The 288,358-nt window shown below is 45.6% G+C and overlaps 5 protein-coding genes and 2 long non-coding RNA genes across 12 annotated transcripts in view; 3 read left to right on the top strand and 4 right to left on the bottom strand.

Moving 5' to 3' along the window:
* LOC142784485 (uncharacterized) overlaps positions 1 to 1,068 on the bottom strand; it is a 5,204-nt gene extending 4,136 nt beyond the window's left edge. The window contains exon 1 of the long non-coding RNA XR_012888648.1: positions 811 to 1,068. This is a non-coding gene — a long non-coding RNA (uncharacterized LOC142784485). The remainder of the gene's footprint in view (positions 1 to 810) is intronic.
* A 98,428-nt stretch (positions 1,069 to 99,496) lies between these two features.
* Positions 99,497 to 234,300, top strand: LOC142761673 (uncharacterized). Of its 5 annotated transcripts, none has more exons than XM_075882875.1 (7): positions 99,497 to 99,632; positions 99,694 to 99,716; positions 109,625 to 109,708; positions 116,744 to 116,839; positions 124,054 to 124,231; positions 178,148 to 178,282; positions 234,243 to 234,300. In XM_075882875.1, the coding sequence occupies exons 1-6, from the start codon at positions 99,578 to 99,580 to the stop codon at positions 178,276 to 178,278; spliced, it is 567 nt and encodes a 188-aa protein (XP_075738990.1). In that variant the 5' UTR covers positions 99,497 to 99,577; the 3' UTR covers positions 178,279 to 178,282; positions 234,243 to 234,300. The 5 variants fall into 5 exon arrangements, with proteins under 5 accessions (XP_075738990.1, XP_075738991.1, XP_075738992.1 ...); XM_075882876.1 differs by lacking the exon at positions 234,243 to 234,300 and adding an exon at positions 179,318 to 179,519; XM_075882877.1 differs by lacking the exon at positions 116,744 to 116,839.
* LOC142784483 (uncharacterized) lies at positions 101,941 to 103,713 on the bottom strand. The gene has a single exon (XM_075882872.1). The coding sequence runs from the start codon at positions 103,708 to 103,710 to the stop codon at positions 102,094 to 102,096; it is 1,617 nt and encodes a 538-aa protein (XP_075738987.1). The 5' UTR covers positions 103,711 to 103,713; the 3' UTR covers positions 101,941 to 102,093.
* Positions 234,263 to 255,705, top strand: LOC119181438 (DNA-directed primase/polymerase protein). The gene is made up of 2 exons (XM_075882873.1): positions 234,263 to 234,495; positions 253,397 to 255,705. Exon 2 carries the CDS (start codon positions 253,596 to 253,598, stop codon positions 254,922 to 254,924), a length of 1,329 nt encoding a protein of 442 aa, XP_075738988.1. The 5' UTR covers positions 234,263 to 234,495; positions 253,397 to 253,595; the 3' UTR covers positions 254,925 to 255,705.
* A 21,142-nt stretch (positions 255,706 to 276,847) lies between these two features.
* On the top strand, positions 276,848 to 280,723 carry LOC142784477 (uncharacterized). The gene is made up of 2 exons (XR_012888644.1): positions 276,848 to 277,295; positions 280,419 to 280,723. It is a non-coding gene; the product is annotated as an uncharacterized LOC142784477 (long non-coding RNA).
* Positions 278,404 to 278,969, bottom strand: LOC142784475 (uncharacterized). Its single transcript, XM_075882852.1, has 2 exons — positions 278,846 to 278,969; positions 278,404 to 278,748 (listed from the first exon to the last, which is right to left on the bottom strand). The coding sequence occupies exons 1-2, from the start codon at positions 278,946 to 278,948 to the stop codon at positions 278,486 to 278,488; spliced, it is 366 nt and encodes a 121-aa protein (XP_075738967.1). The 5' UTR covers positions 278,949 to 278,969; the 3' UTR covers positions 278,404 to 278,485.
* A 689-nt stretch (positions 280,724 to 281,412) lies between the features above and the next one.
* Positions 281,413 to 288,358, bottom strand: part of LOC142784476 (uncharacterized) — an 8,472-nt gene continuing 1,526 nt past the window's right edge. Inside the window, exons 2-3 of one of the 2 annotated variants that reach the window (XM_075882854.1) lie at positions 284,447 to 284,501; positions 281,413 to 282,291 (exon numbers count right to left, since the gene is read on the bottom strand). In XM_075882854.1, the coding sequence (XP_075738969.1) occupies positions 282,161 to 282,291; positions 284,447 to 284,501 (186 nt within the window). In that variant the 3' untranslated portion in view covers positions 281,413 to 282,160. Of the gene's footprint in view, positions 282,292 to 284,446; positions 284,510 to 288,358 lie in introns of both variants that reach the window. The other variant, XM_075882855.1, reaches the window with a different exon arrangement.

Below are 288,358 nucleotides of genomic sequence, written 5' to 3'. Positions count from 1 at the left end.
CTAGCTTATACGCACTTTTCTGCGTTTTCGCGAATTCAATCAGCTTCTTTCGGGACAGCCGAGTTTCCAGTGAAAAATGTTCTCGTATGGAAAATGCGGAACCTTTTAGTTTGTGTGCAGACGACAGTATTGTTATTTATCCCTAAAGAAGGCTAATTTCGCTATTATAGGTCTCCGCTTGTCTTCTGTATATTTGCCTATTCGGTGCACACGTTCAAATTGCCGTTCCGTCACAGTGATGCCTAATTTCTCTGAGCAGAAGTCGATTATTTTCTGCTCAGATTTTGCCCAGTATTCCTTAGGTTCATCGTCCAGTCCAAAGAAAAGAAGGTTATAGCGCCGTAATCTATTTTCAGAGTTATTACACCGCGACGAAATTTCTGTCACTTGGCTTGATACTGTACGCAGTGCATTGGCACTTGCCTCGGTTACACCTGTGTTATGTGGTGACGTGGTAGTGCTTTCCAGGGCCGCGACTCTAGCCACAAGCAACTGAATTTCCTTGGTGGCTTCAATATGCTTCTCTTTCAGAGCTTTCAATTCGGCTAGTAAGGTATCCTGGCTTTCTTCAAGCTTCCGTATGGCGTCTAGAGCTTGAGAAAATGTGTCGGCTTCAGTTTTCGTCATAGGGCCCGGGTTAGATTCCACGTCACCGGCGAGAAGTAACAATAAAGAGCAGAAAGCGCGGCACTTCACAAAAGAAGCATCTTTCATACGCTGTATCTTATCTATGAATTCGGGTGGGCATGACACCGCAACTAGGACATAATTACTAGTTCTGTAGCAAATGGCACCTTTCAGGTAACTAACCTGTAAGAGCAACCATCGTAAGCTTGGCATGCTTGGCGCGATGTCGTGCCCGAAGTGGACGGCTCCTGGCTGGCTTATGAATCCCGCGCCGTCTGTGCCACCACCTGGTGCCGCGATTCCAGGTTGCCAGATGGGGTAGTTTGTTCCCACCGGAACTGGCGTACGGTTTGCCGAAGCAGGCGGCAGCTGAAGAGGGGCAGCGGGCAAGTCACAATTCGGATGGAGATGTACGGAAGGCACCATCCATGAAATGGCAGCCTGTAAGAGCAACCATCGTAAGCTTGGCATGCTTGGCGCGATGTCGTGCCCGAAGTGGACGGCTCCTGGCTGGCTTATCAGTCGAAACGCGTCATCTCTGAGAATTTACGTGTTGAAAGCGCCCTGAGGCACCATGCATCTACAGTTAAGGTACACCTTTCAACATGGTCACTCTTGTGCAAAGCAGCCCAGCTTGTCTATTAGGTCACGCGTGATCCTGGGCATTGTGTCTACGCTAAGGTTGGTTTCCTGACTAAGAGCAGAGTACCTGTTCCGAAGCGAGCGTCAAATCATGAAAGCCTCAAGTACAACAGACAAAATAGAACTGGCAGAGCTTCCAAAGTTGAATAATAGGCGTGAGGTATGCAATGTAAAAAGGTATAACATGGAGGGAATTGAACACGCTCTGAAAAAATGAGGAAGCGTCAAAGCAGTGAAGAGGAAACTTGGGATAGGCAAAAATTGAATGTATGCACTAAGGGACAAAGAAAGCAAAGTAACTACCGATTTGGATAGCATAGGTAAAATAGCGGAGGATTTTTACAGAGATATGTACAGTAGCCGGGACAACCACGACTTTCATACTATAAGAACTAGCAGTAACCCAGATGACACCCCACCAGTAATGATAAAAGAAGTAAGAAAAGCTTTGGAGAACATGCAAAAGTGCAAAGCTGCTGCTGAGGATCAGGTAACATCAAATCTGCTGAAAGATGTAGGACAGCCTGTGTTAGAAAAACTAGCCACCCTGTTTACGAGATGTCTCTTGACGGGAAGAGTACCAGAGTCTTGGAAGAACGCTAACATCATCCTAATACATAAGAAAGGAGATGAGAAGGACTTGAAAAATTACAGGCTGATCAGCTTGCTCTCTGTAGTATACAAGCTATTTACAAAGGTAATTGCTAACAGAGTAAATAAAACAATAGAACTCAATCAACCAAAGGAACAAGGAGGATTTCGAACAGGCTACTCAACAATCGACCACATACATACTATCAATCAGGTAATAGAGAAATGCTCGGAATATAACCAACCACTATACATAGCCTTCATAGATTACGAGAAGGTGTTTGATTCAGTAGAAATATCATATGAGCCGTCATGCAGACACTGCGGAAACAGGGCGTCGATGAAGTATATATAAATATCCTGGAAGAAATCTGCAGGGGATCAACTGCTACCATAGTGCTTCTTAAAGAAAGCAACAGAATACAAATCAAGAAGGGTGTAAGTCAAGGGGACACAATCTCCCCAATGCTGTTTACCACGTGCTTACAGGAAGTTTTCAGAAGCCTAGAATTGGAACAGTTAGGAATAAGAGTTAATAGAGAGTACCTTAGTAACCTGCGCTTCGTCGATGACATTGCATTGCTGAGTAACTCAGGGGACGAATTGCAACTCATGATTACGGAGTTAGACAAAGAGAACAGAAAGGTGGGTATTAAAATTATTCTGCAGAAAACGAAAGTAATGTACAACAACCTCGGAAAAGAACAGCGCTTCGAGATAGGTAATAGCGCACTTCAAGTTCTAAAAGTCCATGTCTACTTAGGGCAGGTAATAACCGCGGAGCCAAACCACGAGATTGAAGTAACTAGTAGACTAAGAGTGGGGTGGAGCACATTTGGCAAGCACTCTCAAATTATGACAGGTAGATTGCCATTATCCATCAAGAGAAAGGTATATAACAACTGTATTTTGCCGGTACTCAGCTACGGAGCAGAAACCTGGAGACTTAATAATAGGGTTCAGCTTAAACTTACCTTAAGAGACACGAAGAGAGCAGAGTGGATTAGGGAACAAACGGGGGTTAAGGATATCATTGCTGAAATCAAGAAGAGGAAGTGGACATGGGCCGGGCATGTAGTGCGTAGACAAGATAACCGCTGGTCATTAAGGGTAACTGACTGGATTTTCAGAGAAGGCAAGCGGGTTAGGGGGAGACAGAAAATTAGGTGGGCAGATGAGATTAAGAAGTTTGCAGGAAGAAATTGGCAGCAGCAAGCACAGGACCGGGTTAACTGGCGGAACATGGGAGAGGCCTTTGTCCTGCAGTGGACGTAGTCAGGCTAATGATGATGATGATGATGATGATGATGATGATGATGATGATCCTGGGCACACCACGTCGGAACCCGCAAATTCCGCAAGGTACCACGGATTAAGCCTGGTTGCCGATGGCATACAGAGTCGGGGACATGGCTGTACATGGTTCTGCTAAATGTTCCAGAATTGTTTCAACGTTGCTAGAAACCCGTTGAAAAGCAGTTGGTAGTACAACTAAAATACGTAAGCAGTAGGACTGTGATGTGAGTTGAATGACCTGATGGTATTGAAACCAACCTCCGATGTGCAACAGCTCGATAACACATGCTCTTCTTGTATATCTACCTTTTTTAATGTCCTATGCTATACAAAGGCTTCCCCCAGTTACCTACAATTTCCCAACCCTGTGCAAGCTTATTCGATCTTATGCGAGCAAATCACATCTAGCCTTCTGCCTTTCTCAGCTATTTTTTCCAACTTTTCGTAGCCACACAATTGAACTGGTCACTTGTACCTCCCTAACATTGCTCGACCTGCCCAGGTCCAGCTTTTTTTTTTCTTAATGTCGGCTAGAATGTCATCTAGCCGTGTTTGTTCTCTATCGAGTTCTGCTTTTTCAATATCTCTATGTTATGCTAACCAATTTCTGTTTCTATTTTGCATAGTTCTTGGCCTGTTGTGGAATTTTTTATTTTCTTTTTCTTTTTTTACTATCATTCACGTTTCTGCACCATATGTTAGTACTCGCAGCATACAATAGTTGATCACTTTCTGCTTTGGGGACAGTTGTAAATTGCCTTTCATGATTTGGGAATGTCTGCCATTAAAGCTTTTGCCCATATATACTGTTTGGTGAATTTCCTTTTCTTGAATAGTGTGTCCTGTGAAAATCTGACTCAAATACGTATATATTGTAAGGATTCTAGTGTACCGTTGCGAGCTTTCGCTCTCTTGTTTAGCCTCCTAACATTAGATCCTTGTATTTTAGTTATTTATCTGTAACCCTACGTGAAAACTTTCTCGATTTAGACCCTCCGTTCACTGTAGTTCAACGGCACCACTGCTGAAAAGCAAAATGTCATTTGCAAAGCGTAAGTACCAAGATATTGTTCGTAAATGTTCATTCGTGTTTATTATCAACATGGTGGCTCAAATAGTTCTGCTCAGCATGCTGTAAATATTGCTCAGATTTTGTCTCCTTGCCAGATCCACTTCACGAATAAAATTTTTCTGGTCTGCGACAGCCCCTCCCCCGTAAAGGGATTCTTCTAGTCGCCCCTCAAGACCTAATGAAGCTCATTGTCTGTCTGTCTGTCTGTCTGCTCTGGATTCTCTGTAAGTGTTGGCTAGGGTATTCATGCTTGCATTATGCACTAGCTACTCTAAGACTGCTGGTATCTCTACTGAGTCGAATGCCTTTTATTAGTCTCTGCAAGCTAAGTAAATGGATGTGTTCTGTTTCGCAGATTTTTCAGTATGACAATGCATGACTATGATCCACAGCGGCACATCTGTTAATGTGTGTATATTTCTTCAAATATTTCATCTTTTTTTCTGTATTTGTTTGGCATTCACATTTTTACAGTTTGGTTGTACATTTGATTCGCCAGTGCATGAAGCATTGTGCAGAAAGTGTCACAAGCTGTTAAACACGAGATCTCCGTCTTTGATCAGGTCAACAGTTTCGCTGCATGATTTTTCATTGGTCATGTTTTGTGGGGCTCTATTCCATTCTCTCAGGGTATGTTATCCAAGGAGATTCGTACTTGGTTAGGCTTCTGATTTTATGTTTCTTTCTAACTTTGTTTATATTTAATCATAGAGTTTAAGTGTTTTGTTGAACTTTGGCTTGTTTCTCTGTTAGGTGGCTTATTTGTGAGCTGTAGTAAAAGTCTTCTGTCCCCTTACTGTATTGTTAAGACTGCTGATTATGTTGCTCTATCTGTTGGAGTGTGCATTCGTAAATATTTTCCTGTTGTCATGCTCTGTCCTTTCTTTGAATTCTTCATCGAATTGTTTTGTGCTATAAATACCCATGTCGGCAGTTTTCTTTTTGTTAATCAGCCCTTTTAGCTCAGTTAATCCAACTTTAAATCTTCAGTGGGTAGCTTTTGTAGATTGCTATTTCTTTTTTTTTCGTTTTTTTGTGATTTGGGAGAGTTTGCTTACTTGTTGCCCTAGTGCTTTAAACTAACTGCAATTGCGTTTTAAGAATCAATATAGTTATGGTTTTGTTCATTTCCTCTGTCATAATTTTTTTCTTGTTCTAAAGCCTCGCATACGAGTGTCCTAAGGCAGTACTGAGAATGCGCATGAATGTGGCTCTGCTCCATTTTCAGAGGAGCCTTGCAATTTCGCTGCAAGTACATTCATTCATTCACTGTTTATTCAGACAAAAACAATGATTGCCTAGGTTGAAGGGACTAAAGGCAGATTACTTCTGCCTGACTAAGGTCCCTCCACCCATACATTTGCTCAGGTGAAGTGGAACAAAGGATACAAATTTCATTCTGCTTTTGAATGAGGGGACACAAAATTCAAATTCAACAAGTATAACAGATATCGACACATACGTTTGAAAATAACACATTACAATCATCAACAATTTGCAGTACCAATATATATATATATATATATATATATATATATATATATATATATATATATATATATATATATATATATATATATATATATATATATATATAATAAGGGAGAGAAGTGTATACCTAAGGGCTCGTATTTCCGTGTTTCCGTGTTTTAACACAATAATAATGAGATATAACAGGCAGTAATGCCAAGGAATGTACAGGGGAAGTTATTAGAACCAATGGAATCTAAATAAGAAGAAAGAAGAAAGAAAAGTGGATGAAAAAATTACCAGCTGTGAGCAGGAATCGAGCCTACGACCTTCGAATAACGCGTTCGATGCTCTGATCGAACGCGTTATTCGAAGGTCGTAGGTTCAATTCCTGCTCACAGCTGGTAATTTTTTCATCCACTTTTCTTTCTTCTTTCTTCTTATTTACATTCCATTGGTTCTAATAACTTCCCCTGTACATTCCTTGGCATTACTGTCTGTTATATCTGTTATATATATATATATATATATATATATATATATATATATATATATATATATATATATATATATATATATATATATATATATATATATATGTATATATATATATATATATATATATATATATACAACAAGGAGAAAGTTCCGACAGAATTACTAAGTACCATAGAGAATTACACTTGGAAAAAAAGAAATTGAGCAATTTTCATCTGATATGCAAAAGCATGAACGACACAAACGAAATACTTATAATAAATAATACAATTAGGGCTCCTTACAAGAAAGGAAGTACATCTTAACTTTTTTCTTCACACTGTTTTTAGTGTTATGTTCTTTCAAAAGTTCACGGACATAGCTCTTTTCGTGGAGTAGATAAGGTATTTGATATTATAAAGTTTGCTTACCATATGTTGTTCTGAAAAAAGGCAATCGAAAACGATCAAAGCGTAGTTAATAGGGAGTAACGCTTGGGTAGCAATGCTCCATATAAGTGCCAACGGTGTTTCCTATTTCAATAATGACATATAAGCTCAGTTTAAGATTGTTTAATTGGTAGACAGTAAGTATCTGAAGCTTGCCGAAAAATGGAGGAGAATGTTCTCTAGGTTGCAGATTTTCTATGTAGCGTACAGACCTTTTTTGTAAAACTAACCGCCTGTCAAAATTGGTTTTTGAAGTTGTGCCCCAAATTGAAAGACAGTAATGTAGATGGGAATGAACCAAAGAATAATATAACTGGAGCTTTAACCAGTTTGGAACTAGGGACCTAAGTTTATTTAAAACCGAAATTGATCAAGACATATTGGCATGTACTTTAATTATTTGAGGTGTCCAACTCAGGTGCTCATTAAAAAGTACACCTAAAAATTTAAACAAAGAGACTCGTTGGACTTCATTATTTTTAAACCAGAGAGAAATCCTGTAATCTTCACACTTGTTTTTGCTCCTCAATAAAATAAAGTTAGTTTTCCTAACATTCAACTGTAGTGGGTTTGAATCCAGCCAGTAAGAGAGTGAGACCAGGTATTCATTCGCTTTCTTCTCGAGATCTTTTAGACAGCTGCCAGAGAAGAACACACTTGCATCATCTGCATAAATAACTGTAGAAGAAGCCATAGGTACATGAACGATATCATTTATATAAATAGTAAAAATAGAGGTCCCAGTATAGAACCCTCAGGCACACTTAGTGTTACTGGTTTTAACTGGCAAATATACCCGTGAACACATGTATATAGTAACCTGTCTGTTAAATAGCTACGTACTAACTCTGGAGCAATACCTCGAATGCCACAATACGGTATTTTTTTGAACAGAATATCATGCTTAACCGAATCGAATGCCTTTCGAAAGTCTAAAAATATTCCCAGGGTGAACTCTTTGCGGTCTATATTTTGAGCGATTTGTTCTTTAATGCCAAGTAATGCCGATTCTGTAGATTTCTTTGCTCTAAAGCCAAATTGCTCTCAGACAAGTAGTTCATGATCATTGAGAAACTTGGTTATCCTTGTTTTTATTACGTTTTCTAACACTTTCGAGAATAAGGGTAAAACCGATATCGGCCGGTAATTATTGAAATCATTGATATGGCCTCCTTTATGTAAGATTGTTACCCTCGCAGTTTTCATAGCAGCTGGAAATATGCCTGCGACTCGCACTCTGTTGTATATATGTTGTAAAGGTGCCGCAAGTAAATTTGCAACAAAAGTTATTGGAATGGCTTTGAATTCATCGTTACCGGCCGCGGTATTTTTATTTATCCCCATAAGAAAAGAATAGATCTCCAATTCACAACTAGGCGACAGAAATAGAGAATTCATACAAGAGGAAGCTATGTATTTTTCGACGTTTAATTGCTTGGCGGAAAACGAATATGTACCAAAGGTTAAGAAGTATGAATTGAATTTATTTGACAAAGCCTCTTTACTGTATGAGACACCATCGGTCACCAACGTGCTAGGAATGGCATTTTGTTCTTGACCGATTAGAGAACGTAATGTGTTCCAAACTTTTTTAGGGTCATCGAAAACAGCAAGGAATTTGTTTTTATAATATTCAGCCCTAGCTTTCTTGAGGTCGGAGTTTAACTTGTTTCTCACTTTCTTATACTCGTTAAGAAGTTCTAAGTCTTTTAGATTAATCGATTGATGGTACATGATATCTCGTGCTTTAATTTTCTGATGTAACTCTTTTGTTACGCATGGTTTTCTACTTTATTTGTGTATTTTTGCATAACGTTTAGGGAAAGCTTCCTCGTAGCAACACTTGACTTCTTTCAGAAATCTATCGTATAAGATGCTTGGGTTTTCTTCCTCGCGAACATTTAACCAGTCGACAAGCTCGATCATTGAGCGAAAAGCAGAGAGAGATATTTCATCAAACCTACGATAAGGAACAGAATTAAAAACGCTAACGGAGAAGTGCGACGACGCAGAAAATCGCTTGCGTAGGTCAAACTTAATCTTTTTCGGGATAAAAGATACAAACGGCGAAACCTGGGAGCAATCTGAGGCGCACGTTATCTCCTTCTGTTCACAGAATCTTGGATTGTCGATACATACTGACGATATAGAACGTGCACATCGCATGGGCCGCTTCCAGGATTCTAAAAACCGTCCCATAATTGTTAAACTGGCACATTTTAAAGTCAAGTCGAAGATCCCTGCAGCAGGCCCGAAGCTGAAGGAAACGACATTTTTGATTCGAGAGGATTATTCAGCTTATGTATGATTGGCCCGAAAAAAACTGTACACTTTTGCTAAAGAAAGGAACGCCTCATTCAAAATGCGTTACGACAAGCTACTGATCGACAAGAATCAATACACATATAACGCCGCTACAGATTCCGTAATCGAATTATCTTCATAGCGATCACCGCCCGCTTCCAAGCCTCACCATAAACCTGCTCAGCCTCTTGTAAGTTCACCTAGTAAACCATCTTATATTATGGCTCTCATGCTAACAAACATTCGCAGCTACTTACTAAAAAAGGACGCCATAGAAGCCATCCTTAAAGATAACTGCTCCGACATTTCGATCTTCACCGAATCATGGCTTACCGCAGATATTCACGACAACGAACTCATCGAGAACAGTAGACTGTTTAGTGTCTATAGATTTAACAGAGATGGCCGAAGAGGCGGCGGTGTCCTTGTTCTCGTTAAAGCTACAGTAGCCTCAACTTTAGTACCCATGAATTGTAGCCTCGAACTAGTGTGCATTATTCTGTCCCTTCCTTTCGGCAAAGCCATACTTGTCGCATGCTACCGCCCGCCAGATTCCGATAGTTCTTTTGTTGATGAGTTGTATTCCGTCCTTTTACATCTACAGTCCCAATATCGCCGTGCCAAGTTCGTGCTTTGTGTAGATTTTAATTATACTGACATCGATTGGGAGGAGCTGTCAGCAGGCTCTCGTCAGTCAAAACGATTTCTTGATCTAATCCTTACCTTCAATTTGATTCAGTGTGTTAAAACTCCAACGCGTGGTAGCAGCATTCTCGATCTCGTATTTGTCTCAGAACCAGAATTGTGTCAGTCTTTATCGTGTACCAGTGGCCTTAGCGATCATCACTTGCTTTTATTTAATCTGGTCATCCCAATTCCTACCCGTAGGCCATCATTACAATATATTCGCGACTACAACAAAGCCGACTATGAGAAAATCAACCAGGCTCTGGAAGAGTTTCTTCATCAATTCAGAATGAGTGCCCATACTCAAATAGTTAACACTTACTGGCTGCTTTACAAGAAAAAAATACTGTCGCTTATGAAATCATATGTGCCACTTATCTGTATTCGTGGTGATGCTGATAAGCACTGGTTTTAAAATGCCCTAAGACGGCTGTTAAATAGTAAAAAACGTCTTTTCGGGTCGCCAAAAAATCAGACTGTCAATCCAAATGGGACAGGTACTTTGAATGTCTGCGTGCTTACACAAATCTTTTAAAGCGCTCAAAAAAGAAATTCTTCCATACGGACTTGCAAAATATGATTCGAAATAACCCGAAAAAATTCTGGAAGGTTCTGTTACCCAACCATAACTCTTCACAAAATACAAGTTTGCATGACCAGGATGGCACAAACATTCCTCCTGATCGTTGTGCTGATGTTAATAATGACTACTTTACCTCTGTATTTACTCGCGACATCCCACTTTCCCACTTCCCCACTTTCCCAGACTTAATTTTAGCCAGATACTCCGATTTTCATATCAGCTGAAGGCATAGCTAAACTTATCAACAGCTTGAAGCCATCCTATGCTCCGGGGCCTGACGACATAACTACAAAGATCCTAAAAGGTACTAGGGACATTTCATGCCAGATAATAGAAACAATTTTCAGTCAGTCAGTATGCACTTCTTCAATTCCAGGTGATTGGAAATTAAGCAAAGTCACTCCAGTTTTCAAAGCAGGCGATCGCTCTGATCCATCGAACTATAGACCAATCTCATTAACGTGTATTGTTTGTAGAATGCTAAAACATATCATTTACTCACAGGTCGCTTCTCGCCTGGACAAAAATTCTTTTTTTCCAAGCAACATGGATTCCGCTCTGGATTTTCTTGCGATACCCAGCTTTATGAGTTCACGAATGACCTTAACTTAAATTTAGATTTTTTATTGCATACTGATATTGTTGAGACGCGTCGCTCGGCAGAGCTGCGCAAGTGAACAACTCGCGTCCCAAACAACAACTGACTTTTTATTATCACCCTTCCTCTCGAAGATAACTTTCTCGTGCGGGCGCAAGCGCTCTCTGCACCGCACACAGAAGCACCACTTTGCGTCGCCACAGTACTCCCCCCCCCCCCCTAGTGAGTGCGCGCACAACGGCCGCACTCGGACGACCCACTGCGGTTCATAAGTTCATGCGCACCGGGGGTCTCGTACACCGTCCACTCCGCGTAAACCGTTTGAGGACTTGTTGGGGCTGCGCTACGTGGTCTGCCGGGGGTGCCTGCGAAGATGGAGCTCGAGGTGGTGCAGGTGCTTCGCTGTCGGAGTCCACGTGTGCTGATTTTACGCGGTCTAGAGAAACCACGTCGTGACGACCACCTCTGTCGATTGTAATGTGCTTGTCTTCCCGTCGCAAGCACCTTGAAAGGCCCGTCGTACGGGGGCCGGAGTGGAGGCTGTACGGCGTCGTGCCTCACAAAAACGTGAGAGCAGGAGGAGAGTTCCCGGTCCACGTAGACTGGCCGGGCTGCGGGCGGACGCGGAGGAACAGTGCGTAGCATGCTCATGATGTCTCGCAGTCGCACGGCATAGTCCGCGTTCGCGTACACGTTTTCGTCCTTACTTGTAGTGAAAAACTCCCCTGGGAGGCGAAGCGTTGTTCCGTACACCAGTTCAGCGGAGCAGCATTCAATATCTGCTTTCAGAGCCGTCCTAACGCCCAACAGAACAAACGGCAGTGCCTCTACCCAACTGTGACTCGCAGTAGCCGTCAGGCTCGTCTTCAGATGGTGATGGAACCTTTCCACTATACCGTTGCTTATCGGATGGTAGGCAGTTGTTCTGATGCGGTGAGTACCCAAGAGCCGGGTGACGCTTGCGAACAGGGCGGACTCAAACTGTGTTCCGCGATCCGTAGTCACGGTTGCCGGCACTCCGAAGCGGGCCACCCAGTGGAAGATAAATGCGCGGGTGACGGTATCAGCAGTCATGTCTGAAATGGGCATGGCCTCCGGCCATCGCGTGAAGCGATCGATGCAGGTTAGCAAGTAGCTTTGCCCCTGGCACAACGGCAGTGGTCCCACAATGTCAACATGCACATGGGCAAATCGACAGTCCGGCAGAGGGAAGGATCCCAAGGGGGTCACAGTATGTCGCTGAACTTTAGAGCGCTGGCATGCGATGCACTCTCGTGTTCAGTATCGGACATCCCGGTTTATTCCTGGCCACACGAACCTCGCTGTGCATAGCCGTTGCGTGGCTCGAATCCCGGGATGCGCCAGGCTGTGCAGCAGGTCAAAAATGCTCCGACGGAGGTTCGAGGGGACGAACGGTCGGGCCTTGCCTGTATACATGTCGCAGCATACGGATCCGGTGGGTTCTGCCAACCGTTGCAGCTTCAAGGCGCTGGTTGAAGACGTCAGTAGACGCTTCAATTCTCCATCACTGCGTTGAGCCGTCGTAAGTGTGGTGAAGTCCACGCCGCTCGGCAGGCTGATGGCATTCACTGGACCGCGCGAAAGAGCGTCGGCAGCAGCATTATCCGTGCCACTAACATGGCGTATATCTGTCGTGAATTCTGCGATGTACGACATTTGGCGGAGCTCCCGTGCCATGTGCGCACCAGAATCGGAGTTCACGCGCAATGCGTAGGTGAGTGGCTTGTGATCCATGAGCACAAAAAATTCTTGTCCTTCCACATAATGTCGGAAATGACGGATAGCCGCGTATATGGCCAGGAGTTCCCTACCGAAGGTGCTGTACCTTCGTTCGGACGGGCTCAGTTTTCTGGAGAAGAAGGAAATTGGTCGCCACACTCCGCTCACCCTCTGCTGCAACACGGCTTTAATCGCTACATCGGAGGCGTCCACCATGACGCACTGAGGAACACCCAGCGTCGGGTACGTGAGCATGGTAGCATTTGTGAGAGTTTCCTTTATCATCCGGAATGCTTGTGTGGATTGGTCGTTCCACTGAATGGCAGTTGCCTTAGATCCAGATGCCGCAAGTAGGCTGTGGAGAGGGTGAAGGATATTGGCGCATTTCGGGATAAACCTACGGTAGAAATTCACGAGTCCCAGGAACTCTCGAAGCTGGCGGAGGTTTTTCGGCTGTGGAAACTGCCGTACTGCTTCCACCTTGTCCTTCTGGGGTTGTACTCCGGCACTTGAAATGCTGTGGCCCAAAAATGATAGTGTCGGTACCCCAAACACGCACTTTGTCGTATTGATAACGATGCCGTTCTCTGTCAGTCGCTGAAGTACGTAGCGCAGATGCCGCTCGTGCTCTTCAGGAGTGCTGCTAGCAATCAGAAGATCATTGAGGTATACCTTGCAAAAGTCGAGACCAGGTACTCGGCTGCTGACCCGCAGGTCACGGGTTCGTTTCCCGGCTGCGGCAGCTGCATTTCCGATGGAGGCGGAAATGTTGTAGGCCCGTGTACTCGGATTTGGGTGCACGTTAAAGAACCCCAGGTGTTCAAAAATTTCCGGAGTCCTCCACTACGGCGTCTCTCATAATCAAATGGTGGTTTTGGGACGTTAAACCCCACATATCAATCAAAAGTCGAGGCCATGGACAACGCCATCCATAAACCGTTGAAAAGTTTGGCCGGCGTTGCGTAAGCCGAAAGGCATGCGTAGGAACTCGAACATTCCGAACGGCATTGTTATTGCGGTCTTGGGGATATCCTTCGGTGCTACGGGTATCTGATGATGTGCTCGCACTAGATCTATTTTTGAGAAAATGGTAGCACCATGCAGGAAGGAGGTCATGTCATGAATGTGCGGGACTGGGTAACGGTCTGGCATGGTTACCTTGTTCAGCGCTCGATAGTCCCCGCAAGGGCGCCAATCACCGTCTGTTGATTTTGGGACCATGTGAAGAGGTGACGCATATGGGCTGGATGAAGGACGTACTATCCTGAGTTCCATCATGTGGGCAAACATCTGTCGAGCCAACCGCAGCTTCTCGGGTGACAGGCGCCGTGGTCGCGCATAGACCGGTGGGCCTGTGGTTTCGATGTGATGCAGGACGCCGTGCTTTACTTCTGAAATGCCTGTGGCTGTTGTGTCAGCTCTGGGAACTCTTGTAGTATTGCGGTTAAGTACGCTTCTCCAGCCGGACTAAGCAAGGCTGGGCTGATAGGGGGGTGCCAACACGGCGTGCCTTATACCGCTCCCCGAGAAACGGGATCTTGAAGCCGTTTGTTGCGGACGTCGACCAACAGACTGAAGAACTGGAGAAAGTCTGCACCTAGTATGGCGAATTCGACATCAGCAGCTATGAACACCCAGCTAAACGTTCTGCCGAAACCGAAGTTCAGCGACAGTGAACGATGGCCATATGTTGTTATTACCGTGTTATTGACAGCTTGCAAGGACGATGTACTAGTTTTCTTTCTTTCAGCTTGTGACGCCGGTATAACGCTCACCTCGGCGCCTGTGTCCACTAAGAAACGTACTCCGTTCTTGCGGTCGGTAATAAAAAATACTGAGGGACGACTTGGAGGCAACGTAGTAGCACTGGTCGCCCTCAGTGCCTGCCGCGGCTGTTTCCCGAGTGCGCGCACGGTGGGACACATTTACGCGCACTACTTCCGAACCTGCGATGATACCAGCAGATATGCTCGTGCTGCTCTTGCGATAGCGGCGTGTTAGGCTCGGTTATCATTTGTACCCTCCTGCTAGCGTGCAAAGCTGATACTGTTTCGGCAAGTCGAGCAATCTCCTCCCGCGTCTCTTGAAGTTCGTTTAGCTGTTGCGCTTGCACGGCAGCCATGGGTGTGGGCGGTGTCATTGCTACCAGTTTGTCAGCAAGTTCGGCGGCTGCGGTTAAATCCTTGTGCTCTGAAGCCGCGATGACCATGCGGACGCCTGAAGGCAACTTTTGCAAAAAAATTCTCGGAGCAATACTCCATCTACCGTGTTTGATGTTCCGCCAAGCAACTGTTGCATGTGCCGCAAAAGCTGACTAGGAGTACGGTCATACAGTTCCGTGCCGCGAAGCAATTGCTGCAGTCGTTGTGGTTCGGAGGGCGTAACTCGGCGAATAAGGGTTTCTTTTAGCGTTGCATATGCGTTTTCGACAGGTGGTGCGAGCAACAGATCCTTGATTTCACTGGCTATGGCGGGTGGCAGACTGCTGACTACGTAGTGGTATTTCGTAAGGTCTGCGGCCATTCGTCTGGCTACGAACTGAGATTCCACTTGTATGAACCAAAGTGCGGGGTCCGCAGTCCAAAAAGGGGGCAGCTTACCGTCGACTGAGGAGACTGTCGGAGGGGCGTCGGTCGTGGACGTTGAATCCATATTGCGGCTGGTTCGACACTCCGGTCGCTGTGTCTCTATTCGGAGTCCAGGTCACCAATGTTGAGACGCGTCGCTCGGCAGAGCTGCGCAAGTGAACAACTCGCATCCCAAACAACAACTGACTTTTTATTATCACCCTTCCTCTCGAAGATAACTTTCTCGTGCGGGCGCATGCGCTCTCTGCACTGCACTCAGAAGCACCGCTTTGCGTCGCCACGATATCATCTACTTAGACTTTTCTAAAGCCTTTGACCGAGTCTTACATCAACGCCTGTTGGCTAAACTTTCCTTCCTATCTATAGATTCCTTAGTACTGTCCTGAATTTCGTCGTTCCTTTCAGACCGCACTCAGTTTACTGTTATTGGTAACCACCACTCCAATATATCTCAAGTTATTTCAGGCGCGCCTCAAGGCTCTCTCCTCCGACCACTTTTATTTTTAGTCTTCATTAATGACCTTCCTAGTGGTATTTCGTCCACGATTCGCCTGTTTGCGGATGATTGCGTTCTTTATCGTCGCATAACTTCCACCACTGATCAGCAACTTCTGCAAAGAGACCTAGATGTAATAGAAAGCTGGTGCGCCCACTGGCTGATGAAGCTCAATGTATCAAAATGCAAGAGCATGCAAGTGTCACGGAAGCATTCCACCCTAGATTATTCATACACATTAAACTTCACGGCTCTTTCATGCGTAAATTCGTACCGTTATCTAGGTGTCCTTATCAATGACAAGCTCAATTGGTCCGAGCACATCACGAAATTAGTTGCAGATACATCGAAAACTCTTGGCTTCATTAAACGCTCCCTTTGTTTGTCTCCGAGTAACATCCGAAAACTTGCCTATGAGGTATACGTCAGACCTAAACTCGAGTATGCCTGCGCTATATAGAGTCCACATCAAAACTACTTAATTGAATTATTAGAAAGCGTCCAGAACAGGGCCGCTCGCTTCATCAGTTCTGAGTATAGTAGTTGGGTCAGCATTAGTGACATCAAATCATCCATCAGTCTCGACTCCTTAGCCCAACGAAGAAAGACACTGCGTCTGGCACTGTTTCACAACCTGTATCATAATCATCCTGACCTTCGAACCTCCACTTTAATAGCAGCTGTGCGAACATCATGTCGACTTTTCAATTCCTTGAGTGTGCAGCGTATAACTGGCTCTACAACCGCATTCAACAAGTCTTTCTTGCCTTTGGCCATAGAGGAATGGAACTCGCTTCCCGAATCAATACTACATCAACGTGACAATTCGAAATTCAGGCAGTTAGTATCAGCCCATTTAGCAAAATGAATTTGACCGACAACAGACACCTGTACTCCACCGACTCACACAAGAAAGTGGAAGCTTACTTTTAAGCTGCTGCTTCTTCCTAGTGTATATTAAATATTTTGTACTGTACCTTTTTTATTCTTTATTCTTTCATAAATATTGTACCGCTAAAGTTATATAATACCACTGTCCTCGACTCCGTAACAATGTATAACGAAACCACTCCTTATTGTAGATTCTGCTTACAAAATCAGTCCATCTATCATTTTGTAAACACGTACTATGATGTTTGTTTGTTTATTTGTTTCTTATTAGTTTTTTTCATTTGTTTTGTGCATGTCAAACCACAATGCAAATACTTTGCAAACGCATGCGGAAACGCGTAGCATGTGTCATTTTTGTTTTTATTTTCAGTTTTGTAGCAGTGCACAAAGCTAACATGCTTTTTTTCTTTGTAAATGTGACCTTGTATGCATATTTCGATGCTCCTCCCCCCCTTAAGGGACAATAAATAATGATGATGATGATGAGAAGCAGTACGAGTTCGGCATGTTCTGTTTTTTCTAGCAGGAAAGATGCAGAAAATGGGTAGGTGGTCACTCAAATCGCTCGCGAAAATTCCAAAATAACGTCACTTTTATCAAAGTTAGTAACACACAAATCAATCAGGGTTTCACTTAATCCTGTAATTCTAGTTGGCGAACTTATCACATTTGCACAGGAGTATGATTCGATCAAGTTTAATAAATGATCTGATGGTGGAGTGTTTCTCAATATGTCAATGTTAAAATCACCAACAAGAACAATAGGCAACAGTTCTGTAGACACATATTCAAACAGAGAAGTAATATATTAAAAAAAAGGTTTAGTACCATATAAAGGGGGCGGTAAACCGAAGCAATAACTGTTCCCACGCTCTTAACAACAACGAATTCATAATTTGCCGTAACACCCGAAAATTCACCCAACACATCATAAGTAATACCATCCTTAATATACAAAGAGGTTCCTCCACCTCTACGATCGGATCTATAAACACCTTCTGATCTATAACCAGAAAAGTGTACAACATCCTGATCATTCTGAAACCAAGTTTTCGTAAATTCCATGAAGTTAAAATTGTTTCAAGCGACTCAAAAAATGAATCTCTTTCTAGTTGTTTATTCTTCGAGCTTCTAATATTTATATGGAAAACAGACAAGATATCTCTACTGCTCACGCTTTCTACTAACGAATTGAACGAAGAAACATCGTGATACACAATCTTAGTGTGGTCAGCCGTCGAAACAGAAATGCAAAAAAGGAAAGCAAGAACGCGGCGAAGTTGTCTGCGCTCAAGCAATTTTATCAAGATCCGCTTCGCATTCGATGCGCAATGCACGATGGCCAGAAGCTTTACGTACAAAAAGTTTTCCATCCTTCTGCCACACAAAATCGTAGTGCATTTTCTGGGCCTTTGCCTTCATCATCCAGAGAAGTTGTTTGTTCTGAGGCATCAAATTGTCTCTGAATTGAACCGCAAGTTTAGCAGCTCTAAGTTCAGTTCCCTTGGACATCCACTCATCACGTAAAACACGTGAAGTGAAACGAACTAGTATTGCGGGATTGTTTCCAGGCTTAGCTGGCAGTCTGTGTAACGCTTCAAGGTCAGTGCGGGTCAACACAGGAAGGCGAAGTTTGTTAGCCAGTTCGTTAATCCTTCCAAGTAAGTGCTAATTATCGACAACTAGCATACCCTGTATTTCTAAATTATGCCGTCTACTGTATTGTTGTAGAGCATTTACTTGTTTTCTTAATTCGGAAACTTCCCGCGTACTGTTAGTCGATTCCACAATTTCAACTTTCTTTCTTAGGCTTGCGATTTCAGCGGATTGCTTTTTAAATTCTGCAAGCACCGTGTCGCACAGTTCCGACAGCTACTCAATCGAGTGCTCCAATTTGTCAACAGTTTCTCTGAAACAGAAAAAAGGGCATCCACCCTGCTCTGGATAATTGGTAACTGAGCCGACTTCTCGTTAATTTCAATGAGCACTTTTTCGAGTGCTTTTTCATCTCTCAGGCCATCCCCCGCAGACTGATTGCTACGAGCAGCTGAGACGACGCATGTCTGGCACTTTCATGTTTTTTCATCGCGTCATCCTTGGACTTGAAGGCGGTTTTGCTTAAACCCGAGCATGAACCTAAAGGGTAACCGTAGTTACATTCGGAGCATGTTGAATACGAGGCATTATCTGGTAGAGCCTCACTACAAACCAAACACAGCTCAGACATTTCTGTTCACACAGCACAGGGGTTAAAAGAAACTACAGCTCAGAAAGTACAATAGATGCAGCAGCGGTGGTGGCAATTCGTTAAAGGTAGTCAGTGAACAAAAAAACCAACCTTCAAAAGCAAATAATAATAATAATAATAATAATAATAATAATAATAATAATAATAATAATAATAATAATAATAATAATAATAATAATAATAATAATAATAATAATAATAATAATAATATTAATAATAATATAGTAATAATAATAATAATTTCTTGTACACATCCATAGAAATAAAAAGAAACGGGCCTGTCTAAGTCACCAGGACTTGTGCGACTAGGCCCGGCAAAGCCGGTTACAGTGACGTGAATACAAAGTAACAAAACTATTGTTGTTTCCTTACCGATGAAAAGACAAATGATTAACACCAGAACTTTTTTACAGGCAGTAAATAAAAAAGAGGAACAAAGGAGGGACACAGAGCATACGTGGCATACAAATAGACCATGTAATTTTACAGCTTAGCGAGTAATTTCTTCATTTGCCTTTTTGAACTCTCTGAAAAAAATTCTTCATAAAGTGCATTGAAAATTTCTGTAATATATACACTTCTACGTGATTCTCCATATCTGGTAGAGAACCGGGGTAGTATAAAACGCTTTTTTTCTCTCAGGGGACGACGCGTGACATATGGCACTTTAAAGTCATCACACCAATTGTATATTAGAACAACTGTCTTAAACAAATCCTGGAATACACAAAAGCCCAAATCCCCAAAATTAGTACTGGCATCTATCTTACTACCGTAAGCTACACTTTTTAAAATATTTCGAAGTAAACTATCAATGCGTGTTTTCCAGCGTTCTGAGCAAAATGCAAAAACTGTTATCCCACATCTCACTGCACTATATGCTAATGAATGATTTATCAATTTTTTTCACTGGTAGAGGCACCAAGCTTATTATTTTGATAAGCAGACATGCCACACTTCTCAGTTTGGAACAAATACATGCCATGTGATGTTGCCAAGACATACCACTATGGAAAATTCCGCCTAGGTATCTAAATGTTTCGACATTTTCCACTGCAGAACATCGGAATGGATTGCAATGTTTGGTGTGAAGAAAAGTTGGTATATTTATTTTTCATGTTTTTAGAGGGTTTTGAAAGCAGATAAGTTTTGTTTTCTTTTTGTTTACAATTACGGAGTTTTCTTCATATAATAATAATAATAATAATAATAATAATAATAATAATAATAATAATAATAATAATAATAATAATAATATGATTTTTTGGGGTGCCTTGAAGTTCCGTATTCAATTTTGGCAGGCTTACTGATGATGATGACTATGAAATTTGTGCATTTGAAGAGATCATTTTCGTCAAATACTTAAAATAAAAAATTAAAAACGAAAATTTATTAAGCACGAATCACTGGTCATCGCTGCTGTATTTGAGGTGGTAGCTGCGTTGAATTTTGCTAGCAACAACTTAGGGCTACCTTGGCTCGTGGGCACTGCGCCTGTTTCCTGTAAGAAAAGTGTCATGGCGGCTTCCGGTTTTGTCGTTGAACCAGCGCAAAGTTCAAGCTACGTGTTTATTTGCGGCAAGCACTCTTTCTCGCGATAAATCTACTCTTCAGTGACGACAGTGATGAACACAAATGTTCACAGCTTCATACTGCACCTCGTGTCAAGGACGGGTAAGCTGTAAACCTCTAACTAATCTCCGGGTGAACGCGCTTGTGCACCATGAGTTTCGTGGCAGTGGTGGTAACACCGGTCTTTGTTAATGTACCACTAGTCATACTAGTGGTATATTAACACAGAAGTACATACCAATAGTACATAGTAGTCTATAGATGCGAGATGGCAGGAAATAAACGATGAAGAGCAATCGTTGGTTCATTAACTCATTCAAATGATTGCTCAAAAGAAACCAAGACAATGGGCGCATTGAAAATCTAACAAAATACAGACAAAAGTGAGCTATTATTAACACGGATTATACAACGCAGCACCAATTTTATTTTATAATCATAAGTGTCATGTTATGAAACAAAAAAAAAAACACAAGTTAAGAGGAAGTCAAGCTTAAAGAGATGAAACATCTGTGAACAAGGGTTGTCGCTAAAGCCATTGTCTCAACATGCAGACTTCTTCAAGGCTGTAACTACTGACCTATCTGAATTTTGTAGGACAGATTTATCAAGATGAAGGGAACCCACATACACTGGTGCTAACAATAAGCAAATGACCACAAAACATTTCACATATTGTACCAACAAGGCTGAAATTCATCCCTTGCCTGCCTTAGTGAATTTTGTATATTCTTCCTACCCTCTCCTCCAACTTAAACAAAGCAGGGAAGGCCACATGCGAAAACGGGGAGATGAAAATGGGGAGTCGGCATGCTAAATTGGGTGATTTAAAAACCAAACCCCCGGTGATGGGTTGCGCCAGGATAAAAAGGGCAATCAATCAAAAGCCCATAAAACAGAAAGAAAAGAGGGGCAGGAGGGAGCAAGGGTTTGGCATGGATGGGTAGAAATGGAGAATACATTTTGCTTAATCATCTTTGTCATGAGGAAGCAGCACCTGACAATGGGGATAGTTAACCTTAGAAATTCCTTGAAGAATGGCTTATTTTGTATAGAATTTCGTTGTGTATGTGCCATGTCAAATTGGTTCAAGTGCCGCGTTTGAAACATTTATACTTGTTGACTGGATTGTGTTAAACTTGTGAATAACGTGTGGCAATTTTTTTGTTTCCAAAAGCTGGTTACTGTATTCAAGGTTTAAGATCATTGAATATATGTCCTGCCACTATAAAATGCTGTGTCATTGCTTCCAGTTATTTGCTATGCTTGCTTGATACCTATTTAATGAAACGTTAACATGTTGTCCTGTTTGTTCGGTAGGGTTGAGAGCTGGGCTAGTTGGTGAGAAATCATTTTAATATGTGGTGTAGTAGCACAACTTCGACGGGGACACAGAGGACAAGAAAAACGAGTGTCGTGTTTTCTTGTGAATTGTGCCCCTGTTGAAGTTGTGCTACTACAACATGTTAACACGTTGTTCTGTTTGTGACAGTATGTATATATAATAATAATGTATAAAATAGTGCAGGTAAAACTAGATTTTATACTATGCATAAATCACTTCTAGTGCTTTTAATTCTAACATAATCTTGAAGGTGTTTGCAGGTCTTAAATCTTGGATTACAACTAGGTATTTTGTGTACAAAAAAATGCAAGTTTACTTTTGCATGTACTAACATGTCGGGGAACATTTTACGAAGTGGTTCGTTGCTTGTTAATAATGGGTAATATTTGCGAAGGCTATTATTTAAGTTTGGAAGTGCATTTCAGTTTGATTGCAAAGAGTAGCGGCTGGTTAGGCGGTGCTAAGGGACATGTTCAGCTAGTGATCATTTCCTAATTTTCAAGCTTCATTTTGGATTTTGTTCAGAGTGTTGTGCAGATTATTTTGGTAAATGTCTCCTTTAGCTTGCTTAATTCGTGAGCATAGTGATCGTTGTCGCTAGAGATGCTTTTCAAACGCGTTGCCTGTCTGACGAACAATTCTTCTTTGCCATTGCATAGATGAAGGCTTGTGTAGTCTATGTATTATAGTTGGCTATTCATTGGCATTATGTAGAGTGTAACGTTTGATTTCTCTCTAAAAGCAAGAACTCCAAGACAGCCTCATTAGGATGTACATCACAAGAATTCACCACTGAAGTTTAAGTTTGGCCAAACATGTTAGCAGCAAGAACAACATTGTAAACCGAACAAAGATCTTTTTTTTGTCTGGTTCGACTGGGGGCGGGGTCCACGTTTGCTGCATACCCTTTCCCCTCAAAATTTCACGTGACTCTGCCCTGTTCATTTATCATGTCTGATTGGCATTGCCTGCTATATGTTTACGGTGCGGGCGGAACATTTGTCTTTTTTATACCTCACAATAAAAAATGTTTAAGTAGGTTTTGCCATATCCAGGAAGTTAATTTTGCTGAAACGTTGATGCATGCTAAATTTATTACTAGGGTAAAACTTCTTACAATCGCCAATGAATGTAATTGTCATGAATGCATGCCAGAAACGATACTAGCAGCAGAGCTATTGAATCTATTCTTCAAAATGATTCTATTTTCAATAATGTCAGTGTTACCTCAAGACAACTTAACCACTGAAAGACCAAAAAACAACATTTAAACAAAGAAAAATTTATGTGTTAGTCTGTTTATGATAGAGTTGTAAAGAACAAGTGGAATAAATGTCTTGTTTTGCCACTATTGAAATCATGTGGTTGAAACTGTGGAAGGAAACTCTGGAGTGACATATAGGTCTCTGCTGCTGTAGTCTCGAGCAGTTTGGTTCACTTCACCTTAGCAATGTGACATGGGTGAAATCACATTGTACAAACACCGTCATCCCAACACCAGTTTGCTGTGCAGCTTTGCAATTGATTGAAAAGCTTCTTGTGTGTATTTTCAATAGCATTACAAGGATACTGAAGAGAAACAGTGACCTTGTTTAGATTGACAAACTGCCCTCTTAAAATTCTAATGCAAATGCCATATGTTTCACTATCCCAAGTTCATGATTAGCGGAGAAAATTAATGTTGAAGTTTCACTAATTAAAGTTGTGCCGAAATGTCCATGCGTGACGTCCAATGTTCTTAAATGTATTTTTCATAATTTTGCGATTGGCTAATCTATTCATTTATTGGCACACAAAAGAATGAATTTTGGCCGTTGGATAGGCGCTGACAAAAACAGGAGTGGGCAAGCTTTCTTCAGCTGTAGGTTGATGGTACTGTAGCCAATCGCTGCTGGGCGCAGGCCACGTGCTCACGTTTTCCCTTTCGTAAAGGACGACACTGTATAGCCATGCTGACTGTGACTGGTAACGCGGGAAGTGTGTCCTCACAAGCTCAAAGGCTACACATGGCTGAAGATTGCCCTCATTTACACACTTTGTTTGATGGACATGCGAGTTTCACCATGGTAAACTAAAACTTGAAACAGTACAAACGTATTTGGTTTGCTGCGTTTCTTCTCTTTGCGTAAGGGTACAAGCTGTCCAGGTTCTTAACACTTCAAAGGGAGAGATGCACACTGGCCCAAGCACTACCTCCAACTTCATACTACTTTAAAATCCCGAGAAATCACCCCCTCGACGCTGAAAGATGATCTCGAAGGGGGCCCTTGCTTGGTCTCGGATACTAATTCAATATAGAAGTGCCTTTAAGAAAAATGCACACCAGCGTTTCCAATGAAATGCAGCATTGACAACATACGCATTTACTGTTTTACAGACCCGAGGAGAATCCTTGTGTGAAATTTCAGGTGTTATGACAAGGTGGGAAAGATGTTCTACAAATGTTCAGACAATTTGTGAAACTCAGAATGCAGCCTCGAGGCATCACACTGTAAATGTGTTAAAAAAATGTTGCGCATATATAAGGACTCCCAGACCTTTGGTTCCAAAGAACTGCTACTGCAGAATTGCGTAGTGGAGAACAGGTTGAAAAATAATTGTGGGAGGGAAGGGGGCGCTTGCTCTGTCATCGCCACATATTCGAGATCTCATGTAAAGTAAAAAGGGGCGCTTGCTCTGTATTTTACAGTGCCCACTCGTGATAGAAGTTGCAATGGAGGCAGTAGCATGTCCTTTTTTCATAGCATTGCCAGGGCTGCACAAGAGGCCCAATGAATGCGACTACCCGTACAATCAAGGAACGCTTGCCACCAATTCACCTGCTCTATCTGCGAGTGTTCTCTTCACACTATTTTAACTGTGCGATACTTTGCAGTAAAAATGCACACCTATTTTCATATTTTTGTGTTTCAACCAAATTTTGCTTAAATATATGCAGTCTGAACAAAGTGGACACTTATTACAGCTTCTTATGAGAGCTTATGCCTTGAATTGCAGCCCCAGTTATGCAGTGAAGTTCATGCATGCACAGTTTACTCACCGCCACATTTATTTGGGAGTGAAAAGATAGGCTGCTGCTTGAATTGTACAGGAAAATAAAGGACGAGGTGGGGTAATTTTCTATGTCTGTTACAGGTAGGTGTACTTGCTGCCAAGGACCTCAAAGGAGGATAAGTGACAGTGGTGGAAATGTATCTGCACTCCAGCCAAGTGCACAAGGAGTTAAGTCAGGAACATTATTGAATCGAACCACAAGTTAAGCATTTTAAAAACTGCTAATAAAGCATTGTCTTGGCTTCGTCATCCAACATGTGGTCGTTTTCATAATTCCTTTATTTTTCCTGCATCAAAAACCTCAAGCTGAGCATTCTGTCGTTATTTCTAGCGCATATGTTTGCAGGGCCTATTCTTCTGCAATCTGGATATTTAGTAAAAGTGCTCAGTGGTAATAGTGTTTATCTGCTCCCTCGTTTGTTTTCAAGATGCGCTTTTTTTCTAGATTTGCACTAGTCTCTAATTGCAGAGAATCCATATTGATCCTTGAGGCATGTAGTAATTAACAAGCAACTTTTCAGGCAAGGTTACGTCATTATTCTTGGTGATATATGGGGTTTAACGTCCCAAAACCACCATATGATTATGAGAGACGCCTAACTTTCCATTTTCTTGTCAGTAACTTTCATTAAACCTTTGTATTTGTCCTGAACATTATTTCTTCGACAGTATAGCTGCATGACTGCTGCACAATTATATAGAATTAGTTTGCATAGTAAAGATGAAAAAATTTTGTTGATATGCAGAAGCTGTGTGTATGGGCCAACTTGAACACATAACCAACTGTTTCAAACATCCTCCTATGCAGTAAATGTTCCCTGGTGAACTTGCCTTCTGGTTTGAACAAATGTGAAAAAAAGGTCATGGCATTAGGGAAGGCCTTGAAAAATCACACAGCGGAATAATGTCATAAATTTTGTGATGAACCACACATTCCCATGAAAAAAAAAACTGGGAGCAGAATTTTGCAAGCACTGCTGGTTTATAGAAGAAATAATAAAATTAAGTTCGACAGTTTCATGTCGCAAAACTAAAATCTGGTTATGAGATGCGCTGTTTCAAGTGAAAGCTTAATTATTTTAACCTGATATTCTCTCTAAGAGCACGGAACTAGGGCATTAGTACATATTACAACTATTATAACGCGACTCTTGAGGTTCGGAATCAATTCTTTGATCTCGTGCAGAACTGCACGCCGTGGCGGATTCATAAAGGGGGGACTAGAGGCGACCCCCCCCCCCCAAGCCTGTCGGTTACCCCTCCCCTCTCTTCAGTGCCTGCCGTACACAAAAGAGTAGGATTCTTTTAAGCACACATTATTAGTATTTATGCTATGATAGAGTTTTTAGGCTAGTAAAAAAAAAGTAATGACCACGCCCGTCTTTCCGGTGTTACTTTAAGCAACCCCCCTCCCCCTAAAATGATTGGCTGGATCCACTGCTGACTGTACGGCACCATTTCCCTTTACCTTAGGGTCAGAATGGAGATACAGACTTTCTTTTAATGCACTACTTCATATTTAAATACAGTCGCATTTACACTGATGATTTTTAAAGCTACATGTGTAGACCAAGAAAGCATCTATATGCGACCGATGGTGTAGCGTTTTGTACAAACAAACAGTATTGCTTATATGCTCCACAGCAGAAGGCTGAATAACGTCACTGCCTTAAGGAATAGCTTAAAAATAAACCTCTTCACGGTGAATGAGCGATGTGACATATTAATCTCTTTTGGCATCTAGCATCAAACACTATGCTAAGTCGGAGGGAAATATGAAAAAGACAGGCAATAATAATACGACTTCCAGGTTGTTCAAATGTCTATAATTAAATGCACAGGCATAAAGAGGAGAATAAATATGGTGCTACTATATGTAAATGCAAGAAAGTGGAACCTCAATACAAATTACTTAAATTCACTTAGTTGAATGGCTATGGAGATCACCAGCATTGCTTTTACTGAATGATTTTAGCCTCTTCATAAGATACAATCAAACTCCACACTTGAAATATACACGTTCTTTGTTTACTAAGTTGAGGCAGTAGTTATTAGATCATTGGTGATGTGTTTGAAAATCTGTGCAACTGCATGACAATTGAAACAGCACCTGTTCAATCAGAGCAAAAATGCTCTAATCATTACAGTGAAATTCAATATGTTGTGACACCATCTTGACACGCTAAAGAAAATTCAAATAATTTGTGACAATATTGACTTCAGAAGTATATGTATTTCTAGACAGTTAATGTTCAGGTATTAGCAGTTTGTTATAAATGAATAGGAAAGAAGCTATATAAAGAGTAAAAATACGGCTTAGTAAACATTGTTCGGACGCCAGCAAAAGAGCTTTGGACCTAGAAAAACGGTTGACTTTCCTTGGTGTTAGCAAAGGGCGTTAAAACTTTATTGCCAAAGACTAGCAAAGGCTTTTTTAAATCATAATCAAGAGAAGGCTTGGCTTCGTTTTTATGCTAAGAAAGAATTTTCTTTTTGACCACCAAGGCCTCCTCAGGGGGTGTTACAGCATCTAAAGATCATAAGTACTTTTACCTCCTCAACTAACTCTAACCGGACAAATTTCCTAATTGAAATGTATGGCTGCAAAAGGTAAATCAAAACTTTTATTGTGCTTTCAATGGAGATCTAGCAACTTAGGTTCCTCCTGCTCTTCTGTGCATAAACCTGCTAGCACAGAAACTTATGCAAGTACAAAGGTTCTGAACATGGTGACAGACTCGCACAATAGTGCTGTGATCAACTGCTCCCAGCTTTTATTGAACTGCTAATAACTTGCTTAAAGTGCCACAGCTGTTGATTCATGCCTATTGACCACATATGTGAGACAAATACTATTACGTTGTGCTATGATCAGTAGGCATGGAGTGCCATTTGGGCGCTTTTTAAAAAAACTAATGAACCAGCTGTTGTCGATCGTCTGAGCATGTTTTCACAACCAAAAGTTTACACAGACAAATGTTGCAACAATAGAATTTATTATGCAATAAATATGCCAAGCAGTGGTCTTTGAGTTGCAGTTGAAGATTGCAATATGGTAGTGCATGGTTAAAGTGTCAAGGCCCTCTCCTGCCCTGGTCCTTTTAAAATGTATGAGATGTGATCTTTTAATAAATAATTTGCAGTATGAAGTGGGAAAAAGCAACAAGACCATAACTGATATTTTTGCCCAAAATAAATTACTGCTAGATCATGCAAAGAAGATGCACCGACCGAAATACGCCGCACTTAACAGCACTGTAGTATGTACAATGATGTCAACGTTATCGCATGCCATAAACATATCAAACAACACCTTCACATGCAATCAGCACCTATGCATAGCCTTCATAGAGTACGAGAAAGTGTTTGACTCAGTTAAGACATCAGCGGTAATGCAGGCACTACTGAGTTAGGGCATCGAAGAACGCTACATAAACATACTGGAACAAATCTACAGTGGGTGCACAGCCATGATAAAGAAAGCGGCAGAAAGACATCAGCGGTAATGCAGGCACTACTGAGTTAGGGCATCGAAGAACGCTACATAAACATACTGGAACAAATCTACAGTGGGTGCACAGCCATGATAAAGAAAGCGGCAGAATCCCAATAAAGAAGGGTGTAAGGCAGGGAGATACACAATCTCCAGTGCTCTTCATCTCGTGTTTACAGGATGTTTTTCAGGACCCTAGCTTGGGAAGAGTTAGGAATAAGAGTTCATGAAAGGTATCTTATTAAAATGTGATTCGCTGATGACATTGCCTCGATGAGTAACTTAGGAGATGAATTACAGCTCACGAATACAGAACTGAACATGGAAAGCAGAAAAGTAGGTCTGAAAACGAATGTGCACATAACTAAAGTAATGTGCTACAGTCTCAGCAGAAAACAGCATTTAGCGATAGGTGGAGAAACGCTGTCGGTTGTAAATGAATATGTTTACTTAAAACAGGCAGTAACCGTGAAGCCAAACCACGAGAGTGAAGTAACTATAAGAATAAATGTGGGGTTGATCACGTTCAGCAAGCATTCTCTAATCATGAATGGTAATCTGCTACTAACCCTCTAGAGGAAGGTATATAACAAGTGAATCTTGCCAGTGTTTACCTAAGGAGCAGAAACCTGGAGGCTTACAAAGAGGGTTGAGCTTAAATTGAGGATGACCAGTGAGCAAAAGAAAGGAAAGTGATAGGTGTAACTTTAAAAGACAAGAAGAGAGCAGAGTGGGTCAGCGAACCAACCAGGGTTCAGGATATCATAGTTGTAATCAAGAAGAAATGGACATGGGCCGGGCACATTGCACGTAGGCAGGATTAACCGCTGGTCATCAAGGGTAGCTGACTGGATTCCCAGAGAAGGTAAACGCACGAAGGGGAGACAGAAAGTTAGGTGGCTCAATGAGATTAAAAAGTTTGCAGGTAGAACATGGCAACGAAAAGCACAAGACCGGGTTGATTGGCAGATCATGGGAGATGCCTTTGCCCTGCAGTGGGCGTAGTCAGGCTAATGATGATGACACCTTCAATGTACGACGAGGTTTAGGTTTAGGTGTTAAGCAAAAAGTTAGCATGCCAAAGTTTTGCTGAAGGCAAAGCACTCGCTTTTTATGCAGATCGCAATTTACAGGTGATCACTTGACGCACCAATCTTACATTATACGTATAATACGGTGGTCTACTGTGGCTCATGTCAGCAGAACCCTAACAACAAAATTTGCCAAAAGCGTGAGCAATAAGCTTGTTTGCAAGACCGAACATGTACATGGGCTTCTTTGCAGACGTTTTGTCTTTTCTAGAGACTTGCCTAATTATGATGCACCGTTTCTGCGTAATTTTGATGTAATAAGTAGGCTGTTTTTTTCCTGCATGGTCATGTAAGCAGCAGCCAAAGAAGTAGAGGCCGCAAAAGTGTACAGAACTGAACTGTTTAACTTGGTATAAGCATTCGCGTGTGATCAACGACAGGGGATATCGCAGTCACAGCTTTTTTTCTATATGCTACTTGGACTACCCGTGCGAGTACTGGAAATAATGCGATATTCATACCGCTGGTGTCACACAGACAATTGTGATCGTGGTCAGGGCATCTGCGCCACACTCGATGCTGTACAGTGCAGCAGCGACAAAGTTGTTGCGCGCGAGAGAAACTTTTCGAGGAAAACCGTTATTAGTCAACGCAACACGGTCCGGATCAAATACACTGCAGCGTGAGCACATGCAGCAAGTTCCCGTGTAACAGCGTTCACTAAAGCGCGTCAGAGCGCACCACGCATTCAGAACTAACGTCCAGACAGGACAGTCAGCACTCATGCATCACCATATTCGCAAGAAAAAATATCGCAATTATACAAACCACCGCACAACACCGAAAAAGAGGAAGCGCTGTCACACACATAGCAAAGCTAGTGACGTCTTTACATACCCGCACCGCTCCAGCCAGCGCAGGCGTACCACCAGGGACTAAAGTGCCTAAGGATGTTTGTGCAATTTAGTAGCTAGGCCACACGTGGTCGTGAGAAAAGAACCTAGCGGTATAATTAGTTCGCGCCTTGGCTCGCCGGGGTGCTGCCGTCACCTGGCTCTGCAGTCACCTGGCGCTGCAGTCACCTGGCACACTTTTGCAGTCGCCACTCAAGGTCGCCTCTCTGGTGGTTACAGCAATGCCCACTAGAGGGCGCGCAACCAACCAAGGCAAAACCAAGGCAAACCGCGCAACCAACCAAGGCCACCTGAGGCGCCTTCGTCGAGGTCGGACGTGTTTTTGGAGAGCTCCGGAATGACAGCTACAGATAAGTGTTTTTGCATGTTTCCAGCTTGCCTCTGTATGTAGCGTTATGAGAACGTAAGGCGATAGCGTAAAGCTTGATTAGGTCTAGTACGGTGTACGTTTTTTTTTTAGTATTCTGTACTGTGTCTTTTTTTTCTCCAGCCACCACGTGGCTGAGGCCTGCGCGTAGACCGACCACGTGCATGCGCAGGTGCTGTGAAGTGTAGCGTATTTATTTATTATTGTGGTTCTTTTTGGCTTAGACCAGTGTATTTTAGTACAGTTTTCTAACACGTGGGCATCGGTAAACTGAGCTAGCCATGGTCAAAAAGACCGTAAAGTGTTCAGAGTGCGGGATAGGGAGGAAGGTGGAAATTAGTGCGGAAGAGAAAGCAGAAGATGACGCCAAGTGTAGACAGTGCGAGTTCGAGGAGAAAATAAAAAATATGATGGCGGTCCAGAGTGGGCTCATGGAGAAAATCGCAGAGCTGGAGAATGCATTGGCGAAGGAGCGAGAGAAAACGTCAGCCATGGAGGAAAGGCTCCGGGCAGCCGAGAAAGGCCTATCGAAGGTCGTGAAGGGGAACGAAGACGCAGGTGACGGCGGAAGCATTATGGCGACGACCCCCCGTGCGGGAGAGATGAGGGAAACAGGCATGACAAAGGCAGACACATTGGCCACAGGGCCCAGCTACCGGGAAGTAGTTTTGAGGGAGGGAGGGAGCAAACCAGCAGCCGTGACTCACGCTAGTCACCTAGTCGGCAGCCAGGTGCAGGTTTCAGAAGGAATGTCTGAACAGGTCATCCTCGCCGGTGACTCAAATTTAGTCCGATGCGCAGCGGCAATCAAAGAAAGGGTGAAAGGCGACAAAAGAGTTGCGATAGGGACGTTCCCAGGACAAACGCTGGGGACAGTAATGAGTCAAGCGGGTGAACAACTCGCAGCTAAAGCTAACCATCGTAACCTCGTTGTAATTGCGGGAGGGTTAAATGACGTCCTGAAAAAAGAATCGTCAGGACTAGCGACGACCTTGGCGAAAGGGGTGGATGACATGCGCACCGTGTCCCCCCAGGTGCAAATTGTAGTATGCACAGTACCGGAAGTACCAGTACGCAACGTCAACCTGCGAAGAGCGGTAGTCGACGCAAACAAAGAGATATGGCGAATTAGTCGAGAGAAGGGTTTCGAGGTAGTGGATTTAAACAGGGAAGTGCACAGGTGGGGTGGATTCCAAAGAGACAAGATTCATTTCGATAAGAGGCTTGGACACGAGGTGGGCTGGCGACTGGCAGGACGCGCAGTAGCTTTTTTGGGGGGCTCACGGGCCCTTCGGAGTCCGGGGTAGCTCGTAACAGGGAAAACAACCAGGAGGACGCTTTGACAGGTAGAATTGCGAAAAACCAGAAAAAAGGTAAAAGAAAAAGGAAAAAGGCGCGTGTTGCAATTAGTTACATAAACATGCAGGGTGGCAGAAAGAAGGCAAAATGGTTAGAGATTGAGGAGCAGTTAAACAAAGAACAGATAGGCGTGTATGCGGTTACAGAAACACACCTTAGAGACTTGGAAGAGCCACCACATATTAAAAATTATGTTTGGGAAGGGTGTAACAGGACCATATCGGAAAGGAAAGGTGGGGGTGTAGGAATGCTAATTCACCGCGGAGCCAAATGGGTTAGAGTGAAACAGACGTGTTCAGAGCACCTCTGGGTTCTGGGCACAGTAGGTGGAAAGGGAACGTGGCTAGGGGTAGCCTACTTGTGGACGGGGAATAACTGCAGAGAAAAGAATCAGGAGATAGTGGATTGCATGAGTGCGGATATTAAGGAATTTGGTAATGGGGCCGAAATCATCCTTCTAGGGGACATGAATGCCCACATACATGACCTTGACGGATATTCAGACACCAATGGGAAGTTATTACTAGATCTTTGCGAGCAACATAGTCTGGAGATAGTTAACACGGGGCCTAAATGTGACGGCCAGATCACATGGGAAGTCGGAAACAAGCAATCAAGTATTGATTATTGTCTCATGACTGAAGGAATTTACCACAAACTGACAGAAATGAGGATAGACGAGGAAGGCATTAACAGCTTGGGTAGTGATCATAAACGAATAACATTACAAATGGGATACGAAACTAAAAATATGAGCATGGAATCAAAGTCTGGCAGCTCGTATTTAAATGACAAACAAATAATAAATATAGCCGCAAGAGTCGAGGAAGAAGTAGGCGAAATACCAGGCAAGGACTGGGAGTATAGGGAGCTGTTACATCTAATGACGAAGGAGATAGGGAAAGAGAAGAAAACCGTTTGCTGGAAAGGAAAAAGGAAGCCAAAAAGTTGGTGGAACAAGAAAATCCGGGAGGCGATCGAGAAGCGACGCGAAGCATCACGGGAGCATAGAAAGGCAAAAAAGGAGAAGCGGCCGCAGGACGAAGTCAAAAAAATATGGGAAATATATTTGGAGAAAAAATCCCTTGTACAGAAATTGGTAGAGGCAAAAATTAAAGGTGAAAGTGAACGCTGGATGACAGAGATACACGAAAAAAAGGAGGCCGCGCCTAGGATTTTTTGGAGCCACATAAAGGCGCTAGGTAGGAAGTCTGTCACAACGCAACAACATATTCTAGATGAAGGAGGAAATCAATTGGAAGGGTACGAAGCGCTAGGTTACATCCAAAAGGTAACAGCCGATTCGTTTCAAAAGAGCGTCCAGGGGATCTCCCCGGTGAGTAAAAGTGTGGCGGAGAAAGCAACAGAGGAAGAGCTAGTACTAGATAATTTCAACTGGAAAAAGGCCGAAGGAAAAATTCCAAAGCGCACTGCCGCGGGTTTAGATGGGATTCCCGTTAGCCTCATTAACGAACTAGGACATAACACTAAAGAAGCATTGTTAAAAGCAGTAGAAAAAAGCTTAAAGGACGGACAAATACCGGACAGTTGGCGACAAAGTAGAATGAACTTAATCTATAAAGGCAAGGGAGAAAAGGACAAGATTCGCTCGTATAGACCACTAACCATTACATCGGTACTATACAGGTTGGCGATGCAAGCAGTAAAAATGAAAATAGAAACATGGGCCGAACATAACGATATTTTGGGAGAACTTCAGAACGGATTTCGAGTCGACAGGCGGTTAGACGATAACCTGTTTGTTCTCACTCAGTGTATAGAAATATCTAAAATAGAGAATAGGCCCTTGTACGTGGCTTTTCTAGACATCACTGGGGCATACGACAACGTTAATCAGGAACTTTTGTGGGATATATTGAAAGGAATGGGCATGGGCGACGACTGTATACAGCTTTTGAGGGAGATATACCGAGAAAATACAGTTTGCATAGAGTGGGAAGGAATGCGTAGCAAAGAGAACGTTGAGGTTAGCAGGGGTCTGAGACAGGGATGTCCTTTGTCCCCACTGTTATTCATGCTGTACATGGTGAGTATGGAAAAAGCGCTAGAAGGTAGCAACATTGGTTTTAATCTGTCACACAAACAGGGCGGCATGATGATTGAGCAGAAGCTTCCAGGTTTATTTTATGCGGACGATATCGTCTTATTTGCGGACAGTCGAGATGATATACAGCAGCTGGCGAATATATGCGGAAGGGAAGGTGAAGCTCTTGGACTAGGATTCAGTGTAACGAAGTGTGGTTTGATGGTATTCAATGATCCCTGTGATCAGACGGTGTCCATACAAGGCCAAGAAATACCGAGGGTAAGTGAATACAAGTACCTTGGAGTATGGGTAAATGAGAGTGATAGATACATGGAGGTACAGGAAAAAGCCTCGGCAGCAAAAGGAAAGAGGAATGCGGCAATAATGAAGCACAGAGCGTTGTGGGGATACAATAGGTATGAGGTGCTTCGAGGTCTGTGGAAGGGTGTAATGGTTCCAGGGCTTACTTTTGGGAACTCAGTGGTGTGCATGAGGGCAGAGGTGCAATCGGGAATGGATGTAAATCAAAGGACTGTGGGACGCCTCGCGTTGGGTGCTCACGGGAAGACGACAAACGAGGCTGTAAAGGGCGATATGGGGTGGGCAGGTTTTGAGGCGAGGGAAGCGCAGAGCAAAATAAGGTTCGAAGAAAGGCTAAGAAATATGAAGGAGAGTAGATGGGCAGAGAAGGTGTTCCGTTATTTGTATAGGAAGAGCGTGGACACACAGTGGAGAAAAAGAACTAGAAGACTCACTAGTAAATATACGGCTGGTATTGTGAGCCATTTGTCAACAAAGAACGTTAAGGGAAAAGTCAGGGAGGCGGAGAGGATTTACTGGATGGCAGCTATGGAGAAAAAACCGGCTTTGAGTAACTACCGAAAGGGCAAAAATGAAATAAGGAGGGAGGCATTTTACGATAATTCAAGGGGAAGCGCTTTACTGTTTGAAGCGAGATCGGGTTGCCTTAGAACGCGTAGTTATAAAGCAAGATTCAGTAAAGAAGAAGAACAATGCACATGCTGCGGGAAAGATAAGGAAACGGCGGAGCATGTTCTGATTGAATGTGGAGATATCCACCCAGGTGTACGTTTGGGCACGAGCCTACAGGAAGCCTTGGGTTTTAGGGACAACAATGGAAAGCTGAACACACCCGCGATTGAAATAAGTAAGAGACGGTTAGAGTATTGGTGGCAGAAAATTAGAGAGAAAGGACAAAAATAAATATTGGAAAAATAAAATTGGAAAAATAAAATATGGACAGTGTGCCGTAAATGGCAGAGAACTTAAGCTGAAAATTTACCTTTTTTCCATTAAGATAGAATTTATCGAAGTAGAGGCATTAGGCCAACATAAAAAAAGAAAAAAGGTTTTTTTTTTTTGTCGAGCCTGGTGGCATACTTGTCACCACCCCGTTATAAAGGGGACGCTCATAGCATCCATCCATCCATCCAAAATGGAAGAAGCGACCCAGGAAGTTGACTGGTAAATACTTAGAAAACAGCAGGTGACCAAACCAAAAAGAACTATCGGTTAAGAAGAAAGTGAAGGAAACGGAGACTGACATGTGGACAATGGGCATGATTAAGAAGTCCGCACTAGAGATCTATCGAACTTTTAAGCAGGAAATTGCCAAGGAAAGGATCTATGATAATACTCGGGGTAGTTCTCTACTGTTTGAGGCAAGGACGGGAGTACTGCGAACCAGGACATATCGGGCCAAATACGAAGGTGTAGACACAGTATGCAGTGCTTGTGGAGAGGAAGAAGAAAGTGCCGAACACTTGATAATGCTCTGTAAAGGGCTTCACCCTATAGTTTAGGATGATGGCGCAGAGTTTTTCAAAGCACTGGGGTTTAGGGACCGGGAGGGCAAAATAGACTTTAAGCAAGTAGACTTAGCTAGAAGGAGGTTATCTGATTGGCGGCTAAAGTCAAGGCACGAGTGAAAATTGAAGTCTTCACTACAAAGTACGAATCCTCAAACTCACTTTTTAAGGAAAAAAAATAAATATAGTTTTGGGTTCATTAAGTTTCACGGCTTGGTGGCGCTAGCCACCGCCCGATCTAAAGGGTACAGCCACATCCATCCATCCATCCATCTATCCATCCAGATAGACGAAACCTCGTAATAATTTCAGGCGGTTTAAACGATGTCTTAAATGAAGATACAGCAGGACTAGCAGCCACACTGGTGAAAGGCGTCGATGACATGCGCGCCACTTCTCCTAAGGTACAGGTAGTGATATGCATGATACCGGAGGTACCGGTGCGTGATAGCCACCTGCAAAGAGCGGTTGTCAACGCGAACCAAGAGATATGGCGGATGAGTCGAGAGAAAGGCTTTGAGGTGGTGGAAATAAAGAGAGAGGTGCATAGGTGGGGTGGTTTTCAACGAGAAAGAATTCACTTCGATGGACGGCTAGGTCATGAGGTGGGCTGGCGGCTTGCAGGACGCGCAGTAGCTTTTTTGGGGGGCAAGCGAGCCCTTCGGGGTGCAGGATAGCTAGTAACGAGGAAAACAGCCAAGGAGACTCTTCGACAGGTGGTATGAACAGATACGATTCCAAAGTAGCACCAGTATCTAAGATAGGTAGAGTCCGGGGCACATATAGACGTAGCCACAAGCGCCGAGCCAATTCAGACATAGGGTATATTAACATGCAGGGTGGTAGGAACAGGCTCAAGTGGGAAGAGATAGAAGAACAGCTAAGGGAAGAGAGGCCGATGGTATACGGTTTTGTAGAAACACATCTCAGGGACATGGAACAACCTCCGAACAATCTGGACTACGCGTGAGAATATTGTAATAGAACAGAAGGCAGGAGAAAGGGGGGTGGTATTGCGGCATTAATTCATAAAAGTACAGACTGGCAAAGGGTCAAGCAGGAGTGCAAGGAACATTTATTGCTAAAAGGGAAAGTGGCAGGTCAAACGACACTCCTTGGATTCGTGTACAAGTGGACGGGAGCAAAGGCCAGAGAGGAAAAGCAGGCGATGGTAGAGTGTATATAAAGGACATTCAAGAGTTAGGAAGAGAGTGCGAGATAATTATACTAGGAGACATGAATGCGCACATAGACGATATAGATTAGTATACTGACCCGACAGGCAAAATGATCATGGATATGTGTGAAAGGCTTGATTTGTTCATTTGCAACAGTACTGAGAAGTGTGAAGGGCAAATAACATGGGAGGTAGGAAGGCTGCAGTCGATGATAGATTACGCACCGATGTCACATAGGATGTACGATAAGCTCAGGGGAATGCACATAGATGAAGGTGGCTTCAGAAGTCTGGGTAGTGATCACAAACGTATCGAGCTAAGTTTTGGAAGAGCAGTGAAAGTGGGAAGGAGACAAGATGAGCAACTACAGCAAAATTTTTATTCAGAAAGGCAAATTGAAATAGCCACTAAACAAATTGAGAAAGTAATCACGGAGGATAATAAGACAGTGTGGACATACACGAATCTAATTAGACTGTTTGAGCTAGAGCTTGGTAAGACGCGTGACAAGTCACCCTGGAAGAGAAGACACAAACCCAAAAGTTGGTGCGATGAGGAAGTTAAGAGAGCCATAGCAAAACGTCAGGAAGCCTCTAGGGAACACAGACATGCTAAGCAGCGGGGTGAACCGACAGATGATGTTGAAAGAAAATGGGAAACCTTTCTAAGCTGTAGAAGGGATGCATCCCTTCTGATCAATGAAAAGATTAGAAGAAAAGGAGCTCAGTGGCTGGCAGAAGTACAAAAAAAAGGAAGGCAGCTGCAAAATTTTTGGAACCATCTAAACTCCCTAAGAAATGAGATGAGCCGAGAGCAGAGGTTTATAACTACAGCCCAAGGTGCTAGGCTAGAAGGGGACGAAGCTATTGAATATATAAGAACAAGGATGACAGAAAAATTTCAACAAAGAAGTGCTTTATGCACCACTATAGACAAGGACGAACCAAGTGGAGCAGTGGCGCCATTTTCACAACGTGAGTGGGACAGGGCTGAGAAAAGGGTTCCGAGTAGTACACCAACAGGTCCAGATGGCATTCCAATTATGGTGATAAAGACCTTAGGTCCGAAGTCTAAGCGGGCTTTGAGAGAGGCAGTGAGTAAACTAATAATCGATGGGGAAGTTCCCGATGAATGGAAACTCATCAGGATGAGCATGATCTATAAAGGAAAGGGGGACAATGCTGACATCTGCGGTAATGAGGGAGGTAGGTTAGATTTTAGGTTCAGTAAGGAAAAATCAGCAGTTATGATTTTCAATGATAACGAAGGTAGTGAGCTTAGAATACAGGAGGTCACGCTAGAGATAATAGATAAATACAAATATCTGGGCGTATTTATAAGCATTGGGACCGAGTACCTGCGGGAACACGAAATATACGTGACGACTAAAGGTAACAGGAATGCAGCAGTGATGAAAAATAGGGCACTGTGGAATTACAATAGGTATGATGTTGTGAGAGGAATATGGAAAGGGGTCATGGTTCCTGGGCTGACGTTCGGCAATGCGGTCTTGTGCATGAGATCAGAAGTTCAAGGAAGATTAGAAATTAAGCAACGTGGAATAGGTAGGCTTGCTTTAGGAGCTCACGGGAATACACCAAATCAGGGAGTACAAGGTGATATGGGATGAATATCATTTGAGGGAAGGGAAGCTAGCAGCAAGATAAAATTTGAGAAGCGATTGAGAGAAATGGGGGAGGAGCGTTGGGCTAGGAAGGTTTTCAGCTAGTTGTACATGAAGAATGTCGATACAAAATGGAGGAAGCGAACCAGGAAATGGACTGGTAAATACTTAGAAACCAGCAGGTGGCCAAACCAAAAAGAACTATCGGTTAAGAAGAAAGTGAAGGAAACTGAGACTGACAAGTGGAGAATAGGCATGATTAAGAAGTCCGTACTAGAGACCTATCGAACCTTTAGGCAGGAAATTGCCAAAGAAAGGATCTATGATAATACTCGGGGTAGTTCTCTACTGTTTGAGGCCAGGACGGGAGTACTGCGAACCAAGACATATGGGGCCAAATACGAAGGGGTAGACACAGTATGCAGTGCGTGTGGAGAGGAAGAAGAAACTGCCGAACACTTGATAATGTTCTGTAAAGGGGTTCACCCTATAGTTCAGGATGATGGCGCTGAGTTTTTCAAAGCACTGGGGTTTAGGGACCGGGAGGGCAAAATAGACTTCGAGCGGGTAGACCTAACTAGAAGAAGGTTATCTGATTGGTGGCTAAAGTCAAGGCACGAGTGAAAATTAAACCCTTCACTGCAAAGTACGAATCCTCAAACTCACCTTTTAAAGAAAAAATAATAAATCTAGTTTTTGGTTCATTAAGTATTACGGCTTGGTGGCGCTAGCCACCGCCCGATCTAAAGGGTACAGCCATATCCATCGATCGATCCATCTATTCATCCACCCGTTCAGTTCGGACTGGCACGGTGGATGGACGTGTTTTTGAGTGCTCCCGATCGACTGCGCAGATAAGTGGTTTTGCATGTTTGAAGCTTGCCTTTATAATTAATTAGGCAGCAGTTAAAATCTTTGTAGCACTTATTACACTGTACGGCTTTTCCGGGGGTCAGTCACCAGGTATTTACCATTTTGTGCGTGTCTGTGTGTGTTTGTTTGTTTTTTTCCTGCCACCCCGTGGGGGAGGATCGCGTACATTGAACACGGAAATTTTTGTAGTAAACTTAGACTTTCTCACAAGGCAAGAATCGTGTTTTGTAATTATCGAGTGAGACAAGTCTTAAAAACAATTGGTACATGTTTAAAAAGGCTGTAAGGTGTTGAGTATGTGGGGTGAGTTTTAGAATGAACCCAAATGCAGAGGCAAATGGAGAGGAGGCTGACGCGAAGTGTAGGCAATGTTAGGTCAGGAAGAATTGGAGAAAACGATGGCTGCCCAGAGTGAACTGCTATTGAGAGTCACCGAGCTGGAGACTGCGTTGGCGGCAGAGCAAGAAAAAACGAGGGCAATGGGAGAAATGCTGAAGTCCACCGAGGAAGCACTAGCCAAGGTGAACAAAGAAGCGGCTGACGGAGATAACAGTAAGGCACTGGTAACCAGAACAGCGGAGAAGAAAGAGCTAGCAAGTTTGGAGAAAACAGGTTCAACTGGTTCAATTGTCGCAAGGCACAGCTTCAGCGAAGTAGTGGTGGGGTTGGGAGAAGACAAAGCAGCCGGCGTCACAGGTGCAAGTTACCTCCAGGTGCAGGACGCTCCAGCTGAAAAGACACAGCATGTGATAATCGCCTGGTGCTCGAATTTCAATCGATGCGCAGAAGCAGTCAAAGAGAGGGTAAGAGATGACAAGAGGGTTGCAGTAGGGACGTTCCCAGGATGCAAGCTGGAAGCAGTCATTAGGCAAGCGAACGCAAAACTCAAAACTACCGCCGATAGACGAAACCTCGTGATAATTTCAGGTGGTTTAAACGATGTCTTAAATGAAGATACGGCAGGACTAGCAACCACACTGGCGAAAGGGGTCGATGACATGCGCGCCACTATGCGCGCATGTCAAATGATCATCTACAAATGCAAAGGATATGCAAATGATCATCTCACACAAGAAAGGAAACGGCTGTTCGCACAGGGACTTGAACAGAAAAAGCTAAATGCTGAAAACATCTCTGGACTGATCACTGCATGATTAAGGCTAGAAGGACGGACGACAGCTGCGTCTACCGTATTTCTAGTGCGGTTGACCTTGCTGTGTTCGCCTAGCCTACCAGTATTGCTATTTACTGTATGGTATTTTACACCTACACAACAATGTTTTCTTGTCAAGCTTTGAAAAAAAAAAACATTTCAGTGATAAAAACCCAAGACTATCATTGATACATTTGGAGATTCGCAGCCTACGTAAAAACTATAATAGTCTCATTGCATTTCTTTCTTTAATTAATCACACTTTCTCATTTATTTGTTTGTCTGACAAGTGGTTGTCACCGGACGACAGAAACTTGTATGCGCTATCAGGGTACAATGCAGAGTAGTGCTTTCGTGCTACTCCACGGGGTGGTGGATCCGCCATTTTTATTAAATCGTCATTATCATACAAACGCCGCAATGACCTTGCGTTATCCAATATGCTCTGTAAATCTGTGTGGATAGAATTTGACAACAGTGTTTTCTCAGTCAATGGCCGGAACACAGTATTAGGGTGCATTTATCTTTCGCCAGCATCTTCACAGTCTGAGCTCTGTTTTCAGTTCGATAAGTTGTTGCATATGATTACAAATGAAAACGAAAATATCATCAGCTGTGGAGACATCAGCGTAAACATTATCAACCCTACTAATCAGTCATGTTCTGATTATCTCGGCTGTTTACATGGCCACGGTCTTGAATCTTTAATAACCACTCCCACCAGATGCGACATAGCAGGGTCTAATACGTTAATTGATCACATATTATCCATTTTTGTTCAGACAATACAGAAGGAGTCATTGAGCACAGCTTAACAGATCATTACCCTATATTCTTGACTTTAGGCACAGAAAATTACAAGTGTAAGGAAAAAAAAAGAGAGCATATCTTTTGATTCTCAAAAATTTGTATCTATGGTGCAATCGATTGACTGGACCGTCGTAATAAGTGAATCCTGTGCTGAAAAGGCTTATCAGCTATTTTTGACTACAGTTACACAATGCATTAACGAATGCACGACGGTACATATCATAGTTTGTCATTTTAGTAACCCCCGAAAACCTTGGGGTACTAGTGCTCTACTTCGATGTATCTTGAAGAAAAATCAACTTCAACAAAAAGTAACTTGTGAGCCATTTAACTCTGAACTCTGAAATTCGTTTCAACAAATATTGCAACACGCTTGCAGCCGCACTTAAATGTGCAAAACGAGAATATTATCAGAAAAAAATTTTGGATAATGTTAATGATACGAGGCGCAACTGGCAGGTGATAAACTAATTCCTAAATATTAAATGTCGTGAGCAGATAACGAAAATTAGAACTGAAGCAGAAATGTACAGCCATCCAACTGATACCGCCAATGCATTCAGTAAGTATTTTAGCAGTACCTGTGAATCTCTGAGAAATCCCCCATTAACAACATCACCTCGCCAGCCTTATTCTTTCGTCTTGCGACCTACGAGTGCAGAGGAAGTTCTTTGTGTTATAACTTCGCTCAAGTCCACGAGACCTGGTCTTGAATCTGTTCATTCATCTCACAAAAAGTTAGTCTCTAGTGAGCTATCTCCTGTCGTTGCAGATATTGTTAACAAGATGTTTAAAGCAGGCATATTTCCCGATTCCCTAAAGTTTGGTAGAATAACACCTGTTCACAAAAAAGGTGATTGCGAACTTCTGAGTAATTATAGGCCCATTTTTATTCTTCCATTTATCAGCAAAATAATCGAGCATCTCATGCATACAAGATTAATATCCTACCTGACAAAGTTTAATCTGTTGACATCTAAACAGTACGGCTTTCGGCCTGTCTCTTCCACTGAGCTTGCGCTTCTAACCCTCACCGATAAAATAAAAGGGGCAATCGACCAAGGCTTCGTAGTTGGTGGCGTCTTCATAGATTTAACGAAAGCTTTTCACACAATTAATCACAAAATCCTTATACATAAACTAGAATGGTATGGCATAACTGGTCCTGCACTTCAATTTATATCTAGTTATCTGTGCACTCGCACTCAAGTTGTTCAGATTGACGGTAAAGTTTCAGCAGCTAAGAAAGTAAATCAAGGTGTTCCTCAGGGCTCGATCCTTGGCCCGCTGCTCTTTTTGCTATTTCTTGATGATCTACTAAATGTTTTAACCGCTACAGACTCTACCTTATATGCAGATGACATGACCGTTTTTACTTATGCTAAAAATGTCGATGAGCTAAAACAAAACAATAACTTGGATCTACATATTATAAGTTCCTGGTGCCGAATGAACATGTTAACAATTAATCTATCAAAAACTGTTTTTACGGTTTTTCATTCCTTCCCAACTGTACTTTCAAAATCTATATCTGTGCGTCAGTACGATAATTCAATTCCCATGTCTGACAGCCCAACGTTTCTCGGTGTAGTTCTTGACCGGCATATGAAATGCAATCTTCAAGCGCAGTCACTCATTCGCAAGATAACCTTTGGAATACGCGCCATAATCAAAACTCGTTCATATTTTCAGCCATACATAATCCACTCCCTTTATCACGCACATATTCACAGCCATTTATCTTATTGCATATTAGCCTGGGGTAACACATATTTGACCCACCTCAACAAACTACAATGCCTACAGAATCAAGCACTTCGGCTCATGACTTTCAGCCATTTCTTAACCTATGCAACGCCACTTTTTCAGGATTTAAATATACATCCTCTTTATCACCTTTTTCAACTGAAGTTATAAGCTGTCATGTATAAGCTTTTTCGCGGTAATGTGCATATAGATGGCATTGTCATGGAGAGCCTTGTAAAGAATAATATTACTATGTTTTCTGAGCTTGATAACCGCCTTCGGCCTAAAGTTCGCACAAGCTATGGCGAGTTCATTACCACATTTACGGGAATCAAGCTGTGGAATTCCCTTCCTTACGTAATGAGTCATCAACCACTGAACATGCATTCAAAAACCAAGTAAAGAAATATTTTTTGCAAAGGTTGTCTTCATCCTAGCAACTGCTTTTTATTGTAGCGATAATAATTGCAACTTGTGATATTGTCCCCACGATTTGTATTTTAACTTGCGCTAGACTGTTCTTCAAAGTTTTCTGTTTTTTTGCCTTGCTAAACATATATGTATTGTCTACTTTAGTTTTTTCGCATTGAGCTTTTTTTTTCTTACTGAAGATACCGTAACAACTGAATGTTGTATATTTTGTTTCTTCTCCCGTTAACATTGTATGAGGGTCCCCTGAGAGTTTCTAACTTTGGGGCTCCTTGTGTGTATTACCAATTCTTTACGCAATATTCTGTAAACTGACATCGTTGTTGAATAAACTTGACCTTGAACTTCTCAGGTACAGATAGTGATATGCACGATACCGGAGGTGCCGGTGCGTGACGAAAACCTACAAAGAGCAGTTGTCAATGCAAACCAAGAGACATGGCGGATATGGGGTGGTGGGAATAAACAGAGAGGTGCAAAGGTGGGGTGGTTTTGAACGAGACAAAATTCACTTCGATGGGCGGCTAGGTCATGAGGTGGGTTGGCGACTTGCAGGACGCACAGCAGCTTTTTTCTTGGGGGGGGGGGGGGGCACACGGGCCCTTTGGGGTGCAGGATAGTTAGTAACAAGAAAAACAACCAGGGAGACTCTCTGACAGGTGGTATGGACAGATACGACTCTAAAGTGGCACCAGCATCTAAGATAGGTAGAGTCAGGGGCAGAAATGGACGTAGCCACGAGCGGCGAGTCAACTCAGACATAGGGTATATACATCCAGGGTGGCAGGAACAGGCTGAAGTGGGAAGACATAGAAGAAAAGCTAAGGGAGGAGAGGCCGATGGTATACGGTTTGGTAGGAACACATCTTAGGCACATGGAACAACTTCCTAACAATCCGGACTACGCGTGGGAATATTGTAATATAACAGAAGGCAGCAGAAAGGGGGCTGGTATTGGGGCATTCATTCATAAAAGTACAGACTGGCAAAGGGTCAAGCAGAAGTACAAGGAACATTTATGGCTAAAAAATAAAGTGGCAGGGCACAGGACACTCCTTGGTTTGGTGTACTTGTGGACGGGAGCAAAGACCAGAGAGCAAAACCAGGCAATGGTACAGTGTATAACAAAGGATATTCAGGAGTTAGGAGGAGAGTGCGAGATGATTATACTACGAGATATGAATGCGCACATAGAAGATATAGATGGGTATACCAACCCAACAGGCAAAATGATCATGGATATGTGTGAAAGACATTTTGATCCTTTGTAACATTACCGAGAAGTGTTAAGGGCAAATAACATGGGAGGTAGGAAGGTAGCAGTCGACGATAGATTACGCACCGATGTCACATAGGATGTACGATAAGCTCAGGAGAATGCATATAGATCAAAGTGGCTCCAGAAGTCTGGGTAGTGATCACAAACGTATCAAGCTAAGTTTTGGAAGAGATGGGAAAGTGAGAAGGAGACAAAATGAGCAACTACACGAAAATTTTTACTTCACTTCACTTCACTTTATTACCTTAAGGACCCCCTAGAGGGGGTATTACATAAGGGGTGGAAATAATACAACAAATGTAATACATATGCAGGATGGGTACAAGTTTGAACAGGGGTAACGAATACAGAAATAAAATAATACATGTGCAGGATCAGTATACATATTAACAGGCGTAACACCGTGCCAAAAAAAGAAGACAAAGTGAGAACCAGTGGCACAAAAAGGAACAATGTAATGTATTCAAATTGAAAAGAAACGAGTGACATTTTGTGTAAATGTTGAGTGGCACGTTATGGTGGTGATATCAGTAGAAAGGCCATTCCAGTCGGAAGTTGCACGAAAAAAGAAGGAGGCGGAAAATGTCGTGGTACGGGCATGTTGCCGGCCGACGTGAAACACATGAGTGGTGCGGTGAGATGTGTGGGTAGGAGGCAAGATATAGGGCGGGTGGCTGAGTTGACTGTGATAGAGCTTGTGGAATAAAATGAGGCTGGCAACTTGGCGACGAATGTTAAGCTTTAAAAGATTGGATTCTTGTTTAAGAGATGAAACACTCACGTTATACGAATACTAGGATTGAATGAATCTAGCTGCTCGATTCTGGAGTGATCTAGTGCGTCGGTTAAGTACGCTTGATGAGGGCTCCAGATAGGCGACGCGTTTTCAAGTCGGGTGCGAATTAAAGATTTAAAAGCTTGTAGTTACTCAAAAAGGCAAATAGAAATAGCTACTAAACAAATTGCGAAAGGAATCACTGATGATAATAAAATAGTGCATACATACACGAATCTAACTAGACTGTTTGAGCTAGAGCTTGCTAAGGCACGTGACAAGTCAGCTTTGAAAAGAAGACACAAACCCGAGAGTTGGCGCGATGAGGAAGTTAAGAGAGCCATAGCAAAACGTCAGGAAGCCTCTAGGGAACACAGACATGCTAAGCAGCGCAGTGAACCAACAGATGATGTTGAAAGAAGATGGGACATCTTTCTGAACATCAGAAGGGAAGCATCCCTTCTGATCAATGAAAAGACTAGAAGAAAGGGAGCCCAGTGGCTGGCAGAAGCACATGAAAAAAGAGAAAGGCAGCTACGAAATTTTGCAACCATATAAACTTCCTAAGAAATGAGACGAGCATAGAGAGCCTAGAGCAGAGGTTTATGACTACAGCTCAAGGTGCTAGCCTAGTAGGGGACGAAGCTTTTGAATATATAAAAACAAGGGTGACAGAAAAATTTCAACAAAGAAGTGCTTTATGCACCACAATAGACAAGGATGAATCAAGTGGCGCATTGGCTCCATTTTCACAGCGAGAGTGGGAAAGGGCTGAGAGAAAGGTTCCTAGTAGTAAATCAACAGGTCCAGATGGCATTGCAATTAGGCTGATAAAGACATAACGTCTGCAGTCTAAGCAGGCTTTGAGAGAGGCAGTGAGCGAAATAAAAAAATTGCCCGCAGCTTCCCTCGGGGGAACACTGAGGAGGATGCGGACCATATAATTGGTTAACGGGGTGTTAAAGTGCGACTTACTTGGGTCGATGGCTAAATTGGTTAACGTGGTTGTGAAATGGGGTGTTAAATTGCGACTTACTTGGGTCGATGGCTAAATTGGTAAACGTGGTTGTAGGAGGGGGTGTTAAATGAGTGAACACGTACACACGTATGCGAAAGGGCGGCGCTGGTCGAAGGGACGTCGATCATTGTGTTTGTGGATTCGTTGGAATTCATTTCACCGCGACCTTGGACGTCGACGCGCCGTACAAACCAACCGACGAGCGGCAACTGAGCGAGCGAGCGCCGACCTTGAGTATATATACAGCACGACGGCGCATGCACTGTCAGCTGTTGAATGTTCTCGAAGCGCGATGCCACATGCGCGTCCACTGGAGAATCAGGAGAATTGTAGATGTCGAACGCGGTGTGTAGAGGAGGAAGGGTGCACAGATGGTGGAGGAGTGAAGCGCGCGCGGTGTGTAGAGGAGGAAGGGATGCACAGATGGTGGAAGAGTGGGCGACGGCGCGACGGCGCATGCGCGCGCGTCAGCTGTCGAATGTTCGAGAAGCGGTGCGGACGGCGCGGACGGCGCGGACGGCGCACTACAAGGCGCGAGTATAAGATGCTCCGCATCTAATAATCGATGGTAAAGTTCCCGATGGATGGAAACTTAGCAGGATGAGCATGATCTATAAAGAAAAGGGGGACAAAGCTGACATAAATAACTACCGTCCTCTAACAGTGACATCAGTGGTCTACAGGCTGGCGATGCAGATTATAAAGGAAAGCCTGCAGGCATAGATAGAGGTGTGAGGCGTTGCTGGGGGACTGCAGAATGCATTTCGAAAACACGGGAGGTCGGAAGACAATATGTTATCACTGACGCAGTGCATCGAAATTGCAGAAAAGGAGCACAGGCCCCTGTGGCTAGCATTTTTGGACATCGAGGTAGCGTATGATAACGTGGTTCAAGAAGATTTTTGCGGAATACTGAACACACTAGGCGTGGAAGATGTAGTCACCAATTTTTTAAAGGATATCTATAAAGGTAACAAGGTAGTTATAAAGTGCCAAGCCTCCAGAGGTAAAACGGGGGCTTAGGCAGAGGTGTCCTTTGTCATCCTTGTTACTCATGATGTATCTACAAAGATTAAAGGCCAAATGAGAAGGAAGTGGACTGGGCTTTAACCTATCTTTCGTCAAACAAGGAAAACTCATTGAACAGGCACTAGAAGCATTGATGCACGCAGACGATATAGTGCTAATGGCCGACACCAAGGAAGATTTGCAGAGATCGACGGACATCTGCGGTAATGAGGGAGATGGGTTAGGTTTGAGATTAAGTGAGGAAAAATCAGCAGTCATGATTTTTATAGATAATAAAGGAAGTGAACCTAATATAGAAGAGGTCACGCTAGAGATAACACATAAATTCAAATATCTAGGTGCATGGATAAGCAATGGGACTAAGTACGTAAAGGTACACGAAATATACGTGACGACTAAAGATAACAGGAATGCAACGGTGAGGAAAAAGAGGGCATCGCGGCACTACATTAGGTATGATGTTGTTAGATTATGGAAAGGGGTCATGGTTTCTGGTCTGACGTGCGGCAAATCTGTCTTGTGCATGAGATCAGAAGTTCAAGCAAAATTAGAAATTAGGCAACGTGGAATAGGTAGCCTTGCTTTAGGAGCTCACGGGAATACACTAAATCAGGGAGTACAAGGTGATGTGGGATGGACATCATTTGAGGGCAGGGAAGCTAGCAGCAAGACAAAATTTGAGAAGCGATTGAGAGAAATGGGGGAGGAGCGTTGGGCTAGGAAGGTATTCAGCTGCATGTACATGAAGAATGTCAATACAAAATGGACGAAGCGAGCCAGAGAATTGACTGGTAAATGCTTAAAAACATCAGGGGGCCAAACCAAAAAACATTATCGGTTAAGAAGAAGGTGAAGGAAGCTGAGACAGATATGTGGAGAATTGGCATGATTAAAAAGTCCGCACTAGAGATCTATCGATCTTTTAAGCAGGAAATTGCCAAGGAAAGGATCTATTATAATACTCGGGGTAGCTCTCTACTGTTTGAGGCCAGGACAAGAGTATTGCGAACCAAGACCTATCAAGACATATATCAAGACATATACAGACATAGACATATCAAGATACATAGACATTTGTGTTGTGCTGGACGTGTGCTGATTGCAGTGTCCTTGTGGTGGACATGAGCGCTGCGATCGTGCTTATCGTTGCCCATGTGCTTGACGAACGCAGATGGTGTTTGCAGCGCTTGAACTTGCACTATAGCCCCTTGCACTAGAGACCTTGCCTGCGCTGTCACTGCGTGCTTCAGCCTTACTTTTGTGATTGCTAATACCTGATTTGTGTGTGTGTGTGTGTGTGTGTGTGAGGTGCAAGCGTTCGTTGTACAAACTTTACTGAGCGTGAAAGTATGTTTTTCACTGTGCTTGATCGGCAACTTGCTTTGACTGTTTTGCCGCTTGCTCATCGAATGTATCAATTAATGAGTGGCATTACTGCCGCTTTATCTGTCAACGTGGCCGATTTTCCTGGCGGTTAAGCCATGCAAGTGTTACTTTGTGTAATTTGCACGATGGTGCATAAACGCAGAAGCGAGTCGTTCATAATTGAGAAACGCTAATCGAATTGAAAGAGCCTGTATGGCACTACTCAAGCCTCTATCAGCTGCACGATCGATAGTTGTACATAAACAAGTGTTCGACGCCTGGGTATGTAGTACGTGTGGTTAGCACCCTGTAGATTTTCCTGCCCATGCGTGCCTCATTTTCCGGCGTGAAATGGCACCCTTGTAAGCAAATAACAATCTAGTATCAATCCATTTGAAGATTAAAAAAAATCAGAGAGCCACCTGTTTTCTTTTTTCTTTAATTGGAAGGAAAGCGAACTTCTAGGAGGGGGGGAACTTCATCCATGTAAGATAACAGCAAAAAGCACTGAGAAAAGCGGAGATTTGTTTTAATGCATGAATATGTTGTACAATGATATAATTTACCATTTGAGACTTAAATATATCATTGAAGGAAGATGACTGTGGTGTATTTAGCAAAAGGGACGAATGTTGTACGCACAGATGTATGTTAACATGTTTTATATAACCAGTTGTTTGCATTTGCATAATGATGCCAGCAGCAACATGAGTGCTAGCAACATCAGACGTGGTAAGCTGTTAAGTAGCCCTTGTGCTCTCAAGGATGGTAGCACCGAACACTGCTACATAAATCTACCTAAGTGTATGGCACTTAACTACAATTGGCGTAAACGGGTCATAACAGCTGCATCATAAGAGTGCACCTGTAATTTTTAAAAATTCTGTAGTTGGCGTTGCAACTGCAATTGACATTATGCCTGAGTGCTGTCAATTTCCACAGAGGTGTCAAGACCTAGTGTAGCTCTGTGGTAGAATACTTGATTGCCACGCAGAATGCTTGGTTTTTATTCCTGCTGGAGCCCTGATATATATTTATTGGATTTGTAAGGTGAAAAATGACTTTTTCCTGGATGTTGTGTTTAAATTACCTATATTATTTCTTGCCATTTTCATGTAGACAAACTGTCAATCACCTGGGGAACATAACCGCATACAGGCCAGATGTGTGCCACTCATATGAAAGAAAGGGTTTGACAACATATTGTTACTGCATATGTGATTTGGGTATGAGCCTCTGGGTAGCGGGGAACAGGCAGATTAGAGAAGAGGACGTTCGGCTAGCGAGATAGGCCTCCGGTGCACGACCTCTTCAAGCCTCCCAGTACGCCACAGCGTAGTAAACCCATTACAAACGTAACAGAGTGGTGGAGGTGCTGTGTAAAGCACGTCGATGGACCACGGAGTCAGCGCTGTCTGAACTTCGCCGAAGCCGTCGTCTTGCTGGTCTGCCGCCAACAACCGTCATGGCTGAGAGCGAAGGTCACGGCTTCTCAACCACGCAAAGGTCAGTGCCGGCTGCACTTCGGTATCGCTATATGGAACCCCGCCCGTTCGCGGGAAGAGCGGGGGACGATGTGGATGCGTGGCTGACACACTACAAAAGGGTGAGCCGGTACAATGGCTGGGATCCCACCGGACAACTGGGGAATGTCGCACTGTTTCTCACGGAAATCGCCTTGATGGGGTACGAAAACCACGACGATTTATTAACAACGTGGGATCGTTTCGCTGAAGAACTCCAAAAATGCTTCGGCGACTCTGATGCGAACAAGAAAAGCGCGGAGCGCACTTTAGCTCAAGAGCCCAGACACCTGGAGAAACGTGTACCACCTACATAGAGGAGGTTCTGATGCTCTGCAAGGTCATAGACCCGCATATGTCTAAAGAGGACATGGTCGGACACCTTCTGAAAGGTATAGCAGAGGACGTCTACAATTTCTTGATGGGCAGGGAAGACCTCACTTCCGTTTGTGCTGTCCAACGTCACTGCCGTACTTTCGAGAAGCTGAAAACCCGTCGTACTGCCCCAAAATTTCGTAGGCTGGCAAATGTAACAACGGTCGCCAGCGTCGACGTAAGCCCGCCTGCCGACCTTGCCACTACTATCAGGGCAATAGTGTGCGAAGAGCTACAGCGACAAGACATACTGGTCGACGACACCATTCATCATCTGCCTACCTGTTCATCTCATTACCCAGCGCCTCCACCACTCTGTTGCATTTGTAAATGGGTTTACTACGCTGTGACGTACTGGGAGGCTTGAAGGGATCGTGCACCAGAGGCCTGTCTCGTTTGTTTATTTTATTTTTATTTATTTATTTAGGAATACTGCAGGCCTTAATAGGCCCAGGCAGGAGGGGAAAAGTACGAACAAAAGTACAAAGTCTGCAAATATCAAGAATATATACAAGTAGGATCTATACAAAGCAACAACAAAGTGAATCTACTAACAAGTAAATGAGCACTAAAAGAAATGTGATACAAAGAAAAATAATATACAATATGAGAAGATAAACAATACAGAACTATCTAATCAATGTACAAAGGAGTTAGTAAAATACTGGATCACTGTATTGAAAGAGGAAGGGCTAGATCTAAGATGAAATGGATGCGATAGAGTCGGTGTTGCTGAGTGTACTAAGAGGTAGGCTGTTCCAGTCGGCTACTGTTCGAGGAAAAAAGGAATACTTAAAGATGTTGGTTCTGGTATTGTAAGGCGTTAATGTGGCAGAGTGGCGATGTCTTGTTCGGCGAGCAGTGAGAGGCTTTATGTAAGGTTCAGGAGAAAGAGACAATTTATTTTTATACAGTAAAAATAGAAATTTAAGCCTGTGAATTTTTCTTCTTAGTTGCAAGGACTGAATGTTGTGTTGGGCCATTAGGTCACTTGGAGAGTCACTGGTGCAATATTTGGAGAAGATGAATCTTACTGCTTTACGTTGGATCCTTTCTAGCGCATCGATGTTAGTTTTAGTGTAAGGATCCCATACGATAGCTGCATATTCAAGATTAGGACGGACAAGAGAGGTATAAGCGGTTAGACGGGTCTCGGGAGGAGCATGTTTTAATTTGTGTCTGAGGTAGCAGAGTTTTTTGAAGGCTGAGTCGCAAAGGTGAGAGATGTGGGAGTTCCAACTGAGATTATTAGTTATGATGACACCCAGGTACTTATATTCATCAACCTCTGTAAGAGGCATGGATGCAAGATTATACGTAAACGAAAGTTTATTAATTTTTTTGGTGATTTTCATAAATACTGTTTTATCAATATTAAGCTGCATGTCCCAGCGTTCGCACCATGTTAAAATTTTTTGAAGGTTAGAGTTTAGGGTGATTTGGTCTTGCTGGCAGGTAATTTCATTAAAGAGTAAGCAGTCATCAGCGAATAATTTTATCTGTACAGGTTCAGTAATAGAGTCAACTATGTCATTAATGTATATATTAAACAATAAAGGTCCAAGAACACTTCCTTGGGGAACTCCAGAAGTAACAGCAAGGTCACTCGAACAGCAATTATCAATTGCAACAAATTGCCTACGGTTAGTGAGGTACGCAGAAATCCAATTTACTAGGTATGAGGGAACGTCCAGATGAACAAGTTTTTCGATTAGTTTCGCGTGTGACACGAGATCAAACGCCTTCCTAAAATCCAGAAATATGATGTCAGTTTGTCCCGATTTGTCGACAACGCTAGCGAGACTGTGAATTACAGTAGTTAATTGGGTTACAGTGGAGAGGCCCTTCCTAAATCCATGCTGCATAGGAGTTAAAATAGCTCGATCATCAAGAAACCTAGTGATTTCGTTAGCAATAATGTGTTCTAAAAGTTTACAACAAGAGGAGGTTAGTGATATGGGGCGGTAGTTTTGAACTAATGATGGATCGCCTTTCTTTAGGATAGGAATGACACGAGCAGATAGCCAGTCGTTCGGAAGCACTGCTGAAGATAGTGATGCACGAAAGATGATAACAAGAAAACGCGATAGCATTTCGGCGTATCTATGAAGAAACACGTTTGGTAAGTTGTCAGGCCCGGGTGATGATTTTGTTTTTATATTCAACAGCATTAAAAAGACGCCAGGCAAAGAAACAAAACTAAAATCATCTTTCACCAATGTGTGATTCAGGCGACGGGGAACAGGCGAGTTTGAAAATATACTATTAAAATAAGCATTGAAGTGAACAGCGATCTCTTGTTTAGCGACGACAGGATTGCCCTCGTGCATAATATGGTCAACTGGTTTACTTTTTTTGCTAAGAAAGCTCCAAAACTTGCTGGGAGCAGTTCGGATGAAGTTAGGCAGGGTAAATTGAAAGTAACGAAGTTTAGCTGCCCTAACAGCCTCGTTTAATTTAGCTTGGCATGGTACGATTTCGTCACGAGAAATACCCCGTCGTCTCAGATGTTTGACTTTTCTCTTCGCATGCACTATCTCACGCGTCATCCAGGGAGTAGGTTTGGATGTTTTTTTAGTTCTGCTTGGAATAAAGTTGTCGATACAGTGCATACAAATATTCTTAAATTCGTCCCAAAGTTTAGCAGCGTCATGTCCCCCAAAAGCACTCAGACTATCATCAAGGTAATCTAGTACGCTCTCATCATTGGCACGTGAATAATCCTTTACAGAAACAGTTTTACAACTAGTATACTTGGGAAGATCGATGGTACAGGAAAAAGCCACAAGTTCGTGATCAGAAATGCCTTGTTCAACAGAAACAGAAAACTCTTGAAAAGTCTGGCTAATAAATATGAGGTCAAGTATTGAAGCAGAAGCAGCGCTAATTCGTGTAGGCTCAGTAACCTCTTGCTGTAAGTTATGCATCAAAATAATGTCACGCAAATGATCATTGTTTACGCTCACATCAGCACTATATGTACCGCGAATCCAGTCAATGCCCGGTAGATTGAAATCACCTATTAAAAAAATTTTATTGTGTACAAAAGATGCCATGTGTTCATGCAGATCTTGAAGAAATAGCGGAGGGGAATCAGGGGCTCGATAAACAGCAAATAATAGAAAAGACGTATTACGGCATAAAATTTTTAAAGAAAGCGTTTCAAGATTAGCTGTCTGACGTAGGAGAACTGCGGTGATATCTTGCCTCACCAAGACAGCAACACCACCACCCCTTGTATGCCTATCGCGACGGAAAGCACGGTAATCAGAGGGAAAAACGTCCGTATCATCTATTTCGTCATGCAGCCAAGTTTCCGTGATGACGACCACGTGTGGGTTATGCCCAAGAATAACCGCTTCAAGCTTATCAGTTTTATTAAGAACACTTCGTGCATTAATGTTCAAAATTTGGAAATCACGAGGTGGAGGAAGTCAGTCCTTTTTTGAAGTGCTACGATAGTTATGAATTTTAACCCTGCCGTTGGTGGGATCGCTCCATATAAAGTAATCGTTATCGACTCGCAGTTTCTAATCTATCAAAGCGACTTTCTTGCCATCTTTTTTTTTCTGCTTTCGCACTGTCCCATAGCAATTTACGTTTTCTGAGTGTTTCACGCGAGTAATCGTTTTGTACGGAAAAGCTTGTCCCTTTTAGCTTGTAGGCGTTTTTTAGAACATCACGTTTTTCATTAAAGTTTTGAAAAAAAATGATAACTGGTCTTTGTTTACCCGGCTTCCCTAGACGATGGATTCTTCCAATCGAGCTACAATTTACATTTAATTTCTCGGAAAATATATCGGTAACAACTTTTTGCTTAAGCTCAGTTTCCGTTTCACCGGCTTCCTCTTGAAGACCGAAAATCAACAGATTAGAACGCCTACTCCTGTCTTCTAAGTCCACAATTTTGGATTCTAGAGATTTTACGGTCCGTTCAAGATCATCTACACGAGCAGCACGTTTTTCTAATTCAGTGAACCGACGGCCCCAATCAGCAAAAATCTTTTCCATGTTATTTTGCTGTGTTCTAAGAGCCGCCACATCTTTAACCAATTTGGTTTGTCCTACCAGTGTTTGTATCCTCTAATCCATAGCTCGTACCCACTCTGGGGGATTGGCCAAGAGAACATATATATGGACGATAACTGCATTATTGCTTATAACGAAAAAAAAAGGGGGGGGGAGTTGTATAGTGAAGACAGTATGTTAAATAAAGAAACCAAAGATTTAGATAGTGAGAAAAAAGAATCAACAACAAAGTAGACACTAATAGTTATAACTTGATTTTGGGGGCCGACCAGACAGCTTGTTTTGCCAAACCCGATCTCGCTAGCCGAACGTCCTCTTCTCTAATCTGCCTGTTCCCCGCTACCCAGAGGCTCATAAAAATTCACATATGCAGTAACATATTGTTGGGGCCGTGCTGGTTTAACGCTTGGATACCAAAGAACATGTCGTTGCGTATTCAAGTCACTCGCTAAGCAAGTCCGAGCGTAACTACACCGTCACAGAGTAAGAATGACTCGCAGTAGACTTCGCAGTGCAGCACTTCATGTCCTACCTGTACGGATGCCCCATTACCATTATGACAGATCATCATTCGCTCTGCTGGTTGGTCAATCTGCGTGACCCATCTGGTCGACTGGGGCGTTGGGCACTCCGTCTGCAGGAGTACGACTTTACGGTTTCCTATAAAAGTGGTCGTCGTCACGCTGATGCAGATTGTCTTTCGTGACTACCACGCCCATTGACGGACGGCGACGTGGGCAACTTGGACACCTACATCGCGCCATTGGACCTGCCATTTCCTGATACCAGTGCCTTTAAGATTAAGCAGCAAAGGGACCGCACCATACAGGAGCTCCTTCCTACCGAGTCAAAATCATCGGCAACTCGCTTCTGCATGCGCGACGGGCTTGTGTACAAAAAGAGCTATGCTACGACCGGCTTACGATATCTTTTAGTGGTTCCGAAGAGCCTTCGCGTTTCCGTCTTGCAGGCCATGCATGATGACCCAACGTCCAGCCCTCTAGGCACAGCGAAAACTCTTTGCCGGCTTCAAGAAAGATTTTACTGGCCGAAAATGTGCCAGATGACGGAACAGTACGTCTCTAGTTGCAATGAGTGCCAACGCCGCAAGCGCCCTACCAGTGCTCCTCCAGGGTGACTACATCCTATCCTACCCCCTAGAACTCCATTCGAGCAAGTTGGAATTGACCTTCTAGGTCCCTTTCCGACGTCTTCTAGTGGTAATCGCTAGATAGTCGTATGTACCGACCACTTAACACGGACTGCGAGACAGCTGCTATACCATCGGCAACTGCAGCTGACGTGTGTTTTTTTATGCTGCGTTTCGTGGTTCTACGACATGGACCTCTAAAATTGTTATCAGTGATCGTGGGCGACAATTCACTGCAGACGTGGTGGAAGAGATGCTTCGTCTATGCGCTTCAAGCTTTCGGCACTCTACGCCATATCATCCCCAAACAAATGGCTTGACGGAACGAACTAACAGGACTCTCACGAACATGCTTTCTTTTTATGTCGCAGCAGATCACAAGAACTGGGATGGCGTACTACCTTTCATCACTTACGCATTTAACACCGCACAGCATGAGACTACCAGCTACAGTCCGTTCTTTCTTCTTAATGCTCGGCCACCTCGTCATACCCTAGATACCGTCTTCCCGTTTTTGGACAAACATGATTCAGGTATATCCGAAATCGTCTGCCGAGCAGAAGAAACACGACGTCTGCTTATCTGCGCACCCTCGCTTCGTAAGATCGCTCGAAGACACGTTTTGACCGTCACCGTCGACACGTGACGTATAATCGCGGAGACCTCGTGTTGCTGTGGACGCGAAATAGGAAACGCGGGTTGTGGGAAAAACTGCTAGCACACTATGCTGGACCTTATGTTGTTCTAGAACGTATAAGCGATTTAACTTACCACGTAGCACGTCTTCATTCAAATGGCCGACAGTCTGCAAAAACTGAACTTGTCCATAAAGCACGTTTCAAGCGCTATATTCCTAGAGAGACTCTTTAACTCGCCCGGTGGGCTTCGTCTGCGCGGAAGGAAATGTTACTGCATATGTGATTTGGGTATGAGGTTCTGGGTAGAGGGGAACAGGCAGATTAGAGAATGGGACGTTCGGATAGCGAGATAGGCCTCCTGTGCACGACCCCTTCAAGCCTCCCAGTACGCCACAGCGCAGTAAACCCATTTACAAACGTAACAATATTGTCACGGTAATAAAATCAGTGCATGTAACAGTGTAGCAAACAGCAGAACAGCTTCAATCGAGCAGCGCGAGTTTGTCAATGTCCTTTCTGCCCACCAAATTCTTTGACACGCACAAGTAATGATGAAACTAGCCACGCAACAGCCAGAAACCCACTACATGCTCGTTACTTCCCTGCATTACTCCCCTCTCGAAAAGCATCGACTCGATGCTTTCAAATGTACGAAGGCAAGGGCAAGTCTTCAGCGTGAGTAATACGGCTTCATCCTAGCCACGTCGACGTTGTCTGGCTGGGTACCACGACGGGAGAACTGCACGCTGGGCTCTGTGATAACTTCGTAGTTTACATCGCTGACGCGCTGAAGAACCCGGTAAGGGCCGAAATAACGACGCAAGAGCTTCTCAAAGTGGCCGCGTTAGCGTACGGGACTCCAGAGCCATACTTTTTCTCCGGGGTGGTAAGTGACTTCCCTGTGCCGAAGTTTGTACCTATGAGCATCGTGTTGTTGCTGAGACCGAATGCGCAAGCGAGCTAGTAGTCGAGCTTCTTCGGCACGCTGCGCATACTGGTCAGCATTTTCGGTGGTAATCGTAAATGCGTCAGGTAATAGCATGGCGTCTAACAGCGTAGTAACTTTGCGGCCGTGAAGCAGGCAGAAAGGTGTAAATCCTGTAGTTTTTTGCACGGCGGTGTTATATGCGAAAGTTACGAAAGGGAGGACACTGTCTCAGTTCCAATGGTCTACGTCGACATACATGGAAATATTGTCTGTGATGGTCTTATTGAGCCGTTCTGTTAATCCGTTAGATTGTCGATGGTAAGCTGTCGTTCGGCGATATGCAGTGCCGCTGAGTGTCATCACTTCTTCCACTAGTTGGGCAGTGAAGGCCATGCCTCTGTCTGTTAGAACCACGGCCGGTGCACCATGGCGGAGGACGACAGCATGAATGAAGAAATCCGCGACATCGCTTGCCTTACCGCGCTGGAGTGCTCGTGTTTCACAATAACGGGTTAAATAGTCAGTCACAATTATTATCCATCGACTCCCCAATGATGATTTCGGAAATGGACTTAGCAAGTCCATGCCAACTTGTTGAAATGGTTCTTGGGGTGGCTCCTTAAGGTGTAAAAGACCAGCAGGTTTCATGGTCGGAGTTTTGCGACGCTGACAGTCTCGGCAGGTTTTCACGTAGTGCTTGACCGTACGGGACACTTTGGGTCAGTAGTACGTGTGGTGGATACGTGCCAGAGTTCGCGTGAACCTAAATGCGCGGAAGATGATTCGTCATGGCACGCCTTAAGGATGTTGTCTCGTGGCACAGATGGTACGGCCAGTAGGGTGGTTCAAGCATTGGGATCAAAGCTCCGCTCGTACAGAACGTTGTCACGAAGGAAAAATGATGAAATCGTGCGCCTGAATGTTCGTGGCGGCTGTTCAAGTTTGTCCTCGAGATAGTCGATGGTCGGGCGAAGTTCTGTGTCATCACGTTGTTTTTGAGCCAAGTTGAAGGCTGTGACGGCCATGAAGAAACTTTCGTCGTCAGTTTGGTCAGGAGGAATCGACTCGACTGGCGCACGTGATAGGAAGTCAGCATCGATGTGCTTGCGACCTGACTTGTAAACCACCGCAACGTCAAATTCTTGTAAGCGGAGACTCCATCGAGCTAGGCGGCCTGAGGGGTCTTCAAGACCTGCAAGCACACACAAGGAATGGTGGTCGGTGATTACTTTGAATGGTCGCCCATACAAATACGGTCAAAACTTGGATATGGCCCACACGACAGCTAGACATTCCTTTTCTGTGGTGGAATAGTTCGTTTCAACCGATGATAACGTACGACTAGCACAGGCGATCTCTCGCTCTATACGTTCCTGCCATTGCACAAGGACGGTTCCGAGGCCGACATTACTTGCATCTGTATGCACTTCAGTGTCGGCATTTTCATCGAAATGATCGAAGATTGCAGGAGTCTCGAGGCGTCATCGTAGCCCTCAAAAAGCTTCATGTTTTTCCGGGGCCCACACAAAAGCAACGTTGTCTTTCGTGAGTTGGTTTGAGGGTTCCGCTATTTCGGAAAAGTTCGGAACGAAGGGACGATAGTACGCACAAAGGCCCAGAAAACGGCGTACGTCGTGTTTGTTCGTCGTAGTTGGGAAGGCAGCGAAAGCCAGAGTTTTCTCGGCGTCTGGGTGAATTCCGTCACTGTTGACGACATGGGTGAGAAACTTGAGCTCCTCGTAGCGGAAATGGCATTTTTCGAGCTTGAGCGACAGGCCAACTCTTCGTAGCACTTCAAGTACTGCATGAAGTCGCGGTAGGTGCTGCTCGAAAGTCGATGAAAAACGACGACGTCATCTAAATGGACAAGACACGATGGCCACTTGAGAGCGGACAAAACTGTGTCCATCATTCGTAGAAAAGACGCGGGAGCAGAGCACAGTCTTTTGGGCTGCTCTGCTCCTTGAATCAGCTCTGCTTATTGAAGAAGCACCTTGAATTCGAAGAGCCTGTCAGGAGTAATAAAGGCGGTCTTTTCCCGGTCATGCTCATAGACCTCAATTAGCCAGTAACCACTGCGTAGATCCATGAATGAAAAATATCGGGTGTTTCTCAGGCGGTCGAGTGAGTCGTCGATGCGAGGAAGCTGATAAACGTCTTTGTTTGTCACGGTGTTCAGTTTGCGACAATCAACACAGAAACGCAATGTGCCGTCTTTTTTTTCCCCAACACAACCACCGGTAATGCCCATGGGCTTGTAGATGACTGAATGATGTCGTCAGCAAGCATTTGTTGTACTTGGTCGTGGATGGTGTCTTGTTCTCTGCGGGAAACTTGATAAGCATGTTGTCGAATAAGCCTTTCGCTGGGCTCTTTTATGATTCTGTGCTTTGCGACGGGTGTCTGATTTTGGACGTCGTGGCAAAGCAATCACTGAAGGAAAACAGGAGGGAGCGAGGACTCTCTTGCTGTGAAGTCGACAGTGCGCAGTTCACATCAAGCTTAACCGGAGACTGTTTGTCGTCGCGAGCACTGGAAGAGAGTTGCGCGAGTGAGAAGCTAGCTTTCGAGTCTCCGATTTCTTCGAAGTAAGCGATGACACACTGCTTTAGGAAGTGCTGGTATTCATGACTGAAATTTGTTAGAATTTCCGCAGGCTCTTGGGTCAATTTTATGAGACCACGGGCGACGCATACTTGACGAGACAAGAGCACGAACACATTGCCTTCCACAACTCCGAGAGCCGTTCGGTTGATGTCCCTCAGCACGTTAACCAGAACACTGGAACGGGGCGGTACTGTCACTGAATCGTCGGATACACGCCACGCCATCATACGCGATTCCTAATCCTGAGAATATTCGTTACGTGAAAACGTCACCAGCAATTCTCGGAGATTTATAATAGCCCCATATTCTCGAAGGAAGTCTAATCCCAAGATGACCTGCCTGGAGCAATCCCAAAGTATGACGAAAGTCCCGATGAATGTCGAAGCGCCAATATGTACTCGGGCAGTGCACCTCCCAACCGACGTCACTAGATGATTACCCGCGGTACGGAGCTGCGGGCCGTTCCATGGCGTCACCACTTTTCGGAGAGTAGCCGCGAAGCCACCACTCGTAACGGAGTAATCGGCGCCAGTATCCACAAGTGCACTGGTCGAGTGATTGTCAACGGTTATAAAAATATCGGCAGAAATTGCTGCGTCACGTTCAAAAAATTTTGTGACAGAAATATCGACGTTGTCAACGTGTCGTGGCAGAGGATGTTTGTCAGTTCGGTCAACAGCGGCCCTACCACCAGAGGTCGCTGGCCTCAGTTTTTCTGTCATGGGCCAGGACTTGGGGACCTGTTTCGTACACCAGAGAACGTGGCGTAACGATTAGGTGAGCCGAGGCGCCGAGGAGAAGGTGAGCGTGGCCGGTGGCTTTGTGCAGGAGGAAACGGCTGCTGCGCTGCTAGGTATTGCTGAATCTCGCGAGGACGCTCCCCGTTGCTGGGTCGACGCGCGTTATGGCGAAACCCCTGAAGACCCAGCCTGTGATACGCACACTGGCGGTACAGACGGGCCGCTTCGCCGCAGTGGTAGCCAAGAGGTCTGTTGTCAGAGGTGCGCCATACGTCAAATTTACGGGTGACTTCACGCGGAACGTCATACTGGACAGTGCTCTCGTAGTTATGTGCAGGTGCGAATTGACGGGGCGATGGTGAGAAAGTAGAGGGTGGCTGGCGTCCGGTAGAAGGTTGAGAACTCCTCAATGTTTCGGCGTAAGACAGAGCAGGAGCTTCCGCACACATTGGGAGCAATGGTTGGGTCACATTCCTGAGTTCATCGCGAATAATGTCTCGCAGAATCGTCGTACCTGGGTGAGCAGAAGTGGGACGGACTTTTTCGAGCTCCTCCCGGACCACGCTCCGCACAAGCTCGCGGAGTGCTGTTAAGTCCTGTCGACAGGTGAAAGGTGAAAACGCGGAAACAGAAGCTTGGCGTTCATGCTGTAGAGAGCGTTGCTGAAGTGCCCGTTTCATGGTAGTAGCTTCCGCGATGAACTCAACGACAGTGGTGGGGGGGTTTGCGTATAAGTCCAGCAAAAAGTTGCTCCTTGATACCCCGCAGGAGGAGTCGAACTTTTTTGTTTCATCCATCCCTGGGTGAGCGCGCTTAAACAAGCGTGACATGTCCTCGACAAACATAGCCTCGTTTTCATTTGGCTTCTGAACCCGGCTCTGCAGAGCCTGCTCGGCCTTTTCTTTCCTTTCAGGATTTCTGAATGCCTGGCATAGTTGTCTCTGAAATTCTTTGCAGTTGGTGATAAACGGCTCATAGTTCTCATACCAGATGTGAGCGTAGTCTTCAAGTGCGAAGTAGACGTAGCGAAGCTTCTTGGTTTCGTTCCATACGTTGGTGGCTGCGAGCCGATCGAAGTGGTCTAGCCAGTCATCTACATCCTCGAATACATCACGATGAAACGGCTTCGGTGTGCGTGCTGTATAGACGACGCTTAGGGTGGATGCGAGTTTGTCTACGTTGCTCTCTTGCTTGTGACTTGCCGTTGTGGTGCTCATTCTTGCCGAGCTCAAGGGAACAAATTCAGGGGGTAGTCCTAGCAAGCGTCGACTTGCTCAACAATTCCGGAGGTTTTCCTCCGGAATCGGTGAAATGGTGGCAGAAGCTTGAAGTGGCTTGAGTTAAAACTAGCGAATGGGGATTGTACCCAGCACCTCCCCCAGTTTGGCCCGGTAATAAAATCAGTGCAGGTAACAGTGTAGCAAACAGCAGAACAGCTTCGATCGAGCAGCGTGAGTTCGTCGTCATCCTTTCTGCCCATCAAATCTTTCGACACGAACAAGTAACGATGACACTAGCCACGCAACAGCCAGAAACCCACTACATGCTCGTGTCAATATGCAATGGAATTGCGGCAATATTCATGACCTGACGGGCAATCCTGTTCATCAAACCATCTTACACTTCCATACTAATTTGGTTTACCCTAAGCTAAGGTAGTGATCATTAGAGTGACCAGACGTAGGTGGCTAGATAGATGGATAAACCATTGATGTCAATTTTTCCTTCTTAGTCAATTGAATGCTGCTCGGTGGCAAATTTTTGTTATGAGCGTGATGTAACTAAACACTCGATTTCTCATTTTCTTCAATGAAGTTATTTTTTCAGCATTGTATGAGCAGGCCGAGTTGTATGTGCAGACTCCTATCTTAGAACAACCCAAGCATCTTGTGAAAATAGTCCACTTGTCTGTATCCACTGTTGCTCACAACCCCATCTACCCCCTCCCCACCTACACATTTTAGATGACATAAAACTGGCAGATGACTGTTTTTTCAACAGCAGCTTGCTACAACAGCGCTAAGGAAAAATACATGCACTCCAGTGGTTTCAGTTTTACAACTTAATGTGGCTGCCAGCATACTACAGAAGAATGCCCACCAAGTCTTAGTGCTGCATGCTGAGTTCATTCCTACTTCTCACTATGCCTTTCTTGAGAATACTTAATATGTGCAATTATAGTCTTATAACGATTCACTTCTGAAAGCTCTGTTTTCACATGGATCAACCTACAAGTGAAGGATGTGCTTTAATTTCATTGTACTTTACATACCTGCAGATAGCAACAGAAGGTGCATTGTCAGTCACTGAAAGGCTGATGCATCTTTTCTCAAATAGATTTACGTTGTCCTCTTCTTGAAGAGTTCCCAGTGCACCTGAATAGCACTGAGCTTGTTGAACCACAATCATGTTTAGCTGTTTCAAATCCTGCCCTTTCTTTACAGCTTGAAAAACTAGAGCAAGACCACAAATTGTGCTCCACTCATTACCATATTGTCACGCACCCAAGAGCCGTGAAGACGAGACAGGAACAGCGGGGCAGAAAGACACGAGCGTGTATCTTTAAACGAAGCGCTAACACACACTTCCTCTTTGTTCTCTTTTCCCTTTTCGGCTCGCTAGGGCTTGCCGGCTCACAACTCTAGGTGGCATTATTCCCACTCCCATTAGAGCATCGACTCGATGCTCATACACAAGGTGACAGCAGGGCCCATAAGAAAATAAAAAGAAAGAGAGAAACAATACTGATAGTGCACAGGGCATATCCAGGTGCAAAAAATGTCTGTGGTTGGTCATAAGAAAAAAAAACATTATACAGTTCAAAGTTCGTTCGAGACCCTGTGGACAACGAAAAAAAAAGTTTGCTGCCCTGGCACAATAAGGCGAGTATTACTGCGTAAAATAAGGTTTTAAGTGGACGACATGCACAATCTCTGTTCGTGGTGAGTGGCGCTGGGTCGTTGTGAGCCTCCGTCTGGAATGACTTCGTAGTTGACCTCGTTCAACAGCCGTAATACTTTGTAGGGTCCGAAGTACTTGCTCAGGAGTTTCTCGCTGAGACCTCGCCCTCTAACAGGAGTCCAAACCCACACTTGGTCGCCAGGTTGATAGGTAACTGGTCGATGGTGGATGTTGTACCTTCGGGAGTCTTTACATTGCTGCGATCTTATGTGCACGCGAGCTAGTTGACGTACTTCATCTGCACGCTGAATTTAATCCTCGACATCAGGAGTTAGGAGCTCGTGCTGGTCGATGTCACAAGGAATCATGGTGTCTAGCATGGTTTGCACGTCTCGACCGTAAACGAGGCGAAAGGGTGCGAACCTTGCTGTTTCCTGGGTTGCGGTGTTATACGCAAACGTTAGGTACGGCCGGATCTCGTCCCACGTTTTATGCTGCACATCCACGTACATAGAAATCATGTCAGCCAGTGTTTTGTTTAGCCTTTCTGTCAAGTCGTTACTCTGGGGGTGGTATGCGGTTGTCTTACGGTGGTTCGTGTAACTGAGTTTGAAGATGTCGTCCAACAGTTTTGCCGTAAACGCTGTCCCTCAGTCAGTGATGATGACTGACGGGGCGCCGTGACGAAGCACTATGTGGTGCATGAAAAACTGGGCGACTTCAGATGCTGTACCGCGTGGCAGTGGCTTCGTTTCAGCGTAACGCGTCAAATAATCAGTTGTGACAATGATCCACTTGTTTCCAGAGTGAGACAAAGGAAACGGTCCAAGAAGGTCCATTCCAACTTGGTCAAACGGTGTACGCGGTGGGTCGATGGGTTGTAGGAGGCCTGCAGGCTTTACAGGTGGTGACTTGCGACGCTGACATTCGCGGCATCCTTTCACGTAGCGTTTCACACAAGCTGCAAGTTTTGGCCAGAAATGTAGCTGTCGTACCCGGTCCAGCGTCCGTTAGTATCCCAGATGGCCGGATGTCGGCTCATCGTGGCAGGCTGATAGGATATCATCACGAAGGACTTGAGGAACGACTAGAAGATAAGATCTGTTGCCGGTACCGGTGTTTTTCTTGTATAATATGCCGTGTCGTAAGTAAAATGACGGCCACGTACGGGAAAGTTGTCGAAAAACCGACACGGTGCTGCCTTCTAAATGGTCGATGATGGACCTTAACTCGGGGTCCACTCGTTGCTGCTTACTGAGGAGGTCCGCGCAACTGAGAGTCTCCACAAAGGCATTGTCGTCTTCTACAGCTGTAAGGTCGCATTCCAGAGGTGCTCGTCATAGCGTGTGGGCGTCTTCATGCTTTCTACCCGACGTCTATGCGATGGTGACATCAAACTCCTGAAGTCGCAGACTCCATCGTACTAATCGCCCAGAGGGGTCTCGGAGGTTAGCCAACCAACATAAAGCGTGGTGATCAATAGATAGATATGTGGGGTTTAACGTCCCAAAACCACCATATGATTATGAGAGACGCCGTAGTGGAGGGCTCCGGAAATTTAGACCACCTGGGGTTCTTTAACGTGCACCCAAATCTGAGCACACGGGCCTACAACATTTCCGCCTCCATCGGAAATGCAGCCGCCGCAGCCGGGATTTGAACCCGCGCCCTGCGGGTCAGCAGCCGAGTACCTTAGCCACTAGACCACCGCGGCGGGGCCGTGGTGATAAATCACAACTTTAAATGGGCGCCCATAGAGATAAAGCCTGAACTTTGTAATCGCCCATATTACCGCGAGACATTCCTTCTCTGAAGTTGAATAGTTGGTTTCGGCACGTGATAAAGTGCGGCTCACGTAGGCAAACACACGTTCGGTCCCATCTTGTGTTTGCACCAAGATAGCTCCGAGATCAATGTTGCTTGCGTCAGTGCGCACCTCTGTGTCAGCGTCCTCATCGAAATGACCAAGCACAAGAGGGGAAGACAATCGATGTTGCAGTTCCGCAAAGGCAGTCGCTTGTTGGTCAGTCCACAGAAATGGGGTGTCGTCACGCGTAAGTCTGATGAGTGGCTCCGCAATCTTAGAGAAGTTTTCGATAAAGCGGCGATAGTATGCGCAGAGCCCCAGAAATCGTCGAAGACTTTTCTTGTCTGTCGGAGCTGGAAACGCGGCCACAGCGGCAGTCTTCTCGGGATCGGGCTGAACGCCTGCAGCACTCACAACATGACCCAAGAACTTCAGTTCTTTGTAGCCGAAATGACACTTCTCAGGCTTGAGGGTAAGGTCAGCGGATCGTATAGCTTCAAGAACACTCCGCATGCGATGAAGGTGCTCGTCGAACGTTTTTGAAAAAACAACGACATCATCTAGATAGACGAGGCAACTTTTCAACTTGAGGTCAGCGAGAACGGTATCCATCATTCGTTGGAATGTGGCCGGAGCCGAACAGAGACTGAATGGCAGCATTCGAAATTAATACAGACCACCAGGAGTTAAAAAGCAGTTTTTTCGCGGTCACGTTCATCAACTTCAATTTGCCAGTAACCACTTTTAGGTCGATTGAGGAAAAGTACTTTGCTCACCGCAGCCTGTGAAGAGAATCATCCACTCGAGGCAACGGGTACACGTCTTTCTCTGTGACGTTATTCAGCTTCCTATAATCGGCACAAAAGCAAAGTGTACCATCCTTCTTCTTTACAAGGACCACTGGCGATGACCAAGGGCTGCTTGATGGCTGTATTACACCATCTTGAAGCATTTCCTTCACTTGCTTTTGAATCACGCGTTGTTAAGTTGGTGAAACTCGGTAAGACTGTTGCCGTATAGGGTGCGCGTCGCCGTAGGTGATAATACGGTGTTTGATAATCGATGTCTGATGGATTTTCGATGAAGGAGCAAAACAGGCGTGGAATTCTATCAACAGGTCGTTAAGCCTTCGTTTGTTTTCGTCAGAAAGCGTTGGATTTACGTCGACACACTGGAGAGGTGCTTCGGCATTATCGGTCGCTTTGGAAACAAAACACTTAGTCACATTGGTTACTGGGTAGGCATAGGCAATGACAGTACCAGTGAAAAGGTGTCGGTGCTAGTAGCTGAAGTTTGTAACAAAAACCTCGCAGTGGCCAGCCTGGAGGTCTACTAGGCTTCGTGCTACGCAGACACCCTGGGAAAAGAGTAGGGATCGATTGCTCTCCGCCACCATTTCAGCGTGTGCTGATTCGTTACACGCCACTTGAACAATAACACTTGAGCGCAGTGGTATCATCACGTCATCGTCAATCACACACAGACATACTCGATCGTGGCTGGGATTAGGCTCTGGTGTGGCGCTTTTTGTTGAAAATGTGACGAGGCGTTGTCGAATGTCGATAATAGCACCATGCTCCCTCACGAAGTCCATGCCAATGATTAGGTCTCGAGAACAGTGACGGAGAACGCTCAAGCTGACAACAAAGGTAGAACCATGAATCTGTATTCGTGCTGTGCAAACGCCGAGTGGCGTGACGATGTGCCCGCCAGCAGTACGAATAGGCCTTAGGTTTCAAGGCATCGTGACTTTCTTCAGGAGAGCAGCCTGTTTTTCAATTATTACAGAAAAATTCGCACCCGTGTCAACTAAAGCACTGACTTTGCGACCGTCGAGCAGCACTGGAATGTCTAATGAAATATTTGCGGAACCAGCTGGTGTCGTCGTCGTCGGGGTACCGTCAGTTTGCGGAAGCGTCAGTAGGAGGCCTTGAGCTTGTCCAGTATGAGCGGCCTCGCCCCCAAAGGTCGCTGTGGTTAGTTTTCCCGGCGTGGACTGGGTGACCGACCCTGCGCCACGCTCGAATAGGTACGGCGATTAGGAGAAAATCGCCGCGGTGACGGGGAGCGTAACTGGTGCAAGGACGACGAAGTTCCGCGCTGCTGAGCTACATACTCTTCAATTTCAGGGGGCCGCTGACCGAACCTGGGTGGCGGTGAGTTCGTCGAAAATCCGCGTAGTCCAAGTGGCCGGTAAGTACAGTGTCGGTAAAGATGCCCAGCTTCGCCACAGTGGAAGCAGAGAGGACGTCTATCTGGCGCACGCCAGACGTCTGATTTCCGCGAAATCAGGCGAGGTGCGCTGTAATATGGCGCCGCTTGGAGCGTCTGCAGCATGGCTGGGGCCACGGTGGGATGCGGGATTGCGGGTTTGACAGGTTGCCGCAAGCTTGAGCATACGACATGCGGGGGAAGTAACTGGGTGGTTGATAATCCCGCATGAAAGGAGGTTCTCTTAAGGCATGCTGGACTTCATCTCGGACTACGCTGGACAAGGATGAGATAGTGGGCTGCGAGGGCACTGACAGCTTCTAGAGTTCTTTGCGGATGACTGAACGTATGATCTCTCGGAAGAAATTCATTTGGCTACCGAAAGCTCCCAAGTAGTCCGTAGTTGAAGCGTTGACGTGCCGTTCAAATGACGGGGCCCGGTGCCTAAGAGTGCTTTCGATGGTGACGGCTTCTCTGGGAAATTCGGACACAGTCTTGAGAGGACTGCGCACAAGTCCACCGAAAAGCTGTTCTTTCACCCCGCGCATGAGGTACCGTACCTTCTTTTCTTCTGGCATGCCGGGGTCAGCTCGGTGGAAAAGACGCGTCGTGTCCTCGACATACATCGCAACGCCTTCATACGGCAGTTGTATGCGGGACTGCAGATCGCGCTCAGCTCTCTCCCGTCGGTCAGGGCTGGCAGATGTCCCAAGAAGTTGGCGTTTGAAGTCTTCCCACGATGTAAGAATACCTGCCCGGTTCTCATACCATACACGTGCGCCGTCCAAAAGACTGAAATAGACGTGCCGCAGTTTGTCTGCGTCGTCCCACTGGTTGTGCACGGCAACAAACACGTAATGCACGAGCCAATCTTCGACATCCTCAAGTGCAGAGCCATGAAAGGGATTTGGCGTTCGCGGTGTGAGTAAGGTGCAATGAAGCGGCATTGTGCCGTTCGTACCGTTTGGGTTGGTGTCAGTAGGGCTGGTCGGAGCTGCCATGTTGTTTACGAGCAGTCCAAACTCAGGGGGTGCCCTCGGAGTCTTCTGCTGGCGCGGTGCACAGGAGTAATCACCGGTATGGCGCTTGAGCTCTTGCTATGTGGAGGGGTACGGTGCATAGATTACCCAGCACGTCCACCAGTTTGTCACGCACCCAAGAGCCGCCAAGACAAGACAGGAACAGCGGGGCAGAAAGACACGAGCGTGTATCTTTAAACGAAGCGCTAACACACACTTCTTCTTTGTTCTCTTTTCCCTTTTCGGCTCGCTAGGGCTTGCCGGCTCACAACTCTAGGTGGCAATTTTGCATTGTCGCTTCACTTTTTAGTTTATTAAATACAAAGCATTTCTTAGCGAACTTCGGCGACTTTGACCATGTCTATCTATCTAGCCACCTACGACTCTTAGCTCTCCTGACCGTTTCGATAATGGTATCAATACCGACATTGGTATGGCATGACATGACTGTATGACGAGCATAAGTGACTAGTCATAACATGAAAATCATTACATGAATGTCATGATTTACATTTCACGGTCTTGCTGCTCTTGCTGTGGTTTCGTTCACATGACATATTGCAAAACTGGTATGGTATAACACGACTGCATGGCAAACATATGCAACAGACCCTAACGAGGAAATCATGACATGCATGTCATGTAAAACACGACTACATGCTACGCTCATAGTGCTCTTTGATCGTTTTGCTTGCTTAATATACAGCAAATGTTGTGTTACGAGACATCAATAGATGATGAAGGTATATGACTGGTGCAAACATGATAAACAGGACATCATACCACGCTCGTGATGCAATTGCGGCCGTTTCGCTAGCTTGAGATATGACAAATTTAGTAATTATGTGACGTGAATGCGTAATGAAGGTGAATGACACATTCGAACATGATAAGCGTGATATGCAATTCATGTAAAAGATCACATCATGCTACGCTGATAGCGCCCTCGCGGCCATTTTGCTAGCTTCACATATACCGAATTGGGTATCACATGACGTGAATAGACAATGAAGGTAAACGACCTGTCTAAACATAATAATCCTGACATGGAACTCATGTTCGATAAAATTTATATCCACTTCGCAACGTTTTTCTGAATTTAAGCAACATGTCAACCTTCCTCATTCACGCATTGCATATCATAGATTCCGCTGTACGTGATCTCTGCCAATTTTTTATATTAACAGGCTCATTAGCCTATTTCTCATTTTTGCATTCACACTTCAACGTCTTAGACTCTGGGTGCATCATCTGGAATTGCTCATGTGTGTCTGGAAGCCACCTACAAATTGGGTTCTAATCGGCCTGGCCTTCCTTTGATGCGTCTTAATCCACGATTTGTTGACTACGCTTCCAAAATACAGGTTCACCTTCCCTTTTTTGCCTCCTAGTTAAAAGAGCACGCAGAAAAAAATTTTTGTATTTCATTCACTGTATGTACTAAAAATTTTTGTATCCTCCATTTCATACTTGTCAGCTTCATAATAGGAAGTGACAGTATTGTGCGCTTTAAAATAAAGTGATATTCATACTTTGGTTTTCTCTATGGCTCTGTTGATGCCAAGGACGCATGCAAAGTCCCTGTGCAGCTTTAGCCATGTAGTACGAAGCGCGCACACACACACACACACACACACACACACACACACACACACACACACACACACACACACACACACACACACACACACACACACACACACACACACAAAACTCTCTTCTTCAAGGTAGAGGTACGTGTAGGAAGGAGTAGCGATTAAGTGACAAATCGCTAATGGGGTTCTTAGGGTGGAGCCACCTCGCTGAGCCTCTATTCTCGTCCAGCCTCTGCCACTTTTCAACTACAATTAAGTTCTTACTAACTCGAGAAAGCAGAGTTATGTGTCTGTGTCAGCATGAAAGCATATAAAAGCCGCAGAGACCAAGGTGAGAAGCAATATTGCATCTCCACCATCTTTAGTATATTAATTTCTTTTGTCACTAATTTCTACAGTGATTCTTCAGCATGTGGCTATGCCAGACATTCTTGTGATGCAAAATAGTGCCAAAATGTTTTGTGTCAAGTTGGGGCTGTGTTTTCCGGAGCACATTAATTCAGCTGATGTGTAGGTTGCATTCGGATTAAACTGGATTAAGTTGTGCATTACTATATGGGGAAGAAATTTATTAGCGCCATAAAATAAAGGTGCATGAAAGTGACAGACACAGCATATGTGTCTTTTGCCTTCTCTGAATTTCATCTACAGCGCTATTTGATACCCTGCTAAAAATTCATATTCAGTAGTACACCTGCAGTGTGGGCTGCCATGCACAGTTTGAACAAGTGCTCAACAAAATCTGAAAGAGTAGTACGGGAGTAGAGGCACCACATCTGACACGTATGGGTTACATCATTAAAAAAGAAAATAAGTATACTACTCTTGCGAGAAAGTAAATAAAAGATTGTCAGCAATTCTACAGTTGGAGAGAAAAAACAAAGGTTTCCAGTGCTATTTGTATTGGTGAGAATCTTCAAACACACCTTTCCGAGATAAATGGATTTTTGGGAACAGCAGGGCTGTAGGCACTCTTTAATTTGTACTGCGGATAATCTGAAAATATGGTACGTCACGTATCTCGGTTTACACGTTATGTATGAATATCTGCACTTCACAGCAAAAGTTGTTGCAATGAATTCAGCCTACAAAGTTTTCTCTAAATATTTGTTGCAGCTACAGAAACACGGCTCGCCACTGGTTTTCTCTTTAAACATAGAAATATGTTACGTAAGATGTAGATTCCCACTGCAAGAGAAACAAACTTGTGCAAGGTAATTAACGGCATTTAGGTTGACGCATAAACAAAGTCTGAACAACTATTTTCAAGGCATACAGGCGATCATTGACTGCACAATATATTACGAATTGCTGTAGAGCCTCCATGAGAACCACAACTGTAGTTTATAACAACAAAGTTCATTGTATATTTTTAATTGCAGAAGGTAGGCACGCTCATTTTTAGGTCTTCGACCACCATGGCCACACCAGAATCCTTGGAAAACTTCTAGTAAATTGTTTTAGACTATGCGCGCTCACGGCATGCGAGTAGTCTGAACGGGAGCCTCCGCGATAGCGACGCGTATTCTAAGGGGTCCCAATCAGTCAACTCGGTGGACTGGGGACTGTCACCACTTACTAAACATCGTACAGTGACTGGACGCACTTGCGGGCTAGTTTGTTTATCATATTTATAGGCGCAATATCTCAAGGTAACCACATCACATCACCACAAATTTGGTCTCTAAAGATAACGCTGTCTCTGATCTCCAGACTGGACTCAAAATTGCACTGATTTGATCCGAGGTGACAATGATTTAAACGAAAGTATGTGCGTTACTTAGCCCTACATGGTCCTGTTTCGATTCAGACGGAGTGCTGTACAATAATACCCGTAGAAAAGCGCACAAAAATATCACTTTATTGCGCACGAGGTGATTATTCTTACTGGCATGTTTGTCAAGAGCCACATCATAGAGGTCCGACCACTATTTTGTTATATATAGTTCACTTTTGAGAAGCACACATTCGATCAATGCTCATATGCATTGTGTTTGTTAAGAATTTTACATCAGCCCCAGTCGCAATGTAACCCACGATTCTTTAGGTTTTCTTCCACAACATGCTTAATTTCCAAGATCGAAAATAAAACATATTCGCCTTAGTAGTTTTAAACTGAGTGCTAGCATGCACTCATTCATATTTGGATTGACTTTCATCTTTATAAGTAACCTAGCTGATTAAGCAACGCGTCATTTGCACGCAGCATTCGCACGAATATCATTTCGTCTCGCATTTGTAAAGGAATTTACGTGTTGCATTGTTTCACAATGAATTTTAATGCACGTGTGCTGGCACATGATTCACAGGAATATTCATCATTGTTCATTTTTGTTTCCTAGTGCAAGTGCTGTTAGGTACTTATTATTTTATTTATTGGGTATATGTGAACTATATATCGTTTTAACATATATTTATGAGTTTGATTTATCAGAGTATTCTTTTATTTCAACATAGACATATCAAGTTTTAGTTTTTTTGCATATATGCGCACACTTTTTTACCTGCACATATGTTACCCGTTAGTTTTTTTTACCTGCACACATGTTACCCGTGCACATATGTTACCAGTAAGGCCTGCTCGCTTATAGGTGTACATATATATTAATAATACGGCAGTCATTATTTATGCACTGAATGCAGTGTAAAGGTGCACGAAATGCATGCAAAAGATCTCTGAATTTAAATTCAAAATAAACTTCCGTTATCGAGATAGAAAACGGGGCTGAAGCTACAGATATTGTCACAATCATAAAGTACGATCGTGGTCTTTAAACACATACATATCCACGCATGGGGAAGGGGCAATCGTATATGCGCCCAAAAATAATGTTGCACTTGTTTGGCTTCACTGCAGGATAAAAGTGCCTCACAGTAAAGCATATTTGCTTTGCGGCAAAGCATGTTTGCTGTGAGCATACCGAGAGCGGCCCTCCCTGATGTATACAACATGTAAGAGCTTCTTGGGCAAGCTCCCACTAAGTTTGAACAGCGTGATTGAATTCAGACAGAAGGGAAAATGCACATACACCCATACAGAGTAAACATCCTTGGTGCACGATCAATGATCGAAGGTGTGCCTGTCAAAAATCTAGCTATTTATGTAACGAAAGGTATTGGACCTCTCGGGCTGCTCATGGCTTGCACACTAATAAGAATTAACTACTATTGCGCATCAAATTACTATTTCCATGCGCTTTTACAGGCGTATAAGGCACAGCAAATGCACAAATTGTAACTTGACAATTCAGGGCTAAGTAACGCACATGTTTTCGTTCCCACCGTTTTCAACTCTGGTCACAACGGCGCAATTTTTCACTCGAACAAGTAGATCAGAGTCAACTTTATCTCTAGAAACCAGATTCGTGACGACATGACGTGGTTATCTCAAGCTATCACGCATACAAGCATGATAAACAAAGTATCCTGTCAATGATTTTCAGCTCATATGCTTTGCGTCCACTACGTAGTTCGATGTACTACATCATTCGTCAGGCATTCAGAACTGCTTCTCGTCTGACGATTTAAGTCATGCAGTACTATTGTCATGCGTGTTCATGTCGGCATGCCGTTTTATGAGAAAGGTGCATAGCCATATCAGCTGTTTAAAAAAGAAACGCTTAAAACGAGTACGCTTCTGCCCGGGAAAAGCGAGGAAAACCAAGTTCACTCGATCACACGTATACACTCGTAGTAGAGTATTGATTACAGCCAGCATGGCCACCATTCTAACCGTCGGTGGAACGAGCGTTATCGCGGAGGCTCTCGTTGGGAGCACAGTAATAAAAAAATAAAAACTTTGTTAGTAACCTCTAGTACGTGTCGTACAAGCAAATAGTCTAAAACAATCTAGAAGTTTCTCGAACATTCTGGAGTGGCCTGCGGCAATCAATTTTTCATGGGATCAACATGATCATATAAAAAAACAAATGAGGGAGCATGAAATATCCCTGATATATATATATATATATATATATATATATATATATATATATATATATATATATATATATATATATATATATATGGGAAAGAAGTGTATATCTAAGGGCTCATTTTTCCTTGTTTTGACACAATAATAATGAGATCTGTAAACAAGAAGAAAAAAAGTGGATGAAAAAATAACCAGCCGTGAGCAGGAATCGAACCTACGACCTTCGAATAACGCGTTCAATGCTCTCTCTCTCTCTCTCTCTCTCTCTCTATATATATATATATATATATATATATATATATATATATAAATATATATATATATATATATATATATATATATATATATATATATATATATATATATATATATATATATATATATATATATATATATACTGTATACAACGAAATCTCTTTCCATGACTTTTCTACACCCCCCGGAAAAATCAACCATAGAAATTAAGTCATACAATAAACTTGGCTGTTATAACTAATACAGTTGGGATAGTCCAGTTGGTTTCACGACATCATGCTGTAAATTATAGGCTGTACGTATTGCTTGCACTGATTGAAAAGTGAGGTTTAACGTCCCAAAAGAGACGCCGTAGTGGAGGACTCCGAAAATTTCGACCACCTGGGGTTCTTTAACGTGCACCGAAATCTAAATACACGGGCCTAGAACATTTCCGTCTCCATCAAAAATGCAGCCGCCGCAGCTGGGATTCGATCCTGCTACCTACGGGTCAGAAGCCGAGTACCTTAGCCACTAGATCACCACGGTGGGGCGTATAACGCGTTCGATGCTCTAACCACTGAGCTATCACAGCGGCCACGGTGGGGCGTATTGCTTGCACGACTTGTTTCATTTGAAACAAATAGATGTCCGGGTGCAAAGTGTACCTTGGAACCCAAGATGAACTAAGCAGTTAATGTAGCTGCAATTAATAAAAAAAACTTGGTTCCCTAATTCATAAACTGCAATGACTTTAGTTGTGCAGCGACGACGCACATGTGTTTGCATAGTACACGTACGTAATACGGGATATGTGACCATACTTGAAGTCATCTACAGTACTAACAAACAGTACTAACCCTGCAGTTCCTTGGAAATCTGATTCTTTCAGCAAGCTATAAAAGTTTTTTTGCCAATTAAATACCTAGCATTTGAAAGACATTTCCTTTCTGTCCAGCTTTATAATTGCTGCCATAAGCTTTTATAACTCTTTCGCAAAAGTGGCATGCTTATTACGTACCAGACGTAATTGGCTCTAAAAGGAATGACTCACACAGTTTTTGTGAAGCGCTTGTTTGGAATGCGCTTGGTGGCCCATGCACAGTGTATGCAGGCGTAGTATCGAATACAACATTTTTTAGGAAGGAATAATAGCACTGTCGATGGAATAAAGAGAAAGCAATGGACACATATGCTGTGTATGTATTTTCACCTCACATTTTTTCTATTTATAGTGTTGATTATTGTTGGCCTCGCAAATTCATGACTAAGTCAAGTCTATGCAAATGCAGCCTAATCATTGAGACACTTGATTAATGTCACCCAGCAAACATTGTCCTTAATTGACGCAGCATATTTTGACTTTATTATGAGTCATAAGATTGCTTGGCATAGGCACATACTAAAGAATGACTGGTATATAAATCATGACAAAAAGAAATAACTACATTGAGAACAGCATAGGTACAACATTGCTTGTAACCTTGGTCTCAGGCTTTTTCTTTTCCTGTTAAAACAACCACATATACTCTGTTAATTCTTTGTTTAAAATAGCCCTATTGTTAATTAGTCTAACTATCGTTCAAATGCTCGAATAAACAGAAAGGAAGACAGGACCAGCGCCTGTCTTCTCTTCCTTTCCATTGATTCGTGCGCTTGAATGGCAGTTATACCATGCATATTGAACTAGCCCAACTTTCAATTCTGTTGGTAATTAGTCACCAAATAATGCAAGTCCCGAGACGTACTTATGCTGTATTGAAAAAAGTGTTTTTCTTTGCTGTGTTTCATACATGGCTACAGCAGAACAGGGACAATGCATAAACTCCTGGCATCAACAAAGCCATTGATGAAATCAGGTATGAATATCGCTTTATTTCAAATTTATTTATTTAGTTATTTATTCAAAATACCTTACAGACCCAACAGGGCATTGTGTAAGGGAAGCATAAAAGAAAGAATACATGAATTCGTACCATTTCCATACAAACAATAACATGAACTAATTGTCAATTATTATACCAGTCCTAACAGGAATAAGAATCAGAAAATATTGTCACGGGTTCGTGACGTGGCCGAAGACAGGAGACTTTGCGTTGAAATTTAACTGTTTATTTGGGCGAACCTGTGCCCGGTAAACGGAAAGTCCGATTACAGTAGCAGTCTTGAACTGATAGCGGCGAACGGAGCGTTGGCTGTTGATGAACTACTGACAAGCGGCGAAGTGCGTCGGCATTTATACTCTTGCCATCGAATGTTCTAGCGTTATCGCTGGCGGTGGCGTAGGTTCCAGAATAATCTGTACAGTTCGTAGAGTGGGCGTGATCTTATCGAAATGATCTACTACAGTCCGAAAGCTTCTCGAAAACTGCAGGCGCGGTTTGCGCTGAGTATTGTGTAGTGTTTTAGAACGATAACAAAACTTGGGAAAAGGAACGTGGCAATATTGTTAATAATTTTAATAGGAATACAATGGCAATGAGCATCAGATGAGTATACGCGCTAGATAATGACGTAAAACTAGTTAAAAATATGCACAAATTGTGAAAAGACTTTACATCAATCAAAATAAAGCATCACTGAATAAAACAAAACAGAACTGAATGGCATTTTATTATATATTCAAACCATCAAACAAATAAGTTTAAAGAAAGAGAAAAAAAGCAAGATACTAGTAGTGAATAAACGCGTAGGTGCTGATTTTGATATGACTAAAACGAGCAGTTAATCCTGGAAATGGGTGAGTAGAAGGTGCTGGAATTTTTCCCGATTGCGTTCAGCTACGATTTAATCTGGAAGGCTGTTCCACATGCAGATGACATGGGGGAGTGCAGATGAGTTAAAAATGTATGTTTTACCGTATATGCGTGTGAATGAACGATGACTATTTAGTCTTTTTGATGTGAATGCAGATGTTTGCAATGTCATTGATAATGGCCTTGTTTTATGAACGTATTCATGAAATAATGAAAGGAGGTTTAGATTACGTCGGCGGATCAAAAGGGAAAGTGAAAAGTTTTTTTAAATTTTCGTTATGCTTGCGCTGTGATTGTAGTTTTGTGAGATGAATCTAGTGGTTCTATTCTGGATCGATTTCAACATGCTAGTTGAATAGCTGTAATGAGGGGACCAAACAGCAGAAGCGAATTCTAGCTGAGGGTGAACAAATGTTATGTAAGCTAGAGCACGTATATTTGTGGGTCTCTTACGTAGATTGCGGCGTATGTAGCCTGATGATCGTGAGGCGTCACTGCAGATGTTGGTGATGTGGGTAGTCCAAGAAAGGTTAGATGTGAAGGTTACACCTAAATATTTAAAAGAGTCAACACTAGATACGGGATTGCCATTAATAAAGTAAGAAAAACTCAGAGTTAGAATGTTTGCGAGAGAAAGACATTACTTTACATTTACTTGAATTAAGGGACATTAGCCAACTATTACACCAATTGCTGAAGAGGTCAAGGTCGTTTTGGATTACTTTGTGATCACAAGTACTAGGTATTGCTCGGTAAATTATACAGTCGTCAGCGAAAATGCGCACTTGTGAGGATAAATTACTTGGTAAGTCATTAATATATAAATAAAAAGAAGCAGTGGACTGAGAACACTTCCTTGCGGCACACGAGAACAAACGTATGAAAGTGAGGATGAAAAATCATTAACAATGGTGAATTGCTGCTGGTTAGTAAGAAAGTTCCGTATCCATGACAAAGTTGATGGATCTATACACAAAGAAGATAGTTTAGAGATTAAGCGGCAGCGAGCAACACGATCGAAAGCTTTGGCAAAATTCCGAAAAAGACAGTCAATTTGCAAGTTTAGATCTAAGTGATGATGTAGGTCAGTCGTGAATTCAGCAGCAGTGGGATAGGCGTGAAAACTTGTCCCGCTGCTGTCATCGACACGTGCCTGCGGCTGCATCTCGATGCGTCATGGGTGCCACATGTGACTGACGGAGGCGTCGACCACCACCAGGGGTGCTCGTCATACGACGAAAAGCTACTTAGGCTGCTGCTGCAGCTGGGCCCTTCGGGTTCCGGTGCCGACATGCGAACCGCACACTTACGGCTGCTCTTTTTGCAGGTTGGTGAATTTTATCGTTATAAGATTGGTGCTACTGTTCGAAAGTCGGTACCGGAGCCCCCCGGGACCTATGTGCGAATGTTGGTTTGTGCTGTGCTTAGCATTGATGAGTTTATTGCTCTGGCTGCGGTGAAGGCAAGGCTACTTTTGTCAGGTGATGTGGAGGAAAACCCAGGGCCAATAGGCAAGGAACTGGAGCAAGAGCTTGTAAGGGCTCTTCGTTGTTTACCGCAGATATACGAGGCACAGGACAAGCTTATGAAACAACTCGAGAAATTAGAGACCGGGCAGCAAGAACTGAAGGATAAACTTCAAACCCTCGAATGCGAAATCGATAGGTTGGCAGGAGACTTGCCTACTGCATCATCAAGCGAGGAAAAGGCAGAGCTATTCACTCAACACAGCCAGCATGTTGACAGCATGAGAAACGCTTTATTGAATCAGGACGAAATAGAAAACCGGTCGCGTAGAAACAATCTTTTTTTTTTTGGTCTGCCTGATGGGGGTAAGGAAACGTGGGATGAATCCGAAAAGAAAGTGATCGATTTGTGCGCAGAAAAGCTGCGTGTAACAGTGTCCCCCTCCGCAATCGAGCGTGCGCACCGAATTGGCAAGGTCGGGGGCGAGAAACCTCGGCCAGTTATTGTAAAATTTGCGTTTTTCAAAGACAAACAAAGAGTTATATCTGCTGCCTCAAAACTAAAGGCAACGAATTTTTCTATTGGTGAGGATCACTCCAAAATCGCTCGCCAGCAAAGGCAAAAGTTACTGGAATACGGGAAGCAAACTGACGCGAAGGTTATGGTCAAATACAACAGGGGCAGAATGGAGGCCAAAATCGGAAGTAAATCTTTCGTGTACGACTGTGCAAGTGACTCAGTGAAAGAATGCGCTCAATAGCGGTTGGGGGGCGCTATAGCGCCGTGAAAAAATGGACTTCCCGAGACCCTATCAGTGATTGTTGTCAATTGCCGAAGTTTAAAGAATAAGGTTTACGAGTTTGATGCCCTGATTCGAATTTCACAACCCGATGTTGTTTTTGGAACTGAATCTTGGCTAGATGGACATATTTCAGATAATGAAGTTTTTCCAACAGCTTACACAGCCTACCGTAAAGACCGTAATACGCACGGTGGGGGTGTGTTCATTCTGATTCGAGACGGCATACCAACCGTACCAATACAGGGCGCAGATAACAACTCCGAATCAGTTTGGTGTAGAATAACGTTTTCGCAAGGTAACGGTTTAGTTTTAGGGTCCTTTTATAGGCCTCCTGGTAACTCTAGTGTGTTACCTTTATTTAGTTTGTCTAAAACCATTTCGGCTCTTTCCTCCGAACCAATTATGCTGGCGAGTGATTTTAACATGCCTAAATGTCGAATGGTGCAATTTTCGTCCAGTTGAAAATAGTCGGTCAACACTTCATTCTGCCTTTTTCGAGCTTACCAGAGTTTATGACCTTTTCCAGTTTGTTCAGTTTCTAACACGACTGGGTTCGGCAAGTGATAGTGTCCTGGATCTTCTTTTTATGAATCGTAGCAATTTAATGAAGTCGATTGTTCTAATTCCAGGCATAAATGACCACGATGTCGTTGCGGCTACCATAGAGTGGAAAAAGATAGAAATCAGTAGACCTCGTTCACGAAAAGTTTTCGCATATGATAGAGGCAGGTTTGATGCCATCAATTTTGAACTGTATACATACCTTCCGATGTTTATCCAATGCTGCCAGTCCAATGACATTGAAATATTGTGGGGGTTGTTTAAAGAAAAACTGTTGTCCCTGGTAAATATTTATGTCCCATCGAAAATTGTAACTGCCAATCGTCGTGGTGATAAACCTTGGATTACTAAAGATATACGTGCGTCAATTAAGCGTAAGGCTCGGGTGTACAGAAATTATTGTCGCACGCGCAGTGATGATTTATTTGGTAAGGTTAAAGCATTAGGCTCTAGCCTGAAGACACAGATAAAGCTGGCGAAGCGCGAATATTTATCGTCCCTTAATAGCAAAATCAAAACAAATCCAAAGGAAGTCTGGCGTTACGTTAAAAGTAACAAAAAAGACATCAGTGGAATTCCCTTTATCATGCACAATGACGAACTACTTAGAAATGATATGAGTAGAGCAGAATGCTTCAATGCGTATTTTCAATCCGTTTTTTCTACGCCAAGCCCGATGTCTCCCGTTACGACACTCAGATCGTTACCAGCTATGAATGATATCATAATAACTAAATCAGGTATAATAAAACATTTGAATAGGCTGAATCCCCAGCCTGCGCATGGTCCCAACGGTATTTCAAACCACACACTAAAACGATGTGCTGATCATATTGCTCCATTTCTAGCTGCTTTGTATGAAGTATCGATAAGGTGTAGAAAATTGCCACGAGAGTGGAAGTTAGCCAATATCACGCCTTTGCACAAATCCGGCGTCCGTGATAATGCATCTAACTATAGACCGGTATCGCTAACCCCCGTTTGTTGCAAGACACTGGAACACATAATCTATTCTTGCCTTATAAAACACCTTAAGATAATAATTTTTTCACTCCGTCTCAACATGGCTTTCGCGCAGGCCTTTCGTGTGTTACACAGCTAACCGAATTCGTACATGACATCGCTTCATCATTCGACCAGGGCATCCAATCGGAGGCTGTATTTTTGGACTTCAAAAAAGCTTTTGATGTTGTCCCCCACAGTCTTTTGCTTCATAAGTTGTCGTTTATTGGTATTCCTAAAACCCTCATAGACTGGATTAAGGATTATCTCAGCGGCCGCAAGCAATGTGTTGTGATAAATGGTGTGTCTTCATCAACAGCTGATGTACTGTCCGGGGTGCCATAGGGTTATAGAATATACTTTTACAGCGCAAACATAAAAACGATCCACAAAGAAAGCGACGACACACACCAGCGCTGACTAACAACTGACTTTATTTCGGGATATGTCAATGCATAAATACCTCCTGGGCAACCTCACCGCACATGCGCCACACATCTCGACAGATAACAGACACTCAGAGGAACAATCAGAGTTGACAAAAGAAATGAAACCGTGTATTACATACGTGATGAAATGAACTGAAACTCAGATGGGAGCAGCGTCAGAGACGTGTCGCTTATACAAAGCTGAGCCCTTTTTCTGATATGATAGGCTTCCAAAGCCAGCAGCGCATGTTCATTGTTACTCCTGCCAAGGATCGACGTCCCTTCAAAACGTGGCTCACAATTGCAGCAAGAATTAATATGAGCCACAAGATGGGCTCCTTTATCTTCGTTCTTGTTAACTTTTTGAGCGTGTTCCCTGAGCCGCTCGTTGATACATCTTCCAGTTTTTCCGACGTAGAACTTGCCACACGAGAGCGGGATGGCATAAACCACGCCGACGGCACACGGGACATAAGTCACACCGTGTCGGATTTTGCAACCTCCTCTGTTCATACCGCAAGTGCGGGAGCACAGCTTGGAAAGCTTGTTCGGGGCAGACAGCGCCATAGCGACCCCATGTCTGCCTGCCACTTTCTTGAGCTGATGGGATATCCCATGCATATACGGGACCACCACAGGCCTCGCTTTGTCCTGTACGGCGTCCGCCCGCTTGGCAGTTTTCTTTTTCTGGAAGAGCGTTTCCGCCACTGCAATCAAAAGCGACCTTGGGAACCCCGCAGCCAAAAGTCGGCTGATCTGATTTGCGAAACTATCGTGCATCTTGTGAGTGCATGATTTTCTAAGCGCCGCTTCCATGGCCCCCATCGCAATACCTCTTTTCACAATTTTCGAATGCGCCGACTTAAAAGGTAACCTTGGGCTGTAGTTATAAAACTCTGCTCTAGGCTCGTCTCATTTGTTAGGGAGTTTAGATGGTTCCAAAATTTCGCAGCTGCCTTTCTATCTTTTTTATGTACTTCCGCCAGCCACTGAGCTCCCTTCCTTCTAATCTTTTCATTGATCAGAAGGGATGCATCCCTTCTACAGCTTAGAAAGGTTGCCCATTTTCTTTCAACATCATCTGTCGGTTCACCCCACTGCTTAGCATGTCTGTGTTCCCTAGAGGCTTCCTGACGTTTTGCTATGGCTCTCTTAACTTCTTCATCCGACCAACTTTCGGGTTTGTGTCTTCTTTTCCGGGGTGACTTCTCACGCGTCTTAGCAAGCTCTAGCTCAAAGAGTCTAATTAGATTCGTGTATGTCCACACTGTCTTATTATCCTCCGTGATTACTTTCTCAATTCGTTTAGTGGCTATTTCAATTTGCCTTTCTGGATAAACATTTTCCTGTAGTTGCTCATCTTGTCTCCTTCCCACTTTCACTGCTCTTCCAAAACTTAGCTTGATACGTTTGTGATCGCTACCCAAACTTCTGGAGCTACCTTCACCTATGTGCATTCCCCTGAGCTTATCATACATCCTATGTGACATCAGTGCATAATCTATCGTCGACTGAAGCCTTCCTACCTCCCATGTTATTTGCCCTTCACACTTCTCGGTACTGTTGCAAATGATCAAATCAAGCCTTTCACACATATCCATGATCATTTTGCCTGTCGGGTCGGTATACCCATCTATATCTTCTATGTGCGCATTCATGTCTCCTAGTATAATTATCTCGCACTCTCTTCCTAACTCCTGAATGTCCTTTGATATACACTCTACTATTGTCTGGTTTTCCTCTCTGGCCTTTGCTTCCGTCCACAAGTACACGAAACCAAGGAGTGTCATTTGACCTGCCACTTTCCCTTTTAGCCATAAATGTTCCTTGCACTCCTGCTTGACCCTTTGCCAGTCTGTACTTTTATGAATGAATGCCCCAATACCACCCCCCTTTATGCTGCCTTCTGTTCTATTACAATATTCCCGCGCGTAGTCCGGATTGTTCGGAGGTTGTTCCATGTCCCTCAGATGTGTTTCTACAAAACCGTATACCATCGGCCTCTCTTCCTTTAGCATTTCTTCTATCTCTTCCCACTTCAGCCTGTTCCTACCACCCTGCATGTTAATATACCCTATGTCTGAATTGGCTCGGTGCTCGTGGCTACGTCTATTTATGCCCCGGACTCTACCTATCTTAGATATTGGTGCCACTTTGGAATCGTACCTGTCCATACCACCTGTCGAAGAGTCTCCCTGGTTGTTTTCCTCGTTACTAGCTATCCTACACCCCGAAGAGCTCGCTTGCCACCTAAAAAAGCTATTGCGTGTCCTGCAAGTCGCCAACCCACCTCATGACCTAGTCGCCCATCGAAGTGAATTCTGTCTCGTTGAAAACCCCCCCACCTATGCACCTCCCTGTTTATTTCCACCACCTCAAAGCCTTTCTCTCGACTCATCCGCCATATCTCTTGGTTTGCGTTGACCACCGCTCTTTGCAGGTTGCTATCACGCACCGGTACCTCCGGTATCGTGCATATCACTACCTGTACCTTAGGAGAAGTGGCGCGCATGTCATCGACGCCTTTCGCCAGTTTGGCTGCTAGTCCTGCTGCATCTTCATTTAGGAAATCGTTTAAGGCGCCTGAAATTATCGCGAGGTTTCGTCTATCAGCTGTCGTTTTTAGCTTTGCGCTCGCTTGCCTCATGACTGCTTCCAGCTTGCGTCCTGGGAACGCCCCTACTGCAACCCTCTTGTCACCTCTTACCCTCTCTTTGATGGCTTCTGTGCATCGATTTAAATTCGAGTCCCCGGCGATTATCACATGCTCTGACTTTTTAGCTGGAGCGTTCTGACCCTGGGGGCTACTTGCACCTGTAACGCCGGCTGCTTTGTTCCCTCCCTTCCCCACCACTACCTCGCTGAAGCTGGGCCTTGCGACAGTTGAACCGGCTAAACCTGTTTTTTCCAAACTTGATTGCTTTTCCTTCTCCACCATTCTGCTTGCCGGTTCCCTACTGTTCTCTCGGTAGGTCGCTTCTTTGTTCAGCTTCGCTAGCGCTTCCTCAGCGGACTTCAGTCTTTCTTCCATCGCCCTCGTTTTCTCTTGCTCTGTCGCCAACTCAGTCTCGAGCTTGGCGATTCTCATCAGCAGTTCACTCTGGGCAACCATCATTTTCTCAATTTTTTCCTCGACCTCACATTGCCTACACTTCGCGTCAGCCTCTTCTCCATCCGCTTCTACGCTTGGGTCCACTTTCAAACCCACTCCACATCCTGAACACTTTACAGTCTTTTTAACCATGCCTTTCTGACACCAATTGTCCCTATACTCGATAATTACTAAACTCGAGGCCTGCACTACGAGAAAAAAAAAGTCTAAGCTCTACTACAAAAATTTGCGTGTTCAATGTACGCGCACCTCCCCCACGGGGTGGCAGAAAAAAAACAAAAATTCAAACACACACACCCGCACTAACTAATAAATACCTGGTGACTGGCCCCCAAAAAAGCCGTACCATAAAGTAGGTGCTACGAAGATTTCAACCGCTGCGTTACAATTATAAATACAAGCTCAAAACATGCAAAAACACTTATCTGCGCAGTCGATCCGGAGCGCTTAAAATACACGTCCATCCACCGTGACAGCCCGAACAGGGGGTCAAGGTGGATGGGCGGTTCTGGATGGATGGATGGATGGATGGATGGATGGATGGATGGATGGATGGATGGATGGATGGATGGATGGATGGATGGATATGGCTGTACCCTTTAGATCGGGTGGTGGCTAGCGCCACCAAGCCGTAATACTTAATGAACTCAAAGCTATATTTATTTTTTTCCTTAAAAAGTGAGTTTGAGGATTCGTACTTTGCAGTGAAGAGTTTAATTTTCACTCGTGCCTTGACTTTAGCCACCAATCAGATAACCTCCTTCTAGTTAAGTCTACTTGCTTAAAGTCTATTTTGCCCTCCCGGTCCCTAAACCCCAGTGCTTTGAAAAACTCTGCGCCATCATCCTGAACTATAGGGTGAAGCCCTTTACAGAACAATATTAAGTGTTCGGCAGTTTCTCCTTCCTCTCCACACGCACTGCATACTGTGTCTACCACTTCGTATTTGGCCCGATATGTCTTGTTTCGCAGTACTCCCGTCCTTGCCTCAAACAGTAGAGAACTACCCCGAGTATTATGATAGATCCTTTCCTTGGCAATTTCCTGCTTAAAAATTTGATAGATCTCTAGTGCGGACTTCTTAATCATGCCCATTTTCCACATGTCAGTCTCAGTTTCCTTCACTTTCTTCTTAACCGATAGTTCTTTTTGGTTTGGCCACCTGCTGTTTTCTAAGTATTTAACAGTCAACTTCCTGGTTCGCTGCCTCCATTTTGTATCGACGTTCTTCATGTACAAGTAGCTGAAAACCTTCCTAGCCCAACGCTCCTCCTTCATTTCTCTCAATCGCTTCTCAAATTTTATCTTGCTGCTAGCTTCCCTGCCCTCAAATGATGTCCATCCCATATCACCTTGTACTCCCTGATTTGGTGTATTCCCGTGAGCTCCTAAAGCAAGCCTACCTATTCCACGTTGCTTAATTTCTAATCTTGCTTGAACTTCTGATCTCATGCACAAGACCGCATTGCCGAACGTAAGCCCAGGAACCTTGACCCCTTTCCATATTCTTCTCACAACACCATACCTATTGTAATTCCACAGTGCCCTATTTTTCATCACTGCTGCATTCCTGTTACCTTTAGTCGTCAAGTATATTTCGTGTTCCCTCAGATACTCGGTCCCATTGCTTATCCGTACGCCCAGATATTTGTATTTATCTGTTATCTCTAGCATGACCTCCTGTATTCTAAGCTCACTACCTTCGTTGTCATTGAAAATCATGACTGCTGATTTTTCCTTACTGAATCTAAAATCTAACCTATCTCCCTCATTACCGCAGATGTCCATCAATCTCTGCAAATCTTCCTTGTTGTTGGCCATTAGCACTTTATCATCTGCGTACATTAATGCTGGTAGTGCCTGATCAATAAGTTTTCCTTGTTTGACTAAAGAGAGGTTGTAGCCCAGTCCACTTCCCTCTAATTTTGCCTATAATCCTTGTAGGTACATCATGAATAATAAGGGTGACAGGGGGCACCCCTGCCTAAGCCCCCGTTTTACCTCTGCTGGCTTAGATACCTGTTTTTCCCACTTTATAACTACCTTGTTACCTTTATAGATACCCTTTAAAAGATTAGTTACTACATGTTCCACGCCTAGTGTGTCCAGTATTCCCCACAATTCCTCTTGAACCACGCTATCGTACGCTACCTTGATATCCAAAAATGCTAGCCACAGGGGCCTGTGTTCCTTTTCTGCTATTTCGATGCACTGCGTCAGTGAGAACAGATTGTCTTCCAACCTCCTGTGTTTCCGAAACCCATTCTGCAGTTCCCCCAGCACCCCCTCATCCTCTATCCACGCCTGCAGTCTTTCCTTTATAATCTGCATCGCCAGCCTGTAGACCACTGATGTCACTGTTATGGGACGGTAGTTGTTTATGTCAGCTTTGTACCCCTTTCCTTTATAGATCATGCTCATCCTGCTAAGTTTCCATCCGTCGGGAACTTCACCATCGATTATTATTGTGCTCACTGGCTCTCTCAAAGCCTGCTTAGACTTCGGACCTAATGTCTTTATCAGCCTAATTGGAATGCCATCTGGGCCTGTTGATGTACTACTGGAACCCTTTTCTCAGCCCTTTCCCAATCTTGTTGTGAAAATGGAGCCATTGCACCACTTGATTCGTCCTTGTCTATTGTGGTGCATAAAGTACTTCTTTGTTGATATTTTTCTGTCACCCTTGTTCTTATATATTCAATAGCTTCGTCCCCTTCTAGCCTAGCACCTTGGGCTGTAGTTATAAAACTCTGCTCTAGGCTCGTCTCATTTCTTAGTGAGTTTAGATGGTTCCAAAATTTCGCAGCTGCCTTTCTATCTTTTTTATGTACTTCTGCCAGCCACTGAGCTCCCTTCCTTCTAATCTTTTCATTGATCAGAAGGGATGCATCCCTTCTACAGCTTAGAAAGGTTGCCCATTTTCTTTCAACATCATCTGTCGGTTCACCCCACTGCTTAGCATGTCTGTGTTCCCCAGAGGCTTCCTGACGTTTTGCTATGGCTCTTTTAACTTCCTTATCCCACCAACTTTTGGGTTTGTGTCTTCTTTTCCGGGGTGACTTGTCACGCGTCTTAGCAAGCTCTAGCTTAAAAAGTCTAATTAGATTCGTGTATGTCCACACTGTCTTATTATCCTCCGTGATTACTTTCTCAATTTGTTTAGTGGCTATTTCATTTTGCCTTGCTGGATAAAAATTTTCCTGTAGTTGCTCATCTTGTCTCCTTCCCACTTTCACTGCTCTTCCAAAACTTAGCTTGATACGTTTGTGATCGCTACCCAGACTTCTGGAGCCACCTTCATCTATGTGCATTCCCCTGAGCTTATCATACATCCTATGTGACATCAGTGCATAATCTATCGTCGACTGAAGCCTTCCTACCTCCCATGTTATTTGCCCTTCACACTTCTCGGTACTGTTGCAAATGATCAAATCAAGCCTTTCACACATATCCATGATCATTTTGCCTGTCGGGTCGGTATACCCATCTATATCTTCTATGTGCGCATTCATGTCTCCTAGTATAATTATCTCGCACTCTCTTCCTAGCTTCTGAATGTCCTTTGATATACACTCTACCATTGCCTGGTTTTCCTCTCTGGCCTTTGCTCCCGTCCACATGTACACGAAACCAAGCAGTGTCATTTGACCTGCCACTTTCCCTTTTAGCCATAAATGTTCCTTGCACTCCTGCTTGACCCTTTGCCAGTCTGTACTTTTATGAATGAATGCCCCAATACCACCCCCCTTTCTGCTGCCTTCTGTTCTATTGCAATACTCCCACGCGTAGTCCGGATTGTTCGGAGGTTGTTCCATGTCCCTGAGATGTGTTTCTACAAAACCGTATACCATCGGCCTCTCTTCCCTTAGCATTTCTTCTATCTCTTCCCACTTCAGCCTGTTCCTACCACCCTGCATGTTAATATACCCTATGTCTGAATTGGCTCGGCGCTCGTGGCTACGTCTATTTATGCCCCGGACTCTACGTATCTTAGATATTGGTGCCACTTTGGAATCGTATCTGTCCATACCACCTGTCGAAGAGTCTCCCTGGTTGTTTTCCTCGTTACTAGCTATCCTGCACCCCGAAGGGCTCGCTTGCCCCCCAAAAAAGCTACTGCGCGTCCTGCAAGTCGCCAACCCACCTCATGACCTGCAACTGTGTGCCAGCGCCATCTGGCGGTTTCCTCCCAAGGCGTTACGCGCTAGCCGGCGCGTTCATCACACTTCTCTATTCTAGCCACTGTAGCACTGCAGCCGGTGACGCTGCAACTGTGCTGAAATGTGATGTCGCCACGGAGGAAGGAAGGATGTGGCGGCAGGGGAGCGTGTTAACGATTTGCGTTGCTGGCACATTTCTTTAGGAGGCGTTGTCTCGGCGCACACACCTACACACGTGTGGGCGTCACGAGGGTAAGCACATTGAAAGGCAAGGTTCCTTTTGGCGTTGCATAAGTTTGTTGCCAGACTTTGGGGTTGTTGTTTCCAGACTGCCGCTCAATTTGGCGGAAAATTTTTTTTTGTAGTTGTGGTTTTTTTGCAAGAGTTTGGTGCTATTCGCGGTGCACTTCCTGGCGGAAAATTTTTCTCCTGTAGTTGTGGCTTCTCATGTAAGGCCTTTTATATGCGCAGCAGCTCCGCGCTTGACTTCTGCTAGGCGCGGTACATTCCGTAAATAAAACGGAATTAAAACGGCCTCTTAATTGCACGGCCGCACCGCGCTCGACTTCTGCTAGGCTCGGTCCATTCCGTTAATTAAAACGGCCAGCGTCGCTCATGCACTCGCGAAATTCACCGCGGATAGCACTAAATTCTTACGGAGAAGCCACAACTACAGGAGAAAAATGTTCAGCCAAGAAGTGCACCGCGGATAGCACCATATTCTTACGGAGAAGCCACAACTACAGGAGAAAAATTTTCAACCAAAAAATGCACTGCGGATAGCACCAAATTATTACGGAGAAGCCACAACTACAGGAGAAAAATTTTCAGTTAAGAAATGCACCGCGGATAGCATTAAACTACAGTGTACATTAAACTCTTACGGAGAAGCCACATCTACTGAAGAAAACTTTTCTGCCAAATTTAACAGCAATCTGGCAACAACTACTTTTTTAGTCTGGCAACCACTTATGCAATGCCAAAAGGAACCCTTAGAGGTGTGCGCCGACTGGTCGGCGCGCCGCCGCCGCCGACGCGAACTGATCGGCGCGCCGCCGCCGCCGCCGCCGACGTTTTTCATCGGCGCAATCGGCGCGCCATTTATGCGCCAGTACGGACTTTTCACAGATTTGCCTTCTTTTTCATCTTGATTTATAGCTTCGTTTCACATTTTATGTAGTCAGTAAAAACCAGGCTTCTTAGTTATCTTCATCCAGCTTCAGAGACCGACAGTACCACTATGAACAGCGGAACGATTTCAGCGGCCGATGCATGAAATGACATATTGGACAAATTGACGAAAAATAAATGTAACAGTTACAGTAAAGCATGAACACTGCCATCTCAGGCTCAAAAGCAATTTTTGCTGCTTTTTGTGTCGTAATTAGCTATGATTATGGTGATACGACGTTGAATGTAATGGCCCAGCGTTTTGATGCGTGCGAGTTCGCCATAGCACAATTGGAATATTCATACGGATGAAAAACGGCATCATTATCAGTCCAAGATGGCAGCCTATAATTGTGCCCGAAACAGGGCGTGTATAAAGAAGAATTGAAGTGGTAGCAGTGCAGCACGAATGCAGCGCGTTAGATGAAGGGAGGAGGAGGAATAAATGAGGAAAGACAGGGAGGTTAGGCGTTAGATGAAGAACTACACAAAACCCCGAAGGATGAAATCGAAAGGGAGAAGTTTAATGAAGATTAAAAGCGTCGAAGCATAATACGTGCTCGAACCTACTCAGGGTATATCAGCACCTGTCCGTGGTGTTAGAGTTGATAATTTTCGAGGATGACCACTTATATGCAGCGTCTGAACATGCTGCAGAAAATATTCACCGTCTGTTTTATTGTTTAACTTATCTGTTTGTACCGGCCTTTTAAAACATTGGATTCCCGGGATGAAGATGCCAAGGCAGTAAGATGGCAAGAGAGAGAAAGGAAGGCTGGGGGATTAACCATATTTTGGCATCCGGTTCGCTGCCTAGCACTGGGGGTTGAGAAATAGGGGCAAGAAAGGGCGTGTAGAGAGACAGAAAAGAAAACGCATGTGCACTCAGGAGTAGGATGGCAAACTTAACAGAGGATTTATTAAATTCTGTACAAACAGGGCGAGAGGTCTCTTGCGAATGAGCTGGTTGGCTCACTATAAAGTGTACGTTTTGACTTAATCAGGGAATCGGTCCAGAATGCACTGTTGAATCACGAGACACACACGCCATTTCTGACGGTGCCGCTCACACTCGCTCAAGTCAAGGTCTTTGATAGGGGCGTGGCCACCTCACCGCACCTGTGACACCAAGAAACCATTGTGGTCGTCTCGTCGAATGTCTTATGGTGTCGGAATGCCACCTTACTTCCCGGCTAAGATGGACAGTACACGGCGGACAGCAGGCTGGCAGCCCTCCGGTGACTTGTTTGATGAACGAAGAACGCGGCCCTCCCCCGTTGGCCCAGGCGCCGCGCGTAACAACGGCTATTCAGTGGTGAGAAGAGGCGTAATAAGCTTGTCTGAGACCACCAGTTTTAAAAATAACAAAACAAAATTTAAAAAACTTGCCAGTAGACAATTTACAAAAGACGGCTGGATTCATCAAAAATCCAGAGACCGACATTTGAGCGACATGTCATATATGACATAGTTCAGCAAACTGGTTTTTATGACGTAACTTGAACGGACCTACTGGCACTGGGGAGAGGTTAAGAATGATTGTCGCTGACAGATGTACTTCTGTTGCGAAGGTAATGCTCAGAGTCAACCAAATAAACTTAACTTTATATTCAAGTCTTGATAAAAAAATAAGTCAAGTTAGAAGGCTCCTGAGGTGACCAAATAATAAATTACTTCACCATACTTTATGAAGAAGTAATTTGCAAATAAATAATGCAACCACTGTTTATATGACATTCAATGACGTGACCGCAATCAACGGTGTGTCGTCGCTATAAAACTGAAAGTTAGATGTGGACCCTATCGGGCGAATGCGGCGGAGAACGAATATGTCACGTAATAAAAGCGATGTGATGTTGCACATTTTCTTCTTTACAACTCCGGGCCCTTCTGCTTGCTCGTGATGTGCTCGAAGGAGCTAGCCAAGTGTCAAGTAGAAGTCAAGCAGAGTAGCCGGGGCTGATAAGAGCAACGTTTATGTTCACTATTTACACACTAAAGGTAGCATCATGGAAGCTTGATGAGAGCTTCTGAGAGCTGGTTCAGAGCGTCTTGGTGCTCGCGTTTTAAGCCGTGGTCTTCCTAAAATTCTCTGCAGGAGAAAACAATAGACAGTTTGCAATAATCTGCAAGGCACCTTTTCTGTAAGGTTAGTTTTCCAACCATAAACTCTCGTTCACAGACTGCTTTTCTCACTCATTTTGTTTTTGCCATTCACCTTTTTGAGATCTTGTTGTGCTCGCGTGCCTTTGCTGGAATTTGGAGAGGTGACATTTTGTTGTACTCGCGTGCATTCGCTGGAATTCGAAGAGGTAAAGACACAATGAGGGAGAAAAGCAGTCTGTGAACGATAGTTTTTGGCTAGAAAATAAACCTTACAGGAAAGCGGCCTTGCAGATCACTGTAAATGGACAGACTGCATGTCCATTCAGTCCAGGGCAGTCCGAAAAAATTGTCGTCTTCATCTTCATCCCCCAAATGGTGGGGGTAGTGGTTAGAAGAAGGCGCCTAATTTCTGCAGCCCAGCAGGGAGCACGGCGCAGCGAATAAAGATAAAAAAACGAGAAGGAGAAAGAGAGAGAAAGTCAAACACTGCCTTCTTTTCCACCCAGGAAATAGAAAGGATGCATGTTCAGTTCGTCACACGGCGAGAGAGAAACACAACGTAGGTCATAGTGCAATAATACGCACAACACAGCACAGTGCAATAACGTTGCATCGCACGTGCAGAATAGGGTCTGCAGCGCTAGGGCCTGGGGGAGTGGAAGACTTGAAAGCACCACAGAGTGTGGGAAACATACCTGACGACGGATCCCAACCTATCGGCTAATTATTCAGCGCGTCTCGTGGCACGCCGAACGAATCAAGCTGCCTTGATTTCCGACAGCTCTTCCTAGGCCGTCAGTCAGTCAGGGGTGTCCAAAGAGTTTTTGACGAGGGGAGCCAACAGCCCTAAAGAATTTGAAGTATGACTTTCGTGTTGTCGCCTCTTTTGGCGCACCTCGAGAGCGTTGACCCGGAACAAGTCAGGGTAGGTGAGGTGACTTTCCGCGAACCTTACCTGCTTTCCAAACCAGTTACTGCAAGCAAGCTTCCCCTGAATGGATGAATGTGTGGTTGAAGAAAAAGAAAAAGACACCATCTTTCCTTGCGAGACCACGGCTTAGTCCCTTGAAGGGAAAGGGGAAAGTGGAGAAAATAGTTTAGAAGTAGGTAGGAGGAGAAGGTTTGGAAGAACGTGACGGTCATGGCTGCTAGAGCAGAAAGAGAATAGGGGCCGTCGGCAGGGCAGTCCAAGTCGTACAACTTGGAAATGTGGAGCTGCAACCTTGTACGCAGATACCTATGGTCATTCCCACGAGAAAAAAAAACAACTCTGCATCACCTTTCTTGGGCAATAATACAGAAAACTAGCTAAACGAAAAAACTAAAATAAGTAAAGAAATAACCGATAATCTAACCACCAATTGTCACCACAGCTGTGGAAGGAAAGAAGGAAAAACGTAATCCGCGACCTCGGCACCAGCGGCTACACAGAGGCATTTATTCGCAGAACACTGTGTATAAGAAAAGACATGGGAAACACGACACCAATGGCGCCGCAACGACGCCGCGTGTTGACCAAACTTGAGCTCACGGAACAGCGAACGAAGCACAATGGCAGAACACTGCGAGACCACTCGCAACACGTTTGCCCCATACCAGTCACGATGGCACGGTGTAGAGCTCGTTGCGTTGTTTTGTAGTCTTTCTGCATTCCTTGAAGTGCACAAAGAGCGCGAAAGCTTCGGTACGAGAAACCTGAGCGTGGAAACAACTTTGCCATCAAGCCGTTTGCAATGTGGACTGGACGAATGCAACGACGTGTGAGGGGCGACGGGAAGTTCTTACGCGCTTCAAAGATGTCTATGAATGGAAAAGTGTCTAAATGGGAACGAAAAAAAATCTACAAAAACACGGTCATTGCTATGTTGTGTCAGTACAACAGAATTGCAAGCCTGTTGGAAAAAGATGGCAGCAATATCTCATAAAGAGACTCGAGAATCAAAAGCCTCTCTGATTGCCGAGAGGTAACAGAATTCTTCGGCCAGGTAACAGAATTCTTCGACCAATAAATTTATTTCCGCGAGTGATAAAGGATCAGGTACGACATGAACGGTGCGTTTCTGCCTCCTTCCTTCTTGAAATATGACCGCGACAATTTTCATGGTACCTTAAAATACGCCGCCGCTGTTTAACTGGTAGCAAATGACATGACAAAAGCCCATAGTCTGTGCCATTGCTACATTTTAACAAAACTTGAAATTCAGCCAGATCGCGCATTGCTATCGGGAAATTTCGAGCGCAAACTAATGCTTCCACATGACGTTCACAAGCATCTGTCCTGTCTCTCTCGTTCTTGTTAACGTCTTGTTTGGCGCTCACAACTTTCCCAATCGCCACAATTATTCAAGAAAAAACTGAAGTGGCATCTGATGGCACAAGCAGTTCAACGCAATAGAAAAACAGAACGGGTGCTCTATTGCTCGCGAATCGTGCTACTTTCTCGTCCTTGAAGCCACATTAATAATAAAACCGGAGCTTAGCACTCATACTCCGTTGATTAGGTACATAATCATAGATCAAGCTCAGTGTGGATTCCGATGTCACGTAATAAATGGGACCTGCAGTGCCACATGTGTCACAACATGCTGCACAACCCAATTCCATGCCTTCGTACCGTCATGCTCGTTTAATACGAACGTTTGTAGATTGGACTACAGAAACAACATTCAAGACCGAGAATTATTTAATTCTTCCGTTCATTAGTAACGCACTTCTTTATGCATTCTTCTGTTCTCTGGGAGCAGGTCACGTGAGTTTTGTAGCATGAATTAACATAAATTGCTGTTTCTATTTTACCACAGTCACCGAACGGTGTACAATATGAAGACATCACCTGCATTAAACTTCCTGTCAGCACAATGTATACAATGCTCAATTACATCGCAAAAAAATACACGTGTTTCATGCGAAGAATTTCCTAATGCTTCGTTAGATATTCAACCATTAAAATTAAAAATAGCACCACCGTGAACGGAATTAACTCCATGACCAAATTTCAGTGCAAAAAGCGCTTGAATAACTGCACCTTGCAGGTATGCAATATACATTGCATGAGGTTTTAGATGTATGGTGACTTCATTAGTTCAGGTTACATTGTTTTTGTAGAATGAGCTTTTTAGTCACGTTTACTATGCTTTTTAATGTTAATATTTCACCTCATCAGTCATTTAGCGATGGTCATTTCATTTCCACATCCTTAAATGAGAGTTATGAATAGGTAATATTCAAGCATTTTTTGAAGATATATGACTGGTTTTTATCAAATGACCAACCCTAGAACGAGTTCCGGGGAGGGGGGAGATAGTAACAGTCTTATAATTCGAAAAATAAAATTCTCGGCTATACAAGCCGGAACGTCAAGAGGTTTTAAATATTCGGAACACTAGGTCGGCAAAATAAATGGAGCCCACATAGACCCACTCAGTAAATGTGCTTTTATCTTAGGACTCGATATAGGGCCCATCCTATAGCCGGAATTTCGGTCACATATAAAAATATTTTTCTCTGCAAAACATTTTCGCAATAGACTGTTTTCAATAGAGTAAATCAGCGCGACATTTTTCGAATACACCTGAGATAATGGAATAACCGATCAAACTTTACGTGAATACCCATCACTTTTCGTCTCCACTGTCTCTTTCCAAGTCGGTGTTCTTCCTTTCTTGACATTCAACTTCACAGTATTTTAACAAATCCGCATCATATTGGTTCTATAGAAGAAAATAGCTTGTGGTATACGCATCTCAAATCAAACTTGGGCATGCACTTACGCCCCATCTCACTGTTTTGTGTCGATCATTTCAGCGTTCTCATTTCACTTAAGGCATTGTCACGTGGTTGCGACGGCAAAAAATATGGTACGTGGGTTGCTCAAGAAGACACTTTTTATTGAGTGAACATGTGCATAGGAAAGTGCAAAGTACTAGAAATTCGTGCTTTACACAGATAGCGGTAATTAGAGCATTGGTCGTCGGTAAAATGATCTGCGCGAAGGTACGTCGCCATTTATACGGTTAGCATTCATATCGTAGGTGTCTCAAGCTTATCAGAAGATTCTAAAATAATGTAGAGTTTTTGCAGACAGCCAAGCGTCCTTTGCGAAAGGCAACTGATTAATATGTGGTGTTTAACGTTTCAAAACCACCACAAGATTATGAGAGAAGCCGTAGTGGAGGACTCCAGAAATTTTGACAACGTCGGGTTCTTCAACATGCACCCAAATCGCAGCACATGGACTTACAGCATTTTCGCCTCTATCGAAAATAAAGCAGCCGCAGGTGGGACTTGATCCCGCGACCTGCGGGTCAGCAGCCGAGTACCTTAGCTACTGAACCACTACGGCAGTGCCTTTGCGCAAGACAGTGACATAAAAATACAACTGAGCGTGGCAGTATAATAATGTTGCGATAAAGTTTCAGCAGATACAACATGTTTCACTGTGGATGCCATTTTCATACAGAACCGTCAGCGGGTGGCCCCGCGTTGCAAGGTGGATCGACGTCTTTGGGTATTTTGAGTAGGATAAATTTCTACCTAAAACATACGGCGTGACGACAGCACTCACGTTGACTGTAAATATTAATGAAACGAAGTGCACGCTTCGGCGGGATGATATGCATATCATTAAGAAGCTGTTGTGTATTTCTCAAAGGTCGAGATCCTTAATGGTCGAGTGACCCTTCCCTATCACGTGCTGGGTGAAAGGAATATATCCATGTAATGTTTACAATCAGCCTATAGACCGCAACAACTGATGGTGTCGGCCGACATCACTCCTGTAAGTCTATTTAGGGACGTATCCGTTACAGTAAAAAGTAACTAAATACCTCACTCGTTACTCAAATAAGAAAAAGGGGAACGTTTCACGGCTCCACGTTATATAGATACATAAAAAAGGTAACGCACTACCGTTACCGTAACCGAAAAAAAAACAGAACGAATGTTACCTCTGCAGTAGCTCCGGAGTCATCAGTTTTAATCAATGTGTCTTTGCTGCAGAAACCCACAATAATAATTTTAAATCTCAAATTTATGTTTCACACATACTAACCCAAGCAAGGATTATACTCAAAATGTTCAATTAACGAGAATTATTTGTACAAATGTACTGAACCTTAGCAATGTCATATAGAAGCTTAATGATGCCTGCACATGTGATGGCTTTTGACTCTGCAGTGACACAAGATGAAAGCTTTTTTTTTCAATGGAGCATTATACACAAATTGAGGTCCAATATTCCACGGTATTCATGAAGAAAATATCACTGAACTCTCAAGAAATTTACAAATATCGGCCTTTTCTTGATCCTTCAGCACCTCCAATAAAGCAAGTCGAAATCGCCACTGTTGGACCTAGCCACCGTAATGGCCCACCGCGCGCCAGTAGGCAATCACGGATGCCTACATTGGTGCCTTTTTATTATAGAGGGGGGGGGGGTCGGGAGATGTCGTGGGGAAAAGGGGGGACACTTACAAGTTTGTGACACCAGATGTGCCTTGCAGAGACGTAAGTCTAGAAAAATCACGTCTTGCAACACACATCTTGCAATAGCAGAATTTTTTTTAATATGTTGCAGGTTTTAATTTTGTTTATATAAGAATTCAAATCATGCCTAGAAATCAAATATACAAAAGAACAAAGGTTCCCAGCACTCGTAGTTGCATTGTTCTGTTGTGTCTTTTCCGGAACAAGTCGAGAGTGGCAGTTGCTATTTCGATTTCTCACACATCTGATGGGTATTGAGCACGTGAACACGCGACAAAAAAGCATTGAACAGTTGAATGTTTTATGCATACTTATCAAGCATTCTTATTTGTGACGTTTTTATGAGAAATTTTAATGGGGCCCACTTGCAAGGGGTGTTCCCTTCCCCTGACCAAACACCAAGGGGTCGGGGAGTCAACGTTTTCTGCAGGCGTGGTCAACGGACGCCCAGCTCGTGACCAGTATGGGCTGTGTATCTGAGCAAATATTGCATTTGCTCTCATCTGCACATATGACCATCGACAGGTTTTTGTCTTGGGGGGATGCAAACCCTTCTTTCAACTTGCATCACGACTGAGGAAGTAGGTCGTGTTGGAGTCGCTAGAGTGGGTAGCAAGTGCTGGTGGAGCTTGAAGGGTTCAAGTGTCCTTTTTGCACCACCCGCCTCGCCCACGCCTATGTCTACACTTCATTCATTGAACACTGCGCTGAGAACTAGTTGAATAAATGCGCAGATTTGTTTCCTTCCACATCCTATACCGCTGCATAAAAGATTCTCACATTGTGAAAAGTGGGTATTTTGATTCGTTTGAAGGAAAGTTACATTCAAAGCATGACAGATACTCAAAAAAGCGGTTTCATGCAATCGTAATAAGAAAACTCGAAGCAGAGGTGCTTCTTCTTTTGTGCAGCGTACAATGTAAGAGTAAGATCAGATCCGGAAAAAGCGAAATGAGTGACGTGCGTCACTGCTTGCTCATTGTCCAATGAAAGAAGGTTTCATGAAGTATGACGTTGCCAACAACAACAAACTGATGCATCTTAAATTAAAAAAAAGCAAAGTGCTGCACATTTACCATAGAACATGGACATAGATTGAAATACGCGTTATTTTTTCATGAAATCGAAATAAAAACTATTTTACAAAACGCTTTGAATTCATCGGGATGTCGACACATCTGTGTAGTGTCATTTATGCTATTTGGATTAAAATTCCTGAATTTCAACTAATTCAGTAACCTGTGGCAGAAGAGCCTTTTGAATTTTCAGTTTCGGTTTCCGCGCCGCCGGCGCCGCCGCCGCCGACAAAAATTGGCCGCGCGCCGCCGCCGATGAAAAAACCGGCGTGCGCCGACAACGCCGCCGCCGCCGACTCTGGACGACCGCCACGCCGCCGCCGGTCGAAATCGCCTCGGCGCACACCTCTAGGAACCCTGCCCATCACACCGTGCTGCCCATTGAAAATTGCGGCAAACTCGCATTTGTTGCTAGAGCACTTGGCTAGAGTTGAGCGCGAGCGCAATACGGTGAAAGGAATATTGCGTTTGTTTGCTGGTTGTATGGAACCAGTGAACACAGCGTAACTTGGATGAACAAAGAATTCTGCTAGCGCTGCGTCACAGAACACCTATGCTGCGTGATGTGGCGGTATAGCGGCGGCAGCCCGATCACCATCACCATCATCAACAGGTAGTTTGAATTGGTGAGCTTGGTCGCTCGTGCACGGGGCGCGCGCTAAGCGTGAGTATTTTCAGTATTTTAATGTTACCGTCGTCGAGCATGTGGCGTCATGGCTGGCCGCAGCTTTCACAGCCAATTTAGGCCCGTGCTAGGCCAAGGCTCCGGTAAGACACTACTGATGGCGCGTGTATTATTATTAATCCTGCATCTTTCCTCTCTCGTCAGGACAACGATGGCCACCGCCGCTTGTAAGTAGATGCATCTCGTACACTAAACGGGCGAGCTGCTGTGCGCCTCTAAAAATAAACACACAGAAGAACGGAGCTGCCTATTCAGTTCTGTTTATAGGTTTTTAGGGCTAATTCAACGCTGTGATACGCAGTCCTAGAATTGCGTACGGCAGATGTAGCGTTCAGTTGCGTGCGCGAATAGCGGCCTCAAAATGCTTCGCGGGTGTTAGCGTTAAGGCACGCGTGAGCGAAGAATTTTCTTATGGGGTTACGCATTTACCGATTGCGTTTTGCCTGGACGGCCTTTAGAGAAGAGGCGTTGTTCCTGCCTAGCCTATGCATGTATTTCCCTGTTGCCTCTACGAGCCAAGAAATCGGCCATCAAATTTGAGAACAGTGACAAGAAAAAGAAAAAATGCTGGCTGGTAAGCTCCAGCGGTCCTACCCGCATAATGCTTGCTGCAAATTTTTCGTAGGGCTGTTTTGTCAATGCTGCGCGTCAAAGGTAAACACGACAATTGAAAGATACGCCTGCATCAGTGAGGCAGATTATTGGGATTTGGAGCCGTTGCGACCGTCGTCTGTTGCATGAACATTGATATGACGCAGCGATTTAATTCCTGCCCAGTTCACTAGTGGTGTAAATACGGAAAAATTCCCAAAGGGGGGCAGACTTCTTATCGTGGCGACAATGTTTGTTTTACTTTCACTAACATAAAAGTTATAATACCGTGAAATCGAGTTATAAAAAAAAAGCATTGGCTCCCAACTAGTGTAGTTTTCTCTGAAACCTATCGACTGAAAGTTGGAATCCCAGTAGTCTCACAGAGCTGAGTGAGTTTATTTTAAGTTCTTTTTTAACAATGGGACATGCTAATAGAAAAACAGGCTTTAAACGTGTTCATTGTGCTATACTTAACTGTCAGTTTATCCCAAATATGATTAAGATAGATTTACTAGCACAAAACTGCAACATACGTAACATAGACACAGTGTTTTCTGTGCTGGTAAATACATCTTAATCATGAACAAACTCTCCAAGCAGCAACTCGCCAATAAGCCTGACTACGTCCACTGTAGGACAAAGGCCTCTCCCATGTTCTGCCAGTCAATACGGTCCCGTGCTTGCTGCTGCCACTTTATACCCGCTAAATTGTTAACCTCATCAGCCCACCTAACTTTCTGTCTCCTCCTAACCCGCTTGCCTTCTCTGGGAATCTAGTCAGTTACCCTTAATGATCAGCGGTTATCCTACCTACGCGCTACATGCCCAGCCAATGTCCGTTTCCTCTTCTTTATTTCAACTATGATATCCTTAACCCTGGCTTGTTCCTTAACTCACTCTGCTCCCTTCTTGTCTCCGAAGGTTACACCTATCATTTTTCTTTCCATTACTCGCTGTGTCGTTCACAATTTAAGCTGAACCCTCTTTGTAAGCCTCCTGGTTTCTGCTTCGTAGCCCCGCCGCGGTGGTCTAGTGGCTAAGGTACTCGGCTGCTGACCCGCAGGTCGCGGGTTCGAATCCCGGCTGCGGCGGCTGCATTTCCGATGGAGGCGGAAATGTTGTAGGCCCGTGTGCTCAGATTTGTGTGCACGTTAAAGAACCCCAGGTGGTCGAAACTTCCGGAGCCCTCCACTACGGCGTCTCTCATAATCATATGGTGGTTTTGGGACGTGAAACCCCACATATCAATTAATCAATCAATCAGGTTTCTGCTTCGTAGGTAAGTGCCGGCAAAATACAGCTACTATATACCTTCATCTTGAGGGATAGTTGCAATCTGCCTGTCATAGTTTGAGAGTGCTTGCCAAATGTGCTTCACACCATTCTTGTTCTAGTTACTTCAATCTCGTGGTTCGGCTCCACGGTTATTACGTGTCCTAAGTAGACAAAGTCGTTTACAAATTCAAGTGCACTATTACCTATCTCGAAGTGCTGTTCTCTTCCGAGGTTGTTGTACATTACTTTCGTTTTATGCAGATAAATTTTAAGACCTACTTTCCTGCCCTCCTTGTCTAACTCCGTAATCGTGAGTTGCAATTCGTCCAGTGAGTTACTCAGCAATGTAGTGTCATCGGCGAAGCTCAGGTTACTAAAGTACTCTCCATTAGCTCTTATCCCTAACTCTTCCCACTCTAGGCCTTTGAAAACCTCCTGTAAGCAAGTGGTAAATAGCATTGGCAAGATTGTATCCATATTTGCAGGATGTTTCAGCGCGCGAACAAAGGAAAAAGGACAGGGTAGACAGAAAGAGCGCTGACTTCCAACTAACTTTATTTCACAGAGTGGCAAGAATATATACTGCTAAAAAAGGATGATAACAGAGCATGAAGGTAAAATGCACCCTAATCTACACATCAGTAACAAAACACGTGTGACAGGTCCTCTATTGCCTCAAAGCCGAGCTAGGTAATCACGTTCAGCCTGTGATAAAGCAATCGATGATGTGCTTACACATTTATCTCCTAGCAAGTGTATTTTTTCGGCTTCAATAATTTCTCGGGTAAGCTGATCCCTGTGCCTTGCCAATATGGAGCACTGATCAAAGAGAGGTGTGCACCCACAATCTCGGCAATGAATGCCAAGATGCCCTTGTACCACATTGTGCACATTGTTTCGGTGTTCTCGGAGGCGGTCATTTATGCACCTGCCGGTTTGCCCGACATAGATGCACCCACACGTCAGTGGAATCAAGTAAACGACTCCCACTGCGCATGGGACGTAGCGTGTCCTGTGCGCGACAGAGCACGAGGCAGAATTTGCACGAGGTGCATTGACCCGTTTGCAAAGCCTCTGCAATTTTTCCGGGGCAGAAAAAACCACAAAAACGTTGGCGTCTCGAGCAATCTTTTTTAGCCTGTGTGATACGTCGTGCACGTAAGGCAGTACGACAGGCCGGCTCTTTTTGCCACTGTTTCGCTTATCCGGTTTGTCGCCTCGCTTCAAGACAGTGACCAGCTTTTCCGCCACCGAAACGAGAACATGCGCGGGGTAACCAGCTTTGGTAAGCCGCTCTACTTGTAGAGCAAAGCTGTGGTGTACCATGTGGGGGCATGACTTCTTTAAGGCATTGACAAGGCAGAGGTTAGCGATGCCCCGCTTGACCAATTTAGAGTGAGCTGAGCTGAAAGGCAGAAGAGGCTTGCCGCTCCTTGGCTCATACATCCAGCAAACATGTCGGGAGTCTAACAAAAGCTTCAAATCTAGAAACTTCAGGTTGTTATTAGTGGGTGATTCATGGGTTAGAACTAGTGGTTTCAGGCACTCCCGGAAAACAGTCAACACGTCAGAGGAAACGTTCTGAAAGTTTTGACTATCGCATTTCAACAACACTAAGTAATCATCAACAAAACGGCAAACTTTAAAAACTACAGAGTCGTCAAGCTTGTTTGACAAGACACGATCATGATGTGCTAGAAATATGTCACTAAGAATGGGTGCCAAACATGAACCAATACATATTCCACTTTCTTGCAAGTAGTTTTTGTCCTCCCATGATACAAAGGTGGCCTTCAAATAAAAACCGAGTAATTCTAATAAGCTGCTGTTGTGAATTCCAGTACGCGTTTGAAACGCTGATGATCCTAACCTGTCTATGGATTCCTCTACACATTTTAGTAGTTGGTCATGCGGCAAAGAGTAATACAAGTCCTTAATATCTACAGACATTGCCTGGAGTCCTGTGTTAGTTCGTCCAATAATGTCAATAACAGCGTCAGAGTTCTTGACCAAAAAAGGATCGTCTATTGTTATGTGTTTTAGCTTTTCCTGCAAGAAAAGTGCTACAGACTTTTGCCAGGTCCCCCTTTCTGTTACAATGACCCGCAATGGGCAGTCAATTTTGTGAGTTTTCGCAGAAAAGAACAGGTCAAGGCTAAGCTTTTTGCAACTATCTATCGCCTTCGAAAGCTTCTGAAACCCCAGGGCCCCGGTAAGAGTTTTTGCACGCTTCTTAAGCTTATCCAGACCAATCTCATCATTCTCGTTGAAAAGAGACTGCATTGCATGCATAGCTTTCACTTGAAACATTGAACGAGGAAGAACCGCAAAACCACCCTCCTTGTCAGCCGGCAGAAGTGACAAGGAATGTGCTTTTAGGTACGCGACAGTGCTTCCTGTATTGACAAATTTGTTCGAAGGCTTACTTCTCGAGAGCACCTGCACGCCTTGGGCAACACATCTATCACATTCAGAGTCAGGAGCACGACGGGCAACTTGCCTGACCAGAGTGAGGAGCTCGTGCGGTGTTCTTGAAGGTGCCACCGCGTACTTTGGTCCGAGGCATAGGGTGTGCTTAACGTTGTCGGGAAGAAAAGCATCCCCGAGGACATGCACACAGTCTTTAGCAGCTGGAGACTTCCTTGGTGTGATGGCCCGCAGGTATCTGAGCGACTGACGCCACATGAACTCGTCGTTTCGGTCTACGAGGCTTGAGAGGCTTTGTCCTCGGGGATGCTTTTCTTCCCGACAACGTTAAGCACACCCTATGCCTCGGACCAAAGTACGCGGTGGCACCTTCAAGAACACCGCACGAGCTCCTCACTCTGGTCAGGCAAGTTGCCCGTCGTGCTCCTGACTCTGAATGTGATAGATGTGTTGCCCAAGGCGTGCAGGTGCTCTCGAGAAGTAAGCCTTCGAACAAATTTGTCAATACAGGAAGCACTGTCGCGTACCTAAAAGCACATTCCTTGTCACTTCTGCCGGCTGACAAGGAGGGTGGTTTTGCGGTTCTTCCTCGTTCAATGTTTAAAGTGAAAGCTATGCATGCAATGCAGTCTCTTTTCAACGAGAATGATGAGATTGGTCTGGATAAGCTTAAGAAGCGTGCAAAAACTCTTACCGGGGCCCTGGGGTTTCAGAAGCTTTCGAAGGCGATAGATAGTTGCAAAAAGCTTAGCCTTGACCTGTTCTTTTCTGCGAAAACTCACAAAATTGACTGCCCATTGCGGGTCATTGTAACAGAAAGGGGGACCTGGCAAAAGTCTGTAGCACTTTTCTTGCAGGAAAAGCTAAAACACATAACAATAGACGATCCTTTTTTGGTCAAGAACTCTGACGCTGTTATTGACATTATTGGACGAACTAACACAGGACTCCAGGCAATGTCTGTAGATATTAAGGACTTGTATTACTCTTTGCCGCATGACCAACTACTAAAATGTGTAGAGGAATCCATAGACAGGTTAGGATCATCAGCGTTTCAAACGCGTACTGGAATTCACAACAGCAGCTTATTAGAATTACTCGGTTTTTATTTGAAGGCCACCTTTGTATCATGGGAGGACAAAAACTACTTGCAAAAAAGTGGAATATGTATTGGTTCATGTTTGGCACCCATTCTTAGTGACATATTTCTAGCACATCATGATCGTGTCTTGTCAAACAAGCTTGACGACTCTGTAGTTTTTAAAGTTTGCCGTTTTGTTGATGATTACTTAGTGTTGTTGAAATGCGATAGTCAAAACTTTCAGAACGTTTCCTCTGACGTGTTGACTGTTTTCCGGGAGTGCCTGAAACCACTAGTTCTAACCCATGAATCACCCACTAATAACAACCTGAAGTTTCTAGATTTGAAGCTTTTGTTAGACTCCCGACATGTTTGCTGGATGTATGAGCCAAGGAGCGGCAAGCCTCTTCTGCCTTTCAGCTCAGCTCACTCTAAATTGGTCAAGCGGGGCATCGCTAACCTCTGCCTTGTCAATGCCTTAAAGAAGTCATGCCCCCACATGGTACACCACAGCTTTGCTCTACAAGTAGAGCGGCTTACCAAAGCTGGTTACCCCGCGCATGTTCTCGTTTCGGTGGCGGAAAAGCTGGTCACTGTCTTGAAGCGAGGCGACAAACCGGATAAGCGAAACAGTGGCAAAAAGAGCCGGCCTGTCGTACTGCCTTACGTGCACGACGTATCACACAGGCTAAAAAAGATTGCTCGAGACGCCAACGTTTTTGTGGTTTTTTCTGCCCCGGAAAAATTGCAGAGGCTTTGCAAACGGGTCAATGCACCTCGTGCAAATTCTGCCTCGTGCTCTGTCGCGCACAGGACACGCTACGTCCCATGCGCAGTGGGAGTCGTTTACTTGATTCCACTGACGTGTGGGTGCATCTATGTCGGGCAAACCGGCAGGTGCATAAATGACCGCCTCCGAGAACACCGAAACAATGTGCACAATGTGGTACAAGGGCATCTTGGCATTCATTGCCGAGATTGTGGGTGCACACCTCTCTTTGATCAGTGCTCCATATTGGCAAGGCACAGGGATCAGCTTACCCGAGAAATTATTGAAGCCGAAAAAATACACTTGCTAGGAGATAAATGTGTAAGCACATCATCGATTGCTTTATCACAGGCTGAACGTGATTACCTAGCTCGGCTTTGAGGCAATAGAGGACCTGTCACACGTGTTTTGTTACTGATGTGTAGATTAGGGTGCATTTTACCTTCATGCTTTGTTATCATCCTTTTTTAGCAGTATATATTCTTGCCACTCTGTGAAATAAAGTTAGTTGGAAGTCAGCGCTCTTTCTGTCTACCCTGTCCTTTTTCCTTTGTTCGCGCGCTGAAACATCCTGCAAATATGACTACGCACCAACTAGCCCAAGTTTCCACTCTTGTAAGATTGTATCCCCCTGCCTTACGCCCTTCTTGATTGGTATTTTGTTGCTTTCTTTATGGAGAACTGTGGTCGCAGTTGATTCCCTGCACATTTCTTGCAGGATGTTTATATATGCTTCATCGACGCCCTGATTCAGTAGTGTCTGCATGACTGCTGATATTTCTACGCAATCAAATGCCTTTTAATCTATGAAGGCTATGTATAGTGGTTGGTTGTGTTCTGAGCATGCCCAGAATAGAAAGATATATAGCACTTCAAAGATGAATTTCAAGGGAGTTGTAAGTCATTCAAATTCCCCCCCCCCCCCCCCCATCCGGTTTACCCCACTGCAGCTGGCAATGCAAATACATTGAAGCTAGTATAAAAAAATTCTCACCTTAACAAACAAGCTGAATCCAACGTTAGCCTTTTTTGTCCGCGGTGGAGCAGTAGTTATGGTGCTCGGCTGCTGACCTGAAGGTCACGGGTTTAGTCGTCGCCATGACTGTTGAATTTTGCTGAAGGTGAAATAGTAAAAGCCTGTGTACAGTGCAATGTCAGGGCACGGTAAAGAATCCCGGGCAGTGGAAATTTCCAGAGTGCTTCACAACAGTGTGTCTCATCATGGCTTTGGGACGTGAGGCTCTACATATTAATAATATCAAGTTCTCTGCACGACCTTCAAACTTTCTTCTTAGTGAATAACTGTAAATGCTATGGCAGCTCACAGCACGGCATCTTGAGTTGTCAAAGTGCGAAACCATGACTTACCACAAGAAAATCTTCACTGTGCAAAATGCGATCAAGTATGCAAACTTAATGGTGCAAATACTGCTTCTGGTTGTTGTGTCCAAAGCTGCTGCGGCTATAGGTGCCCTTATTGGCTGAGTGCTTTAGGCGCAGTGCACCCAGTCCTATTATGTCGTACTACACTGAATCGGTTCGTTAAAGTCGCTCACTTCTGCTAGAACACATTTTAGCCATTCTGGACCATCAGCCGTAAAAGTTATCATCTGAAAATTTTTATGACATTTCGCGACTTTTGTGCTCGGCGCCGTACAACCAAGGCCAGTAGCCCACATGTCAGTGTTCATGCTCATGGTCTTGTGAGCACTTTCTACTGTGTACTGTGCGATGGTAGTGCACTTTAAAGAACACCAGATGATGGAACTTTCCAGAGCCCTTCACTGCGGCGTCTCTCACAATCATAAGTAGCCCACGTGTCAGTGTCCATGCTCATGGTCTTGTGAACACTTTCTACTGTGTACTGTGCGATGGTAGTGCACTTTAAAGAACACCAGATGATGGAACTTTCCAGAGCCCTTCACAGCGGCGTCTCTCACAATCATATTGTGGTTTTGGGACTCCAAATATTTCGATGAAAAGCTGTGCGACAAAGAAGGGGTTATTTTCTGCGACGGTGCACAAGCATCGCATGCGCCGCTTTCATCGACAACATTTTCTAAAGTCAGGACAAAGCGTGAAGTAGCAGTTCAAGGTAAAGGAATTGTCAAGCAAATACTGCCATCTGCAAAGCTACACATGAAGTAGCCTAAAAATGAGCAAGTCTCATTCAAAACACTCATGAATAAATAATTATCTGAATGGGACGAGCCACATTTACCGAAAATGGCTTAGTACTCTTTGACAAGGAACAGCTGTACTTATTCAAAAAAGTTAAGAGGTTAAGCTCTATTCTTTTGTCAGAAGAGAAAAATGGGCATGTTGGTTTGGGGGAAGTATAGTGCATAAAGCGCAGACTAGTTAGACACAAGTGACGGCACAAGCAGACATCCATTTTCTGTTCGTTTGCCTGCATCTCACTTGTTCACGTTCTTCATTCTTCAATTAAAATGCAGCAAAGTCTCATTATTGTGACACCTAATTTAGCTAATCTGGTAATTACAATTAGTCCTCTGGTCTTAGCCATCACATGCACTTGTGATAAAGTCCCCTGACGCAGCTAAGAAGACAACGAAGTGGTGGCAAAAACGCGCACGCACATGCATTCATCTACAGTATCTACTCGCTGCACATTTGCTCAAGTCGCGCGCAAAAGAAGAAAGAAGTGGCCACGTTGGCTGAGCAGACGGAGCCAGAAGCTTGAGAGAGGAAGGCGCATTGGCCTGGCCGGAGGTCCATGTTCGGGAGGACAACATTGCCGGAGGCACCTCATCGAATGTAAACGCCCGAAGGACTTCGTACGCGGCATGTCGTCTGCTCCGGTGCCCAGCGGGCGCGGACCCTGCAACAACCTTCCTGGCTCTTCTCGTCCAGCAGCATCGCCACGACTGCTTCGTGGAGCCCCAAACACGCAAGGGCACCGGCTTTGTGAACTCCTTCTAAAGACGCTTCTTGTGTTCCTTGTATTTCCATGCTTCGTGTTTTTGTTGTTTGTGCCTTCTTGCATTGGAATATATGTTTGTGTGCCGTGCAAGTTGCGTCCACTTTCTTGCTGCCCTAGTCATTGTCTCTAACACCACTCAGAAGCCGGCTCCCCGAAACTCATTTCATAACAATGGTGTCCGCTACAGCACACATTGGCCCGCTGTAATGGTTATGCACTGCACACAATATCACATGCGAGTGAACATGCAGTGGAAATGGCACTCTATGAAGCACTGACGCATACAGGTGACCAGCCGCTGATATACAGATCCACACTGGTCAGTATTATATCAAACTGTTCACACCAACCACCCTGTGCGTTCAAGCCATGCAAAAGTCAGTGGACCATACAACACAAATGAGTTAAAGGTTAATGCGGTATAATGTGTCAAATTCGTTGGTATCACCACAATTGATGTCAATTTTAACAATACTGTTTGTTGGCCTAGTTGGTGCTTGCTTAATGATATGCTTTGGCCGCAAATATCATAAACTCAAGTAAAGGAACACTTAACAACAAGCACAAGCTTGTCGTTGTGCTTGGGCTTGTCGACAAGCCGATTGTGCTTGTTGTCGAGTGTTCCTATGCTTGTGTTTGTGTTATTTGTGACCGAAGCATGTCATTATTGGTTCAATTTACTTTGCAGAAGATTGTCAACAACATCAGGTTACATTTCACTATAATTTGGATGCCGCACAGGTCTGAACAATAAAGATAAGCCAATTTCTTTCGTACCCTGAGCCTAAGCTAAAATCTGCCATAAAATGAATTCACTTTTATTGTGTCTCACAAACGTTCTGTGAGCATTATTGCTCCATGTAGCACGGCCCTAAAGCGCCAGGCTGCAGCGAACTCACTGGCTCTGGCTCGCTGAAGTCATCTGGCTCTGAGCTCGCTGAAGTCATTGGTGAGATGGTTCTTTCATGACTAACTTTCTTTGCAGGAGCAGTTTCAATCGTCGACAGAGATCCGCCTGTGGCTGCCGCAGATTCAGAAGGAAATTGAAGTCTGCCTTCAGCGATCTCAGGTGACAGTGTTTGGCCCACACAATCATCAACCGTGAAAACCATCCAATGCTCAGGTGGAAAGCTCTTGGCAACAATCATGGCGTTTGCAAGTAGTATTTATTAATTTATTTAGTTCATTATCCTTAGTGTTAATAGGTATTATAGTTGGGTAGAGTATTGTGTAGAGTTCAGTGTAATGGAAAAAAGGGGATGCACTATCAGCCACCCAACTTATCGAGTGCAGTCAATATTTATTCAATGAATCCCAAAAACGTAGTATATCATTGGAAAAACTTAAACCTGGTCATTCTAACGAGAACAGAAAACATATTTGAAATTATAAAGGCAGTATTTGAATAGGTTTAGTTTTGCCCTGACATTATTAAAAAAAAGACATTCCAAGACTTCAAGTTTACATCAGTCTTTTATGTGCTTTGCCATATCTTTAACCCGTGATGTGCCCCGCAGAGGCGTCTGTCAGCAGGTGTTTGGTAAGTGGCATCACCGCGGGCCCATGCCATTATGTGGGGGGAAGGGGTATATCCCTCTCGTGCCTCCCTGTGTCCTGGGAGAAGGGAATGGAATCATGAAAGTCAAGCAGACGCTGAGTGATTTTAAGCACCCCTTTCCCCCTCCGGCTTCACATAGAAAACATCCTGGGCTGACCCACCCACGCAAAATTAGTGGTTGCGCTTTTGTAGGCAGCTTGAATAAACCACATGCCAATAGCCAATATTGGCTTATGTGCATTGTGTTGTAGGGCGGTGTATGGCTGGCGTTTGCATGAATATTTGAGCATCCCCATGCTGGGCTCTTTGATGGCTAGCCATCATTGCTGCTGAATCTATTTTTTATTTCATGCATAGAGCATTCCTTTGCGTAATAAAAAAATCGTGCCACTGCAAAGTGTATGTGCACAGAATCGCTCACTTTTCTGAGCCAATCAAAAGAAGCATTCCCCTACTACCACGTTGAACACTGTGAGAAGGGTGGCCAACAAAGTAGGACCATGTCACGTTTCAGAGTTGCCAGAATTCGAACACTTTAGCTCATCGGAGTAATTAAAATAGCTAGTCGAGACCTTCTAGAACTCAGTGATAAGGTACAGTTTAAGAAACAAAATAATGTCGTACATTTTGGTGACATTGCCATCATCGTAACAGTGCATACATCCATGAACTCTGAATGTGGAGTTGTATGAGACACAAATTGTAGCGTTTGTAACACACTGAGCACTCCGAAAAGAACGACACACACAAAGTTCCACGCCCCACTTACCCATGGTTGTAGCAAAGGTGCTCACATTGTCACGGTGTCGTGACGTGGCTGAAGGCAGGAGACTAGATGATCAGATCAAACTGTTTCTTTGGGCGAACCTATGCCCGCTAAACGAACAGTAGGGTTATGGTAGCACACTTGCACTGATAGCGACGTATGCTGCGTCGGCCGTCGATCAACTGACAAACGGCAAAGCGTGTCGGTATTTATACACTTGCCATCGAATATTCTAGCGTTATTGCTAGCGGCGACGTAGGTTCCAGAATAGTATGTAATGTTCAGGAAGTGGGCATAATCTTAACAAAACGATCTACTACAGCTTTGAAGCTGTCCGAACATCGTAGGTGCAGTTTGCGCTGAGCCTAGTGTAAAGGGGTGATAATAAAACTTGAGGAAAGGAACATGGCGTTGCCCCCTTCTGAAAAAGGCATTGTCCCGATGCTTAAACAAAAGACGAAGGTACAATAATAAAGACAATAAATAATAAGTACAAGCGATAAAGCACAGCAACAACAACACAATTCAGTCCTCAGGTTCGCGCATGAAATGGCTTGAGGTGCACGACATGGACGACTTCTGGTCGAGCACGGCGCCATTGAAAGTTCGCGATGCCGTCGGGAACAACCTTGTAGTCAAGTGGGCTGAGACGTCGAACTACTCTGTGCGGTCCAAAGGACTGTCACAGAAATTTTTCACTAAGCCCAAGTCGGTGTATCGGCGTCCATACCCAGGCACGGTCCTCGGGCTGGTACTCCACGAAGCTTCGTCGAAGATTGTAACGGCGACTGTCGATTGCCGGCTGATTCTTGATGCGCAGGTGGGCAATTCAGCGCGCTGAAGGTAGCCGGTGACGTCGAGGTTCTTTTCATCAGCGACGTTTGGAAAGATAGCGTCGTTGCCAGGCTCCTTCCATAGACCAATTTGTATGGCGTGATCTGCGTCGTTTCTCGGACGGTCGTATTGTACGTAAAGGTCACGTACGGGAGGATTTCATTCCACGTCTTGCGTTCGACATCGACGTACATGGCCAGCATATCAGCGATGGTCTTATCTAGATGTTCTGTGAGGCCGTTGGTCTGTGGATGGTAGGCAGTGGTCCGACGGTCACTTGTCTGGCTATGCCTCAGGATCGCCTGAGTCGTGTCCACCGTAAAGGCTGTACCTCTATCAGTAATGAGGACTTGTGGAGCTCCGTAAAGCAGACCAATGTTCTCGATGAAGAACCTTGCTACCTAGGAGGCACTGCCTTTAGGCAGGGTCTTTGTCTTCTCGGCGTAGCGTGTGAGGTAGTTAGTAGCTTCCCGAAATTCGACGTCGGGAACGGCCCCAGTAAGTCGATGCCGATTTGCTAGAACGTTCGGCGAGGTGGCTCGATGGACTGGAGAAGTCCAGCTGACCTAGTCGGCGGTGTCTTTTGTCGCCGACAGTCGCGGCAAGTCCTGACGTAACGAGTGACGTCGGCAGCATATTGTGGCCTGTGGTACTTTTCTTGTATTCTTGCGAGCGTACGGGAAACACCAAGGAGTCCTGCCGTCAGGTCGTCGTATAGAGCTTCAAGTACTTCAGGTCTCATTGCTGAAGGAACCACGAGAAGGTAGTCGGCTTAAAGGGGCGAGACGTTCTTCTTTAAGAGAACTGTTTCGGAAGAACGACTCTTGTCCTCTCTTGAAAATATTTGGAACAGTCGTGCTGCTACCCTCAAGGTATTCCACAAGGCTTGTGAGTTCCGCGTCAGCTCACTGTTGCTCAGTGAAGTCGTCTGCGCTTATTGTTCCTAAGAAGCTGTCCTCATTCAGGCCGTCGGGCAGCGGTGGTTCGACGGGGGCACGAGATGGGCAGTCGACGTCAGAGTGTTTCTTTCCACACTTGTAAACAATGGTCACGTCGAATTCTTAGAAGTCTTAGGCTCTACCGTGCGAGGCAATCCGAAAGGTCTCTCAAGTTAGATAGCCAACACGTCAGGTTTAGTGACATTGCTTAGCCGTCGGTAGTCAACACAAAAAGAGATTGTGCCGTCTTTCTTTCTGACAAGGACTACGAGAGACGTTCACAGATTTGATGAGCGCGATATGATACCATGCTTAAGCATGTCATCAACTTGCTTAGTGATTCCTGCGCATTCAAAGGCAAAGACTCTACGCGGGCGATGCTGAACAGAAAATTCAGTTGATCTTGTGCTGCACCAAAGCAGTGTGGCTGAGCTCACTGGATGACATGGTCAGGCAGTCACGGTGTTTTCGGAGAAGTGCTTGAAATTCAGCCTTCCGTTTTAAGTTAAGTTCGGGCCGAAGTGCGATTCATTCCAGTCTAAGGGCGATGCAGTTGGTGGTGAAGATGCTGTTAGTCTCCATGTCCTCTATAAAGCATTGCATTTCACTGTTTCAATTAAGGCGAAAGTGAATGTGAAAAAAGCTTTTAAATAAATGCTGACGGGGGGTTTATACGGAGCGGTTGTATATTTTGTGGGACGAGAACTGCGGTGAAACACCATTTCAAAGTTGATTTCGGAAAAAAACAAGTTATTGGTTACCTGAAATTATTTACGGAAAAATATAAATAAATTGTCCTGAGTATTACTTTCAAAAAGGTAATCGATGATTTCTTAGTTACGTACAAGAAAATTTGATGGATTACGAGTAATCATTTTCGTGTAATTAGGCTTGTGCAAATATTTGAATGCTTCGAACATTCGAACGAATAGTAGAGTATTTGAATTTGCTTTGGTTTAAATTTAAATTATTGAAAATTCCTAAGCATTCGCATAGGTGTATATTAGTCCGCATGTAACGAGGACTGTGCGCCGCTGCCGAAGTCTCGAAAAGGACCACGCCGCCGCCGCCGTGCAATAATTGCCACGCGTCACCGTTAGCCTTATTTTAACCCGAGCAGGAAATGTGGGCATAAAATACATCACTTCAACTTATTTTCTGTAGCTTTGTAAGATATTGAAAGCAGCGTTAGTGGTTTCTTGCCTACTTATTTGTGTCTGTGTTTGTATACAGTGGCTGGCCCTAAAATAGCTTCTGACGGTACACGGTCGAGCGCGTTATTCTCCTATTTGTTTTTGCTATTTGTCATGCCAAGACGGTGATTCGCGATTCGGGCACATACTCTCGAATCAATGGCGTAGCTAAGGAGGGGGTTCAAACTCTTCCCGAAATTTTTGAACTCTTTCTCCCCCCCCCCACCACTTACGCACCTTTTTTTTTTTGTCTCTTCGCGCTGACATGATTTAAATATTAAGCGGTGCTGCTGTCACAATATTGTTACGCACGAGGAGGACCAGGACGTATACGGCTGAAGGGGCCGTTTATTTCGGTCGCGATGAGAAGCACCGGAGCGGCCAACAGGTTGACGATCGCAGTGTCGTGTCTTCTTTCTTTCTCCAGCTTGGGGCAGCCAGCATGTTCACCCATCTTCGTTTTCTTCCCAGGCATGCGCAACATTCCTCCCATCGCAGACGAAGCCCGCCGGGCGAGGTAATTGATTCACTTTAGTGTGTACAACTTCAGTCGAGCGACATGGACTGCTTGGGTTTTAGCGGCTCTTCTACCACTTCTCGTGAAGCGAGCTATTGTGTACCTGACTTCAGTGATTTTGTTGAGAACAACAAACGGTCCGTCATACGTGGCCAAAAACTTTTGGCATAACCCGCGTCTTCGTACCGGAGTCCAGAGCCACACTAAGTCGCCTGGATGGTAAGTTACAGGCCGGTGGCGGACGTCGTAGCGTGCCTTCGATTTTTCCTGTGATGCCAAAGTGCGTAGACGAGCAATACGACTTGCCTCTTCTTCAAGGCAAAGGATTTCAGCGACTGAGAGGTTCTCGTGCGCCGAGAATGGCAAAACTGTGTCGAGTGTGCGCTGTGGCGGTCGTGCGTACATCAAGAAAAAGGGGCTATAGCCTGTTGTCTCGTGCTTGGCGGTGTTGAACGCGTACGTTATAAATGGTAGCACGTAATCCCAGTTCTTGTGGTCGGATTCCGCATGCATAGAGAGCATGTTTACAATTGTTTGGTTGGTGCGCTCCGTGAGCCCATTTGTTTGCGGATGGTATGGCGGCGAGTGACGAAGGCGAGACTCGCTCAATCGAAGCAGCTCTTCTACTATATCTGCCGTAAATTGTCGTTCGCTGTCACTGATGATCACGTGAGGTGGACCATGTCGGAGGATAACGTGCTGCAGCAGGAACACAGAGACGTCACTGGCAGTTTATTTATTTATTTATTTATTAGAATACCCTCAGGGCCCGTAGGGCATTACAGTTGCGGTTGGTATGGCCGCCGTCTCGCAGTAACGCGTGAGGTAATCAACGCATGCAATTATCCAGCAATTGCCCTTAGCCGACTTTGGAAAAGGGCACACGAGGTCAATGCCCAGTTGTTGGAAAGGTGTGCTTGGAGGTGGTAAGGGCTGTAGAAAACCAGCCGGAGCAGTAGATGGGCGTTTGTGGCGTTGACACTGCGTGCAGCTGGCCACATACACCTCGACTGACTGTCGCATTCCCAGCCAATAAAAGCGTTCCTTAGCACGGTAAAGCGTCCGCGCAGAACCTAAATGTCCGGACGTAGGATCGTCGTGCATAGCACTTAAAATCGCTGTCCGAAGGCTTTCCGGCACTACCAGGAGGAAACGTGCGCCAGTGCTGGAAAAGTTCTTCTTATACAGGAGTCCGTCGCGTAAACAGAAATGGCATGCCGTAGGAGCTGTGCAGAGCGATGATAGTCTGGTGTCCTTTCGCTGTTCATCTTTGAAAGTACTGAGGTCGGGAAACTTTGGTGACACAGAAGCTACGAGGTGGTCGAGGTCATCAGCGTCACACTCTGTAGAGCTCGGGGGCATGCGCGAAAGGCAATCTGCGTCGGCGTGTCGTGGACCACTTTTGTACGAGACATAAAAGTTATACTCTTGGAGCCGAAGTGCCCAGCGCGCTAGGCGGCCGCAAGGGTCCCGAAGGTTGACGAGCCAACACAATGAGTGGTGATTGGTGACGACTGTAAAAGGGCGTCCATATATGTAAGACCGTAACCGCTGAATCGCAAATACTACTGCGAGGCATTCTTGTTCTGTGACAGTGTAATTCTGCTCGGGCCTGCTCAAGACTTGCGTATGCGATCACATGCTCGCAATTAGTATCATAACGTTGAACTAGGACGGAACCAATTCCTATGCCGCTGGCATCCGTGTGCAGTTCTATTGGAGCTGATGGATTGAAGTGTTGTAGAACAGGGCGCGACGTCAGGAGGAACTTCAGTTGACGAAAAGAGGAGTCGCATTCCGGAGTCCACTCGTAGGGAATATTCTTCCGTAGCAAACATGTTAGCGGATGCGCAACATCGGCAAATTTAGGTATAAAGCGACGAAAATAGAAGCAAAGCCCAAGAAAACTGCGTAGCTCCTTAACTGAGCGCGGCGCACTGAATGTTTCAACAGCTGCTGTCTTCTGGGGATCTGGACGGATGCCATCCTGATCGACTAGGTGTCCGAGAACAAGGGTTTGTCGGTCTCCGAAGTGGCATTTCCTTGAGTTAAGAACCAGGCCAGCGTTTCTTATGCAAGTCAGTACAGTATCCAGACGGGAATTGTGTTCACTGAAGGTGCGGCCAAAAATGACGACGTTGTCGAGAAAGCACATGCAAATGCGCCACTTCAAGCCACTAAGAACAGTGTCCATAAATCGCTCGAACGTCGCCGGTGCGTTGCACAATCCAAATGGCATCACGTTGAATTCGAAAGGGCCGTCAGGGGTTACAAAGGCTGTCTTTTCTTTATCTTCAGGATGCATGGGAATTTGCCAGTAGCCCGATCTTAAGTCTACAGAGGAAAAGTAAGAAGCCGAATGTAGACAGTCTATGGCATCATCAATGTGTGGAAGTGAGTACATGTCTTTTTTTGTTATAGCATTCAATCGGCTTTAATCGACGCAAAATCTCCAGGATCCGTCTTTTTAACGAGAATTACTGGGGTTGCCCATGGACTCGCTGACTCTTGAATGACTATGTTTTGAATCATTTTGTTCACCTGCTCATTAATTATTCGCCGCTCGGCAAAACACGGTATGGCTTTTGTCTAATCGGATTGGCCAAACCAGTGTTGATGGTGTGACATGTCCGAGAAGAAGGGATCAAGGGCGCTTGGTCTTTTTGCGCAAAGTCGAATGCAGAAACGTGCTTCGAAAGTACATTCACCAATGTTCGGCGTTCACTTGTGGTCAGTGACTTATTAACCATTGACAAAAGGGCCGTTTCCAAGCTGCGACTACGATGCTCTTCCGGCGCATCTCTAAGCTCGGTCACCAGTAAGGCCTCGTGTTGCCCACAGACAACGGCTAACTTCAGACCATCTGGTAATACCAGATGGCTTCCTGGGCGCTTTTACAGTGAATGTCTACACATGGGAAAATGTGTCGCGGTGTTTGTCAGAGTTTTGACACTGTGAGATTTTGGGCCGGAATCACGACTGCGAGCGTTGTAAGTTGGCTCGGCGACGAGAATATTGGTGCAGCGGTTAGAGTGTACTGAGCGATAGTCATACGAGTTCCCGCTGGGACAGATCTCACCGGAGTCACTCACTACGATAATTTTCACTAGACAGCTATTCGTTTTAATGGTAAAAGCCACGCACAGTTCCGAGGTCTGATTGACCACGTTCAAGCATATGACAGTGTGACTCTTCGTACGTGGGCCGAGATATACTCAAGCCACAGAATAACATTTCTATTGAACCTTTGCATGTTCGCTAACATGTTAACACACACATGCGCGCGGGGCAGAATATTGGTCTTGTTCACCTAACTTCACTTGTGTTCAAGTGTACAACACATTGATACATATATTTACTATTCCCTGACGGCTAAAGACTCCCGAATGTCTAATGATGAAGGTGCTAAACAAACATTCAGGGTAATCATAATCTAAAAAAAGCCTACTAACATACTCATCATGCAACTTAAGCGCATAAATAAAAATTGGTATCCATGAACCTGATTGATTGATTGACATGTGTGGTTTAATGTCGCAAAACCACCATATGATTACGAGAGACACCATAGTTACAGGTTCCGAGAATTTCGACCATCTGGTGTTCTTTACGTGCACATAAGTCTGAGCATACGGGCTTACAGCATTTTCGCCTCCTCCGAAAATGCAGCCCCCACAGCCGGGATTTATTCACGCGACCTCGAGATCAAAAGGAATGCTGTGTGGGCAGCTGTAGTGTAGTGAACACAAGTTTGAATGTTCAGCAGTGTAGTAAACAGCGCTAGAATAAAAAGGATAACGCTGAAAAACTATACGACAAATTGTATATGTATATACATATATATGTGTGTGTGTGACGAACCACACGAGAACGGTGTGGTGGAATGGTAGAGAAGGAGGAAGACGAAGACAAATAAATGGTTCATCGTACAGCCATCACGCCTCCTGCGTCACACTAGTCGACAGGATCATGGTGCCCTTTATCATGGCCACATCCAAGAAAGTCATCAACATCCCGAAGTACTCGGGAGCATCTACGGACGTCCCCTTTGACAAGTGGCTCCGGCTCTTTGAGGTGAAGACTGCGGCCGCAGCATGGACGGAGCGAGACAAGCTGTGCTACTTCTCCGATTACTTTGAAGGTGAGGCTTTCCGATGGTTTCTCACCGAGGTTTTCGACACAGACGCGTCTTGGGAGAGCTTATGTGAACTCTTGAAGGGACGCTTTACCAGCGGCGACGCGGATCCTTTTCGCCAATTCATTCATTGCCGGTTGCGAACAGGCCAGAGCTTGAAGGAATACTATAATGAAAAAATGTCTCTCGGATGCCTCGCCGACCTAAAGGACATGCACCTTATATCAGGGCTCATCGACGGCCTTCCTGCGCATATGGAGATGGCGCTTGCTGGGCTTACCTCGTCTACACCAGAGGCATGGCTTACAGCTCCACTTCGTGTAGAGTCAACCATGCAGAGAATGAAGTTACATCGCTTTCCACCAGCTCGGAATACACAAATTAACGTAACAAGTGACAGAACTAGTAATTCCCGAGTACGAACACCCGTGCGTGAGTGCAAACACTGCGCAATGGATGGCTTACCCCGACAGATGCACTGGCATAATGAATGCCCACGACGCGCAAGCATTTCCGCCCTCTCCACCAACCAGGGAAACGAGGAGGGCGACCCAGAGTTCATGTAATTCAGTTTGATGCCCTCATTAACGGGTACCCTGTCAGCGCTACACTTGATACCAGAGCTACGATTACCTGTATCAACGAAGCAGTGCTGAAGGCACTTCACCTGCAAATAATGAGGAATTCATGCATCTCAGTTCAACAAGTCACATCATCTACCAAAACTTTGGGTCGCGTTAATCTAAAGGTACAGATAGGAAAAGTGACAAGAGAAATTCAGGCTCATGTTCTACAAGGCATGAAGAACAACTTACTTCTTGGCTTGGATAGTGCTTGCCTCTTTAACTTGTCGCTGGACCTTGACACTATGACTCTACGCCAAGGGAAAGACATCCTCCATTCTCGTACACAGAACCAAACCACGGTTAACAAGGGCGCGTCTTTGCAAGGTGTTGAAGTTTGTGATGTACTACATCTAAATAAAACTCAACAGTTGGCATTGAAGCAGCTTATCCACAAGTACGATGACATTTTTTCCAAGTCACAGACAGACATTGGGTGCATCAACGGCGAAATGCATCGCATTCATCTCAACAACAATGTTCCCATTCGTAGAGCTCCCTATCAATGCTCAGAAACTGATAGCGTTGAAATGGACAGACAGATCAATGAGCTTCTCAAGCAAGGTGTCATACGACTATCTACCTCCCCATACGCTGCGCCAGCACTTCTGGCAGAGAAAAAAGGGGAAGGACGCACGCGCTTCTGCATCGACTACCGCAAGCTGAACGAGTTGACGGTGCCTGATTATCAGCCCATCCCTCGCATCGATGACGTTCTCGATTCTCTGGGGAAATCTACATACTTCTCGACATTAGACGTAACGTCAGGTTACTGGCACGTGAAGATTCACCCTGATGACATTCCGAAAACGGCGTTTGTCACACGTACCGGTCACTACGAGTGGCTCGTCATGCCTTTTGGCCTTCGGAATGCTCTGGCCACCTTCGAACGGGCTGTCAAATTCGTATTGGCCAAAACACCGTTTGCAGAACGTCACGAATTACTTCGATGACATTGTTGTCTACTCTGACACGTTTTCAGACCATCTGAGGCATCTGGAGGGCGTTTTGAAAGCTTTCAAAAGCGAAGGCGTCAAGCTGAAATTAAAGAAATGTCAATTCGCTCGGACCTCCATTGAGTACCTGGGACACAAAGTTTCACATGGCACCGTCACTCCAAAGCAAAGCAACGTGGACGCAATCTTACGGTTTCCGACACCATCACGCCCTAAAGAGTTGCAGCGTTTTCTCGGCACTGTCAATGTTTACCGGCGATACATCGACCACTTCAGTCAAATCGCTCACCCACTGACGCGCCTGCTCAGCAAAGACGCCACCTGGAACTGGGATGCGGAGTGTGAACTGGCTTTCACTCAGCTCAAGAAATGCGTGACAGAAGAGCCAATCCTTAACATCTACGATGCCACTAAGCCTTGTGTGCTATACTGCAATGCATCCAACAGAGGTATAGGCGCCGTCTTGAAGCAGGCTGATGATGAAGGTAGAGAGCACCCAATCGCATACTATTCACGGAAGTTACTAAAACACGAAATTAATTACCCCATCACAGAACTCGAATGTTTGGCAATTATTGATGCCATCGATAAATGGCACTGCTATCTACACGGGAAACCTTTCACTGTGATCACAGATCACGCAGCGTTGCAATGGCTTAAAAGCATCAAGAATCCCCGAGGCCGACTTTTCCGGTGGTCCTTGAAACTCTCCATGTACGACGTGAACATCAAACACCAAAAGGGCATTGACAACATTGAAGCTGATGCACTATCTCGAAGCCCGGTAGTTCAACTCCTATCTGCTGAGCAACTGCAGGAGCATGACAACGACAAGCCACCCGGAAAGCATACCATTGAGAATGGACGGAGTATAGTGACACGCAGGGGAATACGAAAAGTCTATGTGCCTTTTGCCCTCCGGTCTTCTCTTCTCCAAAAAGCTCATGACGCTTTCGGTCATGTCGGGGTAAAGAAGACGCTGCGGCTTCTCTCTCCACAGTACTATTGGCCCGACATCATCACCGACGTGAGCGAGTACATATGGCACTGTGATACCTGCCAGCGCTGCAAGAAACCGAAGAACAAACGATTTGGTTCCTTGGAGTCTTTGCCACAGGCGGAACAACCGTTTGATCTTCTGGCCATGGACACTATCGGAGGTTTTGGCAACTACGGCTCATCCAAAAGATTCATTCACTTAGCCGTTGATCATGCCACCCGTTATGTCTGGGCTTTCACACACAAGGATGAGACTTGCGACGCGTACATCTCTTGCCTGAAGAGTATCTTCGCTGCTGGAAAGCCACGAAAGTTCCTTTCCGACCGCGGCACAGGATCCACTGCCGGCAAATTTAAGCAGTTCCTCAAGCACAACAATATTCATCAGCGTTTAACAAGCTCACAACGCCCGCAGTGTAATGGCCTAAACGAGCGCACTAATCAGACGATCGTTATTTGCCTCCGATGCAAGATCAACGATGAAACCCGAAAACCGTGGCCGCGTCTCCTCTCGGACGTTGTCGACGAGTACAATAGAACGCCTCACGAAGTCGCAGGCTACCCACCCTGCTTTCTTATGTATGGCACATCATCGTATCCCTATCTTCTTCCAGGAGTTACCGAAAATCTGTAGGCAGCTCATACAAACGCAGTCCGCAATTCAATAGCATATCGCGAGAAAAACAAGATTATATATGACAAGAAGTTCCTTCCATTAGAGCTTCAAGTGGGAGACTTTGTTCTATATGAAACACCCTGGCACCCGAACCACTAATGAGACGATCGTTATTCGCCTCCGATGCAAGATCAACGATGAAACCCGAAAACCGTGGCCGCGTCTCCTCTCGGACGTTGTCGACGAGTACAATAGAACGCCTCACGAAGTCGCAGGCTACCCACCCTGCTTTCTTATGTATGGCACACCATCGTATCCCTATCTTCTTCCAGGAGTTACCGAAAATCTGTAGGCAGCTCATACAAACGCAGTCCGCAATTCAATAGCATATCACGAGAAAAACAAGATCATATATGACAAGAAGTTCCTTCCATTAGAGCTTCAAGTGGGAGACTTTGTTCTATATGAAACACCCTGGCACCCGAACCGCGGCAAACTCAGCGCAATCATGGAAGGACCCTATACGATCATACGCAAGATTTCGGCAGTTAGCTACGAGATCGACCGCAGCGTGGCTCCACTCGGTCGCCAGACTGACATCGTTTATGTCGGGAGACTTAAAACGATATCATCCGCCCCTGCATCTACGTCTCTCTCGGGGGAGGGGGGAAGCGTGTGACGAACCACACGAGAAAAGTGTGGTGAAATGGTAGAGAAGGAGGAAGACGAAGACAAATAAATAGTTCATCGTACAGCCATCACGCCTCCTGCGTCACATATATATATATATATATATATATATATATATATATATATATATATATATATATATATATATATATAATATTGATTCGCCTAATTTGTCTGTTTACAATGACCTGACTAGAAGGGCACACTGAACGATTTTCGCAACTAGGAACATAATGCACAATAAGAAATGCACAGAATAAAGAAATGTTGGTGGACATGTTATCATGGAAAATTAAGCACAATATACATAGTAACCATAATTCTTTGCAACAAAAGTCACAGCTGTGCCGCAAAGTCAAATGGAAGGTTATGCGCTGAATGGCAAGCATATCGAAATGTGCCCAGCGTTTCTCACGCACGAATGACACACGAAACGTACTCACAGGTACAGTTGAACGCGAATAATCATCTCAGTTGTTACATCGCTGTCTCTGAAAAGTGCGTCCTTTTCGCAAACGAAGACTGGGCAACAATTGCAGTAACCTTTGTGTGCCGGTAACTACAACAGAATCGTTCCGGTAAAAGCCCTAGGCCAGCCAAGACGTACGAGCCAGAGAGGTTAAAACTTCAGTTAGTGCTAACTGAGGAAAAGGGGTAGCGCATGGTTTCTATAACTTGAAATTGTTTCTTCGACTGCTGTAGCCTTCTCGCCAATTATCGAGTGTGCACTAAGGCAAGCATCACCTTTTGAGAAATCATCACCAAGCGTGCCCTTACGGTGTTTTGGCACGGCCATAAAGTATCATAAAAGGGCGCTGATTGACACAAAACATGAACTACCCACCAATACGTGTAGGCAGCTTATTTCAAGGGGGCGACTTCGCATTGCTAGGAAGCAACGGTGATCAGCAATGTACACGTTACAGCAGGATAAAGGAATGGAGTACACAGCTCCCATGGAACATTTAACGAAGGCGTTCTCATGCATTACTGAGAGATGCCTCAAAGACTGGCAATAGGAGCATGCTCTATAGGTCAAGAAAAATGAAGATAAGTACGCACATCTTCTGTCACACATTGTTGCATGTGGTTGTAAACCACGATTCTCTGATACGAAGGTTTTTGGAAAAAGCTCGAATTTATCTGCACGTCTGCTGTTGTTGGAAGCATATATTATTGAAAAAAATAAGGATATCTGTGTTAGCGGGCCTTCCTTGGTGTTGCATCAACAGAAGATATCTCTTATTGAGGCAAGAATTTAGTTATTCTAGCTGATTTATCTGCTTTTCGGGTTCATCTTTTACGTGTTCCTTATTGTATGGCGTCGCTATATACCTCACGTGCTGTTGGCTTTTCACAGGCGCAGCTCAGTTAATTATTGCCTTTACACATTAATTTGTACATATATAAGAAGGTCATATCGTAGCAATAAACAGTTGGCAGTGATAATAAACAGGTGGCGTGTGATGTGTGCTACTCGGGTGGATGTGTGTGTTTGGGAGAGTCAAGGTTGCACTAAATATTTACAATAGCCCAACAATTTTTGTGCTTCGGCTGAGCTTTCGCTTTTTCGTGTGTGCTATGCTCAGGACTCTGCTCAGCCGACTGACAAAGTGGCCGACTTTCAGTTGAGAGCGAGCCAACTGCAGGACTACTACCAGGCGTGCGAGGGCAGGCTGCGAGAGCTTGAAGGGGAGGAGACATCGTCCATGTCAGACTCTGTCTTGGTCACAGTCACGCACCACGTGTCTGTGACGGCTGCCAATGGTACCTCTTCACATTTCAGTAGCAGAAATGTTTAAGCCGGAGCTTGGTCATAGGGTGTTTGCAAAAACTTGGCGAGTGTGCACCACTGAAAGTGGGATGTATTCCTACTGTAGCCTAGCCATGCATAACTAGAGGATGGGAAAGAAAAGTGAGGGTAAGGAAGAAAAAGGAGGAGCAGCGAGTTTTATAGTGAGCCATCAGCGACTGGCAATGGTGGCAAAGTTGCCTCTCGGCAGCTCCACTTGTTCGAGCCAAACACGAAAAAAAGGAGATTCCAGCATGAGTGAGAGTGGCTCTGGTTGTTCATGTCTGTAAAATGACAAATAATAAATGTAGGATGGGATGCAGTATGATGTTCTGCTGCTAGCAATAACAACACACACAAGAAAGGCACAAACACGTCAACATAGCCGCCTATGTCATTGTACTCGTGTTTTCTTTTTTCAAATTTTATTTATTTGCAAATACTGCAGGCCCTACTCGGCCCCAAGCAGGAGTGGGAACATTATTAAAAAAAACAATACTAACAGTAAAAATTGTAACTATCGCTAACTAAAGTCGTAGAGTAAACGTAAACTGCAATGAAGTAGAAAAAGAATAAATATCCTTTGCAATAACAAACACACAACACTATAAGTGATAAAACATGCACATACAATAATTAAACACATGAAATAAATTCTATACTATGCATGAAAAAAGTGAATGCAGAAATCAACTGGCAACAACGCTGTTCAGCATAAACATAACTTTACATGTCATATCAAACCAAAGGTAATTTAAAAACTGAACGTGGGCTTGGCAGCACCGTGTTCGGGCGGTTGCTCATGAATTTCTACTTTTTCGTCCAGATCGCCCTGCTGCGGGTGGATTCCGTCGTTAGCCCGGCGGAACTCTTCCCACCGCAGGGAAACATCGTCGCGCCTGCGCCGGGCAGCCCCGTCGACGAAGAACCAGCATGGAAAGCAGCGCCTCAAGTGCCCCTCCCCTACCATGTGGTCAACCGAGTGACGTCAGCGGACACGCTTGAGCTTCAGCATAAAACCCGGAGCCATCTTCAGCAGTCTTTCAGTGGGCTTGGCAGTGCCGTGTTCGGGCGGTTGCCCATGAATTTCTACTTTTTCGTCCAGATCGCCCTGCTGCGGGTGGATTCCGTCGTTGGCCCGGCGGAACTCTTCCCACCGCAGGGAAACATCGTCGCGCCTGCGCCGGACAGCCCCGTCGACGAAGAACCATCATGGAAAGCAGCGCCTCAAGTGCCCCTCCCCTACCATGTGGTCAACCGAGTGACGTCAGCGGACACGCTTGAGCTTCAGCATAAAACCCGGAGCCATCTTCAGCAGTCTTTCAGTGGGCTTGGCAGCACCGTGTTCGGGCGGTTGCTCATGAATTTCTACTTTTTCGTCCAGGTGGGTGACAAACATTCTGTCTGCTCTATTAGAGACGATTCGCTCACTTTATTAGTGCTGCCGGGCCCACAGAGTCTGCTTTCTTCATTGTGTGATTGTTTGCTTGTTATTAGGCTACTGCTGTTAACATCAGGTGATGTGGAGTTAAACCCTGGACCCCGCTCAGACTCGGAGTCTGGTTCAGAAGCCACCTTAAATAGCCAGCTCCTCAAGAAAATTCTAAAGGAACAAACAAAGACCAATGAAGCGCTCACTGCTCTTTCCGAAAACTTAAAACACGTAGAAACTACAGTAGGCAACGTACAGGAAAGATTAACCGCCATAGAAAAAAAGTTAGCTCGCCTACAGCAATTCGAGGATAAACTCGCCGAGCATGAGGTGATGACTGTAGAAACAAATAAACTGGTGCGAGAGCTATCAGTTAAGGTAGAAGACTTGGAAAATAGGAGCCGCCGGAATAACATAATAATCTATGGCGTGGAAGAGGGTGATAACGAACAAAATACAGATTTACAACAACGGATTGATAAGGGCATTTTTAAAGACATCCTCAAGGTGAATGTTACATCTGTAGTACGCATGCACCGAATTGGCAGGAAAACACAAAATCGAGAGAGGCCAGTAATTCTTAAGCTGTACAATTTCTCTGAAAAAATGTTAGTCCTTCGTAATTGCGGCAAACTGAAGGGAACAGCGATATCGATATCCGAAGACTTTTCCGCACGAGTTCAGGACCTGCGCAAAAAACTATGGCAATCAGCAAAGGAAGATCGGGACAATGGTGCTAAGGTCACTCTTGTATTCGATAAACTAAAGATAGATGACGACTTGTACAAATGGAATGAAGCAAAAAATGCAAGAGTTTCCCTGAGAAGGGCTCGTCACGATGGTCGCGCGAAAAGCAACGCGTGACACCCGTAAGCCGCCACACCGTTTTCATTGGTATGTTTGAATGCCCGTAGCATTGTTAACAAAACTGAGAAGCTAGAAGAATTGTTATTTTCGTACACTCCTGATATTGTCGTGATAACTGAAACGTGGCTGCACCCAGACATTCTTGATTTTGAAATTGTTCCTTCTTCATACTGCCTACTTCGGTCATATCGTGACGGTCGCGGGGGCGGGGTCGCCATTGCAATAAAACGTGGTTTGCAATATCGTAGAGAAAAGGGTATCGCAAATCACGAAAGCGTTTGGTGCACAATATTTGCTCACGATGCTCCAGTACTGATCGGTGGCATCTACAGAAAGCCAAATGCGTCTGATGATTACCTTTTACAAATACATGACTATCTGGTTGATAAGGTTACCCCCTGTACCAAATTAATACTTACTGGAGATTTAAATCTCGCTATTGACTGGGAAAACTTAACAAGTACTAGAAATACCGCCAACAGCAAGCTATTATACAATTTAATGTTCAATTTTTCATTGTCCCAGTTGGTCCAGGAACCAACCCGAATTCAAGGAAACACTCGCTCCATGCTAGACCTAGCTTTTCTTTCAGATAACCTATCCGGTAAAGCCACTGTAGAAGATGGGATATCTGACCACAAAATGTTAATCATAACTTTTAACCTTGAGTGCTTAAATATCAAACCCGATGGCACAAATTCACGGATAGCCGTGAAAGACTACACCAGAGCTAATGATGTTTGTGTTATTGATTACCTTGACACAGCACTAGAGACTTTTTCTCTAGAGGAATGTGAGGGTGTTATTGGTATGTGGATTCAACTGAAAAAAATAATTACGTACTGTGAACAAAATTTTATCTCAACGAAACTAAAACGCACACAAAGAAAAACACCATGGATCAATCGCCGTATTATTCACCTTAAAAGAAGGGTACAGAGAATGCGCAAGAAAAAGAGGAATCCAATCATCTTAAAGGAACTTGCATCTCAGCTTAAGACGGAAATTAGAAATGCAAGATAAACTTTTTTTTCACATACGTTATCTCACTTCATGACGGATCAGCCGCAAAAATTTTGGCGTTTCTTGGCTCGGCCTGAAAACCCAACAACTGAAGTAGAAATTGAGGGTACTATCGTAAAGGGCGCGCAGGCCGTTTCCTATGCTTTCAATAGGTATTTTCAGTCGGTATTTACACGTGCATGCGCACCAAGCAGCCCTGTTGCTCCGGTGCATCCTTTTTTAATGCCCGATTTCGTTGTCACTACGGAAGGTATTCTGAACCTGCTGTTGCAGATCGATGTTAAGAAATCAGTGGGTCCTGACAATATTTCAAATGTATTCCTTCGACGCTACACAGAGCAACTATGTCCCTTCCTTGAAGCAATTTTTAAAGCGTCCCTGCTAACAGCTTCTTTACCTGCAGACTGGTTGTGTGCAAAGGTAATTCCAATTTATAAAGGCGGGAGCAAGCTGTCCATAGAAACATTCAGGCCTATCTCGCTAACTAGCTGCTGCTGTAAATTATTGGAACATGTAATCAACAAGGCAATAATTACTTATTTAGAAGATAACAACTTATTGCACCCAAACCAGCACGGATTCCGTAAAAACCTGTCTACCGTTACTCAACTCTTGGAAATAACGCATGACTTCGTAACTACTATTAACTCACAATTGCAAACCGACTCCATATTTATAGACTTTGCCAAAGCTTTTGATAAGGTGCCTCACATTAAATTGATTGACAAACTTGTGTCTATTGGTATTAACAGTAACATAATAGCATGGATAAAAATGTATCCATCAAATCGAAGCCAGTATGTAACTGTAAACAACACAACCTCTGATTCATTGGAAGTTTTTGCCGGAGTACCACAAGGTTTCGTTTTAGGACCCATCTTGTTCCTAATATATGTTAATGATATCTATATGTGCCTTGAGCCTAACGTTAAAATGAGATTATTCGCTGACGACTGCGTGATCTACACCACTGTCCGCACAACTGATGACCAGCTTAGACTTAATACCACACTAGCTAATATTGCATGTTGGTGCCTTGAGTGGGAAATGGAAATTAACGTGTCAAAAACAGCTTGCCTTAGCATAACTCGCAGAAAAACAATCCAGCATTTTAGTTACAATTTGGTCGGCACAAACATTGCAAGAAACGACGCTGTTAAATACTTGGGCGTTACCTTCACAAGTAAACTGAAGTGGGATGCACATATAAGCAGCACATACACAAAAGCCTATCGCCAGCTAGGGTTCCTGCGTCGAAAACTTGCATTGGCGCTTTCTAATGTAAAACTGACAGCATATAAATCTCTCATAAAGCCGATCCTCGAGTACGCCAGCATTGTTTGGAACCCCCACCAAAAATATCTTTCCGACAAATTAGAAATGGTCCAACGCAAGGCCCTTCGCTTTATCTATTCTAAGTATTCGAGGCATGACAGTGTCACTGAGCTGCGCAGGTGGGCATGCTTGCCGACCCTTGCAGCCCGTCGCCGTGTCTCTTCCTTAAAGTTTATTTTTCTTTTGTATCACAACGGTTTAAACATAGATAAAGACAACTATATAAAGCCGCCTAACTATCACTCCCTTCGTACCAACCACAATAAGTGCATCAGACCATTTATGTCACGCTGTGACGCTTTTATATATTCATTCTTCCCGTCAGCAGTGGCAGAGTGGAACAAATTGCCACGTGAATGCGTTAATCTTTCCTCTGCAGATCCATTTGTTCGGAATGTGGTAAGCCTGTTTTATGAAGACTAAAAGCAACTTTTGTTTTTTGATGTTTGTGAGCGCTTCCGAACACACTGATCACTGTACCCCCTGCTGATACCTCGATGTTTTGTGACCTGTCCATGATTTTGTACAATTGCTTTCATCGTTCAAGTTTTTTTTTTTTTTTTCACCATCATCTTGTGATTCTGTTTCTTCCACTATGTGCGATATTGCCTGGTTTGTACGCGACTGTGTATATTTGCTCGCCCACCCTGTATGAGCCTGAGAAAGGCTTACAGTATTAAATAAATAAATTAATTAATAAACATGTGGGAAAAGCTGATTGCATGTGGGAAAAGAGAATACTGAGGTATTTTAGGATTGCTAAGCCGCTCCTTGATTGTTTCATTGATATGTGGGATTTAACGTCCAAAAACCACCATATGATTATGAGAGACGCCATAGTAGAGGGCTTCGGAAATTTCGACCACCTGGGTTTTTTTTTTTTACGTGCACCCAAATCTGAGCACACGGGGCTACAACATTGCCGCCTCCAGCGGAAATGTAGCCGCCGCTGCCGGGATTCGATCCCGCGATTTGCAGGTCAGCAGCCGGGTACCTTAGCCACTAGACCACTGCGGCGGGGCGCTCCTTGGTTGTTTTGTTGTGGTTTATAGGGCAGACCGCGCTGGGGGCTCAGTTAAGTAGCTTTCATGCGTTATTTTGTGTTGACCGTAGTACTGCTGATATAGATATTTCATGCGAGATACAGTTCTGCGATGAGCTAGTTTTTAAAATTTTGCCCTGTCACCAGGAAAGGACATCCTGTAAAAACACGAGTATGTGGTGTATATAACCCTCAAGGTCGAATTTCGCACTCTTTGTGATTTCCTGATTGAGTACTTTTGGTGCGGGCTTGAGATCAGATCCACGTATACTAATTTCGGTCTGACTAGAGCTTTGTATACAGTTAATTTTATGGTCGATGACGTACGATGCTATTTTCGTTTAAAAAATGCGAGCTGTTTGAGTGCGTTGCTGCAAACATTTTTAATATGTGTTTCTCAGGTTAAACCATTTGGAATTGTAAGACCTAAATACTTGATTGTTGTTTTTTATTATAAGAATTAATAATAGTTTAAGAAAATGCCGAGGGTTCTTTTTCGTTGCTAAATGTTCTTTGAAGTATTAAGCTTCAATCTCCATGTTCCACACCATATGCCATTTGAGTACAACGTGTGGGGTCTCGGCGAGGCGAACGCGCGCACCGCCACGCCACGCTCTTGGAGTGACGGACACAGTTGACGCGGTCGGTACAAAGCACACAACATACATACATTTATTAACTAATTTAGACGACGATATCGTCCGCCGAATGATACACCAATTTCAACTAACACGCTACCATACAAACAACATAACGCAGGGACACACTAAACACACAATAACATGATAAACCCACACTAACACACCCAACACACTAGCACATACCCAAGGCGGCGTCGCCAACGCCTGACCTTACACGCGGGACCCCGGCGCGAAGCCCGCGGTGCCGAGCACCGGGGACCCGCGCTACAGACAACCGTTCGCGGCAGCCGCCACGCGCAGAAGAGACTCGCTCAACGCTCGCCCACCACCAAGGCCCGCCTTCCGCCAGGGGCCACCACCGGCGCTGCCACTCTACCAACAGTGGTACTCAGAGCGAACACAACGCCATCTATCGCCCGGTGGTGGTCACCACCGAAATAACGCCCTGGGGCGAGACACGTGTGCCACGCGGCGCAGACAACTTTACAGGGGGGGTGTCAGCACCCCCACATTCCCCCAACCTTAAATCAAACCATACCCCGAAATAAAAAAATAGCTACACAAGCTTTAACAAAAAAATGATATCGCACGACCATAATGTCCTTGCACCACGACACCGCCGCTGGTCGACACTGCTGCACTGTCCGGCTAGACTTCACCTCAGTACCGGCCCCGCAACAGCAACGATGCCGTCGGCACGACGATCCGTCGCTAGCGCCGACACGTCTTCCAGTTGCGACCAGCACTCCCGAGGGCACCGGACTGCAGGCAGTTGCTCAGGTCCCAAGCATCTCCATCGCCCGACCTCACGACCGCATTCCTGGCCAGTGACGCTGACGACGTGCAGGACAGCCGGCCGTGGATGACATCCCTCCCGCCGAATACATCAATAACAACAAAAAAACTTGAAAGAAAACAATCGAGCAGGTCCTCGGGAAGGAAGCTTCCGAGTTTTCCGTCCACGTGGTACTTGGTCAGTACTGCTAGCTAATACATCGGTGGCGGCCGAGACGCCCATCAAAATAAAAACAAAAATCACTTTTCCTAACTCGTGCTCACAAGAAAAAAAAAAAAGTGAGGGAAGCAGAGCGCAACACCTCAACGCTACGATCCACCTAGTTGTGCCACGTGCGACAGGCGGCTGCGCAGAGCCTTAGGCCTAATGAGTCGCTCGGCAACAACCGGCATCCACCCAGCACCCAGCCTAGGCGCAGAAGAGGCAGCCGCGAGGAGACGTCCACTCTGTGAGGTGGCCCTATCGCTCGCCGCACGCAGCAGCTTACCGAGCGATCGGCGTCCACCGCCCCGGGCGGTGTCACGACGCCCCGGCGTCGAGCCGCAATACAAGTCAGCAACGACGCCCGGCTCCCTGAGCCCAAAGATATAGAAGAAGCTATTTACAGAAAATCGGACCACCCACGAGGCTTCCGTACTCACTCGCTTCGGGCCTGGCCTACAAACCACGTGCTCTAGGCCTTGCTCACCCCAGGATGCGGACCGCATGGCTCTCGTCCTAATTCAACAACGTTTTTGAAAACTAACAAAAAGATAAGAACACTTGCGAGCAAAAAAAAAAATAGAAAGTCAACCTGCCGACAAATTGAAACACGTTACAAAACCAATCCCCTCGCTTCTCAACAAAGCACACCACCGACGCTAGCAAAGAAGTCCCCCCCTAGGCCTACTCTACTCCGGCTCTAACAAAATCCCTGTACCGAACCGCAAGAACTGTCGTCCGACACTCCAAGAGCTCCACGTTGGGCAGCCAGTGTGGGGTCTCGGCGAGGCGAACGCGCGCACCGCCACGCCACGCTCTTGGAGTGACGGACACAGTTGACGCGGTCGGTACAAAGCACACAACATACATACATTTATTAACTAATTTAGACGACGATATCGTCCGCCGAATGATACACCAATTTCAACTAACACGCTACCATACAAACAACATAACGCAGGGACACACTAAACACACAATAACATGATAAACCCACACTAACACACCCAACACACTAGCACATACCCAAGGCGGCGTCGCCAACGCCTGACCTTACACGCGGGACCCCGGCGCGAAGCCCGCGGTGCCGAGCACCGGGGACCCGCGCTACAGACAACCGTTCGCGGCAGCCGCCACGCGCAGAAGAGACTCGCTCAACGCTCGCCCACCACCAAGGCCCGCCTTCCGCCAGGGGCCACCACCGGCGCTGCCACTCTACCAACAGTGGTACTCAGAGCGAACACAACGCCATCTATCGCCCGGTGGTGGTCACCACCGAAATAACGCCCTGGGGCGAGACACGTGCGCCACGCGGCGCAGACAACTTTACAGGGGGGGTGTCAGCACCCCCACAAACGTATCATTGAATCGAACTTGGTTGGAATGGTCAGTCACATTAGCATATTCAACACAATTGTCGGCAAACAGTCGGATCTTCACAGGCGAATGAACAAACAAATAAATATCATTTCAACTAAGAACATTTTTAAAAGGCCGAGTGCCAAGCCTTGCGGCACTCCCGAGTGAACATCCGGTGTTTAGGAAATACAATTTACGGCAACATACTGTTTTATTGAGGACAAAGAACATTCTATTCAATGAATGATAGCGAGTTCAAGGCCCTAGAATGTAGTTTGGTAACTTAATCAGCATGCTGAACAACATCAAACACTTTGAAGAATTCCAGAAATACTGCATCAATTTGACCCCTCACATTTACTACACTTAAAAAAAATAATTCATTATCTCGCCTAACTGTGTTATTTGTGGATAAACCAGCCCTAAAGCCATGTTGATTTGCATGAAGTAAATCATTATCCTCCAAATACGTCATAATCGTTTCAAATAAAACATGTTCAAGCACTTAACAAGCAGTGGATTAAAAGAAACTGGTCTGTAATTATTTAATTCTAAAGGGTACCCAGACTTGTGAGTCGGAACTGGGTATTCTTGCAGAGTGCCAGTCATCAGGTATCATGCAGGATTCTAACAACTTTTTGTAAATTATATATAGCTACAGTCGAACCCCGCTACAAGGAAAAAATTTGGTTGAAGCAAAAATTTCATTGTAGTGAAATCGAAAAAAATATAGCCGATTTGAACTAGCAAAACAAAGGAACGTTTATTCTCAAAATTCAAAAAGTGTTCACTGCTTTTTATTCTATCGCAGCAGCGTCACGACACGATTCTCACCCATGCATAGCAAGGCTATGGTGAAAAGCACGCTGAAACAATGACTACAATCACTTTCGTGAATGAACCAAACAGTTGCATTAACACGTTAACACCAGCAGCCGTCAGAACCCCGAGATGGCAGCAGGGTATTGTGAAGCGGTGACTTTTGCCTTATTTTATCCCATTATTATCATCCATCACTCGCAGCTAGCTGATTTTGTTGATAATGCGGAAGAACAGCCGCTTTGATTAGTTACCACACTGGCCAAGCGCGAACGAAATGATAACCATTGGAATCTGAAAAGGCATCCTCCTACAGATGCACCCAGCAGCTGCGCGAAGGAAACCATGAGTTAAGCAACTGATTTTCAGCGTTGGAGCGTCTGCAGCTATACAGTAAACCCAATTTTAACATTTTGATGCATTTTCAGAAACTGAAAATACGTCGAAGTCTAAAACACGCGTTGACCCACCGCTGTTCAGCAAGCATGGGCGCCGCCACGAAGTCTAAAACACGCGTTGAGCCACCACTGTTCAGCAAGCATGGACGCCGCTACGAAGTCTAAAACATGCGTTGACACTACCAGAAACCACTGGCTAGAATAGGAAAGTGTGACGAGCAGCCAGCGGCCTACAAAGCGCACTGAAACTTCCGAGGAGGAGCCGCATGGGGGCACGCGCAGTCGTTTATACGTTTATTAGAGGCCAAATTAGAGGGAAGTGAACTTGGCTTCAACCTCTCTTTCGTCAAACAAGGAAAAGTCATTGACCAGGCACTACCAGCATTAATGCACGCAGATGATATAGTGCTAATGGCCGCCAACAAGGCAGATTTGCAGAGATTGATAGACATTTGGCGTAATGAGGGAGAAAGGTTAGATTTCAGATTCAGTAAGGAAAAATCAGCAGTCATGATTTTTAATGATAATGAAGGTTGTGAGCTTAGGATACAGGAAGTCACGCTAGAGATAACAGATAACTACAAATATCTGGGCGTATGGATAAGCAATGGGACCTAGTACCTAAGGGAACACGAAATGTACGTTACGACTCAAGGTAACAGGAATGCAGCGGTGGTGACAAATAGTGGCACTGTGGAATTACAATAGGCATGATGTTGTGAGAGGAATATGGAAAGGGGTCATGGCTCCTGGGCTGACGTTCGGCAATGCGGTCTTGTGCATGAGATCAGAAGTTCAAGCAAGATTAGAAATTAAGCAACGTGGAATAGGTAGGCTTGCTTTAGGAGCTCACGGGAATACACCAAATCAGGGAGTACAAGGTGATATAGGATGGACATCCTTTGAGGGCAGGGAAGCTAGCAGCAAGATAAAATTTAAGAAGCGATTGACAGAAATGGGGGAGGAGCGTTGGGCTAGAAAGGTTTTCAGCTACTTGTACATAAAGAATGTCGATACAACATGGAGGAAGCGAACCAGGAATTTGACTGGTAAATACTTAGAAAACAGCAGGTGGCCAAACCAAAAAGAACTATCGGTTAAGAAGAAAGTGAAGGAAACGGAGACTGACATGTGGAGAATGGGCATGATTAAGAAGTGTGCACTAGAGATCTATCGAACTTTTAAGCAGGAAATTGCCAAGGAAAGGATCTATGATAATACTCGGGGTAGTTCTTTACTGTTTGAGGCCAGGACGGGAGTATTGCGAACCAAGGCATATTGGGCCAAATACGAAGCGGTAGACATTGTATGCAGTGCATGTGGAGAGGAGGAGGAAACTGCCGAACACTTGATAATGTTCTGTTAAGGGCTTCACCCTATAGTTCAGTGTGATGGAGTTTTTCAAAGCACTGGGGTTTAGGGACAGAGATAGACTTTTAAGCGGGTAGAATTAATTAGAAGAAGGTTATCTGATTGGTGGCTAAAGTCAAGGCACAAGTAAAAATTAAACTCTTGACTGCGAAGTACCAGTCCTCAACTTCACTATATAAAGGAAAAAAAAAATCTAGTGGTTAGTTCACCAAGTATTACGGCTAGGTGGCGTTGGCCGCCGCCCGATCTAAAGGGTACAGCCACATCTATCCATCCACATTGTTTGCACGTTCCCGACAGTTTCGTCGGGCGCGTTCGTCCTCGTTTCTTTAATTGCGGTGGCACTCTGACACCAATGCTTCTGTATGCACTCTCATGGCGCGAAAACAGTCATTGCTCCGTCCCGGGGTGCACTACAGGCTACAAGTCGGCTAAAAAGTTTAGCGTTCCAAAAGACGAAACTCTGTTAGCGCATTTGCGGAGCGCGATCTCGTCCACTGACAAGCTGCTTGAAGAAAACTCGGCTGTGTGCGAGTTGCACGTCGGCGAGAGGTACATCTCCCGGCACTGCGAGCACACTGTGAATGGCGACATTGCCAACATTGAAAGGCGTAAACCCACAGGCGTGCTTGCCCTTCCGGGGTGGGGGGGGAGGGAAGGTTTGTTGGAGGGCGCCTCCTCCCTATTTAATCAGTGTATGAGGCAGAGTTTACGCCCCCCTTTTAGTTGACTAGAAGAGTGCCTTGCTGCCTAGTCAATGTATAGAACAGATGCAGCGCCCCCCTCTCAAGTGGCTAGCCCCCTTTGCCCCCCTCGCGCGGACACCTATGGGTAGGCCCTTCGGAGAAGCTCTTCGAATTTGTAGACACCCTTGAAATCACCTATTCAATGTGGTTTAGCTACAACGAGCTTCACAGTGACAGCTTGGAAGAGCTTGTTTCCTGCTTGAAAAGAAAAAAAAAATGCCACACTGGGCTGCGCACAACATGGTCCTAGCCTCACCAATCAAGTAACCAAGTTTTTCCTGCTCTCCCATTTTCCTTTTTACACAGAGGTACTCCACAAGGAGCGAGCATCTTCCCGTGAAAAGAGGAAGCACCTGAAGCTCACGCGCGTCACCTAGGCTTGCAGCCCAATGTTCTGTGGGGCACTTGTGAGCTATAAAACTTTTTTCTTGGGGATAAAAAGGACGCCTCACAAATTATTAAGAAAGCATTGTAGTAAACAGATAGTGAGTCACTACACGGAAACGCGTTGTATGGCCTGTGTGCAAAAAAAAAATTGCCCGCAGCTTCCCTCGGGGGAACACTGAGGAGGATGCGGACCATATAACTGGTTAACGGGGTGTTAAAGTGTGACTTACTTGGGTCGATGGCTAAGTTGGTTAACGTGGTTGTGAAATGGGGTGTTAAATTGCGACTTACTTGGGTCGATGGCTAAATTGGTTAACGTGGTTGTAGGAGGGGGTGTTAAATGAGTGAACACGTACACACGTATGCGAAAGGGCGGCGCTGGTCGAAGGGACGTCGATCATTGTGTTTGTGGATTCGTTGGAATTCATTTCACCGCGACCTTGGACGTCGACGCGCCGTACAAACCAACCGACGAGCGGCAACTGAGCGAGCGAGCGCCGACCTTGAGTATATATATAGCACGACACGACGGCTCATGCACTGTCAGCTGTTGAATGTTCTCGAAGCGCGACGCCACATGCGCGTCCACTGGAGAATCAGGAGAATTGTAGATGTCGAACGCGGTGTGTAGAGGAGGAAGGGTGCACAGATGGTGGAGGAGTGAAGCGCGCGCGGTGTGTAGAGGAGGAAGGGATGCACAGATGGTGGAAGAGTGGGCGACGGCGCGACGGCGCATGCGCGCGCGTCAGCTGTCGAATGTTTGAGAAGCGGTGCGGACGGCGCACTACAAGGCGCGAGTATAAGATGCTCCGCATCTAAAAAAGGTTTTCATCCAGATACCGCTCGTGATTCTCGTAACTGGGTATGACATTATGAGTGATGGGCTTTATTTACAGTTTAGTGCTTGAGGAAATAATGGTTCGCTGTGGAAGGTGTTGCAAGCTATGACTCACAACTTAGTTCATCGTTCCACTCTACTACCACTTCACGTTGATAAAATGTTTCAGTGCCGTCATGCATTTACTTTCGGCACCCTGTCGATATTTTAGTTCAGTCGCGCACCCGCGTAGGCAGCCTGTTTTGCAGAAGCTAATTAACATATTTTCTCGGTCGCCATTTTAGGCCATGCACGATCAAAAAAGTATATTTTAGATGTTTCACATTGCCCGGGCGTATGGTTAATTCCCGTCTCTGCGCAGCGCATCGCTGCCTTGGGTGACGTGCAAACATGTGCCAACGCCATCTGGCGGTTTCCTCCCAAGGTGTTACGCGCTGGCCGGCGCGTTCATCACACTTTCCTATTCTAGCCACTGTACCGCTGTTTAGCAAGTATGGGCGCCGCCATTGCTCGATAGTGTCAGGGGGTCGTGATGTGGCCGAAGACAGGAGACTTTGTGTTGGAACTGTTTAACAGGGCGAACCTGTGCCCGGTAAACGGAAAGTCCGATTACAGTAGCAGTCTTGGACTGATAGCGGCAAACGGAGCGTCGGCCGTCTATCAACTACTGACAATTGGCGAGGTGCGTTGGCATTTATACTCTTGCCATCGAATGTTCTAGCGTTATCGCTGGCAGTGGCGTAGGTTCCAGAATAATCTGTACAGTTCGCAGAGTGGGCGTGAGCTTATCGAAATGATCTACTAAAATCCGGAAGCTTCTCGAAAACTGCACGCGCGTTTTGCGCTGAGAATTGTATAGTGTTTTGGGGCGATAACAAAACTTGAGAAATGGAACGTGGCAATAGCGATGATAATGAGACTGCTCTGCTTTTGGAAATCACGTTGCCATCGCTATCGAGCAATGGCGGCGCCCATGCTTGCTGAACAGCGCTAATTTCTGCAACGCGTGTTTTAGACTTCGTCGACGTATTTTTAGGATCTGAAAATACATCAAAATGTTAAATATTTGGTTTGCTGTATAGCAATAAATATCTGAGCCTGGAATCGCATTGTGAAATTTTGTTGTAGCGGGGCGGCAGAAGGAAAAGTGTTTGTTATGGCGACAATATTTATTATGCATTGACTCCTATGGGCTGCTGACAGGGAACCGTGAATTTTTAGTTATAGCGGGAATTTCGTTGAAGCAGCATTCGTTGTAGCGGGGATCAACTGTACCCTGCTACCTGATTGCATACTTGTTGAGAAAAAACACTTGACCTGGTCCGGACCTGGTGATATTTTAATGTCTAAATTACGCTAAAGATTAGAAATGCCGCTCTTGCTTAAATTTTCTTCGAACATCGGATAACGAAATGTGTAGGGCTGTAAGTGTGCATGCGGCGCTTTCAAAGTAAAAATGAACTTGAAAAAATGCATTGAATTCATTGGCAACGGTAAAAGGATTGTCAATGCTTATGCTAGATGTTCTAATCTCTGTGATGCCACATTTATCTTTAGATAAATATCGCCAGAATTTTCTCGGTTTTTCCGACATGAAAGATGTCAAGGTGCAGAAAAAAAAAAAAAAAACTGGTCTCTTGCGGCACTCACTTTATTCAGAAAAGTGCTGCCTTGGAAATCCTGACTTGGAAATTACCTGACTTATGCTGACTTGGAAACTCTCTTCTATCACCATGTTTTCGAAATCGTGTTATCTTTAGTTTCAGATGTATAAGATCAGAATACAGCCACAGCTACTCTCTGTTGATATGCTTTTTTTAAAGGAACGTACGTGTTTTCACAATGAGTGACCGTGTCTTTGAGCTTTGACCACAGCTCATTAACATCATTTAACTCAATAAAGGAAGGGAATAAGGATTCCATGCAACGAATGACCCCATCATCACACGCACGCATATAGTTTATCACTAATGGGTCTGTAGGTTAAACGTAGGACCGCACACCAGTAATAGGACACTCTAAAACAAATAACCAATGATCAGATATTCGGTCCTTAATACTAAGAGAGAAATTTTGAAGCGAGTTACTTAGAAACACAAGATGAAGTAAGGAAGAACTGGAAATTCTTGTGGCATCGGAAACCAACTGGGTTAAAGAAAACGTAAATGTCGTTTGTAGTAAGATTCGGCACTTTTGAAATCTTTGCAGTCATTAGAAAGGCGGCACCAGTTAATGCAGGGAAGGTTGAAATTGCCTGTTACAAGAATGTTCGAGCAGGAATTCAAATTTTGCTGCAAATAATCATATAACGCATTTTTCCGTGTTCATATGGGGAATGTCTTGTCTCAAACTTTCGTCCAGGAGACGGGAGGGCTGCAGGGTGGTGTGCTGAGTTGTACACTTTTTATTACAAAATGAATACCGTGCATACCTTTATTTTGCGGAACATGTTCTATTGCACATACGTCGACGATGTGCCCATAGGTTACAAATCATGTAACCTTGCAATGTGCGAGTGGCAGGTTCAACTTAGCTTGACTAAGACAAGCAACTGGGCGGACGAGAATGGGTTCACCCTTAATCCATAAAAAAGCATATGCGTTTTATTCACAAGGAACAGAGGTCTCCATCCCGATCCAAACAATGACCGGCTCGATCAAAGGTTACCAGTGAAATATGAGCAAAAATTTTTAGGCACTATTTTAGACAAGAAACTAACATTAATTCCTCACATTAGACATTTAAAAAACAAGTGCCTGAAAGCAATGAATGTACTGAAGGTTTTATCACAGGCATCATGTGGCAGCGATAGAAAATGTTTGATAAATCTTCATAAAAGCCTTACATGCCCGTGTCTAGATTATGGGGCGATAATATATCAGTCTGCAACACCAAGTGCCGTGCAAATGCTTGACCCTGTTCACCATTTGGGCATTCACCTTTCCACGGGTACTTTTCGCCCCAGCCCTTTAGAAAACGTCTGCGTCAAGTCAAATGAGTGGCTGCTTCATCTGCAGAAAACTTACATGTCCTTTGTATATTTCCTTAAGGTGAATGCAGGCTAGAAACACTCTTCATACTCCACCGTTAATAATTTGTTGAGCTACACTTTGTTTCAAAACAGGCCTTCAGTGAGACAGCCCTGCTCAGTTTGCCTGAAGGGTCTCGCTCAGGAAAGTGGTGTGTCACTTCAACACAGTTTAATGGCTCCTGCAGCATATCTGCCACTGTGGCAGCGGCAGACTATAGATTGCGATGTGTCTTTTCTAGAAGTTACAAAACACATGCCCATTGCCCATAGCCACACATACAGACAAATCTCATTAATTCGAATGCGCTTAATTTGAACTTACAGTTAATTTGAACTCATGCTGAGGTCCCGTCAAAACCATGTGTATTTCAATGTGTGAAAACGCTCTGTAATTCGAACGTGCGAGTGATTGCGACGGATAATGCAAACATACCGCGCTCCGAAAATGCTCTTAGCACCATGCCGAATCCCGCGGCAACACCTCCGACACCTCAACGCTGCGCCCGAAGGAAAAAGAAAGAAAAGGCTGCGGTGGAATGTTTGCTCTCTCTCAAATGCTAATCTTCAACGCGGCTGTGCTTCGCTTCTCTTTTTCCGTCTCTTCCACGTAAAGATCCTTCTCCTTTCAACGCCGCACCTGAAGAGAGATGGGGAAAAAAAAAGAAAGCTGTCGCAGAGTGTTGGCTCTCTCTCACACGCCGGTGCCAGGTTTCCTCCTTTTCCATCCCTATCACATAGACCATTCTCCTTTCAAAAATGCGTGTGAAGAGAGCAAAAAAAAAAAAAAAAAAAGCTGCCATGGAGTGCTGGGTGCTGGTTCACTCTCAGATGCCAGTCTGCTTCTCTCCGCTTGAAGACGCTCCTCTTTTTTCGTCACATGCTGGCCACGCTGCGGCTGAGTAGCAGAGACGTAGTCGTCGTTTTTAGAGAGTGTCGGCGCTCTACATTGCCGTGCGCAACTTCTTTTGCCAGGAGAATGCTGAAGCCAAAGTAGAAATGCTTTGCAATCTGCGCAGGAAATTGACTCGCTGCAAGGCAAACGAGTGCAGATTCGCATCACCGAATACTTCAATCAATGACAGGTGTCCTGTGATTTGTGAATAAATGCAAGTCTTCTGGAACTTCTCTTTCGTGTATTAGCTCAATGCACGTGTGCCACTGCATGGTGAGCCCTTGGTTCATCTAGCTTTCAATAATTTGAACTTCCTTTCATTCGAATAAATTTTCGGGCCTCTTCGAGTTCAAATTATCGAGATTTGACTGTACTTCCTGGAACTTCAACACAAATACACACGTCCAAAGTTTTTTACTGATGCCTCTAAGTCTGACTCTTCTGTGTCCTACACTACTGTCGGCCTATCCTTTTGAAATGCTGGCCCTCTACATCCAGAAACAAGCATCTTCACAGTGGAAGCATATGCTATACTTGTGGCCGCTACACACATCAAACAATTAAAACTACAAAAAGCTATAATTTACATGGACTCCCTCAGAATGGTAAAAGCTCTACAAACTCGAAAAAAAAAAACCCCGTCCTCATCTTACTTTACTCCATTTTTGTACGCTTTACACACTCAAACAACATGTCATAGTGTTCTGGGTGCCAGGGCACCTCGAGATCCAAGGCAACGTGATGGCGGACCAACTCGCTGCGTCCGTCCACGAAAGCACTGCCACTACACACATATCTATCCCGTTCCTTGACCTTAAACTGTCTATCAAACAAAAGCTCAGAGATTACTGGCAGAGAAAGCAGGATAGACACATACAAAACGAAATACACATTATTAAGCCACACATTAGTGATTGCATGCCACTGTGGGAATCATGTCAAACAGAGGTAACACTAACAAGGCTCAGAATAGGACACACATACAGGACACACTCATACCTTTTGTCTGGCGGCGATCCACCATTGTGTGACAGATGTGGTGAAGTACTAACAGTGCTTCACATTTTAATCTAGTGTGAACAATTAGACACTCTTAAGAAGACAATGCTTTCCAATACCTTACCGACAACAGATTCTACTTCACCCTGCAATGTTTGTCGGTAGGGAACCACTTTTCACTCGTAAATCTGTGTTGGTTTTTTAAAGAAATATTTGCATTTTTTTATGTAATATACTCTGGCATCATGTAGAGCAACCTCTCAAGAGAGGTTGCTGCTGTGGTGGCTGACATTGAAAAGCACCTGCCTTGCGGCCCTTGGACACAAGGGCGCTGATGATGCACTTGTGCTAGTGTCAATGATTTTCACCTTGCTTTTTTATCAGAACCTTTCACCACCCATTCTCACTATACATTTCACACCACTATTACGGTTTCATTACTTCTATGTTTTACCAGCCTTAGCGCAAGGCATTTTCAGGCCCTTATACAGCCACCCATCATACTTATTGTTCATCTGTCTTTCCCTATGACCTGTTGCTCTTTAGCCCTCAAATTGCCCTTGCTCCACAAAGCACCACACATCATCATCATCTGTCTCTATGTATGAGCGTGCATAAAGGAGGCACTATTTTTCAATTTTGACAATCTTAATGCAGCCAGGTTTCAGTGATTACTAGGAAATGGGGTTTATAAGTCAAAATTGTATCTACAAGGCTCTGTATCATATTCAGTATTTATGCTTGAATACTTGGGCTCCAGTGTCCTGTGTAACTACCCTGCCTCCAACTTCCACTGCACACTCCGTAATGATACTCGTCAGATTATCATTCATTGTATCTATGCTAAGGTTGGTTTCCTCACTAAGAGCCGAGTACCTCTTCTGAAGCGAGATTCTGAATTCCTGTATTTTCCTTCTCAGTGCTAGCTCATTGATTGGCTTCTTGCAAACAGTTTCTGTCGTTCCTTCTTCAAGTCTAGGCGAATTCGAGACCGTACCATTCTATGGTCACTGCATCGTACCTTGCCAACCACTTCCACATCCTGCACGATACCTGGGTATGCACTCATTATAAAGTCTATTTTGTTCTTATTTTCGCCATTAGGGCTCCTCTATGTCCACTTACTGTTTTCTCGTTTTTGGTAGAAGGTATAGCGTAAATTATAGCGTTCTGCTAATTCTACTAGTAACTCTCCTCTGGCGTTTCTAGTACCGATGCCATATCTCCTACTGCCTGGTCTCCAGCGTGCTTCTTCCCTATCTTTGCATTAAAGTCTCCCATCAGTATAGTATACTGTGTTTTTACCTTACTCACTGTCGATTCCACGTCTTCATAGAAGCTTTCAACTGAGGCGTCATCATGGCTAGATGTAGGTGCGTAAGCCTGTACCACCTTCATCTTGTATCTTTTATTTAGTTTAATTACGATACCTACCACCATTTCGTTAATGCTATAGTATTCCTCTATGTTGCCAGCTATGTTTCTGTGCATTAGGAACCCCACTCCCAGTTCTCTTCTGTCAGCCAAGCACCTATAGCAAAGGACGTGCCCATTTTGTAGCACCGTGTAGGCCTCATCTGTCCTCCTAACCTCACTGAGCCCTATTATATCCCATTTAACACCCTCTAGCTCCTCGAATAGTACAGCTAGATTTCCCTCACAAGATGAGGTTCTAGCGTTAAACGTTGCCAAGTTCAGTCGGCAAGCTTTCCCAGGAAACGAAGAATCTCATTAAGAAGCGTTAAATTATGAAAGTTTCAAGTACAACAGACAAAATAGAACTGGCAGAGCTTTCAAGGTTGATTAATAGGCGTAAGGTATGCGATGTAAGAAGGTATAACATGGAAATAATTGGACATGCTCTGAAAAACGGAGGAAGTGTCAACAGTTAAGAGGAAACTTGGGATAGGCAAAAATCGGATGTATGCACTAAGGGACAAAGAAGGCAAAGTAACTACCAATATGGATACAATAGTTAAAATAGCGGAGGAGTTCTACAAAGATCTGTACAGTAGCCGAGACAACCATGACCTTAATACTATAAGAACTAGCAGTAACCCAGATGACACTCCACCAGTAATGATAGAAGTGAGAAATGCTTTGGAGAGCATGCAAAGAGGCAAAGCTGCTGGTGAGGATCAGGTAACATCAGATCTGCTGAAAGATGGAGAAGAGATTGTGTTAGAAAAATTAGCCACCCTGTTTACGCGGTGTCCCCTGACGGGAAGAGTACCACAGTCTTGGAAGAACGCTAACATCATCTTAATACATAAGAAAAGAGATGACAAGAACTTGAAGAACTACAGGCCGATCAGCTTGCTCTCTGTAGTATACAAGCCATTTACAAAGGTAATTGCTAACAGAGTAAAGAAAACATTCGAATTCAATCAACCAAAGGAACAAGCAGGATTTCGAACAGGCTACTCAACAATCGACCACGTTCATACTATCAATCAGGTAATAGAGAAATGCTCAGAATATAACCAACCACTATACATAGCCTTCATAGATTACGAGAAAGCGTTTGATTCAGTAGAAATATCAGCCGTCATGAAGACACTGCGGAATCAGGGCATCGATGAAGTATATATAAACATCTTGGAAGAAATCTACAGGGGATAAACTGCTGCTACCATAGTGCTTCATAAAGAAACAGGCTCGCTTGCTGGATTCCGTGCCGACCGGTTGTGCGCGCGCGCTTGCGATCTCCGGCGTCAGCGTAGCTCTGGCTGACTGGGCTCGCCCTACGTCACTTCCTGACGCCGACGACCTTCGACGACAGTGTAGCTCTGACCGACTGGACTTGCTCTACGCCATCTACCGACGCCGACAAGAGCTCTCGCAGGTGTGCCCCGTCCTCGGACTCCAGTGACCGTGCTCCCATCTTTCCTATCTCTTTTATCCCCTCAGTTTGTTGTCGCTCGCTCTGCCTCTTCCTCTTCTTCTTCTTCCTCTTTTCTACATCTTTACTCCTAGCCTTTTATCCCTCCTCACCCCCATCCCTTGTGAGCTACTGTTGAGGTGTCGCTCACTGAAGCAGACAGTTACGGGGCTCACTTTTCTCTTCCTTTCTCTCTTAAGAATCACTTCTCTTCATAAAGAAAGCAACAGAATACCATTCAAGAAGGGTGTAAGGCAGGGGGACGCAGTCTCCCCAATGCTATTTACCGCGTGCTTACAGGAGGTTTTCAGAAGCCTAGAATAGGAACAGTTAGGGATAAGAGTTAATGGAGAGTACATTGGTAACCTGCGCTTCGTCGATGACATTGCATTGCTGAGTAACTCAGGGGACGAATTGCAACTCATGATTACGGAGTTAGACAAAGAGAGCAGAAAGGTGGGTCTTAAAATTAATCTGCTGAAAACGAAAGTAATGTATAACAACCTCGGAAAAGAGCAGTGCTTCGAGGTAGGTAATAGTGCACTTGAAGTTGTAGAAGACTATGTCTACTAAGGGCAGGTAATAACCGTGGAGCTGAACCACGAGATTGAAGTAACTAGAAGAATAAGAATGGGGTGGAGCACATTTGGCAAGCACTCTCAAATTATGGCAGGTAAATTGCCACTATCCCTTAAGAGGGAGGTATATAACAGCTGTATCTTGGCGGTACTTAGCTAAGGAGCAGAAATCTGGAGACTTACAAAGAGGGTTCAGCTTAAATTGAAGACAACGCAGTGAGCAATGGAAAGAAAAATGGTAGGTGTAACCTTAAAGGGGCAGACTGCTCTTTGGGACCAAAAAGTGACAAAAAAAATCATTTAAAATTGACATATTTGGTATCTGCAAGTATTTTGCTATCTCTCTGCAAATTTGTACACACCAAGAAGTTGTAATTTTTTTGTAATGTCATTCTAACTGTGCAGATTCTTGGTGCTGTTAACATGCAAAACCTGCAAAAGATGGGGAACCAACTTCGAGGCCTCTTTATAACTTGCCGGCACCTGTGTTAGAAGCGCTGCTACTAATTTATGAGCACTTTTTTGAGGATTGTAAAACATGCACACCATGATTGTTGCTTTTTGATGGAACTGTGTGTTTTCAGTTTTTTCTATTTTTTCTTAGAAAACTAAATTTACAACTGTTCAATTTTGAGGCCTCAATATCTCTGCAGCTAGGGCAAGTACAACAATAATTCTTTTTGCAATGGAAACCTGTATGTGTGTAGGGTGAAAGTATGGGAGCAGAATTTAGAGAACAAGCCTTTTTAATTAATTACTCATCAAAATTCAACACAATTCCAAATGCTTTCGAAAAATGGATAGTTCATTTTGCTGTAAAATAATAAGGAAGGCTTAAAACAAAAAAACTCTTGCATTATTTCAATCTATAGTCATTAGTCTATGTTAGGATATTTTAAATATTACTTTTAATTAAGCAATTTTTAACTATGGCAGCCTTAAACAATAGGGGGAAACTTAAGTTATCTCAGGAATAAGATGAGTTACAGAAAAACTAATTAAACATTTGAAATCAGCAGAAAAAATTGCATAATTCTGTCCGGTTTGATCAAGATCACTGAAGAAACAAACAAAAAATGTCTAAGAGCAGTCTGTCCCCTTAAGAGACAAGGAGAGAGCAGAGTGGATTAGGGAACAAACGGGGCTTAAGGATATCATAGCTGATATCAAGAAGAAATGGACATGGGTCGGGCATGTAGCGCGTAGACAGGATAACCGATGGTCATTAAGGGTAACTAACCCGATTCCCAGAGAAGGCAAGCGGGTTAGGGAGAGACAGAAGGTTAGGTGGGCAGATGAGATTAAGAAGTTTGCGGGTATAAATTGGCAGCAGCAAGCACAGGACTGGGTTAACTGGCGGGACATGGGAGAGGCCTTTGTCCTGCAGTGAACGTAGTCAGGCTGATGATGATGATGATTTGGGCTCCCGTATTTATGCTTGAAATGGCCGCTATACGATGATGTCACAGTGCTGATACGCTGATGAAAATGGTGCATGGGGGAGGGGTACTTTCTTGAAAAATTCATGATAGTGGCGTGGTGCCCATATCAGCCGGCCTAGGTCGTCTGAGGTCAGCTTGAATGTGGGGTGAGATGATCTCACAGTGAAATGCGCCTTCCTGGCGATCTGGACAAAAAGAATCGGGATCAGCATCCGTCTGCGACCAGTGTGTGTGTTGTCTTCACTAACAGCAAAATGTCGCACAGTAAGTTGTATGAACTGGGCCAGGTAGTTCTCTTAAGGGATAGGAAATGCTTCACAACTTCTCACAAGTGTTGACCTTGACATTTACTGGCAATGCACCACCTGCTCATTCCTTTGCCAACGCACCAATTGTTCGTAGCCAGCCCCACTTCTTGGGTGCCCAGGCTGAAGACCTTCAGCCACGTTCATCCCGGCAGACCGTGGATATGACAGCTAACAGTGACGCAATGCCAAATGCCATGGTACCTGACCGTGTTGCCGCTACTCTTAGGCTACCCGAGTTCTGGCAGTCTGACTCGAAACACTGATTTCTGAGCACCGAGCCACTCTTTTGACTACACTGAGTTCTATTGTTTATAGGAAAGTATGACTATGTCATTGGTGCCTTACCACCTGCTACCATCACCATCGTAAGAGACCTTCTGTGCTCTCGGCCTCATGACAATCTCTATACCATTCTTAAAGTAGAGGTCATACACCAGACAACTGAGTCGGAACAGCACAGGCTGCAGCAGCTGTTCACAACGGAGGATCTTTGTGATCGAAAGCCTATGGAGCTTCTCTAGCACATGCATTTTATCATTTTATTAGGGAGCACATTGCTGTTCTGGATGCATCAGTTGTACCCCGCAGGGCCGTCTGTGCAAGCAGGCGTTTGGTGTGTAGCGACACCAAGGACCCGAGCTAACGTGGGGGGGGGGGGTCTACTCCCTTCCCGCGCCCAGCCTTGCGTGGTGTGATGTTTAGGACGGTTCGAGCACTTCCACTACTGTGCAGCGGTGCAGGAAACAGACAGGGAGACGTGTTCAAACGTTTACATACAAAAGAAAGGATATAAAAAGTTGGTGATGTGGGCGCCGTCGGGACGACCACCACGGCACATGAGGAAGAACAGTCCCGTGGACTCACGACTCTCGAGCAGCGGTGGCGGAGATGCCTGGACCAGCGCGACTTCGGACCTCGTTTCCGAGCTCTTGATCACCTCCCGGGCGTAGCGGTTCTACGTGCGGGTTCTGGCCAGCACAGCACCGTCTGTGCCGTGCTGAAATGCTGCTCGCCACAGCTGCGGTGCGGCAGCTCAGTCACCGGCGTTCCTCGCCTTGGTCAGGGCACAGCCAGGTACCCTCGGGTGCACAGCTCATGAGCTCGCGGCCCACGTCCGAGTCTGGCGCGTCGCTCGGTATGGCTTGGCACTGCTCGGCGATCCTCGATTCAGCCAGCAACTCCCTTGGCACCTGGATCCTCGGCCACCTTGGACCTTGAACGGCTCCGTGGTCCTCGTGTCTCGCCCGGCAGAACATCTCGCTCGTCCCCTGAGGGCCAGATTGGCGGTACGACAGACGCCGATGAGGCGCAGGGCAGGAGGCGGTGGAAAGGCGCTATGGAATGCGCTCACTTGCCTATGTGTGACGCTCTGGTGACACCGGCGCTCGATGGCATGGGTGCCACTACGGAGCAGTCAACCCGCATCGGAGACTCGATGCTCCATGCGTGTAAATGGCCAACGCGTCCAGCGAAGCGCTTGCGTCGAGGCGCGATGCTCGGCGCAACCATGACCATTAGGCAGGCCACGTTCGTCGCTGTGCCGAACGGCTGACCGTGGAGACGCCTCGCCGAGATCCGCGATGCCCTCGGCAAGGAAGAGAACAGCAGGCCAGGCCGTGCCCCAAAATGGAGTACTTGTGCCGGCAACGCCACCCCAGCTGGTAGTTGGACGGCAGTAGCATGGACAGCCGTGTTCCCTGGCCGGAACCTGGATCGCCTGCGTCCGACGCTTCGGCCCGCTGTCTTCCGTCTGCTGCTGCTTCGGCTCGTCCCCAGCCACAAAGCTTACCGCCATGTAATGATCACACGTGGCCTAATCGTGGTACGCCACCTCCATGGGCCACCACAGGTGGTCAGCTGATTGGCTGACCTCACGCGCACAGTTAGCTCGAAATCACACGCGCCTTGCCCGTTTTCTTCACTCATCACACGTGGCTTTACCGTGTCCGGGGAAAAGGGGATCCTGGGGGTTGAGCTGACGTTGGTAGCTCAGACCTTTAAGGCCCCCCGGCAGAGGTAACACACCCCTTTGGCCCCGGCTTCACGTAGACGGCGCCCCTGGGCTGAAACCACCCAGGGGAAATCGGCAGTCGCCTTTTCCTATCTCTCTCCCCTACAACTTCATCTTTATCTCTCACTTTTGGTCTGTTCTGTCTACTTCCCACTTCTGTTTACTTCTAGTTCTTCCTGGCGGCAAGAGTTAACCTTGTGTGTTCACCCCACCTTGGGATGCCTCACATCAGGTTATGGTGGTGGTGTACAGCTGGCATATGCAAGTAATTTCTTCATGTCTTGCAGCGTCTCCTCGTTGGGCTCGGTGGTGGGTGGCTGCCACCGCCACTGAACACACTCCATATTTTATGGCCCAAAACTTGTAAACCTTTATTGACCGCTCTCGGAAGAGGGCGCGCATTGAAGCAAGCTTTCAACGATTCCAACTAAACAAAAACAACTTTCCCCGCTACCACGTTATCCACAGTGACATGCCAGCAAAACTTGTCAGAAAACTTTCACCATTCCTGGTTTCAAGGTGTCTAATAGACAAACTTGAAACAGGTTACAAAGCAACAAAAATAGCCAGTGGTGACTTTCTCATTGAAGTCTGAGACAAGGAACAATATGATAAACTATCCATGACTGTTTCAGCACATCGTTCGATAAACACGGTCCGAGGAGGCGTGTCGGAGGATGACCTAGTTGACTTGACAGATGCCGAACTTCTCGACGGCTGGAAAAAAGAGAATATAAGTAATGTACCGAGAATCAAGGTTAAAAGAAATGGCAAAGAGGCTTCAACAAAACATATAATCATTACCTTTGCCTCCAGCATTCTTCTTGAAGCACTTACATCTGGGTACACAAAGCTTCGTGTTCGACCATACATACCTAACTCGCGACGATGTTTTAAATGTCAGCGATCGAGCCATGGCTTGCAAAGCTGTCGTGGCCAGTAAACTTGTGCACAATGTGGAGTTTAGGGTCACACCTACATTACCTGCACAGAACCGGCACACTGCGTCAACTGTGATAGAAATTATGCCTCATACTCACCGTCATGTCTATTCTGGAAGAAAGAAAAAGAGATCATCACGTTGAAGGTGAAGGAAAACATCTCATTTAAAAAAGCAAGAAGAAGGGTCTCGCCATTCTATGGCCCAAAATCATATGCTGATGCGGAGCATCAGAGGGTAGTGTCGCACCAGCCCTCACCACTGCTTCGGCCTTTGCAGAGCGAGCCGTCGGCTGTGGCGCCTGCATACGAACAGAGACCAGAGACCCCAGGGTCTTCCAAGTCTCAAGGCCTCACCTCATCAGGCGAGGCCTAAACTTCGAACAACTGGCTCGCACGTGCGGGCATCTAGTGCCTCCGAGGAGGCAATATATACGTTGGTACCCTTGGTTCCGAGGGAGCGGCAGGGCTTCTTGTAGTGCCCCAGAAAAAAAAAAAGGATAACGGGGCCTGGTGATGGCCCTGTTACTTAAAATGAAACTTCCCGCCTGAACAGCCACTCGCTCTTCGTACACACAGCACTACTTTGCTTTCATCATGAACACTCAAATCATTCAATGGGACGTCAGGGGCCTTCTAAGGAATCTTGACGATGTCCAAGAGCTCTTATACAAACACTCACCAAAAGTGCTTTGTGTACAAGAAAAACACCTAACTTTCTAATGCACCAACTTTCTACGCAACTACATTATTTTTTGAAAGGACCGTGATGATGTCATGACACCAATCGGAGGTTTAGCCATTTAGTCAATCAAGGGATCGCATGTACACACAACTCGAAATGTCCTTTGAGGCAGTGGCTGCTCGAGCTGTTCTTTTTGATAAACTGACCACAATTTGCACTGTTTACATTCCTCCAAGCTATCAGCTGCAAAAACATGATTTACAATCTTTAATTGATGAACTTCCAGAACCTTACCTCCTCCTTGGAGACTTGAATGCACATAGCAAGCTATGGGGTGACTCGTTGCGACGCACGAGGTTGACTGATTGAAGTGTTCCTCCTCTCGTCAAGCGCGTGTCATCTAAATTGAAAATAACCAACCTATTATAATCTCGCTAACAAAACCTATTCCTCCATAGACATAAGCATAGTATCTCCATCCCTTGTTCCTCTGGAAAGTCATCAGTAATCAGTGGAAAGTCATTAGTAATCCCTACGGAAGTGACCACTTTCCCGTTGTTTTGAGCACACCGACATCAACTGAATGCCTGCCACAGGTTCCCAAATGGCTATTAAGCAAAGCCGACTGGGAACAGTTTTATACCATCACTCATTTAAGTTGGCGCGACATATGCACTTTAAGCATTGATGCTGCTATAAACTACTTCACAGCGTTTTTGACTGATGCTGCGACAAAATGCATCCCATAAACGAATGGACACCCTGAAAAATTGACGTTTGCCGTGGTGGAACTCTGAGTGCCGAAATGCGCACAAACAACAAAACGAAGCATGGAGGTTGGTTCGGAACTCACCGACAGCCGAAAATCTTGACAGCTTTCGGAAAATAAAGTCTCAAAGCAGGAGAACGCCTCGGCAGGCCAGAAGAGAAAGCTGGCAGAAGTTTTTATCAGGAATCAATTCATGTACACAGGAGGCTAAACTCTGGAGCATGGTTGGTAGGGTAGGAGGAAGACAAGTGCACTCACTCACACTCTTAAACACACAGGGTGACACCTTGGAAGATCAGCGAACTTACTCAGTGCACACTTCGAACGAGCGTCCAGCTCTTCACACTATGCTTATGCTTTTCAAAAATACAGAATATAAGCAGAAACCTGAACATAAATGTACTAGATACAAGGCGTATAACTAAGCTTTCAGCTTAGCTGAGCTTCAAACATCGCTAAACTCCTGCAGTAATTCCGCCCCAGTTTCTGACCGAGTGGTATATGAAATGTTAAAAAAATCTACCAATTAAAACACAAAAACCTTACTTGGCTTGTACAATGCTATCTGCTTCTCCGGTGCTATCCCTACTTCCTGGAAAGAGGCTATTGTTATTCCCATTTTGAAACAGGGCTAGGACCCTTCTTCAGTTTTGAGTTGTAGGACTATTGCACTTACAAGCTGCTTGTACAAACTTTTCGAAAAAATGATAAACAGCCGACTTGTACATTTCCTTGAAACAAACAATTTGCTCGACCCATTTCGGTGTGGGTTTCGAGAGGGCAGATCCGCCTCCGACCACCTTGTTCGTATCGAGGCACAGATCGAAGATGCTTTCGTCCACAAACAATATTTTCTCATTGTGTTCCTCGACATTGAAAGGGCTTACGATACAACATGGCACTTCGGAATATTAAAAGACCTGTCCCATCTTGGCGTGCGTGGCAGAATGTTTACCACAATCGGAAGTTACTTGTCAAACCGGACATTCCGCGTTCAAGTGGACAGCGTTCTTTCTCAAACATTTGTCCGAGAAACAGGTGTACCACAAGATGGTGTACTTAGTTGCACACTTTTTTTATCAAAATGAATTCTTCGCGCTAGTCCATTCCCCACAATATGTTTTACTGTACATATGTCGACGACGTCCAGCTTGGTTTTAATCCTTGTAGTCTGGCCATGCGTGAGCGGCAGGTTCAGCTTGGTTTGAACAAAGTCTCCAATTGAGCAGAAGAAAACGGGTTCCGACTGAATGCACAGAAAAGCATGTGTGTCTTGTTCTCCAGGAAGAGAGGCATTCATTCCGAACGCGATATTCAACTGCATGGGCAACGTTTTTCCGTAAATACCAAACACAAATTCTTAGGCCTAATCTTGGGCACCAAGATAACCCTCATACCACAAATCGTATATTTAAAAAACTAGTGCGTAAACGCTATGAACGTTCTAAAAGTGTTGTCACGCACTGCGCGGGGAAGTGACAAGAAGTGTTTAATGAATTTGTATAAAAGCCTCATACATATCCATCTGGACTATGGGGCAATAGCATATCGGTCTGCAAGACCTACTGCCCTTGAAATGCTTGACCCTGTTCATCATCTAGGCATCCGTCTCTCTACAGGTGTTTTTCGCAGTAGCCCCGTGGAAAGCCTGTACGTGGAATCAAAGAAATAGTCACTCCACCTACAAATATGTTTCATGTCTTTGAAATATTATCTTAATGTAAATGCATACAAGGATCACCCATCATATTCCGCAATTAATGACATGTCAAGCCTTGCTTTGTTTGAGAAACGGCCTTCTGTGAGACGGCCCTACTCACTCTGTGAAGGAAACTGGTGTGCCACTTGAACACCGTTCATGGCTCCCGCAGTATGCCTGCCTTCGTGGCAGTGGCAGGCGATAGATTGTGACGTGTATTTCTTGGAGGTTACGAAGCACACGCCAATTGCACATATTCAGACATACTTCCTAGAACAACAGAAATACACATGTCCTGAGTTCTTTACGGATGCTTCAAAGTTCAACACTTCTGTCTCGTACGCAGCTGTCGGTCCATCCTTTTCGGAAGCCGGCATTCTGCACTCTGATACAAGCATTTTCACCGGCGAAGCTTATGCGACACTTGTGGCTGTTAAACACATTAAACAAATAAAACTACAGAAGGCAATAATAGTAAAAGTAATAGTAGTAATAGTAATAGTAGTAAAAGTAATAGTAGTAAAAGCTCTGAAAATTCTTAAATAACATAAAAACCCTGTTCTCTCACTTTATTTGCTCTTATGCACAGTCTACTCATCCAAGCAGCATGTTGTAGTCTGCTTGGTGCCAGGACACTGCGAAGTACAAGGCAACATTCTGGAGGACCAGCTAGCTGGATCTGCCAACAAAACCGCTACCAATACATCGATATCACTCCCTGCACTCCACTTGAAACCTTTTCTAAACCGAAGGTTCAGGAGTTATTGGCAGAGCACATAGGACACACATAGGTAATAAATTGCATGTCATCAAGCCACAACTTGGTCATTGGCCGCCAGTATCAAAATCACGCCACACAGAAGTAATCCTTACATGTTTAAGAACAGGACATAGACATGCAACACATTCATTTCTTTTGTCTGGGGGTGATCCACCTTTGTGGGATAGATGTGGAAAGCACTCACCATACTTCACATTCTAATCCAGTGTAAAGAATTAGACTCACTGAGAAGACAACGCTTTCCCTTACCCTACCGACAACAGATACCACTTCATCCTGCAATGTTCGTTCGTAGGGAACCACTTTTTACACATAAATGAAATCGTTGTTAGCTTTTTTGAGAGAAGTTCATACTTTTCATATCATATACCCGGGCATTCCGTAGCACGACCTCTCCAGAGAGGTCTCCGCTGCGGTGGCCATACTGAACAAAGCACTTGCCTCACGGCCCTTAGATGCAAAAGTGTGAACGATCGAGGCGCTTGTGCGAATGCCATACATGTCCACCATCGTTTTTATTATCACAAACTTTTGTCATTCATTAACACCACACACTTTTCATGGCATGGTCATGATTTTGTTACTTCTATCTTTTTACCCGCCTTTTACAGCCGACTATCACAGTCATTGTCCATATCTCTAGTAAGATGAACTGGTGCTCTTTGGCCATAAAATGGCCCTTGCGCCACAAACCATCAAACATCATCATCATCATGCATCACTTTTACCTGAACTTTCTCTGCGGGGACTGACTCAGCAGGCGCATATGATTTTGTGTCCTTGGTACAAACCTTCGACACACTACCACAGATAGCTGACAAAATGGTAAATGTGGGTGCCCTGTCACTATCTAAAATTGAGAGACAATGCGATTCTCCACTCTATGAGCCAGTTCTTCACTCTATGAGCCTGTCCACAAAAACTGCTTGGACTGTTCTTCAAGGTTAGGAGAAGCTCAACCACCAAGTGAACCAGCTGGTCGCAGATCTGAACTTTATCAAAGCAGACCGTTGGTGCATTGAGCGACAAGACACACGCAAGAGCTGCAATATATCGGCAAATATCCCTCACTTCATCTGCTGGCATCATTGTACCGATAAGGAGCATGCGCTCCTCAGTGCCACAAACCTTGCCAGTTTGCAAATAATGCACAAGGCATGCACTGAGGGCGGCCGTTGTTCTGAGCTTGCTATCCAGCCGCCTATTCCCCATTACAATCTGTGTCGACAAGGTTTAATATCTCATCGGCATTAGTGCTAAAGGGTGTTTTGTTTCTCCTACATTGGAGGACCCCAGACACACAAAACCTCCTGTCCCTGCAACTAATGGTTCTATCATACAGACCTAGAGAGAAAAGTCTGTTGTGCTTGACGTGTGCTTTAGACGCATGTTTCAATGGATTTTCTAATGGCCGACGTGCATGTACTAATTGTCAGTACAAATACCGTATTTACTTGCATAATCCTCGCACTTTTTTTGGCGGAAAATCGATGGAAAGTTGGGGGGGGGTGAGAATTACGCAGTGAAAACTTTCCACCAAAACGTTCAGAGTGAAAAAGAAAACCAAGTGGCCGCAAATCGGGATTCTCACACCAGCAACTAACAGCAAGCTTTGAGAAGTACTAATTAAAACTTACCTCAACAATGAGAGCACAGGTTCAACACAAGGCAAGATTTGAGACAGAAAGTGCAAGCAAATAGTCAAGAATTAGAATACTATACGCAAAGCTTGTGAGCATTGCGGGCGTAGCGGTAGCGTTTGTCGCTCAACAGCAGCCCTCAAAAGGTAAGCAAAGGACATCAGTATTGGGCTGATGGCTATTTAACAGAATCGTCTGCAGTTGCCTTCTGAAGAAATAAAGTTTACCATCAATCCCAGTTACACAGCAGGCCAACGAGTCTTGGCTTTCACCTGCAGTCACCAGTAACGAACACAAAACTCGTAGACTCTGAAGGGCCTACCGGTGGCCCTGTTGCCGTTGTTTAGTGCATGGTCTATCACTTTCAACTAAAAAGCAGCCTGGTAGCTTCAGTATTGCCCCATAACATGACAAGATTACTGACACAACATACAAAACATGTCGCAACGCGCACTTGCCACTTTGGCTTGGCTTGGGCTGGATTGAGTCTCCGTGCAATAATAGTATGCTTGATGCTTAAGAGATGGCGCCAGATGGCGCACGCTATCATCATTAGTATCGTAGGTACGACGTTATGGGAGGGATTTAAAAAGGTGTCGTGGTCCCGTGTTTGACATTCGGCAATGCGGTCTTGTACATGAAATCAGAAGTTCAAGCAAGATCGGAAATTAAACAACGTGGCGTAAGTAGACATGCTTTGGGAGCACACGGGAATACCCCAAATCAGGAGGTACAGGATGACATGGGATGGACATCGTTTGAGTGCAGGGAAGCTAGCAGCAAGGTAGAATTTGAGAAGCGATGACATGTGCACCATTTCTCCTCAGGTACAGGTAGTGATATGCACGATACCGAAGGTACCGGTACGTGACAACGACCTGCAAAGAGCGGTTCTCAACGCAAACCAAGAGATATTGTGGATGAGTCGAGAGAGGGGCTTTGAGGTTGGGGAAATAAACAAAGAGCTGCATAGGTGGCGTGGTTTTCAACGAGACAGATTCACTTCGATGGGAGGCTAGGTGATGAGGTGGGTTGGCGACTTGCAGGACGCCCAGTAGCTTCTTTGGGGGGCACGGGGGCCCTTCGGGGTGCAGGATAGGTAGTAATGAGGAAAACTACCAATGGGATTCTTCTACAGGTTGTATAGACAGATACGATTCCAAAGTGGCACCAATATCTAAGACACGTAAAGTCTGGGGCAGAAATCGACGTAGCCACGAGGGCCGAGTAAATTCAGACGTAGGGTTTATTAACATGCAGGAATAGGCTGAAGTGGGAAGAAATAGAACAGCTAAGGAAAGAGAGGCCGATGGTATATAGTTTTCTAGAAGCACATCTTGGGGGCATGGAACAGGCACCTAACAATCCGGACTACGCATGGGAATGTTGTAATAGAACAGAAGGCAGCAGAGAGGGGGGTGGTATTGGGGCATTGATTCATAAAAGTACAGACTGGCAAAGGGTCAGGCAGGAGTGCAAGGAACATTTATGGCTAAAAGGGTAAGTGGCAGGGCACAGGACGCTCCTGGGTTTTGTATACTTGTGGACAGGGGCAAAAACCAGAGAGGAAAACCAACAAATGGTGCAGTTCATAGAAAACGACATTGACAAACTAGGAGAAGAGTGTGAGGTAATTATATTAGGAGATATGAATGCGCACATAGAAGATATGGATGGATATGCTGACCCAACAGGCAGAATGCTAATGGACATGTGCCAAAGGCATGATATAATCATTTGCAACAGTATCCGGAAATACGAAGGGCAGATAACATGAGAGGTGGGAAGACTACAGCCGACAATAGATTATGCAATAATGTCACATAGTATGTATGGTCGGCTAAGGGTGATGAACTTAGATGATTATGGGTCCAGAAGCTTAGGTAGTGATCACAAACATATCAAGCTGAGTGTTGGAAGAAAAATGAAATTGTAAAGGCAGCATTACGAGCAATCACACGGTAATATTTATTCAGACAGGCAAATGAAAATAGCAACTAAAGAGATGGAGAAAATAATCACCGAGGATACTAGAACAGAGTGGACGTACACAAATCTAACTCGATTGTTTGAGTTAGTGCTTGCTAAGGTAGGAGTCAAATCAGCTGGGAAAACCAGACACAAACCCAAGAGCTGGTGGGATGATGAAGTTAAGAGAATTATAGTAAGGTGTCAGGAGGCCTCCAAGGAACACAGGTAGGCTAAACAGAGGGGTGAACAGAAAGATGATGTCAAAAGAAAATGGGATAACTTTTTGAGCTGCAGAAGAGAAGCGTCCGATTTGATCAGTGACAAGATTAGAAGAAAGGCGGCCCAATTGATGGTGGACGTAAACGAAAGGGATCGAATGGCAGCTGCAAAGTTTTGGAACCATCTCAATTCTCTGAGTAATAAGGCAAGCATGAAACAGATTTATAACTACAGTTCAAGGGGTAGGACTAGAAGGGGATGAGGCAATGGAATATATAAAAACATTGATGACAGAAAAATTTAAACACCAAGAAAACGCTGCATGCACCGTACCAGATGAAAATGAACCAATTAGCTCAGTGGCTTCACAGGGACAACGAGATTAAGAAAGGGGAGAGAAAAGGGGTCCTAATAGCACATCAACAGGCCCTGTGGGCATCTCAATCATGCTAATAAAGAAAGTAGGACCCAACTCTAAGCAAACATTAAGAAAGGCAGCGAGCAAAGCAATAATGAATGGTGAAGCTCCCATTGGGTGGAAACTGAGCAGGATGAGCATGATCTATAAAGGAAAGGGGGACAAAGCCGATATTAACAACTACCGTCCTATAACAGTGACATCAGTAGTTCACAGGCTGGTGATGCCGATAGCAAAAGAAAGACTACAGACATGGGTGGAGAATGAGGAGGTGCAGGGAGAACAACAAAATGGGTTCCGTAAACGAAGGAGGTTGGAGGACAATCTGTTTTCATTGATGCAGTGCATTGAAATAGCGGAAAAAGAACACAGGCCCCTGTGGCTGGCATTTCTAGACATCAAGGGACCTTACGATAGTGCCACATTCTTTTTCTCAAGTTTTGTTATCGCCCCAATACACTACGTTATTCTCAGCGCAAACCGCGCCTGCAGTCTTCGAGAAGCTTCAGGACTGTAGTAGGTCATTTTTATAAAACCACGCCCACTCCGCGAACTATACAGATTATTCTGGAGCCTACGCCACCGTTAGCTATAACGCTAGAACATTCGATGGCAAGGGTATAAATGCCGACGCGCTTCGCCGCTTTTCTGTTGATCGACGGCCGACGCTCGGTTTGCCGCTGTCAGTGCAAGCCTGCTACTGTGATCCGACTTTCAGTTTACCGGGCACAAGTTCACCCAAATAAACAGTTTAATCTTCATCCTATTGTCTGTTTCTTTGTCGACATCACGACCCTGTGACATCTGGTGGAGGTGCTGCTTCTTTGATGTTTTGAACGCCCCCTTCAAGCCGTGAGCCCAGCCCAAGCGGCAAAGAAGACACGGACGCCAACCCTAAACAGGGAACAAGCCGCAAGCAGAGGAGTCTACAGCCAGAGTACGGGCCCCTTCCTGAAGCAGCCAGGACGCCCCGGATCCCGACATCAACTGCAGCAACCATGACCGCCCCTGTGCAGCCTGCCCCAGTCATTCTCCGGCAGCCCAAGGAACCCCCAACGTTCCATGGATCGTCAGGCGAGGACCCGGAAAGCTGGATCGAAATATACGACCGAGTTGCCGCCTTGAACAGCTGGGACTCCGAGGAAAAATCACGCCGTGTCTATTTCTACTTAGAAGACGCCGCGAAGACATGGTATGAAAACCACAAATCCACACTACGAACCTGGGAACTCTTTCAGACGACGTTCCTGCGTACGTTCACGAGCGTCGTCCGCAAGGAAAGGGCTGCCACATTGCTGGAGACAAGGGTTAATGAAAGCGTAACCCTCTTTGTTGAAGAGATAACCCGGCTCTTTCGACACGCCGACTCCAACATGGCTGAAGAAGCTCCTGTTCCTCATGTGCGGAGTCAAGCAGGAGCTGTTTGTGGGACTTGTCCAAAACCCGCCCAAGACTGTCAGCGAATTTCTCGCCGAGCCCACAACTATAGAAAAGGCGCTTGAGATGCGCACAATACAATACAACCGCAGCGCCTCATTCAACTGCGCCGATGCTTTCAATACCTACGACCTGCGCAAGACGATTCGAGTGATCGTATGGGAGGAGCTGCAGAAGTTGTTGCCTTCAATGCAGCCTCAAACCAATTCAATCGCTGACATTGTCCGCGAAAAAGTTCAGCAGTCGCTTGGAATCCCAGAAGCACCGCAGCCTGAACCGGAAAGAGCGAGCTGCGCCACTGCAGTGCGCCGCAACGCTCCTCCACGCCCTCGTCTGGACACGGCCCTGCCGCAGTTCTTCCGCCAGGCATCGTCGCCACCACCGCTGACGCCATATCGCCCACCGGCCGGCCAGCGCTACGCTTCAAGGAAAATCGACGTCTGGCGCACCCCTGACCAACGGCCACTGTGCTACCACTGCGGTGAAGCCGGGCGCGCCTACCACCGCTGCCAATACCGGCGGATGGGACTGCGTGGCTTCGCTGTCAATGCACCACGTCCCCAGCCAGGGGAACGACCACAGGACATCGCTGATTACCTGGAAGAATGCAATGGACACCACGAAGTCCTTCCTGTTCACCGTCGCCCAGCCGCCGCTTGTCACCACACCACCGGCAGTACTCTGGCCCAACGCGGGGCTGGTTTCCTAGCCCGTATCCGGGAAACTAAGGGCAGCAACCGATGAAGGTGCGGTTGCTGTGCGATGAACTACCGAAGATCCTTTGTCGACGCCGCGACTGAGCTTCCCGAACATCACGCCAGCCAGGCAAAGTCTTGACGACGAAACCTCACTTACCGAAGGTGACCTGATGACGCAACATGAAAGCAGCAGAACAAGCCGACGCAGCTGTGACCCGACGCCACGGCCTAACTGCAACGCGAGACGGCGAACAAGGGACCTCAACGATCTTCTCGATGGTCACAGTGTGACCGCTCTCGACGATACTGCAGCCGACTATTCTGTCATCAGGGGGTCATTCACCGCGAAAATAAAGAAAGTTAACCCGGCTTGGGAAGGCCCTGAAATCCGCACAGCCGGAGGTCATCTAGTAACACTGGCAGGAATCTGCTCAGCAAGAGTCACCATTAACAGCCATTTTTATCCTGCAGACTTCGTAGTCCTACAGCGTTGCTTGAGAGATGTCATCCTCGGCATGGACTTCTTATGCCTACATGGTGCAGTCATCAACCTAAGAACAAGGTCGATAACATTATCGACAGAAGAAGCACTACCGCCGGGCACGCCATCAGGGAACCACGCCTTGAATGTGCTAGAAAAACTAGTCACCACTGCGCCCCGCTCTAGCGTCATTATTTCAGTCGGCGCTCCGAAATCAAGTGACTTGGAAGGCGTTGTTAAAGGCAGTTAGCAGCTGTTGGTCACCCGCAACATTTGCGTCGTCAGAGGAATTGCAGAGCTGCGGGGCGGCAAAGCGGCGGTTATGTTCACGAATTTCAGCAATGAGTACAAACATGTGAACAAAGGGAAGACGGTTGCATACATTGAAGAAATTGTGGAAGCCACGAGTGCTTTCGCCCTCACAGATTCTGCGGTACCTGCTCAAAGGAACCAAGCCCCTCCCTCAGCTTTTGATGTCGATCCCAGCCTTCCGAACCATAAGCAAGAACAGCTCAAGACCCTGCTTCTGCAATACGAAGATTGCTTTTCGTCGTCCTCAAAAATTGGGCAGACCACAATCGCGAAACATTGCATCATAACTGAGGAAAATGCCAGACCACTTCGTCAAAGTCCGTAGAGGGTTTCGACGCGAGAACGCGTGGCCATAAAAAGACAAGTTGATGAAATGCTACGGGATGACATCATCCAGCCGTTCAAAAGTCCATGGGCGTCCCCCGTGGTGTTAGTGAAGAAGGATGGAATCCTACGCTTCTGCGTCGATTATCGGCGCTTCAACAAAATCACAAAAAAGAATGTTTATCCTCTCCCACGAATAGACGACACACTGGATCGGCTCCTTAACGCAAAGTACTTTTCGTTGATGGACCTCAAGACTGGCTATTGGCAAATCGAAGTCGACGAAAGAGACCGAGAGAAGACGGCGTTTATAACACCGGACGACCTCTTCGAGTTTAAGGTGATGCCCTTCGGCCTTTGCTCAGCGCCTGCAACTTTTCAACGCGTTATGGATTCAGCACTGGCAGGATTGAAGTGGCAGACTTGCCTTGTGTACTTGGACAACGTCTCGTGGTTTCCTCGAGTTGCGACGAGCATCTTCAGCGCCTTGAAGCGGTACTTCAAGGCATCAAGACGTTCGGACTCACCCTGAAGCCAGAAAACTGCAGATTTGCATACAAGGAGCCCTTGTTCCTGGGGCACGTGATTAACAAATCTGGAGTCCATCCCGATCCATGAAAAACCATCGATCCATTTTGACGAATTAGCTGAGACAGAAATACACACTGACGCAAGCAGCGTAGGTCTCGGCGCCGTTCTTGTGCAGAGGGCTAATGGACTGGAAAGGGTAATTAGTTACGCCAGTCGATCGCTACCCAAAACGGGAGTCAATTATTCCACGACAAAGGAGTGTCTCGCCACCATCTGGGCTACGTCGAAATTTTGACCCTACCTCTACGGCAGGCCCTTCAAAGTTGTGAGCGAACACCACGCCTTGTGTTGGCTAGCTACCTTGAAGGACCCTTCAGGTCGCCTTGCACGATGGAGCCTGAGACTTCAAGATTACGACATTACCGTCGTTTACAAGTCTGGGAAGAAACACTCAGACGTCGACTGTCTCTCTCGTGCGCCTGTCGACCCACTATCGCCCGGCGACCCGGATGACTACTACTTCTTGGGAATGATAACTACTGACGACTTCACTGAACGACAGTGGGCCGACCCGGAACTTAGGGCCCTAATAGAGTACCTCGAAGGCAGAACTGTCAAAGTTCAGAAGGTATTCAAGCGCGCACTTGCCTCGTTCTTCCTGTGGAACGGTCTTTTCCTAAAGAAAAACTCACCGCTTCGAGCCAAGTACCTCCTTGTGGTGCCTTCTGCTCTGCGACCAGAACTCCTGCAGGCCCTGCACGACGATCCGACGACAGGGCACCTCGGTGTTTCTCGCACGCTCGCGAAGATACAAGAAATGTATACTGGTCACGTCTTACTGCCGAAGTCACTCGTTATGTGAGGACATGCCGGGATTGCCAGCGACGCAAGACACCGCCGACAAGGCCAGCGGGATTTCTGCAGCCCATTGAACCACTTTGCCGATCGTTCCAGCAGGTCGGCATGGACCTACTGGGGTCGTTCCCGACGTCCACTATCGAAAACAAGTGGATCGTGGTAGCTACCGACTACCTCACCCGCTACTCTGAGACAAAAGTCCTGCCCAAAGGCAGTGCATCTGAGGTAGCCAAGTTTTTCGTCGAAAACATCGTCTTACGTCACGGCGCCCCGGAGGTCCTCATCACCGATAGAGGAACGGCATTTACTGCCAACCTAACTCAAGCGATCTTGGCATACAGCCAGACAAGCCACCGCCGGACGACAGCATACCACCCACCCACAGACTAACGGCCTCACCGAGCGGCTAAACAAGACCATCGCCGACGTGCTGGCAATGTACGTGGATGTCGAACACAAGACGTGGGATGCGATTCTTCCGTACGTGACCTTCACATACAGCACAGCGGTGCAGGAGACGACGCAGATATCTCCTTACAAATTGGTTTACGGAAGAAGCCCGGCAACGACGCTCGACGCCATGTTGCCCAACGTCACCGACGAAGAAAACCTCCATGTTAATGAGTACCTTCAGCGCGCCGAAGAAGCTGACAACTCGCGCGCCTCCGTATCAAGAACCAACAGCTGGCCGACAGCCGCCGTTACAATCTTTGACGACGCTTCATGGCATACCAGCCCGGTGTACGTGTTTGGGTGTGGACGCCGATACGCCGACGGGGACTCAGTGAAAAGCTTCTGCGACGATACTTCGGACCGTACAGGGTGGTTAAACGTCTCGACCCACTCTATTGCGAGGTTGTCCCCGACGGCATCACGAACTCTCAACGACGCCGCTCGCGACCTGAAGTCGTCCATGTCGCGCGCCTCAAGCCGTTTTATGCGCATTAACGAGCTGGAACAGTGTAATTTGTTGTTGGATTAGTGCTGTAATATAATTTATTGCTTCACTTTCATCTTCCGTTAAAGCAGCGGGACGATGCCTTTTTCAGAGGGGGTCAACGCCACGTACTTTTTCTCAAGTTTTGTTATCGCCCCAATACACTACGTAATTCTCAGCGCGAACCGCGCCTGCAGTCTTCGAGAAGCTCCAGGACTGTAGTGGGTCATTTTTATAAGATCACGCCCACTCTGGGAACTATACAGATTATTCTGTAGCCTATGTCACCGGTAGCGATAACGCTAAAACATTTGAAGGCAAGTGCATAAATGCCGACATGCTTCTCCGCTTATCTCTTGATCGACGGCTGATGATCGGTTCGCCGCTATCAGGGCAGGTCTGCTACTGTGATCCTACTTTCCGTTTACCGGGCACCGGGCACGAGTTCACCCAAATAAACAGTTTAACCTTCATTCTACTGTCTGTTTCTTTGTCAACGTCACGACACTGTGACAATAGTGTGATTCAGTAAGACCTGTGGGGAATATTGGACACACTAGATGTGGATAATGGAATAACTGATCTCCTAAAGGATATCTATAAAAAACACAAGGTAGTTATCAAATGGGAAGAGCATGTATCTGAACCTATAGAGATACAACGTGAGCTTCGTCTGGGATGTCCCTTGTCACCTTTGTTATTTATGCTGTATCTCCAGGGACTAGAAGCCAAATTAGAGGGGAGTCGACTCGGCTTCGGCCTTTGTTTTGCCAAAGAAGGAAAACACATTGAACAGTCAATACCATCATTGATGTATGCAGATGATCTAATATTAATAGCCGATAACAAGGACGATCTTCAGAGATTGATATACATCTGTGGTAGTGAGGGAGATAGGTTGAACTTGAAGTTCAGCAGAAAAAAATTGGCAATCATGATTCCTAATTATGACAAAGGCAAAGCAGTGAGCATAAGATACAGGAAGTCACGCTAGAAACAGTGGATAAATACAAATACTTGGGAGTATGGATGAATACCGGGGCTGAGTATCTAAAGGAGCACGAAAGATGCGTAATGACTAAGGGCACCAGAAATGCAGCTGTAATAAAAAATAAGGCACTGTGTTACTACAATAGGTACGACGTGAGAGCGATTTGGAAAGGTTTTGACGTTCAGTTATGCGGTCTTGTGCATGAAATCAAAAGTTCAAGCAAGATTGGAAATTAAACTAGGCATAAGTCGAATTGCTGTGGGAGCCCACGGGAATAACCCAAATCGGGGGGTACAGGGTGACATGGGATGAACATTGTTTGAGTTCAGGGGAGCTAGCAGCAAGATAGAACTTGAGGAGCGATTGAGAAAATAGGGAGAGGAGCGTTGAGCTAGGAAAGTTTTCAGCTACTTCTACATGAAGAATGTTTATACTAAGTGGTGGAAGCCAACTCAAAAAATGTCAAGCAAGTATTTAGACATTAGCAGAATACCAAGCCAAAAGGAAACGTCAGTTAAGAAGGAAGGGAAGGAAATGGAGAGGGACATGTCAAAGATGGGAATGCTTTTGAAATCATCACTGGAGACTCACGGAACTTTTAAGCAGGAAATTGCAAGGGAAAAGATCTACGATGATTCTCGGGGTAGTTCTCTGCTCTTCTAGGCTGAAACGGAAGTATTGCGGACCAAGACGTACTGAGCAAAATACGAAGGCACAGGCACGGTATGTAGTGCGTATGGAGAGGAAGAAACGGCTGAACGTTCGATAATGTTCAGTAAAAGGGTCCGCCCTATAGTCGAAGACAATGGCGCCGAATTTTTCAATGCATAGGGGTTTAGGGACAGCAAAGGCACAATAGCCTTTAAACGGGTAGAAATAACCAGGAGGAGGCTAACTGATTGGTGGCTACAATCGACGCGCCAGTGAAATTCAATCCTTAAAGGCACAGTGATAGTACTTAACTTCATGGCTTGGTGGCGTGAGCCACCACCCGATCTAAAGGGCACAGCCAGATACATCCATCCATCCATCCAGTGGCTGGAACGAGCAGACGACATTATTGCAGCAGTTTTTGGAGGTGCAATAAATACTCGAGAAAAAAAAGAAATCGTATTTTTGTTGGGTGATGGGGGGGTGCGATAATTGTGTGAGTGTGAGGATTACGCGAGTAAATACGGTATTTATTGCCATTTTAAGCTTGGGGTGGACCTCCGACATAGTCATCTCCTGGATTCAAGACCCACTTGGCAGCTCAAGGCACGACATCAAATTTACCACTCTTGCATTTTGTGCAAGCTCATGAGAAAAATCTCTCCGGCGTGGTCTGTGCTCCTGGAAGAGCTTTTCGAGTCTCTTCCAAGCTCGACCTCTTCAAGGCCCGATACACCACAATATCGATCATCACGATGGCGAGTTTCGCAACACAGGAACATAGGAAAAAAATTGGGACAGAGCAGAAAAGAGCACTGTTTTCTACTCCATCCCTATTTTTTTCTTCTGTTCTCGCGCTGTGTAATTCACCTTAATGAATCCATTCAACTAACCCTAGCTGTAAATCACTCATCGCATTGTGACAGTAAAAGCGCCTGTTTTTGTACGTTCTCATCTTGCTCCTCATCGATAAATGATAGCACGACGAAAATTCAAGCACATGCTGGAGCTCGGATATATCCGTTTCCTTTTTGGTGCCAGGTCATCAAGCCCTTTGGTGACTGTCAAAGTGTGGCAGCTACCGCGCCCTTAACAAAGCGGCTGTGCCAATCCACTATCTGATGCCGCACGTCAAGGATTTTACCACATTGCTGCAGGGCTGCACCATATTCAGCAATATTCACCGAGTTAGAGGGTAGTGCCATATACCTGTCTATCCATCCGATCTACTGAAGACTCCCATCATAACGCCTTTTGGTATGTCTCAATATATATGTATGCCATTCAGTGTACAATATATCGCACAAACGATTCAATAGTTCTTTGACCAGGTCTTTTGTGGGCACGAAGCATGTGCTTTGTGTACATCGCCATCTTAATCTTCAGCACCACAGCAGAAGACCGCTAACTTCGCTTGTGTCAGGTTTTCACATGTCTGCAAGCATATACTAGTCATTTATGAAGCGAAGAACGAACTTAGTTTCCTCACCGAAATTCTTTGGTCATCATTCCCTGGGATCATTGTTGGGGTTGCTCGTATGGAAGCCTTGCCCCGCCGCGGTGGTCTAGTGGCTAAGAGCTCACATAGAAAGCGCAGCGCAAAAACTCGGGTATAAAAGGACAGTAGAGGCAGAGCACTAACTAACAACTGAAATTTCATTGCCATCACCTGTGCATATATATATATATGTGCCTAAAATGATTGAGAGGAGGTTTAGAAGCAAGAAAAGAAGGCTGGTTTTAACCAGCGATAAAAACTGCAAACGATAAAATCTTGTATCGTTTGCAGTTTTTATCACAGTTTTAGCCATTACCTGCCATATCCTATCAGCGATTGGGATTGCTCCTTCACATAATGGCTACCTCAGTAGAGAGAAAGTCCTATGGTGAGCCATCAGTGGCTGGGTGACTAGAAAATTGTGCCTCGGCAGCTCTGCACGTTTGAGCCAAGCACGGCAGAATAAAATCTTGGCAAAAGTGACAGCGTCTCTGGTTGTCCATGTCTCAACAACGATAAATAAGATATGTGGGGTAAAACACTCCTCCTGATTTCTCGAAGGTTGAAGGGGCCCTGCAACACTTTTTGAGTATTATTAGAAAAAGCTGATCGGAGGTCGAGGCTCCTGAAAACACGCGAGCCAAATACTGTAGAGCAGCACGCTGCACGAAATTAACGAGAAATTCTGAATTATTCGGATAAAAATTGCTTTTTCTTCTCTCAACAAATGACGCTACAGGCCCAAAATTGGTGCATCCAAGGCCATGCATCAGCCTGTGATGTTCATGAGTCACAATGAACAAGACACGTTTACAAGATTGCGTAGCATTTATTGCGATAGCAAGAAGATGCCGAAGCAGTGTGTTGTCGTTGATAGCTCGAAGCAGTATGTTATGCAAGAGCTGGGCTCACTCATTATGAACTTGTGCAACGCCGGTCCTCCACCGCAATTCAAGAATCAGGATGCCTGGAATCTGTTAGCTGGCTTCCTAGTTTGTAGAGGGTGTCGCCTCATACGGCTGTTCTGTCTCCTCTTCACCTGCGAATGGGGATGCCGTCGCTGTGGTACAGGCTCATAGCAAAAGGTCTGTGTCGCTTTCATGTGCAAGGCCCATGGGGTGTCTTCACCTTGACCTCATATGAGACTGGTCCTGTTGGGATGAGCCGTCTTGGTACTCTCCTGAAATTGTGCACCGAAACCTGTTCTTCCGCTTGAAACACATTATGATCGATGTTTCACCTCATCATTTGTTGGGGCTGGCTTGTGCTGACCGTATGCGATAAGGTGGGCATCTGTGCGTCCAAACGAATGCGCACCTTATGACCCAAAAATGATAACATGGTGCCTCCAGTGTCTTCATATGTGGCATGGCTCAATACGCCATCAGGAATTTATACAGCGTTTCTTCAAGACTTTCTGTTGCAGGGCCTTTGCGTAGGGCATTTTTTACGGTCTGGACGAACCTTTCTGCCAGTTCATTGCTCCTCAGCATGTGTGAAAGCAGGTGCGAAAACTTGCTGAACAACATGTTCTTTGATGAACATTCAACTCTGACGATGTGAACTATGCATCCTTAACACTTGGGATAATTTCTGGTGTGTCTTATCTAGTGAACAAATCACGTAATTTTGCTATGGTTTCTTGCGCAGACGCGGATGGCATCACGTAAACCTCTGGCCATTCTGAATGCACGTCGACAGCAACTAGCAGCACACGAGGTCTGTTAGAAAAGTATCCAAGCTTTTTTTTTTTTTTTTTTTTTGCAAGCACCTGATGGATTTGAAACAAGCCTGCTTGCCTCAGCCGACCTTGAACCTTCGTGCACATGCATGAATTTTTTCATGCCTGCAATAGCGTCAGTCGCTGGGACGCAGCTATGCTGGGAAAAAAAAAAAAACTTGAGCGTCGTCGGGGGCATCATCATGCACGTGCGCACGGCGTCGAAAACTAAAAGCGAGCGACATGGATACCGTGGAAAACTATTTCATAAAGCGCCCTCCATATCCAGCGTGGCCCCACATATGTGACGCTAACTAAAAATGTGGCACTACCAACGCAAAAGTACTTTTTTCTTTTAAGGGGGAGGGCACATCTGCGCATGCGCCTGTGCTGGAAGGAATGTCAGCGGCAACGCCAGCTCGTGGGGCGCTGGCCCGCCTCGCACACACCTGTGCGCAACAACGAGCGCTCGCTCTCGCCCAGGAGTTGTTGGGGCCACGAGCGCCAGTGCCGCCTTGCGCTTCGTCATCGGCAGGGCTACTGTGGATGCGCCAAAATGGCAAAATCCAGGACAAATTCTTAGATTTCCCGTGGGGAAAATTCATATCAAGGTTGTCTCCTACTGTTTCATTTCATTTATTTTTTCATTTATTTCGCCCTTAAAGGCCCGAAGGCATTACTCAAGGGGGACAAGTAACAAGATAGGGTACAATGTTCAACAGGAAAAAAAAAATTAATAAGAGCAAATAAGTTTACGCAGGAGACAGGAATCAGAAATGACATGAACGAACTAGAACAGGATAAAAAAGAATACACAATGCTTTACACATGTTAAACAATTGCAGAGCAAAACTAAGTACAATTCTAAAACGATTGGCGATAAACACGAAGTAGTTGAGATTATCAGGAGAGAGGCTTGAAAAAATGTTCGTTCAGTTTTGCGCAGAACGTTTCCCTGTCGGCGCATGAAGCAGAGTCATCCGGTAAGGCATTCCAGAGGGCTATTGCATTAGGAAAGATGAGGTGATAAATGCTGTCGTCCGGCCATTTAAGCGTGCAATGGGCCTGCTGTGATTTATGCGCGATGAAGTTCTGTGAGCAGATTGGAGCAACTGATGTCTTGAGCGTGGATGATAGTAGAAGCGGTGTAGAAGGCATAGACGGGTGATCAAGCGGCGGGATTCAAGAGTTGGAAGAGAAAGAGAGTGTTTTAGCTCGGTAACGCTGGTTTTGTGTGAGTATTGCGAAGATATAAAGCGAGCTGCGCGATTTTGGATGGTCTCTAATTTATTTGTTAGGTAGGCTTGTGAAGGATGCCAGATTGCTGAAGCATATTCAAGTTTAGGTTGTACGAAGGTGATGAAAGGTAGTTTTTGTACGTCGGGGGATGCGCACTTCAGGTTGCGTCGAAGGTAGCCGAGTGTACGGGATGCTGTAGAGCAGATGGAATCGATGTGGGTGGTCCAGGATAGCGATGAAGTCAAGTGGACGCCAAGATATTTGTAGCATGATACGGAAGCTATGAGCACGGCGTTAATAGAATATTTGTTGGCAAGTACGGCACACTTACGGGTAAATGATAATGATTTGCACTTATCTATGTTTAGGGGCATGAGCCATTTATTGCACCATGAAGCAATTGAGTCGAGATCGCGTTGTAGCTTATTAGCATCGGCAGGGCTATTGATGACGGTGTAGATGACGCAATCGTCAGCGAAAAGTCGGATATTAGGTTTAATGTTAGCCGGCAAGTCATTAATGTAGATGAGGAACAGAAGGGGCGATAAACCGGCACCTTGCGGCACGCCGGATGTTACCTTTGCAAATGCTGATTGACAGTTATTAGCTGACGTGAACTGCATGCGTCCCGTCAAAAAGTGCTTAATCCAGCTTAATAAATTCGGAGGAATACCAAGAGAAGTTAGCTTGAGAATCAGGTGATTGTGAGGTATGCGGTCGAAGGCTTTTGCAAAATTGAGAAAAATAGCATCTGTCTGAAGGTTATTATCCATGGAATTAAGTAAGTGGTGCGTAAATTCGGCGAGCTGGGTATCACAGGAAAAATGTTTGCGAAAGCCGTGTTGAAGTGGATGGAAGAAATTGATTCAAGGTGGCTCATGAGACTAGATGCTACAATGTGCTCAAATAGTTTAGAACAAATGCACGTTAAAGAAATTGGATGGTAATTAGCTGGGATTGACTGATTGCCTGACTTAAAGATCGGTATAATCTGGGATTTTTTCCACTCGTCTGGAACGGTGCCCAGCTCTAAGGATTGCAAAAATATTAGAGAAAGTAATAGGCTAGAATAATGGACAGTGTTTTTCAAAAGCTTGGTGGTGATACAGTCACAGCCAGCTGATGAAGAAGATTTAAGATTACGAATTAAGTTAGAAATTCCATCAGGATTTATGTCGAATGGGGAGAGTTTTCGAGGGGAACTGAAGGGAGAGGGCGAGACGACAGTGCTATTGGCGGGGTTAAATGTTGATGCAAAGTAGTCATTAAGGACGGATGCGCAATCCTCACGGTTTATCGGTTGACCTCCTGAATCAACAAGTTCGATTTGGTTGCTACTTGACTTTGGGGAAAGCAAACGCCAAAACTTATTAGGATTCGATTTTAGGATAGATAGCAGATCCACTGAGAAGTATTTAGCTTTTGCTTCAGCTACCTCTTTCATGTACTGATTGGCGCACAGGCGATATTTTTCCCAGGCGTCGGTATTGTTGTATAGTTTCGCTGATTGGTATAGGCGTTTTTTTCTGTTGAGTAAGGATTGTAGGCGTTTAGTGAACCACTGATTGAGCGAGTCGGTTTTGATAAGAATAGTAGGGATAAATTTATTTTCGAGACTTATGAGCTTGTTTCTGAACAGTTCCCAGTTAGCATTGACGGTACGATTTTGGTAGGAATGCCAAAATGTTTCTTGGAATCGTGCTAGTCTTATATTTATGGCGTCGTAGTTTCCTCTTTTGTAATCTGTGATCGTTTTAGTTTCGGGTGACTTCTTTATGAGAGGCAAGGATAAGCAAATGTGCAAAACGCTATGATCACTGATACCAGGTAACACCGTTACACTATTTACATCATCAGGGTTCGTGGTTAGTAAAAGATCTAGTGTGCTGTTCCCTCTAGTGACTTGGTGCAAGTTAAAGTCTAGAGTAAGGTGGATGAACTAATTAGCTTCGTTTGTTGGGGAGGCGTTTGGAGAGGAGAGGAGGGGCCAGCTGATTGAAGGGTAGTTAAAGTCGCTGAACAAAAAGATAGAGGCATTGGGAAGTTTTTCTTTGACTTCAGTTAAGGCGCGCTCGAGTGATGAACAGAAAGAATTCGGACTGTCGGGAGGCCTGTAGCAGATACCAAATACAGCCGTAACTGTGCGGTTTCGCACACAGATCCATGTTAGTTCGAGGGTGTCGTCGTGGAATAAAAAAGTGGAACACAAGGTATTGCGGACAGCAATGAGAACACCACCCCCTCTCCGGTCCAGCCGGTCACGACGATATATGCTGAAGTTCAGATTAGATGGGAGTATTTCATTATCACTAATGTCAGGATGTAGCCACGTTTCTGTTAAGAGTTTGATGTCTGCATCAACGTTTTCGATTAGGCTATGGAGGTGGTCACGTTTGGGGATTACGCTGCGACAATTCGTGAAAGCGATGTTAAAAAAAATGGTATGTTAAGGGCCGATAGCGTGGCAAGGTCAAAGACGCCTTCACATGATGTCAATCAGTGATAATTCTTGCATTTGTAGATGATTCAGTACGTGAAGGCTCAGCAGAGACATTGTGGGTGCATTCTACAACGGTATCACTGACACAATCGTAATAGTAAACACGTTTACCTACAAAAAGTTTATCAAGTTTCAGTTTAAAAGCGCATTTGGCGGGACGTATGTACTTAAGAAGCTTGGAGCGGGCCGAGCGAGTGGCGGCAGCGCAATCTTCTCTAATCGCATAATTGGTGTTTTTCAGTTTGGCTCCTCAAGATAGAATCCCGTCTTTAGCCTTGAAGCTGGAAAATTTAACAATAGCAGGACGTTTTTTGCTGGCCGTAAAGGTGCCGATATGGTGGGCTCTCTCGATGTTGCTTGAAAGCAGCGGCAAGGAGGGCTGCTTCGAACAAAACACTTTAACTTTATCTTCCGATTGCTGCCACGTTTCCTTGGGGTCGTCATCAAGACCAAAAAAAAGATTATTCCGACGCATGCGATTGCTTACGTCGATGTTAGCAGCTCTAAGCATGGCAATTTCTTGCTTTAGCTGGTCTGTTTCAGCATTAATTAAAGGCGTGGGTGAAAAGGGTTGTTTTGTTTCTAGTGCTGTAACGCGTTGGTCAAAAGATGTCAAAAGAATGGATTGTTGATTGCATACTTCTTTAAGCTGGTTTAGTTTAGTGCGCAATGCCGCCTGTTCGTTCTCTAGTTGCCTAAAAGTGCTCAAGACATATGGGAGGTAAACAGCATCTGGGGGTCCGGGGTTAAGTTCTATGTCGCCGGAAAGCAGTAATATCAAATGAGAAAGCAAAAGACAGGTGAGCATGTCGCAGCACAAATGAAAGTTGATAACGTGTTGAGCGTTGCCGGGGCACAACACCAACACGAGAAAATGATCGCTAGAACGATACTGTTTCGAACAGTCGAGGTAACTAACCTGAAAGGTTAACAGGGCGTTGAGCATCGTGTGGCATGCGGTGTTGTGCCCCGAGCAGACGACGTCACTTGCAGGAATATATTGCGTTCTTTCGGGCCATGTGACCGATGACGTTGAAGTCGGTTGTTGTTGCCATGCAAAGCGGGATGCAGCCAAAACTGGATTTCGGGGCGAGTTTGGTGGGTTCCAGGGAAGTTCGTAGCTCCAGGATTGGAGCTCAAGGACCGGTCCAGGTACCCGTGGTGAGTTGAGAAACACTGGGGCGTTGGCAGAGAGCCAGGACACCATCGCCTGAAAGGTTAACAGAGCGTTGAGCATCGTGTGGCATGCGGTGTTGTGCCCCGAGCAGACGGCGTCACTTGCAGGAATATATTGCGTTCTTTCGGGCCATGTGACCGATGACGTTGAAGCCGGTAGTTGTTGCCATGCAAAGCGGGATGCAGCCAAAACTGGATTTCCGGGCGGGTTTGGTGGGTTCCAGGGAAGTTCGTAGCTCCAGGATTGGGGCTCAAGGACCGGTCCAGGTACCCCTGGTGGGTTGAGAAACACTAGGGCGTTGGCAGAGAGCCAGGACACCATCGCCTGAAAGGTTAACAGAGCGTTGAGCATCGTGTGGCATGCGGTGTTGTGCCCCTGTTACTTGTGCCCCTGTTGTGTGTTGTGCACCTGTTACTTTGTTACATAGAGGTCGCAAAGGCATGTGCTTCTATGAAGTAAAGGCAGGGAATTTAAAAGCTTCGTTATATAGAGGGATTTGTTTTATACAGGTTCGTAATAAGCAGGTTTAACTGTGTATATATATATATATATATATATATATAAATAAAATAATGTGTGACATTAAAGAGAGATAAGTCGTGGTTCAGATGCCATCTATTTATTCCAGTGCACGTGCACTCCTTCTTCGTCTGCTTCTTCTACCGTAACCTTGTTCATGTGTTACGCTCTTCCCCTTCCCCTGGAGAAAAGTCTCAGTTCAGAAGGTACAAAATAACATCATAGTTTGCTCACATGAACAAATGCCCGAGCTTCTAGCCAGTGGCAACACGGAGCGATTGATCTCATAGTTAAGTGGTAACACTTTGCATAAAATCTGGTTCTGACTTTCTATGCCAGAACTTGGTTCACTGTTGTGGGGATGCCGTGCTGTCTCTTACATGACAAAGTCAACGACTTGGAACTCATTCATAAGAAATTTATTATCATAGATTACTTTGTTCTTATTGTGGTAGGCAATAGAATTATTAACAATAGCTTTCCATGGCTTTTCCACCGTTGTTTCTCACTGTTTCGGTACATTTGGATAAGATGGTATTCCGATTCCGTAGATCAGGAAGGACGGTGTGTAGCTGGTAATTCGTGAGGTGTTACGGTGTATTTGTCTGTTACCTCCAACAGCAACTCAGTCCAACACTACTGTGGCTCGTCATTGAGCTTGCACTTAAGCCTGGTTACAATGATCTGGTTTGTCTGCTCCTTCATAGCGCGGAATTCCAGAGGATCAGGTGAGCTGAAGAGTTGGTGTATCAGGTTATGTTTGGACACTGTTTAAGTCTTCTGTAGTTAATCTTGTCTCACAATCTGAAAGGAACTTCGGTAATTTTCTGGCAGCTAAAATGGTTTTTGAGCATTAGTTGTAGGTGTGGCTGTTCTCACATTTATGGGCGAACTCCCATACGTATCGAATAGCATGGAGACTTCTGAAATAATGATTGTTGTTTGTAATTGTAACTAAAGAGCTTTCGAAGTTTTAGTTTTGCTTTATTTGAAAGGAATTTAGGTGTAACCTGCCAGAATTTGAAGGTGATTGGTTATATAGTTTTCCGAAAAAGGTACATCAAGTTTAGGAAATTCTCAAAAAGGTGATAGCCAGAATGTTTTCTTGCACTTATATGTTTTAAAAGGCCCGCGGAAGGTGCTCACAGCATAGAGCCATGATTCCACTAAATATACATTTTGGTGGGACAATTTGAGATTGGTATAATGGAAACGGTAGGAAGTGAATGTATTTAGCCAATCAGACCATAAAAATTCTTTTAAAAAAATGCCTACACATAGAAAGAATGATAGAAAAGAGCTTGTGTATCCATTAGCAGGTGCAGTCTCTGGCGCCATTTATAAAGGGCTTGCAGCACACCAACATGCTCCCCAATGCAGAATTTCGCTCTTCAGAGTGTGTATTATTTTCAGTATTGAAATAAAAAAATCGTATTTTTTGGTCACCCTTCCTACCCCCTTAACCTTGAAGTGTGGCTTCGTGGCACTGCGGATTTCTCCTGAACAATATAGAGGTGGTGCGATGGCGTAGCAGCCTTATGCTGCAGTGAAACCACCTTATCAGGCGGCCAAATATCGCTGGATTCATTCGGAATACAGTCAAACCCTGCTACAACGAAACTGATAGGTGCAGAAACAAAAACTTTGTTGAAGCGAAGATTTTGTTGCAGTGAAATAATAAAAATCTAGCTGATCTGAGCTAGCTAAACAGAGACTTTTATTCCCAGAATTAAAAAAAGTGTCGGCTGTTTCCTTTTCTTTCCCAGCAGCGTCACATTGCAGTTCTCACTGATGCATAACTACGTCATGGTGAAAAGCACCCTAAAACAACGTCCACAACGGCCTTTCGTGAATGAACATAACCGTTGCACTAACATGCTAATACTAGCAGCTGTCCGCCGTCAAAGTGTGTCCGACAACGCCGAGATGGAGATGGGGTATCGTGGAGTGGTGACTTTTGCCTTATTCTATGCCATTCTGGAAAGAAAGGTAGGCTAATTGGTAGTTCATATTTGTTGAGCGAACAGGGAGCACCGATACACTCACAAGAGACAGAGAAAAGCCCTTCTCTGTCGCTTGTGTGTTCCCGCGCTTCCAGTTCGCTGAACTAGTATCACCTACCTCTCGCAGCTGGCTGATTTTGTTGATAATGCAGACGAACAGCCGCTCTAATAAGTTACCACTCTGGCCAGGTGCAAACAGAACTAAAGGTATTGGCATCTGAAAAGGCGATTGCATCCAGCAGCTGCGTCAAATAAACCAAGTTAAGCTTCAGCTTCACATTGTTTGCGGCTCAGAAGCAAGCTTGTGGCAAAAGCAGGGCAGTCTCATTGCCATCGCTATCGAGCAGTGCGGCTGCCACGCGTAGTAAACCATGAAATAGTAAGCAGAGGCAGTTTCTGGTGCTGCCAATGCGTGTTTGAGACTTCCTCAATGTATTTTCATGTTCTGAAAATGCATAAAAATCTTAAAGATTGTGTTTACTGCATGACATTAAATATCTGAGCGTGGAATTGCATTGTCAAACTCCGTTAAAGCGAAACAGCAGAAGAAAAAGTGTTCGTTCCGGCGAGAATACTTATGCATTGACTCCTATGGACTGCTAACGAGGAACCGACAATTTTTTCTTGTAGCAGAAATTTGTTGAAGTGGCATTCATTATAACGGTGTTCAACTGTACTACGTTTCAAGTCATTTGTAGTCATGCCGAAGCACCCCAAGGATACTGAAACATTCGTTCGAATAATCATTGTGCTTGAAGAAACACTGCTGTAAATAATAGATTGCAAGGTTCGATCTCCTTGACTGGATACCAGATAAGCTTTGAAGTTATTCATGAAATAGCGTTACCACAAAGCAAAGAAAAGGGAAGAAATTAGAAATGCCATGATTCTCAAAAGAAGCAATTAAGCAAAGCACAAGGCTGGCCGAGACAGTCCCGCCACAGTGGTCTAGTGGCTAAAGTACTTGGCTGCTGACCTGCAGGCCGTGGGATCGAATGCCGGCTGGGGCAGCTGCATTTTTGATGGAGGCGAAAATGCTGTACGCCCGTGGGCTCAGATTTGGGTGCACGTTGAAGAACCCCGGGTGTTCAAGATATCTAGAGCCTTCCACTACGGAGTCTCTCTTCATTATATGGTGGTTTTTGGACATTAAACCCCACATATCAATCAATAAATCGGGTTGGCCAAGACAGAAAGTGGCACATTACGGTCACTTGTTTTAAAGAATTGTATGACGAGCGACAGTACTAAAGATACATGGTACTATAAAAGCAATATGTAAAAAGATCAAAGGGAAGAAACGTCTTGAACAAGATACTAAAGCAAATCACATGACTTTGATGTTTTTTGAACACGAGATCTATGCTAGGGGCCATTCCAGATGTAAGTTGACATGTTTTGTGGTTGTGGTTCAAAATTGCGACTAACACTTTTTTGAGTGCTCAAGAAGATGGAGCGCAGAGTGAAATGGTATGTGTGTGCTGCTTTCCCGAACAGAGGAGCCCAAAGGGTCTGATGACGAGGCGAGCCACTCTTCTTCGCTGCTGAGCGATGTCTCCTGTGAGAGCATGTGCAGCCAGCTGGTGTCCATTTGTAGCAGCTTTGAAGCTGAGTCATGCAGCGACTGAAGAGGTAAGCTGTCTGTCTGCTCCTGGCTCGTAAACTTTGCAATCCACAAACTGCTCAATTCATCAAAATTATTTATATATTAGTACATGTTCAATGTCAGTATTTCACTTTTTCTAAAACTAGCTTTTTAAACAGCTTCTCATTTAATAGTGGTGAGTGAGGCGTTACTCACCGGGTGTAGGTCAACGATCACACACCAGATGAGCCAACCAACATGAATAAATCATTTACAATCAACATGAATAAATCATTTATATGGACGAGGAGAGCAGTGACACATAAAAGGACACCACAAAGATGCACGAACGTTGATGCACCGTCTGGTTGGCCCAACATATGACTTTCCACATAAAATGAAATCTCATAACGCCAACTGTGCAGGCTACATAAGGCAGCTCATGTCTCGTGCCACACCTTCCGGGATTCTTCTTAGCCGAAAAAATTTTCGGGCAGAGCTTTGCCTGCTTGTACAGAAGAGAATATAACACTGGCACATCGTGCCTGCTTGCACCTTTCTTCAAATTCTAAGAAGTGCTGGTGCAATGTGCTGGTAGTTCTTTCTGCCCCGCGCAAGCTGGCACATTTCTTTGATGAATCATGTTAGAATAACAATTCTGTCAAAACCATGCCCTCAACAGTAGACAGTGCAGACAGTTATTTCGGCGTGTGCTTTTCACGGGTGTACGTGTCAAAGTGACTTCTAGCTTATAGGTACTCATGCCTAAGCCACCAGGCTCGTGTGTGGATCAGTTTGAAGGTGCTGAGCTTGTTGCTTACTAAGTGTCATATTGAGTAAGGATAGGAAATTTGGAGAATTGGGTTACGTCCTAAGTTAACAGCCCAGAAAGACAAGGAGAACAAGCAGTCTTTTCACAGATCGGGAGCTTGTTGTTTTTTATGAGTACACAAGTTCAGCACCCTTGCTTTTTTATGGCATTCGTCATTGTTCTTCAATGTTTGTTCAAGGTGTTATACTTATTTCATGTGCTTTTCATTAAATGTTTTGTTGAGAGACAATATTCTTGTTGTCTTTTCTAGAGGCGATTGCAAGCCCTTCCTGATCTGTCATGACTCGTCATCTGCCCATAGCTAACTGTGCGGTCCCTTTGTAATCCTAGAGAGCCGCCGGAACATGCGAAATATTTCAAGGCGCACACAGCTTTTCCATTTATGACTGTGATCGGGAATCACGTGTTGGAGTTGGTGTTATGTTGGCTATCTCATAAAATCTTCTATCTTATTTATTATCTCCCAATTGAAACAGTCCTTGAGATGGTATGGGCGAATGCTTATATCATCATCATTAGCCTGACTACATCCACTGCACAACAAAGGCCTCTTCCTCGTTCCGCCAGCCAACTCGGTCCTGTGCTTGCTGCCACATTATACCTGCAAACTTCCTAATCTCATCTGCCCACCTAAATTTGTCTTCCCCGACCTGCTTGCCCTCTCTGGGAATCCAGTTACCGTATACACGCATGTAAGGGCCGCATCCCGTTTTTAAGAAGCACATATTAAAAAAAAAAAATGTTGCGTGTAAGGGCCGCATCCGCACTTTCCTTGACCCATACTTATTCAAAATGCGCGCGCGTGTGTGAGCTACTAGGCATTGTCAGTAGAAGGCGTTAGTGAACGCGCTTATCATCAGCATATATTACGTCATTGAAATAATTTGTTGGTTTTCTTCATGCTAATATGTTCAAGAAGTTGGCTAAAATTTTTAAGTTTTTTCAGTAGTGTTCCCGCCAACTAAAGGTTAAAGCGGGATTTTATCTTTAACTTCTGACACTTTTATACAAACGTGCTATCCATATCGGCATTAGCATCACAAACTTTGGTATTTGTGCAATTTTGTGCAATGTTCGGTTATTGTGCTGTTCAGCCTGCCATGTGCTGGAGATTTGCGCACCGTTGAATGACTCTGGGACTCTAGCTAGTTTTCTGCGGGACGTTTACGTTTTGGCACGATGGGCAAGCAGCTGAATAGCTATACAGCTGGCTATAAGTTGAAGGTGATCGAGTTTGCTCTCGAGCACGAGAAACGGGCCGCCGGCAGAAAATTTGACGTTGACGAGAAGTGTGTTCGACGTTGGTGCGCTCAGAAGAAAGCCTTGCAGAACACCAACATCAAAATGCGCGCTTTCCGAGGAAAACAGTGCAAGTATCCTGATTTGGAAGAGGAGTTGCTCCGCTACGTGACTGAGGTGCGGAATGATGGTTTTGCGCTCACTAAGGGAATGCTGCGCATGAAGGCACTAGCCTTGGCACATGCGAAAAATATACCGGCTGGGGATTTCGAGGCTAGTGCTGGCTGGGTGCGAAGGTTTCTGAAAAAGGAAGGGACTCTCCTTTCAGCGAAGGACCACGCTGTGCCAGCGGCTGCCAGAAGACTATACCGATAAGGTGCTTAGTTTTCACAAGCATGTCATCGGCCCGCGCCATCAGCACAAATATCTGTTGTCCCAAATAGCGAACGCTGATCAAACTCCTGTGTGGTTTGACTCTCCCGAGAACTACACAGTCGAAGTAAAAGGCAAGAAGAGTGTCGCCGTGCGGACCACCGGTGCTGAGCGCCAACGCTGCACCGTGATGCTTTGTGTGACTGCGCACGGGCGGAAGCTACCCCCGTAAGTTGTTTTGAAAAGGAAAAGAATTCCCAACGAAGTTTTCCCCCAAGGCATCATGGTTAGAGTCCACGAGAAGGGATGGATGAACGATAATTTGGTGCTTGACTGGGTAAAAAGTGTTTGGCAGAACAGACCGAGAGCTTTGTTGGCCAAACATTCACTTTTAGTGTTGGGCAGTTTCCGCGGCCACCTTACCGATAAGGTGAAGGAGCAGCTGCGCCGTGTCGGCACAGACATGGCCGTGATTCCAGGCGGCCTCACAGGAATGTTGCAACCATTGGATGTGAGCGTGAATCGACCGTTCAAAGTTGAATTCCGAAGACTCTACACGGAATGGATGGCAATCGGCAACCATGAGCACACGCCGACCGGACGGCTGAAGAGGGCACCGCTTGTTACTGTTCTCGGTTGGGTATTGTCGGCGTGGAGCTCGGTGTCGACGGACATTGTGTCCCGAAGCTTTAAGGTCACTGGGATATCCAACAGCCTGGATGGCACCGAAGATGACTGTTTGTGGAATGATGGTGCTTCGCAACACAGCATCTCGGACTCCGAGTTAGAGGACTCGTCGAGTGACAACGATTAAGCACACACGCGGCATACTGCAATAAACGCTCTTCGTTCGCTAACTGGTACATTGTTTTTAGTTCACTTAAAAAAAAAAAAGTCTCGTGTATGGGCCGCACCCTGAAAATTGGCCCTCATTTCCTGAAAAAAAAGTGCGGCCCTTACATGCGTTTATACGGTAGTTATCCTTAGACCTGTGGTTATCCTGTCTACGCGCTACAGTCGAAATGCACTACAACGAACGCCGCTTCAACGGAATTTCCGCAACAACGAAAATTTCACGATCAGCAGTCCATAGAAGTCAATGCATAAATATTATCGCCACAACGAACACATTTTCTTCAATCGTCCCACTTCAACCAAATTTTACAATGCAGTTCCAGGCTCAGATACTTATTTCTATGCAGTAAACGCAATCTTTAACATTTCGATGCGTTTTCAGAGCCTGAAAATGCATCAACGAAGTCTAAAACACGCATTGGCATCACCAGAAAACGCCGCTGTTTAGCAATCATGGGCGCCGCCATTGCTCGATAGCGATGGCAATGACACTGCTCTGGTTTTGCCATTGGTGCTTTTGAGCCGCACCCGATCCGAAGCTGAAGCTCAGTTGCTCAGTTCATGCAGCGCCTCCTATATTTTTTTGTGCCTGCCGCGTGAGTGCCGCCGCGCCCGCCGGGGCCTTTCCCTTTACTCTCTCGATTCTGCCACATGACGCCGCTTGGCGGCTCTGCGCTATTGCCCTCTAGCAGCCGACGCTCGCGGCCGCTAGTGCGCAAGTTTTCTGCGCTTTTTTTGTCGTCTGCTTAGAGTAGTCGCTAACCTTGTTTTGAGTTGTTGCCAACATAATAAAAGAAGTATTCATGCGTAATAAATAATAAAGGTGCAATAAACTGTCCTTATGCCTCTTACCGGAGTTACAGTTCGCGTCCCAGTCACCTTGCAGACGACAAGTTTAGCCTGTCGTTTGGTCGCAGTGGCAGTTGTAGGTTTGTCTGTTTGCTTCAGTGGTGATGTCATTCTGCTTTTTCATCAGTCAGCATGCACTGCTGTTGCGTTCTGTTCTGCACTTCTAGCCAGCGAAAGAAAGAAGCAGGTGTGTCCTTTCACGAAATTCCAGCGAACACTGAGCTACGTGAACGATGGCTACGAGTTATCGCGTGGAAGAACTGGGTGCCGAATTCCACTTCGAATTACTCGGCCGTGTGCAGACTACATTTTGTGGAAACTGACTTTAGGGAAAATACCAAAAGACGCATGCTAAAGCCCGATGCGGTGCTGAGTGTCTTTTCGCATTACCCATCCTACATGAGCAAGGAGCCACCAAAGGTGAGAACCTGCAGCAGCACTCAGAAAAGAAAGCGCGATCCCTCAACAGACACGTTGACAAGTGTGCCAAGTCAGAAAATCGATTCGGGCCCTGCACCGGCGCCAGAAGTTAGCGCAAACACGCTTGACGAAGCCACTGAGCCCAGTAGCCGGCAACAACCAGAAAGTGTTGCTCCAAGCGACATCTAAGGCTTGCCTTTTGTAGGAGCAGCTAGTCGCTACTGTCACTTCGCAAACTTTCTTGAGCCAACTGATGCGAAGCCAGCAGAAGAGGGTGCAGGTGTGCGTGCCTTGAGGACCTTTGGTGTTTGGCTTTAAGCCGACAGCAGAAGCTTCGCAACAGCCTTTCTGGAGCGGAAAAAATGGCGCAACAAAGAAAGGGCGTGGAAGCAATGAAATGAAAGGCTGCAGGCAACAGTAGATGCCTACAAGAAAGAGCTGCATAGATTAAAGGAAGAGTGCAACGTAAGCAAATTTCTTCAAGTAGCCACAGACTGCAATCAGGGCTGCACTAAAGCCAGAGTGATAATGGACCAAGTCCTAAACTACTAGGTGAAAAAGCCAAAGTGGTGTGAAAGCACTATACGGCAGTGTGTGATTCTGAGAAGCTTCTCAACAAAGTCATACGAGTATATCAGGACCGAGCTCCTCGCACTCCCGTGCAGAACTACGCTACAAAGATGCATGGGAACAACTGCCGGAGAAGTACCGTAATTACTCGAATCTAACGTGCACCTTTTTTCCGGTTAAGCGAGTTCATAAATCGCATGCGCGTTAGAATCGAGTACGAACAAAAAAATTACGGTCAATCTATTGCCATCGCAAATCCAAAATGGCCGCCCCCTACGTGCGTCGGCATGGTGCGTCGGCTATTTCTGCCTATGTGTTTCCCATGTGCGGCACTTCGTACGTGTGCTGAGGAGTTCGTCATCTAGTAGTGCATTAGCATCGACGACGTGGAAGGGCCGACTCCAAAAACTCGAGTGCACCACGATGCCGCTTTTAAAAGAAAAGTCATCGCGTGTGCAGAAACGGACGGAAATCGGGCCGCATCGCGGTCCTTCTCGAAACATGCGTGCGGGACCGGCGGAAACAAAAGCAGAAGATTGTCGACAGCAAAGATTCACGCAAAGGCTTCAGTGAACCACAGCAGGGTCGGTTTCCGTAAATTGAAAAGCTGCTCCGCGAGTATGTGCTTGAGGAGCGAGAGGCACAGCGGCCCATGACGACAGAACTGCTCCAAGTGTGGGCTATGCAATTAGTCTTAGAAAAAAGTCTAATGCGGAGCCTGTTTAAAGCGAGCAGGTGCTGGCTAATTAACTATATGAAGAGGAAAGGATCTTCCCTCCGAAGGGGAACATGCATATGCGAAAACTTTTGCGGTGAAGTACGATGAAAAGCTTTACAGTTTTCAGAGGTTCGTCCTAAACTTGCGGCGCAACAACGGCTACCTGCTTGGGCAAATCTGGAATGCCGATCAGACGCCTCTTTACTTCGACATGCCTGGCACCACAACTGTCGAGAAGAAGGGGGCGAAGCAAGTTCGCGTGCTGACATCGGTCCACGGTAAAACTACAGTGACGGCAATGCTCTTTTACACGTCAGATGGGCACAAGGTTCGCCCGTACCTCATAATTAAATGGAAGACAATCCCGAAAGGAATCGTTTTTTCGAGTGGGGTGATCGTGCGGGTCAGCAAAAAAAAAAAATGGGTGCGCGTTGCAATCGATGTCTTACGGTTTTTTTTTTTTTTTCGCGGTGGAAATCGGGTGCGCGTTACAATCGAGGGCGCGGTAGAATCGAGTAAATACGGTAGGCTTCAATGAGCTAATGAAGGAGAGGTTCAACACTGAAATCAAGTGCCTCGGGATGGAGCAAGCCAAAATTAGCAGCCTCATCATAGACGAAATGAGAATAAAGCAAAGGCTTGAATACCACAAACAACTAGACGCCTTCTTCAGAGACATAGACATAGGCGCTCTCAACCAAGTGTTGTCAGACTCGGAAAGAAGCGAACCTGCGAACTCGCTTTTGTGCATTTTGATCACGCTAAGTTTCCGATCCCAGTGGGATACTTCTTTACCAAATCATGCACTGGCGAACTACTTGCGGAAACGAACAAGCACCTCATCAAGAAAACTGAAGAAATGAGATTCGAGATAGCTCGAGTTGTGGCGGATTACCACAAAATAAACGTTGCTGCATTGGAAATATCATCAGGTATCAGGTGGGCAACTGAAAACCCGAGTGCCTTATCCTGCTGACCCAAGCCGCAGTTTGTTTCTACCATTTGATCAGAGTCACATCCTCAAAAACATCCGATCGCAATTTCTGGCATGAGAATTGGGAAGAAATGGCGAAATTTCTTCAACCTTCATAAAGGACCTTTACAAGATGCAGCGGGGCTTGATTATCAAGCCGGTTCGTTTACTCACGAGGAAACTCGTCTACCCATCTAACATAGAAAAAATGAGAGTCAAGCCTGCCGTCCAGTTGTTTTCACCAGCCATGACAGCGCCTTTGTTCTTCATGAAAGATCGTGCCGGGCACACGTGCGACGCAATGTTCCCCAGCGTCGGCCCAACTGTTGAGTTCATGAATAATGGGAGCAGATGGTTTACTCTCATGGACGTCAGCAACTGCCAGCAGCATATTCACCATAACCATCCGTACACCAGGCAGTTTGATGATCCTGAGGACTCCAGACTTGATTGGCTAGAACTTGTTTTCTAAGAATACATTGAAGAGCTCAAGATGGCAAGCGCATCATGAACTTTCTAACGAAAGAAATTCACCATGCACTGGTATTTACCACAGTCGCCAACGTCCAGTGTATCAGATTTCTGTTAGATAGAGGGTTCAAATTTGTGTTGACTAGAAAGTTTTCAAGCGACCCCATGGAATCCCTGCTTGGGACGCTTCGGCGCAGTGCTGGCTGCAATGATATGCTTAATGTCAGAAGCGCTCTTTCAGACCTTAAAAAGATGCTGAAGACAGGTATCGTTGCAACTTCCCACACAAGTAATGTGCAGAGCTCAGCTTCGTTTGATTTCTCGGGGAGCATTATTAGGAGCAGCGAGTCAAGCAGCGCATCAACAAGCGCAGTCGCAGCAGTGAACTTGGTGCAGCACCTACTGCAAGAACTCGGCACTTTGACAAAACCGTTTATGCCCACGCCAGATATAGTAGCAGTTTATCTCATCGAAGGATGCATATATCGCGTCGTGAGTGAAAAGACTGACTGCGACCACTGCGTGTCGTTAGTCTTGAAGACAAAAGGGAGCAGCACCAGTGCTACGGACGGCTTGATTTTCCACCAGGACAGAGGTGGCTCGTGCTACCCCACTGCGGAGCTCATGCGTGTGCTGCATGCCCTGAAAAGATTTGTGGACGTGATGCTTCTGCACCGCGCAGCTCTCCTTAAGCCTCTACAGACGTGCGTCGTGAAGAGTGTGGATGTAATTGTTGGCCTGCCAGTACTGCTGTGGGACCGTTGTGACCAAATCCAAAGGCGCAAATTAACAGAACTTGTGTGCAGAAAGTTCATGAAGCTGCTGTTCACAAGTATACTGTCTTCACCAATAAAAATCCTGTGGCCAAGCTTTATCAAAGGAAGGCGTTGTCACGGAAGTTTTTGAAGCTTTTTGCATGACACGGGCGCACCTTCAATGTTGGACTGACAAGTGGTTTCGGTTCAACCGGTTGTTTCTTAACTTGTACTGACTCGTTCCTTTTTATTTTTGTCTTTCGTGCATATAAAATTGCTATGTCTTGTTTCATTACTTCAACCTGTGAATTCCACTTATATTTTGATCGGGATCAATATTCGGCTGAGAATTCCTTCGAGCGCTTGCAAACAATGAATAAGACACCTTATGACGCATTTTTTTCATAATACGTTACCAAAAAAAACGCACACGAATGCGAAATTACTGAATACAAAGGAAAGTAATCGCATAAAATTGGAAAAAAGCCAGTGGCTGCGCCGTATCTACCCGCAGCAGTCAAGCAAAAAGAGGCCATGCAAGAGGGTAATAACCTGACGCCACCACGCGGTCACTCAAAGAAATAGAGCGCCAATCGTAGAGCAATGGGAATGGGCGCGACGCAATAGGCACAGAAAAAAATAGGGGGGCGCTGGTACATGGTTTCGTGCACGTAGCTCTCGGTGCAACTGCGGAACGATGCCTTTTCCGATTCCGATGCTTATCCTATGTTCGCGCTTGGCCAGTGTAGTAACTAATCAGAGTGGCTGTTCGTCCGCATTATCAACAAAATCAGCAAGTCGTGAGTAATGGATAAGAATGGCATATAATACTGCAAAACTCGCCGCTCCACGATACCCTGCCTCCATCTTAGCGTTGTCGGATACTTTTGAAGGCGGACAGCTGCTGGTGTTAACGTGTTAATGCAACTGTTTGGTTTGTTCACCATGGCGGTTTTAGGCGTTGTTTCAGCATGCTCTTCATCATGGCCTCGCTATGCATTGGTGAGATTCACGCCGTGACGCTGCTAGGAAAGAATAGGAAGCAGCAGACATTTTTTGAATTTTGAGAATAAAGGTTCCTTTGTTTTACTAGCTCAGATCAGCTATATTTTTTCAATTTTAGTACAATGAAATTTTCGCTTCAACGAAATTACCGCGCCCCATCAGTTCGTTGTAGTGGGGTTCGACTCTACATGCCTGACCCATGTTCATTTCCTCTTCTTGATTTAAACTATGACATCCTTAACCCCGGTTGGTTGCCTGATCCACTCTGCTCTCTTCTTTTCTCCTGAAGTTAGACCTACCAGTTTCCTTTCCGTTGCTCGCTGTGTCGTCATCAATTTAAGCTGAACCCTCTTTGTAAGCCTCCGGTTTTCTGCTCTGTAGGTAAGTACTGGCAAGACATAGCTGTTATATATCTTCTTCTTGAGGGAAAGTGGCAATCTACCTGTCATGATTTGAGAGTGCTTGCCAAATGTGCTCCACCTCATTCTTATTCTTCTAGTTACTTCAATCTCATGATTCGGCTTTGTGGTTATTACCTGTCCTAAGTAGACATAGTCGTTTACAACTTTTTGTGCACTATTACCTATTTAAAAGCGCTGTTCTCTTCCGAGGTTGTAGTACATTACCTTCATTTTCTGCAGATTAATTTCAAGACCTACCTTTCTGCTTTCCTTGTCTAACTTCCTAATCATGAGTTGCGATTCGTCCCCTGGGTTGCTCAGCAATGCAATGTCAACAACAGTGAAGCACAGAATACTAAGGTACTCTCCATTAACTCTTATCTCTAACTTTTCCTATTCTAGGCCTCTGAAAACCTCCTGGAAGTTTGCGGTAGATAGCATATATACTATGCTTAGTATATACTGTGCCACAAAACCTTTGAGTTTAGAGTCTGCTATTGTCCACCCAACAACTCGGCCAGCTTTGTTACCGATTTACATGACGGCATCAATGCCATAACTTCACATCGTCCTAACGCTTTCATGTTTCTGCTAGGAGACTTAAACTTTCCCAACATTTCTTGGTCTTCTAATCCTCTGGTATCAAAACCAGTTTCTTTGAAAAGATTTCGTTTTATTAACTTCTGCGCAGTATTTTCTCTCTCTCAGATTGTACCACAGCCAACTAGGTTAGTGAACAATGCTAGAAACACATTAGACCTTGTATCTGGATATAGTCTCGGATTTGTTGTACCTACCTGGTCTGAGTGACCATATAGCCCTCTCTTTTGAATTAAGGTACTATATTTACCCTCCAAAGCACAAAGTAAAAAAAGAGCTTCTGTAATTTCAACAAAGTCAATTTTGAGGAGCTGTCTTAGTTTATAGACATTTTCTTAGAAGATTCTGAAAGTTGGAAAACAGAAACAAACTAGAATGTGTTTGCGTCGAAAGGTCATGAATTAATTTACAGATGTGTACATATGTGCACTATTTTCTCCCAGTTCAAAGAACCTTGGTATACCTCGCTCATAAAATGACTTTTCAACATAAAAATAGATTCTTCCATTCGGCCAAGCACTCTCCCTCTGATAAGTGGTGGGACACATACAAGAAGGTGAACAATGCTTACATTTGTGTGTTAAAGACAGCGCGAAATGATTTTCAACTAGTCACCTTGCCGACTGCTCACTAATGACCCGAAAAATGTTCTGGCTGACCATCAACCTTTATCGAGATAGTGAAATTTTATTATTATATTGTGTCGGAGAAACGATTCCGCTTGCCGATTGTCCTATAGCATTAAACGAAGTATTTTGTTGTAACTTCGTTATGGCATCATGTGCAACATTTCCCAATTTACAGTGTTTTAATTCTGTAACTGGATCCCATCATCGTTCAACTCCTTGGTATAGAAAAAATTATCGAATCGCTTCAAGTGTTCTCTTTGAAGTGTCGTCAAGCCTAGGAATAGATCTCATTAGTGCTTAAGTTTTACAAAGTACTAATGTAAATCTAGCGTTTTTTTATCAAAAATATTCTAACTATCCATTGACGAATCAATCCTACCACCTAATTGAAAATCGGAAAGGTAGCTCGTGCGTATAAATCTGGAAGTCAAAACTCTCCCTTCAACTACGGGTCAATTTCATTAACCAGTATCCTGTGTAAAAACTTTGGAACATGTCCTTTACACTTAACATTGTAAAATTCCTAGATGTGAACTAATTCTTTTCTAATGCTCGACATGGCGTCCGTAAATATTTGTCTTATAAAACACAGCTGGCTTTATCTGCTCATAAATTATAAACCATCCTTGATCATCGTTCCAATGCAGGTTGTATTTTTTTTGCTGAAGTTTTTGAAAAAGTTTGCCACAATTTGCTTTTCATGAAATTAAGCAAGTTAAACATCGATAACAAGCCACTTTTTTGGATTGAACGTTTTTGAAACGTTCGCTCAAAATATGTATCTGCAAACACTTTCGGTTCCAAACTAAGTCCCATTCATTCTGGCAACCCCCAAGGTTCTGTACTCGGCCTCTCCTTTTCCTTCTTTTTATTGACTTGCCTGAATGTGTCACATCTAACAATAATTTATTTCTTCGAAACACTTTGACACGTACAAAGTGGACGGGAAAACGGATGGCAAGAAGAGGAGTCATTTATTTCTTGGAAACATTTTTACATGCACACAGAGGACGAGAAAATGGAAGGCGAAAATACAAACACTGTGAACGCACCGAAATGTTTCCAAGTACGTCCTTAAACCAAATCGCCCAACTTTCCATACTATTACATTCATTTATTTGCTTATGATTCTGTATTATCAAGAAATTACTAAAACAAAGGACGTAACAATCCTTGAAAATTGGCTCTACTCTGTATCTAACTGGTGTAAAGCCTCTTTAATGGAACTATAAACACTACTAAATATAAAATCTTATGCATTTCTCACACATCTTTGCACTATTGTGCCATAACAGTGATGCACTCAGTAAGCGCCAGAACAAAAATTGTTTATTCCAGATAGCGTTGCTGTATTTATGGTGTATGTTTTTGCGCACGCATAAGCATACGTTGGTGCCTAGTCTGCACTTTAGATGTCGCCATATGGCACTTCCTTTCCCTTAGTCTGTCAAGCTGCCTTCTTATGCACGTAGAATGCCTCGTAACTTAGCATGCTGTCTGTGTCCTTGAACCTGGTTCACTTGGAGATGTGCCCAGTGATGAGTCTGTTGACTCGATATAGTCGCCTGCCGGAGTTTAGTCCAGTAAAGGTGGACCACATGGGAAGGGTTCTTGCTCAGAAGATTGGGTTGCACAGAGCTCCTGGTTTGCCATCATGGTGGAGTGCTGTGGCCATAGCTGGTTCACATGATGACGCTACATTCCTCCGGTGGTGTCCACCATGACCAAGCGCCTGCCTCTTGATGTCGTCACCGTGCCGAGTAACCATATCTGGCAGGCTTGATTCTACTGGCTTGCCCAACCAGGCGCCCCTTGAACAAAACGCAGCATCTTCACTGGTGATGTCTTCACCGCGGACCTGGTCCGCCTTCCCTAGAAAATGTGCACTTAGGCGGGTCCTTGGCTGAAAACCGGGCATCATCTCGGTGGGCGATTGGCTTCCTTGAGTCAGTGCTGTACTGTAACATAGTAGTAATAATTTGTTCATTCGACTGAGTGAACTCCCCACTTTGTTTTTATTGATTCCTTCTTTAATGGTGTGCACAGCCTGCTCTGCGCTCTGCTGACTGAAGGTAGTATGGGGTGGAGTTGACATGGCGCACCTGATTATCTTCAAAATTTTTTTTAGTCTATGAACTGTTAAATTGTGGCCTATTGTTGGAGACGACTGCCCCAGGCAGGTCGAAACAAGCGAACATGCCATGCGGTGCTTCAACTGTGGTTTTTGTGCCGGCTGCCTTGAGAGGTACTTCTTCTAATCATTTAGTTTCTGCATGAAAGCTCCGTCACGTGCGATTTTGGGGACAAGCCTGTCAGTGAGAAAGTTTTTGGAACTGCGCATGGCTCCTCAGACATAACGGATGCGGACCTGCACAGCTGACGCCATTTCTGCAAAAAAAAAAAAATAATAATAATAAAAGAATGAGACAGTGTCAGATAATCAACTGAAAGAATGAATCAAATCATTTTGATAATAAAAATGCACTTTTTAAAAACTATGTATGCGAGCACAAGCCAGGCTTCTTGGTCAATCAGCCGAGCTTTCTTTTTTTTTTTGGCGTCCTGTCCAAGTGCAAATGCGTGAAGACACAGACAAAATAATTAATTCTCCTGTTTGTTTCTTTCTTGTGTGTGTCACATAGAATACCATTGGAGCAGAGGAAGTGGTCTTTCAAAAGAGCCACAATTACGAATGCTATTCCCGCGTAACTCCGAGCTATGGAGTGCGTCTATGCGCATAAATGAAGGCTGGTCCGAGACCCTCATAAAAATATTCTCAAAGTAGAAATATCTAAATACACGTGGTGGAAACTTATACTTATAAATGCTGACAAATATTTGTAGAAGACATTATGGGATATTATAAATATAATTTGCTGAAAGATGAAAAAGGTTTCCCGGCATATTATTACAGGAATACACATATACAAGAATGCAGACACTAAAATATTTTAAAGTTATATGGGTGTTCATGTTTTGCATGTACATTTATTAAGTGTACCATACGTAACATTGTCGATAATTCTGCAATAAACAAACGCGATCGCTTGCTTTTCTGTTTGCAGTTAGTTGAGCTCTCGCGGTGTCAAGATTCTTGAGCAAGAAAGCTATTGAATAGTCTTTGTCATTATTCCGATGTGACAACACTGCGCCCAAGCCGACCCCCGAATTTAGCCTTACTTAAGGCGATCTTTATTGCCTCGCATGCCCTCTCATGTGGTGACCCCCAGTTCTATTGCACACCTTTTGCCAGTAGGCCGTATAAGGGAGCTAGTGTTCTTGACTAGTTGGGAAAAAACTTAGCGTAGTAGTAGGTCACCAAGCCCTGGAAAGACTTCAGCTGGCTTACCAATGCTGGCTTTGGCGCTGCTAGTACCGCCTACAGGTTGTCTTTCAGGGGGTGAAGGCCATCTGCGTCGATGCGATGCTCTAGGAACGACACCTGCGCTTCTCTGAATCGGCACTTAGCTTTGTTCAGCCTCAGGTTGTTTTCCCACAGCTGCTGAAACACCTGACGGATCACTGAAGTGTCATTTCTCGTTTTCAGCACGATGATGTCGTCAAGGCACATTTGGACGTTCGGCACCCCTTGCAGTATAAATTCCATGCATTGCTGAAACAAGGCGGGGGCTGAAGGAACCCCGAATGCTGGTCGATTGTAGGAATACAGTCGTCAGTGTGGTTAGCAGTCTTATCTTCCTAGCTTCTGCATCCAGCAGCAGCTAATTGTAGGCGTTGCGCTAGTCCAGCGTTGTGAAAACTTTTCCTCTGGAAAGACCTGGGAAAATGTCTTCAGCTTTGGGAAAGGGGTATTGTTCCAAGCATGGTGCTGGGTTAACAGTCAACTTAAAGTCGCCGCACAGCTGTATGTCGCCGTTCTTCTTTGCGACTGTAACCATCGGAGCTGCCTATTTCGAAACACTTAGCTGGCGAAAGCACTTCGTCTTGTACAAGACTGTCGATCTCCGAGACTTTTGCTCACATAGCTTGCGACACTGAATGTGCTTTACAGAAATGTGGGGGGGGCTCCCGCTTTGAGGTGCAGTTTCACAGGTGGCACCTTGCAACAAGCAAGTGATTCACTTGGGCATTTTCACGCACCACATTTACACTCGAAGCATTACCATCGTCCCAAAGGGACACCCCTACCCTGCGGAATGCTTCAGTAGCGTTATGACCACAGAGAAGTAGTCCCTGACAGCTCACAACGATTACTGTGCTCTCTACCACCGTTGAACCCGACTGTTGTTCAACTATCTGACCGAAAACAGGTAACAGCCCCAAGAAGCACGGTAAGGGGTCATACCCATCGTAGACATTTCTTGTTTATTCCTTCAGTGATCTTGATCAAGCTGCACAAGCTTATGTAGTTCTTTCTGCTGATTTTAAGTATGTAATTACTTTTCTGTAACTCTCTTTATTGCAGAAAAATTGAAGTTCACCCCTTATTGTGTAAGGCTGCCACACAAATGAAAATGCTTAATTAAAAGTTATGTTTAATATAGGGAAACATAGACTAATGACCAGACATTGAAAGTACACAAAAGTTTTAGTTTAGCTGTTTTTGCCTTTTTTGGTTATTTGACAGCAAAATAAAATTTCAATTTTCAAAGGCAGTTGGAAGTGTGTTGCGATTTAATGAGTAGTCAAATAAAAAGGCTTGCACTTTGAATTCCGCTCCCATACTTGTATTCTATAGACATACAGGTTTCCATTGCAAAAGAATAATTGTCGTAACTGCCCTAGCTGCAGAGATATCAAGGCCTAAAAATTGAACAGTCGTAAATGTACTCGTTTGAGAAAATTTGAAAAAAGAATCTGATAACACACAGTTTCTTCAAAAAACAACAATCAAGATGTGCATATTTTGTAATGCTCATAAAGGCACTCATAAATTGGTAGCAGAGCTTCAAACACAGGTGCTGGCAAATTATAAAAAAGCCTCGAAGTAGGCTCCCCATTTTGTGCAGGTTCGGCATTTTGGTAGTACCAAGAATCTGGTCAGTCAGATTGACATTACAAAGACATTACACTTTCTGATGTGTGAAAATTTGCAGAGAGATATAAAAATACTTGCAGAAACCAAATATCTAAAGTTTAAAAAATGAATTTTATTGGCACTTTTTAGTCCCAAAGACCAATCTGCTCTCTTAACTGGAGCGATGTCTTCTCCAGAGCCAGCCACCACTTGCAATGTTTCCCAAATATGCTCAATGGGATGACGCTGACCGGAGAACCCGTGTGTATGATCATCGCAAAGTCCGACCCTGCAATGTCGAATTTGCCTCGTGTGGTTTCCATGTAGCACCGCGCCCGAGCCCGAGCTGTAAGCAACGAGAGCAAGCAGCATCTTTTCTTCGCGCTCACGTTCTGTTGGCTCTATTGCATATGTGCCTGTCGCCCTGAAATGCCCCTGGCTAATGCCACAATAATAGCATTTTGCATTGCGATGAGGGCATGTGTGCGTAGCATGGGGGCCGCCACATTGATCGCACACCTGCCTGCCTGCTTCTTCATTTACCCGCTGTGTCCAGTGCTGTCGCCCTTGCTGTGACTGCAAAACGTTGGTGCTGCTCACCGTCGTCTCCGGAAGCCCTTCGCGCAAGTCTTGCTTGTCATTCAGTGGTTTTTTCCGATGATATGGCGAATTCTTTCACCTCCTTGACATTTAGCCTCTTGTGCTTGAGGAAGCAACAACGAGCATCGTCACCCAAACGTCGCATGTGATGCGGTCTCGCAGCATTCCATTCAGGGAGTTGCCGAAGTGTAAATTCTTCACCAATCTTCGGAGGTTGGAGATGCATTCCGGAGCGCTTTCGCCTTCCTGTTGTTTACGCATAAAGAAAGAGAAACTTGTGGCTGTTTTATTAACTTGGGGGTTGTACTGTTCTTCCAGGTATTCAACGATTTGCTCGTAGGTTCTGCTGTTGACCGACACTGTTGCAAGGTGACCTTGCAAGAGGCGGATGACATTATCGCTCAATGAAGACACCGAAACAGCTCGGCTTTTTTGCACTGTCAGTGGTTTCATTTCTCTTGATATAAGCATCCAGGCGTACCCTGTATGTCTCCAGCTGCTCATCATTTCGTCAAACGCCGGGGTGCGTTATGCCATCGTTCGATCCGTGGTGTGGCCAATCACACTAACAGGGTGTGATTCGACTAGATTTCATCTTCGTCGTCACTGCACTATTGCGCCTTAACAGTGACACAGTCAGTAGATGCCGGAACAAGAATCGTTTATTCCAAATAGCGTTCCTGTGTTTACGCTGTATATCTTTGCGCATGCATGCACATACGTTGGTGCTGAGTAGACCTGTGCGTCCAAACCAAAATAGCCAGTGGCGCCGCGCCGGTGTTTCCACCATCGGCGGCGGCGCGGGACTGACACGGGGCTTGTCGGATCAGCGGCGGCGCCGAAGAGGTTGGGGGGTATACTCCAGAGCGAGGAGAAGAGAGCAAAGAGTCATTCGAATTCAGAAAAGAAGAAAGAAATTCACCAATGCCAAGAAATTATGGACTGTCTCTTTGAGCAAAGCTCTGTATTGCTAGATTCCGCTTGTGTATTGCGCAGCGCACTGGTAGAGTTCCGTGGCTCCGAAGTATGAAGGTGGAAGCCGGCTTCGTTTTCCTGTGCTGCCTCTTGCCCTTTTTGGCAGGGATTGGATAGCAGCCGGGAAAACTGCCATCGCCGGGATTGAAGCATTCAATATAAAGAAGCGCCTCACAGGCTTTCCACTAGGGAATGGAGCATGCGCTGCTGCATCGGGAAGGGGTGGTCTGGACCCACCAATGTCTGCGCCTCAGTTTCTTATGAAGTCAGTATCGTCCTAGCGACGTTACGAGCAGTTGTAAATACCTTTTGCTTCGATTAGCACGCACATAGTACGGACAAATAAGGTGCAAGGAAAGAGCGTCAGCATGCAGCAACATGTGACCGTGCGCTAAAGTGACGGGAAGTCGCTACAAGCGAATGAATTTCGTCTGACGGACCAGTAACATCTGATATATCTGCTCGGTAATGGATGAACAATAGCGAAAGATTTCGTGTGAAGTGCTGCACTCAATTGAGTACAATATTTGCGCGTCCCCTCTTGTGTCTTTATCTGACTTTCAGCAAGAACGTGGCTCATGTCCAAGCGTATCTAATTGCTTTATGCCACAGTGACCCCAAAGCAATATATATATATATTGTTGCGGGTTCGCGGCTATGCAGCTATGCGGGCGGTGCGAAGAAGAAGACGACGACGTTTTTGGGCTGTTCGAAATACACAACGGCTGCCATCTTGACTGCTGGAGTACTTTTCTACTCTAAAGTAGTAAATACATTCGCAACATTTTGGTGGTGGCGCTGGGTACGACGCAAGACGGAACTTCGAAGCGGACGTGTTCTCGACTGCCCGACCATGGCAACAGAAACCAATTCTGCCGCTCCTGTTTCAGCCGCGACTCCGGCGCAGCCTGTACAGCCGGTCGTATTGACGCAACCGCGCGACCCTGGCAACTTCTGCGGCACCGACCATGTTGACGTTGACGACTGGATTCCGAAGTTCGAGCGGTTTGCAGCAGTGTACCGGTGGGACCCTACGATGATGCTCGCCAACGTTGGCTTCTATCTCTGCGGAACAGCTGGCGCGTGGTTCGAGGCTCATGAAGCGGACATAACCAGCTGGGATACTTGCAAACAGAAGCTTCGTGACCTGTTTGGTAAGGCCGTCGGACGCCAGCGGGCCGCTTCTAAAGAACTCTCTGGTCGGGCACAAACTACGACCGAATCATATGTCACCTACATCCTTGACGTTCTCGCCCTTTGCCATCGTGCCGACCCCAACATGTCCGAGGAAGACAAAGTAAGCCATTTACTTAAAGGCATTGCAGATGATGCTTTTAACATACTGGTTTCCAAAGACTGTTCCACCATTGATGACATCATCAAAGAGTGCCGCCGATTCGAAGAGCTGAAGAGTCGCCGGGTCGCCAAGAATTTCTTGCGACTTCCGAACACGGCCGCTACGTCATCTTGCGAGGACCTTCAGCCGCCATGCAGTCAACCACATAACAACGAAAGTGTGGTTCGCATCGTTCGTAGAGAAATCGAGGCCGCGTCTCCGTCTTTTCTGACCCGCCCATCTGATGATCGACCAACGATCTCGTTGATCCAACAGGTCGTGAGAGAGGAGCTGCCAAACGTTGGGCTGCAGCCTGTGTGTTCGTTGACGGAACCTCGGGTCAGTACCATAGCGCCTTCTCCTGCACCAGAAAGATTCCGCCGCTATCGTGATCCTGCTCAGTGGAGGACACAGGACGACAAGCCTATATGTTTTCATTGTCATGGTGTAGGACACATCTCCCGCTACTGTCGTTTCCGCACGTATCCACCTCGGTCGTTTCCTGGCTATCGACGTGACGACAACCACCGGCCCCTGCAGTACAGCGCTCGTGACGATGGACCGTACAATGGCACTCCTGTGACACCAGTCCGCCGGTCCAGCCGTTCGCCGTCCCCGCATGACCGTCGCTCCAGGTCACCTCAGCACCGCCGCTATTCGTCGCCCCACCCTAGTGGACGCCCTTCTTCGGAAAACTGAGCAATGCAGCTCCCGGAGGTGACGCTGCATTGGACTCCCGACCTGAAAACCCTCTGCTGACCTTGACTACGGACAAGAACCTGCTTGATGTAGAAGTGGATGGCCTTCCTGTTACTGCCCTTATTGACACCGGCGCACATATTTCAATTCTGAGCTCTGACCTCCGTGCACGATTAAACAAGGTCCTTACGCCGCCAGAGTCCCTATTTGTACGTGTCGCTAGTGGAGCGACCCCGGCTGTGCTCGGAATGTGCACCGCGCGTGTGAGATTCGCCGACCGCCAGACGTCCGTTCTATTCCATGTTCTCGCTCACTGTCCACATGACGTCATCCTTGGACTCGATTTTTTGTCCGACCACTCCGCTGTAATTGACTGCTCAGCCGGCGTCGTGCAACTTGACTTGCCTGCGGCCACCGAAGAGTCGAAGATGGTACAGAACAAGCTTTCGTGCGCTGAGTTTGTTCGCCTCCCACCCCAAGCCCTAACTTGTGTCACAGTTGAACCGTATCCCAGTGTTCCGGATGGGGATTACGTGGTCTTTCCCTCTCCCGGTGTTTTATTGGCCCGCAACGTTTCCTCCCCGTACACCATATTAACTGTCACAGCGAACAAGACGTGCCTTCCTCTTCTGAACTTCGGACTCAGCCCTCAAATCCTACCACAAGGCATTGTTCTCGCCACTCTTTCACCGTCACACGAGTGCCAGATCTCATCAGTGTCACGTGAACTGGCCACAGTCGCCTCGCCGAACCCGCATAGCACCGACGCAGCCAAATCTACACGGCTCAACAATGTAACTAAGATGATTGCCTCAGACCTCTTGCCGTCTCAGGTCAAAGACCTCACTGATCTTCTCACGAGCTATTCGGACATATTTGACTTTGACGGTAGGCCCATAAGTCAAACATCGCAAGTCAAACATCGCATTAATACCGGTGATGCAGCTCCAATTCACAGGCGTCCCTATCGAGTGTCACCATCAGAACGCCAAGTTATCCAACAGGAGGTGAATAAGATGCTCACAAAAGGCATCATAGAGCCCTCATCGAGTCCGTGGGCGTCCCCTGTAGTCTTAGTTAAAAAGAAGGACAATACCTGGCGTTTCTGCGTGGACTATCGGCATTTAAACAAGGTCACCAAAAGGGATGTCTACCCGCTTCCTCGTATTGATGATGCCCTGGACTGCCTTCATGGCGCAACCTATTTTTCTTCGATAGACTTACGCTCCGGTTACTGGCAGATCGCCGTGGACGACCTCGACCGGGAGAAGACCGCCTTTGTAACGCCTGACGGTCTCTACCAATTCAAGGTAATGCCGTTTGGCTTGTGCAATGCGCCGGCAACGTTCGAGCGGATGATGGACACGCTTTTGCGCAGCTTTAAATGGTCTATCTGCCTGTGTTATCTGGACGACGTGATTGTGTTTGCCCCAACCTTTAAGTCTCACCTCGAGCGCCTTTCCTCAATTCTTTCAGTATTTCGAGAGGCTGGGCTCCAACTTAATTCCTCGAAATGCCATTTTGGGCATCGCCAAGTTACTATTCTAGGGCATCTCGTTGACTCCTCCGGCATCCGCCCCGATCCCGACAAAGTCCGAGCTGTCCTGGATTTTCCTGTACCGACTTGTGTCAAGGACGTTCGAAGTTTTGTGGGCCTATGCTCATATTTCCGACGATTTGTCAGAAACTTCGCAGAGGTCGCACGCCCCCTCACTGATCTTTTGAAGAAAGATGTACCATTTGAGTGGGGTCCTGATCAAGGCACGGCCTTTTCCCAGCTCATAACACTTCTGACCACGCCACCGATTCTCGCCCACTTCGACCCGTCTGCTCCAACCGAGGTCCGCACTGATGCTAGTGGCTACGGTATTGGCGCGGTTTTAGCCCAGCGTCAATCCGGTCACGATCGAGTTCTTGCGTATGCCAGCCGGCTCCTTTCTCCTGCCGAACGCAATTACTCTATTACGGAACGCGAGTGCCTGGCGCTTGTATGGGCAGTTGGTAAATTCCGCCCCTATTTATATGGCCGGCCTTTCACAGTTACCACTGACCATCACGCTCTATGCTGGCTTTCAGCCCTCAAAGATCCAACGGGGCGCCTTGCTCGTTGGGCTCTGCGCCTCCAGGAATTCACATACACAGTGGTTTACAAGTCTGGCCGTTTACACCAAGACGCCGACTGCCTCTCTCGGTACCCCGTTGACGCTCCAGATCTAGTAACCGACGACGCGTCCATCTGTATTTCCTCGCTCTCTGCTTTCGGCAACATGGGATGTGAGCAACGGCGTGACGCGTCCCTACGCGAGCTAATCGACCGCCTGAATACAGGCTGTACAGACAGTTCGCTTCGCATGTTCGTTGTCATAGACGGCATTTTATACCGCCGCAACATGCACCATGTGGGAAACGAACTACTACTCGTAATACCCACTCATTTGCACTCGACCGTACTTCAGCAACTACATGATGTACCAACGGCTGGCCACCTTGGTGTTGCCAGAACGTACGACCGTGTCCGCCGACGCTTTTTCTGGCCCGGCCTCTACCGTTCTGTACAACGTTATGTTAGGTCTTGTGAGTCGTGCCAACGCCGCAAAAGGCCAGCGGTACACCCCGCCGGGCTCCTTCAACCGATCGACGTACCTGCCGAGCCTTTCTATCGTGTCGGCCTCGACCTGCTGGGCCCTTTCCCTCTTTCTACCGACGGTAACAGGTGGGTCGCCGTCGCCATAGATTACTCGACCCGTTTCGCAATTACGAGACCTCTTCCAAGCAGCTGCGCTACAGATGTCGCCGACTTTTTGATTCAAGACGTCATCTTACATCATGGTGCTCCTCGTCAACTGGTCACCGATCGCGGTCGCTACTTTTTATCTAAGGTAATTGACGATCTACTTCGTTCTTGTGCAACCAAGCACAAGCTTACGACGGCCTACCATCCTCAAACAAACGGCCTCACAGAACGTCTGAATCGCACACTCACTGACATGCTCGCCATGTACGTGTCGACGGATCATCGTGACTGGGACATTGCGCTACCCTTTGTCACTTTCGCTTACAATAGCTCACGCCACGACACTGCTGGATATTCTCCCTTTTACCTTTTGTATGGAAGAGACCCGACATTGCCGTTCGACACGCTTGTACCCAACCCTACCGACCTGTCCACAGCATATGCTCGCCGCGCTATTAGCACCGCGGAGAAAGCCCGTCAGATTGCCCACCAGCGCCTTTCGGACTCGCAGCTCCGTCAGAAACGTAGCTATGACAGCCACCATCGGGACGTCCACTTTAGTCCAGGTGACCTCGTTCTTCTGTGGACTCCGTCGCGACATGTTGGTCTGGCTGAAAAGCTTCTACCCAAGTATTCCGGACCTTATCGTGTGCTACGGCAGGTAACTGATGTTACCTATGAAATAGCACCTCTAAACCCTTCGATACCTTCCACATCTTCCGACATCGTCCACGTCGCTCGCCTCAAGCCGTACATCTCGTCCAACACCTGCTAACAAGCGCCGGGTCGGCGCTTTTCGCCGCCGGAGGTCGATGTTGCGGGTTCGCGGCTATGCAGCTATGCGGGCGGTGCGAAGAAGAAGACGACGACGTTTTTGGGCTGTTCGAAATACACAACGGCTGCCATCTTGACTGCTGGAGTACTTTTCTACTCTAAAGTAGTAAATACATTCGCAACAATATATATATATTGCTACATGTGTGCATATTGTTACGAGAAGGAGAACGACTCAGAATAGTAGACAGAGATATATTTTTAGCCGGTTAAGCAAGCAGGGTCAACCAAACAGATGAGCTTGCTCCACTCTATCTGATTTGTCCTCTTCATCTCCACACACTGGCACATAGCATGACCCCCGGTGGCGGAGGCACCATACTGGTGCTTCAAAGGTCGTTATCCGACGCGCTTTTGTAGGGCTTGATCCGCGAAACGTGTACAATATCAGTGGACCACACAGCAGATGATGATGGATAAATGGGGCTGATCTCATAGGTGACAGGTTTTACTTGACGCAATACACGGTAAGGACCCGTGTAATAGGACAAAAGTTTTTCTGATAGGCCCAGCCGACGATGAGGGGACCAGAGTAAAACGAGGGTACCAAGAGCACAATGTGCTTCTCAATGTTCCGCATCGTACCGACGGCATTGGTTGGTCTGCGACGCCATCAGCGGAGCTTGGGCGTGCTGACATACAGGATCGACTTGCGCAATCGCGTCGCGAGCATACGCGCTGGTGGATGAGGTATGAGCCGAGATGACTGTATCCAGTGGTAATGTCGGCTCTCTTCTGTACAATAAGTAGAACGGCGAAAAGCCCACTGTTCGTGACGGGATGAATTATACATGAAAGTTGCACAGGTAAAGCAAGGTCTTAGTCTTGGTGGTCAGGTGACGCATACTTAGCGAGCATATTTGTGAGAGTACAGCTAAATTGTTCCGTGAAGTCGTTTGTTTGAGGGTGGTAAGTGGTGGTCAGTGTGTGCTGTGTGGAGCAAGAGCACAGAATGCCCGCGATGACTTGGGATAGAAATGTACGACCACGGTCTGTGAGGAGTTGTCTCGGAGCACCGTGAACCAATATAACGTCCCGTAACAAGAAGTCAGCGACGTCGGTTGCACAGCTTGTCGGCAGAGCTCGCGTAATAGTGTAGCATGTTGCGTAATCTGTAATCACGGCTATCCATTTGTGTCCCAATGTTCATGTGGGAAAAAGACCAAGCAAGTCTAACCCAAGAAGGTAAAATGGTTCGGCGGGTATGTCGATTAGCTGTAAGTGGCCGGCGGGTAGCAGTGGTGGTATTGTACGACGTTTGAATACCTCACATGCGGCAACGTATCGGAGTACCGAGCGAGCAAGGCCTGGCCAGAAGAAACGACGCCGTATGCACTCGTACGTGCGAGATACGCCAAGGTGTCCAGCCGTGGGAGTGTCGTGAAGTTCGGTGAGAACACAGCGCCGTAGATGCTTAGGCACAACAATGAGAAGGTCAGGCCCGTCAGGTCAAAACTTAAGGCTGTATAGCACACCCTTTTGAAGGACAAAATAGTGGACAAAAGTGTCATTTGGGAAGTATTCCGTACGGCTTATGATGTCAAGCAGCACTGGATCGCATTTCTGTTTTTCCCCAATGTTAAGAAAGTCGAACACTGACAAGATGGAGTGCTCCGTGTGTGCGTCAGTGTCCTCAGGCTTGTCGATGGGTACTGGGAGAGGCAATTGGCATCATGGTGTAGGCGGCCAGATTTGTAGACCACTGAATAGGAAAACTCCTGCAGGCGCACAGGCCAGCGATCAAGGCGGCCTGATGGATATTTCAGAGAGTTCAGCCAACAGAGTGCGTGGTGGTCGGTAACTACTGAAAATGTGCATTTGTAGAGATAAGATTGATTGATTGATATGTGGGGTTTAACGTCCCAAAACCACTATATGATTATGAGAGACGCCGTAGTGGAGGGCTCCGGAAATTTAGACCACCTGGGGTTCTTTAACGTGCACCCAAATCTGAGCACACGGGCCTACAACATTTCCGCCTCCATCGGAAATGCAGCCGCCGCAGCCGGGATTCGAACCCGCGCCCTGCGGGTCAGCAGCCGAGTACCTTAGCCACTAGACCACCGCGGCGGGGCATTTGTATAGATAAGGCCGAAATATCACAATCGCCCACACGAGAGCCAAGCACTCACACTCTGTGATAGAATAATTAAGTTCAGGGTCGGATAGGAGGCGGTTGGCATAAGTAATTACACATTCATGGCCACGTTTCTGAACCAGCACTGCACCAATGCATTGTCCACTTGCATCTGTACGGATTTCCGTAGGGGTAGCAGGGTTGAAGTATGCCAGAATCGAAGGGATAATGAGAAGAGTGATGAGAGTCGAGAACGCAAAAGCCTCTTCAAAGCCCCATAAAAATGGGACGGCTTTCTTGAAGAACTGCGTAAGCAGCCTTGATGTGTGCACAAAATTTTTCACAAAGCGTCAAAAGTAAAAACATGGTTCGATAAAGCTGCGTACATCCTTCGCAGATCGTGGTACAGGAAAGTTTTTGAAGGCACTGATTTTTGCCGGATGTGGTTGTACACCGTCGGCGTCTACTAAATGGCCAAGTACTGTGATTTGCTGGGGTCCAAAGTGTCGTTTGGACGAGTTCATCTGCAGGCCTGCACGACGGAAGATGCCTAAGATGGCTGAGAAGCACTCTATATGAGTTTCAAATGTTGGTGAAAAGACGACGACATTGTCAAAGTAGCACAAACAGGTGGACCATTTGAATCCTCCGAGCAGAGAGTCCATCATTCGTTCGAAGGTGGCTGGAGCGTTACAAAAGCCAAAGGGCATGACCGTGAACTGATATAGGCCATCAAGCATGGTGAATGCAGTCTTTTCACGTTCCATTTCATCTACCTTAATCTGCCAGTTGCCAAAAGGAACATATATGGAGAAAAAATGGTGGGACCCATAGAGGTAATAGAGGGCATCATCTATTTGTGGCAGAGGGTGCACGTCTTTTTGGTAATTTTGTTTAAGTGTCGATAATCAACACAGAAACGCCATGCGCCGTCTTTCTTACGGACTAGCATGACAGGAGAAGCCCAAGGACTGCAGGATGGCTCAATGATGTCCTTGGTGAACATTTTGTCGACCTCACTTTGAATAATGTGACGCTCAGCCGCCGACACCGGATATGGACACCTATGAATAAGATGCTCATTACCGGTGTTTATGTGGTTGTTCATACCAGTAGCTTTCCCCAATGGACGGCTTCTGAGGTCGAAAATGTCGTAGAACAGCAGAACCCGGTTGAGTCTGCTGCGGCGTTAGGTTGGTAGCGATCATCGACCTAATAGCGCTCTCGGAGCAAGTGTCAGATTAATGTAGAGTGTAGAGGCTACAAGCAGCGATCATCGTGAAAACATCTACCGCGTTGTCTTCTAAGGTGCAGAGCAACCCCAAAGAGATCCCTTGTGGCAGTATTCGCCCATCAGCATTCGCCCAGTCTTGTGTATCCTTCCGACATCCCTAACAGCCGCTCCACCGGTCGTTCGCCGTCACCTCAATGCTGCCTTTTCCCATCGCCCCCACCATGTTGCTATCCATCGCCGGTCAACTATGGATCCTCTCAGACAGAAAACTAGATCATGCAGCTCTGCGAAGTAGTGCTGCATCAATTGTGACTGATCCAAATTCTACGCTGACGCTCCCCACTAATACGAACTTGATTGAGGTGTATGTAGACGGTATTTTTTTGACGGCTTTAGTTGATACCAGAGCTAAAGTGTCCATAATGAATGCTGATCTGTGTCCCCCTACTCAAAAAAATCCTCACGCCTGCAGCGACTAAAGCCCTTTGTGTCGCTGATGGTGGAATTGTGGCCATCACTGGAATGTGTACCGCTCGTGTTAGCATTGCCAGCCGCCATGTCCCCATTTATTTACGGTGCTCAAAAATTGCCCTCACGACCTAATCTTCTGCTTGGACTTCTTTATCGACGCATTCTGCCCTGATCGATTGTGCCGCCGGTACACTCTGCCTAGAAGTTCCTCTTCCAGATTCTCACGAACAGCCTCTGCACCACTGACTTCTTCCGGATACCACGTAAAGCTCTCACATTTGTTTAATTGGCAACACCCTCTCCCGTGCTCGACAGTGATTATATCGTGCAGCCGATTCCTGATGTTGTCATGGTGTGTGACATTACTGTCCCACACTCAGCTGTAACAATGGCCTCTAACCAAACATATTTACCTGTTATCAATTTCGGTTTCATAAACCAAGTTCTGCCTCAAGGAATTTTGGTCTCCATGCTAAGACCACGTTACCTGCAGGATGCCACGTGCTTCGATGCGACCTTACGCTCCATGATCCCCCCGGACCTCAAACCTGAGAGGTCAGCCGCGCTATGCTGCCTTCTGGCTTCATACCGCGGCATATTGGACATCGACAGCCGTCTACTTGGCCAGACTTCACTCGTCGAGCACCTGATTAACACAGGTGGTTCTCTTCCCACTCATTGCCGACCATACCGGGTGTCTGCCACCAAATGTAAGGTAATTCAAAGAGAAGTCACCAAGATGCTAGCAAAAGGGATTATTGAACCCTCTTCGAGCCCTTGGGCGTTGTTACGAAGGCGAGACACCAACACGGTCCCGAAGGCGCCACTGCTCCGAACTCTGCCGACACGGTCACCAGCTGTTTGGCAGCGTGTGTTACTCAGCTCGCGACTGCTTTTGCGCAGAGCTGATAGACGAGTGGACGAGACGACGGGGAGTTGAGGCAAGGTTTACGTACAGCATAGAAATAGAGGCGTTACAAATTCGGCTCTGGGGCCGACAGCTTAGGGACTCGAAGAGACGAGATGTCTTCTCTGACACATAAGTCTGTTGCTGGCGACGTGCCGCAAGGCGTTTTTTATAGGCACCGAGTGGATCGTTTGTGTAACCAAACGTCCAACCAGAAGGGCCGCTGGCCGTGATGTCCGAATCCTCCAATGGGGCCCGCCGCTGTGCGTGATTGCATCAAGGACGAAGGTTGTTGCCACGCATTTCGTAAGACTCGCCAGACTGCAAGGCACCGATGGCTTCAACGGGCTCGTGGGCTGAGGGAGCTCGCTGTGCGTTGCGTGACAGACCGCCGCCGCCGCTTGCTGACGTTGAGTTGATCCCGTCAGGCGGGTTCGACCGTTGGCCTTCACACAGATTGCCTTTACAGAGGCATTGACGATCAGTGTTGACTCCCAGGCATATCAGCGTCCCCTGTTGGGCTCATTAAAGAGAAAGATGACAGGATTACAGGTGGCACTTCTGCGTTGATTATTGCCATCTGCATAGATTCACGAAAAAGGACGCTTACTTCTTGCCCCGCATTGATGATGCTCTCGACTGTCTCCATGGCGCCCGATACTTGTCTTCAATAGACCTACACTGCGGCTATTGCCAGATTGCTGTCGACGAAGAAGACCTAAAGAAGGCTGTGTTTCTAACTCCAGACGGCCTCTACCAGTTCAAGGTTATGCCGTTTGGGCTATGCAACGCCCCAGCCATGTTCGAGTGCTTGATGGACTCTCTGATACAAGGGTTCAAATGGTCAACATGTCTTCGTTACGTTGACGATGTACTTGTATATTCCCCAACTTTTGAGACCCACGTTCAGCGTTTGTCAGCTATTCTCGACATCTTCTTCCGCACTTTAGGCCTTCAATTAAACTCGTCGAAGTGTCACTTCAAACGCCGGCAAGTTGTTGGGTCACCTTCTCGACGCATCAGGTGTGCAGCTGGATCCGGAGAAAATTTGTGCAGTCATCAGTTTTCCTGTACCCCAATCAGTCAAAAATGTCCGGAGTTTTGTAGGACTTTGTTCCTATTTTAGAAGGTTCATGAAAGATTTTGCAACCATCGCTTGCCCCTTCACTAAGCTTCTGAAGAAAGACATTACATTTACGTAGGATACCGACCAAGCTGCTGCTTTTTCTCACCTAATTACGCTACTGATAACTCCACCTACATTGGCTCACTTTGTCCCATCTGCTCCTACAGAAGTCTGAACTGATACTAGTGGTCACGGTATCAAAGCCGTTCTAGCCCAACGCCAACGATGATACGACCGAGTTATCATCTACGCTAGCCGCCTCCTCACAGCTGCTGAGCCCAACTATTCCATTACAGGGCGTGAATGTCTTGCTCTTGTTTGGGCAGTCTCAAAGTTCCGCTTATATTTATATGGCACAAATTTCTCTGTAATAACTGACCATCATGCGCTATGTTGGCTTACGTCACTGAAGGATCCTACCCCCGTCTCGGGCACTGGGCTCTGCGACTGCAAGAGTATACCTACACGGTGACGTACAAGTCTGGACACCCACATCGGGACGCAGACTGCCTGTCCTGCTACTTGGTCGCTGAATCGAGCACTATGCGTGACACCGACACCAACCTTTGCGTCTTTTCCCTTTCGCAAATGACATGCATCAGTGACGACCAGTGCCGTGATGCGTGCGTGCTATCATCAAGCGCGTCGAATCGTCGTTTTACAATCAGTCCCATCGCTCATTCGTGCTCCGCGATGGTGTATTATACCACCAAAATTTTGAGGTGGATGGATCGGCCCTGCTGCTTGTCATTCTGAAACATCTTAGCTTCGAAATTCTACAGGAACTTAATTATCTTCCGACTGTCGGTCACCTTGGTGTGTCATGCACTTACGACAGAATACGCCAAAGCTTCTTTTGGCCAGGGCTTGCACACTCAGTCAGAAGATACGTTGCGGCTTGTAAGAAGTGTCAGCACTGCAAAACACCAATGACGTTTCCCGCCGAACGCCTTCAACCACTTGACATTTCGTCAGAACCACTCTTCCGCGTCAGTGTGGCCCAAGGATGCATAAAAAAAAAATAGTTGGAGTGGAAATCATTGCGTAGGAGTGTAGCCCTACCCAACGTTACTAGATACTTTTTTCAGTTTGCAAACTGCGGCGCCGCGAGTGTCACCCTTCCCTGTACCGGTCAAAAAGCCGCAAGCGCGCCCCCTCTCGGCGGTGCCGTCGGACAACGGCACCGACGCTGTCAGCGTTGGCGTGATCTGCATGGTGCCGGGTGTTTTTTAATGTCTCCAACTCAGTCATCGCTTTCCCTGTGAGCTACACAGCTCACATGTGTCATGTGACGGTTCTTGAATGTGAGAAAACATGCCTCGCTGCTTTGTGACTGGTTGCCGAAGTGGGTACGATTCGACGAAATCCGCGGCCGAAAAGAGACATTTTTTCAAGCCTCCCGCTGACGAGGTGCGCCTTCAGAGATTTCAACCATAAATTAGAAAGCAAGGAAAAGGTGGCTGTAGCAAACAAAAAAGCACGTCTCCTTTAACTCTGGCTCTTGCCTTTGAAGAAAAGTGGCTTCCAGTTTGTTTGTTTCAGTGTTCAGTAAATTGTGTTTAATTTGACTTTGTTCAGTGTTCAATAAATTGTGTTTAATTTGACTTTGTGTTCTCGTCATCTCGCGCATTTTATAGCCTTAAAAAGGCCAAATTTTTATTGAAGTAGTTCGGTATCTTTCTTCTAAAATAATGCGAATCATACGATTCAGTTATCTGGAATGAACAAGTCGTTCTGGGCTTTACACTTTAACATATCCGGCGTCATTAGATGGCTGTAGTGCGTGGCTCATCGTACAATAATATCGAAGGTTCTACGGGCCAAAACCACGATATGATTATGAGGCACGTCGTAGTGAAGGGCTTTGGAAATTTTAACCACCTGGGGTTTCTCTAACGTGCTCCTGAATCGAAGTGCATAGCCCTCTAGCATTTAGACTTAATGCTGTGGCCCACTGTCAATGGTTTTTTTTTTTTTACATAGGCAATCGAATTTTAAAGAACAGGAACGCAAAAGAGCTGTATGAACAGAAGTCCCGCAAGATTCGGGCATCGCGCTCACGTCTCTGCCGTGTGGCATCGCCTTAGCGGCTCAACTGGTGATTTACTTGCACACTCGTAATAACCTTCGCTCACCCTCTCGGGAAATAACTCCCATTACACAAAATTAACCGCGTGAATTCCGTTTAACATTGCGCGAAGGCTCCGTTACGATGCGGCGACCGGTCAAATGGCGTCGGAAGCGCCACCTAGAGAGCGGGAAACGAAGGGGACCGCGTTTCGCCGCCGCATCCCGGCAGAGTTTGCAAACTGAGGTAATCTAGTAACGTTAGCCCTACCTCTGGCAAGATCGGGGCTGCAACAGCCATCTTACTAGGGGCATGATAAAGTATCACCATTCAGCGATTAAGAATGGAGGGTTTCCCTCGCATGCCCATTGAGTGTAATGTAGACACTTTTTCGGGTCACATAGTGCTTCAAGTGCATCGTAGCGTTACTAGTTTTCCTTAGCGAGCCTCTAATTGGAGGCAAAGTTCTTGGGAAATTCAGTCACCTGTACTCTTTTCTGTGTGTTATTTCGTCGGGAACAACTATCGCTTCATGTAGAACTAACGTAGATAGTGCCCACTTAGGGATCAAGTGGCTTTGATATACACTAACATATCAAAGCCACTTGATCTCTAAGTTGGCACTATCAGAGAAGAGCATGTTTCCGACATCTTGGCAGTGGCAAAAGCTGGCTTCACTTCTGCTGGCAAGGCGCTGCGGGAGCTTCCACTCCAGCAATTTTTTTAAATCCTTTTTTGGTGTGGCCAGAGCTTTCAGTATGGTACAGCGTTGTGCGACTTGGTCGTTCGGGATTAGCGCATTCGCCGCAGCGTCGTGATATATGGGCAAAAAAAAAAAAAGAGACGGATCGTAATATGCCGGCGGTGGCGCCAAGCGGCAGAAGGAAACTAGGTGGTGGCGGCGATACGGCGGCGCACAGCTCTAGAGTCGAGTCACCACTTCAGATGCCGCGATATGGCAATCTTCTTGCTCGGCGACACACAAGCTTGAAAACTCCGATCTTAAACTTATAACATTGTAGCACTACTTAGGTGTTCTCATAAGTAGCACTCTTACCTGGTCTGTTCACATCAACAGTCATTAGTAATGCTAATCATTCATTAGGTTATCTCTGATGCAACTTTTCTTCTGGCCCGTCCCCTTAAAACTCCTTATTTACAAGACTTTAATCCAAAGTTAACTAGAATATGCTGCATCTATTTGATACCCATCCACTATTGTACTGACCTCTGCTTTTGAGCTAGCCCAAAATAATTCTGCCCTCTTTATCCGTGGAAACTACAGTTTTTACTGCAAGTATCACTTCATTGAAAGACTGCTTAGAGATTCCATCACTCGCCTGTTGCCGTGAATTCTGCCGCATGTTTTTTTTTTTTTTTTTCACAAAATATACTACAGTCACACCCTGAATAATAACCCTATTCTCCCAACATCACGCATCTCCACTTGTTCTGACCACCGTTGCGGAGTTGCCACTTTGTAATTGGAATAACTATAGAATCAATCGACATTTTCACAACCCCAGAACGGAATGAAGGTTAAATGGGGATAACGCTAAGGAGAATGAAATGGGAATAGCATTGAGCGCCTTTTGCATGGAATAAAGTGGGAATACATCTGTTTTTCCAAAAATAGAGCACATTTTAGTCTATGTGCTGTTTTTCAAAAAAAAAACTTCGAACAATAGTAAGTTTGAGCAGTGGCATAAGCAGAAACATTTTTCGCAAAAGGTGGGGGGGGGGGGGGGGGACCTTTTTGATGTGAACTCGGCACAGGCAAATGTGGTCGAGTGCATCTTGGGCTCGGTATGCCATGCAAAAAGAAAGTGTTGTTTTTTTCAGAGGGGGTGGCGGGTGCACGGGCTAGATGTGCCACCCTCTGACTACGCCACTGAGTCTCTGCCTCGATTTTCACAAGAAAGTCATTCTTTTAAAATGGTTTCATTGATGAACAAGCACAGTGCAATAACCCTATTCTCCTAACATCATACATCTCCACTTGTTCTGACCACAGTTGCGGAGTTGCCACTTTGTAATTGGAATGACTATAGAATCAATCGACATTTTCACAACCCCAGAACGGAATGAAGGTTAAATGGGGACAACGCTAAGAAGAATGAAATGGGAATAGCATTGAGCGCCTTTTGCATGGAACAAAGTGGGAATACATCTGTTTTTCCAAAAATAGAGCACATTTTCGTCTATGTGTTGTTGTTCAAAAAAAACTCCGAACAATATTAAGTTTGAGCAGGGGCGTAAGCAGAATTATTTGAACTCGGCACAGGCAAATGTGGTTGAGTGCATCTTGGGCTCGGTATGCCATGCAAAAAGACAGTGTTTGTTGTTTTTTTCAGAGGGGGTGGTGGGTGCATGGGCTAGATGTGCCACCCTCTGACTACGCCACTGAGCCTCTGCCTCGATTTTCACAAGAAAGTCATTCTTTTAAATTGGTTTCATTGATGAGCAAGCACAGTACAATAACCCTATTCTCCTAACATCATACATCTCCACTTGTTCTGACCACCGTTGCGGAGTTGCCACTTTGTAATTGGAATAACTATAGAATCAATCGACATTTTCACAACCACAGAACGGAATGAAGGTTAAATGGGGATAACGCTAAGGAGAATGAAATGGGAATAGCATTGAGCGCCTTTTGCATGGAATAAAGTGGGAATACATCTGTTTTTCCAAAAATAGAGCACATTTTAGTCTATGTGCTGTTTTTCAAAAAAAAACTTCGAACAATATTAAGTCTGAGCAGGGGCATAAGCAGAAACATTTTTCGCAAAAGGCGAGGGGGGGGGGGGGGGACCTTTTTGATGTGAAGTTGGCACAGGTAAATGTGGTTGAGTGCATCTTGGGCTCGGTATGCCATGCAAAAAAAAAAGTGGTTTTTTTTTTTTTTTTTTTTTTTCCCAGAGGGGTTGGTTGGTGCACTGGCTAGATGTGCCACCCTCTGACTACACCACTGAGTCTCTGCCTCGATTTTCACAAGTCATTCTTTTAAAATGGTTTCACTGATGAACAAGCACAATACATATGCATTATAAACAACGTGCCTACTATAATTTTGTCATATCCGTACAACCGTCGATCTATGCCGTTTGTATCCATTGTGCAGACCTTTGGCTACGACATAGCCACCCCCCTCCCCCCCATCTTGCACCCTGTGATTTTTTTCTTCGGCAGAGCCAGAGGATTTTGTTTTCTATTAACCAAATCTTATTTTTCTCTTCATAACCGCTCCATATGCATGGCGAAATTGCTCAGTTTTCATGAACCCCACTTTTGTCTGCATAAAACTATGATATGTCATCATTTTAGCCCTAACAAACTTAGGGCTTGAACAATATCAGAATACCTATCACCATTTGTTCAAACATGCTGATCATGCAAGTACTATAGGTAGCGGTATAACCCCTCCTATGGGAATAGGTATGTTGTACTGTACGAGATATGTCACCAAGCTACTATCATTCGACCTTGGCAACCCGTTTTGTATACTTTTGCTGTTCTCAGTGATACATCTGATGACATCAGCTTTGTGGGGTGCTTGATCTTAAAAAAAAAAAAACGATCAAGATGCCTTTCAATTGTTGAGGAATTACAGGAATAGAATCGAACTTCCCGGCCATTCCTGCTGTGGGCATGGGCTAGGTTTCTAGGGGCGAAGCTCCTAAAGGCCTGGGCCTTGTATGTTGTTACAAGCTGCCACTCTAGCGTTGCCAGCGCGAAGTCGGCGACGGGAATGACAGCAGGTTGGTTCGTTCCGTACGCAAGCAGAGATAGTGAAGAGATCAGAGACGTGACAAAACAAAACAAACTTTACTCTAGTGATATTGCAGCACACGGGATCTAATACAACACTTCAATACAACTAACAAAATACATCGACACTTAATACAACTAAGAAATATATAACAGAAACAATAAATCAGCTTACGAGAGAGAACTATGACAAACTACACAAACTAATAAGAATAGAACGAAGGAGGAGAAAGTTCGAAGGTATAAACAGGTGAAGGCATACGTGTGATGACCGGCAGCGTTGTGTCCCCGACGATCGGATGCGAGAAGTCGAAGAGAGTTCTGGCACGACGGCGATGTCGGCGGTGTTGCAACGCTGGTGGCTCCGGGAGGCTAGTGCTTGCAGGTGACTTCGAGCAGGTTGAGCTAACTCGAGGCGAAGTCCCGATGTCTACGTTGCAGACGTTAATATCGCGTCACAACTAGACGAACGGCTAAGTTTAGGTGGCCAGCCGATACAGAGCCACACTAAAAACTTCTAGAAGAGATGCTTGTTGATCTGTTTCTACACCATCTTGGTCAGCGACTAGTCTGCCTAGCAGGGCAAAATCCTGCACTTAAATCCCCCTCGTGTCTCCTCGCTCTCTTCCTTGGGGACAAGAGACCTCTACATGGGTCCAATCATGCGCGTTTAATTGATGGAAACTCCGCCCCAAAAATATTTTGACCCCACCCCTTTTTAATTGGGAGAGGGCCCGCAACTAGCGAGAGTGACAACCTGTCGGGTTGTTGTCATACGGCTTGGCCACCAGAGCGTTTCCCACGCTTTTCCCCGTCGGAACGGTCAAACGTTTGGCTCCCAGCCGGTGTGTCTCGTAGTCTAATCCTTGTTCGGGGTATACCGCGGCCTTCTACGACCTTGCAGACGCCGCCACAGTTACAAAAGGATTAACCGTCGGCGGCGACGTTCTAAGAAGAGCACCTCATTTTGCACTTCTCGGCTCCCTTTCATGCGCCGCCGTTTCTCACTGTCAGTCGGGGAGTACGGCGCCCGTTAATTGCCGTGACGCGGTGTCGCCAAAAATGGCCGTCCGTGACAGTGCCGCCCACTTTCAGAATGTTATTCATAACATTTGTTCACACGGAGGGGAATTTTTTCGACAACAAGGAACAAAAGACCACCAACAAGGGAGACATGAGGGCTGTCCCTCTCATGCACAACATAACTAGGCAGAGTGCATCAAAGTAACAACAAAAGAAAAAAAAAACAAACAAATTGTTAGAGTACCAGCTTCAGTTACACGCAACAATATCAAGGCGCAATACAAACAAGAAGAGGAAATAGCCGTGTACGGCAGCCATCAATACAGCATACACTGCACGAATGTATACTACGAAACAAAACGGAACAGGTGCGCTCCTCTACTGTAGTGCAATCGTTCAATGTGCATTACAGCAAGTAAAAAACAACTAATACACCAAGAAAAAAGAAAATAACTCAAAATACACTTCTTATACAATGAAATACGCACATACAAACGGAAAACAACCGACGAAAGGAAAAAAAACAACATGCTCATAGACCTCAAGAACTATATCCGGCTCAAGTAATCGGCTCCCACGTTTTCGCTACCCTTAATATGCGTAATGGTGAACTGGTACTCTTGGAGTAGTAAACTCCATCGAAGTACTTGAGCGTTCAGCTGTTTCGCCTGTTGGATATAACTCAGAGGCTGGTGGTCTGTCTGGACACAAAAATGTACTCCATATAAGTACATGGAGAATTTCTGAATTCCCCATACCAACGCGAGACATTCGCGTTCGATGGTACTATAGGAAGCCTCCCGTGGAAGCAGCTTTCGGCTGGCATAAGCTGTGGGGTGGAGCTTGCCTTCGTGGGCCTGCATGAGCACGGCTCCGAGACTTGTGTCCGATGCGTCCGTTCGAAGTACGAATGGTTGGTGCAAATCTGGTAGCCGTAGTATCGGCTCCGTCGAGACATGTTGTTTGAGACTTCGAAAAGCCTCCTCGTGGGCTGCTGTCCATTTCACCGAGTTAGCTTCGCCTTTCCGAGTTAAATCTGTAAGGGGAGCGCTGACTTCTGCGTAATTCGGGATAAATTCCCAATAGTACCCGGTCAAACCGAGGAAGGTGCGCACTTGTCGCTTGGTTGAAGGACGTGGTGCAGCTTCGATCTTGTCGAGTGTTTTTCCCAGTGGTTGCAATCTGCCCCTGCCAACTCGGTGTCCCGAGAAGTCGATTTCTTCTACACCAAGTTCGCATTTACTGTGGCGCACTGTAAGCCCGGCCCTCTGTATGCGCTCAAAAGCAGTACCAGAGACCTCAGGTGCTCTTCCCATGTCTCGGTGGCTACCAGTACATCATCGTAGTAGTGGTCCACACCGGGTATACCTTCTGCAATCTTCCGCATCAACTTAGCAAATACAGCAGGCGCTGTCTTGATGCCGATTGGCATGAAGCGGAACTGATATAGTCCCGATGTCGTCGAGAAGGCCGTCTTCGCTTTGGACTCTTCGGTCAGCGGGATCTGCCAATAGCCCTTCACGAAGTCGAGCTTCGAGAAATACTTCTTCTTTCCCACTGTAGCAAACACCGCGTCAGTTCTTGTCATAGGTTCGGAGTCGGCCACCAGAACGTTGTTCAGGCGTCGAAAATCGATACACAGTCGATTTGTCCCGTCGGGTTTCTTTACCAAAATGACTGGCGAATTATAAGGTGACTCTGATTTCTCAATAATGCCAAGCTTCTCCATCTCCCGCACCTCTTTCTCTACACCTTCCCGCGTTGCAAAGGGAAGAGGGTATTGTTTCACGTGGACGGGGTTACTCGTGGTGAGTTCGAGGTTGCAGTGGACCCAGTCAGTTTTGCCCGGGACATCCGAGAAAATACGAGCGTGTTCCCTGACAATTCTTTGCAGCTGTACGATCTGCTGAGCGTCCAGTTTGTCGGAGAGCTTCACGTCTTCTTCCCCTTCTACTTTCAGCCAGTCAGGGGTTGGAATATTCTCGTCCTCGCTCGATTCCACAACACCAAATGTCACGTTGCACACCTTGGTGGAGGGGCTGTCCCTCTCTTCGTATCTTTTTAGTAAGTTGGCGTGGAAGATTTTTCTGCCGCCAGCCGTGTCTACGACGTAGTCAGCTTCACCTTTCTTTTCTCGGACTTCAAAAGGGCCCTTCCATTGCAGCAGCAGCTTGTTCGTGTCGGTGGGAAGTAAAATCAGTACCTTGTCTCCGGGGTTGAAACTCCGCTCCTTCGCCTTTCGATTGTACAGCTTCGTGTACCGTGCTCCGGCTTTTTCCAACTCCTCGTGTGCCAGGTGGCACGTTTCTTCCAAACGGTTCCGAAGGTCGAAGACATGCTGGTACGTCGTCTTAGCTTCTTCAGTCAAGTCGGCGTTCGTCCACAGCTCCTTCAGTATCGCCAAGGGTCCCCTCACATGGCGGCCGTAGAGAAGCTCGAAGGGTGAAAACCCCATACTGGCCTGCGGAACCTCCCTATAGGCAAAGAGGAGAGGTGCCAGGTAGCGGTCCCAATCTCTCGGTTTTTCGGCGCACATGCGCTTCAACATTAATTTCAAGGTGCCGTTGAATTTTTCCACCAAGCCATTCGCCATGGGGTGATATGGGGTGGTGTGGAGCTGGCGCACGAAAAGGAGCCGCGCTACTTCCTTCATCAGGTCCGATGTGAAGTTCGTGCCACGGTCGCTCAGTACCTCGCGGGGGACGCCAAATCGGGAGAACATCTCGACCAGGGCTTCGGCCACTCGCTCAGTTTCGATACTCGGGAGTGCCACTGCGTCTGGATACCAGGTGGCATAATTCATTAAAGTCAAAATGTATCGGTTCCCATGCTTTGAGGGCGGGTGAATCGGTCCCACTATATCGATCGCCACTCGCTTGAACGGGGTGTCGATTATGGGTGCCCTCCCCAGTGGAACATGTGGTACACGGCCCTTTGGTACGGTGCGCTGACAAATGTCACATGAGGCGACGAACCTTTTTACGTCAGCTGTGATGCCTGGCCAAAAGAACTCCTCCGAGATCCGGTCCTTGGTTTTCTGCGTGCCCAAGTGTCCTGCCATTATACCATCGTGTGCGGTTTTAAGCACAGCTTCTCGGTGGCAGTGCGGAACGACTAATTGGCGTACAAGCCGTCCGTTGGCCTCTGTGTACTGTCGGTACAGCAGTCCCTGTTCTTGTCTGTACTCGATGCTTCCCTTCTCATTTCGGCATGTTTCCTTCCTGCCGATCTTCTCAAAACGCTGAGTGTCGCATCTCCCTTCTGCTCGCAGCCATAGTTATCTCCCGGCAATCCCGCCGTGGTCCCAGGCGTACGAAGCTTGGCAAATTTTTCCGGCTGTGCATGTGCTTGGGAACGGGTGATAGCTGCTGCCACAGGCTCTTCGTTCAACTCCTTTGTCGCGACAGGTTTTTCAGTCTCCTTTCTGGGATCATTAGGAGGTCTTACGCCATCGATATTGCCCAGAATGAGGTCATACAGTGGATCTTGCAGACATAGTGCTGTCAGATTGCCAGTAAAGTAGGGGGTGTCAACCTCAATCCGTGCTTCGGGCAGCATCCTTGCTGTTCCGTCAACCAAGTAGACGAGTCTGCTTGTACCTGTCAGCTCGTCTTCCTTCACCAACTTCCTCCGCACGATTACTGTGTTGCACCCCGTATCCCGCAACACTGATATGTCTGTGCCTCGGAGGGTCCCTGTGGCCACTGGTAGGTTCTCGGCCAGATTTTTCGGCGGTGTAACCCTTACGGCGTTGACGACGGGGACTTTTTCGCCATTCCTAAGCTCGACATACCCGTCGCATATAGGATCCTCACGCGTTTTCCTTGGCGCGTAGAGGCAGGATGCCTGGAGTGAGTTATTTGCTCCTGACCGGCAGTCGTTTGCCCTATGTCCTTTTTTCCCACACTTGAAGCAGACGATGGCTACATTAGTGGCAGGTCTGTTGTGACACAAGTGCGGTGGGTGATTCCCACGATTGCAAATATAGCACCGTGGTAGTGGTGAGTGGCTGTTGCCTCCTTTTTCGTATTTCCCCTTTTCGTCCGTTATGGGACCACCTTTCTTTGTTTTCGCTAGGCTTGCTCCACCCTGAGCTTCCAAAAACTGGTCTGCCAGCTCAAGCATGTCTTCCAGGGATTCCGCCCTCCTTTCTTTCAAATATAATGCCAGGTTCGAACCACATCCATGCAAAAACCTCTCTCTAATCAACAATGCTCGGAGGGACACGAATTCTGTCTCAGTTTTGGACAGCTCAACCCATCTATCGAAGTAATGTCTTAAGCGGGCCGCGTACTGTGTTGCTGTTTCACCCCCTACTGGCCTCTCCTTATTAAACTTGTCTCGGAACCCATCCGCCGTGAAGCGAAAGCGCTTCAAGAGGGCGGTTTTAACCTTGGTGTAGTCCGCTGCATCTGGCGGTAGCCTGCCATAAACACTTAGCGCCTCTCCTGTAAGACATGTCGAAAGCGCCGTCACCCATTGGCTTTCAGGCCACTTTTGCCCTCTGGCGATGCTCTCAAACCGGCGTATAAACGCATCTAAGTCGTCCCTTCCTTCGTCAAAGGTGACGAGCAGTCTACCTGCGTGTATTCTCAAACTCGGCTCCTCCCCGGCATCGCCGTGCTCACTGCTGAATCTGCTCACACTGCTACTCTCATTGAGGCGAATCTTTAATTGCAGTAACTGCACTTCCCGTTCTCCGGCTTCCCTAGCTGCTTCCCTTGCCGCTTCTCGTTCTTTCTCCCTTTCAACGCGTTCTCTCTCCTTTTCTTGGCGCTCTCTCTCCTTTTCCTCCCGGGCCAGTGCCCGCTCTTCTCTGGCTAACGCCTGCGCCTGTTCCTGCTGCTCCTTAACCCATTGTCTCAGTTCGGCGCCCTCGAGGCCTAACTGTTTACCGTGTGCGATCCACTTATCCAAATCCATACACTCCATACTGCAAACTGTCACTATAATGCCACTATAAAACCAGCTCAATCTTATGCAGGATGCAACTGCTTCACTGTGCGGCTCTATCACCACGCTGTCCACACGGTTCTCGTTCACCCCTCACTGTCTTACTCTTGTACGGAACGTCCCGTCTCGCGGACGCCAGTTTTGTTACAAGCTGCCACTCTAGCGTCGCCAGCGCGAAGTCGGCGACGGGAATGACAGCAGGTTGGTTCGTTCCGTACGCAAGCAGAGACAGTGAAGAGATCAGAGACGTGGGAAAACAAAACAAACTTTACTCTAGTGATATTGCAGCACACGGGATCTAATACAACACTTCAATACAACTAACAAAATACATCGACACTGGATACAACTAAAGAAATATATAACAGAAACAAGAAGTCAGCTTACGAGAGAGAACTATGACAAACTACACAAACTAATAAGAATAGAACGAAGGAGGAGAAAGTTCGAAGGTATAAACAGGTGAAGGCATACGTGTGATGACCGGCAGCGTTGTGTCCCCGACGATCGGATGCGAGAAGTCGAAGAGAGTTCTGGCACGACGGCGATGTCGGCGGTGTTGCAACGCTGGTGGCTCCGGGAGGCTAGTGCTTGCAGGTGACTTCGAGCAGGTTGAGCTAACTCGAGGCGAAGTCCCGATGTCTACGTTGCAGACGTTAATATCGCGTCACAACTAGACGAACGGCTAAGTTTAGGTGGCCAGCCGATACAGAGCCACACTAAAAACTTCTAGAAGAGATGCTTGTTGATCTGTTTCCACACCATCTTGGTCAGCGACTAGTCTGCCTAGCAGGGCAAAATCCTGCGCTTAAATCCCCCTCGTGTCTTCTCGCTCTCTTCCTTGGGGACAAGAGACCTCTACATGGGTCCAATCATGCGCGTTTAATTGATGGAAACTCCGCCCCAAAAATATTTTGACCCCACCCCTTTTTAATTGGGAGAGGGCCCGCAACTAGCGAGAGTGACAACCTGTCGGGTTGTTGTCATACGGCTTGGCCACCAGAGCGTTTCCCACGCTTTTCCCCGTGGGAACGGTCAAACGTTTGGCTCTCCGCCGGTGTGTCTCGTAGTCTAATCCTTGTTCGGGGTATACCGCGGCCTTCTACGACCTTGCAGACGCCGCCACAGTTACAAAAGGATTAACCGTCGGCGGCGACGTTCTAAGAAGAGCACCCCATTTTGCACTTCTCGGCTCCCTTTCATGCGCCGCCGTTTCTCACGGTCAGTCGGAGAGTACAGTGCCCGTTAATTGCCGTGACGCGGTGTCGCCAAAAATGGCCGTCCGTGACATATGTATGTATGTATATATGTACGTACGTACGTACGTGACCACCCTTAGTTCCACCGTTGCCAACTGCCCACTACTTCGTCCTTGCAAACATCTCACTACACGCCATCACCGATCCACCACTTCACCGACCATAAAGCAAATACTGTTGAAAGGTAGGCAATATGAAATGCAAGATGGTCGCGTACTTGTATCTATGTGCGCATTAAAGAACCATAGATTGCCATACTGTGTCTCTTCCTTGTTTGTATGTGATCGCCTATAGTTACATCTTTTGCAAACTGCTTACTACTTCTTCGTTGCAAACATCTCACTATGCCCCATCACCGATCTACCACTTCACTGTTCATAAAGCTGTTATAATGAAGGGGGAAAAGAAGCGACGTATAGCTACTACTTATGAATAATAAACTTTCTTGTATAAATATTGTTACGTCTACGAGGGGGTTTATTCAGAGCCAACGTAACGGTCGACTCGACAGTATACAGCAGTGAACGCACACCAGTGAGCTGTTGCCACCAACCAACGTCTTCTTCTGCCACCACCCTGTTCCCCGCTACACAGGTGCACATATCTAAAAACATGTGGTATGGTAACATTTCCCTCTGCGCAAACGAAGCCCACTGGGCGAGTCAAACAGTCTCTCGAGGAATAAAGCGCTTTAAACGTGCAACATGGGCAAGTTCAGTTTTTGCAGACCGTCGGCCGTTCGAATGGAGAGGCTCTATGCAGTAAACTAAATCACTGATACGGTCTAGAACAAAATAAAGTCCCGCATAGTGGCTAGCCGTTTCTTACTCAAACCGCGTTTTCTACTTGGTGTCTACAGCAACACTAGGTCGCTGCAATTGTACGTCACGTGTCAGCGTCGGTGGTCAAAATGTGCCTTCGAGTGGTCTTGGGAAGCAAGGGTGCGCAAGTAAGCAAGGCGTCTAGCTTCTTCTGCCCGACAGATGATCTCGGATATGTAGGGATGGTGGTGATCCAAACACGGGAACATGGTATTGAGGGTATGACGAGGTGGTCGAGCATTTAGAAAAAAGAAAGGACTGTAGCCGGTAGTTTCATGCTGTGCAGTGTGGAATGTATATATTGTGAAGAAGAAGATGTGCCTGCAGCGAGCAGCATCGCCAACGCCTGGCTCTCTCGGCTCGTGCTTCGGTTCGTTGCTGTGCCGATCGCTGGACGGTTCTTGACGCTGTCTCGTCGCTGTCTTTAACGGCTAATAAACCTCCTCACATTTGGTGGAAGGTGCTGTTAATCCCCTTTGCTACACCCTGGAGCTGCGAAGCCGCACGCTACCACCTGTCATGACTGCCAACGCCACTACATCGACGCCTTCGCTCCAGTTCAACTGCCCTGGCCATCCTAAACTACGGGAGCCGAAGGTCTTCAGCGGTGCGGATGGGACCGACGTCGAAGACTGGCTCGAGCACTATGAACTGGTGAGCGCCAACAATAAGTGGGATGAAGCCGACAAGCTGGGCCACGTGATATTTTATCTCACTGGCGTCGCCGAATTGTGGTTTAATAACCACAAACACAACATCCCCACATGGAGCGTCTTCAAGACGTCATGTGCTGAAGTGTTCGGTCGGCCGGCTGTCCGCAAGCAGAGGGCAGAACAGCGCTTGCGCGTCCGCTCTCAGCAGACTGGCGAGACCTTTACCAGTTATATTGAGGACGTCGTCGACCTTTGTCGACGTGTGAATGACACCATGCCCGAATCCGACAAGGTCAAAAACATACTGAAGGGCATCGACGACGGCGCATTTCAAATGCTTTTGGCAAGGAATCCAAGTACAGTTTCTGAAGTCGTCAGCTTGTGTCAGAGCTACGACGAGTTGAAAAAGCAACGCACTCTGACTAGGCAGCCTCAGCCTGGTGGTGAGCCGCTGTCCAGCTTCGACTCCATGCCCGACAATTCACCATTGCTGCAGCAAGTCCGAGTCTTCGTCCGTGAGGAAGTCGCCCGCCAACTTTCCCTAGTGCCCTTTACTCACGAGACCACCACCCGTCTACCTGCCCCGCTTCGCACGGCTATATCGGAAGAGGTTGCACAAGCTGTTCCTCGTGCGCACTACGAGCCACCTCTATCAAGCCGTGGTCACTGCCCGGGTGTCGAACAGCCGGTAGGCGCTCCTGTCGCCTATCCGCCAGCTGTTCAGCCTGTGGCCGCGCCCCTAACCTATGCAACGCAGCCTGTGGCTCCGCCTGTCGCCTTTTCACAAGAGATGCAGCCCGTAGCCGCGCCGCTCACATATGCAGACGCTGTACGTAGGCTCCCGCAACCACCCTACACCACGCGCTCACAGCCCGCACACCCAGTTGCTTATACTGCACCTTGGGCGGCAGCACCAGTCGCCAATTCCTGGAGGACGCCCGATAACCGACCGATTTGCTACGCTTGCTTCACTGCCGGACACGTTGCTCGCTACTGCCGCCGTCGACCTCAGACGTTCGGCAACTATGCCTGGTCGTCGCATCCCGGCAGCCAACCCTTCGTCCAATACGGGCCGGTCTCGCCACCTCGCTATGCGCCTACTGACCACCTAGACTTTCAGCCGCAACGCGCACCCTCTCCTCGTCGGCGATCGCCCTCCCCCATGCGTCGCCGGCCCGGACCCTCCGACCAGGAAAACTAAGCAACGCAGTTCAAGAGGCAAGAACTGCGCCGTTTTCGAACTGTCTAAGCCCTCGCTCCTCTCCTGCTAACGTGGTCGCAGTAACTGTTGAAGGTTATTGTACTTTCACTCTTGTGGACACTGGCGCCGCTGTTTCTGTTATTGCCGCTAATCTCTGCCGTTTATTACGCAAAGTAACGACGCCGCTTTCGGGACTGTCGCTTCACACCGCAAGCGCACAGCAAGTAACGCCTCTCGCAGCCTGCACTACAAGAGTCTCCATCGAAGGCATTCTTTACATCGTGGAGTTTATTGTTCTTCCTGTCTGTTCGCATGACGTCATCCTCGGGTGGGACTTCTTATCCCGCCATAATGCCGTCATTGACTGCGCACGCGCCGAAGTTGAGTTTTCGCCCTTGTGTGATGTCCCATTACTGGACGCTCCTCATCAGCCGCCGAAGTTGCTCGTTCTTGAAGATACCGATATTCCGCCTGGAAATTTCGCCCTTGTTCCCGTTTCATGCAACGCCTACACTGACGCTACAGTTCTTTTTATGCCTTCCGATATCTTCAAATGTCGTCGAGCTTTGCCGCTGCCTTTCGCAACAATTGACCTTGCCGCCGGAAGAAGCAACATGTTCGTAAGCAATCCGCTTTCCACACCTGTCACATTGCTTGCGGGGGAATGTCTCGGCCGCGTGCAGGATCTCGACCCTTCGTTTTTGTTTGATGTCCCGGACGACTACTGCGACCACCCAAAAGCACTGTCAGCACTTGGGGAGTCGTCCAATGATACGTTTTCCAGCGCCATCGCTGACACTCTCACTCCCACCGAACATGCCGACCTGCTGGATCTTCTCCATGAGTTCAGGAGTTCGTTCGATGTGTCGCAACCTCAACTGGGCCGCACATCACAAGTCAAACATCATGTTGACATCGGCCTACACCAGCCACTGCGTCAAAGACCATACCGTGTCTCCGCTGAAGAGCGCCGCGTCATCAACGATCAAGTCGAAGATATGCTTCGTAGGGACGTCATTCGACCATCTCACAGTCCCTGGGCGTCTCCCGTCGTCCTGGTGCGTAAGAAAGACGGATCTATCCGATTTTGCGTGGACTATCGTCAATTGAATAAGATAACCCGCAAGGACGTCTATCCTTTGCCGCGCATTGATGACGCCATTGACACCCTTCACGGAGCGGAATTTTTCTCGTCGCTAGATTTGTGGTCTGGCTACTGGCAGGTCCCAATGGCAGAAGCCGATCGCCAAAAAACGGCATTTATTACACCAGACGGACTATATGAATTTAACGTCATGCCCTTTGGGCTTTGTAACGCGCCTGCCACGTTTGAACGTCTTATGGATAATACGCTACGTGGCCTCAAATGGAATATGTGCCTTTGTTACCTCGACGATGTCGTGGTTTTCTCCCATGACTTTCCTACGCACCTCCTTCGCCTCAGGCACGTTTTGAGTTGTCTGACCAACGCTGGTCTGCAGCTTAACCTAAAAAATGCCGCTTCGCTGCACGCGAGCTCGTCATCCTAGGCCACATCGTGTCCAAGCACGGCGTATTACCAGACCCAGCAAAACTTCGAGCAGTCGCAGAATTTCCCAAGCCGACGACCATGAAAGAACTTCGCAGTTTTGTAGGCCTATGCTCCTATTTCCGGCGCTTTGTTCGCAATTTTGCATCTATCATGTCACCGTTAACGCAGCTTCTTCGCGGTGACGTGAACCTCACCTCCTGGTCCCCTGCATGTGACGTTGCCTTCGCTACTCTGCGCCGTCTGCTTACTTCCCCACCTATTCTTCGCCACTTCGACCCGACGGCTCCTACCGAAGTGCACACCGACGCCAGCGGCATCGGGCTAGGCGCGGTCCTCGCTCAACGAAAGCCCGGCTATTCAGAATACGTTGTAGCCTACGCTAGCCGCACTCTGACGAAAGCCGAAACTAATTACAGCGTGACAGAAAAAGAGTGTTTGGCTCTGGTGTGGGCGCTTGGAAAGTTTCGGCCGTACTTATACGGCTGCCCGTTCGATCTAGTAACTGATCACCACGCACTTTACTGGCTTTCCACATTGAAAGACCCTTCTGGCCGCCTTGCGCGATGGGCACTCCGCATCCAGGAGTACGACATTCGCGTCGTATACCGCTGCGGACGCAAACACTCTGACGCTGATGCCCTGTCCCGCTCACCTTTGCCACCAGATCCGACGTGCGGAAACACGTGCCTCCAGTACTTGTCATCGTTAAATCTTGAATCAATTGCCACCGAACAACGTCGTGAGGAGGTTTATTATGTGAGGAGGTTTATTAGCCGTTAAAGACAGCGACGAGACAGCGTCAAGAACCGTCCAGCGATCGGCACAGCAACGAACCGAAGCACGAGCCGAGAGAGCCAGGCGTTGGCGATGCTGCTCGCTGCAGGCACATCTTCTTCTTCACAATATGATAAAAGGTAGAATACTGTCCCAGTCCTTGTGATCTGATGCGACATACATAGACAGCATGTTCGAGAGAGTTCTGTTCGTTCGTTCAGTTAGACCGTTCGTTTGGGGATGATATGGTGTAGAGTGCTGAAACCTTGAAGCACAGACACGAAGCATCTCTTCCACCACCTCTGCTGTGAATTGTCGGCCACAGTCACTGATTACAATTTTGGGAGGTTCATGTTGAAGAATTACAAAACGTAGCATGAAGAAAGACACATCGGCTGCAGTTGCCGCTGGTATGGCATCTGTCTCGCAGTACCGTGTTAAATGGTCGGTGCAGACGTCTATCCAGCAATTTCCATCAGAAGACTGGGGAAAGGGCCCAAGGAGGTCAATCCCGACTTGCTCGAATGGAGTTCTAGGGGACGGCACCGGATGTAATCGCCCTGGACGAGCACTTTTGGAGTAGCCACATTTATAGGAAACCGTGAAGCCATATTCTTGTAGACGAAGTGCCCAGCGCGCTAGCCGACCAGATGGCTTACGCAGATTGGCCATCCAGCAGAGAGAGTGATGGTCTGTCACGACGGTAAAGGGGCGTCCATACAGGTATGACCGGAAGCGCTGCACTGTGAAGACTACTGCAAGGCATTTTGCTCTGTGACAGTGTAATTACGCTCGGACTTGCTGAGCGAGCGACTTGCATACGCTACGATGTGTTCTTCGTTATCCAAGCGTTGAACCAGGACAGCACCTACACCAATACCGCTGGCGTCTGTGTGAAGCTCAGCGGGAGCCAGAGGATTGAAGTGTCGAAGAATCGGATGAGACGTCAAAATAAACTTCAACTCCGAACAAAGCAGACTCGCATTCCGGGGTCCAGTCAAACTGTGCACCTTTTTGAAGCAGACACGTGAGCGGGTATATGATATTGGTAAAGCCAGGAATGAATCGGCGAAAGTTTGAACCAGCCCTAAAAAGCTGCGCAGTTCTTTCTCCGAGGGAGGTTGCTTAAATGCCTCCACTGCGGCCGTCTTGGAGGGGTCCGGTCGTATGCCTTCTTTGTGTACTAAGTGTCCAAGGACGAGTGTTTGGCGCTCTCCAAAACGACATTTCTTTGAGTTGAGCACCAAGCGTGCTTTGCTTAGGCAGTCCAGCAAGAGGCCAAGGCGTGTGTTGTGCTCACAAAAGGTGTGCCCAAAAATTACGTCGTCGTCCAAGTAACACATACACACTTCTCACTTCAATCCACGCAGAATGTTGTCCATAGAGCACTGAAAAGTGGCAGGCGCGTTGCAGAGTCCAAACAGCATCACATTGAATTCAAAGAGTCCACCTGTTATAACAAATGCCGTTTTCTCCTTGTCTTCCTCGTGCATTGGAGTCTGCCAGTAGCCTGACCTCAAATCCACAGACCAAAAGTAAGAGGCCGATGATAGACAGTCAATAGCATCATCAATCCGCAGTAGTGGGTATACAACTTTTTTAGTTACGGCGTTAAGACGGCGGTAGTCTGCACAAAACCGTCATGTCCCATCCTTCTTCTTCAATAGAATTACTGGAGCGGCCCACAGACTACATGATTCTTAAATTACATTTTTCTTGAGCATCTTGCAAACCTGTTCATTGATCACTGCGCGTTCCGAAGGCAGTACACGGTATGGTTTCTATCGGCGAGGTCTGTGAGATGTTGTGTCGATTCGGTGCTTTATACGAGAAGCAAGGAATGACGGTGCATCGTGCTGACCGAAATAAAAAATATCGGCATGTTTGCGCAGAATACTCCTCAGTTCATCACGATCCTTGGTGCTGAGTGACTTGTCAATCATAGCCATAATGGTGGTGTCCCTGGCGTGCAGATTATCGCAACAGGTCTTATCCGGGGAATCGCTGCTTTCTGCAAGGATGACAAGCAAGAATACTTGGTGTTCACGAATCTCTGCAAGTTTCAGACCCTCCGGCAGCACTGTAGGTTCTTCAGAGCAGTTAATCACCCATAAACCAGTATGTCCTTGTGCAACTGACAGCGTGCAGTAGGGTATTAAAACTGTCTTCTTTATGCAATTGAGATGCACAGGCTCCACAGTTGCGTCAAATGCTTTCTCGCTTGCAGGTGAACAGAGAACAGGGACACATTTTGCAGACAATGGCGGCACAGTTGTGTCCATGGACACGCAAAGAGCACTTTCGTAACGGGGCGAGTTTTTCATAAACGCAACTGGGATATCGGAAACCACTGTAATTTGTCCTGTGTGGCAGTCGACAGTGGCACTACATAGCTTCAAGAAATCGAGTCCCAAATCGACGTCATGCGTAGTATGAGGGAGAACAGCAAACTCTGCAACAAAGTTCTGGCACGCCAAACTAACAGTCACAGTGCAGACACAAGCAGGTTTTAACACCTCTCCGCTCACTGCACGAAACGTATCAGGACAGTCCCAACGAAACATAACTTTACGTCTAAGAAGGCGGGTGAAAACTAAACTCGTCACTGACACGGTTGCACCTGTGTCCACCAACGCCATTGTTGGTACACCATCGATAAGCACTTGAACCTTATTTCTAAACTTGGAAGCTAACGGAGGTATATCTGTTGAAATCGAAGACTGCCCGGCAACCTCACCTCCAACGGCCGCACCGGCTAGCTTTCCATAGGAGGCGAGGAGTAACGGCGCCGAGGAGACGGTGTTTGGTTGGCGGGAGGGGCAGGCGGTGGTGTCACACTGCAGTCAGAGGCCGGAGATTGGTTTCGTAGCGGTCCTGGGATCTCGTAAGACGCACTTCCGAGGAATGTCAGTGCTCAGGTAACACCAGAACGGTTATATCTCGGTGATCAATCGTACCTTGGCGGATGCCGGTAGTTGCAATACCTGGCAATGTGGCCTTCGAAGCCACAGTTGTAGCAGACTTGCAGAGGACGCTTGCCGAACCAATGCTGAGACCACTCAGCTGTGAAGGGTCGGTGACGAGCTTGCTGAACGGGGGCTGCCCACTTCTGTGTGGCGGGGCCATAAGGAAGGCGTTGGCCATATTGCTGGTCGGCTGCGAATGAGTCACGACGTGGCCACGGAGTTCCAGTTTCGCTGATGTCTGTCACCTATATCAATGGTGGCAAAGGAGCTAATGGCCCCACCGTGTAGTAAGGTGGATTGTTAGGTGAATGAGGAATGGTTTCGCCAACCCCACCAGCTTGTCGCTGCAGCTCTTCATGTACTATTGCCCGAATAGTAGCGGCAAGGTCAATAGGTGGGCTCACGTCGATGCTGGCGACCATTTGCCAGCCTACTAAATTTCGGGGCAATGTGACGAGTCTTCAACGTGAGGCAGTGATGTTGGACGTCGGAGACAGAGGTGAGGTCATCCCTGCCTATCAGAAAATTGTAAACGTCGTCCGCTATGCCTTTCAAGAGGTGTCCTACCCTGTCTTCTTCAGACATCTGCGCGTTTATAATCTTGCAAAGCTTAAGAACGTCCTGTATATAAGCAGTGCACGTTTCTCCAGGAGTCTGAGCTCTTCCAGCAAGAGTCCGCTCAGCACTTTTCTTTTTTGAGTCGGAGTCACCAAAACACTTCTTCAGTTTTTCAGCAAAAAGAGTCCATGTTGTCAAAGAATCTTTGTGGTTTTCATACCACATCAAGGCAGTGTCCGTGAGAAACAGCGTGGCTTTATCCAGCTGATCGATAGAGTTCCAGTGGTTGTACCGGCTCACCCTTTTGTAATGCGTTAGCCACGCGTCCATATCTTCTCCTGCCATTCCCGTGAACGGGCGGGGTTCCATGTAGTGATGCCTTGGTGTAGCCTGCGTAGACCTGCACGAAGTTGAGGCGGTTGATTCCTGACCTTCGCTTTGGGCCATGACGACTGTTGTCGGTGGCAGACCGGCAAGACGACGGCTCCGGTGTACTCCAAACCGCTGTGGCTCCGTGGTACGTCGACGTGCTGTACCCAGCACCTCCACCACTCTGTTACATCTATGAGAGGGGTTTATTCAGAGCCGATGTAACTGTGTGAACGCGCACCAGCAAGCGGCTCTTGCCACCAACCCAAGTCCTCTTCTGCCACCACCCTGTTGCCCGCTACACAGGTGGACATACCTAAATTACATATGTGGTAACAATATATACAGTGTTTGTACATCTTTGATGATGTAGTGGGCGATATTCATGGATGGTTCATGGTTTGGCAATGAAACATTCCAGCGCTCCACCCCCTTCATCATCATTAGCTGCCTGGATATGCTGTGATTTTTTTTCATTCTGAGAAATTGGAAGGAATGGAAGTGCGGCAAGTTATAATTCCCCACGATGGAATGGGAATGAAATTATGCCACCCATTCCGCAACCCTGGTTCTGACCATCCCCAAAAGGTGAGAATCATGCAATCAATCACTCACACGTGTTATCAGTAACTCATTTCCCGAACCTCACAAGACTCAAACAATCTTCCAGGATCAATACGTCTGTTGTTCATAATTCTCATATTCCTCACAAGACTCAAACAATCTTCCAGGATCAATCTCGTCTGTTGTTCATCATTCTCATATTCATGAAGTTTTATACTGTTATATAACTAATTATGTGATTACAGTAAACTCCTGTTAAGACAAACTTTGTTTAAACGAATTCTTGCTTAAGACAAACAACATGGGAATGTTTGTTTGGTTTCCCATAGACTTTATGCAAAAAAAAATCTTAAGATGAACCATGTAACAGGCCTCTTGTGTGAAGATGAACTCTCACAGCGACTGCAGATTCTGCGCAACGAACATTATAGTCTTGGTGGAGGCGTTCAAACGAACAACAGGAGGCAAAATGAAAAAACAAAAACAAGAAAGCATTCTTAGCAAAAAGACTCTATGGCAAGCCGTCAGCGTCTTGGAGAAGGCGAAGTTGTGCTGCAGCTGCTCCGCGTGTTCGAGCCAGCACGAGAGAAGAAGAGGCCAGCAAGAAGGACAGCGTCTGCGGACGTCTATGCCAGAGCAGGGATAAATAAAATATGTGACAAACCAAACACTGCACGTCTTCCTACAAATGGTGACCCGGATTTTGAGCGGCGACGCGCACCTCCTCGTCTTTTCATCAACGCACCGAGCGTCGGGGCCAGCTCTGCTTCTTCAGCCCCGTTTATTTCGGCAGACCATGGACACTACACCCAACAGTGCCGCCACGTCAAATCCCACGGTACCTGACCCTGTCGTCGCTAGCCTCGGGCTCCCGGAGTTCTGGCAGGCGGACTCTGAACTCTGGTTTCTGAGCGACGAGCCACTCCTCCGACGACACCGGGTAACGTCGCAAACAGAGAGGTGCGATCACGTCATCGGCGCTTTACCACCTGCTGTCATCGCCATCGTAAGAGACATTCTGCGTTCTCCACCTCCTGACTATCCCTACAACACCATTAAAGAGGAGCTCGTACGCCGGACAACGGAGTCGGAACAGCATAGGCTGCAGCAGCTACTCACCTCGGAAGAAATTGGTGACGGAGCTTCTGCGTCGCATGCGACACCTGATCGGGAACCACTCTGCTGCATTGGAATCATCCATTCTATCCAAACTAATCTTACAGCGACTGTCACAGCAGGTGTGGATGATTTTGAGCGTATCCTCTACAGAAACACTCGACTTACTAGCGCGGTTGGCCCACAAGATTATGGATATCGATGCACCGTGTATAGCTGCGATCGAAAGACCACATGAATTTACCCTCTCTGCACCGGTCCGCGACGACCGCTTGGACCGCCTTCTTCAAGCTAACGAGGAGCTCAACCGCAAGGTGGATCAGTTGGCCACTGAACTGAGCGTGCTCAAGGTAGACCACTGCCGCAACGCGTCACGACAATGGCTCCAAAGCCACGAAAGATCACTAAGTCTGCCTCTCGGATTCTGCTGGTACCAACACCGATACGGAGCTTGAGCTCGTCAGTGCAAACAGCCATGCCAGTTTGCGGGAAATGCACGGGCCACGCACTGACGGCGGCTAGTGTTTCAGGCCTGGCATACAGCCGCCTATTCTACGTCGCGGACCTCTTCACCAAAGTCCGCTATCTCATCGACACAGGTGACGAAGTGTATGTTGTTCTCCTTCGTTGGAGGACCGCCGACAACGCCAGACTTCGCCGCCTGTCGCCGCGGTCAACAGTTCGACCATATGGACATATGGACAGAGGTCTGTTACACTTGACATCGGCTTGAGATGCATGTTTCGGTCTATGTTCTTAATTGCCGACGTGCGTGTACCCGTCATCGGCGTGTACTTTCTTTGGAATTTTAAGCTTGTGATAGACCTACGACATAGCCGTCTCGTGGATTCTGAGACCCTCCTCACAGTTCAGGGCGTGACATCAAATTTGTCACACTTGTGTCTCGTGCAAGCTCATGCCAAAGTCTCCCCGCCGTGGTCTACGCTTCTGCAAGAATTATCCGACCTCTTTCGTGCTCCATCTCTTGAAGACTCGATACGCCAGAATGTCACTCATCACATAGTGACAGTAGGAGCGCCAGTGTTCGCAAGTGCTCGTTATCTCGCTCCTGACTGCTACAAAATTGCACGCCAAGAATTTGAGCACATGCTTAAACCCGGATACGTCCGCCCTTCTTCCGGTGCTTGGTCATCACCGCTACACATGGTTCCCAAGCCCTCACGTGAGTGGAGACCATGCGGCGACTACCGCACCCTCAACGAAGTGTCGGTAAAGGTCCGCTATCCGATACCGCACATCCAGGACTTCACGGCATTGCCACCGTATTCAGCAAAATCGACCTAGTAAAGGCATACCACGAAATACCTGTCGAGCCTTCCGACGTACCGAAGACTGCCATAATAACACCTTTTGACATGTTTGAATACACGCGTATCCCCTTCGGTCTAAGAAACGCCGCACAAACCCTTCAACGGTTCGTGGACCAGGTACTTCATGGTATGACCTTCTGCTTTGCGTACATCGACGACATCCTTGTCTTCAGCATCATTGCAGAAGATCACGAACTTCACCTGCGTCAGGGTTTCACACGACTACGCAAATATGGACAAGTCGTCAACGAACCAAAGAGCGAGTTCGGAGTTTCCTCACTGGACTTTCTTGGCCATCACGTAGATTCACATGGGATCTCTCCACCGGCCGCCTGTGTTGAAGCTATATTGCAGTTTTTACAACCAACAAATACGAACAAACTGTGAATTCTTCGGGCTTGCCAACTATTACCGGCGGTTTATTCCTCATTGCGCTATCTTGCAACCACTCTATGTACTTCTCTCCGGTCACACGAAGCCCAACGCTTCCATCTTCTGGACACGCGATGCAGAGACAGCTTTCAGTTCCGTCAAGGAAGTTCTGGCTAACCCAACGCTCCTGGCACATCCAAAGATCGACGCCATCACGTCCCTCACAGTGGACGCCTCGGACGTCGCCATAGTAGCAGTCTTGCAGCAGCTGGTTGACAGAGTTTGGCAGCCGGTTGCTTTCTTCTCACGGAAGCTCTCACAGACCGAGCGTCGTTATAGCACATTCGATCGCAAACTGCTCGCAGCCGATTTGGCTGTCAAGCACTTTCAACACTTTCTAGAAAGTCGGCGGTTCCATATCTTTACCGACCACAAGACGTTTACGTGTCAATTGACCGTTATCAACTCTGCCCACACCCCACGTGAGATCCGCCAGCTTGCCTACGTATCGGAGTTCACGAGTGATATCCGGCACATCAGTAGCAAAGACAACGCCGTTGCTGACGTGCATTCCCGAATAGAAATCAACACATCTATGGATCGTGATCGAGCCCCCGACTCTGACGATAATTTTACACAAGAACTCTACTCTGTTGTCTTAGATCTAACTTCTCGCTTTCCCCGTTCGAACTTCTTGTTTTGTGGCGACTTCAATTTCCCAGACATTGATTGGGTTCACCTAGCCGCTCACTCACCCCTTTCAAGAAACTTTTTAGATTTGTGCTTTATGTTTAATTTTGCCCAAATGGTTACTATGCCCACTCGTGGTACCAACATACTCGATTTATTTTTGGTCTCAACTCCCGATCTTGTAAACTCAGTTCAATGCGTAGACGGTATCAGTGACCATAAAATTTTATTAATTGGCCTTTCCATTCCTATTCCTACCCGACAATCTCTCAATAAGTACATCCGCGATTATAACAAAGCCAATTTTTCCAAAATTAATGAAGAACTGGCAGATTTCTATGAAACGTTTTTTCATTGTGCTGCTTTGCGAACAGTCGAACAAAAGTGGGTGTTATTTAGAAACAAATTGCTGTCCGTAATTGACAGACATGTACTTATAATCTGTATTCGCGGGGATGCCGAAAGACCATGGTGCTCTAATTTCTTGAGGAGGCTGTCAAAAAAGAAAAAACGCCTCTTCAGAGAAGCCAAGTTATCAAAATCCCCTGTTAAATGGGAAAAGTATTGCACATTTTTGCGCGAGTACACTTCACTGTTAAAAAATGCAGAAAGGCGATTCTTCGGTCATTATCTCCTCGGCATCCTGCGCGACAACCCACAAAAATTTTGGAAGTATTTGTCTCCTAAAAACAGCGCTGCTCAAAACTTGCCATTTACTAATCCTGATGGTTTGGCCGTTTCCGCCACTGACTCCGCCGAAATCATGAATTCCCATTTTTCATCTATATTCACGCATGAACCCTCCACCGATGTTCCCTCCTTGCCGCCCAGAGACTTCCCGCAGATGCCACGCATTTTTGTTACAAGCGAAGGAATAGCAAATCTAATCGACAACCTTAAATTCTCGAGTTCCCCTGGCCCAAACAATATACCCGCTAAAATAAAATCCCTTGACACTGGTTTTATTCCTAAAGACTGAAAGATAAGTAAAGTCACCCCCGTGCACAAATCGGGAAGCCCTTCAGACCCCTCAAACTATCATCCTATTTCGTTAACATGCATTACCTGCAAGCTGCTAGAACACGTAATCTACTCCCACATTGCAACTCATCTGGACCGAAATTCCTTCTTTTTTTCTAACCAGCACGGGTTCCGGCGCGGACTGTCGTGCAAGACACAGCTGTACGAATTTTCTACTGACCTTCATTTTAACTTAGACTCTTCTTTTTAAACAGACGTAATATACCTCAACTTTTGGCAGGCCGATTTCGGTAGCAGCGGCACGACCAGCGAGCACACGCCTAAGATTTCGCTTCATATTTTTCAGCCGCAACAGGAGAAGACACTGTGACTGAAAGCACCGCGGATCCGGGCCGGCGCACTTTGGTACTCGTGTTGGCATCATTCTTTCATCGAAAAGAGAGGCACAACGAAAGATTGCGCTGTTGACGTCACCGGCTGCCACAGCGACGCTACTCGGACACGGCCAACGAATTTTCTACGAGGGGCGTGAACCATCATTTGGCAGCAGCGGCACGACCAGCGAGCACACGCCTAAGATTTCGCTTCATATTTTTCAGGTTGGTGAATATCTTTTTATGCCATTGTTCTGCTCTCCGCCGCTGCTGCCAAGTGTTGGTGTGTAGTTGTAGGGTGAAACTGCAGTGACATGTCACAATTACGTTGTTGTTCATGTAGTCTTGAACCAGAAAACGGACGCCCGCTTCTGGCTTGTTCAGAATGTAAATTCTCATTCCACCTAGGTGCATGCTCAGGCGTTTCGGAAGAAGCGTGCAAAAAACGGGGGAAAAAAAACCTGGAAGTGTGATAAGTGCAAGACTGGCGGCCAGAAATCTGAGACTGGTGCGGAAGGGGTGTCAACTGATAGCATAGTAGCGCAGCAACTCCACTCACTTGAACTTAAGATTGATGCACTCCTAGCTTTGCCAAGCAAGCTCCAATCAATGGTAACAGCTGTGCAGCTTCTGTCGAACAAATTTGATGAATTCAGTGAACGACTGCACGCCCAAGAAACAGCTACGAAAGATTTGTCGAAGAGAGTCGGTAAGCTAGAAAAAAATCAAGGTAGATAAAGATGTGGCTTTGATGGCACAAGATTTAGACAAGCTAGAATATCGTAGCCGACGCATGAACCTAGAAATACATGGCATTAGGGAAACTGGGAGTGAGGATCTTGTGGCAAAAGTGAATGAAATTGCGAAACAAATATCACTTCCCTCCCTGACCTGCAGTGATCTTGAAACCATCTATCGGCTACCCGCTAAGCCAGGAAAGACTCGTGGCATTATTGTGCGCTTCATGAATCAGGAAACAAGGGACAAGTGGCTCTCAAAGCGGCGACAGCGAAAAAGCGAAAACAGTAACACATACATTTGTGAGAACATGACTCGACAGGCGCGAAAACTGCTCACTATGACCAAAGAATAGGCTAGGAAAACGGGTTTTGCATTCGTGTGGCATGCCAACGGTAAGGTGCTAGTGAGGCGAGCGAATGGCGAAAGAGCAGTGGTCATTCGGGGAAGCGAGGACATGATACGTTTATCATGAAGAGTGGTAACAGTTGTGTATTTCTCCGGTGATCCAGTCCCAAGATGTCGTACTCACCATCCGAATTCCTACGCGATCTTCCAACCTTAAGAAGCGGCTCTGCGCTCTCAGTTTTTCATTTCAATACCAGAAGTTTAAGAAAGAATTTTGATGAGATAAGCATGTTGTTGTCGGAAACTAATTATCCATTTGATATAATTTGCTTTACTGAGACATGGTTCTCATCAGATGATGATTGTATTTTGATTGATGGTTATGAGTGCATTTCTGCATATCGATTACGAAAGCGTGGTGGTGGTGTCTGTGTGTATGTCCGTGCAAACCTCCCATATAGATTGTTGCCGAGTTTAAGGTCGTAGGTGATAGCTATGAGTGTATAATGTTAGAATGTTCTAATGTGTTACTTTCTGTGATTTATCGCCCTCCTACTGGTTCAATAGAAAGCTTTTTGAATTTCATTGAGAAATCACTGGAGAGATCTCTAGATTCTCGCTTACAGACTGTCTTGGTAGGTGACTTCAACATCAATGTGTCACTAGATAACCCCAGCTACGTGCGCCTAAATGAACTAATCGAAGCAAATGGTTGTATGAATGTAATTAGCACCCCAACAAGAATAACCGCCACATCGGAAACAACGTTAGACCCATGTATTACAAGTTTCGATACTACTGATGTCAAAGCAGGCGCAATTACTACCGACATTAGTGACCATTTTCCAACATACTGCTTCCTACCAGGCAATCGTGTAATCAAAAGTAAAGATGAAATGCTCTTTAGGAGTTATTCTAGCTGCAATATTAAACTTTTTGAGAACCTTATCTCTGGAATTGACTGGAGCACGGTTACAGAAGAAAGAGATCCTAATAAATCATACAACATATTTTTAAAACACTTGACATCTTTATATGACGCGTGCTTCCCTCTTAAGCCCTACCGAAAACACAGAAAATGCAGAAAACCATGGGTGACAGTAGAACTATGCAACAGAATTAAAGGCAAAAACAACCTTTTTCAAGTTTTCCTATCTTCCAGAGACAAAAACGATTTGCGTAATTTCAAAAAATTTCGTAATACACTGAACAAAGATTTGAAGAAAGCCAAGACGGAATACTACTACATTAGTAAATTTACCACTCATTCAGGAGACGCGCGCCTGCTGTGGGACACAATAAATCAGCTCATTAACAAAAAGGAGATATTCAGACGAATAAAATTTGAAAAACTGGGCATGAGTAAATTAGAAATCACTGACACCTTTAACAAATACTTTTTAACAGTTGGTGAGTCTATCACAGACAGCACGGAAACGTGTTGCGAGAACTATATAGCATCAAATTACCCGTCTAGTGTATTCCTGTTTCCTACTGATCAACAAGAAGTGGTAAAGCTAATCACGTCATTAAAGGATAACTGTGCTTGCGGCCCAGATGACATAAAGCCAAAGCCTTTAAAGGCTATAAGTCACATTATCGCTACACCACTAACACACATTTATAACTTGATGTTATCTTCAGGTGTTTTCCCGATCAAATGAAACTTGCGAAAGTAACTGCCATCCATAAAGGTGGGTCATTTGATGAGCTTAACAATTACAGACCTATCTATATCTGTACTCTCTGTGTTCGTGAAAATGGCTGAACGAGTTATATATAAGAGGATTATGGGCTTTCTAAACGCAAACAATATAATAGCAAAAGACCAGTATGGATTTTGCAAAAACAAGTCTGCTGAGTCGGCTCTACTCAGCATCAAGGAATACATTCTAGACAACATTGAAAACAAAATCTTTACACTAGGAATATTTCTGGATTTTAGAAAGGCATTCGACAGTATACAACACGATCTACTTTTACGAAAACTACCGTATTATGGCATTCGGGGTACCACAGCCCAATTAATACAAAGTTATCTCTCGTCTAGAAAACAATATACCGTTGTAAATAATACACACTCTCAAGTTGAACACATTAAGTATGGTGTCCCCCAGGGATCGATTCTTGGACCAATCCTATTCCTGCTGTTCATTAATGATATCGTAAATATCGATGGACACAAGAAAATATTATTGTATGCTGATGACACAAATGTTTTTTTCGCAGGTTAAAACGTATGTGAACTATATGAAGAAGCTAACGTTTGGATGGAGAAACTAAATTCATGGTTAAATGCAAATAAACTGCAATTGAATATCGCTAAAACAAAGTACATGTTTTTCAAGCCTAAAGGAGTAGCTCACATACCATGCACTCCAATTTACTTCCAGAGCACCGAGATTCAGCGCACAACAATAAAATTTTTAGGAGTTCTATCCCAAGAACAACTTTCTTGGTCTCCTCACATTGACGCGATAAAAAAAGATCTTTCCAGGAGAATCGGCATTTTAAATAGACTGGGATACTACGTCCCATCAAATGTCAAGCTGTAAATTTACTACGCACTAGTACATTCACGACTAGCATACTGCTCTTTGGTGTTGCTAACAACGACCACTACAAACCTTAATTCTCTGTTGATATTACAAAAGCGTGCTATACGTGCTATATCTAACACTCCCCTTTACAAAAGTGCTCGACCATATTTTAAAATGTACAAAGTATTACCTATAAAACTGTTATACAGACATAAGCTATGTCTAGAGATATTACACCAGTATAAACTAAATACATCACTATTCTTGGACACATATTATGTGAAACAAACACCATACGAGCTGAGAAAGAGCCTAATATACAAATATAGATCACGCACGAACTACGGTGACCAATGATTAGCGTCACAAATTCCAAACATTCTAAACAAACACCCAACTATATTACATTTACTGGAAGACGGAATTTCAGCAAGATCATTTAAAAAAATAATGTAAGAGTTCCTAGTGGATGAAAGCGATGTTTTTCTTGATTGTTGAAATTTGTAGTTAATGATGTTTTTGTATTCGTTGCACCTTGTTCATTATTGTTCCTTGCCTGTTGTTTTTTAGACTCTAATTTGTCTTGTAGAGCAACTCGATTTCCTAATCAAGATGTTTCTTGTTAATTTATTTGATAGAGGGCATGCATTTGTTTGTGTTTGCCACCACTCGAATGAAGACTGTTTGTAATTATGTTCTTTTGTTCACACTTCTGGCGGTTCCTGTTTGATTATGGTGCCCGTGTAAGATAACACGTGATGTTATAATTTTCTGAGTGCTGTGCTTGCGGTGTGTTTCTGCTTTGCTGCCAGGGTGGCACGACCTAGTCAGGCTTTTACTTAGCCTTTAGTCGTGTCCCCCAAGGCAATCTTGTTCAATTTTGCCTTGAATAAAAGCAAACCAAACCAAACCAAACTTTTCCTAAGCTTTCGACCGTGTTTCCCACCGCCGTCTAATAAGTAAACTTTCTTGTCTCAGTATAGACCCCTTAGCTCTATCTTGGATTAAAAATTTTCTAACCGGTCGTGTTCATTATACTGTTGTCGCGAATAATGAATCAACTCGTGTTGATGTAGTTTCCGGCGTACCGCAAGGTTCCGTTTTTGGGCCTCTTTTGTTTATAATCTTTAATAATGATATTCCAGACAAAATTTCATCCACCATCCGCCTTTTTGCAGACAATTGTGTGCTTTACCGTCGCATCTCATGTTGCAATGACCAAATTACACTCCAGAATGACTTGTCTAACATACATAATTGGTGTTCGCGGTGGCTAATGCAGCTTAATACACAAAAATGTAAATTCATGCAAGTTTCGCGCAAGCGCACTAACTTTTCCTTCCAGTATTCTGTGAACTTCCAACCCTTAACCCAGGTCGACTCCTATTGTTATCGTGGCGTAATAATAAGTAAACTAACATGGTCCGAGCACATAAAACAACTAGTCACCGCTTCAGCAAAATCACTTGGCTACATTAAAAGATCGCTTACGTCCTGCCCACCGCAAATCCGAAAGTTAGCTTATGAAATCTTCACGCGTACTAAACTTGAATATGCTTCTGCTACTTGGAACCCTCACCAAAATTACCTAATTGACACATTAGAAGCAATTCAAAATCGCGCTGCCAGATTCATCACCTCACAATACAGTTCTCGCTTAAGTATTACCAGTATCAAACTATCCCTCAACCTCCCTCCTCTAGAAATTCGCCGCAAGGTCACTCGGCTCTGCCTTCTGCACAAACTATACCATAATTTCCCGTCACAACGCAATGCCCCGTTCTTCTACCTCCTGCCCGTTCATCGCGTTGCCTCTTTAACTCCCTATGTTTACAGCGCTTACATGGTTCAACTAATGCTTTCAATAAATCATTTTTACCTACTGCCATTGAAGACTGGAATAACCTGCCTGAATCCATAGTGCACGAACAAAACACCTTAAAATTTAAACAGCTAATCACAAATCACTTGATATGTTAGTTAATTTACAATTGTTGCCATTTTCTTCCACGTATATATATATTTTTCCTTCTGTTGACATTGTTTTTTATCATGTAGTTCACTTTCGATTATGCTTTGTACCATTGACAATCATGCATCTTTGTAATAGTGTTTTTGCCTCCCCCTTATGTAATACCCCGCAAGGGGCCTTTAAGGGTTCAGCAAATGATGAATGATGAGCGCCCACCAGTTGATTTTGCAGCCATGGCTACTGCACAATAGCTTCAGGTGTTGTGACTCCAAGAAAACTTTTTCAAGCGCGAAGATGTCCAACTTTCAGGCTGCGCGATTCCCCTCGTTTGTGACACCTCTACCGATTGATCTGGCCCTTATGCACCAGCAACATTTCGCCGCAGAGTCTTCGACGCCTTGCATTCCTTGTCGCACCCCGGTATACGTGCGACTCAGCGCCTCGTCACAAAGCGCTATCTATGGCCTCAAATGAACATCGACGTCTGCCGCTGGGCACGTGCTTGTCTCAAGTGCCAGCTAACCAAAGTCCAGCGCAACACGGTCAGCCCTTTGAGTACCTTCACACCTTTTGACTCGGGGTTCAGCCACGTGCACCTGGACCTTGTAGGCCCTTTGCCCCCATCGCAAAACAGCCGGTATATGCTAACCTGCGTAAACCCCTTCACACGGTGACCTGAGGCACCACCCATCACCGACATCACGGCAGAGTCAGTTGTCCGCGGTCTCATCGCCTTGTGGATAAGCCACTACGGAGTTTTCAAGACCATCACAACAGATCGTGGTCGTCAATTTGACTCTGCGCTCTTCCGCACCTTGTCCCGAATGCTTGGTGTCTACCACATCAGGACGATGGCCTACCACCTTATGTCAAATGGCATGGTTGAGAAATTTCACCGCCAACTCAAACCTTCGCTCATGGCCTCCCAATCATTGATATCCTGGCAGGAGCGACTACCACTCATCCTCCTTGCCCTGCGCAGCACGATACGTACGGACGCGTCCTGCTCTTAAGCTGAGCTCGTATTTGGCACTACCCTAAGGCTTCCTGGACAGTTTTCCTACATGTCATCGGTATCACCATTGGACGTAGCTGATGCCATTCGCTTCAGGAATGCCATGAGAGATGTGTCCCCTATTCCTGCACGTCAATACTCATGCCCAAGTTTCGTCTGTCATGCCCTCCGCGACTGCACCCACGTCTTCGTACGACATGACGCAATCAAACCACCACTGCAACCTCCTTACAACAGACTCTTTTGGTTCTCCGGAGTGGTTCAGTGGTTAACGCCTCGCTATCACGACGCAGAAGTACTCTTTAAGGTCGTCAAGCGTTGCCCGAAGCATTTCATTCTGCTTCTTAATGGTCGCGAATTCAGTGTTTCCGTTGACTGCTTAAAGCCGGCTTTCCTTGACACTGACGCCGTCCTCGAAGACTACAAGTCATCCGAGCAAACCAGACGAACGCGCTTCACAATAGCAGAACCTACAACCTGCTCATAGGGTTCGCTCCTTCGCGCACGGGCTTCCTCGTTAGAGGGGGGGCCCTATGGCAAGCCGTCAGCGTCTCGGAGAAGATGAAGTAGTTGTGCTGCAGCTGCTCCGCGTGTTCGAGCCAGCATGAGAGAAGAGGAAGCCAGCAAAAAGGACAGCGTCTGTGGACGTCCCTGCCAGAGCAGGGATAAATGAAATATGTGGAAAACCAAACACCGCACGTCTTTCTAAACTCGAAACAAATTGAAGGCAAATTGCGGCATCTATTTTTTGTGTCTCTGAGGTTTGTGATTGTGAGTAGTGTAAATGGATATCTTCAGCTACATGTCATTACTGCAGCCTGTAAATTAAAAAAAAATATCTGCAACTTCAAGGAAAAGCTGAAGCAAGTTGGGGCATACTGGCTTTGTAAAAGTAGCGGTATGCGATGAAGGCGTATCCAAAAGTGATAGCAAAGCAGCCAAAAGTGCCCTTGAGAAGGTGAACAGCCGGATTAAATTTCACATTCTTTGAAAAAAAAAATTGTGCGTGTCTCTTTCTTTCTATCTTTTTTCTGATCGTCAAAATATGGTCCTGATAAAGTTTCTACAATGTGCTATCAATTTATTCATAAGCATATTTATTATGAACTCACAAAATGGAGTACTCGTTACGTTAGTGTAAATACTCTACTTGAAAGCATAGTTTTCATGAAGTCGAGCCGAATAAATGCTTTTTCTTGTTCCTTTCTTCCCCATTGTAAGTATATTTCATTCAGTGTTTTCAAGCAACATATTTAGGCGCACTTAGCATTTGGTTTCTGGGGGCCCTTTGATGAGACGAACTCCTGATAAGACAAACAAATTATTGTGGTCCCTTGAAGTTCTTCCTAAATGGATTTTACTGTATGTTGTTTGGCGAACTGTCAGATTATTGTTTGTTTAGTTAAGACTTCTACTGTTACTTGTTTAAGTATGTAATTATGCTATACCAACAGCTGTCTGATCCTTGCTTGTATAGTAACAACTTGTGCTGTTATATTTACGGAACGTATGTTATGTTTTTATGTACAGCCGCGGCCACGACTGTGTAGAGGGTGTGAGCAGCCAGTTCTCGCTCTGCGGCATGAAACGTTGAGGCAGTTTAAGGCTCTGAAGTGGGGTACTATAAGGAGCATGCGCAGCCTAGGTGTCCGGCTGAACACGTCGGAGCCTGATAACTGCCTCAAGGCTTCGCCCTGCAAAGCAAAAATCGGCTTCTCGCAAGCTCTACATAGACGCGGCCATGGCTATACCACTCCCTTCTATAATGCTCCTGAACCTGAGAGCAATTCCAAGAAATAAATAAATATATGGACGATTTAAACTGCTCACCTATTGCAAATTGTAACCAGAATTCATGGTACTTTTTTGGCCACATTTGCCTCCTTGCAAGGTTGCTGGTCGCATAATTGATCTTGCGGAAGCGATTGGTAAAGCTATGGCCTAGATGATTTAGCATTGTTTGTACGAATAGAGCTGCTTACTTCGGAGTGCCAGTATATGTGCACTGCTGGCCGATACGATGTTGCAGGGTACTCTGTATTTCGGGGCATATATGTAGGCCACTTTCTTGGGGGTGTGAAACCTATCGTTTATTGTTTTGGCATATTCCACCAGACTTTCAATCCATGAAACACCTCTATCAGGGTGCTGCAAGACGTTATGCAGTGGCACACATGGCTCAGTTCCCTGTAGTCACTGGCAAATCAAGCCTGCCTACCACCCCGACTGGACATTCATAAATTTTAGGGGGGTGTGAGTACTGAAGTTTCCGAGTGAAATTTGAATCAAAAAGCGATGAAATCGAATGCGATTACGGCTAAAGTAGTATTGAAATAGTTTTTAAATATTGCAAGGCAATCGTTTTCCATAGAGCCCTGCGAATCTACAAAATGTTATTTTAAAGAAATACTGTCTTTACTCGCATACTGTAATCTGGACACCCCTAATATTTAGCCAGCTTTACTGAAATATATATATATATACATATATATATATATAAATGTGTGTATGTGTGTGTGTGTATTTATATGTATATATATATATACTCACATATTTAGTGCTCCCCCACCCGCCCAAGCCAGTTCGGTGGCTCGTGTATGAATGGGCCTTGAAGACTTTGAACAGGCTCACTTTCTGCCGAGCATGCGATTGCCGTTGTACATAAAACAAGCTGTGTGTGCAAAGTCTATTCTGCCGGGGACTTCCCCCCCCTCGAACTACGGTTCCTAGAATACAGCGCCTGAACACCAAATCATGCTGACAGGTTGCCGGAACTGCTCGAGCATTTTCCTCCTTCTACTCTTTTTCTCTTTTACCATGAACAGCTGCGCCATTGTGCGCCAGACTGGTTTACCTGCGCCATCCTTCGCAAAACGATCCCTTCTGCGCCAAATTCGCTTATCAGCACGATACCGCTCCCCGCCGTGGTGGTCTAGTGGCTAAGCTGGTCTAGTGACCTCCGGCTGCTGACCCGCAGGTCGCGGGATCGAATCCCGGCTGCGGTGACTGAATTTTTGTTGGAAGCGAGAATGCTGTAGGCCCGTGTGCCCAGACTTGGGTTCACGGTAAAGAACCCCAGGTGGTCGAAATTTTCGGAGCCCTCTACAACGGCGTCTCTCATAATTACATGGTGGTTTTGGGACGTTAAACCTCCCGTATCGATCAACACCATACCGCGCCACAGCGCCCCAATTCAGTGCTCCCGTGCCTGAAAACATAGCTGAAGCATTGCGCTTTCAGTTTCATCGAAACATTTATGTTAGCAGCTTCGTCAAGGTTGTGATCACTCAAGCAGCGACTGTGAACTTTCACAGTAAGGTTGAGATCGTTGGTGTACACGCTGTATATGAGCAGGCATTAGCTCAGATGGCTCGTAAGCCCACTTATGTGCTGTGCTCTCAATGTGAAGAGACAGCCAGAAGAACACTTCTCCAGCGATGTGTAGAGTTAGGCGATATTGAATCCAAAAAACGTTAGCTGCCAGCCGTACTTCGTATAACAATTTCACATTCATTGCTTTGTCCTTGTAGAGACACAGATTTCATCATAGTTGAACGACAGCGTTCTGAAAATGAAGGGAAAAAAAATTGGCCTCGTATCTGCATGTAATCAGCAAATGTCGTTGAAAGACGATAGTCTTGCGTGTGGAGAGCATGAACAAAACATTTATTTGATGTTCTGCGCTGAAAAATCGGTGAATGGTATTCCGGAGGCGCTGCATTAGAGTGCCTCGAGCGTGCAGTGGATGCGAACGAGCGCATCAAGTCATGTCACATGTGAGACAGGAGCACCATCTGGCAGTTCTTTTTGAAAAACAAAGCGTGTGGCCCTCAGACGGGCGTGCGCGCCTGTGTCAGAGGTCTAAAAATGCAGAACGCAAGGCAACAGGTAGGTGCCACCACCATGTCGTCTTAGCAAAGCGTTGGAAACACTCGCTTCTCCGTGCAAGCGTTGCATGGTCTGCGCAGCATGATAAGCGCTACGGTTTTTAGAATTCCTTATAAATGCCTTTTCTAGTGAAAGACGAACATGCAGAATATATATGTGTTGTTATGGTGCCTCAGATATTCACAATAATTGTTTTGTTAAGACATTTATTGGCGGACACTCGTTGATGATCCACGACAGCGACAGTCAATGCGGGGACTGACTCTCTGCAGGAGCTGCTCTTCTTATGAAAAGGGCGACCCACTAGAAGGCACTGGAGAGGACGACCCACTGTTCGAAGGCTTTGCCACAGCTTTTTAATTTACAATCACACACGTATGAATGCTGATCCTTGAGCAACATTGGTGGGCGCTGGGAATAGGGTCGGCGGTTCGGGGTATCGGCTGGTGCTGTTTAGACTACCCGGTTCGCGGTGACGGTGGACAAACAGACAAATGTACAGACAGACAGACCAAAGTTTTTGCGTAGAAAGTCCCCAAAAAAGACTATCGTCTTTAAAAATGCCGCCGTATTCAGGAAGTGAATGATGATGAGTAGGCAAAGCTATGGAGGTAAATCTAGTAAACTGTGAATCCACAGAACGTTTTGCCCACTAGCTCATACAAGATGAGACACAAACATGGTGATGGTGTGTGATACAGTATATATACACAATATTAGATTATTCACATATGGGTGGTGATGATGTTTGTTCAAGAACTCTTTTGTTTTAAAGGAGTACTGACAACTTTTTTCAAAGGCTAGTTTGTTCTGCCATAAAAATCTCCTGTATGCAGAGATCGCTCTGAGAAAGTGTGAAGCTCAGCAATGGCAGATAAGATGTTTTATTTTGATGTTAAAGTGAAATTTTTCTTGGCGATTCTATTGACATCAACACTAGCTTGACGTCAGGCTACAGTACTAATTTCAGTGACTTCACGGAGCAGTCTGCCAAGTTGCGATGATGTCAGGCACCAAAAAACAACAAATGGCAGCCTGGCTGCGCGTCGCCTTCTCAGTCGTCTGTTCGTGGCATGCGGTCGTTATCATCCAGCGAACCTGTGAGGCGAGCGAGCGGAGTCTAGAGTATTGTGGGTCCTCGTGAGTACAGAATATACATTGCTCAGAGGGCAAGGGAGTGATTTGATCTGAATTTGTCGCCATGGCACCGATATTTTGCCCTGTGAAGTCTTGCGCTAGTGAAACAGGGGACAGGTGCAAGTTCCACCAATCCTTGTCCGATCCGGCACTGAGACAAGCATGGGTCGACTTCGTGCGGCGCGGCCGATACTGGACGCCGACCAAGCAGAGTTTGCTCTGTTCACTCCACCTCAGTGCAAATGCTATTGACTTTTAGGACAGCCGAAACATGCTTGTGCGAAAGCGAGCAATATACGAGGAATCCTTACCATCCGACGTTCCTGATGCGCACGGTGTCTCGCATAGCTTTATTGTTGTCTGGTGCCTCTTCTTCTGACGAACTCGCAAGCGGGTTGAAAGCGAAATGGTTGGCAGGGTTGGCAAGCTCAGCGTCATCTTCTCCACCGAAGTCGTTACTGTCGTCGGAGTCGCTTGACCAAAGTTCGTTAATTGTCGACGGCGCACAAGATGCTACATGTGTGCGTGCAGCAGACGACAACTGAGCCACAAACACCCAGGGATACGTCACCATAACTTGCGCATGCACATACTAACGCTTGGGGGGTGCTGCTCACACCACATCGTGACGTCAGGGTACAGTATAAACCGAAACTAGCTTTTACAAACACCTTTCAATTAATTTTTTAGTGCACACTCACGCTAACCGATACATTTTCGAGGCTCTTGGGGCCTTGGCCTACCATTTGACGCAAGAAAACGATAACCAAAAAATTTTGTGTCAGTACTCCTTTAAGGACCACTAGGGGTGGAGGAGGGTCTCTGATATTTAATCATATATGACTTTAAGCTCAGGGTAATGCTCATAATGCTTTAAGCTCAGGGGAAAGCTTTCCATCGAGACTCTAGTAGTTCGATTTAGCTACCCATTCAAACTGCTCAAGCCAGTCTTGCGCATCTTCGTTCAGCCGGCCATGAAATGGTTCAGGAATGTGCATATTCTGGCCCGTCACCTGTGCAGTACTCCTTGCCATTTCTTGAGTGGGGGTGGCTGTCGGAAGTGTTGCTCTTTCTAAAAGGCCAAATTCTGGTTCAAGACCTTGAAGGGGACGGCTTGAGCGGTGCACAGGCGTCTCCACGCGTGGCTGTCTCGTAGGGCTGGACTCGGGGCTTCTCACAGGGGTGCTAATCATGAGGTGGTAGTACCCAGCACCTCCACCAGTGTCGCGGGTTATAAATTACGGGGGGTTTATTCAAAAACACGGACAGTGGAACTTGTAGAGATGCTCTCAGAGAAGGCCGCTAAGATTGTCGTCTTCTTCACTCGCCTGCGCTGCGCCTCTCGAGCAAATACGCATTCTTCGTTGTCGTCGCTATCTCGCCGCTAAATGCAGCTATGCATGCGGCAATATGAAATGCACCAGGGAGTGTAACCGAACTAGCCAGGCATTGAGACGAAGCCAGTGCAAGTGCTGTGGCTGTGCGCCACTCTTCACCAAAACTACGTTCCTAAAGAAAGCAAACAACTGCACTGAGAGGGAGACAATTGTGGTAATCCTTATTAAAAGGGCAGGTAGCCAGCGTGTTAGTGCACCATCACTAGGTTTCAGTGACGAAGTGGCATTTTTGAAAGGTAGCCTGTATTCAAGCTAAGTTCGAATAGCGCACTGGCTATACAGTGTTATACATATGTCGCTATACACTATGGTTGACTTTCGTTATGTGCACGGACTTTTTTTGCATTTCGGCTGAGTGTAGTTTTCAGAAAAGCAGATCCTTCGAATACATTTTAGTTGCTCATAATGATTTGCTTGGGTTGCCATTTGTTTATTTCTGATATGAGATTACCTTTTTTGACAGCCTTTATAAATCGGCGTGGTTTTTGAGATTAAAGAGCTGTAAGTTGTGGTGCCCCTGTCTGTCAGTTTGGTTTTTCACTTCGTAAACTGGCTTGTAACAGAGTGCAGAACATCCAAGGACCAAGAAGAGATACTGGACGGACAGAAGCGCTAACTTTCAAACATGAAAACTTTATTTTCAGGATCAGTAATAATGCCACACAAGTTTACAAGAAGTGGGACTAGAATGTGCTACTAGACCTTTTGTTCGCTTCATCTTTCTTGCTTGTTTTCAAGCAGAGAAATTCGCCAGCCCGAGTGTCAGAATGCGTTGTGACGAAAGAAAAAGATAAGGGATTGCTGCATCCGACTCTTCTCTTGAGACAGTCTGACGCCCGCCGTTCGGCCACGCAGACATCTACGATGGTCGAGTGATCTTTTAAAGACGATAGTTTTTCTGGGGAACCTTCGACGGAAAAATTTAGGTTTGTCTATCTGTCTTTCTGTCGACATTTGTATGTTTGTCCGCCCTTAACGATACCACAAATGACCGACCCTGTCCGCAACGCCCACCAATATTGCTCAAGATTCAGCTTTCATACTTGTGCGATTGTCACTTAAAAGCAATTATTGCACATATTTGAGGCACCATAACAAAACGTCAATATTCTGTATGTGTGTTTTCTACTAGAAAAGGCACACATAAGTAATTCTAAGGACCGTAGCGTTTATCACGCTGCGCTGACTATGCAACGTTTGCACGAAAAGGCAAGTGTCCCAACGCTTTGCTAAGACGACACAGTGGTGGCACCTACCCATCGCCTTGCATTCTAGTTTTTATCACCTCCGAGATGGGTGCACGCACTTTGTTTTTTAGGATAACTGCCAGATAGCGCTCATGTCTTACGTGTGACGTGACTTTATGCGCTTGTTCGCCTCCGCTGCACGCTCGAAGCACTCTAACGCAGCGCCTCCGGAATACCATTCACCGATTTTCTTATCCAGAACATCAGATAAATGTTTTGTTCACTCTCTCCAGATGCAAGACTATCGTCTTTCGACGACATTTGCAGTGTAACATGCAGATACGGGGCGAATTTTTTTTCTTACGGTTAGAGCACAAGTTGGTCCAATAATTTCTCTCTTAAGTTTATTACCAACGTGATGTTTCGTCTTTCTCAGGGCTGGCGATCTCGCCATTACCTACAAGACAATATATACGCACAAAATCACGTGACAGCAACGACAACTTTTTGTTTTTACAAATAATGAGCAATTGAAAGAGTCTTTAATCCTATTCGCCACACTGGGCCGAATAGTTTATACATTACAGGTGAATAACTCAAGGAAATGCGTAAATACTCAATTTCATTGGCAGACAAAGGCAATGATGGCTTACTGGTGCATCGGTAACCGGCAGAAACGATGCAATCAGTTCCTATTATCATTCTTACAGATTCAAATTTATTTCTGGCAAAAGTGACAGTGGCTTTTAGTAGTGGACGACATGTACTGTCATGCCCCGCCGCGGTGGTCTAGTGGCTAAGGTACTCGGCTGCTGACCCGCAGGGCGCGGGATCGAATCCCGGCTGCGGCGGCTGCATTTCCGGTGGAGGCGGAAATGTTGTAGGCCCGTGTGCTCAGATTTGGGTGCACGTTAAAGAACCCCAGGTGGTCTAAATTTCCGGAGCCCTCCACTACGGCGTCTCTCATAATCATATAGTGGTTTTGGGACGTTAAACCCCACATATCAATCAATCAACATGTACTGTCATGTGATTTTGCGTGTATATATGACTGATCCTGAAGATAAAGCTTTGGTTGTTGAAATATATTACTGTGTTCGTCTAGTATCTCTTCTTTGACATTGTGTGTTTCTGCGCTACAATCCAGTTCACGATGAACCAACAAGTTCGAATTGGTACCTTTGTTGACTTCACTGCGTCCTCGTACTGTTTGCGCCGTGTCTGTTTTTTTTTTTCCATGTATAAATCAACTAGCTCAGCAACAAGCCCTGTTGAGTTTATTGCCTCGTAAATTGACTTCTGCAAAAGTCATTATACTGTAAAGTTAGGTAGTGCACTTTTTTACATGGACAGCAGGGACAAGAAGGACACATCTGGAACTAAATTTATTTCAGAAAAATACTTCATATATATACACCCACGCTGACCCTGAATGACACAGAAATGAAATAACATGCACTGAAAACTTATCCAATATCAAATTTCAAGTGCCTAACAAGAACATAATCACGGCACATGTAGAAATGAAGCACAATATGTGCAAACTCAAGTGATAAAAACCTAAGCATGTACAGCCTATACACTTTAATGAAATAAAACTGTAAACCTAAAAAAAACTTTTAAAATTGTACAGTTCAGGGCGATTGGCAAGACGTTCAAGTAGAACTTTTACATGCTGAACACGGATGTTAGCAACAAGAACCCGTGTTACTGATGTAATCCCATGCACTTTCAATCAAAGCCCTTTCAGGAAGGTGGCCTATTGATGATAAAAGCAATGATTGGCTGTCACAGGTCCCGTTAATTAGGGAGTCGATCGCCTGGCTAATTCCAAGGGCCAAAGTATCGGCACACCGAACTGCTCCATGAAAGCGTGGACAATTTAGAAGTGGTCCTATTTCGCGCGCCAGTGTATGCCGGTTGTGGCCCAAAGAACAAGTCAGAGCCGAAAGCTGATAAACGAAACAGAATTATATTCTCAAATATGGCAGATCAAACGATACACAAATATGCACACTCGACAATAGTTGAATGCAATATGTCACCAATCAAATAACGTGCTACACAGTATAATCAGCTACACTCGAAACAACGGACACAAACAATATGTGCAAAACAACAAACAGTGCAATCACATGCATCGAACAACCTTAAATACCTAAAGACTGAAGAGTTCAAAAACTTATTCAGTCCAAAATTCTTGGAACAAAGTTTGAATGATACTCCTCCAAGAATCACTCACTCAAAGTCCAGCGCTGTTGTCGATCCGCTGCCCTTAAAGTTTCTCTTCCAGGAAACCTCGCGTCTTCAATTGGCCGCTCTCCAAGCACCAAACTTCGCCGGTAACACGTTGGCTTCCCTGCGTTGCAATTGCGGGACGTGTCTTTGCTTTCTGACAGTAGTCTCACACTATTCTTTACTAGCCTTCACTCTTCAGGCGAAAATCCTCTTCATTACTTGCTTTGTCCCTGATGACAGAAGCCTTCGCCAACACGGCGGAATGACCCTACGCACACTTGCACAAAACTTTCATCTCTGGCCTACGCACACCGGCGCAAACTTTCTTCTTCTCCTGATCTCTCTTCTCCGCTGCTCGCTTAAATATATTTTCCGCTAGATTCCAGGAAATTCGAATCGTTTTGTCGGCATGATGCACAGTCAAAGCTGGAGAAAGGGCGTGACGTTTCGAGGACCGTCCGCGACTCATGATGCAACTCTACATTACCACGCCCCTTTCCTTCCAGATCTTTCCAGGGCTTGCTTAGTGGCCGATGTGAGGAGGTTGGTCGGCGAAACTACGCCTACGAGGGAAAGAGACTGCACGCCCGGGGTGTCTGGTTGCTTGTTTTCTTCTTTAGCTTTGACCTTGAGGCGTCTTTCTGGCGCTTGGTATCGTCGCTGTCGCCAGGACTCGGTGGTGCACGTTTTTTCAGAGAGCTCATTTGTGACATTGGCTAATGCAGCGGTCTTTTCTTTTGTTATTGTGAAATCGTTCAACTATTTCTCTGCTTTCCGTTATTAAAAATTACTGTGGTGTGATCAAATACTGGCAAGCAGCCACACTGAGAACAGTCTTGCTTAAGGTGGGAACAATTATTTATTTCTAAAGATCTCTTATGTTTCATCAGCCTCGTGACTTTAAGTGGAAGCATGTAGTACTACATTTGTAACACTGGCTCTTGTTGCCGACTTACGTGTTGAGTACCTGTAAGTTCTACTTGAGCGTTTTGCAAGTCAACCCGAACTGTACATTTCTGTAAGTCTTTTTAGGTTCATGTTTTTTTTCTTAGGAGTTTATAGGCTGCACATGCTTCATTCTTATTGCTTGAATTAGTGCATATTGAGTTTTGTGGATGAAAAAAACATGAATTGTTTAGCTTATTTCTATACCTGCCATGATTATTTTATCGTTAAGTGCTCGAAACTTGATAGAGAATAAGTTTTCAGTGCTTGTTATTTATTTTCTGTGTCGCTCAGTGTCAGCCTCGTTGCATATATACAAACTATTTTTCTGAAATAAATTTAGCTGCAAGTGTAGCGAGTGTCGTGTCCTTCTTGCCTCATTGTCCGTGTAAATATGTGCCCGACTTAACATGATAAAATGATCAGTCACCAACTAGCCTGGCTCTTGACCTTATTATACTGCAGAAGTTTTTGAGAGCACAGTTACAGGGGTTTGTCGCATAGTGCTTTCTGCCTCCTTTAGTTCCAGCAAGCGTGTTGAGAGTTATACATATGTATGTTGAATGATGAGGTGGGGGCAATAGTACATAACACACATGTACACAAAACACAGACATTCACACATAACACTTGCACACGTGCACATGCTTCATTCTTATTACTTGAGTTTGTGCATATTGTGTTTTGTGGATAAGAAAGCATGAATTGTTGAGCTTATATCTTCACATGCCACAATTATTTTATCGTTAAGTGCTCAAAATTTGATATAGAATAAGTTTTCAGTGCTTGTTATTTTTCTGTGTTGCTGACTGAGAGATTTTTCTAGAATAAATTTAGCTGCAAGTATATTGAGTGTTGTGTCCTTGTCTCGTAGCCCGTGTAAATATGTGCGCTACTTAACGTGATAAAATCATCAGTCACGAAGTAGCCCGGCTCTCAATTTTATTATACAGCAGAAGTTTTTTAGAGCACAGTTACAGGGGTTAGTCGCATAGTGCTTCCTGCCTCCTTTAGTTCCAGCAAGCGTGTTGAGAATTATACATATGCATGTTGGGAGATGAGGTGGCACAATGGTACATAACATCAGTTCAACAGCGTGTGATATGACCTTGTGCTCTTTTACTTTCTTTTTCATGGAATGGGTGGCTCCTTTTTCAGGGTGATCACGAGTGCACTGATGGAATTCTATATTATGTGTGATTGTAGCACTATATAGAGCCACTTGGCCATGGAAACTATGCACATCGTGAGGCTCAAGACCTGCCATTTCTTGTAAAACAAATTGCGCTTGTGGCATCATTTATTGACAGAAGAGTTGAGTGTGCTCTCGCTTAATTTAAAATTCAGTTGTAAATTGCACACCACATGCTGCGCTGTAGTATTTGCCTCACATGTTCGCAGAAGCCTCGGCTGCCAATCGAGAGCATCTTCTGACGACATTCCAAAACTGTTGCAAAGCTGCGGTAGGAGATATACTGCCCATCTACATTTTAAAAAGCTCAGTTTGACTAGCTAAATTTATAACATTCTTTTTGGCTAGCTGGAATTCTTTGTCTACTTTTGTATCATTTGTTTCCTTAAGAATGTCACCTTCACTTTACAAAGTTGTGATGGCATGATTAAGAAAATTCTTAGTCATAATTACATTCACAAGCAGCAACGATAATGATTTCTTCTATTAATTTCGTCTGCTTCCTTTTTCTTTTCTTTTTTTGGCGCAGCATCTACTGGACATGCTGGTGCAAGTCGAGCATGCCAAGAAGAAAAAGATGTTGGTTGTTTGACAGCTTCAGTTTCAGAACACTGGTGTTCTAAACTGGTGCTGCTGTGGTGATCGCACCTGCAATCACTGATAGAGTGGGATTGATACTGAGTCAATGCGTATTGTGTACATACTTCAAGACTTTGTGGTTTACAGTAATGTGTGCCCTTCAGTGCTCTACGAAAACTTCCTTCTATGGTAAAAATCGTAAGCGAAGCCCTCTAGTGGAGAAAGTCAAACAGGAATCGAAAAAGTTTTGCAGGGATCCTGTCAGAGTGAATCTGCACAAAAGCCTCATCGGGCGAACTCGTGTCTGGAGATTGTTTCCCACGCAAGCTGAAGCTCTTGCAGTTGCCCGCACCCTAGACGACGACATCAGAGTCTTCTCTTATGAACTTCGAGAGAGCGATGGGGGGAAGCGTGCTTTCATTGTGACCCACCCACTTGATCTTTGGAATGTGCTGCAGATGCGCAAGCCTTCCGATCGCTGCATGTACGAATTGATTGCGGAGGATGCACCCTGCAAGCTTTACTTTGATCTCGAGTTTGAACGGAAGCTCAATCCAACCAGAGACGGTGTCACTATGGTGAAGCACTTCATCGACGTTGTGTGCGGCGAGTGGGTTGATCTCTTCGGCGACCACTGCAGTCGGGAAGACGTCCTCTGGCTCGATTCCAGCACTACGAAGAAGTTCAGCTGCCATTTGATTTTTCCAAGAATGCGCATGTTTCTGAACAACCGTGAAGCGGGTGCCTTCGTTCGCCTGCTGTGTGAGAAAATGAAACGCCCCGCGACGACAATGGCAAAGTCTGCCTTGGCTGCTTCTGAGGCTTCCCGGGCAAGCCCGTTGGTGCTCAATAAAAGTGGCAAGGAAGTGCTCTTCTGCGATGAAGCAGTTTACACACGCAATCGCAACTTCCGTCTGTTCCAGTGCACAAAACTCAACAAGAACACCCCGTTGGTGCTCTCCAAGAATGACTGCTACGTCCGCTCCTTAGGGAGATTCCCTGAAGACAGGGATATATTCCTGGACAGTCTTATTACGTGGCCTCATCAGCAGACTAGCAGACATCTGCTGCAACTTTCCGCAGGCTGTGGTCCAGTGAAGCGGAATAATGGCTTGCTGGCATCTGTGGCTGAAAATAGCCAAGGCCTCAAGTCAATGAACTCGCCGTATCCAGATATAGATGAGTTTATTCGAGGCACCATCAGTCCACGTGGGACAATCCGACAAGTGTCTCACTTTGCGGAAACTGACACATTGGTGTACGATGTGCTAGGCTACCGGTTTTGTGAGAACATTGGCCGCGAGCACCGCAGCAATGGTATCATGTACGTGGTTGACGTCAATGTTGGTAGCTTCTACCAGAAGTGTTATGATCCTGACTGCAGAGCCATGTCGTTCCGCTCGGTCCCTCGACCCCTTCCACCCGAGTGCCTGCCGTCTTTCTGGCTCAAGCAGATCCCTGATGAAATGCTGGTCTAAATGAATCTTCTTCGCTGTTTATAGTTTTATTTGTTCACTGCAGTTTCTTTTTTTTGAAAGCTATGTAGAATATGTGTCTCTGAAATCATCCGGTGTTAACATGCATTGCCTTTAAAAAACCGCCCTGTAGATAATCATGCAAGTGTCTAGCATTATTTGAAAGCAACCTATATTTCAGCATAATTGAGGACAAACTGTTGCACTGTATCTATAGCTTTAGTGCTTTCTTCGGAAAGTGCATAGATATTTGTATATAAATCTTTTGTATTGACATTGACTGTCCTTCAAATAGGGGAAGAACCAAATACTACCAAATGTGACAGCAGTGTTGTGCTGGTAACAATGTACGAGTGTTCCAGGGAAATGGTTCGTGCTTTTATACACTGGAATTTTGACCTTGGCAACATGTAGCTGGTATAATAAATTGCTAATCTTTCTTAGTCGTCCAAGTATTCCAGAGCGTTCCACACTTGCCGTCATGGCTACCAGCGGCACTGATTGACACTCGCAGGTTTAAAATGCGCATATATACCCTATAAAGTGGTTAGTAAGACGACTGCCGTGGTAGCTTAGTGGTAGAGCATCAGGCAAATCATTCCGAAATCTCAAATTCATTTTTTGCTATTGTGAAACTTTCAGTTCTTCCTCGTACTCCCACCCTGTAGGAAATTCCCGGCATGGCAGTGCAATGCATGATAAAAATGAGTTTAATCTTTCTCTCTCTCTCTCTTTTGCATGGCTGAGCAATGCCTAATAAAAATTAGGTCAACCTTTCTCTCTATTTTTTATGTCGTCATTCTTTCGCTTGTGTTTAGTTTAATGAGTTCGTATTTTTTGTTATTCTATTTCTGCTTTTGCAAATAGGTTCACTTTTTTGTATCGACTGCTGTGTTTCTACTTGGCTGACTATGAACTACAGTAAATTCTTGTTAACACAAACTGTTAAGACGAATTCTTGCTTAATTCCCATAGACTCAATGCAAAAGTCTGCTTATGACGAACCGCATAACAGGCCTCGTCTTGTAAGACGAACTCTCGCACTGACTAACAACGATAGGGATTCTGCACAAGGAATATGATAGTCTATATGGGGTCATTCAAGCAAACAAGAGAAAGCAAAACGTAAAAAAAAACTTATTACAAAGACTCAAAGCAAATAGAAAGCGAATTGCAACATCGAGGGAAAAAGTGAGATTAGTGAAAAAAAAAAGTCAGCGCATAAAGCTGGCGTCTCCCTGCTAGCCTATCGGTGGAGGAGGGCTGGCTTTATCAGGAAAGAAAGCAACAAAAAGCATTCGTGCTTTTGTGTTCTCGCGTTCTGCAGTTCCCGAACTAGAGTACAGTGGAAGACAGAACACGAGCTAGGCCACAGGGAAAAAGCAAGGGAAGGGGGACAAAAAAAAAGTGCCAATGAAAGTAAAAACGGGAACAAAGATTGTCTGGGCATTTTAATCGCATGAAATCAAAACCACATGCGACACTAGCACTCTCAACAGAGGGGTCAGATGCATTGTCATCGCCGTCGCACAATGGTGTCCAAAGACATGTTTTGGTTAGTTTGAGTTGTTTTGCATAGGGCCTGTGCAAGTTTTATCTGTTCCCAATGAAATGTAGCAAATTATGATGTGCCATTTTGATTATCAAAGTGCACGACAAAGGAAGGTCAATTTGCACACCAAATATAGCTGTGTCGTGTCTTTTTTTGGGTGCCAGAGGCTTGTGATTGTGAGTAGCAATAACTGAGATCTTCAGCTGCAAGTCCTTCAGGAAAAGTTACTGCAGGCAGAAAATTTTAAAAATCTCCGAGCCCTAAAGAAAAGCTTGACTCTCATAAGCAACTTGACGCATATTGGCTTTAGTAGTGGTACGCAATGAAGGCATATCAAAAAGGGATAGCAAAGCCATTAAAACAGCCCCTTAGCAAGTTAACAGCGAGAAGAATTAATTTCCCATTCATAGTAATAAGGGCTGCAGCGCGAGCACGAATGTGCTAGAAGAAACAGACAAAGTCGAGGTACGGAAGGCAAAAGAGGACAACACGAGCGCTGACTACCAACTGAATTTTATTCGCAGCACACATGATAATATATACAACAGGAAACCTTTTGAACAGCACACGTGAGCAACGTGACATATTCTGGGGCATGTTCTGATAAAAAGAAGGTACTAAAACTAGCTAACCTTTATCTAAAAGTGCGAACTCTTTTTCATGCAAGGCCACTGAAGGTTGGCTTACGCATCCGTCACCATTTTTTCTAATAAAAAACGCTTCAGCTATTTCCCGAGTTAACTTGTCCATGTGGCGTGCCAGCACACTCACGCCCGGAAAACGAGGCTGGCACCCGCAGCTTTTGCAGTGCAAAACAAGGTTTGAACTGATACCTTTGCATATGTCATTCACAAGTTCTCCTAACCTTTTATTAATGCACCGCCCAGTTTGGCCTATATAACAACGACCGCACGTTAAAGGAAGCATGTAAACAACACCAACAACGCATTCTACAAATTTATTTATGTGTTTTACGGCGCATGTCCAACTTTTTTTTAGTGATTCCACTAAGTCGCTCATCCGTCATTCTGCAGATCTGGCTTACTTTGCACGGAGCTGATAAAACTACATCCACACCATATCTCGAGCCTACCTTCTTCAAACCATGAGATATATTGTGGAAGTATGGGATGACTGCAACTCTTTTTCGCTCTTTATTTCCTCCTGCATTTTCTTGTTTTTGTTTGATTTTTTGCAACAAGGCTTCGCACACTGAAGAAATTACAGATTTTGGAAATCCTGCTGACACAAGTCTGGTAATTTGCATTGTTACACTATCAGTAATCTTTCATTTCATTTCATTTCATTTATTTTCTCTCAATGCACAAGGCGTTACAGAGAGGAGTGGTGAAAAACAAACAAACAAACTGTACAAACAAATGGAGCATGTTTAAAAAGGGTATGCGTTTATGGTATTCTTGAAGTTGGTCGGGTCAGTGATGGATGCAATGGAAGCGGGAAGGTGATTCCAGTCCGTGCTTGTTTTGGGCACGAATGAATTAAAATGGAGGTTTGTACGGCTGCTTGGAATTCCAACTTTGAAGTGGTGATCGCTGCGGGATGAAATGTAGGATGGCGGCAAAAAAAGCGAGTTACTCAGTGAGTGCATGGTATGGTACAACTTGTGGAAGAGGCACAAGCGCGAGATTTTGCGGCGAAATGATAGGCTGGGTAGATTTAAGGTTGACTTCATATGGGTTACGCTTGCTGTACGGGAATAGTTCGACAAAATGAAACGAGCGGCGCGATTTTGAATTGCTTCGATGCTACTGATATGGATGTTTACGTGGAGATCCCATACAGATGATGAATATTCTAGCTTTGGTCGGACTAATGTTTTATAATGTTTAATGTGTGGGCATGACTTGGATAAGCCAGCACTTACAGCCGACGAAGCAATAGCTCTCTTGACCAGTTTTGTGTGGCAGGAGGCATAGTTTAACAAGGGTTTAACACTTCGCGGTTGGTATTCCCAGCATACATGATTTGGAAACAATGTAATATTAATATCTAAGTACCTCAGTGATCCCTGTTGGGGAACTTCGCAAGTGAAGTCTAGCCCACCTCCATGTGTTTTAAGAGCACTCAATACAAGTTCAGCCGGGTTTTTTCTGTTAGTTACGGAAGGCAGCAGAAAAATTAAATAGTCGTCCACATATCTGAAAGCGGTTTGCACCAAATCCACAATGAAAAACCACAGTGAAAAACTTGTGGATTTGGTGCAAACCGCTTTCAGATATGTGGAATATTTCACTTGAGAGCATAGTTTTTGCCATGCTGAGTCAAACAAATCCTTTTCTTGTTCCTTTCCTCCCCATTGTAAGTATACTTCATTCAGTGTTTTCAAGCAAAATATTTAGGCATACTTGGCATGTTAGCATTTGGTTTTTGGGGACACTTATCGTAATATGAACAAGTGGTCAAGCTCCCTTGGAGTTCATTTCAAAGGAGGTCTGCTGTACGTTTCCTACTCCAGCATTTCTTCTGCAAAAAAAGTTTGATTTCAGTAGTATGACAGTGAAGTAGCCAGGAGGTGGCAGTGTTGTACACGTTCCTCTAGCACAGGATTGAAAGCGCGTTCCTTATCTATTTGGGACAAGTTCCCGTTACAGGTTCCTGTACTGCATCCAATTATATTTCGAAAATTACAAAGTGTCTTACATTAATCTTACATTTCACTTTTTTATACAGAAATATTGTATGTGGCAAATAATCCTGAAGCGAGATCAAGCTACATACATTCTACAGATTTGGCATCGCCAACAGTCGGTTATACATAGGTAACAATAAATCTAAATGAATGTACCAAGTTGATTTTTTACAGACGACCGGACATAGCACAAGCATGTCTTAACTGCAGCTTAAGTGGACGTTAATTTCAAGTCCCACACATGTGCTGGGGTGCGACAGCAGTGCCATTTTGATACAAATCCGAATTTCTGCGTTGAGCTTCGCTGAAACCATGAAATTTGCTAAAAATGCGCCACTCTCCTCAAGGAATGCAGACGGGCTACAAAACGCAGCAATAAGCTCTACTCCTCAAGTTTAGGGCATAAACACAAATATCTATTATTTCAAAAGTGTGAATTCGGCAGATGTCTGCTTGGTTGGGATAATAAAAATGAAAAAAAAACAGAAAACTCCAGTTAATATTTCTATTAAGACACCCAATGTTTTGAAGCCTGATCGACTTTTTTCTTCAGGGATGACAAGGCCCGAGTTATTTGCCACGACTCGTTGCAAGCCTTGGAAGTACAGAGAGGGCAGCGTCCTCAGCAGTGCGGTTGTTGTCTCGCAATATCTGCTGGCTGTGCCAGGATTCAAAGGGAAGCCGTCGGCGAATGTTTCTGTTTAGAAGAACACTGCGCTGTAAGGTCTGATATGCTGGCCTACCCGCTTACAATGTTCGGCCTCTGCGCTTCGTTCACTGTTGATTTTACGGAAGTCATTCCTGTGCCGCCGCATTTTTTCATGGAATTTCTTGGTTTAGTCGGCGCACGCGATCCTGCACACGATGCCCTGCGCTATTCCCGCAGGTGCAAGGTCTTTGGGCCAGCAAATGGAAGTGCCGATGATGGTGGAAGGCTTGTGGCAACCTTGACTCCTGCCTTTTTAACTTCGCTGGCACCTGGATGGATGGATGGATGGATGTGGCTGTACCCTTTAGATCGGGCGGTGGCTAGCGCCACCAAGCCGTAATACTTAATGAACCAAAAGATAGATTTTTTTTCCCTTTAAATAGTGAGGTTGAGTATTCGTAGTTTGCAGTGAAGGTTTTAATTTTCACTCGAGCCTTGACTTTAGCCACCAATCAGATAACCTCCTTCTAGTTAATTCTACCCGCCTAAAGTCTATTTTGCCCTCGCTGTCCCTAAACCTCAGTGCTTTGAAAAACTCTGTGCCATCATTTTGAACTATAGGGTGAAGCCCTTTACAGAACATTATCAATTGTTCGGCAGTTTCTTCTTCCTCTCCACACGCACTGCATACCATGTCTACCCCTTCGTATTTGGCCCGATATGTCTTGGTTCGCAATACTACCGTCCTGGCCTCAGGTAATGGAGAACTATCTCGAAGATTATCATAGATCCTTTCCTTGGCAATTTCCTGCTTAAAAGTTCGATAAACCTCTAGCGTGAACTTCTTAATCATGTCGATTCTCCACATATCGGTCTCAGCTTCCTTCACCTTCTTTTTAACCGATGATTCTGTTTGGATTGGCCCCCTGCTGTTTTCTAAGTATTTACCAGTCAATTTTCTGGTTCGCTCCCTTCATTTCGTATCGACATTCTTCATCTACAAGTAGCTCAATACCTTCCTAGCCCACCGCTCCTCCCCCGTTTTTCTCAATCGCTTCTCAAATTTTATCTTGCCGCTAGCTTCCCTGCCCTCAAATGATCTCCATCCCATATCACCTTGTACTCCCTGATTTGTTGTATTCCCATTAGCTCCTATGGCAAGCCTACCTATTCCACGTTGCTTAATTTCTAATCTTGCTTGAACTTCTGATCTCATGCACAAGACCGCATTGCCGAACGTCAGCCCAGGAACCATGACCCCTTTCCATATTCCTCTCACAACATCATACCTACTGTAATTCCACAGTGCCCTATTTTTCATCACTGCTGCATTCCTGTTACCTTTAGTCGTCACGTATATTTCGTGTTCCTTCAGGTACTCGGTCCCATTGCTTATCTATACGCCCAGATATTTGTATTTATCTGTTATCTCTAGCGTGACCTCCTGTATCCTAAGCTCACTACCTTCGTTGTCGTTGAAAATCATGACTGCTGATTTTTCCTTACTGAATCTAAAATCTAACCTATCTCCCTCATTACCGCAGATGTCCACCAATCTGCAAATCTTCCTTGTTCTCGGCCATTAGCACTATATCATCTGCGTACATCAATGCTGGTAGTGCCTGTTCAATGAGTTTTCCTTGTTTGACAAAAGAGAGGTTGAAGCCCAGTCCACTTCCCTCTAATTTGGCCTCTAATCCATGTAGCTACATCATGAATAATAACTAAGCCCCCGTTTTACTTTTGTAGGCCTGGATACCTGTTTTTCCCACACTGTAACTACCTTGTTACCTTTATAGATATCCTTTAAAAGATATCTTTTATAGATATCCTTTAGTTACTACATCTTCCACGCTTAGTGTGTCCAGTATTCCCCACAAATCCTCTTGAACCACGTTATCGTATGCTCCTTTGATGTCCAAAAATACTAGCCACAGGGGCCCGTGTTCCTTTTCTGCTATTGTGGTGCACTGCGTCAGTGAAAACATATTGTCTTCCGACCTCCTGTGTTTTTGAAATGCATTCTGCAGTACCCCCAGCATCCCCTCATCCTCTATCCATGCCTGCAGTATTTCCTTTATAATCTGCATCGCCAGCCTGTAGACCACTGATGTCACTGTTATAGGAAGGTAGTTGTTTATGTCAGCTTTGTCCCCCTTTCTTTTATAGATCATGCTCATCCTGCTAAGTTTCCATCCATCGGGAACTTCACCATCGATTATTATTGTGCTCACTGCCTCTCTCAAAGCCTGCTTAGACTTCAGATCTAATGTCTTTAACAGCCTAATTGGAATGCCATCTGGGCCTGTTGATGTACTACTAGGAACCCTTTTCTCAGCCCTTTCCCGCTCTTGTTGTGAAAATGGAGCCATTGCACCACTTGATTCGTCCTTGTCTATTGTGGTGCATAAAGTACTTCTTTGTTGATATTTTTCTGTCACCCTTGTTCTTATATATTCAATAGCTTCGTCCCCTTCTAGCCTAGCACCTGGGCTGTAGTTATAAACCTCTGGTTTAGGCTCCTCTCATTTCTTAGAGAGTTTAGATGGTTCCAAAATTTCGCAGCTGCCTTTCTATTTTTTTATGTACTTCTGCCAGCCACTGGGCTCGCTTTCTTCTAATGTTTTCATTAATCAGAATGGATGCATCCCTTCTACAGCTTAGAAAGATTTGCCATTTTCTTTTAACATCATCTGTCGGTTCACCCCGCTGCTTAGCATGTCTATGTTCTCTAGAGGCATCCTGACGTTTTGCTATGGCTCTCTTAACTTCCTCATCCCACCAACTTTTGGGTTTGTGTCTTCTTTTCCAGGGTGACTTGTTACGAGCCTTAGCGAATTCTAGCTCAAACAGTCTAATTAGATTCAAGTATGTCCACACTGTTTCATTATCCTCAGTGATTACTTTCTCAATTTGTTTAGTAGCTATTTCAATTTGCCTTTCTGAATAAAAACTTTCCTGTAGTTGCTCATCTTGTCTCCTTCCCACTTTCACTGCTCTTCCAAAACTTAGCTTGATACGTTCGTGATCACTACGCAGACTTCTGGAGCCACCTTCATCTATGTGCATTCCCCTGAGCTTATCATACATCGTATGTGACATCAGTGCGTAATCTATCGTCGACTCCAGCTTTCCTACCTCCCAAGTTATTTGCCCTTCGCACTTCTCAGTACTGTTACAAATGATCAAATCAAGCCTTTCACACATGTCTGTGATCATTTAGCCTGTTGGGTTGGTATATCCATCTATATCTTTTATATGTGCATTCATATCTCCTAGTATAATTATCTCGCACTTTCCTCCTAACTCCTCAATGTCCTTTGATATACACTCTACCATTGCCTGGTTTTCCTCTCTGGCCTTGGCTCCCGCCCACAAGTACACCAAACCAAGGAGTGTCGTTTGCCCTGTCACTTTCCTTTTTAACCAAAAACGCCCCTCGCACTCCTGCTTGACCCTTTGCCAGTCTGTACTTTTATGAATGAATTCCCCAATACCACCCCCCTTTCTTCTGCCTTCTGTTTTATTACAATATTCCCGCGCGTAGTCCGGATTGTTAGAAGGTTATTCCATGTCCCTAAAATGTGTTTTGACAAAACCGTATACCATCGGCCTCTCCCCCCTTAGCTGTTCTTCTGTCTCTTCCCACTTCAGCCTGTTCCTACCACCCTGCATGTTATATTCCCTATGTCTGAATTGGCTCGGCGCTCGTGGCTACGTTTATGTCTGCCCCGGACTATACCTATCTTAGATACTGGTGCCACTTTGGAATCGTATCTGTCCATACCGCCTGTAAAAGAGTCTCCCTGGTTGTTTTCCTCGTTACTAGCTATCCTGCACCCCGACGGGCCCGCTTGCCCCCCAAAAAAGCTACTGCGCGTCCTGCAAGTCGCCATCCCACCTCATGACCTAGCTGCCCATGGAAGTGAATTCTGTCTCGTTGAAAACCACCCCACCTATGCACCTCTCTGTTTATTTCCACCACCTCAAAGCCTTTCTCTCGACTCATCCGCCATATCTCTTGGTTTGCGTGCACAACCGCTCTTCGCAGGTTGATGTCACGCAACGGTACCTCCGATATCGTGCATATCACTACCTGTACCTGAGGAGAAGTGGCGCGCATTTTATCGACCCCTTGCACCAGTGTGGTTGATAGTCCTGCTGTATCTCCATTTAAGACATCGTTTAAACCGCCTGAAATTATCACGAGGTTTCGTCTATCAGCTGTAGTTTTGAGTTTTGTGCTCGCTTTCCTCGTGACTGTTTCCAGCTTGCGTCCTGGGAACTGCTTCCAGCTTGCGTCCTACCAACCACGCAGGAGATCGCCACGTGGCGTTGTTGCAGTGCAGTTGGTGCTACATTTCCCCCCTCTTTTCTCTTACGGAGGGCTCTGCGAATAACCGCCTTTGTAAGTAACCGTTGGTGCCAAGGTCACGAATTATTTTCTCCCTTCCGCCGCTGTGGCGCCGAGTGGTGATTGGACGATTGGTTACTTTAGAGTTTTCACGTTCGTTCAGATTTCTTTATTCTTGACCGAGAAAGGCGATTTCGAACATTTTTGTGCGTGTATGGTTGCTTTTCAGGGAAAGCTTGCAGTAACTGATCTGGGAGGCTGGACGGATTAGCTCAAACTCGCCTTACCCACAGCTGGCGAGCACAACAAAGCTTAGCGGGGAGGGGGGGGGGTCATAGAGATAGCACAGCAAGATGAAAAGAAAGGGTCTTTTGTGCAATGAAGCGTTGGTGAAGCTTTTGCGGCAGCTATTGAATTTACGAGAATCCCCTCTTCTAGCTGTACATTACGCCCTATTCTCCCGTCCCCCCTCCCCCCGTCCCAATACTGTGATAAGAGATAAAGACTCTTGCGCGGCATGATTAGCCCCTACTTTTTGGAGTGTATGAGCAAAGGATCACCACGTCGACAAGTCATCTCAAGGAAGGTTTTGTGGGCGCTGCTGTGATCTCCTCTCTGGCGTTGTAAATATGCGTAACCACTTCAAAAAAAAAAAAACGCTGCTGAATCTCGAACACCAGCCTTTGTAGTCCCGTACAAGTCTGCCCCTCCTTCCGTTGAAATGGTTCGCCAGGAGCAGCCTACACAAAACTCGTGACGCGGGGGGGGGGGGGGGGGGGTCGTTTGTTTACCCGAATGACAAAGGCATAATTAGTATGCCGTAAGGTGACACGGGATTCAAAATTCATAATATGCTCTGGGTGACAATATTTGTTTACACTTGATTGATGTGTGTATCTACACAAATCTATTTGACAGGTTATCTCACTTTCAAAGTTTTGTTTCAGTACTCCTTTTAAGGGAAAGAAAGGGGGATGGAGCATGCGTTAGTATGCAGATAAAAAGGAGTCTCACAAACAAACGAGACTCAAGCACTGCTCTCCACGGGCCCACCCCCACCCGCACCTCCTTGCGTCTTACAAGAATGAAGTCCCTGAAAATGGAAACAACGAAAAAAGCACATGTATTCCTACACTAATTTCGCTCTTTTTGTATTCGTTGCGTTGTAGCATTTGCATCATAAGTCGCTGAGCAGAGTCTTTTTATGGGAGACGAATTAGTGCTTTTCTCGTGTGTTTCATGAATCGCTACATGCCATTGTGACCTACACAGGTTGCCCACCTGTCCGCTACTAAAAAAAACAAAAGCTGTAGATTACGCACGAAGACTGTGAGCTCCACTTGCCCGTACTTACCCGCTGAAAGGAGGCACCTCCATTATTCATTTATTAGTAGCCTCAAAGCGGTAGGCATTCCAGATGCAAGTGGTGTATTTGACAATAAATGAAATAATAGCGGGTACTTGAAAGTGAAAACAATACAAAGTGTAAGTTAATAAGGAATAATACCTAGCAGATATAACGACATCGCTGTGAGAATAAAAAGAAATGAAATATCTTGTGATACTATGTGAACAAACAAGGCGCACTGAGAGAACTTATATTCAATATGTATGCTGAAAAACAAATTTACTGAGCGTTTGCCAGTTCTCTTACATCTCCATGCTGTTCTCTCGGGCATTACTGTTAAAAGAGTACTGAATTTCAGATAAATAAGCAGAGAAAACGCAGAAAAGTAGTTTTTTTTTTTTTGAAATCGTAGTTTTGGTGTCCACTTTGGTGTCCACGGCGCCGTCGACGAAAGTGGCTGTGCGCCGCCGCCGATACTTTTGTCCGGCGGCGCCGACGACGCTGCCGCCGTTGGTCGAAACCGCCTCGGCGCACGCTTCTAAACATGCGTCTAAATATGGGGGAGTGTCCACAGTGCCGCGCAAGTACATGTACACTGCAGTAAATGGGAGGAGTCGGGATGGCACTTCGGTGAACTTCCCCGACGCGGCGCTATCGTGCCACACCCGTTGTGGTGATGTTGTGAGACGAATATGAAAAGGGGTCATGGTTCCTGGGCTGCCGTTCGGCAATGCGGTCTTGTGCACGAGATCAGAAGTTCAAGTAAGATTAGACATTAAGCAACGTGGAATAGGTAGGCTTGCTTTAGGAGCTCACGGGAATACACCAAATCAGGGAGTACAAGGTGATATGGGATAAACATCATTTGAGGGCAGGGAAGCTAGCAGCAAGATAAAATTTGAGAAGTGATTGAGAGAAATGGGGGAAGAGCGTTGGGCTAGGAAGGTTTTCAGCTACTTGTACATGAAGAATGTCGATACAAAATGGACGAAGCGAACCAGGAAGTTGACTGGTAAATACTTAGAAAACAGCAGGTAGCCAAACCAAAAAGAACTATCGGTTAAGAAGAAAGTGAAGGAAACGGAGACTGACATGTGGAGAATTGGCATGATTAAGAAGTCCGCACTAGAGATCTATCGAACTTTTAAGCAGGAAATTGCCAAGGAAAGGATCTATGATAATACTCGGGGTAGTTCTCTACTGTTTGAGGCCAGGACGGGAGTACTGCGAACCAAGACATATCGGACCAAATACGAAGGGGTAGACACAGTATGCAGTGCGTGTGGAGAGGAAGAAGAAACTGCCGAACACTTGATAATGTTCTGTAAAGGGCTTCACCCTATAGTTCGGGATGACGGCGCAGAGTTTTTCAAAGCACTGGGGTTTAGGGACCGGGAGGGCAAAATAAACTTTAAGCGGGTAGACTTAACTAGGAGGAGGTTATCTGATTTGTGGCTAAAGTCAAGGCACGAGTGAAAATTAAACTCTTCACTGCAAAGTACGAATCCACAAACTCACTTTTTAAGGAAAAAAAAATAAATATAGTTTTTGGTTCATTAGGTATTACGGCTTGGTGGCGCTAGCCACCGCCCAATCTAAAGGGTACAGTCATATCCATCCATCCGTGCCATATTCATCCATCCATCCATCGTGGTCGAGTCGAGAGAAAGCCTTTGAGGTGGTTGAAATAAACAGAGAGGTGCATAGGTGGGGTGGTTTTCGACGAGACAGAATTCACTTCGATGGGCGTCTAGGTCATGAGGTGGGTTGGCGACTTGCAGGACGCGCAGTAGCTTTTTTGGGGGGCAAGCGAGCCCTTCGCGGTGCAGGATAGCTAGTAACGAGGAAAACAACCAGAGAGACTCTTTTACAGGCGGTATGGACAGATACGATTCCAAAGTGGCACCAGTATCTAAGATAGGTATAGTCCGGGGCAGACATAAACGTAGCCACGAGCGCCGAGCCAATTCAGACATAGGGAATATAACATGCAGGGTGGTAGGAACAGGCTGAAGTGGGAAGAGACAGAAGAACAGCTAAGGGGGGAGAGGCCGATGGTATACGGTTCTGTCGAAACACATTTTAGGGACATGGAACAACCCCCTAACAATCCAGACTACGCGCGGGAATATTGTATTAAAACAGAAGGCAGCAGAAAGGGTGGTGGTATTGGAGCATTCATTCATAAAAGTACAGACTGGCAAAGGGTCAAGCAGGAGTGCAAGGAACATTTATGGCTAAAAGGGAAAGTGGCAGGTCAAATGACACTGCTTGGTTTCGTGCACTTGTGGACGGGAGCAAAGGCCAGAGAGGAAAACCAGGCAATGGTAGAGTGTATATCAAAGGACATTCAGGAGTTAGGAAGAGAGTGCGAGACAATTATACTAGGAGACATGAATGCGCACATAGAAGATATAGACGGGTATACCGATGCGACAGACAAACTGATCATGGATATGTGTGAACGGCTTGATTTGATCATTTGCAACAGTACCGAGAAGTGTGAAGGGCAAATAACATGGGAGGTAGGAAGGCTGCAGTCGACGATAGATTATGCACTGATGTCACATAGGATGTATGATAAGCTCAGGGGAATGCACATAGATGAAGGTGGCTCCAGAAGTCTGCGTAGTGATCACGAACGTATCAAGCTAAGTTTTGGAAGAGCAGTGAAAGTGGGAAGGAGACAAGATGAGCAACTACAGGAAAGTTTTTATTCAGAAAGGCAAATTGAAATAGCCACTAAACAAATTGAGAAAGTAATCACTGAGGATAATAAGACAGTTTGGACATACACGAATCTAATTAGACTCTTTGAGCTAGAGCTTGCAAAGACGCGTGACAAGTCACCCCGGAAAAGAAGACACAAACCCTAAAGTTGGTGGGATGAGGAAGTTAAGAGAGCCATAGCAAAACGTCAGGAAGCCTCTAGGGAACACATACATGCTAAGCAGCGGGGTGAACCGACAGATGATGTTGAAAGAAAATGGGAAATCTTTCTAAGCTGTAGAAGGGATGCATCCCTTCTGATCAATGAAAAGATTAGAAGAAAAGGGAGCTCAGTGGGTGGCAGAAGTACATAAAAAAGATAGAAAGGCAGCTGCGAAATTTTGGACCATCTAAACTCCCTAAGAAATGAGGCGAGCCTAGAGCAGAGTTTTATAAATACAGCCCAAGGTGCTAGGCTAGAAGGGGACGAAGCTATTGAATATATAGGAACAAAGGGTACAGAAAAATTTCAACAAAGAAGTACTTTATGCACCACAATAGACAAGGACGAATCAAGGGGTTTAATGGCTCCATTTTCACGAGAGTGGGAAAGGGCTGAGAAAAGGGTTCCTAGTAGTACATCAACAGGCCCAGATGGCGTTCCAATTAGGCTGATAAAGACATTAGGTCCGAAGTCTAAGCAGGCTTTGAGAGAGGCAGTGAGCACAATAATAATCGATGGTGAAGTTCCCGATGGATGGAAACTTAGCAGGATGAGCATGATCTATAAAGGAAAGGGGGACAAAGCTGACATAAACAACTACCGTCCTATAACAGTGACATCAGTGGTCTACAGGCTGGCGATGCAGATTATAAACGAAAGACTGCAGTCATGGATAGAGGATGAGGGGGTGCTGGGGGATCTGCAGAATGGGTTTCGGAAACACAGGAGGTTGGAAGATAATCTGTTCTCACTGACGCAGTGCATCAAAATAGCAGAAAAGGAACACGGGCCCCTGTGGCTAGCATTTTTGGATATCAAGGGAGCGTACGATAGCGTGGTTCAAGAGGAATTGTGGGGAATACTGGACACACTAGGCGTGGAACATGTAGTCACTAATCTTTTAAAGGATATCTATAAAGGTAGTTATAAAGTGGGAAAAACAGGTATCCAAGCCTGCAGAGGTAAAACTGGGGCTTAGGCAGGGGTGTCCCCTGTCACCCTTATTATTCATGATGTACCTATAAAGATTAGAGGCCAAATTAGAGGTAAGTGGACTGGGCTTCAACCTCTCTTTAGTGAAACAAGGAAAACTCATTGATCAGGCACTACCAGCATTAATGTAGGCAAATGATATAGTGCTAATGGTCAACAACAAGGAAGATTTGCAGAGATTGATGGACATCTGCGGTAATGAGGGAGATAGGTTAGATTTTAGATTCAGTAAGGAAAAAATCAGCAGTCATGATTTTCAATGACAACGAAGGTAGTGAGCTTAGAAGGTCACGCTAGTGATAACAGATCAATACAAATATCTGGGCGTATGGATAAGCAATGGGACTGAGTATCTGAGGGAACACGAGATATACGTGACGAATAAAGGTAACAGGAATGCAGTAGTCATGAAAAATAGGGAACAGTGGAATTACAATAGGTATGATGTCGTGAGAGGAATATGGAAAGGGGTCATGGTTCCTGGGCTGACGTTCGGCAATGCCGTCTTGTGCTTGAGATCAGAAGTTCAAGCAAGATTAGAAATTAAGCAACGTGGAATAGGTAGGCTTGCTTTAGGAGCTCACGGGAATACACCAAATCAGGGAGTACAAGGTGATATGGGATGGACATCATTTGAGGGCAGGGAAGCTAGCAGCAAGATAGAATTTGAGAAGCGATTGAGAGAAATGGGGGAGGAGCGTTGGGCTAGGAAGGTTTTCAGCTACTTGTACATGAAGAATGTCGATACAAAATGGAGGAAGCGAACCAGGAATTTGACTGGTAAATACTTAGAAAACAGCAGGTGGCCAAACCAAAAAGAACTTTCGGTTAAGAAGAAAGTGAAGGAAACGGAGACTGACATGTGGAGAATGGGCATGAATAAGAAGTCCGCACTAGAGATCTATCGAACGTTTAAGCAGGAAATTGCCAAGGAAAGGATCTATGACAATACTCGGGGTAGTTCTCTACTGTTTGAGGCCAGGACGGGAGTACTGCGAACCAAGACATATCGGACCAAATACGAAGGAGTAGACACAGTATGCAGTGCGTGTGGAGAGGAAGAAGAAACTGCCGAACACTTGATAATGTTATGTAAAGGGCTTCACCCTATAGTTCAGGATGATGGCGCAGAGTTTTTCAAAGCACTGGGGTTTAGGGACAGCGAGGGCAAAATAGACTTCAAGCGGGTAGACTTAACTAGAAGGAGGTTATCTGATTGGTGGCTAAAGTCAAGGCACGAGTGAAAATTAAACTCTTCACTGCGAAGTACGAATCCTCAGCTTCATTATTTAAAGGAAAAAAAAAAGATAAATGTAATGGTTAGTTCACTAAGTATTACGGCTAGGTGGCGTTAGCCGCCGCCCGATCTAAAGGGTACAGCCACATCCATCCATCCACCCATCCATCCATCCATCCATCCATCCATCCATCCATCCATCCATCCATCCATCCATCCATCCATCCATCCATCCATCCATCCATCCATCCATCCATCCATCCACCCATCCATCCATCCATCCGGATACAGTGTACTAGACAGGGTAGTGAAGCGGGCGGAGAGAGCTACCCATACGACCGGTTGACGCCGCCGCTGGTGAACGAAGCGGCGGCGCTGTAGTCGTCCAATCTTGAAGGCGGCTGCTTCGGGCTGCCGGCGTTGCCGGTTCCTTGGCTGGAACGCGCTTGTTTGGAAGTGATTCTCCCGCTTTTCTCTCATGCTATAACGTTCGAATGGCTTCTGAAAAACAACGCTCGAACCATTGCTTCGCTCCTAGATGCAGGACAGGGCACTCTCGAATGAAACAAACGGCGAAGCTTTCGTTGTTTAAAGCACCCGCAGACCCAGAGCGTTTGGGAAGAAGCGTTTGGGAACGTTATTTGCACAGAGGCGACAAGAGACTAACACCGGACTCTGCAGTGTGTGAGCTACATTTTGAGCAGAGTTTCATCGTTAGGGACTATGTGCACATCATCAACGGCACGGAGTTACGGATTCCTCGCGGGACGCCAACGCTAACACCCGACGCTGTTCCCACCATCCTGCCTAACGTTGCCCCGCACTTGAGCAAGCGCTTGCCTCCAGAGAGAAACGTAAGGAAGAGATCCGAAGAGGATGCTGTGCCACGAAAAAGGCGACGGCTGTCAACTACGGATGAGCCAGCTGTGCGGAACAGGTCTCCTTCAAGTGTATCTGATGTCCTCAACGAGCCCACGGCGAACGACGACGCCCTTGCAACGATTGCAGCTTTGAGGGATGTGAAACTCCCCAACAGGTACTGGACATTTCACGAACTTCGGGAGGTTGACGGTGCGTGCTTTACGTCTTGTTCACTGAATGCTTCCACGGTTGAAGTGAAAGTAGAAAAGGCCATGTTTTTTTACTGTGAACGCCGACGGTGGTATCCACTCGAGAACTTTTGTTCAAAAGAAATCCGTAGCAGAGGCTGCTGTTTTTACGATGCTGGACGCAGAAGCGGTATTGTACCAAGCATCTCTACTGCATTTGTGCAAGGGTGCGGGAACACAAGGTGATTCTTTGACAGCCAACATTACTGTGAATTTGCAACGCCAGCTTGAGTTGAAGTCGGGATCAGTTTTTAGTGTCAAGTGCCTTGGAAGCACCAAGAAAGACGAAACGCCCTGCTTCAGCTGTAAGTACTTGAGAAAGGCCCTCATCACAAGGCAGTCGCGGATCAGGAAACGACACAAGACATCAAGGGCCTGCAGTAGTACTGTGAAAAAGCTGAACGTGTGCGCCCGCAGGAACAAGAGGCTCGTGGTGAGGCTGGGGAACCTAGCAAAAGGTGTTCGTAGGTTGAAGGATGAATCTGCTGCGACTGCTGAAGAAGTATTAGCAGCAAAGATAAGCTTGCTGTCACCAAAACAACAACTTGCCGTCAGACAGTGCTTCGAATCAGCAAAAAGGAAGAGCCCTTGCGGGATGCAGTATGATAAAGAATGGATGCTGGAGTGTATTCTGCTCAAAATAAGAAGCCCGAAGTTGTACCAATATATGAGAAAGCAAAACATTCTTGCTCTGCCAAGTGAGACAACCATCCGAAAATATACGGCTCAATACAGAACTGGCTATGCTTTTAATGAAAAAGTGTTGAGTGCGCTGAAAAAAAAGTGGCTGAATTTGACAGCTTCCATCGACATGGAGGTATTGTCGTAGATGAGATGAAGTTGTCAGAGAACCTGTCAGTAAGTGCAGATGGCAAAGTTTAAGCCTTTGTGGATTTGGCGCAGTACACTCCTAAAGAACAGCACTCACTCCTATGCAATCACGGGCTTGTCGTAATGTTCGTGCCACTTGTGGGTAGCTGGACACAGGTGCTTGGAACATTTGCAAGTCACGAAAATGTCAAAGGCGACCTTTTAGCTAAGATTGTGCTCGAGGCGACAGTGCTGGCGGAGAAAGCAGGTTTGTTTGTAGACTTCCTGACCTGTGATGCGGCATCATGGAACAGGGCGATGTGGAGAAAATTCAATATACATGCTTCTTCAAAGGAAGTTGTCTGCAAGGCTGTGCATCATGTTGACGGCAACCGCTTTATTCACTTTTTCTCTGATTTCCCGCACTTTGTAAAGAATGTGCGCAACCGACTTTTGAACACCACATTTAACACACCTGAGGGACAAGTTTCACTGCAGTTTTTAAAGAAGCATTCAAATTTGACAGTGATTCTGTAACCCTGAAAGCAATGCCAAGTACTACTGCTGTTCACTTAATGCCCAATAATTTCGAGAAAATGAGGGCAAGTTATGCTTTTCAGATATTTGGAGACGGTCCACTTCGGGCCTTTTTCATTTATCGTACACAGCTGCATAGACGCTTTGGGAACATCGATGCCACGGAAAGTTTTTTTAAAAGGATAAAAGCTCTGATCGCTGTTATGACTGGCAGATATACTGCAGAAGCCGTCCAGCCAAACTCTCCTAGTGTAGGAGTCATAAAGAAAATGCTTGAGTTCCTAAACAAGAGGGAGGACCACACAGACAAAAAGCAGTTCCTCAACCAATCCACAGCAGAAGGGCTAAGAATAACTCTTACCAGCACTCTTGAGCTCCTTGACAACCTACACAAGAAAGTGGGACACACGTATCTGATCACATCTCAACTCAGCCAAGACAAAAGTGAGAACTTTTTTGGAATTGTAAGAATGTCTTCAGGCTGCAATACACACCCGACCCCGCAGCAGTTTCTCCTCGCAGTGAACTGCCTGTCGTTTTATAACCTTGCCCGTAGCGTAACAGGTGGAAATTCAACTGCAGATACAATCAGCTCCCTGCTCAGCATTGAAGACAGTGAATTGACAGGCAAGAAGAAACTGATGGACACAGTGAATTCGCACTTGAACAAGCAAGCTCCTGCCAACGAGTCAACGTCAGGAAATTCTGCAGAACATTCATACAATGTCAGAAGAAGTGACTCGAGGCTGATATGTCACATCGCCGGCTACGTTGCCAAGAGGTGCGTCTTACCAAGCAGTTGCCCTGCTTGTACTGACTGCCTTCTGCTTTCAGCACAAGATGGGCGCCGCATGCCTGCAGCAGAATTCATCAAGCACATCGACCTGGGTGGCCTGCATTACCCCTCACTTGAACTGCTGAAGTTCATCTCACGTCTTGAAGACGTGTTTACAAACTGCTTCAGTGGACGCAAACTTCATAGCGAGAGTGTTATGGATGTGTTGCACATGATTCATCATGCTTCCCCATTGCAGGTTGGCTGCGAAATTCACACCAAGAGCCTAACAGCACGCATTGTTGGGTTTTACGTTACTATGCGACTGCACTTTTTTGTGAAAGGTGAGAATAAGTCAAATCTGCTGAGGAAACGTAATTCAGCCAAGCACCTCAAACTAAGCAGGCTAAACTAGGTGCATGGCAACTCTCTTAACATGCATTATGCTTTTGCCTGCTTCGCCTGCTGTTATTTATTTTCTGAGATTTACCTTGCCAGCGTGAGGATTTGCTGTATCAAAGCAAGCGTCTTCCCTTTTGTATAGTAGTTCAGTTATTTTTCTACCCATTACAGGGTAATGTTCTCATTGCATTAGTGTGAAAAACAATTTCATATATAAATGCCCTGCGCCCTACTGCCTCATGTGTGTGTTCTCAAATTCTGTGATGTATTGTCACTATTAAATCACATTGATTGATTTGTGGGGTTTAACGTCCCAAAACCACCATTTGATTGTGAGAGACACCGTAGTGGAGGGCTCCGGAAATTTTGACCACCTGGGGTTCTTTAACGTGCACCCAAATCTGAGTACACGGGCCTACAACATTTCCGCCTCCATCGGAAATGCAGCCGCCGCAGCCGGGAATCGAACCCGCGACCTGCGGGTCAGCAGCCGAGTACCTTAGCCACTAGACCACCGCGGCGGGGCACTATTAAATCACAGATTACAGAGACCATGACCTTGTGTCCATTTTGTGAAATGCTGTAGCTCGTTTAACTGCTCGCCGCAGCGTGCACGGTCACTATAAATACAATCGGCTGCTCTGCCAGTTTAAGGAAGTTCCCACTTGGCTTTCTGCATCAGTGGTGTGCTAGTCCTCTTTTTCAGCTTGCTTGACTTGCGTTTGGGGCACGATTTCTATTGGTAAATTTCAGTGTCCTTTTCAAAATAAATTGTTGCTGTGGGCGTATATGGCTGTTCAAATTCGTGCACGAATGTTTTATTATAGCTGTTTCAGCAACGGGTACAGCTGATTCTGCGTGACGTTCATTTTCGCGATCATTAAAAAAATTTTTTTTTCAGGCCTTGCATACTATGCTGTTGACAGGGGTTGCAAGAGAATGAGCGCGTTTCATAGTTGTGGCGACTAGCTACGTTTTTGCTCCTCTCACACGTCATCCCTATTACGATTACCTAAGATCCGAATCTACTCGCTCTCTATCAGAGATTCGTCTATCAGAGAAACATCTTGTTTTGTTTGACATTGGTCAGTGACCTGTTTTATTCAACAGAGATTCGTCTGCGCTTTCAAATTCTGTGGGCTAAACAAACTCGATCCTGATTGTTAAAACGGTTCAAAAATGTTCTAATGGGGCTCAACTGCGATGGAAAGTGTCCGTGTTTTCGAGAGCGTGGCTCTATTCAAGCCGCCAGTACTTTCCCAAAATGCGTTTGCATCTGTGGGAAAACCAGTGTGACTTGTAGTTTGTGGTCCTTAGCAGATAATACAGACTAAATAAGCGAAGTGCTTACGCGCAAACATCTGAAGCACAGCTACAGCGCGCGTCAAGCACACGCGAGCGTCGCAGTGGATGCTACGTTTCGCGTGCTCCTCTTCAAGATTGGTCGATCGCAGCGCCGCCGCTGCTGGTGACGCCACCGGAGTCACGCGGAAGCTGCCGCCCGCTTCACTGCCCCTTCTAGTACACTGTATCCAGGATTTCAAACCGACTGCAAATAAAATCAGTGTGTGTTGGGTATGGTGTCTAGAAGGGGGAGGTGACGCCAACGAAAGGCGGAGGCCGCTCCTCCGTTTCAAGCCGGGCGTAGGTGGCGCTGCTGACCGTAATGCGATGCGCGATGCGCGCGGGCGTCCGATTAATTTTTTTTGCAAGCAACGTGAATAAGCTTTAGGGGCTCGTTGGTGTGGTCTAGAATTTAGTATTAACGTGCACTACACATTTGGATGAGGACAGGGACAGTGAAAAACGATATTGCGCAATGGCGCACTGTCAATTTTGGTTGTTTTCCACTGTCCGTCCTCGTACATATGTGCAGCTCACCTAAACGCGTTAAATCAATTTTAATTGGGCGTGACGATGATTCACGGAAACAATTTTAACACCCAAGTTATTTTTTGCTAGTCCATTACTTCTGCTGCGCACAAGCTCAGCGCTAATAAAACCTTTTATTCATGGATTGCGTGCGGTTCCACTCCTTAAAAATGCGACTCGGATTCTGAACAAGCAAAGGAAAGTACAGGAAAGTACAGGACACGCTCGGTTCTTCGCGCCGAATCTTTGTAGGCAAGCCACAGGTTGACGTTCTCGATGTCCTCTTCTTCGGCGCTTTTTTGGAGAGGTACGCAGGGACATTGGGGAATACGGTTGGTACCGCGTCTGCTTTCAGGAGTGGTCGCTCTCGGGGTATCTCCACAAGTTCTCCCTTTATCACGTGCGTGAAGCAACGGTCAATGTACTGCTCGTCGAAATGATGTTCGCACAGCGCCGACCTCGCGTCCAAAGATTTGTCGGCACGGGGGACGGCTCGTCGCCACGCTTCGAAGCGCACAGGATCCTTCGGCACAGAAAAAAGAGACACATGCTGACCCGGCTGCCTCAACGACACGTAGCCTGACGTACAGCCAGGCGCAAAACAGTGAGTCTGCCTCGCTTTCTTCATGGTGGAGCTCATGGTTCCGGCTGAGTTCGGAATTCACATTTGAGAAGTCACCACCGAAACACAGCTTGAAAAAAAAAAAAACGCGGCAAAATAACCGCAGCCACGAAGAAGAAGGGCCACTCTACCGACGCAACGAGAAACTCCGTACACTTCCACAACCGCGATACACGAGAGAGAGAGAGACCGCGACCGCGACGCGATCACATCGACAAGCTGGCAGCAGCGCCACCGCTGCGCTTGAAACGGAGGATCGCGGTTTCTCGGCGAATACGCAAGCGCTGACGCCACCTCCTCCTTCTAGCCCCCATAACTGCGCCGCGCGGCGCAGCAGCCATTGCCCTTCTAGCCACCATATGTTGGGTAACCGTGGAGTGCGGTTGTTGTTCTTTTCTTTGGCGCTGCGCGCCAACCCGCGTGTTCGGGCTGGTCGGCGTCCCCGCCGGCCGCGTACGTCTCCGTCGGCCGTCTTCTTCTTCTGCTTCGTCGGGACCAGCCAGCCCCAACATAGCAATGGCGACGAGGACGTGTAAGAACCCATTTCGTTTTCCGTGTTCGTCTTTTTCGTGCTTCTAACGGACCTACCCTGCTAACCCTAGACGCTCTTTGTTCCCAGCAAGGTGGCAGCTGCGTGCTGCGTCGCTTCACTCCTTCATTCAGCTACGCCGCCTCTGCCTTCGTCTTCAAACAGTATACAGGCGTCATTTTATTCTCGTCTGCACCTCTCCATTCTTCTTGCCTGAAATGGCGTCTCCTATTCCACCTCCCCTATTCCCAGGCAGCACGCCGCCGTTGGACCAATCTTGGACCAACATCGGCTAACATCGGCACCGACGTCGGGCCGACGTCGGAAGTGCAACTTCTTCCAATGTCGGGCCGACGTTCAAGCCATTGATGGGCCGACGTTTTGCCGATGTTTTAGCCAGTATGCAACCAACATTGGGCCGACGAAGGCCCGTCGTATTGCCGACAAAGCTGCCAATGTTCGGCCAACATTGGGCCATATTTCAGCCAATCACATGCCATTTTTACGCCGATGTTTGCTGCACGACGAATATTGGCTACGGATGTACGACCGACATTGGACCAATCCAGGGCCACATTGCAGCCAATCAAATGCCGTTATTACACCGATGTTTCCTGCACGACGAATATTGGCTACTGATTGACTTGCCATTATGTAACCATTATTAGTAGGGAATTTTTCTTACCGGAAGATTTAAACAATATGCCTCGATGACCCGCTCTTGTAGCTTTGCAGCCCTGTATACTTGGGGCAACAGAAAATTGAATGCTGAGAACTGAAAGCAGTTACTCGATCTATTTCATCTTTTATACCTCATTCCCTTTGCTAACACTAGAAGTGTAGTTTATTTTTTTACCAATTTATCTTTTGCAATAGCGAGTGCTTTATTTGGTACTGGTATTTGGTACAGCAGATCGAAAAAAGTCGTTAGGAAGTAAATGTTGAAAGCGTATGTTCCCCACTTGCAATCCCCACATATGTCCCCCACATGGTAATCGAGAATATTCATAGTTTAGAGCATTTTTTTGTAACTAAAACATGGTGATGGTGCTTCCGAATCAGCATAAGCTAGCCGAACAGTGCACCACCGACAGTCTGCAGACTATTTATTTTTTGTTTTTTTTTTATTTGTTTGGTACAACAAAAAATGTATACATTGAAAAATATATATACACAACTAAAAAAGGCCCGCTCTACTGCAGGCCAGCTTGCGTTGGGGGCACAGTGACAGTGGTGCTGTCAAGGCCCTGGCTGCTGTGGCTGGGCAGGAAGCCAGCTGCCGCGAGCAGCCGATAATCTGCACTCTGAGAGTGGGGATCATCGGGCTGCTCCACAACAAATGCTTCTCTGAAGCGCCGCTTCCTGCCCCCACAGCGATCACCAGACCCTGGCAGCCACCTCTTAATAAAGTTGAGGGCCTCCGCCTGGTCGCACCCTGCTTTTTGGCAGATGACATCTGCATACAAGAACAGAAATACCATAGTACACATGAAGCACTGCAGTACAGAGAATACACAAGGGTACACACACATAAAACAATGAACAAGTCTAACCTGTCACTAATCTACAGAGCCTCAGGTTCACAAAGGCCCTTTTCCCTTTTCTGCCATGAAGGCTGTACAGCACTTGCACATCATGTGCCAATACAGCCTTCATGGCATTCACACCAATTTCTCGGAGGCCGCGTCCCCCAATCTGCAGGAGGTGCTTGCGCTGTAAAAAAATGCAAAAAGCATAGATGGGGTAAACGCAACAGCACATCGAAATGTTTTTATGATAAAAATCTGCAAGAACAGGACACTGAAAACAACAACTTGAATTTTTGGGCATCACAACATGTCATTGTTTTTTTACGCTAACTTCAACTCACTTGACCTAAAATGGTTTCCACATCAGCCCTCTCACACTCAGTGTGAGAACCTTTCAGAGTCCTTCTCTGAATGCAGTTTCGCTGTTATGAAATCAAATACAACACTGTTATAACCCTTAATAAATATTGATTCTAGCTATGAAATAGTATAATTACTTTGTACAGTGCTCAAATTCCAATACACGTTTCTTTGAGGTTACAATGTCTTTGCCTGAATGTTGACCAGGAGTAGCTTCTACAGGTGAAAAACGATAAAATATGTGGAATTCAAAAAGAAGCTTGAACATGTTTTTAATCAATGCATTGTAAGCAGAGCACAACAAGATAAATGAACATGATCAAGGCGTACTAAGAGGCAACCTTAGAGCGACCAAATCTTGGTCATAGATGAAACTGATAGAAAAATAAAGGTCGCACTAGATGGTCGCACCATTTGCTGTTTATATTTTTCTGTGATAGCCAACAAAGAGGCATGTCGCTATAGAAATCTCATCACAATAAACAAAGGTGCATTTTACTTTACACTGCGAAATTGGGTGCATGTTAGATTTTTAAAAAAGTAAGAAATCGGCTAACACAAGGCAGGGTGAACTGTAGCTCAAAGTAGAGAGAGCCGCAGCGGACACGAAATAGGGTGATAAATGAACAAAATTACTGAATGTCTGTTTTAAGCAGGCTATTGCTAGTCACTGCCCATCAAACACACGATGTCGCCTACATCGTCTGCTAGCTTAGGACAGTTCACTCGGACTTCACAGACTATAGTAAATACAGTCGAATCTCATTAATTCCAACACACTTAATTCGAACTGACGCTGTGGTCCTATCAAAGCTATACCGCGCTCCGAAAATGCTCTCAGCACCCCGCCCAATCCTGCGGTGGCACTTCAGACACCTCATCGCTGTGCTTGAAGAAGAAAATGAAGAAAAGGAAAGAAAAGACTGCGGTGGAATGTTTGCCAAATGCCAATCTGCGACATTCCTGTGCCCCGCTTCGGCTTTTTTCGTCCCTACCACGCAGAGACCCTTCTCCTCTTAGTACTGCGCATGAAGAGAAAGAGGGGAAAAAAAGCTGTCGCAGAGAGTTGGCTCTCTCATGCCGATCTGCAACGCGCCGGTGTCACGCTTCCTTGTTTTTCGTTCCTGCTATGTAGAGACTCTTCTCCTTTCAACATCGCGCATGAAGAGAGAAAAAAAAAAAATAGAAAGCTGCCGCGGAGTGTTTCTCTCTCGAATGCCGATCTGCTTTTCTCCAGGTGGAGACGCTCCTCCATTCTCATCATGTGCTGGCCACGCTCCGGCTGCAGCGCAGATGGTAACAGTGGAAACACGGTTGTCTTCGAAGAGTGTCAGCACTGGACATTGCCGCGCGCAACTTCTTTTGCCAGGAGAATACTGAAGCCGAAGTACAAATGCTTTGCAAACTGCACGCAAAACTTGTTGACTCGTTGCAAGGCCAACGTATACAGACATGTATTGACTACTTTAATTAATGACGGATGTCCTGTAATTTGTGAATAAAACTTCTCCATGCACATGCATCACTGCATGGTGAGCCCTCCGCTCGTTTACCGTATTTACTCTATTCTACCGCGCCCTCGATTGTAACGCGCGCCCGGTTTCCACGACAAAAAAAAAAAAAAAAAAAAAAAAAAAAAAAAAAAAAAACTAAGACATCGGTTGCGACGCGCACCCTTTTTTCTCGTTGGCCCGCTTGATCACACCACTCGCGAAAACGACTCTTTTTGAGAGCGTCTTCCGTTTAAATATGAAGTACGGGGGAAGCTTATGCCTATCTGACATGCAACAGAGCATTGCTGTCACTCTAGTTTTACCGTGGCCCGATGTCAGTACACAAACTTGCTTCGCCCCCTTCTCCTAGACGGTTGTGGTGCCAGGCATGTCGAAGTAAAGAGGCGTGTGATTGGCATTCCCGATTTGCCCAAGCAGGTAGCCGTTGTTGTGCCGCAAGTTTAGGAGGAACCTCTGAAGACTGAAGCTTTTCTTCGTACTCCTCCGGCAACTTCCGGCATATGCCCATTCGCCTTCGGAGGGAAAAGCCTTTTCTCTTCATAAAGTTCGTTAGCCAGCACCTGCTCGCTTTAAAATGGCTCTGCATTAGCCCTTTTTCTAAGTCTAACTGCATAGCCTGCACTTGGAGAAGTTCTGTCGTCACGGGCCGCTGTGCCGCTCACTGCTTAATCACATACTCGCCGAGCAGCTCTTCAATTTATGGAAACCAAACCTGCTGTGGTCCACTGAAGCCTTTGCGTGAATCTTTGCTGTCGACAATATTCTGCTTTTGTTTCCGCCAGTCCCGCACGCACGTTTCGGGAACTCCGAATGACCGCGATGCGGCCCGATGTCTGTCCGTTCCGGCACACGCGACGACTTTTCTTTTAAAAGCAGCATTGTGGTGCACTCGTCGAGTTTTCGGAGTCGGCCCTACCATGCCGTCGATGCTAATGTACTACAAGATGACGAACTCCTCAGCACACGTATGAAGTGCCGCGCATGGGAAACACATAGGCAGAAATTACTGACGTGCCATGCCGACGCACGTAGGGGGCGGCCATTTTGTAAGTGGCGATGGCAATAGAATGACCATATTCATTTTTTTTTTTTCGTACTCGATTCTAACGCACATGCGATTTATGAACTCTCTTAACCGGAAAAAAGGTGCGTGTTAGATTCAAGTAATTACGGTAACTTTCATTACTTTGAACTTCTTTTAATTTGAACAAATTTTCTGGCCTCTTTGAGTACGAATTATTCATATTCGACTGCAGTACAGTGGCTCATGAGATAACCTGACAAGTTTGTTTCCCGAAACACAGTATCTTAAAGCAGTACTAAATTTCTGCATGTTACATAGGCATATTAAAAATCAAGAAATAAACACCAAAGCCGCAGCCACAGCTGTACTCTGCACAGCTGCCTCTGCTGCCTCCACTTCTCCAATCGTACCAGCAGGCAGCCGGGGAAGGTCAGAGGGGCGCTATGCTGGCTGGGCGTGCTGAGGCACGGACAAGAGCCGTACCTTGTGCTTCAGCTGTCGCACCTCCTGCAGAACCTCTCTTTGTTGCTGCCGGATGCCAAGTTGGATCCGCAGGATCCGTAGCAATAGAGCTGAAACATACAAGAGTACATACCATATTTACTCACACAATTTGCATCCTCACATAATTTGCTCACCAGTATAATTAGCCAGCCTGCTTTACTACAAGAAACTTTTTGCTCGCATACTTTGCCCTCCCCAACCAGCCCGAGCCACCTTGCCAGCACACACACAGACACATTTGACTTCATGATGCTCTGATCAGGCACATCTCTTGTCGAGCAGGCGAGTGCAGTCTTACACAAAATGGACTGAGTGCAAGGTCCCTTCTTCCATGAACTTTTATGCTTTCCCTAGAATATCGAACTTGAAAACTGAAACCTGTTTATGTGTAGTCCAAAATGCCTAAAGGTTTGCCTCCTATCTTCCCACCTCTTCCACGGCAAGAATGTATTCCCGAGACACAGCACAGATGTTGAACGCGTGCAAGGACCTGTCACATCAGCTAGATGAGGCAGGTTTTCGCACTCATTTTTTTTTTTTTTTCGATTTCGCCATCTGGCCATTGCGTTTTTACCGTTCCTTGTGATAGGCTACAATAATTATATACGAGGCAGATTGCTGTTATAAAGCTTACCGAAGAAAACTGAAACCGTGCTACCGCTAAGCACATCAGCGTGGAGTTCTTCGACATGCAATATTCAGTATGGGAGCCAGCAGAAAAGTGCGTTGAATAAGACTTAGCATAGAAGCTTGGGTGTGTTGGTTAGATATCGGAGGGAACACAACGCAATAGAAGACTGGGACAAGGAATGGACACACACACACATGAAGGGCGACACACACAGCACTGTGTTGGCATCGCGCTTCCTTGTCTGCATCTTACTTTACGTTGGGTTCCCGACAATTATTGGAAAGTACTTATGTTCTCTGGTATAACCCTGTCGTGGGAACTGGTTTTTGTGAGCACTGTTCGGAAGAACTTCAAGAAAATGGGGGCATTTGAACAGGCTTAGAAAACAAATGACAATCCGCTTTGAGACAGCTGTGACAGCGCCTGCAACATATATTCCCAGTTGAGCTTTCAGGCCAGCGATTCCTACTAGCTTCGCACATGACCGGATTGACAAAAAAAGTACACATAATACGCGAGTATATACAGCATTTGACTCTGTAGCTTTGATGAACCAGGCAGATACAAAAATTTATCCAAAACTCCATTGATTCTGTTGCAAAATTATTCAACAAACAAATTGCGATGTTATCCATGTTACTATACGATTGTGGCACTTTACCATTGCAGCTTTCCAGGAGGCACACATAGTGCAGCGTTAGTTCACCACTCGCAGTTAATTGTATGCAGTAGGTTGCTCACAGCAACTGACTGCATGCAATGGTGAACATCTTGCATGCTTGCACCGCTGTTTCAGCATGCTGGCTGCTTCCCATACGGCAATCAATTGATGTTCACAAAATTGGGAAGATGAAGAAAGACTACACAGTGCCCTCTGGCCACCCTATACTCCAAACCTCCAGCCAACAAACAAACAAAAGAAACAGAAGTATGCAAATGAATATTATTCCTAATGCAGCTGGAATGGAGTGTAGTTTTCACCAATTCTGTGTGTTAAGTCAATATGGAGTGAGTTAACTCCATAAAGTAGCTTTTCTCATAACAGTGTTCACTCTATTGTAACACAAGGAGTGACTTCATAGCATCTAGAAGGAAAAATAGAATCCTCAGTATTTGATAGAAATGTGAGGCTCTACTTTAAAACAACAATAATCTGGAAAAAGAACTCATTACATTCGAAAAAAGAAGGTAGCACAGTTGATCCCCTTTACAAGAGACACTGATGTAACAGACAAACGGGGATAAGAGGCACCAGTGTGCAGGCTGACATTTGGCCCATCATGCATCAGGCACTCCGTAGATGCGCCTGTGCAGCCGGGAGCCCTGCAGTCAAGCATGCTGAGCAAGACTGTTGACCACTGTACAATGACACATTGCCACAAAATTTCAAAACTTCATTTCACAGACTTCTGCAAAAGCTTCTAACACTCTTGCATAATTTTTGCACAAGCTTCTCTCATTCTTGCGTGATTTTCGTCAGAACATATAAGTGTTGGAAGTTGTATGTCCCCAAAAACTTGCACAATACAAATAGCATACATTAAAGTCTATCACTTAATACGTGCATAGTGTAACAATGAAAGGAAACTCACGCATGGTTTGCTCCGAGCCTTCCCCGTGCGGTGCCTCCTTGAGCCTTGGAGAGCACTGTACAGCTAGAGCAAAGTAGCATCAATCCAGTGTTAATGGCAGGTTAACAAGACAACAAAACTAACCCCCATATTCATAAACGCTCCCCGACTCGACTTTCACCCTTCACTTGACAGAGTTGAGCACTGTGCCGCTGCTCGTTTGAAAGCGACGCTGCGCTACTCGAGAATCACAGCAGATTATTGCTGACATGCAGCAATTTTCTCTGCTTAGAGACGGCGCTCCCATCAGCCATCTCAAGTGAAGGTGAAGCGTTGAGTGGAGGGACGTTCTAGAATACGAAGGTAAGATTGGTTGCAAGAACACTACAATAGACACACTTAATTTTTACACTTCATCTATATTGTACAGCTACACACATTCTGCATCCTTATAATGCAACATATACATACAGGCTTATAAAGTAAACACTGTAGGCTGCTCAAATAACACCTACACAAAAAAATTACCCAAAAGTGGCCATGCGCAAAGTACTTTTATTTGAAACTCACAAAACTTTTACGGTGATGGAGAATAAATAAGACAGGTTACGCTTGGAGGCACATAAGACCTTCGCAGCTTTCATAAAGTACAAAAAACAATATGGTATGTGTGTGTGTATGTACGCATGAAGCTTCAGCCTTTACATACGGTTTCTTGAAAGAATCGACTATGAATTTTATGGCACCTGTGTCCTTCAGCGCAATTGAAAGCCTGCTGATCAGTGTGTGATATTGTGGAATAGTTACATGGAAAATGGCGTGAAACACCTCAAATCAAATTTTTCTAGCTAGGAAATATGCAGCTGTGTATACACAACACATGCTGCAAACAGTGGGAGGTGACCACAAGAGTGATTTGAGTGTAAGCGGCAGTATTCCGCATTCATGCACCCCGCCATTTTCAACTGTTGCCCAAAAGCAGCACCACTTCAGCGTGCTACTTTTTTTTTTTTACACCATAAACAGCACGGAATACAGCGAGGATGAAAACAACATATGCAATTAAATTTTGAGCACTATTTATGGTGCGCATGATTGATTGATTGATATGTGGGGTTTAACGTCCCAAAACCATTATATGATTATGATAGACGCCGTAGTGGAGGGCTCCGAAAATTTAGACCACCTGGGGTTCTTTAACGTGCACCTAAATCTGAGCACACGGGCCTACAACATTCCCGCCTCCATCGGAAATGCAGCCGCCGCAGCCGGGATTCGAACCAACGCCCTGCGGGTCAGCAGCCGAGTACCTTAGCCACTAGACCACCGCGGCGGGGATGGTGCGCAAGAAAAAAAAAAAAAAGGCCTTTGTACAACGACGAATTCATAATTTGCCTTCACGGACCTTCTGTTAGGCTGCACCACATACAGATTTTTTGTGGCTTTCAAAAGAGATTTGAAAAAAAAATAAATAATAAAAACCGTGTTTACTCTCGTCATGAGTGCACTGACTAAGTCACCCTCATTTCAGTCGCCAAAATTTTGAATTTTTTTTTCTCCCACATATTAAACACACATTTTACGTTCAGCCGCTGAAGTCCCACGGGCTCCCCCCCCCCCTTGCCGCCTTCGCTCGCTGCCATGTGCCATTTTATTTTTGCTTCTATTTGTTCACAGAACGTCCCCTGTCTTTTTTAATTATCTCTTGTAACATATGTGGCATTATCTTGTTCCCGAGGTGCCACAGGTGCTCTGTTATGTAGATGCACCATTAAACTAGTATTTTTGATCAACTGTGCATTTCTGATGTTTACCTTGCAAGTACGTAAAACTGGCATGCTTCTTGATCTACGATACACATGTGGCTTGTCTCACTTTGAAGGAAAAGTTAGCATACAATGGTGTAAATGCTTAGAATTTAAAATATTGAGGCAGCAGCACACCGGAGATGATCATATGGTAAAGAAACAAGTGCTGCCTTATTACTGGCAAGTTGTCACTTATATGTACAAATAAATTTTGCGAGCTAAAAAAAGTACAAAAGCACAGCGAGGCTATGATGTGGTTCAACCTGTGGATTCGTTTCATTTATCACGCCATATGATGAAGCTTCCTTTGGTAAAACTGCTCAGATAAGAAAAAAAGTTTGCTGTCCAATACAGCAACTATACAAAGTGTGCACGTGCATCTCGCAGCGCCTTTTCGTCACTTCCGAAATGCGCCACCAACATGCCCGGGCACAAACCGAATCTATCGCCTACAACTGCCATGTTGTCTCCTCGTGCTTGCACCCGTTTAGTTTTGCCTCACAATGCAAGTTTGAGAAATTATGAGCTGCTAGTGAGGCAAGTTGATTTAGTAGTCCACGCAGAGGAAGCAGAGCTTAGGGTGTTTCTTCGCTGAAAGTTATAACCTGAAATTGAGAACGCACATTCCGATTTTCCTAAAAGTACCAGCGTATTTGGCTGGTGCAGATTAACAAAAGCTACTTGAAGAAACTTTGCAATATTTGCATCTTCAGGTGCAACTTCATTACGGGTAAGTGCCATAGCCAAGTATTTACCTGCAAACAGATATAGCTTACCAAGATACTGTACATACAAACTTGTCCGCAGTTAAAATCATGATAGCGAGGAAGGCGGTTAAAATCGTGATGGCGATCGCGGAGATTTGGTATTGCATTGAAACAAACTATAAAGAATGGGAAACAATATTAGTTCACTTTGAAGTATAGCCGATCGGTTCAAGTTGGGCGTCAGGATTTTTTTTAATTAGTCAATTAATTCTATACACGGTCTCTATCATGTTCAGTGACTCCACTGTACATTAGCGTACAACAAAAGCAAAATACAAAGTGAAAAGTGTGTTAAAGCATACGCGAAAAATAAAGTGATGACTGGCATTACCGCGGCACACACCACGCAAAGTCGCTATCTGCCTTATATAATATTTTCCTCGACTATTTCCACAAATTGCAATCAAAGAGGCTCAAGCTCAACATCAGCACTGTTTAAAACACTTGGGGGGGGGGGGGGGGGGGGGGCATTGCTACTTTGGTGGCTTAGGCCATGACAATATATTCATAATATTATATCTTGTAAACTTGCCTAGCTCTGCATGACTAGTTTTCGATGGGAGCAGCTGCGCTTCGCACATCCACTTTTAAAATTGCGGCTCGAGAGATTTTGAGCTTTCACTTGTTTTTGGGCCAGGCAATTTGTAGTGAAAGCAAGATAATAGGCCCTCATAGGTTGTGGCGGGCAGCCGGTGTACGCCGTGGCTGGTATATGTGTCACACATCTTGATTATCTGATCTTGTATCGAGTGAACGAGCGAGGCCTTCCTAATCCAATGAGCTCGTTAAAGTAAGACAACAAAAAACCACAATGCTTCCACATCGTTCACAGCAACAGATGACGAGCCCCCAACAAACCGCACTGAAGCACGTAAACGCCGTAGGTACCCAGAGAGTTACCCGGCCATGGCGGGAGAAGGCGACAAGGGCAGAAGTGACATCACAGGAACACTATGTATAAAGGGGACATTTAAAGACTTTTTTTCCATTTTTAAACTTCGTGCACTGTTCTGTCACAATTTATAGCTCAGAATAGTTGTATTTTGAAAAGGGCACTAATTCATAAGCCCAATGGTTCAAGGATGGGTGCATTTAGGGGGCCCATTCTAGGTTTTACTTATGCCCTTCAAGAACTTGCTTACAGGGCCAAAGTCCTGTTTCAGAAAGAACACGCTAGTGCATGGCCAGCAGTCCGTCAAGCATTAGTGCTGGTGAGATTTGGAAATGCAGCGCATGAGCATCCTCATCTGCTACTTCTCTGCTCATGCTCTCGGGGCTTACTTGCGAGGCACGGTCCTTCGCACTTTTCATTTTCACACTGTAAATCAACTGATACCAACTCTGCCTTCCATTATTTA

Source organism: Rhipicephalus microplus, unplaced genomic scaffold, assembly GCF_043290135.1.
Source record: "Rhipicephalus microplus isolate Deutch F79 unplaced genomic scaffold, USDA_Rmic scaffold_14, whole genome shotgun sequence".
Lineage (NCBI taxonomy): Eukaryota > Metazoa > Arthropoda > Arachnida > Ixodida > Ixodidae > Rhipicephalus > Rhipicephalus microplus.
Note: the sequence above shows the minus strand (reverse complement) of the source record. Positions and strands in the feature narration are given on the sequence as shown.

Coding starts and splice junctions, on each gene's coding strand:
- LOC142761673 (XM_075882874.1), top strand. CDS start 124,987: ATGTCATATCAAACCAAAGGTAATTTAAAAACTGAACGTGGGCTTGGC. Junction 125,641..178,147: donor ATTTCTACTTTTTCGTCCAG/GTGGGTGACAAA, acceptor TTTCCCGAACAG/AGGAGCCCAAAGGGTCTGAT.
- LOC142784475 (XM_075882852.1), bottom strand. CDS start 278,948: ATGAAGGCTGTATTGGCACATGATGTGCAAGTGCTGTACAGCCTTCAT. Junction 278,749..278,845: donor GCTCTGTAGATTAGTGACAG/GTTAGACTTGTT, acceptor TCTTGTATGCAG/ATGTCATCTGCCAAAAAGCA.
- LOC142784483 (XM_075882872.1), bottom strand. CDS start 103,710: ATGCATGCAATGCAGTCTCTTTTCAACGAGAATGATGAGATTGGTCTG.
- LOC119181438 (XM_075882873.1), top strand. CDS start 253,596: ATGTGTGCCCTTCAGTGCTCTACGAAAACTTCCTTCTATGGTAAAAAT.